Below are 208,913 nucleotides of genomic sequence, written 5' to 3'. Positions count from 1 at the left end.
TTAAACAATAATTCCACCTTGTCTTGATGGTAGGAAGGTGATTGCCTTTCAAAACTCATTCATAAGTGACTCTGCCAAGCTCCTAGAAGATCTGAAGCTTAGTATCACATTTAATGCTGCACCAGAAACTGGTGCCTCGTGTGAATAAAGTTGATCCGTCAAAGTACAATAGCAAAACACTGCGAATGCTGGACATCTGAAATAAAAACAGAAAATGCTGGAAATGCACGGCAAATCAGGCAGCACCTGTGAAGACCGAAACAGAGTTAACATTTCTGGTCAGTGATCTTCCATCAGGACTGGAAAAAGGTTTGAGATGTATCAGGTCTGGAGCAAATAAAAAGGCAAGAAAAGGTGGGAGGAGGAAAAGAACAAAGGAGAAGATGTATGTTAGCAGGGAAGACTGGAAAAATTAAATGACAAAAGAAATGATATAAGGCTACAAGTAAAGAAACTTCGAAGTATTCTCGCCATTGTTGCAGCTGCTAGTTTAACCACCAGGTGGCAGAGAAGGTTGCATGGGAGATTCATGCAGGCCTGTGCCCCAGGAAATCTTTGCCTTTGTGTTCAGTTACACGGTAAGCAAGTACAATTCATACCACCTCGTATAATTCATATCACCTCCTCAACACGATGTCCAGCATGAACAGAGTTCTTTTTAAAAGCGTTTACATTTTGTTTTGTATCAAAATTGGAAGACATTAGAGTATAAGGAGCAGTGCCGTGAGAACTCAAGAACAGTTACTGGGGAGCTCCACCACCCTGACTTTGCCGTGAAGGTGAAATCTTTTCCATGGTCATTCCAAATTACTGCACAACAGTCTGGAAACTCCTGAATCTAGCTGATCGCCATGGTAATCTGCCTGGTGTGTGAGGCTGAACCAGTTGCTCCAGTTTTATTCATCACCCACGCCAACTAGTATCATTGCTTCCTAGTGTGTGCAAATGTGGTTAAGTCAGTACTTTTATACGCTCGAGGATTAGACGTAAGACTAAGGCACTGAACCCCTTTCAAACATGTCAGTCCGATGCACTCAGCAGATTTCATATTTATATTGTGCTCTTCCCTTTTTTCTCTTCCAAGCCTTACACTTTCTGTTGTTCATTTTGATTTTTTACTCGGCACTCCACTTTGCCTGTTATCAACCTTTTCTACGCTTCATCTCCCACTCTCCCCCATCTTGTTTTACCTTTAACTCACTCTGATTCCCTAACTCCATGCTGATCCATGGTGGCTCAGTGGGTAGTACTCTCCACCTCCTGAGGCAGACAGGCAGTTTCAAGCCCTGTTTCATACACTTAAGCGCAGCAATCGCAGCTGCTACTCCAGTGCAGCAGTGTTGGAGGTGCTGTCCTTTTGGATGAGATGTTAAAATGAGGCCCTACCTGCTTCTCAGGTAGAATGTAAAATATCCCATGGCACAACTCAAAAGAAAAGCAGATTGAATACATTCTAAAGTTCCGGGCCAGATTGGGTACATTGCGGAGTTTTGTTCCCGATGATAAATTTAGAGTCCTGGGCCATATTAAATACATTCTAGAGTCTTGGACTAGATCTAGTACATTCTAGAGTCCTGGATCAGATTGAGCATATTCCAGTGTTGAAGCCATTTTTTGGATGTAAACCAAAGTGCTGTTTGCCCTCTTGGCTAGACGTGAAAGACCTCTTGGCATTATTTTGATTAAGAGCAAGGGAGTTCTCCCTACTATTTATCCCTCAACGCTAAAACAGATTATCTGGTCATTCACACGTTGTTATTTGTGAGATTTTGCTGTGTAGATTTTCTGCCCTGTTTTCTCCATTGCAAAACCTGCAGGCTTTCCTGACCACATTATCATGAACAGGTCAATGGGTGACATCTCATCAGATCTTTGAGGGTCTCTTCTAACAACAACTTGCATTTATATAGCACCTTTAACATAACAAAATGTTCCAAGGTACTTCACAACACAGTTAACAGTTCAGAAGTAATTTGTTAGCTGTGAAGCACTTTGAAATGTCCTGCTATGTTCTTCTTATCTAATATAACCTCATTTTGGAACAATTACCTGCAATTTTGTAATATATCCATTACTTAGTTTGCTGAGCTATTTTCCAGGAAGTAGAGTATGTTAAGGGTTTTTTAGACCCCATTAGAGTTGCCAAATTTCCAGGATTGTCCTGGAGTCTCTAAGTAACAATGGTTAATCTCTTGGACAACTCTGGAGAAAAATCATTGCAGCATTAAAAAGTTTATTTCCAATTTTATTCAAATACTTTTATTTATTAGTTCTAAAAATAGGGGGGTGAAATAGTATGTTTGACGAGCAGTTGATTTATCCAGTTGAGTAATGGAGACTGTTGGCTTTTCAATTGTCAAGGGACACACTGTGCTGCGAGGGTGGAAATGTTACATGGTCAATGGTAGCAGTGTGGGGCTGGATAATTGAAGGGGATAGGTCACTCAATGAAATCTCCAGGAATCCGTCCAGCCAGAGTTGGCAACCCTGCCCAAAGCCCCTGGGGCTTGACCTAACTCCTAAACCCCAGATCATTGGGCTCCACCTCAAATAGGTTGGAGAACCTACAAAGGCAACATTTACAGGTGGATTAAATTCTATGTTTTTGAATGTTGATCATTTCATTTATACAAAACCTCCCATGGCTCCGACACACTCCAATTTTTTTGCTATTCCAAACTCGGAGCGAAAAGAAAAGCTGTCAATTGTGTGTCAGCTGTGAGTCAGCGTGTAACACTTTTGCCTCTGAGTCAGACGGTTGTGAGTTCAAGTCCCATTCCAGGGTCCTGAGCAAAGAAATCTAAGTATAGCACTGAGGGAGTGCTAGACTGTCAGAGGTTCAGCTGAGACATTAAACCGAGGCCCCGTCTCCCCCTTAGGCGGATGTACACTATTTCAAAGAGCATCGGAGTTATCTCTGGTGTTTTGTATTTATGCCTCAACCAATATCACAAAGAAACAATTGATTTGGTCAATATCACATTGCTATTTGTGGGATCTTGCTGTGTACAAATCAGCTGTTGCATTACCTATCATAGGATGGTTACAACATAGGAGACCATTAGGTCCATCATATCTATCCTGGCTCTCCGCAAGACCAACTCAGCTAGTCCCTTTCCGCTGCCATTTCTCCATAGCTCTGCAAGTACCTTTTCCTCTTCAGATAATTATCAGATTCTATTTTGAAAGCCACATTTGACTCTGTGTTCCACACTGTCAGGCAGTGCATTCCAGATCCCAACCTGATGCTGTATGATTTTTGTTTTCATTTCCCAGAAGGAAAAAACAGTTTGGACTGGTACTCTTATTTCCCAGTTTTTATTGGGTTTTTTTGTCCTTTAGTTCCATGTCTTCTGGTTCTTGACCACCCTCTCCCCCACCAATGGGGACAGTTTCTCCCTATCTACCCTGTCCAGACCCCTCATGATTTTGAACACCTCCATCAAATCTGCTCTCAACCTTCTACTCTCCAAGGAGAACAGCCCCAGCTTTTTTGATCTAGCTGATATCTCTCATTCCTGGAACCATCCTTGTAAATCTCTTCTGCATCCTCTCTAGTGCCTTTACATCCTTTATAAGTTGTGGCAGGCAGGATTGGACATGATACTCTAGTTGAGGCCAAACCAGTTTATTCTTTTTATAAAAGTTCATCATAAATTCCTTGTTTTTTTATCCTCTGCTTCGATTTGTAAAGTCCAGGATCCCATGTGCCTTTTTAACCACTTTCTCAAATTGCCTTGCCATCTTCAACAACTTGAGCATTTATACCCCCTCTGCTCCCGTTCTGATTATTTGAGGGGGCTGCTCTTCAACTTTTGTTTGCACTTCAGCCCCACACTCCTGATCTCTGGTGCAGAGAGGGGCCGGCAGATCGGAAGACCTCCTCGTTGGCCTGCTCCTGGCTCACTTAGCAATTAACAGACCCAGATAACGGGTGGTTGAGGGGGTCATTTGACCTGACTGTCTGCTCCTCTTCTGTGGTTATACCCACTCCAGTGTGTCCTTGGAGACGGAGCACACGGTGTTTAGCGGTACACTCGAGGCCTTCCACAACTGGTGGGCACCATGTTTTGTTATAGTGGCCCTTTAAGGGGCTGTTCATTTCTTTATTAATTAATTAGTTTTATTTCACTGTTGTACTCGAGAGTATAAAAAAGAGTAATTTGTTAATTTGATTATTGTACTTGCAAAAAAATATACCCCCTCAGCTCCCACACCTCTTTTAGAATTGTGACCTTTATTTTACTGTGCCTCACCTTGTTCTTCCTAACAAAATGTATCACGTCACAATTCTCTGCATTGAATTTCATCTGCCACATGTCTGCCCATTCCACCAGCCTGTCTACATCCTCTTGAAGCCTATTTATATCCTCCTCATACTTCACAAAACACCCAAGTTTTATGTCAGCTGCAAATGTTGAAATTGTGCCCTTGTACAACCAAATCTAGGTCATTAATATATATCAAGAACAGCAGCAGTCCTAACACCGACCCCTGGGGCATCCTAATATATACCTCCTTCTGGTCTGGAAAACAACCGTGCACCACTACTTTCTGGTTCTTCTCCCTCAGCTAATTTCATATCTATGTTGCAATTTTCCCTTTTATTCCCTTAACTTTGCTGACAAGCCTATTATGTTGCACTTTATCAAATGCCTTTTGGAAGTCCATGTACACTACTTTGTTTTTTTGATTTGTTCGTGGGATGCGGGTGTCACTGGCTAGACCAGCATTTATTGCCCATCCCTTATTGCTCTTCTTTAGAGGGCATGTAAGAGTCAACCACATTGTTGTGGGTCTGGAGTCACATGTAGGCCAGACCAGGTAAGGATGGCATATTTCCTTCCCTAAAAGGCATCAGTGAACTAGATGGGTTTTTACAACAATCGGCAATGGTTTCATGGTCATCATCAAACTTTTAATTACAGATTTTTATTGAATTCAAATTCCACCATCTGCTATGGTGGGATTCACACCCAGGTCCCCAGAGCATTACCCTGAGTTTCTGGATTACCAGTGCAGTGACAATACCACTATGCCACCACTTCCCCTTGAGGCCAACTATGGCATCAGCGATGGAGTTCAGCCCCCACAGCCAGTGCAGGAACGACGTCCAGAACTAAGGTCTCCGTGGCAGCCGCATTAACCTCATCAACCCTCTCTGCTACTAAATTGAAAAACTTAATTAAGTTAGTTAAACACAATTTGCCCTTAATAAATCTGTGCTGGCTTTCTTTAATTAATCCACATTTGTCCAAGTAACTGTTAATTTTGTCCCGAATTATCACTTTCAGAAGTTTCCCCACGACTGACGTTAAACTGACTGGCCTGTAGTTGCTGGACTTATCCTTATGTGTTTTTTGAGTAAGGGTGTAATATTTGCAATTCTCCAGTCCTTTTGGCACTGTCCATGATTTTGAGGAGAATTGAAAGGTTATGTTCAGGGCCTCTGTAATTTCTACCGTTACTTCCCTCAGCATCCTGAGATGCATCCCATTCAGTCCTGGTGACTTAGCAAATATAAGTACAGCCAGCCTATCCAATACCAATCACATCTGGCTCAGATGTGTGGAATTCTAGAACCTTGGACATACAAACTAGCTCAACAAAACTTTTGTTCAAGCCTAAAGAGAAAAACTTTCTCCTTGATGCATAATTTTAGTGATAGTATAGTTGCAAATAGCATTGGTCTCTTTTAACATTCACTTTCAAAATGTTTTAACCTCAAGTACTACTCTCAATACTTGTTCTTCTTGCTCTCCTTTTTGACTCAGCACTCTCCCATTGTAAATGTGTAAACTTACATGTGGTAATTAACTCTAATTATCCCAGTGCATAACAAGAGGATTTCAGCTTTCTTGATATGTCATAGTTTACATAGATCTCTTTATTTTTCTCTCTCTCCCTTCTCTTCCTGGAGGGGAGTTAGCCTTCAAGCTCTTCCTCCTCCCATACATATAACAATACTCCATAAGTACTGAATCTTGCTATTGTTGTTGTAAATGCTGTGATCATGATCATTTATTACATGTAAATTGTATGGAGATAAATAAAAATATAATAAATACCTCATTATCTGTCCTCTGGCACCACCTCATTATCTACAATACACTTCATAAAAAAGTACTTCATTGGGAGTAAAGCACTTTCGTACGTTCTGTGGTTGTGAAAGGCACCGTATAAATGCAAGTCTTTCTGTCTGACATAAAATTGGGGGTTGGTTAGCTCATTGGCTGGATGGCACCAACAACGCGGGTTCAATTCCTGTCCAGCTGAGGTCATCCATGCCTTCTCAACCTCGCCCCCTCACCTGAGGTTTGGGTGACCCACATGTTAAACTCACCATCAGTTGTCTCTCTCTGATGAGAGAGCAGCCTATGGTCCTCTAGAACTGCGTGACTTGCAGTTTCAGTTCAAAAGCGAAATACTGCGGATGCTGGAAATCTGAACTAAAAACAGGAAATGCTGGTAAAACTCAGCAGGTCTGACAGCATCTGTGGAGAGAGAAACAGAGTTAACGTTTTGAGTCCATATGACTTCTTCAGAGCTAAAGAGAAGTAGAAATGTGATGTGATGGATTTTGAAGAGGAGGTGGAGCAGATGGAAGGAGATAGAAGGTCTGGGATAAGTGAAAGCTAAAGAGAGATTGACAAAGATGTCATGGATACAAAAGAAATGGAGTGTTAATGATAGTGGTAAATGATAGTGCTGATAGTGGCATAAAGATAAGATGGCAGAGGGTATTAATAGGAGAACAAGGGTCAGTGCCCTGTGAAAGCACAACAAAGAAACAAGAGATAGATGGCCCTGCGGAGAAAGTGGGGGGGGGCGGATTTTAAAAAAAGTAAATAAAAGAACAAAACAAAACAAAAAATAAATAAAAATTGGAGGAGAGAGTTCATGGTCTGAACTGGTTGAACTCAATGTTAAAAAAACAAAAAAAAACAAAAAAACTGCGGATGCTGGAAATCCAAAACATAAACAGAATTACCTGGAAAAACTCAGCAGGTCTGGCAGCATCGGCGGAGAAGAAAAGAGTTGACGTTTCGAGTCCTCATGACCCTTCGACAGAACTTGAGTTCGAGTCCAAGAAAGAGTTGAAATATAAGCTGGTTTAAGGTGTGTGTGGGGGGTGGGGGGGGGTGGCGGTGGAGGCAGAGAGAGAGAAGTGGAGGGGGTTGGTATGGTTGTAGGCACAAACAAGCAGTGATAGAAGCAGATCATCAAAAGATGTCACCAACAATAGAACAAAAGAACACATAGGTGTTAAAGTTGGTGATATTATCTAAACGAATGTGCTAATTAAGAATGGATGGTAGGGCCTACCATCCATTCTTAATTAGCACATTCGTTTAGATAATATCACCAACTTTAACACCTATGTGTTCTTTTGTTCTATTGTTGGTGACATCTTTTGATGAACTCAATCTTAAGTCCAGAAGGCTGTAAAGTGCCTAATCGGAAGATGAGGTGTTGTTCCTCCAGTTTGTGTTGGGCTTCACTGGAACATTGCAGCAGGCCAAGGACGGACATGTGGGTGTGAGAGCAAAATGGCGGGTTGAAGTGGCAAATGACAGGAAGGTCTGGGTCATGCTTGTGGACTGAGCAAAGCTGTTCCACAAAGTGGTCACGCAATCTGCATATAGTCTCCCCACTGTAGAGGAGACCACATTGGGAGCAGCGAATGCAGTAGACCAGATTGAAGGAGGTGCAAGTGAAGTGCTGCTTCACCTGAAAGGAGTGTTTGGGCCTTGGGCATGGAGGAGGGGGAGGTAAAGGGCAGGTGTTGCACCTTCTGCAATTGCAAAACAGTGCTTCTGACTTGTCTTCCTTTTTCCTTAACCGAGGGGTCCCCCCAACTAGTTGACAGGGCTCTCAACCGTGTCTGGCCTATCTCCCACACCTCTGCCCTCACCCCTTCCCCTCTCTCCCAGAACCATGATAGAGTTCCTCTTGTCTTCACTTTTCACCCCCCCTAGCCTCTGCATTCAGAGGATCATCCTCCGCCATTTCTGCCAACTCCAGCATGATGTAACTACCAAACCCATCTTCCCATCACCCCATCTGTCAGCATTCTGTAGGGACCGTTCCCTCCGTTCCTGGAGCCCTCCTCCATTACCCCAACTCCTCATTCCCTTCCCATGCAACCACATAAGATGCAACACTTGCCCCTTTACCTCCCCCCCCCACCCCCCCACCCCGTCCAAGGCCCCAAACACTCCTTCAGTGCTTCACTTGCGCCTCCTTCAATTTGGTCTGCTGTATTCACTGCTCCCAATGCGGCCTCTTCTACACTGGGGAGACTGAACACAGACTGGGTGACCACTTTACGGAACACCTTCGCTCAGTCCGCAAGCGTGACCCAGACCTCCCTGTCGCTTGCCATTTCAACACCCCACCCTGCTCTCATGCCCACTTGCCCATCCTTGGCCTGCTGCATTGTTCCAGTGAAGCCCAATGCAAACTGGAGGAACAGCACCTCATCTTCCCACTAGGCACTTTACAGCCTTCCGGACTCAGCATTGAGTTCAACAGCTTCAGACCATGAACTCTCTCCTCCACCTTGACCCCCCCCCCCTCCCCTTTTTAATCCAATATTTATTTACGTTTTATTCTTTTATTTATTTGCTCATTTTTAAAATCACTTCTCCCCACCCCTACCCCCACCTCCTTTCCCCACAGGGCCATCTGTCTCTTGTTTCTATGCTGTGCCCTCTGCTATTTTCCCGTTGTGCCACTATCAGCACCTTCTTTAGTCTTTATCACCACCATTGACACTCGCTTAGACTTATGTCCTTGACATCGCTGTCAATCTCTCCTTAGCCCCCACCAATCCCTGACTTTCTTTCTTGCTCCACCCCCTCCTTAAACAGTATAAAGTCCATCATATTTCTATTTCCCTTTAGCTCTGAAACATTAACTCTGTTTCTCTCTCTCCCCAAAAGATGCTGTCAGATCTGTTGAGTTCCAACAGCATTTTCAGTTTTCCTTTCTGTCTGACTCTTTGCTCGGCGGAAATTGCCGATCCTTCGAGAACTTTCTCCGAAAATTGCCGATCCTTCGCGGACTCTCCCTCCGGAAGTAGCTGAACCGACGCGCTCTCCGGAAGTTGCCGAACAGTCCCTCCCCTCCCCTCCCCCTCTCCCTCTCCGGAAGTTGCCGATCTTTGGCTCTCCCTTCGAAAATTGCCGATCCTTGCACTCCCTCCGGAAGTTGCCGAACCTTTGCACTCCCTCCGGAAGTTGCCGAACCTTTGCACTCCCTCCGGAAGTTGCCGATTCATGCACTCCCTCCGGAAGTTGCCGATTCATGCACTCCCTCCGGAAGTTGCCGATCCATGCACTCCCTCCGGAAGTTGCCGAACCTTTGCACTCCCTCCGGAAGTTGCCGATCCACGGCGCTCTCTCCGGAAGTTGCCGATCCTCGGGGCCCTCTCCGGAAATTGCCGACACCTTCCGAAGGCTCTCCCACACCTCCCGCCCACCCCCCCCCCCCCCCGCCTCCCCCCTCCCTCGTCCGTCTGTGTGTCTCCGGCCGATGCTCGATGCTGCCGGCTGGAGCTTGTAGCTGTCATGGCGAAGAGCCATCGCTTCAAAGTCAGGCAACGAAACAGGTGAAACACCGCGAGGAAAACGGGGGAATACGGAGAAGGAGGAGAGGGGGACATAAAATAAGAAAAAAAAAAAAAAGAACAGCTCAGAAAAATAAACTGGTCAATAAAAAGTTTGGAGGAGGGATGTGAGGCGTCGAGTTGGAGAGTCCCGGGGTCGTCGCTGTCCGTTTGTCCGCCCGTGTCGACGCTTTAAATCTCCCCCGACCCTCCCCCCTCGCTGTGAATTATTTTGAAACGGAGGGAGAAATAAAAGTTTTATTTTCCGAGGTGGCGCTTCGAGCCTCATCCTGTCAGGCAACATGTCCGAGTCCAACGTGAAAGTAGCCGTGAGGATTCGTCCCCTCAACAGACGAGGTAAACCCACCGGGCATTCTTATCACTAAATACATGTTGTTCAGGTTTTTAAATGATATTGTTAACCCGCCCCGATTTGGAAATATTAATGCTGGGGTTTGGGTTGGGGGGGTTGGGGGGGTGGGATTTTTACAAACTTGTAATTCAAGAGCTCGCTCTCATCAAAGTTTGGGCTCCCTGCATGTATATAATTAAAGTATTAAAATCGCTTTTCATAAATATTTTATCTGCCTTCTGATGTTCTGCTGACGGGTTTCCAGAATCAAGAGGTGATTGTGTTACAGAACTGATTCTTGGCACTTGTTAAAAATCGACAAAATAAAAATCAACAAGTCTGGGTTCCCTCCCCTCCTCCCCTCAAATTCTGTCTTGTGCCCCCAGTTAACTAGGTGCAGATGTACTTGCGCCAAGTTGGTTTCTTTTTTTATCTCCTTCCTTGTTTATTATTGGGAGCTGGTGTTTTATATATATATATATATATATATATATATAAAAGTTAAATTCGGAAGGTGTGGGGGGAGGAGGAGGAGGAGGGAATCAAGGTCAGGGTGAGTCACTCAATGAATAAAATGGGTAAGGTGTTCTTGACTTAACTGAGGATCACCTGTTGATGCGATTCAGTTGCTCAAGGGCTTTAGCCTTGAAGGGGGCTTCTCTTTTGCGATTTGATTTTAGTGTGTTCACATCCCTTTTCCTATTTTCAGTTTAAATTATGGAAGTTGAAGCAACTGTAATTCGCAGTTTGCACGGATTTCGCGTTCAGGATTTTTTTTTTCAGCAGAAGTTATTAGCAATAGTCAGCTTTGATGCAGTGCCAGTTAAATGTTTGTTTTCTGTTTAATTTTTAACACAAGGAATCTCTTCAGGATATTCAGCAGCTTTTCTTTTGAATGCGATGGACATGCAGTTCCTCAGTTGACCAGAGCTGCTTTGTGCTCTGAAGGGGGACTTCCTGCATTGCTCTTTTTAATTTTTTTTGTCTCTTAATTAAACCCCGCAAGGAGACAATGGGCTACCTCAGTGTCATCAATTCAAAAATCTAATCCTTTTTAGAGGGGCACAGCTAATAAAAGCACAAACCATTTTAAAAGAAGGAAACTTAAATGAAATAGTCTTGCCATCCATGTCAATTTTGCAGCAATGCCAGCTTGCATTTATATAGCATCTTTAAGTAGTAAAGCCCCCTGAGGAGCTTCGAAGGAGCATTATCGAACAAAATCAACACTACACTCCAGCCTGTGCGGTGCCTACTGGTCATGGAAAGCTTTGAGGCTTTTTGTACCCTCTGTCCATTTTTTTACTCCCCCATTCTAGTTCTGAAGGTGGTAATCATTCTTGTGGTGTAGTTTCACTGGTGCTGTGAGCGTTTTGGCGGCTCAACCAAGCTCAGCATAAATGGCGATGCTGTCGGACAGTTCCACAGTGGGGAGCAATACAGCCCAATCTGTCTTCATAGCTGGGCGTAGACTAGGAACCCTGATATTTTTCTTGCCCTTCCATGACTAATCCATGTAGATGAATTCCATTTTGAGCAGTGAGTTAATCGCTCAGCCATTAGGGAGATAGTAAAATAAATAGTTGTCAATAACTGATTTCTTAAAAATGAGTTTATACAACGATAGATGATAGTTACTGCTATGTATGATGCAGGATAATATGCATCGTAATTTGTTGCAATTAGTGTGGGATTAGTGGCATACCTCATAATTTTAAACCAGTAAAAATAATAGTACATTGTTATGATCCTAGGCCAGATCCCTAAGTTGTTGGTAAGATCAGTTAGGGACCAATAATGTCTTGTTTAAAGTAAACAAAGTTTAAGCTTCATGGCACTTGCTCAGTGAAGAAAGCCACAAGATTCCACAGGCTTTGAGCAAACAAAAATGAGCTTTACTATACTAGGTCAGAAAAATAAAACAATTTATAATACCCATCCTGAATATTGCTGAAAAAAAGAGACGTGCTATCAAAACTTTTAATCTTGCGCTCATCAGGACAGCTTGCAAGAAATTATCAACAGTAAAGGGGAACAACAATTTATACTACATGAGAAGAGAGTTATTGGTTAGCAAGTGTACTGTGCTGGAGGCAGAAGGAACATGTCCACACATGAACACCTTTTTCAACTAAAAAGCTTGGGGAACGATAATTCCTTGGTTCATTCCCCGAGGTCAATGCCTTTCTTCTCATGCAGTATAAATTATTGTCCCCTTTACAGATGGTAATTTCTTCTGGGCTGTCCTGATGGTGCAAGGTGAAAAACTTTGATAGCGTGCCTCTTTTTTTCAGCAATACTCAAGCTCTGTCCTACCAAACAAGTATTAATATCTATGTTATATTTTAATATTTAGAGTTAATATGAGGTACATATGAATCAACAGGAAAACTGGTCGAACACACCACATTAAGTGACAGATGCGACCAAAACAGATTCCACAGATTTCTTAACAAACCACCCCAACGTCAGTAAGACTGTGAGTCAACCAATCTCACTGAAACCCCACCTCTCTCACAGGCATTTCAGTCTTCACCTCAAAAATCTCACCTTTGAATTCTCTTCAAAAGTCGCTCCAACTTGAATGAGTTTAACAATAGCCCACCTCACAGGGTTTCAGTCTTGTCTCCTGAGATTCTGTTTCCCTGGATTCCTGAGTACTTGTTCAAGCACCCAGCTCACAAGTACAACTTCAGCTCTTGGGCCATGCCAAGCAGAACACACTTACTGCAAAGTGGTACCTTTGCTCCAACGGCCCGCAGCATGGAGTCACCAACCTTTGGCTACCTTCTTGGATCTTCAGGGCTTCCCTTGAGGCCTCTTCAAATACCAACTTAGATGGCATCAACAACAGCCCACCTCGCAGGTTTTCAATCTCGTCACCCAAAATTCAGTTCCCCTGGATTCCTGAGTGTGCACCAAATGACGAGCACAGTTTCAGATCTTTGGTAATGCTGAGCAGAACACTACTGTTCCAAAGGGGTACTGCTGCCCCAAAGGCCCGCAGAATGGAGTCACCAACCTTTGGCTGCCTTCTTTACTTAAAGTCTGCTCCCCTGCAGCCTCTTTCCTGTTTGGAGCCTGTTTCTCTTCTCTCTTTTTTCTTAACTGGCACCTATTTTTGATCCCTACCTGGGACTTCTTTCTCCCTGTCCCCGCTCCCCTTTTTGGGACCTCTCCCTGTCCCCTGCCTGGGACACTACTTCTCGATGGTGCTCCACTCCTGGTCACCTGACTTGGATTTTCTCACTCTTTTTCACTATTTATGCACAGATGCACTGGCCCAAAGAACTTAAAGATGGGGATATGCTGAATTGCAGCGATGCAGCCCCTCCTGGGCTGTGCACGTGCAGCAAGTCCAAGTTTTGTCGGGACTTCGGGGTGAGATGAGAAATAATTATGGCAAGAAGTCACTTGTAGGAGTGATGCACAGGCCTCCTACACGTTAGGACAGAGTATAAAGGAAGAGGTAATGGGAGCTTGTCAGAAAGATACAACGATATCATCGGCTATTTTAATCTACATATAGAAAAAATCAAACAGGCAAAGATAATGTAGATGAGATCATAGAATGTTTTCGAGATAGTTTCTTAGAACAGCACCAGACAGCAGGGCATACCAAACCTGGTATTGTGCAACGAAATAGTATTAATTGATGACCTCATAGTGAAGGCACCCCTAGGTGGCAGTGATTATATGATTGAATTTTACGTTTATTTTGAGGGAGCGAAGAGTGGGTCTGAGACTAGTATTTTAAACTTAAAAAAGAGCAATTATGAGGGCATGAAAGCGGAGCTAACTAAAGTGAACTGGCAAATGAGATTAAGGGGTAGGTCACTAGAGATGCAGTGGCATACATTTTAAAGGGATATTTCAGAATATACAGAATATATTCATTCCAATGAGAAAGAAAACTCCCAAGTGGAGGGCCCACCATCTGTGGTTAACTAATAAAGTTAGAGATAGTATCAAACAAAGAAAAAACATTTAATTGTGCTAAGATGGGTGGTAGGTCAGAAGTGGACAGAATATAAAGAACAGCAAAGAATGACAAAAATATTAATAAGGAGGGAAAAATTAGAGTACAAGAGAAAGTAGTTAGAAATATAAAAACAGTAAGATTTTCTACAGATATTTAAATAAGAAAAGAGTTAAAAAAGTGAGCGTTGGTCTGATAGAAAATGTGCCTGGGGAATTAATAATGCAAAATAAGGGGTTGGCAGATGAATTGAATAGGTATTTTGCATCGGTCTTCACTATAGAGGATTCAAGCAACATCCTAGCTGTAAATCAGGAAATGGAAGTGAGGGAGGCACTCGGGAAAATCACTATCACCGGGGAAGTGGTATTGAGCAAATTGTTGGAGCTGCGGGTTGGCAAAAACCCAGGTCGTGTTGGACTTCATCCTAGGGTCTTGAAAGAAATGTCTGTTGAGATAATTGTTGCGTTGGTTATAATTTTCCAGAACGCTGTAGATTCAGGGAGTAAATTAGAAAATAGCAAATGTAACACATTTATTTAAAATGCAGGGGAGACAGAAAGCAGGAAACTATAGGCCAGTTAGTTTAACATCTGTCATGGGCAAAATGTTAGAAGTTATTATTAAAGATGTTATGGCAGGGCACTTAGAAAAATCCAACAGAATCAGGCAGAGTCAACGTGGGTTTGTGAAAGAGAAATCATGGTTAACCAATTTATTGGAGTTCTTTGAAGGAGTCACATGCTGTTGATAAAGGGGAACTGGCGGATGTAGTGTACTTATATTTCCAGAAGGTATTTGATAAAGTGCTACGTCAAAAGTTATTGCAGAAAACAAAATCTCATGGTGTAGGGGGTAACATATTGGCATGGATAGAAGATTGGCTAGCTAACAGGAAACCGGGTAGCCATAAATAGGTCTTTTTCTGGTTGGCAGGATGTGATGAGTGGTGTTCCACAGGGATCAATGCTGGTGCCTCAACTTGTTACAATTTATATAAATGACTTAGATGAATGGACTGAAGAAGGTATGGTTGCAAAATTTGCTGATGACACAAAGATAGGTAGGAAAGTAAGTTGTGAAGAGGATGTAGGGAGGCTCAAAATGATGTAGGTTAAGTGTGTGGGCAAAAATCTCCAAATGGTGTATGATGGGGGCAAATGTGGAATTGTCCATTTTAGCAGGAAGAATAAAAAAGAAGCATATTATCTAAATGGTGAGAGATTACAGAGCCCTGAGATGCAGAGGGATCTGGGTGTCCTATTACATGAATCACAAAAGGTTAATATGCAGGTGCAGCAAGTAATTAGGAAAGCTAATAGAATGTTAGCATTTACTGTGAGGGTTATTGAATACAAAAGTAGGGAGGTTAGGCTTCAGTTATACAGTGCACTAGTGAGACCACATCTGGAGTACTGTGTACAGAATTGGTCTCATTCAAGGAAGGATGTAAATGTATTTGAAGCAGCTCAGAGAAGGTTTACTAGACTAATACCATAAATGGGTGGGAAGTCTTATGAGGAAAGGTTGGACAGGTTAGGCTTGTGTCCACTAGAGTTTAGAAGATTAAGAGGCAACTTGGTTGAAACCTTTAAGATCCTGAGGGGTCTTGGCAGGGTGGATGTGCAGAGAAACTTTCCTCTTGTGGGAGAATCTAGAGCTAGGGGTTATGGTTTAAAAATAAGGGGTCGCTCATTTAAGACTGATGAGAAGAAATCTTTTCTGAGAGGGTAGAGTGGCTTTGGAACTCTCTTCCTCAAAAGAGAGTGGAAGCAGAGTCTTTGAATATTTTTAAGGCAGACCTAGATAGATTCTTGATAAACAATGGGATGAAAGGTTATTGGGGGTAGGCAGGAATGTGGATTCTATGTTACAGTCAGCTCAGCCAAGATCTTATTGAATGGCAGAGTAGGCTTGAGGGGCTGAGTGGCCTATTCCTGCTCCTTGTTTGTATGTCCATATGTATGACTTGGAATTCCTGACTTCTGTGGCCAACATTAAAGTAAGTTTGGGTTTTATAACAGCATCCCAAAATGTCACTTAGGAATCTACAATTCCCTGTTCTATTTTGGATGATTTTATGTTTGTGGAACCTATATGGCATAGTGCTTTTGCAAGGGTTTCTCAGTGTGGTATCCAAAGAATAGCTGCAGTCAGATGCATGACAAATTGGAAAGTTTGCAAACAAATTGTGTGTTGTTTTCTGTCTTGGTAAAACTGAGTCAGCATCCCTTCCTGACAAATGTTGACTGTGATCTTGGCCAAATGACTCCTTTGTATGGGTCCTAAAGTCCCTTCAGTTACAAGCATCCTATGCTTTGGTTTGAAAATTGAACTTTAAAGAAAAATTGGAAGAACTTGAATTTATACAACACTTTTCACAATCACAGGACATCCCAAATTGCTTTACAATCAATTAAGTACTTTTGAAGTGTTGTAACGTGGGGAGATTCAGCAGGCAATTTGCACATAGCAAGCTCCCACAAAGTTTGTATTTGAAGCCCAATTCATCTGTTATAGCAGTGTTAGTTAAAGGATAAGTATTATTTAGGATGTCAGGAGAACTTGTCTCCTCTTCTTTGAATACCCAGTGGGATCTTTTGCAAGCACCTGCAAGGGCAGAGTGAGCCTTGGCTTAATATCTCGTCTTAAAGATGGCAACAATCACAGTGCAGCATTCTTTCAGTAATGCTCTGATGTGTTCACCAAAATGATGCACTAAAGTCTGAATTTTCCATCTCCTCTAGTGACTCTGAATTGTCTGTGTTGGTCTAAATTAAAGACGATGGCTTGAAATTTCCAATTCTTCTCCTAGAACTGTTCATAATCAATTCCGTGAAGCCAAGGATATACATAAACAGGATCACTTGTTGGAGCCAAGTTGTGCTAGAGCCACACTCTGCTTCTGTGCAATATTCAGTACCTGTTGACTACTGTGCTCACCGGGTCAGGATTCTTTAATTCATTCATTCTAGAGCAGTATATGAGTTATTTTTCTACTCATTACTATTTGAAGAAAACTTGACCATAGTTGTAACCATTGGCAATTTTAATACATATTCCACAATCCAGTGTTAGCATCCTGTACTAAGGTAGGCCATTAGACTATTAAGGTAGGCCATTTAGGACTGTGATGAGAAATTTATTCACTATGAGGGTGGTGAATTTTTGGAATTCTCTACCCCAGAGGACAGTGGAGGATTAGTTCTTAAGTATGTTCAAGACAGATTGATAAATTTCTAGATATTAAAGACATCAAGGGATAATGGGGATAGTTTAGGAAAATGACGTTGAAATAGATCATCAGTCATGATCTAGTTGAATAGTGGAGCAGGCTCCATGGGCTGAATGGTCTATTCCTGCTTCTATTTCCTATGTTTCTACTATTTGACAGGCTGCAGTATAAACCCACCTTTGCTTTTGGATTCAGATCAGTGGACTCATTGAAGATGAACTTTTACCATCCCAGGCGGGCCTGTGTGTTTATGTTCGAAAGATAATGTTGAGCCATGGATCTGTTACGAGATTGATTGGAGTAGTGATTTGCGAATAATTTTAACTTCTCAGCCTGAGCATTCACTATAAAGCCAAACTCAGTAGAGGAATTTGATGTCAGTGAAATTTTCCTCTTGGACATTACTGTCAGCTGGAGCCACTGGTTCTGAATCATCACTTGTTGCACCAGAGTTGTTTGATTTTCTCCATGCCTTTACGGGTAGCACACTCAATCTTTACAAAGCAATTGTTTTCATTAGCGTTTCTTTGAATTCACTTTGTTTTATCAAGGGAAGTACAAATCTTTTACTTCATTGGACCCACACATGTGCATCACAGAGCTTTGGGAGCTGTGGACACAGTGAAATTGAAGTTCACATTAACTTGCATGTATCTTCAGTTGCTGATCATAACTATTTATACCACAAGAGAAAATGGTGCTGATTGGTTGCCAAGTTAACTTTGATTGGCTGAGGTGTTGCCATGCAGAAAGCTGTGGGGAACTACAAGCTTCCCAAGCTCCTGGGAATTCTTCTGGCCATTTGAAATTTGCCATTCTTGTGTTTGTCCTGATAAGTGCAAGACAAAAAGCTTCGACAACATGTCTCTCTTTGCAGCAGTATTAAACTTAGCTCATTAGAGATGAAAATGATTTTTTTGCTGAATGCAAGCTATGAAGGTTTCATTGTCTGGCCTCTTGAAGGATTTTATTTAATAAAAATAAATTACAACATTATTGAGTAAAAGAAATTATCAACATTCCTGTTATTGACGTAGTCAGAGGTGTGGCTATGGGTACCCACATGACCCGCAGTTATGCCTGTCTCTTTATGGGATATGTGAACATTGCTTGTTCCAGTCCTACTCCAGCCCCTCCTCCACAACTCTCTCTCTGGTACATCGATGACTGCTTCAGTGCTGCTTCATACTCCTGTCTGGATCTGGAAGAATTTTATCATTTTTGCCTCCAATTTCCACCCCTTTATCATTTTCACATAGTACATCATTGACATTTCCCTTCCTTGACCTCTCTGTCTCAATTTCTAGTGATAGATTGCCCAACAATATTCATTACAAGCCTACCCACTCCTACAGCTACCTTGACTCCTCACACCCCGCTTCCTGTAAGGACTCCATCCCATTCTCTCAATTCCTTCACCTCCGTCGCATCTGTTCTGATGATGCCACATTCAAAAACAGTTCCTCTGACATGTCTTCCTTCTTCCTTAACCGAGGTTTTCCACCAATGGTGGTTGACAGGGCCCTCAACCGTGTCCGGCCCATCTCCTGCGCATCCGCCCTCACACTTTCCTCCCCTTCCCAGAACCATGATAGAGTCCCCCTTGTCCTCACTTATCACCCCACCAGCCTCCGCATTCAAAGGATCTTCCTCCGCCATCATCCGGCATGATGCCACCACCAAACACGTCTTCCCTTCAACCCCCCGGCGGCACTCTGCAGGGATCGTTCCCTCTGGGACACCCTGGTCCACTCCACCATCACCCCCTACACCTCAACCCCCTCCCACGGCACCTTCCCATGCAATCACAGAAGGTGCAACTTTACTTCCCCCCACTTCACTGTCCAAGGGCCCAAACACTCCTTTCAAGTGAAACAGCGCTTCACTTGCACTTCCCTCAATTTAGTCTACTGCATTCGCTGCTCCCAAATGTGGTTTCCTCTATATTGGAGAGACCAAACGCAGACTGGGTGACCGCTTTGCGGAACACCTTCGGTCTGTCCGCAAGCATGACCCAGACCTCCCTGTCGCTTGCCATTTCAACACACCATCCTGCTCTCATGCTCACATGTCCGTCCTTGGCCTGCTGCAATGTTCCAGTGAAGCTCAACGCAAACTGGAGGAACAGCACCTCATCTTCCGACTAGGCACTTTACAGCCTTCTGGACTGAATATTGAGTTCAACAACTTTAGATCATGAACTCTCTCCTCTATCCCCACCCCCTTTCCGATCCCCCTTTTTCCAATAATTAATATATATTTTTCTTTTCCCACCTGTTTCTATTATTTTTAAATGTATTTCCATCCATTGTTTTATCTCTACCTTTTAGCCTATTTCGATCCCCCCCCCCCCCCAGAGCTATCTGTACCTTGTCCTGCTTTCTACCCTTAATGTCACCATTAGCACATTTCTTAGCTAATATCACCACCTCTTTGTCCTTTTGTCTATGACATCTTTTGGCAATCTCCACCTATCACTGGCCCTCTATCCAGCTCTACCTGTCCCACCCCACCTTAAACCACCTCTTTTCTTATTTCTGTTGAAGAGTCATACGGACTTGAAACGTTAACTTTATTCCTCTCCGCAGATGCTGTCAGACCTGCTGAGTTTTTCCAGGTATTTTTGTTTTTGGTGTGTAGGATTTAGTTATACCTGACATGGAGAAACATTCCCTTACCTCAAGTGCCTGTCAGATCTGCTATCTGATTTCTGGTACCATTCTCTAATTGGCGGTTGAAAGGTCAGTGGTGCAGCTTAGGCTGACCGAATGAGATCTGATTTTAATCTGTTCATTTTTTCCTGTAAACTGCAAACTTAATTAAAAAAAAAATACACTCCTTGCCTCTTGGATATTGTTTGTTCCCACAAAAACATTCCCCTTTATATTTGTTTGCTTGCCACTCCACACACTATACCAAGCCACTGCTTAGAGGAGCAATGGACAATGTGCTCTAACTCCTCAAACCTCGCTCTGAAATTCCTCTCCCTGATTTTCATGCCTTGCATCAATATGGTTGAAGTCTGAAACTTTGCTATATGTGTATGCGCTTGCCCCACTACTTGATAATCTACATCAATGGCCTGCAACAAGGTGCAACACTTCACTACCCAAATTCTGGTCTTTCAGATCTTAGCAGTATCATGGTTAGAAATGGGGCAGTGAACCCCCTCTCCCTTTGGATTCCACGGAGTAGTGGCTTGGGCAGAAGGGAAAAGTAAGCTTAACAAAATTATTAAATCAAACCTAATCAAATTATTTTCCCTTGTTAATTTTCTCTGCTTCTTTCTCGAAAGTGTTTACTTACCCCTGGTGCATTATTCTTGTACCTCTTTTAAATGGTCCTTTTGTATATCAGAGTGGAGAGTGGGTGTTGGTGGACCATTCAGTTCTTGAGCGATGCTGAGGTTAGTTGCAGCACTCTGGCTGAGATCTAAGGATTCAGCAAAGATTGGAGATCATGAGGGGTCAAACCAGGGACCTTCTTGCCGAGTATGGTTTAGTTCTATGTTGTCTTCACTAGCTGAAATATCAGGTGACACGAGGGTAATCTGAATGCTAATTTTAAAATAAAATGTCTCTTGTCTTGCATTGCAATTATCCTGTTTCTGTGACTAATTTGCTCATCATAATAAACTAATTATGGATTGTACTGCTATGTGAACTTATTTGATAAACTACTTATGTGCAGTATCCTTTCATGGTGCTTGTTGCATGTTTTGTTTGTTCTCTGCAGTTTCATAACAGAAATGAGAGGTTTAGTGGAAAATAAGCAGTATTGTTGGTTGTTCTTCTTTTGAACTGTCCTGTTTTTTTTCAGGAACTGTCAAGCTCAAGTCACGGCTTTATTTGGTACAATTTAGAGGTTCTGTGGCAGCCTCACCCCAACATTTCTGGACTAAAGATACATTCATTTGTTGTCCAGTGAACCCCATCCTGCACCCCCCCCCTCCCCCCTTATTGGAAATGCAGATGTGGATTTTGGATTGGGTTTATGTGGGACACCATCCACTAATGAGTAGCTTGCCAACATTCAATGTCTAGATGCACAAATAAAAACTACTAACCTGGATGAAATGTCAGATGGCTGGTGTACCCTGTGAAGCAACAGCCCGTTCTTCAGGAGGGTAAATGCTTCTTGCAGTGGAAAAGCTCGGGGTCATGAATATAAGTTAGTGAAAATATTAAGGGAAGAATTATCCTGAACTACTCTTGCTCCATAACAAGAAGTTACACAGCAGTGCCATAGATCTTGGAGAAGAGCACTTTTTTAAACTTGTGCCTGGTATATGGGTCACATTGATACCACAGCATTTATTGTCCATGCCTAGTTCCCCTGAGGACGAGTAACATATAGGCCAGACTCTAGAGGAGTGAGATTTTTCTTTGATGAAGGACATTAATACACCAATTTGTTTTTCACAACAATCTAGCCACTTTCATAGTCACTTCTTCTAGCACCAATTCACAAATTGTCAAACTTGTGCAAGTAATTGATTGATTTGATTTAAATCTTGACCTGTTGGTTGCTAGCTCAGTACTGTAACCACTTGCTCACCACACCCTCTAGATGAGAGAGTATTATTTGACAAGATGCCAGTGAAAATCTACCAAAATTAAAAGTAAATGGACCGAAGTTGTTGGAGAATATATTTTTCACTTGCCTTTTCCCCCACCTTTCCTCTTCATCTGATGTGAACACAGCTGACAGCAGGAATATGGAGGGGTGTCAGTTTGAGGAGTTGAGTCACACACGACGACCCTAGGGCTGTTAAAGAGTCACCTTCATAACCTTTATCAGGCTCACCAGGTACTTTGCGAGAATCTTCAACTTAAGGCTTTTTGGTTACCTCATTTGCATGAATTTGTTTATTTTGCATAAAATTTTACATGGTACAATATAATATATCCAAAACCAGTAAATCCAATACTGCTGTTGTCATACTTTTAGCCAAGTATTTGAAACTCTGCCCTGCCTATTGTGTTTGCAATTGGAACGCATTTAGGGTGTCTTTGACAGGAGAAACCTAGCCCACATTAATTCTGGCATTTTGTGCACGAGAACAACGTCTTTTGCTGGAACCTTGGGTTGTGGAAATTGATGCTGCTTCCAATGATGGTCTCATTGGAGTAGCATGCATGTTCTATTAGGTAATTTTCCCTGCTTCCAATTTTATTGCACCCTGCCCTAAAGTGCAATGCCCTGAAGTACATTATCATGAATAGTATAATTTTTTGGTGCGTTACCCAAATTGCCATTTGACATGGGTGAGGCTAGGTAGTGGATGATAGAAAAATATTCCATTGTAGAATCCCATTATTGATCCTGTTTGCATTCAAATCCATGGGTAATGGCATTCTCTTATTGGAATTTCTAGACACCAACCACAAGTGGTACTGCGAGTGTTCTTGTTGGGGGGGATCAGGCTATCAAGCACAGCCCCAAGACTGAGTTTTGATCATTGCTGCCTGTTTAGCCCGTTTTGAAATCCTCTTCAAGAGTGTTGGTGCCCTGTTGTAGACAGTTAAACAAGAGCTGGTGTCAGGGATTGTCTTTTGACATGTAGGATGAACAATAAATAGCAAGAATGAAGATTGTTGGAAATGTTAGAGGCATGAGCTTGAAGTAGATAATTTAAAAAAAAATGTTTATCTGATGGCTCCTGCCAGTGGTAGAATGCAGAATATGAATCTGTTGCCTATTCTTCATATTGGTGGCATGCTCCACAAGAACTTGATTTTATGCAAGTAAAAATAAAAGTACATCCTAAAATGTCATCCAACAGTCTACATTGCACATTGCAGTTCTGAATGATTTTATGTCTGGAACCAATGTATCAAAGTACATTTTGCAGGGCATCTGAGCATGTAATGACTGCAAAGGATCTCTGCAGGCAGAAGTAGACAGTTTGACAATTAGACAAATAGCACGTAGTTTTCGCTGTCGACAAAAACCAAATCAGCATATTTCGCAGACAAGAGTTTGACTGACGTGGCTGTCATCCATAGGGGCTCGAAATTCTCTTTGGTTAACAACTTCCTACTCCTTGTCTTGGTAATTTTATCCAACGAAAGAATAATATATTTATCTAGCACCCTTTCCGAGCACAGGAGTTTCTCAAATTGCTTTCCAGGCGATGAACGAGAGCATTCACTGTTGTAAGTTAGGGAAGTATGGCAGTTGTTTGGGAGCAGCAAGTTTCTGTAAATTGCATGAGATTAAGTGATGACCTGATTATCTGTTTAAGCAATGTTGGTTAAGGAATAAATTTTGGTTCAGAGACCAAGATTGAATCTGCACTTTGAATAGTGCTGTGGGATCTGTTTCATGGAGGACTGAAAGTTTTAGGTGTAGCATCTTTCACTTATAGATTTATTAGTAGAAGTTTTATTCAGAGCACACAATTCTGTGAAGGTTCTGGGAATTGTCACATCACAGTTGCTGAGCTCAGTAGGAAGATACCCAACACTGATATCCCTCCCTTTGTGATACAGTGGTCTAGTTGCTATTCTCTCATCTCCAAGCTTTTGCATCATCTGCCTTCCATGACCTTCACCCTTAGATTGCATTAATTTCAATTAGCTTAGCTTTTGAGACTCTCAGTCTCTCCGATAGAGACCCATAGCTGTCATTCATGTCTTGTCTACATTTAGGAGAAAGGATCAAAGCAATTAAGATGGATAGATTTATCTCCCATTAAGTTAGAACTACACTAAGAGAAAACAATTATCTTTATGACTTCAACTTGTACCATTCACGAATGGAGTTTGAGGATCTGAGCTAATCTGTGATTCAGAAAAATCTGAGGAGACTGATCCAGAAAAATTTCTTCAGTCACTCTCTTTTAATTACAAAATTGAGTCCTCAGTACAAGATGGAACCTCAACATAATCTCACTTAATACAGCTTCTCTTAACAGGGATAGGCTTTGAGGAAGGATTGCTCAGGACAGTGGATGTTATTAAGAAACAGTGAAATTCTGTGATCAAAAAATTGAATATTCTGGAAGGATAAGGTGAATTGAACTTGTTTGTCCAATTTTATTTTGTGATTCCTAAATTATCTGCCGTGTTAATGTGAGTTATTTACCCCGTCTTAAGTAATTATACATTTCTTTTGACGGAAGATATTGTGCTTTCAGTTGATCTTTTCTCTCTCTCCCCTTGTTCACACCCTCTTTTATTGCACCCAACATCTTTCCTGTTCTTTCCTTCAGTGTGTCATTGGGGTAGAAGGAGGAAGATTTAATTTTGAAAAAATTGTCCAAAATTACAACAATATGGTTAGTTTGCATCAATTAACGTCCAAGATTTGACTCTTTAAAATCATCAGTGTGTGCTTTTATGTCTTGGGTTTCATTAAATATGAAATACATCAAAATGAAACCAAGAAATACATATTTTGACCTTGCTGATCCTGTTGTTAGTCAACACTCATCTCTCCCTCACTACATGAAATGCAGCAGGTGCTTTACGGAAAATTTGGTTGCTTGCAATTGATTTTTTTTTTGGTGAGGGTGGAATGACATATCTACTGCTTAATTTCTGTCCTGAATAATGGTAAAACAAACAAGTGGTGGAACAGACATGCGCATTCTGTTTTTATATTTGGCACTTGATACCTAGAGAACTTTTTGTTCATGTTTTATCATGTCTTCTTTGTCCTTCTCCCTCACCTGCCCTCATTTTCTGAGATCATGTAGCCTCCATGAGGCCTATGCCACTTGTGCATGCAGAGGGCATGGTTTGACTTGGTTAAAGGTACTATATAAATATAAGTTGTTGCTTTTGTTTCCCTTCCTCTCCCGTGGAAATACTGTATGTTGTTAATAGATGCATGGAAATTTCTTCAGCCATTTAAAAAGAGGGGCATTTTCTTTTTTTTAACTGAGAACTGAGGACTAACTGTTAACCCACTTGCAGTAATCTGTGTAATGTACCCCTGATCAAATTCTTATTGAATGTTTAATATGTATGACACATATTGCCATACAGATCAATTAATATATTTGAGCTTTGAATTGCTCTTTATTTAAAAAAAAATCATCAATCTTCAAAAGTACATTGCATATTTGAATATGTAGCTACCTTCAAAGCACTTGATAGCTTATTTGCGTTTAGTGAGGTACCACAGGTGCCAATAGATTGAATGACCATTTAACCCATTTTAGTGGTGGTAGTTAAGGGATGTATGTTGGGCAGGACATTGTAAGAATTCCCTGCTGGAAGAAAAAATTCTATGATACATTTTATAACCACCTTACTACGTGTTTGGGTCTTAGTTTAATCTCATCTGAATCATGACACCTCCAAAAATACAGCATTGCCTCAGTACCACACTGAATGTCAGCCTAGATTATGTTCAATTCCTGAAGTGGAGCTTGAACCCACAACTTGCAACTCCCAGTCAAGAATGCTACCAACTAAACTAAGTTAACGTTTGTACTGCTATGCCTACATGCTGCCTCCACTTTTCATGAAGATTGTGTAATTGAAATTGTTACAATGTTCTTTAACTAAGCCACCTACAGTGAAATTGGAGTAACTTTCCAGCAGTTAAAAAGTGCTCTTTTAGTTATAAAAGGCACAAGATTTTTTATTATTTTTTGAAATTTAATTAAGGAGAGATCAATGTTTTCAAATATTTCCTAGCTCTGTTTATAGATATTTGTTGTGCCCATGTTGATTTTATGATCGGACAGTTTAAGAAGTACTCTACTAACTCTAAAAGATTCCTTTGCTTTGCTGACATAACAGTTAGCTTTCTTCCTTAATTCCCATTATTTTACTTAACTCTTTCTCACTGTCTAAAATCTAAAATCTGGTCTTAATATTGAGCTCTAAAAGGACTAATACCAAAATATTAAAAGTGACAACAAATAAAAGGCGTGGCAAGTTTATTATTATAACTGAAAGGAGTCAAATATTTGGCTTGTCATCATAGCTGCCATTGGGCTTAAGTGCTTTGAGTGATTTAAGTGTTATAGAGCATTGTTGTACCAGAGAAGTAGGATTTATGGTTATGGTTAGCTCAACCTTTGTTCAACTCGCCTGAGTTGAACAATGAACATTAACTAGTTATCATCATGAAAAGAATTCTGTGTTCCACATTGAACAGTGGCAGAGATAGGGTGGCGGGTATCTGTCTTGCCCGTACTTGGAGATGTGAGGATTACTACAGAGATGAACTAAATCTTTTTCCTAAGAAGAGAGAGGGAGGAAGTGGACAGTGGTTCTTCTGTTACCATTATGTTGCATTCTGTTACATCTTCAAAATCTACCTCTTTGACCAAGTTTTTGGTCATTTAACCTAATATCTTCTTACGTAGCTTGTTGTCATATTTTATTTTATGTTGCTCTTGTAAAACACCTTGCGATGTTTCATTATGTTAAAGGTGCTATGTAAATATAAGTTCTTGTACATAATACTGCATTTTATGCACCTTTCCTTTGAGTCTTGTTGTGAGCACTGTCGTTCTTGTTTCAATAAGAATGCAAACAGTGAATCTTATTAATAGTTTCTTGATTAAAAACTGGGGCAATTTATGTATTGACACAAGGAATGCAGTCCGAATAAGCTGAGTCACTTTAGTGTGATTTGAAGATGTTACCACGTGAAACACTGAATATTTGATTAAGTGCTATAAATTTCTGATTTTGGAAAATAAGTGCTGCTTTTATTCCATTCCTCCCCACCCTTTTAATTTGTCTTGTTTTTCCTCATACCAGTCATAACTGTAACACCTCTTGGCTCTGGTATCATTCCATTGAATCCTTGCTCTACCCATTCCTTAGTTCTAATACACTTGGCTTGAAGAATGACAATTGGGTTCCGAGGGCTACACACAGTATTCAATTTATGGCCAAGCAATGCCCAGAACAAATTCATCATCACATTCTTGCTTTGTATTTAGTGCCCTACATATAAATAGCTCAGAAGCCAAGAATTCCAATTTTTTTTTTAATGACTCTTTCTCCTTGTATTTTCACCTTTAAAGTTATGAACTAGGCTCTTGATTTGTTCCTGTACTCTGATTTCCTCAAACTATTCCACTACCTTAGTCAAGCACAGTTGCCTATTACAAGTACGCGCTAGCTGTCCTTAATTAGCACATTTCTTTCTGAGCGTTAACTAAATTAAAGTTCAATCAGAATCAGAGTTGGATTAAGGTGTCCACATACCTTAAACCAGCTTATATTTCAACTCTTTCTTGGACTCGAACTCAAGTTCTGTCGAAGGGTCATGAGGACTCGAAACGTCAACTCTTTTCTTCTCTGCCGATGCTGCCAGACCTGCTGAGTTTTTCCAGGTAATTCTGTTTTTGTTTTGGATTTCCAGCATCCGCAGTTTTTTTGTTTTTATTCATATATATAGAGTTGGATGAGTTGGCTTATAATTTCAAAGCTGGCTTTCAAAGAGTTGGTTGATAATTTCAACGGCACTTTACCCCTTTTTTGAATGGAGTGTAGGATTCTCAACTTCCCAGTTATTTGGCAGTTTCAGTTTTCGAAGGTGTTGGTAAATGTTCTTTAAGGGGTATAGATAAAGTGGATTGGGAGAAACTGTTCCCTTTGGCGGAAGGGTCGAGAACCTGAGGACACTGATTTAAGGTGATTGGCAAAAGAACCAAGGGCGACATGAGCTTAAGAAATAGGAACAAGAGTAGGCTATTTGGTCTCATGAGCCTGGTATGCAACTCTTTAAGATCATGGCTGATGTGATTGTGGCCTTAACTCCACTTTCCTGCCTGCCCCCCCACCCAAATAACCTTTGACTTCCTGTGGATCAAAAATCTGTCTAACTCCACCTTGAATGTGTTCAATGACCCAACCTCCACTGCTGTCTCGGGTAGAGAATTCCAAACATGACCCTCTTGGGAGAAGAAATTCCTCCTCTGTTGGGAGACCCCTTATTTTTAAACTGCGCCTAGTTCTAGATTCTTCCATGAGGGGGAACATTCCCAGCATCGACCGTGTCAAGCCCCACAGAATTTTTTATGTTTCAATAAGATCACCTGTCATTCTTCAAAACTCAATGTATTGGCACAACCTGCTCAACCTTTCCTCATAAGACAATCTCTTCAAACCAGAAATCAACTGAGTGAACCTTCTCTGAACTGCTTCCAATGCAAATATATCCCTCCTTAAATATATCCTCAAGTAAGGAGACCAAAACTGTATGCAATACTTTATCTGTGGTCTCACCAATGTCCTGTACAGTTGTAACAAAACTTCCCTATTTTTATATTCTATCAGAAAGATGTTTTTGCACAGCAAGTGGTTATGATGTGGAAGGTGTTGCCTGAGATTAGTGGAGGCAGACTCAACTGTGGTTTTCAAAAAGGAGTTGGATAATTATCTGAAGAGAAAATGTTTTCAGGACAATGGTGAAAAAGCAGAGGAGTGGGACTAGCTTAGAAGTTCTTAGAGAAAGCCCCCATGGGTGTGATGGACTGAATGGTCTCCTTCTGTGCAATAACCATTCTATGGTTCTAACGTCTCAGTTAACTCCTCCCAACTACTGTATTATGGGATGCCTGCCATGTGGGCCTATGGCCCTTCACTCTCAGTTGTAAAACTTCAGTTGGTGACATTAGCTCTGTTCAGAAATTTAATCATTTTATGTAAAATATTTTGAACTGTTTGATTTTGTTCCAGTACTGCCAGTTTACAAATTTGTCTGGTCTGAGACAGCACCAGTCAGGCACAATGCTCATCCCAGTGCTATTCAACAGACTTGTTTTACACAATTCTTATCCACATATAAGGATATATTTCTTCAGAGTAAAGGGCTAAGGTTCACCTACTCTTCGCCAGCATCTGGGTGATGAAATTAAGTCTACAAATATATTTCTGAACTCCTAAAAGCTGATATAACAGTCAAACTACAGCTCATGAATGTCCGGCCTCTTAGCATTTGAATGAAAAGAACTGTTAAATTCTCATCCCTGTTTGCAATGATTCAAATGACATGGTCTCACCCTTCCCAGCAGTCCTGCAACCCTCTGAGATATCTGCACTCTAATTTTAGCCTCTTGATCATAACTGATTTTGATAGCTTCACCATTAGTGGCCGTGACATTAGCTGCCAAGGATATCTTTGAGTGCTTTGGAATTCCCTACCTAAACACTCTACTTCTCTATCTTTTCTTCTTTAAGGTGCCGCTTAAAACCTACCTTTTGGCAAAGCTTTTGGTCATCAGGCTCATGGCTCAGTGACAAATCTTGCTTTATAATGCTGATGTGAAGTGTCTTGGGATGTTTTATTCATCGTTGTTATGTTAAAGCAACTGAAAGTTACAGCTCTGGGATGAAGTATTCATCCTTGTTGTATTGGTTCAAAGCAGTTGCCAGACAATGCATTAACATCAAGGTGCACAGTTGCCCTTTTCGAGTACAAAAGCAAAATACAATGAATTCTAGCAATGAGTAAAAAGAGAAAATGCTGGAAATACACAGCAGATCAGGCAGCATCTACTGACAACAAAACAAAGATATTAGGCTGAATCTTCAGAAGAGTGGCAATCACCTTCGTATTGCCACTCCGCTCCTATTTATTTACTCCAGGATGCAGCTCCGCGTTTCTGGCCTGGACTTCCAAACCATGCTTCTTCAGAAATGGGGAGCATACCTGTTCCGAGAGTCCTGTCTCATAGTACAGGATTGTCAATGGTAATCGAGCCTTTTTATGATACTAGCTGCCACATTTTGGTAAGTAGAAAGTTTTAAGGTCCCAAAGCCATTTTGAAAAGCTACGGAGAGAAGATAAGTGGGGGAGGATGTAGGGTAGCAGGTGGCTGGGTGAGGGAGGGTGTAGGGTACCAGGGTAGCGGGTGGGTGGGAGAAGGTGTAGGGTAGCAGGGTAGTGGATGGGTGGGTGAGTTTGTATGGTAGCAGAGTAGTGGGTGGGGGACGGTGTAGGGTAGCAGATGGGTGGGTGGGTGAGGGTGTAGGGTAGCAGGTGGGTGGGTGAGGTGTCGGGCAAGTTGGGGTTTCAGGAGGGTAGTCAGTGGTCAGGCTGATTGGGGGGGGATAATCAGGTATTTGGGGGTCCACTGGGGAGTTGGGGTATCAGTACCCAGGAGTGAGAACTGATTTTAATCCTCCTAACTTCGCTGGGTAACTACTCTGCTAAGTAAATTGGAACCATCCAAAATCTCTGACTTCAACTCAGAGTTTCGGAGGGTTCCAGATGCAGGGGAATTGCCCATTGGAAGGCCAAACTTCCTGGGTAATTCCCACATAGTCAGTGCGTCGGAACTTCCAAGGGGGTCCCCCAATGCATCTTCGTGGTGGTGGGGGCTCTGACCATCCAGAGATTGGAAGTTCTGGGCCAGTGTTTCAGATTAGTGACCTTTGTATGATGCTGCCTGACCTAAGTATTTTCAGAATTTTCTGGTTTTATTCTCTGTTGCCTAGAAGAGGATTACAAAAATATTGCGAATGTGGGAAAACTCCTCTGCCCATCCCAGCTCATCCATCCAGAAAGAACTCAGTTCCCTAGATCCAGTAGGATGTAGATGTTGCCTGAATAAGGTGCATTTTTGCATGAGTTTCTCTTTCTGTATGACCCCAGGCTGAATGTGTTGGAAGTGTATTGAGTGAGTGTACATCCAGGTTGCCACTCCTATTCCTACACTGCAGCCAAATACCAAGCAACCATGTATCAGTCCATCAGCCACATGGAGAGCTGTAAGATATACACTCGAAAGCTCTAGCATTTTGAGTCTCAAAAAAGTGTGATTATATCGAACTTATGGGAACTAGAAGATATAACAGCATGTTTATAGGTTTAATTCAAAGGAAAGTAAAACACTCTGCAGATATGTTGTTTGGTTACCTCTTGTCATATTCATTTCATGGGGATAATTTGAAAAAGGATTTGTTGAATACTTATTGTTCTGTGCTTTTCACTGTAGGCTTCGAGTGCCGTGAGCAAATGGCACTCCCTCCAGTAGTAGCACAAACCATTCCAGTTTACTCAGTACATCCAACATATTAAATAGACATTTTTTTACAGGCCTTCACCTCTTTATTTTGTTCAAACAAAAATAGCATTTAGACAAGAGGATCTCAATCTCTCCCTCTCTCGTGCTTCCTCCATCAAAAACTTAGAAGTAGTTTAGACTCAGATGGTTAGTGAAATGCTGGCAAGCTTGCTGACGATATTTGTAAATCTCCATTGCCAAGGAAATTTTCCACAAATTTCTCTGATTAACTAACCAACTAATGCTTGTTGCACTCAACTTACTATTTTGCACGTCGGAAAACCTAGTAGATTGCACTTGAACATTGCTACTGACCTGTAGCTTGACTCTTCTGCAGGTATGAATGACTGGTGTTATAAATTCCATTTTAGGTTTGTTACTTCAAGAGAACAATGGAAAACTTGCTAAAATAGGATATCAGGCTCTTATTTATGAATCTTTATTGGGGGGTTTGTGTTAATGGGGGTTTGGGTTAATATACTTCTGTTTGTCACGAGGAACTCAATATTCTTGGTTAGATTCCTGACCTTTGCTGAGTTAACTGGGATTCTACAGATGGCATTAGCACCCTAGAGTAGGGAGAATTATAAAAATAGTACAAAGGCCATTTGGCCTATGTCACCTTTGCTAGCTCTTCAACTGAAGATCTAATCTAATTTTGTTTCTCTTTCCTTTTCCTCGTTCTTTTTCTTCTCATATGCTTTCTAGTAAAAAAACTTAATAAACTTGAATTCCTGACGTTTAATTTAAAATGCTCAAAAAGTATTTAGAGTCTAAACATAGATATTCAAGAGACACCGGGCTTTGTCCTTGGATCATTTTAACAGGCATTTGGATAAACAGGGGATCACAGATTTCTACAGTATTATAATGATACCATGGTACATCACCGAGTCTTAGGATGTGGTTTTGTGCGCAGGATAGCCTCTACGGAATGTTTGCAATGTTGACATATGTCCAAGGCAGGCAAAAAAAAATGGAGGCCAGCCACTTTCTCACAGGGAAGGAAAGTCAAAATGGTAGTCTCTGCTCATGAATTTGCAGGATGAAGCACTGACTCAAGCCTGACAAGATGGTTCTTTCAGTTATCTCTCACCTCGTGTATAGTTCTTGACGTTCTAAAAGCATAGATGAGACACGAAGGTGGAGCAAGCAGCTTTCCAATATTCTAAATAGGAAAATCTTGAGGGAAGAGACATTTTGGGAAGAACATATTTGTTACCTGATACAGAACAGAATTAGAACCTGGCCTCCTCTTCTAACAATTGGTTGCACATCTGTCACAGCATGATGAATTTGTTTTACCAGTTACTCATAACTTTGCTTCCTTGATCATTATTTTTGTTATTTCCTGGGATCTGATCTCTAATTGCCCTTGAGAAGGTGGTGGTGAGCTGCCTTCTTGAACCACTGCAGTCCATGTGATGTAAGTAAACTCAGTGCCATTTGGAAAGGAGTTCCAGGATTTTGACCCAGTGACATTGAAGGAACAGTAAGTTTCAAGTGAGGATGGTGCGTGTCTTGGAGTGAAACTTGCAGGTGGTGGTGTTCTCATGTGTATGCTGCCTTTGTCCTTCTAGGTGGTAAAGGTCACAGGTTTGGTAGGCGCTGTTGAAGGAGGCTTGATAAATTGCTGCAGTGCGTCTTGCGTATGGTACTCACAGCTGCCACTTTGTGTCAGTGATGGAGGGAGTCAGTGTTTAAAGTGGTGCACAGGTGCCGATCAAGTGGACTGCTTTGTCCTGGATGGTGTCGAGCTCCTTGAGTGTTGTTGGAACTGCACTTATCCAAGCAAGTGGAGAGTATTCCTGACTTATGCCTTATAAATGGTGGACTGTCACTGATATTCAGGAATGGGAACCTGGATTGATTTGCCTCCCAACCCCACCCCTTGGCTATGATCACAGGGACCAACTGCATGTACAGCCAAGGACACCCTGGCTAAGGGCAACTAACCTGGCACTGATAGAAGAGTGGTCCATGTCATACACTTTTGCACTGCTCATTGAATTTTTGTTTGCTTTAGTTCATGGGGTGTGGACGTCACTGGAAAAGCCAGCATTTATTGCCTAACTCTAATTGCCCCTGGGATGAGGTGGTGGGCTGCTTTCCTGAACTGCTCCAGTCCATGTGGTGTAGGAACATCCATAGTGCTGTTGAGGAGAGACTTCCAGGATTTTGAACCAGCGACAGTGATATATTTCCAAGTCAAGATGGTGTGTGACTTGGAAGTGAACGCAGCTCCTCGTAACATTGCCTGACATTGCCTCTGTCTCAGCTTTTCTGCCACTGCAACCCTCATTCATGCCTTTGTTGTCTTGAGACTCGGCTATTCCAATGCACTCCTGGCTGGTCTCCCACATTCTATCCTCCATAAACCTCAGGTCATCCAAAACTCTGCCTTCTTACACCAGGACCCATTCACCTATCACTGCTGTGTTTGCTGACCAATATTGGATCCCAGTCAAGAATCATCTTGGTTTAAAATTCTCATCTTTGTTTCAGATATGTCGATGGCATTGCCCCTCCTATCTCTGTATTCACCTCAAGCTCCGCTATCCTCAGAGATCTGTGCTTCTCTAATTATGTTCTCGTGAGCATTGGGTGGCCGTTCCTTCAGTTACCTAGATCCTAAGCTTTGAAGAGTTGTTCCTACACTTCTCAGCCTCTCAACCTTGCTTTCCTCCTTTAAGACACTATTTAAAGCCTCTCTCTTTAACCAAGATTTTGGCCAACTGACTTACTATCTCCTTATATAGCTTGGTAATGTACTTTGATTTGTAATACTCCTGTGAAGTGCCCTGGGGCATTTCATTACATTAAAGATGCCATATAAATATAAGGTGTTATTGATAGAGGTCACGGGTTTGGAAGGTGCTGTCGAAGAAGCCTTGTCAAGTTGCTGCAGTGCATCTGTAGATGGTACATGCTGCTGCCACTGTGCATCGATGGTGGAGGGAGTGAATTTCAAAGTGATGTATGGGAATAAACTTGGTGATGTACCTGGGGAGTTGCTGAATGTTACTTTTTAGTAGTAACATTGTTATAGAGCTCTTTATAGAGGAAGAACCCAAAAGTGCTTCAGTTTAAGGAGGGAAATAAAAAGAGATGCCAAACAGGAATGGAAAATTCGAAGAATGCGAAGATTAGGTTAGCAGCCAAAGGCGTGGTTGAAGAAAAGGTTGTTGAGATTTCTGAAATCAAGGAGGAAGGTGCAAGGAACTTGGTCGGGAGTTGCAGTGAGCAAGAACATCATGGGTGAATAATAGGTAGTCAATAAGAGAGCAGGTGAACAAAGAGGAATGGAAAATGCATGTGAGGACACGCACAAGATCATTAAGGTAGGATAGGCAAGGCTATGATCATGAAAGACATATTCATAATTACGTTTGTGTATATACACGCTGGAAATGTTTTGTTATGACCAGGTGGGAAGGGGTTGAATGGCTCCCTCTTCATGTTCCTCGTTTGGCCTCAACAGGGTTTTTAAAAAGGATATGCTTACCAATTCAGTGAATGTTTAATTGTTTATGTACTGTGACTATAAAAGTCACAAACAGACAGGTTTCCATCAGTTTTTAAAAAAGAGAATAGTATTTATTGAACTTAACCCAGTCCAAGAAAAATAACAAAAATGCTCCAACTTTAATTGGTGGTTTCTAGCCAGTAAATTCATAGCCATTTTTTTATATGAAGCATGGCTTCACAACTGTTTGCTTTTATAGGTACATAAAACATTTAGCTGCATTTTGAGATGCCTCCTGATATAGATAAAAAATATATATATCTTGTGGGGCAACAACAGTCTTAGTTTTCTTGCCACATTGGATTTAGTAAATGATGTATCATTTTTCTTTTTAGAGATTGATTTGAACACCAAGTGTGTTATAGATGTTGAGGGCAATCAGACCATTCTAAGTCCAGCTAATGCCAACCTTGGTAAAGGAGATGCCAGGTAAGCCATTTACCATATATTGTCTTTTTGCGTTATGTTTGTTTTTGTGCTGGTGATTCTTTCTAGACATTGCACCTTTGAAGAGACTATTGGTCACAGAATTGCAAAATTTAAACAATATGTTAAAAATTTTCATTTAAACAGTTATACACCACCTGCCTTGATTCTCAGTAATGAGCTGTTGGATTGAAATGCTATTAAACTTTCAGGAATAAGGTCACAGTTCCTTCGGTGTGCAAGTTAATCGCAACCAGGATACAGAAAGTGCACTGTCTGCTGTCTGTGAGAAACAAACTTGCTACATATTATATAGAGCCTGAATTAATCCAGCTGTCTAAATGTTCTTCCCATTTCTTCTAAGTTCCATAACTTGCGACAAAATTTCAGTAGCCAGAGTTTGCCAAAAAGCGCTGTATTAAAATATTGTCTTCCTCTTTGTCACAGGACATGGAGAGAAAAAAACTAAAGGCAATCTCTTATGTGATATAAAGAACAATGGAGTTGTAATTTTGCCTTGTGGTTAGAATTGTGAATGGTGCGCCCTTTAACCTCTTTTTCTTCATATGCTATAATTTGAACCCCTTTGAGATTACCCTTGTGATTGATTACCTATGTAATACTGAACAAGGAATTCTCTTGTATGAACATCACCCTACATTAAGAGCAGGAAGTGCACTTAAAGTTGATGTCAGCAGATGCTGCCAGTACAAAAAACCTGAGCAAATGCAAAATGAAAGCCCGTGTGAAATTATACCCAGTCTGACAGCAATTATAAAATCACAGTCTAATTGCAGAGGACAATTTAGAAGTTTTAGTTAGCTTTTGTGTGTGTTGATGTCTTCTGAATCACTGTGGTTAGATCTCTGACTAGTAATCAGTTTAAGGTATCTGTCATTGTTATTGCCTGTACTGTTAAACCAAAATATTTGTGACATCTTGTAAGATCTTGTCTTGCTGTTTGTTCATTCACCTGCTTGCATGTGTTCAGTGTGATTATACATATTAGCCAGTCTTTAAGTGTTACATATTATCTTGGCATGTCAACTAATTTTGTTTTGTACATTTTTCCTTTATTTTGTACATTTTTCTTTTCCCCCCTGAAGTCTAGCAGATTGACACGCCTTCCCTGACTGAGGGAGTGGGGTGGAGTTTTGCTCCTTAAATGTCTGTACATCTGTAAGTAGTAATGATAATGAAGGTTGTGCTGGTTCAATTTTCCTTCCCCAAGGAGAAGCACTTGAATGTGACTGAGCCTGAGAAGCAGCTGTGCAAAGCACCTTAGCACAAATCCATCTTCTAGCACTTGTAGGTGTTGGTCACTGAAATTCTGATGAGCTCTACCACTATGTTGTCCCAAATCACATTACAGTGCGAGGTTAGAGGAGATATAAAAGGCTGAAGGCTATCATGGATACAGTTAATAATTTAGCTCAAATATTTAAATAAAACACAATAAGACTTGTTGTTGAGTAGATTGTGAGCTGTGTTTGTCATCTGGGATTTCACACCTCCAGATCGTATTGATTGCTGTCTCGTTGTGAATAGCCTTGTTTTTCTGCAAAGCTAATTTCCACACATGGCTTTTCCAGTTTTCTAATGTTTGATTGTGATAGAAATGGTGCAACAATAGTCAAGGTCTTGTACAATAATGTTTTTGTACAGTGTATTTAGCGTTGGCTTTGAGAGCGATCTCCTGATCTGAAGGAGTTGGACAGAATGCAAATGAGACTCCTTGGTATGTGTGTGTTTTAATAATTTGTGAATATTTTTGTTGGTCAGTGATATGTACAGCCTTGGAAATTTAAACTAATGTAATGAATATAGACATAATTTGTAATCCTGATAACCACACCATTACCCTATTCATTTTAATTATAATCAGTCATTAATTGGTTTTCCTTCAAGTTTTATCCCTCCAGAAGTTTTCAATATTTTGCCAATTTTACATTAAAACTTCATTTTTGGGAGACTGCACAAACTGAGCTGCTATCCCGTGTTTATTATATCCTGTGCAAGCCAATTTTGCCCCTCTCCCTGCCTATGGGCTTTGCATTAGCGCAGCCAAGAGGTCAGAGACTGCTGCCCTTGCCGCTTACAAGAGAAGTGTCGTCAATGCAAGGAAAATGCTGTCAGTAGTTTTTCTCCTTTTTTATTTCCTCTAGATCCTTTTTTCAGCCTAATTTTTGCCTCTTTCCTCCCCCCCCCCCACCAAAAATGATACCAAGATCAGTTACTTAGCAGCAGGGGTTCTGAATCTGAGTCCCACCAGTCACTTCTTTGATAATTCAGCAGTCTATATGAATGAACGAATTCCATGCGTTTGGAATTCCATTCTAACTTGTCCTTTGTAGCAAAAAATTGGTTTCCATGTTGGGGATAGACTTCAATCAAATGCTTAGATCCTTGATGTGAAACAGATTGTGTACAGTACACAGGGCGAGCTGTTTATTTGACTGGCCTCTGATGGATGAGTTCAGCATTTGGAATTTTTATCAAAATTCTTGAATAGAATGTGCCTGAAGTGTAAAAATGTGGAATATATTTTCCCTTCTTCTCTTTCCTCATATCGTCCGACTTGCTATAAATAGAAGCATAAACAATATATTTCTGTCTGGCTGAAATATGTTAGCTAATGGCAGTGAATCAAACGGCACCATTACTAATTGCTAGCAAGTGCTTTGTGGCTTATGTGTAGCTGACACCGAAGCATGTCTTATAATCATAGTGTCCAATATTCAGATTGAAGGAATACGCTGTTCATAAGTCACATTTTTCCTGTGTTTTAAGAATATATTTAAGTGCCTGCTACTCTACTGACAATGCATAACTCCTCATTGCAAGTCTGCTTCGGGGCTCAGCTGGTGTTTGGAGAATCAAAATTCAGAATTTAGATTAAATTTACATTAGATTGCATTAGGTACCATTGTAAATCGGGATCACTATTTTTAAAAGACTTCCTCTTTAAAGTGTCACCTTTTTTGAAATGTTCATTTTACATTTAAAACCTGACATCAAAACGATTCCAGTTATGGATGGGTTGGGGATTATTAAAGACCAGCTTATAATATCCCTGGGCACAATATTGTGAAAAGTTATATTGTATTTGTTGGGTAGATTTTTCTGATGTATTTGTGCTTAGATTCCATTTTTGCTAAACCCTGATGAGGAAGGACCTCCTGATTAAAATTCCTGTTGGGTTTTTTTCTCAGCTGTAGATCTCTATATTTTTTCAGGTTTGGCACTGAGTTTCCAAATGTGGCCAGTTTTTGCAGAGATTCTTTTGAGTGGAATAAAACCATCTGTAGTCATGAGCCAGCGCTAGTTAATGCCTCCATTGTCTGCTGTCACAAAACTTGATGGCTTTAAATAATGCAAAGGGCCTGGGGCTTTGTGAAGGCATATTTTAAGTCTGATAGCAGGAAACTGGAACATCCTCGTCGCTTTAAAAAATATCCTTTTATGGTAGTTTGATATTGTAAATGTTTCTATTTTTGAAAATAATGTTATAAAAGTGTTAATGTCATACAGATCTGATTGCCTATGGTCCTATGTCAGCTGAAGCTGCAGTAGACATTCCTCAGGTGGGGAATGGATTGAAACAGCTAGGGTTCGCACACCTGATGCTAATCGTGACTACTGCAGGAAGGTCTGCCTGTGAGTTAGACTCTGCTGTCATACCTGTACGTTGATGAATAGCTTGATAGCAATTGCTCTGACGGCTTAGGTAATGAGCTTTTGAGTAAGGCTTCTATTTCAACTTGGCACTGTTTCTGGTTTCAATTGTTGACCATGCTTACTTAACTATACAAAAGGAGCCTTTGCTATTTCCCCTTTTCTGAAAACAGAATCTCTTGCTTCAGCCAAAGGTCCACAGGCAACTTCTGATATGTTACTTACGTTTGAGCTCATTTTGCATTTATTACATGTGATGTAAAATGAATCCTTAAACACAAGATTTTTAAAAGTTATCAGAAATGTTAATTGTTCACAGACACACCTATTGATGTTGAACCACTGATTTAAGTAATTGGGTGTGCTTTAGTTTCAGACGTGGCAAAATGTGTTATTCCTTAATTTCCCCCTTAAATTGTACCTGTTTTAAGTGCCAGTGTACTACTTCATGTATCATCCCACTCTGCTGACCTTACCTCTGCATTACTTTGTCATTCTCTATTTTCCATTTGGTATCATCTATAAACTTCAGTATACTTTTTTCTAACTATATTCAAATCATTTGTATAAATGGGAAATCAGAGGTTTCCAAAAACTAATTATCCCTGTCCTTGCTTTAAATTCCAAAGTGATCTCTCCAATCTCATGCCTGTTTCCTTCAAGTGCAAGGTCACTCAATATTGCAGCATGAAAAATGTGTTTGATAATGGGTATCAAAAAAATCAATTGTATTCTTATACACTGGATATTCATAATTAAAATTAGACAAGCACAGCCCTCGTTTTATGAAGTATTGCTGACTGCTCTTGATCAGCTGATTCCTCTCACCTGCAGAGGGTAAAACTAGCAGTCAAATACTGCCATTAGCTCAACTAGCCCAAGTCTCCATGTTGGTATTGCAGCAGATTTATCAACACTTGCTGACATATCACCTCATCAGCTCTGCTGATTCGAGCGATGCAACCTTATTAAGTTGAAGAACAAGACTCTGCTTATACACAGCAAGTGATTCATGTGCAGTATTTGAACATTTTCATCCTGTTTTGTCCCATAACTTTGAAGTGTAATGACTATATCACATTGGTGAGATAAGGCTGCTACACTGCTATACTATAGGGGTTTGGACAGCAGAGCATTGTTGGCCATTTATTGGCTACTGACTTGTTTTTGCTACTAACTGTTGATAAAAACAGGAAAATCTATCTGGCGCTTGAGACTTTTGGAAGGTCCCAAGAGTTACATTAAGCTGAATCAATCAATTTATTGAAAACATAATCCATATGCTCTTTTATTCTATATATAAGAATTGTAGGACATTGAGTTTCTTTAAAAACATCTCTTCCTAAATGCCCATGACCTGTTCCCATCTCATCACCTCCTCTGTCAATCTGTCTATATGCTTTAATAGTGAAAAATGACTCCAAAAAATGTTTGTGTGAATTTCTAATTGCTTAAAAAAATTAAGTCAGAATATATTGATATTTTGGAGAATGTGATCAGCCAGGTAGTCCTCAAACCTTGCAGTTCTCTCAGAATTAATTCTGGTATGGCTAGTTAAAAGAATAATATACGGTGTAATGTGGGTCACAATTTGGGTTGGATTTGGTTGATGGGGGTGGTTGCAAAGGAAATGAAGAAAGGTTGAATTTAAGAGTGTTGTTTGAAAACTGTTTAGATCTACATCTGAAGATCTATAGTGCAGTATGTGATTTTGATGAACGGACATCAAAGCATCTGTTTCATTTCATGCAAATTAAATGCTGATGAGTTTGGTAGGAACTTGCTTGAATCTAGCTGCTTAATCATTTTGCTTCAGGGCAGTAATTATGGACTTGATGTGGCAAGTAATATACCCACATTAGAATTCATGTACATCAGAAGTGCACAACCTCAGAGCAGAATGCAATTTCTGCAAACAGTTGCTCACATTTTTCTATTGGGAGCCTCTTGAGAGCAGGGAGAAGTGTGCATTGAAATGCTTGCTTCCAACTCCTGTTTCCAACTCTTTACATTCAGCTCTCTGCTTTGGGAAATGTTTGGTTTATCTGATTCTGTATGGGGAAATTATATGAAAAAATCCACATTCTTTCACACCAGTATGTCTGCTTGGTATTTATTTTGGAGGGGGTCATGGAATAAGAAAGAGTAGTGTGAGGAAACTGCAGGTGAGAAATCCACAAAATCTTCGTCAGTCTTCCTTCCTGAATGAATTCCACAATTCCATCATTTTACATGGATTGAGCTACCAGTTAGAATACTCAAGCGCATGCAGTGGTATTTTGTGATACTGGGCGGAATCATCCCAGATTTGCACTAAGTGCGGTAGCGGATGGGACAAAAAACGTTTTACCTGCCGGCCACAATCGTGACTTTTCACGCTGTATTGCCCCAATCTGCCTTATTAATCATGCATTCCTGGGAAACACGCCATTTTGATGGTGGGTGGGCTCTCATTTGCCCACCACACCACCACCTCGCTGCTTCCTCATATTGAGTGCCTTATTTAAAGTGCAGCTGCGTGCACATCTCTCAGTGCTTCAGCCCAGGACTGCTGCACAGAAGACATGGCCCCGAAAGGCAAGAAGATTGCAGCCCTCCGATTCAGTAATGTGTCCCTGGAACGCCTTTTGGACGCCGTGAAGGCCCACTGAGATGTCCTCTACCCCAGCCCTGGCCGCAGGAAGTCCAGCAATCTCATCTCTCTGGCTTGGTAGACAATGGCAGTGGTGATCAGTGCCACTGTTGCACAGAAGAGGTTGGCTGTCCTATGTGGAAGGTGAATGAATGATCTCATTCTTGCTGCCAGGGTAAGGCATCTATCTCATCACTCTAAACTCACACACACTCCACCCAGCATACATTCAGTGGCATCTCACTCACTGCCAGCTCAAGGGACATCACCACTCACTCACACACACCCCCACATCTCCATCTGGTGTCATCTTCTCTGGAGACTGCCTCCTCAGCCCTCACCACCTTGAGGCCACTTGCACAGATCAACTTGCGCCCCCACATACACCCTGGGATGTCGTGTCCGCCCCCTCCACAAGCATAACCCTCACCCTGCAGCCTCTTCCCTTGCCTGAAACACTTCTCCCCCTTCCCCAAGCAAGCCCTAGCCCTGCAGCCGTTGAAGAGCCACATTCTCCTTATGGCTGGTCTGGTCAGTAGAGACCTGCTTATGAGTCCCTCTAAACATGATGTGATGCTGCTTGCAAAGCCTGGCAGTGATGACCATGAGTGCTCCCCGAAGTAAGGTAGACAAACAAACCTCAAAGTCCCAAGTGAAGTGCAGCTTGCCAGGTACACATCGCTAATGTACAGTTGTGAAACGCCATGCTGATGTGCTCGGATGATCCAGTGTTGGGGGATGATTCCAGCGAACTGGGCTTATAGTGATATGCAGATGTATTACAATGAGATTCCTGATGTCTGATGGCAGGGAACATGGCCTGCCATTGATAGGACAATTACAAACTGTTTCACGACTTTGTGAAACCGATTTTTGGCCTTTTCGCCATATTGTCTGTTCACATCGCCAAACGTGCTCACCGCCAACAGGCACAGAAAATTCCGCCGGCTGTCACACATGGATGCTCAGTAGATTGACTAGCTTAGGTGCACACATCATTTTGGCTTTCCCAGGGCTAATAAATGGCAAATATTAAATTGTGTGATCTCTGATTCGATCTATATATTTGCAATGAAAGCAGGAAGGAATGTTCATTAGAGAATGTTTGGCTTGTCAACCCAGTTTTGGTAAATAATTAGATAAGTATAGAATTGCTTGTTGTGACATTGCATTGACATTGTGTGACGTTGACTGTTTAGATCTATGCAACCCATATGAACTGCAATGCAAAATTGTCAATGTATGTAACTTGTAATATGTGGTACAAATATTGAAGGCTGCAAACCTGTGATATGCCTTGCTCCATATTTTATTAATCATCGTACCTGCTGTGCCAAGGGAAGTGCAGCTTAGTGATTCACCATTCCAAGTAAATGTTTTGTTAATTTACTTCAAAATTGAGGAATTATTTTTTCCCAGACTATGAAAGATTTTCTCAAGACCTTTTATTAATGTGCCTGAGAAGATCTTTCAAGTTGCCTGGTAAATGAGTAATTTCTAAACTAAAAACACAATTCAGAACTGTAAAAATAGAATAAACTAGCTCCAGTGATCTGAGGGAGAGACATATTTGACTTGAAACGTTAACTTTGTTTCTTTCCCGACAGATGTTGCCACACCTGATTATAGCCAATACTTTTTATTTCAGGTTTTCAGCATCCACAGTATTTAGTTCCATTAATCACCTTGGACCTCATTTCTGGTCAGGAATACACAGTTTGTTAGTTGTTTTATAATCTGATATTGTTCTGATGTTTTGTCAATGGAAAAATTTTGTGCAAGACTACATCATAAATTATTTTTAGGCGCCATCTCTGATGCCGTTGTTATCAACACCCTGCTCAAAAAATAATCAGCCGTGACACCATTTTCCCCTTCCTCTCCAGCGTTCTTGAATGCCTAAATCTATGCTGTTATCTCCTGCATCAGCTCTTACCGTTTAAAACCCACTTGTTTTACTAGACTTCTAATTACTCCAAATATCTCCTTTGGCTTGGGCTTTTTCCCCCAATTATTTTTCCGTTAAATGCCGTAGTTTGCCATGTGTTTCTAAACTGAAGGTGCTGTATAAATGCAGAGTTGTTACTTAGTATGAATCCATCCTGCCAAGTCCTGAAGACTAGCAATTTTTAAATTACTTTGTATATGTTGTTGATTCATTTCCAGTGTACAAACACTTGGAATAAACTGATCTTTGACAATATTATGAAACAGTCAATTCTTGCATTAGCAGCTTGCTTTACCCATCCCAGCCCCAGTATTTTCTTATAGAAAAGAAAAATCGGATGAGTGTAAAAAGGACTCCCATTTCCTTGTTGCCCATTCTGCTGAAGATCAATTTCATAATTCTAGTACCCAAAACCACCTTAACATGTTTTAAAACACCTTTTTTTATTATTATTCCTGACCCTGCCTCTTTTTTTTCCTTTCATTCTCTTCCTTTTATTCTTGGCCCCCTCCCTCAAAACTAGCATGGGGTATTTGTGACTAACCAGAGCAACTTGCATTTATGTAGTGAGTGCCCAGATTGCAGACCCAACTGGTATTTTCTGATTTGGTAAGGATTTAAATTGAAACTGAGTTCTTCCTGCTGCTTATGACTCAGTTCCACAGAAGCACATTTACAAACAGCCATATGGGACAGCTTTGGAGAAGTCCTAATAGCTGAATACGGACTTAATGGAGAGTTGTTTGCTCCATTGTAATATGATTTTCTTGATAGCTGTGACTGCCTGTGTTTTGCAAAACTATGTATGGAATGCTGTGATATTAAAAGTGGATAGTGCTTCTCAGTCAGGCACAGAATTTCTTCCATTTTTGTTCAAACGCTGAACTTAGGGTGGAGGGGAAGGGAGGATCAAGTACAGTTTTGGTGATTTGATAACCTGCAGAATATTTTTTGGAACCGAAGTATGCCTTTGCAGAATTTAGGGTGGGGAAAGCGAATGCTGTACATATTTTGATTGCAGCTGCGTACCATGGTTCAGATAAGCTCAGTGTTTCTGTCTCCTAAATAAAAGGAGCCATGCTTGAATCACTGAAGCTTCTAAACATTGCATTTGAAAGCTGGACTGAGTGTTCCATTGGGACCCTATCTTTAGTAAGGATCAGCAGCAACAAATCTTCTGTAACGTTACTTCTTTCATTTGACTTGTTGAATATATTTCATCTTTGGGTGATCATAGTTGTTGATGATTACATCGGATGTACAACACGGGTACAGGCTATTCAACCCAATCAGTCCAAGTCGGCATTTATACTTTACTCTGGTCTCCTCCCATCCTTCCTCATCTAACATTATCAGTATAATCCTCTATTTCCTTCACCCTCATATATTTGTCTAGCCTCCCCTTTAGACATGCATATATACAATTCACTTCAATCATCCTCTGTGGTTGATAATGTGCAAGCCACAAGATGATCATGCCCTTTGAAGGATTCTTAAGGAGAATAATGAAAGATGAGAAAAAGCTATTTGGCCTCAGTTTCTACTGTAGCATCCACTGCATTTCAAATACTCTCAGTATCCCAAATATCAGGCATGGCAATTTTTTTTTTTTTCAAACAATGATCACCCTAAACAATTTTTAGTACAATTTTTAAATTTTACCTTGGAATGGTGTTTAGGCTTTCCTAATTTGAGAGATTTTAAATATACCAAATAAGTTCTCTTTAATCTAGTTTGAAGTCAAATAGTAAACATGAATTTCTAAATAAATTGCTTTTTGTCATTGCGTTATTGCAATCCATCACTGATTTTTAAAAAAACAAAAAGCAAAGGAAATATTGAAATAATCTGCTGCAAATTGAGACTAACACTCCAGGTTAAAGAAGGGAGCTAATGCTGGAGCACACTCTCTCTAAAAAGAATTTTTAAAGAAATAAAATCAAGAAAAATCTTTAAAATTCCATCTCTCTTGCAGTAGAACAAAGGATCTAGTGATACATCTGGTTTCAGGAGCTATGTTCGAAAACTATAAATTTAATCTGGAAATAAAATCATTTTAAAAGCTCAACTATGCCAAATTTGCTTCCACTTTATTTGATTTCTTCTAAATGATGTTCAGTCAATAGCATATGGACTATTTCAACAATATACAACCAAGGTATGCAGAACAAGTCATCTAAGAAAGGGTTAGAAATACCACCACATACTTCCACTGTCAAGTAAGGGAGGTGAAGAATCAGCAGAAAAGTTATAGATGGATCACGAGAGAAAAATGCAAGACGCCCAAACTCTGAATAATACATTCTACTTTTCTATGCCTAACATGTTGGAGAGATGACGTGAAGGAGCAAGAGAACAGGATGATGAATTATATTGCTTTTGTAGGAATGTATCTCAGAATTTGATTATAACTACTTTCATCGGCAGATTGCATGAAATATAACCTATTTCTAACAAAACATCTGTTTGAATAGAAGTCTGGATGCTATCCCAAATGTCAGTAATGCCACTTTTAAATTGCTTGTTGTAATCTATTTTGTCCCTCCTAAATGTTGGCTCATCTGAGTTTCAAAATGTGTGCAGTGTGGATCAAAGGAGGGAAATATCCATTGACAAGAGTGTTTGTAGGTCAAGGTTGTGCACCAGATCACTGTTTTATTGTCTAGATGTATAGTAGGCTTTTGGTACAGGACTAGCAACCCAGAGATCTTGGGTTCAAGCCTCACCTTTATGAAAGTTTTCAAAACGTTTTAAGAAAAACAGCTGGTTCACTAGTGTCCTTCAACCAAGGGAGCCTGCCACCTTGCTAGTCAGATAAACATTCCCCTGTCCACCATGCTATTGACCTCAGAAAATCCAATTTGACTAACTGACATAACCTACTTTTCGTAAATCCATGTTGATTTTGATTCCCTTTGATCAGCTGATTGTGTAAGTACTCAATCATTCTGCCTTTGACTTAATTTCCCCACAAATTATCAACAAGCCTACAGGTATGTAGTTTCTCACTCCCTCACTTTATAAATAATAAAGTGTCTTTTGCAATTTTCCAATCCAAAGAAACAATTTCTGAATCTAAAGCTTTGAAAAATTATGACTAATTGTTAGGATTGCATAGATCTGCAGTTTCTTCACTAAGGTTAACACCCTGTGCGGAAGCCATCAGGTCTTGAAGGTTTATCTAGTTCAACTACTTTCTCCATTACCAATTTTTATTTTGTGTTAAATCCACAATCCATTTTTGGATTCCTTTGTATCATTTAATAATTTTTCCTCCCCACTCTGATAATGAATACAAAGTATTCATTTAACAAAATATTCCTTATTAATCAATGTCCTCTTGCCTATGTCCTCCTTTAAAGGGCCTGTATTCCTTTTTAGCACTCCTTCACAATATATTTATAAAATGTTTGTTAGCTTTGATATCCCTTGCAAGTTTTATTTCATATTTGATTTTACTACCTCATAACTTTCCTTTAATACATCTGTTTTTTATTGTTCTCCCAGTCTGTTGGATTTCTGCTAATCCTTGTAAACTTGATACACTCTTATCTCATTTGTTAACCATGGTTGCACAGCTACACAAGGGGAACCTTTACCTTTTCGGCGGATGTGCTGACTTTGTAGCATACTGAATATTTCCCATTATTTGTAGGTTTATCCATTAACATTTCAGCCTAGTTTACTGCAGGTAAGTTATTTCTCTTCAAAATTTGCATTACATAATTGAAAACTTTGGCTTGTGATCTCCCTTCTCCCTCAAACCTGATAACAAATTCAATCACATTATGAGCAATGAATAAATGAAACTGGACATCTGTTTTGAGCTAGTGCTATTTTGTGCAATGCTTTCAAATATTGTGTCGACAGGAGATGAAAAAATGTGTTGGTTTGGCCAAAATGGTCAGCTCTCATGTGCTTCCAAGCATCCAGTTAAAATGCAGACCTTTTAGGTACTAACAATTAGATTTTCTTGAGTAAATTATCAGTGATAAATTCTTCTTCTTCATCTTCTTCTTGTCAAGGGTGACTTGCTTCCACAGTAAAAATGAGTTCTCAGGTGAGTAAAGAGTCCAATGCGCGACCTAAAATCTCTGTCACAGGTGGGGCAGACGGTGGTAGGGGGAATGGGTGGGTGGGGTGCCCGGGATTCCCAGATGTCATTGGGGATGTTGCACTTTTTCAAGGCAGCTTTGAAGAGTATCCCCAGCCTTCCTGGGGTTTGCTTACTTGCTGCATTGAAGCTCCCAGTCGAGCGCTTGTTTCAGGAGTCATATGTCAGGCATGCGGATGATGTGGTCTGCCCAGAGGAGCTGGTCGAGCGTGGTAAATGCTCTAATGCTGGGGATGTTGGCCTGAGCGAGAGCACTGACATTAGTACGTCTATCCTGCCAATGGATCTGCAGGATCTTGCAGAGGCAGCACTGGTGGTACTTCTCCAGTATCACTCTGGAGCGATAATATTTGGCCTGATACACATTCTGTTGAAAGCTGAACCTTAAACATGTCTGAACAGAGATGAGAAATAATGGGATAGCAGGGAACGTAGAACTGTAAGAATTGTGTTAAATAAGTCATGGGACAAGAATGCAGTTAAAACACAAGAAGACACGTTTATGTCTTTTTCAATTGCTGTGAGTCAGATGTTTAAAAATTATTGGAAGGGATATGTTAAAATGTAGCTTTGGTTTTGGCATCTCTGGCTGAAAAATCATCATGCACAGAAGGAAGCCATTCAGCCCATCATGTCTTTTGCCAGTTCTCCATAGAGCAATCAAGTCAGTCCCATTCCATCGTTCGCAGCAGCCAAGATGTTAGCCAGGACACGTGGAGTACCTTTGTCCTTCAAATAGGAATTTTTTTCCTCCCCAAAGAAGCAGACAGGACCTTGGTTTAGCATCTTATCTGAATCATAGCATCTCCAACATTGCAGCGCTCCCACAACAAAGCTGAAATGTCATTCTAGATTATCCTCCGAGATTGTTTTGTTCTCCAGATGTGGGCAATATTGTCAAATGCAATGAAAATTTAATAATTTTCATTATATTTTTGTGATTTATTGTAAAGGTAGGTTAATAGTGGGGTTTGGATTAGTTTCTTTTGGTAAGGTTGTGTATGGAGTTGGGGGGGGTAGGGGTTAATTGAATTGCAGACTGCTAGCCTGGAGCTTTAGAGTTATCTAAAGAGAAGCTAGGTTTGAAATGCTAAATATGTAAACATGGCTGAAGTTTTAGATTGTGAGGTGTGAAGAACATTTGCATTTTTAGATAAACCAGAGTAGCGAATTTCAGTGAGATGGTAAGGTGTTACACCTAGCTAACAGAGGCTAAGCCAAACAGTGTGTTTATTTTTCCCAAAGATTACTGATAATATGAGTACTATGAAAGATTTATTTTATGGTAAAGGTAAAGTTGCAAAGACAATTTGGGACAATGGAATTTATGTTAAAAAGGGAGAAACATGTATAAAGGAAATGAGGTTGTGTGTGAGGGAGAAGGCATTTTAAGATCTAACAAGTGTGAAAAGCCTCCAGCCTCAAGGTGTCAAATTGCTGTCTACAGGAACCGATGCTAAGAAAACTTGCTGTGAATGTTGCGTCCAGGGTATTGTGTACTTTGCCTGGGTCTGTTGAAATTTATTTGTTTTTACTGTTGCCTTAACGAAGGCGCAATTGAGAGTCGGAGTTATCATAGTAATTTGTAGACCTATGTATGTGCTTGAAATAATTTCTTTTATTAATAAATGTTTAATTTAGTTTTGTCAAAAAGCCTCAAAGTCCTGGTGGACTTTTTACTACTGAATTTAAGGCATGCATCTCTAAATAAAAGTACAAATTTCAAAAACAGTTGTGGCAACTGTTTCAAGTTTCCTAATAGTATTTGACCAGCTCAGCATTTACCACCCGCTGTGCCATAACACTAGTGTTTATTTATTGCATATCTCTTGTTGACCTAAGAAGATGATGGTTGGCTATTGTCTTGAACTATTGCAGTCTTTGCGGTGATGGTGTTCTTATAATGGAATTCTAGAGTTGTGATCCAGTGAAGATAAGTGACGCTTGAACCAGGCAAGAGGATTAATGACTAAACCAATTTTCTGGTGTGGGGAGGAAAGGGTTACGCGATGCAAAATTCAAGCATGATTTGTTTTTGGGGTTTTCTAACATTAATTTCATTGATTTGGATGAGATAAAGTTTGCATTCCACATTAAAAAGTTGGCCCAAAAAATATGATATCAGCATGACTACTTTTAGAACCAATGACAAAGCAACCTGTGTTATTTGAGCTCCTTCTTGACAATTCGATAGAGTATTTCTAGTAGCTGTTGCTTTGCTGACAGAAGGTAAATGTTTTGTGATCAGAATTAGTTACAGCACTATCATCTTGCATCAATGCCACACTGAAATATTGCATTTATTGAAATTAAGGTAATACGTGAGTGCATTCAGCCAGCTAGCCCTGCATGAGCCATTGTCTTCAAAACAATGGCAACAGGTGAACAGGGACATGTATGCAAAAGTGTGGTGACACTGGTAAGTTAGCAGAATGTGCTCTTGTTAGAATTGTAAATGCAATTCCATTGCCAGGTATTAATTGTTAAGTTGCCATTCCATTTTATTTTCAGATATTTAGCCCTTGATTTTTCAAAAAAAGCTTCCTTTATTTCTATGTAAAGAAATATATTTGTGATTATATAGCACAGCTCACTTTGGATGCTTCCAAAACATTATGCTGCCTAAGGGTACTGCAGCCAATTTGGCCACACCAAGGTGCCACAGACAAGTGATAAATAACAAACTTGTCTTGGGGTTGGTTGAGGGATTAAATATTGTCTTGGACACTGGGAGAACCTCCTTGCCCTTCAAATTCCTTGTCTTTTTTAAGTCTGAGTGGAAAGACTCAGTTTGAGGTTGCTTCTGAAAGATTGCACCTCCTCCTTTTTCTTTGGCAGTCCCTTGAGATGGAGGATGATTTGCTTCCACTCTGGTTCAATGTGTTCTGAAATGGCTGATGATACCAATGCACAATCTGCAGACTCTACCACGTCAGGTGGTTTTTGAAAGGTTGGGCGGACGGGTTGTTTGGAGGTTTGTGTGCTCGACTCTTTATGCTCCCAATGAAGTCTCTCTGTGATCGCTGCCTTCTTGATTCAACCTTCTCCATTTTGGTCAGTTACAAGCCAGAGTCGGCGGGTCTGTTTAATCTCTTCAGGGATGTTTTGAGGACACCCCTAAAGCATTTACGCTGTCCTCTTGGGAGTCTCCTGCGTGACCGAGGTCTCAGTAGAGCAGTTGCTTTGGGAGTCTGGTGTTAGGCATATGAACGACATGTCCTGCTCAGCAGAGCCAAGGTTGAAACATTTTTAAGATTACAACTGTCAGCTTGATTCCGTTGGTAGCAACTTGCTTCTGAGTCAAAACGTTGAGGAATTGATCTCCGTTCCAGGACTTTAGCACCAAATCTAGGTTGACACTTATTTGATGAACAGTTTTTTTTCCTGTTTGTTACCCGAGAATCCTATCAACAACACTGTCATAAACAGATCAACCAGTCACTCATCTCATTTACTGTTTGTCTATGTCTACACAATAGGCAGTACACATGAAATTAATTAGGATGTGGTGGGGTGTAAACGCGTACACTAATTCTCTATTTAGACTCAACGCTTATCTTAGGTGGTGAGTTACAGGAAACCAAATGTTTTCTCTTGTGTTTTATGCTCATCTCTGTTCGAAAAAGTCTTCCCTTTACTCTGAGGCTGTGCCCTCGAGTCCTAGTCTCTCCTACTAATGGAAACATCTTCCCCACGTCCACTCTATCCAGGTCTTTCAGTATTATGTAAGTTTCAATCAGATACCCCCCTCACCCTTCTAAACTCCATCGAGTATAGACCCAGAGTCCTCAAACATTCCTCATATTCCTTTCATTCTTGGGATCGTTCTCGTGAACCTCCCCTGGATCCTCTCCAGGGCCAGAACATCCTTCCTGAGATACGGGGCCCAAAATTGCTCACAATATTCTAAATGTGGTCTGACCAGAGCCTTATAAAGCCTCAGCAGCACATCCCTGCTTTTATATTCTAGTCCTCTCGAAATAAATGCTAACATTGCACTTGCCTTCCTAACTACCGACTCAACCTGCAAGTTAACCTTAAGAGAATCCTGGACTAGAACTCCTAAGTCCCTTTGCACTCCAGATTTCTGAATTCTCTCCCCATTTAGAAACAAGTCTGTGCCTCTATTCTTCCTACCAAAGTGCATGACCGCACACTTCCCCACGTTGTATTCCATCTGCCACTTCTTTGCCCATTCTCCTAACCTGTCCAAATCCTTCTGCAGCCTCTCCACCTCCTCAATACTACCTGTCCCTCCACCTAGCTTTGTATCATCTGCAAACTTAGCCAGGATGCCTTCAGTTCCTTCATCTAGACCATTAATGTATAAAGTGAAAAGTTGTGGTCCCAATGCTGACCCTTGCGGAACTCCACTAGTCACTGGCCGCCATCCTGAGAAGGACCCCCTTATCCCCATTCTCTGCCTCCTGCCAGACAGCCAATCTTCTATCCATGCTAGTACCTTGCCTTTAACACCATGGGCTCTTATCTTACTGAGCAGCCTCCTGTGCGGCACCTTGTCAAAGGCCTTCTGGAAGTCCAAGTAGATAAAATCCATTGGCTTTCCTTTGTCTAACCTGCTCGTTACCTCCTCAAAGAATTCTAACAGATTTGTCAGGCATGACCTCCCCTTGATGAAACCATGCTGACTTTGCCTGATTTTACCATGCACTTCCAAGTATTCTGAAATCTCATCCTTAATAATGGACTCTAAAATCTTACCAACGACCGAGGTCAGGCTAATTGGCCTTTAGTTTCCTGTCTTTTGCCTCACTCCCTTCTTAAATGGAGAGGGAGCAATTTGAGAAGCTTCACTGTTAGCATTTGTGAAAATTGTATATTTGTGAAAATTGTGTGTGAGCGGATGTGTGTGCAACTCTGATGTCACTTCTGTTATTTATAGATTTCAATTTGACTCATTAAAACTTTAATAACATTCAGGTTGTTTCCTTTGCTGAGTTGCTGTAGCCTACAAGTGCAATATTGTGTTTATTCTACAGAAGTACACAGTATAGGATTAGATCACAATTTCCTTGTAATTATTGAGCCATAAATAAATATTTTGGGGGGTGGGGAAAGGGTATTCTCTCTTTTGCCGGAATAACGAAGAGGAACTGTATGCATTGAAATTGTATGAACTGAGGAAGGAATGATATACTAGGCAAAACTTGATGCCTCCTAAATTGCTCACTTGTCATGGTGCACTGCTGATCTAGTCTTCAGCTGCTACAATTTTTTTTCTGTTGTCTGATATTAATGAGTGCCAAGTGCCATTTCCCCATCCGCTTTTTGCTGAAACTCTGTTGCCTTAGTTACAGTACCAGCTGTCGGTGTGTGGGGGAGCACAAAGAGGGGCTGGTTATTGTTGCCACAGTTGTTGGAGCATTTCTGACATTTTAAATCCTTTTATTTGTTGTCAACTTTGCACCATAATACAAGTTATTTGTGTTCAATATGATGTTGACTGACTTATGATCTTATAGAAGAAATCTTGGGTTTTTCCTTTGCTGTATTATTGTCCAGGTTTAAATATACTTAAGCTCTTGCAGATACCAATTCAGTTGGTCCATCTAGCCTTTTTATTTAAATATGATTGTTATGTTTAAATTGTGCTTTGGGAAACACTTAATTGCATATTTGTACATTTTGCATTTAATTGAGTGAGATGTTATTGCTTATAATTGTGCACTTTATGGGCTTTTCTTTAGGACACTTGAAGTATTGTCTCTGACTTTATACCCAGCCACACAAATGCAGCAACAAAATGAACTTTATAAATTTGCCTTTAAGTATTGCAGTTAATGGCAGGAAACTTAAAGAAGAGTGAGGGATTTAAAATGAGAGGAAAGGTAGACAATTGGATTAAAAACTAGTTGGAAGGGGGAAACAGTAGGAGATGAGAACAGTTTCTCAGTGATTAGTGATGGTTCCAGGGATTTTTTTTCTCTGACGTAGATTATTCAGGATCGAGGAAGTGGTGTCTAAATTTGTATATAATAAAAAAGGGAGGCAGAGTAAATAATTCAGAGAACCAAATGAAGTTGCAAGGTGGCATTAATAAGCTGGTGGCAAAAAAGTCACTGTCAGTAAGCATGAGTTGGTACATTTTCATTTTAAATAAGCAATAAATATACTTTGGGGAAAGCCGGATGAAGTGGACACATTGGATGGCTAGTTTCACAGGTATCATAGTCGTAACGGTGCAGAAGGGAGCCATTTAGCCCATTGTGCCAATGCCAGCTCTCTGTCAAACAGTCTCGTCCCATTCCCCTGCTCTATCCCCGTGGCTCTGCAAGTTTATTACCTGTCCAATTTCCTTTGCAATCAGTGATTGTTCAGGCAGCTTAATTGCATGGCTGCCAATGGTGGGAAATAAAGGAGATAGCACAGATGGGGAATAGGGAAAGGAGGGTGCACAGAATATCAGAGTCCGAGGAGAAGGAAAGTTGTAGGCTGGAGGTGGTTACAAAGGTTAAGATGTTTCTTTGGTCATGTGTCTACCTTTCAGATGTACAGGAAGTATGGTCAGAAGATTGATCTTTTAGACCTGCATATTTTAATTTGTTAGCATTGTTATGAGCACACATCTCAATGAGGATATTTGTTGGATTAGCTCATTTGTAGATCTGTCACTGTTGGAAACTTGCTGTTTGAGGTGGATGACCCTACACGCTAATAGCCTGATGCATGGCTCTAACCAGACAAACTGAATAAAGCTTCACCATGCTCAATGCTGGTGAGTTTTGAGAGTTTTAGCTGGTGAAACTCTAGCAATATTCCTGCACAAACTTGGGGTCCCCCAACCTTGTTCTTGGCAACTTATAGCTAAATTCACTAGGTTGTAGATCTGCTTGAAGATAGAGTTTGCATTCCGTTAAAGCTTTTTAAACCAAACTGTTAAATAACCCGTGAGCAATAGTGGTAGATTTTCAAGAATGTTCGACACTCAAAAAAAAACCTCAAACCACCCGATCTCACCTGATGCTAGGCTGTTGGTAGAGATGTTTGGTTTGTGGTGGCACTTTAGCCTCAAAGACAATGTAGGAATTCAGTAATATATCATGCCATTAATCTGAAACTCTCGATTGTGTTATTTTCTACTCTGGTTAGTGCTTGTAGCGGTTTCACCATAATTTGTAATCCTTCAGTCATAATGTCAAGTGAACTGAACACCTTAGGTATACCTGTCAGCCTTGGCATCTGCTGCTAGCTTTAAGAAAACAAAACAAAGCTCTGACCTCTGATATAGAAATAGAAAATAAGTACATACAAGAATAATTTGATATATGTTATCCTTCCTGTAAAAATTTATAGACATGCTACTTCTGTCATTATTTTCTGTCACAATTAAACCTACCTATTAATTTTACTTGCCTCGATTGAATTCTCTAATCATTATTCCAGTTATGCTGTAGTATACTTGCCTCTGAGATTTTCCAGTTTCACCTCCTACATAGGCGATACTGTGGCACGGTATCCACAGAACAATTCATCTTGCAACTTCTAAAATCGGACATGTGGCCCAAAGTTACCTATCTCCAACCCACTGTCAAAAGCTGTACCCCTGGCCATTACTGGCAATTAGCTGGGAATGCATTTTATTCACTGGGTGGTGGGGCATGGTTGACAGATTAGTTTCCCCAGCATTAGTCTAGACATCTCTCTCATGTAAAATAAATGTTTATCGGTAGAAACATTTTTAGGAGCAGACAAAGGATATTCGAGTCACACAAGTTTTTTTTTATAGCTCAAAAGGCTTAATTGAGTGAATGCTATGAATTTATATTAATTACATTTATATGAATACCTTTACGTGGACATAGGATAAAAACAAAAAACTGCGGATGCTGGAAATCCAAAACAAAAACAAAATTACCTGGAAAAACTCAGCAGGTCTGGCAGCATCAGCGGAGAAGAAAAGAGTTGACGTTTCGAGTCCTCATGACCCTTCAACAGTTCTGCCAGACCTGCTAAGTTTTTCCAGGTAATTCTGTTTACGTAGACATAGTTTAGCCAGTTTTTAACAGTTACGTTGCAAGTCCCTGTAGACTAATGCAGTAAATAGTATACTCAAAGACACAAGGGGTTCATTCTATAAATTTACAACTTTTGGATCTTTTAAAAGATACCTATCGGTAATCCCCATCACTGATGCTAGTGGCTGATGGCCAATAAACAAAACAAAACTTTAGATTATGGAAAAATTTATCAGTACAGCTAAAAGATTTTGCTGTTCAGAATTTAGCTTATTAGTCGAGCTATTATTATGGTAAGAGTGTGATAACTGCCTGTTGCAAATGTACTTTCTTGTGGCTTTGCGATGTGTGCCCCAGAAGCAGTGTGAAAATGTATGGAGAATCCAAAAAGTTTACCTCGGTTAAATATTCATGTTAAATGAAGAAAAAACTTCAGTGGAGAATGGAAAGGGACAGAATGGAGAAGGCTGTCAGGAATAAACCAAACTGGAAAAAACAGCTTACAACAAAGGTCATAAAACAGTGATCGTTTTTGCAGTTGGATAAAATTAGACTTTTTCTGCAACTAAATGCAGAGGCAGAGATGACCTGACTACCTTGTACGGTGTGGAACAGAAGGTGTTCCAAAATAAATTTCACTTCAAATTCAGTGAGTTAAACTAGATAATGAGGAACTGTTTTGTTGCTTCTTGGGTGAAAGGTTATGACAAGTGCTGAAAAGAAGGTAATGGAACAGTAAGAACGTGAATTCAATCTGAATGAGTCTAGAACGATAGAGAATTTGTTTGTGATATACATTGAAAGATTTCTGCATTTTTATGTTTAATTTTGGAGCAACTGGAGATCAAGTGGAAATTGACCTCCCTCAGTTGAAGCACAAAATAGTGATTGGTGCTCAGTGAAATGCAGACAGCTTCTTTAACATATAGATGAGCAAAAACTCAGAAACTTGGTCCTCGAAGTTGATTGAAATAATCTGCTGAGGGATACCAAGTATTAGGTATGTGAGCCCTAGCTTCTGCTGATCAGTCAAAGGGGCTGTTTCAATTGCTGGCAATTAGTCTGTAAGGTACAGACAAATTCAAACCCTTTTAAATCATTCAACCATCAAGGGAGTTTTGGTCTAAGAATTCAGGTTGTACATTGTTAGAAGCATTGGTGTGTGAGAATTGGACAATATATGATTTAAGTGGACAAAAAGTGTCAAGAACAAAAGAATCTGATGACTACCATGATTAACATTGAAGGAAGACCATCCAATATAATTTTTAGTTATTTGCTGCATGCAGCCAATACTATACGAGGTGGTGAAAAAAGGATTAGTGGACAAAGAAAGGCTCCATATGAGCTATTTTATGTTTAGACAAGCTAAGTGAGTGATCAAAAACATGGCAGATGGAATATAATGTGGAAAAATGTGAAGTTACCCACTTTTGGTAGGAAAAACAGAAGTGCAGAGCATTTCTTAAATAGTGAGAGATGGGGAAAAGTTGATGTCCAAAGGGTCCAGGAGTATTGTGTACAGTTTTGGTCTCCTTAACTAAGGAAGAAATGCATAGAATAAGTGCAACAAAGTTTCACTAAGTTAATTCCTTGGATGAACGGATTGTCCAATGAGGAGAGTTTGAAGAGATTGGGCCAATATTCTCTGGAGTTCAGCAGGATGAGAGATGATCTCATTGAAACGTCCATGATTCTTACAGGGCTCAACAGGGTAGATGCAGGAAGGATTTTTCCTTGGGTTTGCGGGGGTGTGTGGTCTAGGGCGGCGTCTCAGATTAAGGGGTAGGCCATTTAGGACTGAGATGAGGAGAAATTTATTCCTTGAGGGTGGTGATTCTTTGGAATTCTCTACCTCTGAGGGATGTGGAGGCTCAGTCATTGAGTATGTTCAAGACAGAGATTGATATATTTATAGTTATTAAAGACATAAAGGGACATGGGATAGTCCCGGAAAATGGCATTGAGATAGAAGATCAGCCACAAAATAGCTGAATGGCAAAGCAGGCTCGAGGCTGAATAGCCTACTCGTGCTTCCATTCCCTATGTTCCTATAACATTGATGAGGGGCTCAGTCAAAAGCTATTAACAGAAGTTTCAAAGGTTTTGGCCTGTCTTTCTTATTTTGAACTGTTTATGTTTTGTTCAAGTATTACCTTGCGAGTAGTGTCTTTCAGCTCCTCTTCCTTATCTTATTTACAAATCTTCTAGTTTTAGCTTGAACATTGTGTTCTAGTAATGTGGTATTTATAAAACAGACTGTAGTGTTGTGCATCCAATATGGGCCTTTGTGTAATATAATCATTTGGCCATTATTAGCCCATGATGTACAGTCACGGTAATACATTTTAAGCATTACAGGTTTCAGTTCATGTCAGGCTTGGCTTTTTGACTTTGAATAATCCTTTACGCTGGGTGTTGCAGATATAGAAAACACAGCATTCAGTATTTTTGAATGTAAAAATATCAAATCTCACAAAGATGGTTCAACATGATGGAAAAAGAAAGTGGCAATTGAGAAATTGGTGAACCTAAGTGCAAACAATAAAAAACAACTTTCCTGAGCCAGCTTTTCATTTTAGTGAATATTCTCAAGTTCATAATGTCACTCTTTGGCCTAATCCTTTCCTTCATTGGCAATATTGTTGCCAGATTGGAGTATCAGTAGAGGTAACCTTCCAGTTCTAAGAAGTAAACCCATTACGTCTTATCATGTCTCTCAGAAATGTCTCAAAATATTTCTCATGCAATGAGTTACTTGGAACACAGTGATTATTATGTAGATGAACACAGCAATCAATCTATACATAACATGATCTTATAAACAGCAATGAAACGAATGACTAGTTGATCTGTTTTTATTTCTTGAGGGAGAAATGTTAGCCAAAACATTAGGAGATTTCCCTGAACCATGTGATTAGAGTGACATCACTGGACTTAATTCATATGAAGATTCAACAACTGCTGAATCCTTTACATCATAGACACCAAATGCACTGTGTGTCCATAAGATGTAGGATAGTGTCAGTATATTGTTGTAGAAGAAACTAAAATTACGCAGATGTTTTTTTCCAGATGCAGTGGGTACCTATTCATTCTGTTTAATGGGATTAATAGAGTCAATTACATGAGATATAGAATGAGTGCAAATTATATTTTGTTCCATATGATGCTGTTGTTTCTAGGCAGATCTTTGACATGTTAATACATCATTATTTACAACTGTCACTAATTGCCAAGTGATAGATACTTGTAGAGCTTTTGAACATGAAATTAATTTTGAGTTCTTTTACACAGGCTTTTCTTGGATCTTCATCTTATGTTATATAAGTTATAAGTCGTATATAAGTTATTATATAAGGGACATGTTATACATAATGAACATTTGGCAGTGTTTTGGGGTGGACTGGAAAGAGGGGTCTGGCTTGTGAAATTAATTTTGCGGAGGTTTACCTCAAGACTATCATCCGATTAGCAGTGCATCAGCAACTGCCTTGGATGGATTGGATAAGAGAAATGATACTGGTTCACTCTTTTTTTATTCATTCATGGCATGTTGGTGTTGCTGGCCTTTATTGCCCATCCATAATTGCCCTTGAACTGAGTAGCTTGTTAGGCCATCGCAGAGGGCAGTTAAGAGTTAACCACATTGCTATGTGCCTGGAGCCACATATAGGCCAGGCCAAGTAAGGATGGCAGATTGTGAACCAACAATCAATGATAATTTCATAGTATCATCACTGAAGCTAGCTTTCAATTCTGAATTTTTTTTACTAAAAAATTGAATTTGTTATTTCACACCAGCTGCTGTGATGGGATTTGAACTCGTATTCCCAGATGTTAGTCAGGCCTCTAGATTACTAGTTCAGTGACATAACCACTACACCATTTCTCTATACTGTTATTGTTGGGGGAAAAAAACAGCTAGCATGTGCTAGATGTGCGTGGAGATTGGTAATTTGGGTGAAGTAATGGAAAACTGATATTGCCATGGTCCCAGCATGAATCATTGGCAGAAGAAGAGGTGAGGGTAAAAAGATAATTTAATATTGCGTGTGAACTGTATAAATGTTCATCATTTGCTGTAACTTATTTGTAGAGTTATGGTCGTCTTTAGGGAAAATGTACAAACTGATTGAAAATCCAATCCAGTAGTGGAAGGGAGGGAGAACTGAAAAAAACCAGTGCATATAGTGTTTGAACCAACTGCACCAACAGTGATCGTACTTCTTGTACCTCAGTTTGCATTTCTATGCCATCTATCCCTTTCTTGTGTGCCACTCCTATCTTCAGACAATAGCATTTGAAAAAAATTGATAAATCTAGTGCCCATAATCATCTTGAAAGAGGACAATTCCAGCTCAGCTGAGTAATGGAAACTAGGTTGGTTTAAGCTGGAAAATGGCTCTATATCTTAAGGCCACGGTCTGGCTGGTAAATAAATTCTATTTCTATGTACTTGGAAAGAATAGATCCAGGCGTAGAGCTTCTTTTGTGTATTTTGAATGCATATTTTTAAACTAATTAGTTGTGTCAATCAGTTGAGAGTTATGGATGCTATATGAATGCATGTGATAGTTACATCTGATGTTTTGGCAAATGTATCCAGTACTTGATAGAATTCCGTGCAAATTCATATGCAAATTTCAATTGAAGTTGTCTTTCTTCAAATACCTAAAAATATGATAGAGCAGAAGCTGCACGTTGAGGCACCAGCTGGGCTCAGTTGTCCCTGAGTCAGGAATTTGTGTCTTCAAGATCCTACGTGGTTGACATTAATGACCTCTGAAGTGAACAAATCCTCCAAGGTTCAATCATCAAATTCAGATTGGTCTATCTGTGATGACCACCAGTTTCAGAACAAACAAAATTAGGATCTGCCAATGACCATCTACTCCACAAAGCAAATAAAGAATCAGCACTCTGTGTCAAACATCACTTGTGATGAAGCTTTGAGAGAAGTAAGGGCATTTGACAACATTTGGGCTATACCATTTGAAGGTCTGTGCACCCCAGAGCTAACCCTTTGCCTAGCCAAGCTGTTCTCGTTTATGCCAATAGCATCTATCCAACAATGTGGAAAGTTATCCAAGTATGTTCCATTCATAAAAGTCAATTTATTTGATCCATTTTTTCAGCACTAAGTTTATTTATATTGCTTAATTCAAATTATTGGATAATTCAAATATTTTTGTGCAAAAAACAATCAGGACCAAGCTGTAGTGCATGCCTTTTCAGTGAACTAATTCCTATGAATTGTGACCAACTCCTGTTTCAAGTTATATGACACAATATATGTATGTTTGTTACAGTGATAATAGACCTTGTTGGAGGTACAGCTTTGAGGAATTGGTAAGACTGACCAATGCAAGGACACCGGATTGATGTCCTCAAGGTTATAAAAGCAAAATACTGCGAATGCTGGAAATCTGAAACAGAAGCAGAAAGTACTGGAAAAACACAGCAGGTCTGGCAGTATCTGTGGAGAGAGAAACAGAGTCAACGTTTCGAGTCTGCATGACTCAGAACTTATTGGATAGATGCTCTGAACAAGAATCATACGCACTCGAACCATTGACTCTGTTTCTCTCTCCACAGGTGCTGCTAGACCTGCTGAGTGTTTATGTACTCAAAGGCTATATTTGTTTTAACAGAAGGTGTTATGTAATCTGTCCTTTGAGCTTTGGAATTTGTCCGTTTCCATCATTTAAAAAAAAATGTTGTTTCTTATTTCTCAACATCTTTGTGAATCTTATTTCTGAGCAACCTTTACTGAACCAATTTTAAACTCCAATGAGCTGCCTTGGGTGAGGAGATCATATGACGTTGGATTTTGCTAACATATGCATTACCTGCAGGTCACCTCTTTTCAAGTGGAAGATCCTACTCAGTAATGAATTCCCAGTAAAACTGGTGCCCCAGGCTCCAGCACTGACCTTCCTGGCTCCCCAGGCTCCGGCCCAGCCATACCTTCGCTTCCCTCATGTTGTTGAGCACAATATACCCTTGGATCTAATAATTCCAGCCAATTTATATCAGATTTTAGGTATTCCATTCGTTATATCAGATCCTAATTCAGAACTGGTCAGCACTTCATTCAGCTGAACAATTAGCTGTTTGCTCTCTTCACTGCAGTCACATTAACTTGATCTCATGCTATGAACGAGCAGAAAGCTGATCGGCACTAACCAAGTTAAAACCTGAGCCACTCAACTGTTTAAATTGCTGGTTAGTGTTGAGCATTGTTTCACTGGAAGTGCAACATCCAAGATGGCTGACAGATTAGAGACTAAATGATTGGAAATACATGAGGTAGGGTGGTTACAGTTCACTGGGGAATCGTCTGTAGAGAAACAGTTGTGATCTAAAATAAAAACAGATAATGTTGAAAATAGGTCAAGCAGCACCTGTGGAAAGAAAACCAGAGTTAATATTTCAGGTCGATGACCTTTCATCAGTTAGTGTAATCATTTGGCTAGTTGATTACTGCAGCAAGATTCTTCTGTTCTCAAGAGAATGAAAATATAACATTTAAACAAATGTGTCTTGGTGCTGATGATCTTGTAAAATTCCCAGTATGTTAGCCTGTGACATTGTCAAAAATGTATCCTGTTGAACTTTTGAAATGATCAGATTTGTACATCAGAGTTCATTTTCCTTTGCATTCCAATAATAGGAGTGGTGTCATACTTAATGAGAATCAAATATCAGTTTCAATAATCTGGAGTTGCTGTTGTCACAAGTATCATTTCAGTTACTTTTGAAATATATTTTAGTTTACTCTCTGGAGATTTTTTGATTGAGTTTTCTGTTGTAATTTTTACCTTGTTCATCTAGGTTGGCTGCCTCACAACTGGAAAGGCAGCTAGCTACACAGTCTTTCAGGCTATTCTCACTGCATGTGTTGGTATCAGAAGATAACAAGAACAACCAGTTCCCCCTCTGGAAGTTGCTAGTTCTCCCTCGGGGCCCCTCTTATCCCATGCTTGATATAGCCCAGGTTAGGATTGAGCTGTTGGATTCTGCCCTGCCTCCACCTTGGCTCTGTGCACTGAACATTGCCTGGAGCTTTGGAATTTTATTTACTCCTACATAAATATCTGACCTTCCAAAGCACTGAAGCTTCCTTTCAACCTGCCCACAGTACTGCACTGTTAAAAGTAGAAATGGTGATTTGGAACCCGAGCTGAATACTCAAAACAGTTTTCCGCCCACAGTCCAGAGATTGACAATTTTAGAGTTATTGTGAAAAAAAAATCTTCAGGTTCAAGTTTGTGAAGCACAGTCACATTTGGATAGAATTCAGTGATGCTGTAATTATACAGTGTGAATAATTTTCCTTGTTTCAACTTGTCAATTGGAGATATTCCCAATATGTGATGGTTGACGTTTGGAAGATTCTAGATATGAGATCTTACTAAGCGGGGACTTCAGCCAGCCTCCAGGATCTTATAAAGTGACTCCTCTGAATCTAAGCTTCGTTGTTCAGATGAATGTCCGAGTATTTTTGTACCTGGCAAAGACAGTGGAATTATCTATTGTTAGTGGAATTTCCACACTGCAATGTGTTCACACCATTTTGCTTCTGTAGTCTTTATTGTTGCATACTGTTCAGTTAGGAATTTCATGAAGGAGGGAGAAGTAAAAGATTTGCATTTTTATAACCCCTACTTGTATCTGTGAAACATCCCTTAGTATCTCACATGCAAAGTGGTTTTAAGTGCAATGACTGTTATGTAGGTGAATGTGGGAGCACTGTGGTTACAACAGTGACCACAAACACCAATGAAACAAATGAAGAGCTAATTTATTTTTGATGGTGATTGAAGGAATGTTGGCCAGGAATTGGGAAGAACCAACTACCAGTTCCTCTAAAATGCTATGGGATCTTTTAGGTTGACCAGATCAGCCAGAAGCACCTCATCTGAAAAATCTATGTACCAAGCTTAGCTTCCTTCATTACTATTTCTCAATTCCTCAAAAAACACATATGACCCTGGCAATTGCAATGATGTCTTCAATGTTTGTTTATGCTATTTGAAAATGTACTTGACTTCCACTATATTACAGATATTAGTTAAGATCATTGGAAACTAGAGTTGTATTCCTTGGAATTTAGAAGGTGAGTAGGCGATGTTTCAAAGTTTCAAGACATTATGGAGAATCGATGGGGTAGATGGAGAGAAACTATTTCTGTTGCTTGGGGAGTCCAGGGCTTGGGAGCATGGGCTGAAAATAAGAACAAGACCGCTCAGGAGTGAAATTAAGACATTTCTACACCCAAAGGATGGTAGAAGTTTGGAACTCTGTCCCACATGCGATAATTGAGTCAGATCAATTGTAAGTTTTAATTCTAAGTTTGATAAATTTTTTGTTCACCAGAGGTATTAAGAGATGTGGGGCAAAGATGGAGTTAGATCACAGATCTAACATCACAGAGCCATGATCTCATTGAATAGTGGAGCAGACTTGAGTGGTTAACTGGTCGTCTCCTCTTCTGATTGGGCAATGATTTCGGATCTGACTTTTTAAAAATATGGGACTCCATAGAATTATTGAAATAGGCCACTCAGCCCGTCATTTTTTCTTCATTTAACCCACCATCCCCGTCAATCTCACTCTTGTTCCTAATAGGCTTTTATATTCCTCTTTTTTGAACAATTATTTTCTTTTAAAAGAAATGATGGACTTTAGCACACCCACAATTCTCTGTTATAGAATATTTTATAATTTCCCCTTGAATTATTTAATGCTCTTTAAAATCATACTCTTTTGTTCCTATCTCACCAGTGTCTAACCTATTGTGATTCTTCATAATTTTGAAGATCTGCGTTGGTTCAAACCTTAACCTGCTCAGCTTCAGAGACTAATTTCTTAAGACTGTATAAACAATAATCACTGGCAATATTCCAGCATGTGCATCTTTTGTATTACTCCTAAAAGCTTCCTATAATGGCATTTCCAAAAGGTAATAAAATGAAATAAAACATTTCAAGGCATTTTACAGGAATATATGCTGGTAAATGGGATTAGGTAGGTAGGTCAGGTGTTTCTCTTGCGTAAGTGCAGACTTGATGGGCTGAATCACTGTGTGATTCTGTGATATTAAAGAACAAAATTTGACACCATGCCACACACAATACTTAATTGACACATTTGAAATTATTAAATGGCTTGACAAGGCAGATGCTGAAGAAATGTCCTGCTGGCTGAGGAATCCAGAACACCGAGTCACAGCCTCAGAATAGGGGTCGACCATTCAGGACTGGATTAGGAGAAATTTCTTTACTCAAAAGGTTGTAGATCTTTGGAATTCTCGATGCCAGAGAGCTGTGGATGCTCAGTTGTTCAGCTTATTCAAGACAGTGTCGATATATTTTTAGGTACGCGGGAAATCAACGGATGTGGGGAATGTGTGGGAAAGTGCAGTTGAGGTAGATCAGCTGTGATCTTACTGAATGGCGGAGAAGGGCCAAATTACCTACTCCAGTTCCTGTTCCTTGTGTTCTTATATTCTTGTATTGGGGCAGATGACTAAAAGTTTGGCTGAAGAGGTGGGTTTAAAGGTGTGCCTTAAGAGAGTTGGAGAGATTCGGGGAGGGAACACCCACATCCCATGAATGAATTAAAAAAAAGTTTGGCAAACAGAACAGAATGCAAGTCAGCAGACTTGTCAATGCGAGGCTTTTTTGCCCCTTAAATGTTGATTTTGCAAGGAACCAGGTGCATTCAAGGTGTTGGTCACAAATGTTGAGTCAGGAGCTTAATATTTTAGTTACCTATTACAGCATAATTATTTAGCCTGTAGACTTTCTATGTTTTTGGTTTTGCAATCATTCAAATTTTCAGGAAGTGGAAAATTTAAAAACCATTCCGATGGTTTATATTTTTATCAACCACCATTGTGAAAGTATGATGTGGGGATGGGTTCTGCAAAGGTAAAACAATTAATTTTCAATTGTCGGACAAAAATAAAATCGCTCCCATTATCTTAATTCTGTCTTTTTATTATCCTCTGGCTGCAATCTTCATTTATATTTTTGCTTTCTTTTAATCACTTCCTTCACCTCATCCTTGGCACCAGTGCCTTCAGCCTTCTAGGGCCTAAAGTCTGGAATTCCCTATCAAATCTCTGTTTGTCCACTTCACTCTCCTCTTTTAAGATGCAGCTTAAAACCTGGAACTTTGACCAGATTTTTGATCACTTGTCCTAATATGTCCTCCTGTGGCTTGGTGTCAGTTCTTGCCTGTTTTCACTCCTGCGAAGTGCCTTGGAACATTAAAGGCACTGTATAAATGCAAGTTGCTTTTTTATGAGTCAGAATCAGGCTGAGAGAATGGGATTTGACACTGATAACCATCTGATCAATATTACATTATCTGATCAATATTACATTAACTGGCATGGTTACCATAGACCAATGAAAGAGGCGCATACAGAGCAGGCAAATTGTGATTGTGCTACAAGGTAGATATTTAGATGTAGCAATAGCTTTTTCATTGAAAAGTTGAAAAGTGAGCCGGGCATAATCTTGCAAGATTCAGCATATGTTGATGAGAACTATTGTCTTTATGTTTTAAGAATGAAAATATGAACATTGTAGTAAAATATTTGCAGTACAGCAAAATTAAACATTTCTGTCAGTGTAAAACGTTGTATAATCAACACGGTTAGCAGACTTGTCAAAAGAGATGCTCTGTTAATAGAGTCTGTTCAAAACTTGCTAAAATAATATGGCCAACATCATCCTTGTAGCTGCCTCATTTCCAGTGTTAATTAGCATAATTACTCCATAAGGTCTGTTGATTCTGAATAGATGCAAACTCAAGATATATCATAGCTATACTACCAGATCATGGTGCAGCCTAAGATGGTTCTACATCTGTATGCTCATGTACGCTTTTCAGAATATTTACAATAGCTCTTTGGAAATGGTTCAGAGAATAAATGCTGGACAGTGAGGGAGAGCTTTGCACCCTAGTATTATTATTGAAATAATTTTAAGCTATTAGAAATGGAAAGCGAGCGCATTAATGTCAGGATCAAGGAATTTTTGGTTGAATTTCTGATGAGAATGTAAGACATTACAAAATGCGTGGAGCTGTGTTTTTTCTCTCCAACCTCTTGCCTCTCTTATCCTGTGACATGGCTGGGAGATGGTAATGGCTGCTTGGATTGGGTTCCCATCTGTTGCTTCTACTATGGTCCCATTCAGTGCTCATTAACAGTTTCAGTAAGTTGTTTGATTTGAAGGGTGGTGAACATAGCTCAAACCACTTCTCTTCAGACCTGCACTTCCATCAGCAGTCACTGAATAGCCAATTTACTGTCTGTAATCTAGAAACACTGATGCTAATTTCAGAGATAAAAACAAAAAAACTGCGGATGCTGGAAATCCAAAACAAAAACAGAATTACCTGGAAAAACTCAGCAGGTCTGACAGCATCTGCGGAGAAGAAAAGAGTTGACGTTTCGAGTCCTCATGACCCTTCGACAGAACTTGAGTGAATCCAAGAAAGGGGTGAAATATAAGCTGGTTTAAGGTGTGTGTGGGGGGTGGGGGGAGAGAAGTGGAGGGGGTTGGTGTGGTTGTAGGGAGAAACAAGCAGTAATAGAAGCAGATCATCAAAAGATGTCACAGACAACAGAACAAAAGAACACATAGGTGTTGAAGTTGGTGATATTATCTAAACGAATGTGCTAATTTACCGTTCCCTTGACGTATCATTCAATCCATGAACAAGTCTTTTGTCTTAAAAAAAAATCTTAATTTCCAATCTTCACCTTTAGGCAACCATCCTCTGTTACCATTTTAAGTGGATCCTAAGCCAGATGGTAAAGTATGAAACTAGACGTAAGTCCTTTTCTTGATTATCGGTTTATGTACTGAATGCAGCATCACATATGCCTGCCTTCAACTCCAATGCCCAGCCGTCCCACTTTATAGTGTTCTGAGCATTGAAATTAACCAGACTAAACAAATCAAATTAACTGAATTAATCAAGCTGACAGCCCCTTAAAGGGGCACTGTAACAAAGGGGTAAGGATTTAAAGGAAACTGAGCAAACTAAATCAAAATGTTGTTTTGGGGGCCAATTATGCACTCCAGCCCCTACAGTGTCCACCGGTCACAAAAGGAACGGTAAATTAGCACATTCGTTTAGATAATATCACCAACTTTAACACCTATGTGTTCTTTTGTTCTGTTGTCTGTGACATCTTTTGATGATCTGCTTCTATTACTGCTTGTTTCTCCCTACAACCACACCAACCCCCTCCACTTCTCTCCCCCCACCCCCCACACACACCTTAAACCAGCTTATATTTCACCCCTTTCTTGGATGCTAATTTCAGTTGCACTACTACGAGGAGATGGTGGTGTAGTGGTAATGTCGCTGGACGAGTAATCCAGAGGCCCTGGGGGGACGGGTTCAAACCCCTCACACAGCAGTTGGTGGAATTTAAATTATCTGGAATTAATTAAATTATCAGCTAGTCTGAGTAATGGTAACCATGAAACTATCACCAATTGTTTCATTTAAAAACCCATTTGTTCACTACATGTCCTTTAGGAAATGAAATCTGCCATCCTTACTGGCAGTTCAGAGGTCCAGGCTATTGCTCTGGCACAAGGGTTCAAACCTCACCATGGCAGCTGGTGGACTTTAAATGCAATTAATTAATAAACTTGGAATTGAGAGGAAGCTAGCCTCAGTGGTAATAACTATCATCATCAAGTAAGTATCATCAGTTTTTGGGAGACGGCTGTGTAATGTCACTGGAGCAGTAATCCAGAGACCCAGGCTAATACTCTGGGAACATGGGTCCAAAACCCACCATGCCAGCTGGTGGAATTTGAATTTAGTTAATAAATCTGGAACATAAAGCTAGACTCAGTAATGGTAACCTTGAAGCTATCTTTAATTGTCATAAAAACCCATCTGTTTCATTAATGTCCTTCAGGGAAGGAAATCTGCCATCCTTATCTGGTCTGGCCTAGTGTGACTCCAGACCCACTGCAACGTGGTTGACTCTTAACTGCCGTCTGAAATGGCCTGAGAAGCCACTAAGTTCAAGGGAAATTAGGGGATGGGTAACAAATGCTGGCCTTGCCAGTGGTGCCCACATCCGGTGAAAGAATTAAAAAAAAAATTACCTGGCCTATGTGTGACTCCAGACTCTTAACTGTTCTCAAGGGATGGGCCTTGACAGCAACACCCACACCCCTTGAACAAATTTTAAAAAAGTACTACCACTTTACTGAGATTAAACTTAATTTGTCACAGACCAGAAATCAAACCTTGGTCCTTCTTGATTTTTATGGATCATGGACTCTATGTTTATTTTTAAGATTGCATTACATCAAAAAAAGGGTCGCATTTTTAAACCAAAATGTGTGGGACTGGATCCAAATTAGCAAACTAACATTTCACTTTGATATTTGTATCTGCTCATAAAGACCACACCTTTAATTTGTGCTTTCTTCAACTTCTCAATCCCACGTAACAGCTGTATGCAAGAGCATGATTGCTGCATATTTTCACAGTTTCAGTATTTGCACAGACCTGTTTCTGGACTCAATTTAGCACACCTGAGCAAACAGGCATATTGTATTGCGGCTCTTAGGTTTCAGTCACTGAGCTGTCATCTGCAATGGGTTTGAACACCCTTAAAGGAGAGGTGTCCCTTAATTTAGTCCAATAGATAGAACAGTCAAGACTGTGATGACGTGCTAAATTTATGGTCAAAAGTGACCTTAATGATTTACGATGGATTACTGTTGTCAGTCTGTATGAGGGGAGGTTTCACCATGGCAGGATTGCTCATGTGCCTCCTTTGCTCTACCTAACTTGGGGACTCTTAACCCTCCCTCTAACTTTACTGACGTCAAGTAGCCCTGTCCCGGCAGTTTTGTGTTTCTCGTATCAGAAAAACCTCTTTACCTGTCTCAGTTTTATTCTGTGGAATTTTGTTTTTAATATTTTTTTTCTTCTTCTTCCTTTGAAAGTTTTCTCGGACCTGGTCTTTGATCCCAGTTTTTGGTCAATCTTTGTAATTTCTCCTTTATTGGTTCAACTTCCATTCTCCTTAAGTGTCTCTGTTAAACAACTTGGGATGCTTTCTGTGTTAAAAGCACTATATAAACATAACTTGTTACACATTTAGAATTTTGAAATGGGAGAACAAAGTCTTGTAATTACAACAGAGGTATTTTGGGTCATTTTTGAGGTGAGTTGTTTGTACAAAAGGCTTTACCGTATGTTTGCAATCACATTGCAACCTATTGCTAGATTATAAAGAAATATAAAAAGTCTAGACTGATCTTATCCAATATATGTTGTGGCTTATAAAACAAAAGACGTTCTTTTCATATTGCACTCATTTTAAAAAAAAAATTGACAGAATTCTCTCTGTTGGTTGGGCTCCTGATCCGTCCTATCAACTGAAAGCACAAATAGAAATAAGTAAGTACAATCTGATAGCCATTACAGAAACATGGCTACAAGATGATAGAGATTGGGACCTGAAAATTGAAGGGTATGTGACATTTAGGAAGGACAGGAAGTTAGGAAAAGATAGAGGAGTGGCTCTGTTAATTAATGATGGTATGAGCACATTAGAGAGGGATGACCTAAGTTCAGGAATCCAGGATGTAGAAACGGTTTGGGTTGAAATGAGAAATGATAAAGGCAAGAAGTCACTTTTGGGCATGGTTTCCAGCCCCCCTAATTGTAACTGCATGGTAGGATGAGATAATGGGTGCTTGTCAGAAAGATACAGCGAATTTCATGGGGTATTTTAATCTACATATAGACTGGAAAAAATCAGATAGGCAAATATAACGTAGATGCAGAGTTTATAGAATGTTTTCGGGGTAGTTTCTTAGAACAGCAAGTCTGGAGCCAACCAGAGAGTAGACTATACTAGACCTGGTATTGTGCAACAAGATAGGATTAATTGACAACTTCATAGTGAAGGCACCCCTAGGTAGCAAAGATCATAATATGATTAAGTTTTACATTCAGTTTGAGGGAGAGAAGAGTACATTGAAGACTACTATTTTAAGCTTAAATGAGGGCAATTATGAGGGCATGAAAGTGGAGCTAGCTAAAGTGAACTGACAAATGTGGCTAAGGGATATGTCAATACAGATGCAGTGGCAGACATTTAAAGGGATATTTCAGAATACGTGGATTAGATATAATCCAATGAAAAAAATCTTCCAAGGAGAGGGCCCACCGTCCGTGGTTAACTAAAAAAGTTAAAGACAATATCAAACTTAAAGAAAAAGCATTGGACAGAATATAAAGAACGGCAAAGAAGGACAAAAAGATTAGGAGGGAAAAACTAGTGTACAAGAGAAAGATAGCTAGAAATATAAATACGGATAGTAAGAGTTTCGATAGATATTTAAATACGAAAAGAGTTAACAAAGTAAGTGTTGGTACTATAGAAAAGGATATTCCCTCTTGTGGGAGAATCTAGAACTAGGGGTCACTGTTTCAAAATAAGGGGTCGTTCATTTAAGACAGATGTGGAAAACTTTTTCCTCACGGTTGTGAGTCTTTGGAGAACACTTCCTCAAAAGGCGGTGGAGGCAGAGTGCTTGAATATTTTTAGAGCACAGCTAGATAGATTCTTGATTAACAAGGGGGTGAAAGGTTATTGGGGATAGGCAGAAATGGGGGTTGAGGTTGCAATCAGATCAACCATGATATTGAATGGTGAAGCAGGCTCAAAGGGCTGAGTGGCCTACTGCTCCTCCTGATTCGCATGTTCGTATGTATGTTCCTAATTGTTTAACTGTTTGAAGCAGTGTTTCACAGGCCTTGGGTAACTGGGAATCCTGATTCATGATATTTGTGTTTGGCCTAAAGGTTCTTTTTCCCTTCTCCCACCCCCATCCCCAAGCTTCCAATCCCCAATAGATTCATTCGTGTCTGTTCTTGATTGATAGCATTTCTAAAGTTGTTTTTAAATACACATGGCTAACCTGCATCTTACCAGTCCAGTGTGCTTCCAACCCTAAGTCAGTAGGTTATTCCAAACAAATCATGCACAACTATCATGTTTTCAAAATTCCTACTGTTTTTTAGCAATTGAAAGTTACTAAGCTGGGTGCTGATCTAGTTTAACAGTAGTTTGGGAAATGTAACTTGCAGGACTACGGACCAAATGCTGGAAAGTGGGGTTAGGCTGGATGGCTCTTTTTTTGGGCCAGTGCAGAAACGATGGGCCAAGTGGTCTCTTTCTGTGCCATAAACTTTCTGTAGGAGACCTTGTGACACAGTGGTAGCATCATATCTCTTGTCCAGAAGCTCCAGCTTTAAGTCCCACTTCAGGATTTGATGGCCATGGAAGGTGCATTCATAACATGCCCAAACGGGTTGATTACCAATCTGTAAGTCCTTCCAATACGCCTGATGGCAGGCGTTAAGTACAGGATAGTTTCCTGGTCAGCCATACTGCAGAAGGCAATGGCAAGCAACTGCAGTACTTTGCTAGCATAATCATGGACCAATCCAGTGGAAATCCATGGTCACCAATGCCCTTTTAGGGTATGGTACCTGAAGGAGGAATAACTTGGTATAATTTGTCAGAGAAATGGACTGTGGCTTAAAGTATATGATTTCAACCATCTGAACATCAGATTTTCTTAAAGAAGAATTTCCAATATAGTTCATAATTGCTTGTGTACACATTGAGGAAGAAGGGAGAAAGACAATGAGTGTTTACTTGACTCAAGCTTCCTTTGCATGCAGTTCGTAATAGAGCACCCTTGGAAGGAATATGAAAGTGTGGCCTGGATACGTGGTGGGACATGTGGAGTTCACTGCTACTTGATGAAGCAAGTAGCTGCGGTATTTGTTTTACTATGTGAATGCTATAATGCTCTTGAATTTATTCAAGTCCTTTTCCCCTTGCAGTGCAATAGAAGTGAAATCTGGAGACTTTGATCCTCACTGCAGTTTATTCACACTATAGCATTGTTATGTCACATGATATACAGGATCCTTCCAAGCTCATTGCTCTGACTAAAAGTGGGATTTCTGCAGTCCTTTGTTATTAAGTGAATCAGCAGAAAATATGAAGTTCTCTTTTGGAACATGATCGTTATGAGCTATTCCAGGAATGCTTTGGAGTATAAGGCTCTTTTTTGTGCAAGTGTGTTAACGGTTGTTGCTTGTTTTTGTTTCCTTGAGTAGGAAAGGAGTAGGAGGAAAAGGACAAGTTTTAAATTATAAATTTTGAAGGAAAGCTGAAGGATGTAATTTAGTAATCTATTTTCCTGGTTGAAGTTTAATCTCAGCTTCACATATGCAAAAAAGTAATGACTCAAGGATGCACAACTCATATCCTTGCCCCTCAAAGTTTCAACATGATGAGTACTTCAAAAATTAATCTACATTTATTTTGACCAGAAATGAAATAATACAAGCAGATCACTTCAAATGGAGTTATTCTCCTGTGTATTTTAGAGATCATCATTTAAAAAACAAGTACACACAGATCATGATGATTTTTTGTCAAATCCAGTGCTGTGAACCTGTTCCCAGGTGAGCAGGTGACCTGTTCCTAGAACTCACCGATAATTCTCATATTTTTCTTCCTATGCTTTCCATTCCTTGCAGAAAATGATCTCAACTCCATTTCCTTTGTGGATTGATTACATGGACCCAGATCCTACAAATAGATTGATGTTTTAAAAAAAAAAATAGAACAACTTTACCATGCGTTAGAAACTGATGATGTTTCACCATGCCACAATTGTGTACTGAAAAATCCCATAAACAGCTGTGATATCGTTTAAGCAGTTTTTTGACAGTGATGTTTGAGAGGGGCATGTTTGAGTAGTATCATGGTATCTCTAATGAGCACCTGAACTCCTACATGTGGCCTTAATTTACTGTCTCATCCAAAGCACAATACTCTCTCAAGTTTATATCATAGTGTTAGCTTGTATTATGTGGTCATGTCTTGGGAGTGGCATTTGAATCTACAGTGCCTGACTCTGAGATGAGTATGCTATCAACTGAGCCAAGTTTATGCTGTAAAATAAGCCTTGCGGTGTTATTATTAATTAACACAAGCTATTTTACAAACAGTTTCTTACAAATACTTAATGTCCAATAGATCCAATGTTAGTCAGTTTGACAATTGGATGTTATAGGAAGCTCTAATTGCCATGTTTACTATGAAAAACCTTCTGTCCAAAGTGCTTGTGAAAATAAGGATTAGTCATTCAGCTTGTTTCTGGAAGATCATAAAATGCTTTCTGTATTCAACTAGCCTTGATTATGACTGTTCTGTTGAAGAGTCATACGGACTCGAAATGTTAACTGTGTTCCTCTCCGCAGATGCTGTCAGACCTGCTGAGTTTTTCCAACTGTTTTTGTTTTTGATTATGACTGTGTGCATTGCGCCATAACAGTGACCTGTTTGGCTCTGAGAGCTGACTATCGAATGCATTTTGCATTGTAGCTCCACAATTAAATAGCATCAGTTTCCCTGTGTTTTTTAATATGAAGAAGTATGCAATTTACATAGTCTGTGAATTTTTTGCTGATATAATTGAAATTTTGAAAATAAGAGCTGAGTAGATCTGGCATCACAGCAATGTTGGCTAGTGGCCCTTAGTTGCTGAATAATGAAACTTTATTTACGTAGGAGTTAGTGATACTAGTTTGTTAATTTATTAACGTAGAATTTGAAAGTAACACTTTTTTTAATTAGAGAGAGAAAAACAAAATTTAAGTTCCCCTTATTTACATTCTCCCATATGCCTGTTATTTCCAGTCCAAAAGCAAAAGCCATTGGTTCCCCATGCTCGTGATGTGTCTTGTGTGACAGCAGCTGTGGTTTCCTTTTCAGAATTTTTTTTGCCTGCCTTTTCTGTAGCTAGTTAAGACCAGAATCTGATGGTGTAGTTTCTTCATACATTAGAATAAAGCAGCTGTGGCCTTTCTTCTGTACTATAGTGCACTGGGAATCATAGAATCATACAGCATAGAATAAGGTCATTCGGCCCATTGTGCCTGTGCCAGCTCTTTTAAGAAGCTATCCAATTTATTTCACTCTAGTCTCTACGCAACATGTAGTGTTGAGTTCTGAAGAGGTGATGTTGAATTAAGCCTTTAAAACTTGTATTGACAATGTGGGTGTTCGGGAACATTTTTTAAATAATCTATCCACACCCTTATCGCACACTAGAAAGTAAACATATGGGTTCCAGTGCACAGCTTATAAAGTGCTCATGTTGTTGATCATGATGTTTAGTCAGACAAAATATGCTGTAATTTTAACTGTTTTCCCTTTCAACTTTTACAATTTAAGGACATCTGTATTCTTATTCAATTGGTTCAGATAGGCAATTCAATTCTTAGGTTTTAAGAGTGTTAAGAGACAGCACAATTACTATGGCAAATCACCTTTGTAGTTTGTATATTTTGTCACAGATATCCATCATTAAATAGTTTGTTGGTAAAAGGGACTTCACTGATGATGCACTAATTCAGTGGTGCACTACTGCAATGCATGTGCCTGTATGACAAAAATTGTTGGCAATCATGACATGTTGTTTTGTCTTACTTTGCATTTGTGGAGGTTCCTTTGATTCAATCATAGCCAGTATTTTTTAAAAAAAACTTTAAGGCCAGAATTTTGTCCCAAGATTAATTCAATATAATATTGCAAGTTTTGTCAATTATCTGCAAAGGTTGAGAAATCAGCTAATTCTTTTCAGCAAACACAGACTTTGCAATTTGTTCTGTTACCTATATTAAGGTTCACAAACTTTTTGCTTCTGAGTTCCCCATTCTGTGTTAGGAACACTCCATGGATCCTCTACCACAGCACAGTACTTTTTCTGTGTTAAAATTAGTGATACAATTTAACATGCAAGCTGCATATTCTATCTGCAGTACAAGTACCATGGTGTGAATGCAGCCCAAATTGTAGAGTGCAATGACTGGAGCCCTCTGTTTATCATTGAAGTATTGCAAGCAATAATGAAAACAAGCATTAAACAAAAATGGAATAATATAACCCACCCATGAACTTTTGAGATTCACTTTGTTGTGGTTGTACATTTTTGTGGTGTAAGTTAAAGAATCTGAATAATTACAAATCCCTATAATGAATCAAGGGAAAAAAAAGCTACAGATGATGTGAAATGTGACATTTACCAAAATATTCCATGGAAATGCAGCCTATATATCATAAAGTAACATTGGCATGTTTTTCAAGGACTTAATAAATGAGCATGAGATGATGTAAAATGTTCCAATATGTCCAAAGTGTAATATACTTTTTGCCTGAAATCAATTCTTAATCATTGATCCAAATGAATTAACATTGACTTATCTACAAGGCTTAATAATTGTAGAAGTCATAAATTATTTAAATGGGATATATTGATAGATGCTTACTTCTGTTTTAAAAAAAAAACTGCCTGCCAAGGTTATGAAATTTTCCATTAATAATTATATGTTAAAATTATTTACAGGCAGTTAACTTCATTTTTGGGGATTCAGGTGATTGGATTTAGCTTAAACTTTGCTCTTTTGGTTTATTGCATCTTCTGTACCTTTCTGTGTTTTGTTTTGTGACTGATCTGGCATTTTTGAATTTGATATTTTTCCTGAATATATATTGCCAGAGATGAAGATTGTTTTTCTCATGCATGACTTCCTTGTGATCAGCTCAAGAGCAATATTGCCACAAGACTGAAAGCATTTCAACTGCCTTATGTGTTCAGTTTTCATTCTGTAATTTTAATCTAATTTTCAAGCAGACTATAATCAAAGCTTTTTCATTTTTCTTTCCATTTGGATTTTTCTTCCGAAAAAATGAATATCATGATTTCACAATAGGAGCCAGCCAAAGGTAGGTTGCAATTTGTGTTTCTTTTGTGTTTGGTGCTGGGAGACACAGTGGAAAGAGATGTAGGTTTATAGTATTCAATGCCACGTTTTTAAAAAAATCATTGTCATGCAAAGCTGGCTTTCATTGCCACACCTGAGTTGCCCTTGAGAAAGTTACGGTGAGCCGCCTTCTACAGCAGTAGGTCAGGTATTCTGTAGCTGAAGCCTCACCTCTTGACGACTCAGATCCTTTCCACCACCTACATGATACAAGTGAGGAGTGTTGTGGAATATAAATTCCACTTGTCTGGATGGGTGCAGCTGAAACAACACTGAAGAAGTGTCATGTCATCCAGGACTAAAACAGTCTGCTTCTTCAGCCCATCCAGCATCTTAAACATTCACTCCTCCCATCACCAGTGTATTGCGGCTGTAGCTTGTGCTAGCTACAGGATGAACTGCAGCAAGTCATTAAGACGATGACAAACCCATGATCTCCACCACTTGAAGGACAAGGGCAGCCTGTGGGAACACAATCACTCCAAGTCACACACCATCCTGACTTGCCTTCATTGTCGCTGGGTCAAAATCCTGAGCTCTCTACTTAACAGCATTGTGGTATATCTTCAACACTGCAGTTCCAAAAGACAATCAGCTCCCAACACCTCAAGGCATATAAGGATGCACAATAAATGCCAGCCTTGTCAGTGGTACCCATATCAAAAGAACTGAGAAAATTGATGAATATCTTGGCATTGAAGCACTTGCCTGGTATCCTATGTTAAATATTATACCTTTAAACCTACTAGGGGAATTATGTGAGAAGTAGAGTGTAGAATAATGGATTATTGATGAAAGGTAAAGTCACCTGTTGTTTCAAACTTATATGACTAGTATAGATTGGGTACAGGCCAAAGCTTGAGTGATATAATGTTGAATGCCTGCATCCAAATATTGAATTGCCATCTTGTATTTGCTTTTAGGTATCCTAGCTTCGGTAAAATAAATAGTTATTTGTCTTTTGGTTTACTGACATCATTTGAGGTTGAAAGTTTACATTATACAATGCAAAAGGGAAAATGTTATTTCACTTTTATGATGTACACCTGAAGGTTTATTCATTTGTGAGGCAGGATAAATAGCATTTCAGTCTATAAGGTCTACATGATAAATTTCATGTTCTACTCATACATGTTATACTAGATGTTTGTTTAAATATTATTTACAATTAAACTGACATCAACTTTTTTTGGCTAGGCATCTAGCCTACAAACACTGGTGAGCCTTAAAGTTTGTGTACCTCTCTGACGGCAATAATTAGTACAACATAGATTTTGCTCTGAATTTCTGACATGATTTTTGTGAGCTGACCTCATTTAGTAACTGGAAAAGACTTCTCTCAATAAAATGCTCAGACCATGGTAAGGCCAGAACAATACTGTTCAATTGGCATATTGTCCACTAAATTGATTATTAATTTAGTCATGGCTAATCTGTAATGGTGGGTTGTGGGGCTATCCAAGATTGGGGTGATACTTTGGAATGAAAAGAAAGTTATGAATGTTACAAATCTTGACATTTAAAATTGCCGGACATGTGCAACAGGGCAGTCAAATCAGCTTGAGAAAGAGAAGAGATTTGGTAATATTTCAGGTTGGACCCTTGATCAATACTGGAATGAAAGTTCTGAGTTACAATGGCTTTCAATTGGACTGTTTATTTTAAAAAATTAAATTAGTTTAATTTGCACGTTTATATTGTTCTGTATGCATCATTTCTAATTTCATTTTACAAAAGTGTCCACATATCTTTGCTTTAGTTTGCTATTAGAAAGGAACATATGCTGATGGTGAGTTCTTGCCCTCTTTGTATATAGGTTTTTGCGTACGATCACTGTTTCTGGTCAATGGATGAGTCAGTTAAGGAGAAGTATGCAGGTATGTTGCATTATTCTACACAGGTGTAAGGTTGAGAGTCTCATTAAAGTCTCTCAGAGACATAACTTTTGCTTGCTGTTCTAAAATTCTTTTTCTTAGTTACCTTTCACCCCTTCCCTTTGTTTTGGCCCCTCTGCCTGTCACATCATTTGAGAATGTTGGCTAGTGACCACGGAGGGCTATAAGCCAATGCTGAGAGGTGTGGAGTCAGAATAGGACTTGACTAACCCTCTTTATTATATCAGCTTAGCTCTTCATCCGCTTGCTCCTTAACCTCCTTCTGTTAACCCCTTTGAGGTCAGGAACTTGCTGCACTCACTTAACAATTTACGAGCTTGTGGCACAGCAAGGTGAAAATGCTAGGATATTGTACCAAAAGTGCTCTGTACCTTGTTATGCCATAGCCTTGCACTGTGACTTTTCATCCACTTTGGAATTATTTATAAGTAACAACCTCTGTTGCTTTAAATGTGTGTGTGGGTCAGCAGGCATCTGCGTGCATTAAGCTGATATGATGGAATATTATTTTGAACGTGGTAGAGTTGTGTACCATTGGTGGCTACCTGTTCAAGGCCTTGTTGTAGTGAGCAAGTTCTGTTGTTTATGGAGGTCACTTTTCTGGTGCTTGGCTCCATAAGGGGACAACTAAAATTAACAGTGTGAAAGTCTAGTTTGTTCTCTTGTTCCAGAATACTGATCGAATTTTTCCTCCTACTGTTTTAAAGATCCTGACTTGTGCTGCAGTACAGTTTGGAAGATGCTGGCAGTGCTCTTGTACCCCATCAAAATTTTTTTTATTTGTTCATGGGATGTGGGCATCGCTGGCTAGGCCAGCATTTATTGCCCATCCCTAATTGCCCTTGTTCAGAGAGCGAGCGCATTACTGTGGGTCTGGAGTCACATGTAGGCAGACCAGGTGAGGATGGCAGATTTCCTTCCCTAAAGGACATTAGTGAACCAAATGGATTTTTACGACAATCGACAATGGTTTTCTGGTCATCATTAGATTTTTAATTCCAGATTATTTATTGAATTCAAATTCCGCCATCTGCCATAGTGGGATTCAAACCCTGGATCTCTGGAACACTAGTCCAATCCAGTGACAATACCACTACGGCACTGCATATTCTTTGTATGCGCACGTAGGTGGCGGTGAGTGTAGCATTATAGCTGAGCCTAATCCTGGTAACCACCAGCATCTACCTATGTGCTCTTACCAGCGACAATCGCCTGGATAACTGTTTGGGGAAGGAAACTAGCCCAAAAATGCTGGAAGTAGTCCGTGGGTCAGGCTACATCTTTGCAGAGAGAAACAGAGTTAACATTTCAGATTGATAACCTTTCAGATGTTAAATGACAGCTTTTAAGCAAATACAAAGCCAGGGAAACGTGGGTGTTTTGCTTTGCACCATTTCTGATAAATACACTCTCTACTCCCTGGACTATTGATTGAGGCCAGTTGTAGTTGCTGGTTTGACTGATGTCAACATAGACCAAGGATTGAACCTAAGATCTTCTTGAACTATTTGATTTTGAAACTCTCTAATGACTCAACTTATGAAAGTGGACAAACACTGTCATTAGAATTGCTGTACTCAGTGTTGCTGATTGTAGGGAGGGAGAATTGCAATTACACTGACCTGTCACTAAGCACCCTGGAAGGTTAGTCAGACTTAAACGGGTTTTAGCAAAATCCTGTAACATGAGGACCTGAATTAAACACTTGATGTTTAAAGCTGGTATTTGGTAATTAGCTTGAGTGTCTAGGATAGCTGGGTAGCTGACATGATGCATTCTGCTAAGTGTGTATCTTTCTTTTCATCATGCTGAAGGCAGATGTCTACCATATAGATGATGAGGAAACTCTGGGATTTGGGATAATGATTGCTGAAAGCCCTTTCTTTGAGGCTGGCATATGAGAATATATACTCCTACATTAAGGATTATGATAATTGCGTTCCAGAGAGAGATGCAAAAGTGCTGCTGGGAGGTGTAAAATCCAGATTTTATTGTTGAATGTGCCTACTTAAGATTTCCAGTCCTGTGCCACAATATGTTTACTTCGCTAATGCATATTTTTATTTCTTATCACTACATTACCTTTTCTTCACAATTGTGTACCTCTACTGTATTACTCCTTTGTTCCCCCTCCATGCTTTCTCACTCCAGGTCAAGACATAGTGTTCAAGTGCCTTGGTGAAAGTCTGCTGCAAAATGCGTTTCAAGGATACAATGCTTGTATATTTGCCTATGGACAGACTGGTAAGATACCTCGACTTATAAAATGTTATACAAGTAGTTAGCAGAACATTTTAGCTTTGACTTGAAATTCTAGCTAAATTTCTTGCAGTCAAACCTTTTGAATAGATGTAAATATAACTTTACAGAGATCCTTGCAGGCTTTTACTGTATGTCACTCTTATCTGGTGTTACTTCTGTCAAATACCTGTTCTGCTGAAAATGTGAAGGCACATCTGCTTGTAGAGTAACTATGTTCATTTCACACTGATCTAATTCTCCATGGTATTCAGAAAAATGAAAGCGAATTCATTCTGATATGCTGTGTACCTTATTAACTTTAATTAGGCTCAGGGAAATCGTACACAATGATGGGCTCAAAGGACAAGCCGGGTTTGATCCCTCGACTATGCAGCAAGCTGTTCGAACGAGCATTGCAAGACGCAAATGAGGAACAAAGCTTCACAGTTGAAGTGTCATTCATGGAAATCTACAATGAGAAAGTCCGGGACCTCCTTGATCCAAAAGGGTAAGTGGGGGAAAATAAAGATGAAAAGTAAACGTGTAGATCTAAAAATGGAAGTAATTTTGTCAAGAATGCATTAACACAAGATGTGATAACCTGCACTGACACCTGTTTACCTGTATTTCTTGCCACAAAAATAGATTTGCTGGTAAACAATGGCCAAACCTGTCAGGTATACCACATGTCTATAGTTCCTTATTTCTCTACCTTTCAATCACCATTGACATTTCCTCTATGTGGTAAATTTCAGCCTCAGCCATGCTTCTGTGCACCTAGGAATGTGTCACTTTTTTTTACTTTTCCTTCTGTGTGGATGGAGCTTTACTTAATTCTCTGACATTTCAAGTGAGGATATAATTCTGTTTTTTTTCAGCATTTAAATTAAGTTGTGTTATCTTGAATCATGAATAGTATTTCCCACTGTTCTTTATATTCCAATTGAATATTATGAAGGATCAATTGATATGTGAATAATGCCTTTGTGATATTTTATCATAACATTTTTCTTGCCAATGATTTTATTAATGAAATTTTAAAAAAACTTTGTATTGAAAAAGGTGGCCAATCCAGGCTGTCTTTTTCCTATGAAAAATTAATTATGATGTATTCATTGGGAGAGACACAAGGTGGGAGACAAAATCAGATGCAGTATCTCCCAAAGGCTGCTCTGTGTATACTGGTATACAGCGCTGCATTTTGGAGGCCTTGGGACCAGGTTGTGGGTTTGATTGATCACTCTGTAGTGTACAGAAACCTCAAGAAGAGGAAAAGAAAGCAAATGTGAAAGATCTTTATCAAAGGATACAAAAAAATGTTAATTTATTTACATTCATTTTTTCTCTACAGCACTACGGTGGTTGGAAAAGCACCGGAAGCTAATCTCATTTCATACCCTAAGCCAACCAAGGCCACATCCAATTTCTTCTAATTCAGGTTTTCTTTTCAGTCTACACCATGATCATTACAGCCTTCTCCAACCTACATTAGGCATTACTCATACTGCATATGCTCAAGTGCCACTGTGATTCTGTCTTTCTGGAGATTCTCATAGCCCAGCATGGCAGCTGCTTCCGTGAAGGCTGCTCTAGCGGACCACTGGTCACAACTTCTCTCTGCTTAATGCTGACTGGAGTGTGCAGTTTTTGTGAGCCATGTCTTTTAAGCCACAAGTATCTCTGGAGATTAGAAGAAACTTATGTTAGTGGTTGGGTGATGGATGTGTGAGGATGTATTGTAGGCAAGGTTACCCTGTCTGTTGGATGGGATAAAATAAAGGGCATAATGGTCTTTGTCCCTCTCATTTCTGTCTGCATCATCATATAATACATGAGTTGAAAAATGTGGTGAAGCGATGATTAAACATGAAAATACGTCTGTAATAGAGCACATCCGCAGAATATATTCTAAAAACTATGCATTGGTTAGCTACACCATTTCAATTACAATATTCTGACCACTATGACCAACTAAAAAGCATTCTTTGGAAATAGTACAGAGAAGCTTCAAGATGTTGAACTATGAGAGAAAGAAATCAGAAAAGTTAGAGAGAATTTTGATCTCTTGAATGGTCTTTGCTTCTAATTTTTTCTTAATTAAAGATGAACATTAGGACAGTGCTGCAGCTTTGCAAAGCAATAATGGTACCATTTTGTACATCAGCTGCTCGAAGTGCAGAGTTCTCAGACTGAATATAGCATCAGTTAGCATTGTTTAGGTATAACACCAGAGGTACAAGTCCAATTTGCGCACCAACTAACTTCCTTTTGATTTGTTTCATTACTCTTTCTTGCACTTTTGTTTTTTAGGAGTCGACACACTTTGAAGGTGAGAGAACACAAGGTTCTAGGTCCTTATGTGGATGGTTTATCCAAACTGGCTGTGACAAGTTACAAGGTAAGGAAAATAATTAACCATATTGCACAAAACAGGACTTTGAAGGCAGTAAACTCTTAGAATCTAGCCGAAGTAAAATTTTAAGGTGGTTGGTGTAACCAGATTTTTGGTTTGTGGTAACCACTGAAGTAGCTACTAGGGAGAAATTGACCTTTTTACTCAAAACTTCTTGAATTTAATTGCTAACATGATGCTATCCATTTTCCATGCCCTCTGATTTATTGCTTGAGGTGTTATTTACTATCCTTTTGGTTGAATGAAATGGGCGAACAGCTTTTCACAACTGTAAATATTCTATTTAACAAGGGAACAACACAAATTTTGCTTTAATTATATATGTTGAAGATTATTGAGATTTGAAACTTGCATAATCATTTGTTTTCTGGCTGACGTTTTTTTAAACTAGGGCTACTTAAACGTCATTTACTCACCTATGAACCAAACCACCAAGTAGAATAAGAGCAGCAAAGGGAACCTCCAAGATTCTCTCCCAAGCCGCACACCTTTCTGAATTGGGCATGTATTGTTGTTCCTTCTCATTTTAAAGGGTACAATTCTAAAGTGGGTGCTGGAACAGAGAGACCCAAGGGGTTATATGTATGCAAATCATTGAAGGTGACAGGGCAGGTTAAATAGGACCCTGGGCTTCATTAATGAGGAGGTTATGGCAAATCTTTGTAAAACACTGGTTCAGCCTCAACTGGAGTATTGTGTCCAATTCTGGACACCACACTTAAGGAAGGATGTCAAGTCTTTAGAGAGACTGCATAAAAGATTAGCGAGAATGGTTCTAGGGATGAGGGGCTTCAGTTACCAGGCTCGAATGAAGAAGCTTGGTTGTTCTCCTTTGAGATGAAGAAGCTGAGTAGAGATTTGATAAAGGTGTTCAAAATCATGAGTCTAGATAGAGAGAAACTGTTTCCACTAGTGGAAGTTTCAAGAACCAGAGGGCATGGATTTAAGGTGATTGGCAAAAGGAGCAACAGCAACATAAGATACTTTTATAACGCATTGAGCAGTTAGGACCTGGAATGCAAGAATGCAAAAAATAGGTGCAGGAGTAGACCATAAAGGCGTGGAGCCTGCTTTGCCGTTCAGTACAATTATGGCTGATTGAAATGGGCTTCAACTCTACTTTCCTGCCCACTTTCCATTTCCTTTAATTCCTTGAGACTCCAAAAATCTGTGTCTCTCAGTCTTAAATGTATCCGATGATGGTGCAGCCAGAACACTCTGGGGTAGAGAATTCCAAACATTCATGGCCCTTTGAGTGAAGTGAACTGCACTGCCTCAAGTGTGGTTGAGGCAGATTCAATTATGGCTTTCAAAAGAGAAATAGATAAGCACTTGAAGAGAAAAAAAGTCACGGGGTTACGGGGAAAGAGCTGGGGAATGGGACAAGCCGATATGCCCTTGCAGAGAGTTGGCACAGATATGATGACCTGAATTGCCGATACTGTATCATGCTGTAAGCATTCTATGATTCTTCATTGCTAAATCAGAATTCTGGAATTCCCTGTCTAATGTAATTTGTAGGCAGGTTGTTGCCACAAGGACAGTAGCAGTTCAAAGAGAAGGTCCATCACCTCAGGGTTAGTAACATTGGGCAATAAATGCTTGCCTTTATCAGCTTCAATCCTGTCAAATGTGCTTTAGTTTTGCTTATTAATAAAACCCAATGAAAACTTTAGTTCAAATTATGTAAAGATGAAAATCTGAAACAAAAGCTGAAAATATAGCCAGCTCCTGAAAGAAATTGACAGGTGATATTTGGATCCTGAAATAGTGCCCTGTTTTTTTTTTAGCGTTGTAAGTTTATAGTGAGTGGAGCAATACCAGTCTCCTATCAGAGTTCACTGCATAGTCGGAGCTTTCAGTAATTTTGCATATAAATAATGACCCAAACGCTGCAAACAAATTACAATTTGAAATGGGAATATTAGTAAACTTATAACAATCAACTCTAATTCATGTCAGTTTTCACGCTGACATTGTGATGGCAAATATAGTTGTGTGTTTTTATGTCAGTTCAATATGCTTTGGGCACCAGGTTGGAGTTGGATGAGGGCAGCATAGTTGAATGGGGTGTACAAAGAGTATCCGACCTCTTGGGATGGTTTTGAATGGAATTATTCTCGCCAACCAACGTTGGCGAGTGTAAAAGAGAATGTTAATCTGATCAAAAAATAGTGCTTAACTCAGCTTTAGCCCAAAGAGGGAAAGATTAGGGAGAGAAGGAATTCCACATGCGGAGATTCTGTGTAGGAATGAGTTATGTTCGAACTTTATGGTTTCAGATGTTAGTATCTGTGTTCAACTTTTGCATTCCTATACTTCACTGAATAGACATTTATCTACTGAAATCAGTAATTTGCTGTTATAGACTGGTAACCTCCATTTTTTTTGCACAAACTTATTAACAATTATCAATGATTTCATGGTTTGATAGTTTGCTGTTGCCTACTTTAAAAAATGCTCACGGCTTCATTTAATTTAATAAGTTTCAAAACACAGAGATAATAATTTGTTTTCCATCACCACTGCTGAATGAAGTGATGACTTATTTTCTTCACGTACACCTTAACATGATGCATATTCAAATATAATGCATTAAAAATAGCTGAAATTTTGCTATATATGAAAAGAAATGAAGTCAACACTCGACTTGGTGGTGCCAGCTGAACATTCTCCAGTTTCCTCACAATAGGTTTGAATCAGAGAAATACTTTGGCATAAAATGACAGAAATTCTTAAAAATACAGTATAAATAGGTAATGTGTTATCTATGGTACTCCACTACAAATACCATTCTCCCTCCTCCCCCACCCCTCACACGCGCCACTGTCTTGAAAGGAATTGGTGTATTATAGAAATACTTACAGGGGCAAGTCATTTTGCACTGCTCCCTTACATCTTTAAGAATCTGATTGTTGAGGGCTGTCAAAAGACAACCAGAATGAAAATGCCTGATTACATTTGTGCCATGGGTGAAGGTAACAGGGAACTCAAACAGGATAGAAAAATTGTTCTGTGGCGGAGAAAAATGTATATATATTTTAAAAACATGGTTCTCTTATTCAACAGGACATTGAATCTTTGATGTCAGAAGGGAATAAGTCTCGAACAGTCGCTGCAACGAACATGAATGAGGAGAGCAGCCGCTCCCATGCAGTTTTCAACATTATTCTTACACATACATTATATGATCTTCAATCTGGGGTGAGGACATGTGCAATGACAGCTACTTGAATTTCTGAGGTGCTGCTTGTATGCAGAAGGTTACCTGATTGCCTCATATCAAGGAGTTACAAACAAGTAGATGCCGGGTAGAAAGCAAAAAGGAAAAATGAAGATTAGGTAGAAAAGGTGGCTTCTGAAAGCAGGGAGGATGGTTTGAACTATGCACAGAGTTCCAGAGTGCACAATGGCTCAATGAGTATCCATCGGGATGGGGAAAGCAAGAACTCATTAGAAGAGCAAAGGGTGCTTGTGAGAAAGTATAGTTAAAGCAAGATAAGGATGGTGCTTATGTGGGATTTGAAAGCTAGGATGAGAATTTTAAGTCAAAGGGTGAAATTACTTGTACTTTCTGAAACAGGAGTTGATCAGGCTGGTTAGGGTCTATTTCTATCAGGCAGATTGTGCTTGATCAACCTTATAGAATTCTTCGAACAGCAATGGAGGATTGGAAAAGAAGTGCAGTGGATGTGGTTTATTTGGTTTTGAAAAGTGTTTGGTAAGGTACATAGGAGAGTTATAGCAAACTTATACTCATGGCAATGTGTCACATGGATAGAGATGGTTAGATGAGGTAGAAAGAAATTTCTTGGATTTTGAAGATCTGATGAGTAATGTAGCACAGAGCTCTGTTTGGTGCACTCTATACAAAAATGATCTGGACTGAGAAATTGAAGGAACATTGTTGAAATTTGCTGATTAAATTAAGGAGGCATGGCAAATTGTGATGAGGATTGTGAAAGAGAATAGGAGGGCATGTATAGGGTAATAAAATGGATAGAAAAGTGACAGATGAGGTTCATTGTGCAAAAAATGGAAGAATGGGGCAAAGTAAGATGTTAAAGAGAGAGGAGCAGAAGGACTTCATATGCAAATGAGGACCATTAAAAGTGACAAGTTAGATAAGGGCATTAAAAAAGGTAAGTAAAATTGTTGGTTTTATATCTAGGGTCATGTTGGGAAGGGAGAGATGATTTAGAGTGAATAAAGAATTTTTGAAATTGCTATGGAGCCATATATGAATTAATTCCAGTGTTTTTCTTTCTGTAGACTTCTGGTGAGAAGGTGAGTAAGCTGAGCCTTGTGGACCTGGCAGGCAGTGAGAGGGCAGCAAAGTCTGGAGCTGCTGGGGATCGACTGAAGGAAGGAAGCAACATTAACAAGTGAGTTCTTTGTGATATTGCAGGTGAAATGTTTAACCTATATCTAATCACTGACTCGTTCATTTAAAAATGTTGATTAGATAGCGGGAGTTACCATCCCTCAGTAATAATACATTAACTCTGTTTCTGTCTCCACAGATGCTGCCAAACCTGCTGAGTTTTCCAGCATTTTCTATTTTTATTTCAGATTTCTAGCATCTGCAGTATTTTGCTTTTATATTACTATCCCTTAAGTTATTCGGCTTCTAAACAGGTGAATAAACCATTATCTAAATATGTTTAGACCTAATGGGACAGTGACTATCAATTAGATTGTATGGCGGCTTAGATATTCCTTCACCCCTGCTGTATGTTTTCTGGAACTATGCCTCTTTTTTTTCCTACCTGTAATGTTTTATAGGGACATGCTCATTTTCCCAACTCTTCAAAAAGGATCTTTAAAAACTTTGTATTTGACTTGCAACTTCGCTACTTTCTCCCCTGTGTTTTTCTGGTAATTCCAAATTAAAAAGCTTGCACAACTGCATTTTTCCTCTGAGCTGCAATTGTTGCAGGAGAAATGTTCTATCTACTTGAGGCTCCGAGTCAGATCTGGCAGGCTGATAAATAGTGAAACAAAAACAAAAACAGAATTACCTGGAAAAACTCAGCAGGTCTGGCAGCATCGGCGGAGAAGAAAAGAGTTGATGTTTCGAGTCCTCATGACCCTTCGACAGAACTTGAGTTCAAGTCCAAGAAAGAGTTGAAATATAAGCTGGTTTAAGGTGTTTGTGTGGGGGGCGGAGAGAGAGAGAGAGAGGTGGAGGGGGGGGTGTGGTTGTAGGGACAAACAAGCAGTGATAGAAGCAGATCATCAAAAGATGTCAACAACAATAGTACAAAAGAACATGTAGGTGTTAAAGTTAAAGTTGGTGATATTATCTAAACGAATGTGCTAATTAAGAATGGATGGTAGGGCACTCAAGGTATAGCTCTAGTGGGGGTGTTTTTTTTTTAAAATAATGGAAATAGGTAGGAAAAGGAAAATCTTTATAATTTATCGGAAAAAAAAGGAAGGGGGAAACAGAAAGGGGGTGGGGATGGGGGAGGGAGCTCACGACCTAAAGTTGTTGAATTCAATATTCAGTCCGGAAGGCTGTAAAGTGCCTAGTCGGAAGATGAGGTGTTGTTCCTCCAGTTTGCGTTGGGCTTCACTGGAACAATGCAGCAAGCCAAGGACAGACATGTGGGCAAGAGAGCAGGGTGGAGTGTTAAAATGGCAAGCGACAGGGAGGTTTGGGTCATTCTTGCGGACAGACCGCAGGTGTTCTGCAAAGCGGTCGCCCAGTTTACGTTTGTTCTCTCCAATGTAGAGGAGACCACATATGATAAATAGTGAATCTACCCTTACCAGTACTCTGCACTTGTGTTGAATTAATGATCTGTGAAGTCACTTGTATTTAAACACCTTCCTTAGTTGTCTTTGACTTGGCCACTTGTCTGCGGGGTTTCAAAATCTCTGTGTTTATCACATTGTGGTTTCTGGTAGGCTCTTGCTTGCTTAATCTCTAACTGTGTCTCTATCTATCTATCTTGAGCTGACCATTTGTAGTTATCAATTGTTTTAGCACAGGACTCATTCCTCCCTTTTATTATTTGATGAATTTCTCCTTCTGTTTTATTTTTTAATAAGTGTTAGAACAACCCTTACTAATAATGCAGTTCTCTTCTAATACATGAGATGTCCTATTGTGAAATATTTTAAAACCTCTCTGATGCATGACTTGTTGATCTTCTCTTATGTTTGCTTCTGTAAGGTCATGAATTCCTTTTTACAAACTGTCTATATCTAACTTCAGGAGTGCAAACTGAATTTGGATTAGTACGGAAAATATTGCTCCTCATGCAATCACCATGCGTATTTCAGAGGGATCGCATTGGTGTGTTAGACAAAAAGACACTTAGGGAGAAAATGAAAACAAGTTGGCAAAAGCATAGTTGAGGAGAAGAACTTTGTCTACTTTTCGAAGATAGAGAGGAAGGTGCCAGGGTAAGGCACCGACAGAGAGTGTTCCTGGGGGCAGAAGGCTAGTGACCGAAGGAAGAAAGGGAAAAAAGAGTGAACTGATGTCAAAGGGTATGTGCAATGGCAGCAGCAGCAACAACCAGTAGTGCCTTTTAAAGTAGAAAGTTGTCCTTTACACTTCACAGGTGTAATTAGACAAAAATGGACACCAAGATAAAGCAAGAGCTATTCTGGTCAGTGAAATGTGTCTTAAAGGAGGAATGGCAGAGGGTTTTAGAGAGAGAATTCTGGAGTTTGGCAGCCTGTATGGCTAAAGCGTGACAGTTAGAGATAGGATCAGGGCAGAAGGGCGAGAGAGGATGGGAGTGAGGTGCACAAGGCTGGAGTCAGAAGAATGGAAAGTTTTGGGGTGGTGTTTGAATGGTTTGTGGAGGTTAGAGTTGAGGTCAGATAAGAATTTTAAGGGTACCGGGAGCCGTTGTAGGTTTGCAAGAAGTGCTGGATGGGTGAGTGGGACTTGTTGCAGAATAGGATGTGAGAAGCAGAGTTTTCAATGAGTTGAAGTTTATTGCAGGTTAATGGGAGCCCAACCATTGAAATAGTCGAGGTTGGTACTGGCAGGACCCAGAGTGATCTTGTAACTCTTTGATTAATTTCCTAAGATCTTTAATGCCTGCCTGAGCCACCAGAACAGGCAGGTGGGACTCCTCATTTAAAGTATGACTCCTCTGAAAATGGAGCACTTCTGGAACACTAGAGTGTATCGCCTTGGTTATGCACTCCAAACTGTGGTGCAGGACTCGAGCCAATTCCTTCTGACCCAGGTTAAGAATGCACCAACTGAACCAAGTTGGTCCCTTACTTACCTCCTGATAATGCAATTTTTAAACCAAGTATAAGTATGTCTGTTAACAGCATCTTCCAAACTGGCATCTGAAGAACAAGGGCAGCAGGTGCAAGGAAACACTGCCATCTTCAAGCACCTCTCCAAGTCATATAGTACCCTGACTTGGAACTGTATTGTCATTCCTTCACTATTGCTGTGTCCAAATGCTGGAACTCGCTCACTCACAGCACTGTAGGTATGTGGACTGCAGTGGTTCAAGAGAGTGGCTCACCTGCCACCTTATGAATAGCAATTAGGGGTGGATAATAAACTCTGGCCTTGCTTACTGTCACACCTCATAAATGAAGAGAAAAACAAAAAAAAAAGTCCCCTTAGTGAAAAACATTTTATTTTATGGTCCTTGTGAATATTGGAATTGTCTTCAAGGATAGATGAGCACGCACACAATTTTCTTGCTAATGTAATTTTTCTCTATGCTAACTTCCAACTCTCCCCCCACCCCCAGATCCTTAACGACTCTCGGCTTGGTAATCTCTGCTTTGGCAGATCAGGCTGCTGGGAAGAACAAGAACAAGTTTGTACCCTACAGGGACTCAGTACTGACCTGGCTACTCAAGGTAAACTGATAGTTTACACCTGGTTTATGGTTTTTAAAAAATAACTAAGACCTACAGCCTATATGTTGTCAGGTGCATGTTTATTCTACTGATTCCTGATGTAGCAATAGCTTGAAAGCAAAGTGCTGGCTAGTTAATTGTGTAAGGGGAGGGGAAAGAAGAGGAGAAAAGTGCCACCCCACTGTTGCTATCTTAAGTGCTGAGAGCTTTTATAGTAAGCTGTCCACTTACTGGTTCCTGTTCTCAAATGAATGGAATATATTATGAGGAGAAACAGAAGAGCATTTTTCTCTTAATTGAGAGGCAATGTAGAAACTAAGAAGCACCGTCACAAGACTTGAATGGAAGCTTATTTATAGTCAACTTTGCCTCGGGGTACACTCCGAATGTGGACTGTTGTCATGTGTATAGCTTTGGTTCAGTAGAGTATATGGTAATCTAGGCTTCTTTGGTGGTTTATTATGTAAATGTACCATACTCAATATTGTCTTTTTTTGATTCCTGGCCTGTGTTTAATAAGCTGATTTCAGCAATGAGGCTTCCCATTCCTCAACACTATCCACTGGTGTCTGCTGTGAAGTAGAAATCTGCTGATCATAGGATCAGGCTCAACCCGGCTATCCCCACATTGAACAGCCTGCTCATGGTCACTTTCTAGAGTCCCATTTGGTCAGTGGTGACTTGGATGTGGTTCTGGGTCCATGGCACTGTTCCTTAGACATTGACTTCAGAAGGGGAGTGGAAAGAATGTGGCAATTTAAGTTTTTGATTTAATAAGAGTTGTATATCTATTCAGCTATTTGAGTCAAAAGCAAAATACTGCGGATGCTGGAAATCTAGAACAAAAACAAAAATACCTAGAAAAACTCAGCAAGTCTGACAGCATCTGTGGAGAGGGATACAGTTGACGTTTTGAGTCCGTATGACCCTTCATCAGAACTAAGACATATAGAAATGAAATGAAATATAAGCTGGTGGAGGGGGGTGGGACAGGTAGAGCTGGATAGAGAGACAGGTAGAGCTGGATAGAGGGCCAGAGATAGGTGGAGGCCAAGAAGAGACTGCCAAAGATGTCATAGACAAAAGGACAAAGGGGTGTTGACAGTGATGATATTATCTAAAAGATGAGCTAATGGGGACATTAAGGGAAGCAAGCTAGTGGCAGATGGCCCTAGTGCGGGTGGGGTGGGGGGAAGGAATCAAAATGGGCTAAGAGGTGGAGATGAAACAATAGATCGAAATAAATTTAAAAATAGGAGGGAAAAGAAAAAGTATAGTGTAAAAAAATTATAAATTATTGGAAAAGGGGGGATCGGAAAGGGGGTGGGGATGGAGGAGAGAGTTCATGATCTGAAATTGTTGAACTCAATATTAGGTCCCGAAGGCTGCAAAGTGCCCAGTTGGAAGATGAGGTGCTGTTCCTCCAGTTTGCGTTGAGCTTCGCTGGAACATTGCAGCAGGCCAAGGACAGGTCTGGGTCATGCTTGCAGACAGACCGAAGGTGTCCAGGTTTTGTTTCCCATGGAAGGAGCATTCATGACGTGGTTCAACCCCTTGTCAAATTTTCCCCAACATTCTCTGATTTCCCTCCACCTGTGGAACAGTTAATTTGGATCAGGAATTAGTTCTCTATAAAGCAGTCACATACATAATTAACTATTAAGACAGGGTGGACTTTTTATGTTTTCTAACCTTTTAAATGGAGGGATGTGACTTTACAAGATTCTAAAATATCCAACTAAGGAAGTGACAGATTTTATTTTGGTGCATTACATAAGTTTGGGGAGATAATTCAGATATATAGTCTAATTCATTGCTTCTTTTTATAAAAATGTAGGATAGTCTTGGTGGAAATAGCAAAACAGCAATGATCGCAACTGTCAGCCCTGCAGCGGACAATTACGACGAAACATTGTCAACGCTGAGGTATGCAGACAGAGCCAAAAACATAATCAATCACGCAGTGGTGAATGAGGATCCCAACGCCCGAATCATCCGGGAACTCCGTGAGGAAGTAGATAAACTACGGGAGCAGCTCTCTAGAGCAGAGGTATGATGTGATGAGAGTCTCAGATTTTAAACAGAGCATTTGGCCAATCCATGAGGAGTAGGCTAGTAGGATGTGCATCTAATCTGTGAAAAGGGGTGTAAAAACAATGAAGTGAATGTTTGGCACAATTTTAAATGCTTCCTGGCATTAAATATTAGCTATTTAACCAACGGATCAGATCTAAGCTCTGCAGTTCTGCCACACCCAGTCGCGAATGGTGGTAGGTAATTAAACAACTAACTGGAGGAAGAGTCTCCACAAATATCCCATCCTCAATGAAGGGGGAGAGCCCAGGACATCAGTGCAAAAGACAAGGCTGAAGCATTTGCAGCCATTTTCAGTCAGAAGTGCTAAGTGGATGTTCCATCTAGGCCTCCTCCTGAGGTCTACAACATCATAGATGCCAGCCTTCAGCAAATTCAGTTCACTCCACACGAAGGCACTGGATACTCCAAAGGTTATGGGCCCTGACAACATTCCAGCAATAGCACCGAAGACATGCTTCAGAACTAGCTGCGCCCCTAACCACGCTATTCCGGTACAGCTACAACACTGGCATCTACCTGGCAATGTGGAAAATTGCCCAAGTATGCCCTGTCCACAAGAAGCAAAACAAATCCAACACCAGTCAGTAGCTGCCCCGTTAGTCTACTCTCAATCATCAGCAAGTAGGTGTCATCAACAGTGCTATCAGCAGTGCTTACTCAGCAATAACCTGCTCCCTAACATTCAGTTTGCATTCAATGCCAGGGCCACTCAGCTCCTGACCTCATTACAGCCTTGGTCCAAACATGGACAAAAGAGCTGAACTCAAGAGGTGAAATGAGAGTGACTGCCCTTGACATCAAGGCAGTGAGTGTGATATCAAGGAGCCCTAGCAAAACTGAAGTCAGTGAGAATCATGGGGGAAAGCTCTCCACTGGTTGGAGTCATATGGTTTTGGAATATGGTTTTTGGTCAATCTTGTCAGTCCTGGGACACTGCTGCAGGAGTTCCTCAGGCTAGTGTCCTAGGCCATCCATCTTCAGCTGTTTCATCAATGACCTTCCCTTCAATCTAAGGTCAGATTTGTGGATGTTTGCTGCTGATTGCGCAATGTTCAGCACATTTCCCGACTCCCCAGATATACAGACAAATATAAGAAATAGGAGCAGAAGTTGGCTATTCAGCCCCTTGAGCCTGCTCTGCCATTCATTAAGATCGTGGCTGATGTGTTTCAAATTCCACATTCCCATTCACTCCCAATAACCTTAGATTCTTTTTGGGCAAAGGAGTCAATCTACCTCCGCCTTAAAAACATTTAATGACCCTGCCTCCACTGCCTACTGAGTTCCAAAGTCACACAACCCTCAGAAATTCTCCTCATCTCTGTCCTAAAGACTCACCCACAAGAGGAAACATCTGTCCTAGATTCACCCACAAGAGGAAACATCCCTTCCACGTCCACCTTGTCAATACCATTCAGGATCTTTTATACTTCAATCAAGTCACCCCTCACTCTTCTAGACTCCAGTGGAAACAAGCTCAGTCTGTCTAACCTTTCCTCATAAGACAACCCGCTTAATTCATGTATCAGTCTAGTGAACCTCCACTGAGCTGCCTGCAATGCATTTACAACCTTCCTTAAATAAGGAGACCAAAACTGCACACACTGTTCGAGATGTGATCTCACCAATGCCCTGTATAATTGAGGCATAACATCCTTATTTTCATGTTCAAATCTTCTCTTAAAGGATAGCATTCCATTAACTTTCTCAATTACTTGCTGTACCTGCATACTAACTTGTTGTGACTGCTGCACTAGAGCGCCTAGATCCCTCTGCAGCTTGGACCTCTAAGTAATGCTCTGCTTTTTTATTCTTCCTGCCAAAGTCAATAATTTCACATTTTCCCACCTTATATTCCATCTGCCATATTTTTGCCCACTCACTCAACCTATCCATATCCGTTTGCAATCTTCTTTTGTCTTCTTCATGACATACTTTCTACCTATCTTTGTGTCACCTGCAAATTTGTGTCATGCCTTCACTCCCCTCATCTAAGTCATTGATATAAATTGTAAAAAGTTGAGGCCCCAGCACAGATCCCTATGGAACTCCACTGGTCAATTTCTGTCAATCAGTTCCAATCAGAAAAACACTCATTTATGCATACTCTCTGAAACAGTCCGTGTCCATATGCAGCAAGCCCTGGACAATATTAAGGCTTGGGTTGGTAAGTGGCAAGTGACATTCATGCCACACAAGTGCCAGGCAATGACCATCTCCAGCAAGAGAGAATCTAACCATCGCCCCTTGACATTCAATGGCAGGACCACCCTGAATCCCCCGCTATCGATGTCCTGGGGCTGGGGGGGTTACTATTGTCAGAAACTGAGCTGGACCAGCCATATAAATACTGTGGCTACAAGAGCAGGTCAGAGGCTTGGAATTCAGTGGTGATTAATTCACCTCCTGACTCCCCAAATCTGTCCACTATCTACTAGGCACAAGTCAGGAGTGTGATGGAATACTCTCCACTTGCCTAGATGAGTGCATCTCCAACAAAACTAAGAAGCTCGACACAATCCAGGACAAAGCAGCCCACTTGATTGGCACCCCATCCACCACCTTAAACGTCCACCCGTTTCACCGCTGATGCACAGTGGCAGCAGTATGTACCAGCTAGAAAATGCACTGCAGTAACTCACCAAAGCTCCTTTGACCGCACCTGCAAACCCATGACATCTACCACCTAGAAGAACAAAGGCAGCAGATGCAAGAGAGCACCACTACCTGCAAGTTCCCCTCCAAGCCACACACCATCCTGACTTGGAACTATATCGCCATTCCTTTAGTGTCACTGGGTCAAAATCCTGGAACTCCCTTCCTAACAGCACTGTGGGTGTACCCATGCCACATGGATGGCAGCGGTTCAAGGCAGCGGCTCATCACCGCCTTCTCAAAGGCAGTAAATGCTGGCCTAGCTAGAGATACCCACAACCTGTGAATGAATACATAAAAAAAGTTAAAATTCCTCATCCACGGGCAGTTGTCTGATCCAGTATGTCTCAGTTAGTAAGTGCACTGACAGCTGTTGTAGTCAGGTAGGAAGGCCCCAGGTCCAAATCCTGATCAATATTGACTTAAAAAGCTGTTTTCAATTGAGAGTAAGAGGATAGATACCGAAGTTGGAATAGAGAAGGGAAAATGCAGAGCTACAGTGACCCCTGCTGGAGAATGTGCTTTTGTTAGTTTGCATGATTCTATCAGGAATTAACAGCACAGAAGGAGGCCATCCGGTCTGTCATGCCTGTGACGGCTCATTTGAGCTTAGTCCTGCATCTTGTCCATAACCCTGTAAGTTCCTTATCAAGTATCTGTCAACTCCCTTTTAAAGTTATTTATGGAATGAACTTCTACATTTTCAGACAGAGCATTCTTGATTGGGCAACTCTTTGAGTGAAAATATTGCTCCTCATTCCCTCCCCCACCCCAATAGACCTTTTGCCAGTAATTTTGAACCAACGGCCTCTGGTTATTGACCCATTCAACTGAAAGAATAGTTTTTCTCTGTGTATCGGTCCTATCAGAACCCCTCATCTTGGAAACCTCACCTAATGGAGGAACAGCCCTAACCTTTCCTCCTAACTGAAGTCCCTCATCCCTGGTAACACCTGGTAAACCTCCTGTGTTGCCTTTCTAAGGCCTTTGCATCTTTTCTGAAGAATGCTGCCCAGAATTGTCCACAGTACTCCAGCTGAGGCCTAACCAGTGAATTGTTGGCCTGGATCTTGCTGTAGTAATGAGGGAGAAACTGTCATTGTTCACCATCGTTACTCCGCTGGAGCTGTCAACAATTTGTGGAGTCCGAGTATGCGCAGAATAACATGGAAATGTGCAAGTTGCTGTCGGTGAATCTGCATTCCGCCTTAGGGTGCACTGTCAGAAGTTCCGACCAACTGCTGTCTCCCTTGCTATCATGAACTGACGAGAACCACCACCCTGATGCTATTTGTCCCGCTGTAAAAACCATTGAGAAAATTACTTGTTGCTGAATGAGGTGCATCAGGGTTTGTAATGACATGCTAACTTCATAGTTACTGTTGAACACTCTCACTGGTCCTGAAAAGCTAATTTTATATTTGTGGAATGTCAAATTTCACAATGATTAAACATTCCACTTTTTAAAGACAAGGTTTTGTTTTTTCTTTATTTAAAAGTCTGTCCTTTAGCTTCTATCTTAAGACAGCCATACATTTATTTTATTATCGGAAAATTGCAATTAACAGTAAAGGATTTTAAGTGCTTTCCACCTCCTGGTTTGCTGTGTGTGAATACTTCAATTTGGCTGCCTTCCTGCTTCATGATATCACTGCTCCTGCCATGACACCCTCTTGATTTGGAGCCAGATTTAAACTGCCATTGGGAAAGGGGAATTTCGTGCCACAGCAATTGCTGGTTCTTTGTGGGCAAAGATCAGACGTTATAGAGATCAATGGCGAGTGTCCTTATTTTGCCACTTGTCATAAAATCCAAGCAATAAAGCCACTAATACAGGATTTAGTCTCTGCTGTGATCAAACGTTTGCTGAGTGATAACTCAATGCAAAATTCCTTTTCCTTGTCAAAGCATGCTAATAACCGACTCTCCCATAACATGCAAAGCATAGACTTCTGAGAGAGATTACAAAGCTATTAAACTAATTGAAGGATTCGGGTGATAATTTGAAGACTTGCTAACATTTTTTTCATGATTTATACTATCCGAACTTCAGGATTATATTACACAGTAAGTTCCAGTACTTATTCGTGATATGTACTGTTACTGCTACAGGGTTATTTTTGGTTTCCTAGGGTGGTGGCAGTGATTTGTGCATTATGTCCTTGGTGATGCTGGTAATATTCATTGAATTGAATTAATGCAAACATAAAAATCATTTTCATTATTTTTCAATGAACTTCGAGTTAATCTGCTTAACTGCTGGGCCAGCATCTGTTGTACTTAATTTTCAACTCTCTTTAGCCAACACCAATTTAAAAGTGTTTGTTGTTCACCTTCACCCGCTATCCTCTGCTGCATGCATCCCAAATGCCAGGCTAGGCAGTTTTCTGTCAGGGGGATGAAAATTGGAAGAGGGTTTGTCACTTGGGGTTGGGCCCACTTCAGTTGTGTGAGGTTGACTGGGGATAAAGTGAAGTGTTAAATATGGGGGAGAAAGTTATGTGTGTGTGCTTCTTTATAGAATCATAGCATGGTTACATCACAAAAGGAGGCCATTCGGCCGTTATGTTTATGCTGGCTCCCTGCGAGAGCAACTCTGCTTGTCCCAATCCCCCACCCTTTCCTCGTAGCCCTGCAATTTTTTTTCTCTTGGGTGCTCACCCAATTCCTTTTTGAAAGCCTCAATTGTATCTGCCTCTCAGGTAACACATTCCAGACCCTATCCATTTTCTGCCAAAAAAGATTTTCCCCATGTTGCTGAGATAATGTACTAACTTAACTTTGTTTTATTTTTAAATGCCTATTTGGAATTGTTTGTTTGGACTTAATCACGTTTTACTGACAAATATTTGATTGGATTTCCCATACCAGGCAATGAAAGCCCCAGAGCTGAAGGATCGTTTGGAAGAGTCTGAAAAGCTAATTCAGGAAATGACTGTTACATGGGAAGACAAGCTTAGGAAAACGGAAGCCATTGCACAGGTACGTTGTGCAGTATAACCTTCCCTTTAGTGAACAACAGAAATTGGAAGGTGAATCTTGCTGGGGACTAGGTGGTATGCTTGAGGACCTGAGTTTGAATCCTGACTGGACTGATGAGATTAGGCTCTTTCGCAGTGGGCTGTACAGGTCCTACGGGAAATTAATTTGGATAGTGTAAACTCAGTTTTCAGTGGTTGCAATTTCACAGCACAAAACGAGGGTCAATAATGAGGGGCAGTAGATGCAAGATGCACAGAGAGGAGGATAAACGTCTTTGCATAAGAGTTGAAAAACTATAAAATTCACTTACAGGGTTAGTAGTGGAGGCAGAAACTATGCCAACATTGATTGTCTAGGTATGTAAAGGATGAAGGGGATAAGGGAACAGGTTGGGTAAGTGTGGTTAAACTATTTGGTTACATGTGGATAAACAGCAACACAAAGTAGTTGGATTGATTGATCTGTGCCCGTCCTATAACTTCTGTGTATTTAAGTCCCTGTTATTTGCCACTGATTTGTGTTTTTCTCACAAGAACACAACACAAGAAATAGGAGCAAGAGTAGGCCATATGGCCTGTCGAACCTGCTCCACCTTTCATTCTGAATCATGGCTTCAACTCCCATTTTCCTGCCTGCTTTCCAAATCCCTTGATTCCCTGAGAGATCAAAAATCTGCCTATCTCAGTCTTAACTATTTTCAGCGACAGAGCATCCACAGCTCCCTGGGGTCGGGAATTCCAAAGATTCACGACCCTTTCAATGAAGTAATTTTTCCTCATTTTAGTCTGTAGGATTGACTCTTTATCCTGAGACCGTGCCCCCATGTTTTCCCTCCTTAAGATACCAGAACTGTGATTGGGATGCTTAGTGGAAGAATTTGTACTGGTGGGGGTCTTTTAAGAGGTTAGGGTTAAGTTGTGCCAGAGTAAATAGAGATTCCTCTGTATGGGACCTTGGAGTGCTTGATGTCAGGTGCAAAAAGAGAACCCTATTCCTTCAGACATGTTTCACCGTGATCTTAAAATTTTTAACTTTGCCAAATAATACTTAAAAGAACATTTCTGGAAGAAAATGACTGAAGACTTAGTATCTTGAAACTTTCTGCCAATTTTTTTATTTTTCTTACTTCCTAAATCAATTGCTTTTGGTACATTATCTCTCAATTCTGGCAATGAAGATGTGTGATTGCAATTGTTGTGCATTTGCACTTAGATGTTTTTCTCTCCCTGATTTCCCCATTTCTCATCCCTGCCTTTGTCATCCATGGCAAGATGCCAACTCAGTGACTGAGCTGTTTGGAAAAGCAAATACCAAGTGTCTTGAAATAGGAAGAAGGGCATTAGACACTGAAAGAGACTGGATAACAGTTCACCCCCAATGATAATATCTGGCCATTTGCTAGTTTTAGTGTAAGGGCTGTATGGAGGCTGCCCATAGAGGGTGGTGGGAATAATGTAGAAGAATAGATGAGTGCTTCTTCCCCATTTCTTATGGTGGGCAGCCAGTAAGCCCCATAAAATCCAGATGTGTTGCCTCAGTTAACAAGCACGACAACTTTTCTTGCAAATCCTGATTAACTTGCCCACCGTGTGATATTTTCTTTTACTTTTCTTGCTTGTGCACATTGAAGGACCCTTTATTAGTTAGTCATTCTTTTTGTCTTGCTACTTTCAGTATGTCCATATTGCAACAATTGAAGGTCTAGTTTTTACATTTGTTTAATAAACAAACATACTAATGACATCTAAACATTCTAATTCTTATCAGTTTGATTTTACAATCATGTTAAACTGAATTGTCATGTTAATTGTCACTTTTTGCATTTTCTAATCTGTTTAATTTTATTTTGGCTATCTGATGTTGTTTAATTATCCAGATTGGCAATTTTATCCAGATCAACAATTTTATCTATTTGCCCCATTTTCTATTTGTTTTAAGATCACATGCTACAGAGTTCCTCCTTGTTTTTATTAGTATTTACTTTGTCATGCTTATTTTCATTCTTACCCCAAAGTTTGTTTGGCCACCCTGTGGATCTATTTATCATCATTCTTGTGTCTCTGCAGTCACTTACTGTTGTACTAATGCACTTTGTGATTTATTAAGTTTACCACTGATCTTGAATCTAACTTCTAAGTCTATGATTGATTAGAAAACAGCACGTAAGTCTGATCAAGTGGTTCAGATAACATATAATATCAATTGTTTTTCATGACCTCTGAATTGCTGATTTAATTGCTGGTTTGTAATTGTGAATAATTATCTTGTAATGCTTTCTGGTACAGAACCAGCAATGTTCTGAAAAGTTAAAGCTTGAATATGTGGATAATGACTGGTCCTGTGACTAAAGCAGATAGAGGGTGCATTTACCTCAGAGTAACAGTGACTTAAGCTTCTACAGCTTCTCTCTTCCTTTCTTAGCTGTTTATTGGTGAAGCCATACTGTGGTGAACGTGGTGCTCTGGTATCCTCCACTGAATATTTTTAAATTGATTTATATCATCTGTTGACTGTGTTTACAGGAGCGTCAGAAGCAATTGGAAAGGCTTGGCATTTCTCTCCAGTCCTCTGGAATCAAAGTTGGAGATGACAAGTGTTTCTTGGTGAATCTGAATGCCGATCCAGCTTTAAATGAGCTGCTTGTTTACTATTTAAAGGTAATGTTGTTGCTTGTGGATAATATTGTAATTTCTAATGCAGTATTGAACAATATGCTCAGGTTACTGTTTATGCAGAGCTCTCACTACTACCCAATGTTGCCTTCGCACAGCTGACAAAAAACAACTGTGTTACATTGTTTTGATTTACATTTAAAAAGACATGGTTTTTTTAATGGTTTTTAGACATTCCATTTATTCTTACTTATTCTTAGAGATCAATTGCAGCCCTCTGCAACCTTGCTAAGCACCGATCTTCTATTGGATATGGACAGGGACTGAGGGTCTCAGCTGAGCCTGGCCCTAATCTCACCCATCCGTACATATGTACCTATGTAGTTTCTCGTTATGTGGAGTTAAGTCGCAGATCAACCATAATTTCAATGAATGGCAGAACAAGCCCAAGAGGCTAAATGGCCTACTGCAATTCCTATATGAGTGAGCTGCAAACGTGGCAGGTTTTTTGTTCCCTTTTTTCTGGTTCGGAGTTGTTAAAAACCATTGTTTTACTGGAAGTTTTCAGTGTAACATCATGGTGCATTTATCTACTGTGAATAATTCATAAATAATTATCCATCAAACTAGAATGATCTGAAAAAAAAATCCCTGTGATTCTCTGATTTATCTTCAAGCTTCTACACCGCTAGGAACAGTTGTGTTTCCCTAATGCCAGAAAAGTAGGGAAATAGGGCAGCCACTTTGAAATGTGAACAGGAGACTGCAGAAACAGAAAACCTCATACATTCTTTTCTTGTTAGCTTCTTCATGTTTTTTGTGGTCCCCTCTTAGTTTGTGCTTGGTGGATTGTTTCTCTGAGAAATGCTTGCACTGTTGTCTCAGCAATATACCACTAGGGATACATATGGTCATGTAACACAAGTAGAAAAAAAGATGTGTCGGTTTAAGTATATATACATATGATTATATTCATGCTGCATCATCCTTATTCATAGAATCTTACTGCACAGGAGGCCATTCATTCATCGTGCCTATACAGGCTGTTTGAAAGATATCCAATTAGTGTCACTCCCCTGCTCTATCTTCGTAGCCCTTAGGCAATACTTGCATCATAGATACTTATTCAATAGAAAATTACTACTAAATCTGCCTCCACTATCCATTCAGGCAGTACATTCCAGATCGTAATAATTTGAAGCGTTGGCAATTTGTAAGCTAGGGGTGGAATCTAAAACAAGTATTCTAGTTGTTAAGAACTGATTTGTAGTGTGGGACAGGAGAATTTGAACTTTTATATTTTTTTCATCTGACAGAATCACACTCTAGTCGGGTCTGATGATTCCCAGGATATCCAACTGTGTGGCATGGGAATACTTCCGGAACATTGTATCATTGATATCTCTCCAGAGAGACGAGTCACACTCACACCCAGGCAAAACTCCAGGTGAAATTCTTTTACTCAAACTTGCATGATTGATTTAAAATAAAATTGACCCATCACATTCTCAGTCTGCTAATGTGGACAGGACCTTTGCACCTGGACTAAGAAAATTGTTGCTTTGTAAACAATGAGCCCTTATGGCAAATTGTCTTGAGTCCTTACCATCCTTTTGAGGAAACATCAGGCTCCTCCCAGATATACTAACTCTTAACTCTGGCTTCTTGAGCATCCCTGATTTTAACAGCTCTGCCATTGGTGACTGTGCCTTCAGTTATTCAGGTCCTAAGCTCTGGAGTTCCCTAAATCTCTCCACCTCTCTTCCTTGCTTTTCTTCTTTAAGATGCTCCTTAAAACCTGTGACCAAAGTTTGGTCTTCTGCTCTAAAATCTCATTACTAGGCTTGGTATCATACTTTATAAGGCTCCTGTGAAGTGCCGTGGGACATATTAGTATGTTAAAGGCACCATTTCAATACAAGTTGTTGTAGTTGGAATTAACTCGGTGTGTTGTCCGCTTAACCAGTGTTTTCACAGCCTTTGGCTATAATCTTTCCCAGAACATTTGTGAACGGCTCCCTGTTGACTAGCCCTGTGCAGCTTCATCACGGTGATCGAATCCTTTGGGGAAACAACCATTTCTTCAGGTAAGTTTGAGTGATTAGAAAATTAAAACTCACTAATTTTTCTCTCTTTTGTTATCATATGCACTTTTAAATGTAAATTGGGTCACAATAGTTGTGTTATGCCATGCAGCAACCCATTGAACTTGAATAAATGACTTGAGATTTATAAAATCTTTCTATCAGTAATGAAATCAAGTAAATTTTTAGGGCCTGGATTGTTGTATTAATTATTTGTGTTGATGCAAAAGATAGTGGGTAAACATGTTTGTTGCATATTCCAAACCCTGTGAAAGCTGTTCAACTGCATTCTCCGGGATTCAGACTTGGGAGGGGCTGAGGTTTACCCAGAGCCAGCTTGCCCTGATTTACAAATGAGGAGGAAGAGTTTTGACTGTATTTTCTGGATTTATTATTCGCAGTGGCAGAAGTAAAGCTGTAAGATAGGCAATAGCTGCCATTCCAAAATATTTGATGTACAAATTTCCAAACGCTTTTTCTGAGCCCACTGAAAATGAAACAACTTTGTAACTTTTCTTTTCCTTAACAGAATTAATTTGCCAAAAACCAGACCAAAAACAGCACAGGATGACGACGGACAGGAGAGTCTCATGAAGCAAAGTTCCAGCAGTGAGCAACTGGATGGAGATGGGGACAGTGTCAGTGAGGGTTCCAGTGAAAGCAATTACAGCTATGAGTTTGCACAGATGGAGGTTACTATGAAGGCCCTTGGAAACAATGGTAAGAAGGGAGCAGTTATTTTATAATTACACTACTATCCTTTGCCTTGAAGTATCAATTTGGCTCTGATGGCATTACTTTAAGAAAGAAAGGCTTGCATTTTTTAAGCACCTTTCACAATCTCAGAATATTCTTTGCCCTGTCTGATCACATTAAGTTGTGGTTTTATCCAATGTGACTCAGAATGTGGGAGGATCCAGAAGGGCTAATATTGAATGGATTTCAGCAGCTGTTAAGATGCAGCTTGGGCTGAGGAAATGGAAGGGATATTTTGGAACGTCTTCGAATTTGGTGGAAGTATTCATTTATTTGATGTACTTGGGTCTTATGGGAAGGAAAATGACAAATGAAGACAAAACTGAGCTTCATGAATGGAAAAACCTAGAACTAAGGCCACGAATGTCGGTATGTAGAGACCTTAACTATGCATAGTAATGGAGTGAATTCACATGGAAATTGTTAGATAATCCACAAACATATGATCCAGCCCTGTCATGTCACAGGAAAAAAGGCATGTGTAATCCAACTAACATGATAAATTGGGGATTTATTTACTTTTCCACAGTTGACTTATCTCTGGAGAGAAGGATATTGGTGTTAGCAGACAGTTGAGAGCTTTTACCCTGCAAAATTTCTGGCAGGTAACATGTAAGGCAGGTAATTGGCGTATTGATATTAGAGGTATCAATGTAGCTGCATAAAGGCCTGAGGGTAAAGCATCATGGGTGAGGTGGTATAAAAGCAGAAAATGCTAGAAATGCACAGCAGGTCTGGCAGCATCTGAGAGAGAAACAGAGTTAACGTTTCAGGTAGACGGTTCAAGCTCTGACGCAAGGTGATTAATTTGAAATGTTAACTCTCGGATCTGGCTAGACCTCCTGAGCATTTTCAGCACCTAGAGTATTTTGCTTTTGTAAGGATGAGATGATTGCTTGATTAGATTTCGGAAAAAGTGAAGAAAATGTCTGTCAAGAATTAAAGGAAATGAGTTTGATATCCAACACCTTTGCCACATGCCTTGTAAGAAACCTGTGCCTTACCTCTCCTTGAAGGAGCTTGGAGCTGCTCAAGCCATAGGCGGCAAAACTTTGTGCATTGTACTAATACCATGATTTATTGTATTGGCAGATGCAATGCAGTCGGTGCTGCAGAGGTTGGAACGCCAACATGAGGAGGAGAAGCGGTCTGCACTTGAACAACAGCGCCTGATGTACGAACGAGAATTGGAGCAGTTACGGAGACGTTTATCCCCAGAGAAACATTACCGCAGTATGGAGCGCCTCTCGTTTGGCTCTCCCAGCACTCAACAGCGGCTACGTCAGTGGACAGAGGAGAGGTGAGACATTGGCAAGTTCTGCATTTTTCATCATAGAAGAATATTTTTCTGGGGGTAGTGGGGGGTTGGGGGTGTGGTTTCTCCCTGGTCTCATGAAGGTGTTGATTGCACCTCTGACATAAATTTGTAGCTGCTGTCACCTTTCTTGAGTTAAGACGCACTTTTATGCAAAGACAGTGGAAAGCATCAAAGTCAATTGCCTGTCTTTTGGTAGTTCTGCAGAACTTTACATCCTGTAATAATAGTGGTACTGTAGGTAGCCATTTAGGATTGGTGTTATGCTTTTTACAATGGTTCTCTGATCCCTTACAGAGAGGCAATGCTAAACCACAGTCTCATGAAGTTGCAGGAGCAGATTGCCAAGGCAAATCATTATGTACATGAAGCAAATTATATAGCTGAAGAAATGGAGAAGAAAACCGAGTATCAGGTGACTCTGCAGATTCCAGCATCCAGCCTTGACGCTAACAGAAAGGTAAAATTTGATATATTTGAATCTCTTCACACAAAATTTGGCAGTAATTGGGAATGTTTCTTTGGTTTCCTTAATTTTCTTGCCATCCAAGTAACGGTGAGCTTGGACGAGTCTCGTGGTTCAATGCAGTTCCCTTATGTCCTGCTTTGTTTTGTGGTAGTTTTAAGCACTACATACCGGGAACAAATATGAAAGGAAAAGCTACATGGACGGTCTTGGAAATTAAACAGTCCTTGTGCTCTGCAGCTGGTTTTGTTGAAGAGAATGGGAGCGAGGGGTTTCAGGAGGCAGCTCGTTGTAGAGAAAAGGAGCTTTGAGTTATCTTTACCCTGCAAAGTGCTCGCGAAGTGGTGGGGCAATTTGAGTGAGCAGAGGCACTGTAGTGCTTAATATGGTTCAACCCCAATTTGGCACTGGAAAAAAAATAATAATTTGCCCTCTGCCTTAACGGGAGCAAAGTTGAATACTGTTAGGGGAAAAAGTTAATTAGCAGATGGCAAGTGATTTGATGAAAATGAAGTCCTCGATGACATGGTGAGGAACAATTGAGCATCAACAGTAGAGGTGTAATGACAGGTGGAAAGCCAGAGGTAAGAAAGTTGGAAGTTTGAGAGGCAGATAAGGCAGTTTTTTTGTTTGGATTGAATGTCAAGTGTGTTGGTTTGGGAAAGATAGAAAGACATGGGTAGGAATGGCTTCCCAAGTTACTTTACTAATGTTCTGAAACTGCAGCCTTGAGGGGAGTCTTGTATTGTTGGTGTAATTTCCATTTCCTGTATCACATCGTTTAATCGTTTGTTCGGAAATTGCCCATTAATACTGAACCAATAGATGTAAAAATAGTTTTCAAACATCTTGCAAATGGCACTTTTTCTGTTGACCTAACAGCCTGAAATCCACCCTGCAGTGTAAATGAACCAGGTCATTCCTAGGACACTGAGGGCCAAGATAAACAGAACAGTATTATATATCAGAAATGAGCTGTCAGTGCTACACACAATGTAACTGTTCTTCATTAATGTTGATTCTTGCTGCAGACACCTGCTATGCCATGAATGACTGCGGAGCATTGGAATTAATCTCTCCTTGCTACTTGTTTGAATTAGTTGCTATAATTAGTTTTAGTTGCTCCTGTGAGGCATCTGCTGTTAACTGTATGCTCACTAGAAGAATACAAATGAGCAACTTCCTAAACATTTAAGAGATTAGAGAATAGGCAACTGCACATTTTACATCGATTAAGACAAAACACAATGAACAAAAGTGTTAGATTCCAGATCTTCCAGCAATAGTCATTGACTCGCTTCCAATATATATCACTAGTAACTGTATCATGTCCCATATCTTTTGAAATAAAAGCAGAAAATGCTGGGAATGCTGAACAGGTCAAGTAGCATCCATGGAGATTGAAAAGGAGTTAACGTTTCATATCCTTGACCTTTCATTGGAATTTTAGAGCCATGTTGACTCCAAAAAGAAATATCCCCTCCCTATCACCCCCGTACATATAGGATGCAAACTTTCAGTCTTGGAATCTTTCTAGATTTGATGTTGAATTGAATCCCCTTGTACATGAGTTTGGCAAGTCCTCCACAGAAGGGCTTGGAGCCCCTTAAAGCATTTCTTCCAGTGTTTCACCAGTATTTCAGTCACTCTTCTGGACAAATCTTTACCCTGATAAATAAGAACATTATTCCCCATCTTTGTTCCTGAAGCTCCAGCTACATAAGTGAAACGAAGGAAGATTTGCCTGTTGTTTTTCAATGTGTGTGTTTGGGATATTTTGGATGAGTTTTGGGTCAGAAGCCATTGCATTCACTTTCTTTCTTTTCAACAGCGTGACTCCATTCTCAGTGAACCAGCCATCCAGGTACGAAGGAAAAATAAAGGCAAGCAGATCTGGCCACTAGAGAAACTGGAAAACCGATTAATTGATATGCGTGAACTTTACCAGGAATGGAAAGACTGTGATGAGGACAATCCTGTAAGTAGAAGATTTGTGCATTTTTTTAATACATTGTTAGACTTGGTAACATAGGAATGCACATATTCAGTGAATCCCAAAGTTTAAAAAGGGCTGTACATTAATCATATCCTTCATCAGCTCCGGTATCCTTCAATCCTTTCTGTCATATATCAGTATTATACTCTGTTGAATTTGCATGCACTGTTTACCTCTCTAATGTCATGCTGGCCAGCCATTATCCCTTGAAATAGTTATTATTTCACCTTTTTTTATATGCTTCATTGAGCATATTTGATTTCTTGATAACTGAAGCATTGACATTCTGTAAAAGGGACCTCTTTTACACACTCTGATGCCACATTTGGAATGCCCTTGCATGCTCAGGTGTAACCCTGACAAGTCGATTCAAGCCTCTGATTATCCCCTCCCCTCAGCCATGCTACAGTGAGGAGATGCTGAATATAAAGAGTGAAAACTGGAAGAAGAGATTGCTCACTCCCAGGCTGTTCTTGTGCATCTCATTTGGGTTGCTTTGAAACCCACAGATCAGATAATCAGGTGTTGTTGATGTCTGGCACTGGAAGATCAAGCAACGCAATATGAAGAACAGGTGTTCCTGAAATGGAAATTGTCATTTAAAAATACTTTGGGTAAAACTGGCAGAGCATTATTTACAGCCCTGAGAATATTAAGAATCAAATGCATAATGTGAAACTGGAGTCACATGCACACCAGACCAAGCAGGGATGATAGGTTCCCTTCCAAGCTAACAAATAGTGAATCAGTTGTGTTTTTAGTAACAGTCCAGCGCCTTTTTCCTGATAGTAGCTCACAAAATACTTAATTTATTGAATTCAGTTTCACTGCTTTCCATAATGGGATTTTAACTGCTCATCTCTGGATTACTCCTCCAGTACCTTAATCACTAAATTACTTCACTGGCACCTCCTCCACATAGAAGAAGGTTCTAAGGGTGACAACTTTTAAATGCGTTCTTGTAGTAGAGTCATGAACTCAACTTAATACCTGTATTTGATTACTTAAAAATGTCCATAAGTAATAAAACCACGTTAATGGGAAGCTATTAATATCTGGTGGAGTGTCATCTTGATTCAGCTCCACAATTAAAAAAAAAAATCAGGTTTTAAGCCTGCGATGGCGTTTTGGTTTTCTTGATATTATTATTGTGAAAGGTTTGGGTCCATGTTAAGACCAGGGACTGAATGACTGACTGACTCTAAACCACACAATGAACTGGAGTGACGATATTTGTTCATAAATTGAACTGAAATCCAAAAGTAGTTTGGTATTTACACTGAGCTTTGCAAGACTTTCTTGGGAATGTAGGGAGTAGCCATTTAACCTGTTGAGTCTGTTATCCCACTGTTATAGCTGAAAACCCTCTGTTGAAATAAAATACAGCATGACTTGTATAGCACCTTATCACACCTCTCAAAAATGTCCCGAGTGTAATGAATTCCTTTCTAATTGCAGTGATTGTTACACAGGCAAATATGGCAATCAATTTGCTCATTACAAGATCTCACAATTGACAATAAGATAACAATGAGTCTGTTGTTGGTGGTGGTCCTTGAAGGAAAGTTGTCCAAGGTACACTGAAAGCTACTTTAGTTAATGGTATTGCACTACCTGCTTATTTTCAATTTTTGCTCGGGAGACCTTCAGTGAAATACTCCACAAACAGTACTCTCCCTCGGATCACCTTTCTTAATTTTTTAAATGTACATTTCTCAATAATACTGACTAAATGAATACAAAATGTCTATTATGCAAGAGACTGTTCAAAGTGCCATTGCACTGAAAGAAAATTATGTAACAAACAACCTCAACCATTAGTGGACCTATTTGACCTAATTGTACCACCCTATTGCATTCCTTTCAAGGGAGTGGCTTTTTGCAGGATTGAATTTGTAAAGAGTAATCAGACTGCTAGTTTTAAGCTTATCTACTGTTCAAACGTTTTGGTGATTTGCATGTGGTATTGTAATTCAAAATCTGATAGGCTCTACCTTAAGCACCCATGTATATAAAATGAAGCATATCTGTCTGGTGATTACATTTTCATTCTCTATCTAGTTTATTAACAATACCAAGTGATTTTAATGTCTAATCCAAACTTGTCCTTTGGTTATGAGGCATCCTCTTAGTAATACACTGATCCTAAGATATGAGAGCAACCTTTGATATTTGTTTGCTCAGTTTGCGGAGTGGAGTTTGAACCTATAACCATCTAATTTAGAGGTGTGAGTGTTACCAGTTGAGCCAAGCTAATAAACTGAAATAAAAATGTTCTTTCCTCTTTGTCCCATGAAAATTAGCCTGGCAATGAGAGCACGTAGATAACATGCACCCTGATTTTTGCCAGTACTGTTTTTGAAATGCTCTTGAGATACAGGGAAGTAGCTTGGGATGAAATTGCTTTTCTCATTAACTACCCCGATGAGAAAAAAACACTCAGATTGCAAACTGTTTTCCTTCTGAATCACCTTGAGGTTTAGTGATTGCATGGCAGACCTCTCATCCATTTGATTCGAATCATAATCTGCACTGCTGCTTCTTCACATTTAATTCAGATTTTGGCATCTTCTATCTGTTTATGATATTTGCATATATACACTGCAACCATTTGACACAATACTTTTTGTGTACCTAAGGCAATTTGTTTCCCATTTAACACTATACGTCTGTTACAGTTGGTTGTAAACTATAATTTCTCAAGTAGTATTCTAAGGGCCAGATGGCATCATGTTTTATATATATATATAAATATATATATATATATGGAAGATAATTGATGTTAGCTTTGTTTTCCTACTGAATACCGAGAACGCTAGAAATGCAGAGATCGGTCAAGATCTCTCATCAAATGTTACCTTTAAAATGCTGACCGACCTGCATAGTCTCAACATTTTCTGTTTTATTTCAGCTTGTAAGCAATTCCTGTTTTATCTATGTTTTAATTGTTATTCAAGCATTGACTCAGTGATTCTGGGTATCATTTAAGATGACTGATCATATTCTGATATCTTGCTGGCAGGAATTGGTTCAGCTAATTTGTGACTATTGGTTGAAAATTTCTTTTTTTGCAGATGATGAGGTCCTACTTCAAGCGAGCTGACCCATTCTTTGATGAACAGGAAAACCACAGTCTGATTGGGGTTGCAAATGTCTTTTTGGAGTTGCTGTTTTATGATGTTAAATTGCAGTATGCAGTACCCATCATTAACCAGAAGGGAGAGGTATGTGATAAATTAGTGCACTCCAATGGTAGCAATTGAAAGGCTGTTTTTAGTAAGTGTTCCTCTTTTTCATAGTTCTTTAAATGATAAGGGAATGGGAGCACTGGCAGTTACAATAAGTTGAAATATTATCCTTTCCCTAGTGGACGTTAATTTTAAATTAAACCTGACAGAGCCTTAAAGTGAGATTCTCAAATAAAATGCAAGGGAATTACCCACTTGATCAAACATCTCTCTATTCCTCCTGTTTTTTTCTCTTTGACAAAAATCTGTTCATTAAATCCTTTTCGTATGTAGTTTCTTGTCCAAGCTCATTCTCCACAGTGTAAGTCTTATGAACAATCAGTGACAAATAACATATCTGGGTTCTCAATATTTATGTATTTTAATGCCCCTAAGTTGTGAGATTTTAAATTTGTTGCTTATTACATCATCACGGTGGAGAGTGAGAACACTATTCACATTCAATCAGACACCAACATTAGCTACTAAATTGACCGAGTGGCTGTATAGATTAAATTGTCTTGAAAGTGAGCCCCTCAGGATGACCCTTTCGTTGCAGTGATTGCTATTCCGAATTGTGATTTGTTCTCCACAACTGTCCTTTTTTTTGCACCAAGGTTTCTATTGATGTTTGGGAGGAAGGAACAATTTTAAAAGAGTAAATCTGTGGAATAAAGGTAGAAACTGCTGACAATGCACAAGAGGTCTATTGGAACTTGAAAACCTAAGCTTGTATTTCAGATAGAAATCCTTTGACAGACTGTGGTTCGGTATCCAAAATGTTAACCACCTTTTCCTTTCAGGTTGTGACTGATATATTTCCATATTTACTGCACTTTTAATTTTTTATTTCAAATTTTCAGCATTTGCAGATTTTCCTGTTTGTATCTGTGGTTCAGTTGTTAGATTTAGAATTGTGTGGAAATTCTCAGTGCAATTCTGCTTTAAGCTTTAAATATTTTGTCACATAACTAGTAAAGGAAGAGCCATGTTTAATCAAATTAAATAATTGGAACACTGAAGTTATTGTTTTTGGTCCCCACTCCAAACTCCATTACCTAGATACTGACTCCACCCCTCTCCCTGGCAGCAGGCTGAAACTAAACCAAAATGTTCACAACCTTTATGTCATAGTTGACCCTGAGATGAGCTTCTAACCATACATTTGCACCATCTCAAAGACTGCTTACTTCCTTCTGGCTGGTGTTCCACGTTTACCTTCTTTAAATTTGAGATCATCAAAAACTCTGCTACCCCTATTATGACTCGTGCCAAGTCCCATTCCCCCATCATCCCCTATGCTTGTTGACCTATATTGGCTCCTGGTCAAGCAGCATCTGATGTTAAAATTCTCACTCATGTTTTTAAATCCCTCCATGACCTTGACCCTCCCTATCTCTGTAATCTCCTCCAACATGACAACCCTCCATAATATTGGTACTCATCTAGTTCTGGCCTCTTGACCATCCTTGATTTTAATCACTTCACCATTGGTGGCAATGCCTTTAGTTACATAAGACTTGAGCTCTGAAAGACTTTCTCTACACCTCTCCATCTCTCTGCCTCATTTTCATCCTTTGTGACACTCCTTAAAACCTACCACTCTGACCAAACATTTGGTCTACTGACCTGATAACTCCATATCTGGCTAGGTGTCATTTTGTTTTATAATGATCTGTGAAGTGCCTTGGAATGTTTTGTTACATTAAATGTGCTATATAAGTATAAGTTTTAACTGTGAAGTATTTAGCTTGAAGCCAGATGCTCTCATTCTTGAACACTGACCTCTAGGTTTGTAAACTGAAATACTTAGAAATAGCTTTAGGGATAGTTTTGTCAGACAAGCTGACTGGTATCTGTGTTACTGAACCAAATATAAAAACCCAGATCTTGTGAGGTACTTGACATCTTTGAGGAAAGCGTAATTATCGCTGTGCATGGAGCTGAAGTTAATGTCACAATGTATCTGCCTGTTGGGGTCAGGCTTCACTGTTCTACAAATGAGCACTGCCATTCAGAGCCATGGAGCGCAGTTGACTGTGCACTGACGACACTGTCCTTTGGTTAAAGCAATGCTGTTATAGAAAGGAGCTCTGTCTATCAATGCCACAAAGGATGAGTGGATGAAACCTCATTCAGCCATTCTTTGTGGCATGAGTGGCATAATTTTATGCAGTAGAATCTAAATAGAATGAGAAAGGTCATTGCCTTTTGAGTGAAGCTGTGCTGTTCATTAGAGAGCCATGCCAGTCATTGTCAGGTGCACAACCGAATTTCACCCTTTCAGAAGTATTTTTGGATGTATTCGGGAAATTTCCCTAATGTTTTCTTTTGAGTTGTGATTACATCTTGAAATTCAAATGTAGTGCCCATTAGATAATTTTGAGTATCAATCTTTAAATTGTCAGCTGGGGTGAACTGTATTACTTGTCTGATTTTTAGGTTGCAGGACGCCTACATGTGGAAGTGGTACGAATGAGTGGGGATCTTAGTGATCGAATTGCTGGTGGAGAAGATACATTGGACAGTCCGAATGAAAGTGAAATGCAGGAGAGAGAAATGACGCGAAAAATAGTCTGCAGAGTAAGTGTGCCTCCTAAGGTGTCCTCCAGTCTGTTGCTCTGCAGCATGCTCTTTGAGACTTTGCTATCTGGAAATTGGCTGAAAATAGAGTGCATGTGAAGCAGTCCAGCATTGGTTATCACTGAGACTAGAACTAGGGAATACAGTTTAAAAATACGGGGCCTCCCATTTAAGACAGAGATGAGAAGAAATTTTTCTGAGCTGTGAGTCTTTAGAACACTCTTCTCCAGAGAGCGGTGAAGGCTGGGTCACTGAATATTTTTGAGACAGAGGTAGATAGATTCTTGACTAACAAGGGAGTCAAAGGTTATCGGGGGTGGGTGGAACATGGAATTGAGGCCACAGTCAGATCACCCATGATCTTACTGAATGGTGGAGCAGGCTCAAGGGGCCAAATGGCCTACTCTTCCTAATTCATATGTTTGCAGTTGTAATAGAGATGAAGGACAGCTTTACATGGTAACAACAGGCACGTTTATCAGTCTGTATTACAGCAAATTTCTTGGCTTTTATAGCAGAAGGCAGAACCTGTACTTATAGCATACTTGACTACGAGGGTTGATTACACAGCAAGTAACTAACTACCTGTGACAACGGTTAACATAATTGGTTTATATTTAAGGCATTTATTAGTTTCACACAGATTTGATAAGGTAAATTCAAAGCAGAAATGGCATTTGGTCAAGCTAGTTACAATTCCTCTATCACCTGCATCGCTCCCCGCCTAAATCATAGCAACTAACCGTTTCTTAAATTGTCACAAAGGTTTTGTTCTCATTGCCCTACTTGGATGTGCGTCCTACATTTTGGGCATTTTGGTTGAAGAATTTCTTGCTATTCCATGCCAGTTTAAACCTACTACCTCGTACCACAGTCCTCCTGTCAGTGTTAAGCCCTCCTACTGGTTTGATTTTTTTTTTTTGTAAACCATTGGTGGTTTTGTCTTTTTGATTTTTTTTCTTTGTTCCTTTATGGGACATGGGCTTCACTGGCAAGGCCAATATTTGTTGCCTATCCCTAATTGCCCTTGAGCTGAGTGGTTTGCTAGGCTGTTACAGAGGGCGGTTAAGAGCATTGCTGTGGGTCTGAAGTCATATGTAGGCTAGACTGGGTAAGGATAAAACATTGCCTTCCCTTGTGGGCATTTATGAACAGATTGGTTTTAACAACAACGGATTCATGGTCACCGTTACTGAGACTAACTTTGTATTCCAGATTTGTTCATTTAAATTCCACCAGCTGCTGTGGTGGGATTTGAACCTGTGTCCCCAGAGCAATAGCCTGGGCCTTTGGACTACTAGTTCAGTGACATCACCACTACATCATTGTCTCCCCGCCACTAATATCAGTAATGCAATTTGTATGCTAAATTAATACACTGGTGATAAACCAAAATGGATAAAATCGTTTAATTAATTTTCTCTCCCAGATAAAAATTCTTCAGGCTACAGGCTTGCCTCGGCACTTGTCAAACTTTGTTTTCTGCCAGTATACCTTCTGGGATCAGACTGAACCAATCATTGTTGCACCAGAGGTGGATCCTTCCTCCTTAACCCCTGCTGGCAAGGACCCGGAGTGCATGGTTGTTTTTGACCACTGTAAGGTGAGGGGATAAATTTTGGAACTTCATCCAACTCTGTATTGCATCTTCTAATTTGCCCAGACATTTGGCTTGGCTTTGTGGAGAGACTTCAAATTGAAATATTTTATATTGTTTGGATGTTGAAAATACATGGATCTTTGTAGACATTTTGCTGGAAGATTGCGGTGGTGGGTTGGGTAGATTAGTGTATTCAAAGCGAGTGAGTTTTGATGGTGATATATTTGATCCCTCTTGCCAGAGCTCGGTTGATTGAGGACACATACTAGCAGAAACAATTGTTCTTCAGCATTTTGATGCCAATCTAGAATGCTAAAATTGCATAACGGGTCACCGAATAGCTGGAGAAATAAGTTGAAAAATATTGCTGAAAAAAGAAAGATATTGCCAAAATTTTTGGTCTTGCACTCATCAGGACAAATGCAAGAATGCCAAATTTCAAACAATTTATACTACAGGAGAAAAGGGCTGGCAAGCCAACTGATTGATTGGCTGAGGTGTTGCCATGGAGAAAGCAATGGGGAACACCAGGCTGCCCATGCTCCCTAGTATTTCCAAAAGGCGGAAGGCTTGAACATATTCTTTTTGTTTGCAGAGAATGGGTCCCTGTGTGTATGAATGTATGACACATCTAGCAAGTATAAATGAGCCACATTACGAGCTCAACTGATCATCTTAAATTGGTTGTTAGTGCAGCTATTAGAGCACTCGGATTGTTCAGCAAATGTTGCCCAATCATGAAATCAAATCTAATAGTAGACATTTTGTTTTGGGTCTTGCAAAAGTGGGCTGGTTGAGTACGCTCTGTACTCATGCCTACTGCAAGCAACCAAAGGAACATGTTGAAGCCTCCTTTAAGGAACATGTTCAATTTGGCATTCTTGCATTTGTCCTGATGAATACAAGACAGAAAGCTGTGGCAATATGTCTCTTTTACAGCAATAAATAAGTTGGTATTTGTGGTGTAACCTTTCATTTAACATGGAACTGTACCGAAAATAAACCTATTACTTTCAATTACAAGTTAACTGGCTTTACGTAGCATTTTCTGTTTCTTGTAATCTCTGGTTTCCAGCTATCACTTTATTTCAGTATTTAAAACATACACTGGATGTAAATTGTTAACATTGTTGAATCCTGGACTAATATGCCTGTGAATAAACATTTATACTCTAGAAAATGTATCCCTGTGAGTAATATCATACTGTGTTGAATGTTGGCATATTGCTTTGAAATTAATCTATAATTACATCTTTTGATTAGGAATTCTCAGTCAACCTTTCTGAAGATCTGTTGGAATATCTCTCGGAAGGAGCACTAGCATTCCAAGTATATGGACATAAATCACGTGACTCTCGAAAAAACACTTCCATATGGGACTTGGGAATAATACAAGCCAAAACACGATCACTGCGGGATAGGTGAATATCCTGGCACTGAATATCGATTTCCATTAGATCATACTCTACAAACTTGCATAGAAATTATTATTACGAGTAGTGGAAACTATCTAGTACTGAGAATGGATGAAATTTTAAAGCAATTATTATCTAATTGTTCCCATAGCTACTTCCCTCTCTCTCTGCCAGCGTTTCTCTGAAATTATTTCTTCTTTCTGTTGACCTCTCTGACATTGTCTTCCCCTTTCTCTGGCTCACACATACCTTTTCCTCATTACTTCTCCCTTTGAATTGGTTTATTCTCATTATTCAACCGATGTTGTTGCTCAAAGCCTTTCTCCAAAAAAAAATCTACACAATTACATTTAGCAAAAATAATTTGATTGGAGAGGTATAGCCATGAAAGCAATGACCCATCCAACCATAAGTAATTTCAATGGAACAAATTTGCAACCAAACCAAGCATAAATTTGTTGTTTCAGCTGATCTCAGTTGGTAGTCCTGATTGCTGATTTGACTTTTATATTTCTTTTGCTCAACTTATCACCCTCTATTACAATATACCGGTTCTTGCCAAGTGCTATTAACACAGTACACCTTCCTGGGCAAATACCTGAGCAAACCTTTTATTAAAAATGTGCATAATTCCCAGGAGATACCACAGTTGTATTAAATTGAGAGACAAATGTGCGGGTGTCCATCTGCTGGAGTTTACTTTCTAAAGTCCAGGACTACAGTTTCCAGGATCATGCCATTCATGACTGGGACTTCAGTACACATGGAGTGGAATGTGAAATATATGACATTTGGACTGCATGAATTCTTTCTCCCTAACGAGGGGGTGAAGGGTTATCGGGGCTGGGCTGGATGTGGGGTTGAAGTTACATTCAGATCAGCCAAATCTTATTGAATGGCAGAGCAGGCTCGATGGGCCAAGTGGCCTACTTTTCAAAGCAAAATCCATCTGGTTTAAATATTGCAATGAAGTGTGATGTTCTTATGTACAGTGTATTAATGGCAATGTGCCAAGTAAGTTTTGTGAAATTAGTGTGTTCGGTTTGGGTTCTACCAGGATCACTCAGCTCCTGATCTCCTTACAGCCTTGGTTCAAACATGGACAAAGTACTGCACTTGAGAGTGAAGTTAGAGTGAATGCCATTGACATCATGGCATCAAGGAGCCCTAGCAAAACTGGAGTCAATGGGAATCAAGGGCAAACTCTCAGCTGGTTGCAGTCATACCTAGCACAAAGGAAGATGGTTGTTGTTGTTGGCCTATCATCTCAGTTCCAGGACATCACTGTAGGAGTCCCTCAGGGTAGTGTCCTAGGCCCAAACATCTTCACCTGCTTCATCACTGACCTTCCTTCTGTCATAAGGTCGGAAGTGTGCATGTTCGCTGATGATTGTACAATGTTCAGCACCTTTCATGCCTCCTCAGATACTGAAGCAGTTCATGCCCAAATGCAGCAAGACCTGGACAATATGCCTCCTCCTGTGTTTTCATGAGCAACACCAACAAAATAGTGTTTATTGCCCTTCCTTAGTTACCCTGAATGCATTGTGTGTCGATCACACAGTGCAAGACTAGAGTTATGGCCACATGTAGGCCAGAATTGGAGGGTAGGAGTCAATGCCTTATTAATTGCATTATTAAAGTTTAATGGCAATTACAATATCCAGGCTTGGGCTGACAAGTGGTGAGTAACAGTCGCGCCACACAATTGCCAGGCAATGATCATCTCTAACAAGAGAGAACCTAACCATCGTCCTTTGACAATCAATGGCATTACCATCGCTGAATCCCCCACTATCCACATCCTGGAGATTACCATTGACTAGAAACTAACCTGGACTAGCCATATAAATACTGTGGCTACAAGAGCAGATCAGAGGCTAGTAATCGTGCGACAAGTAACTCATCTCCTGACTCCCCAAAGCCTGTCCACCAGCTACATGGCCATTCCTTCACTGTCGCTGGGTCAAAATCCTGGAAGCCCCTCCCTAACAGCACTGAGGCTGTGCCTACACCACATGGACTGCAGTGGTTCAAGAAGGCAGCTCATCACCACCACCTCAAGAGCAATTAGGAATCGACAATAAATGCTGGCCTAGCCAGTGATGCCCGCACCCCATGAATGAATAAGAAAAGATTAACGTTTAAAACTCGAAATTGATTTACTTTGATATTCTGCGTAAGTGTGATATGATACAACACTCAATATGTAATGACAGGAGGAAGCAATGCTTACCAGAAAAAAGTAAAATGTTACAATAAAGCTCCTATCATAAATTATACTAAATATAATGTGAATATCACCATCAATAACCTGCTACACAGGAGGAGCTTGGGTAACTATTGAACTTAGCCTTTGTTCAAGGAATAATAATTTACATACCTAAGTGATTAAATGCACCTTTTTAAAATACATATTTACATCTACAGGTGGAGTGAGGTGATGCGAAAGATAGAGCTCTGGATCCAGATCTTGGAACTGAATGAGAATGGGGAGTACGTCCCTGTGGAGGTGACCCTCTCGAAGGATGTTTCCACCGGTGGCATCTTTCAATTACGACAGGTAAATGAGCAGGCAGGCGAGGAGTCCCAAGCTGTGGATCAATGGACTTCTTTGATGGGGGTCTGGAACTCTTTTTGGATTTTAGTGTTGAGATGGTGTGAAGAAAATGTGGCTATGGGGTGAGGAAAATAGAAGAATTGTTTAGATAAGATCCTAGTAGGATGGGTTGATATGCCTCCCCCTGTGTTTTCATGAGCAACACCAACAAAATAGTGTTTTTTGTCCTTCCTTAGTTAGCCTGAATGCATTGTGTGTCAATCACACAATGCAAGACTAGAGTTATGGTCACATGTAGGCCAGAATTGGAGGGAAGGTGTCAATACCTTATTAATTGCATTGTTAAAGTTTAATGGCAATTACATTGTAAGGTTTAATGTCAATTACATTGTTAAACAGGTGATGGCTATTTGTTCACCTATAAATGGGGATAAGCTGTGTTTGTGACCCAGTGTCCTTAGAGATGGAGTACTCTATGTCTGCCGAATGATTAAAGGCTTCGTGACCGATGGGCATTGCAGAGACTTGTGTGCATTACTGACCCATCGTTTGACCTTTGTAAGTTTCCTTTGTTTTGTCTTCTGTCTTTTTGTTGCAGTTTCCCTTTTAAGGGGCTGCCCCTTTCATTTGTTAATTTGATCTTTTGTTAATTTGTTGTTTTGTCCCCCTTTTTCTATTGGTTTAATTAAAAGAGCATATAAATGGGGATAGCTGGGACACTGGCAGGGGGGAGGGGGAGGGGAGTCATGTTGATTGTATTTTTTTCTTCATGTACATTTTCCCTATCCATATTCTTTTCATTCATTTGCAAATAACCTCTGGAACCACCACTACAGCACTCAATAAATTCTTAAAATGAATTCAGAATTTTTGCCTGCACTAATCTGCTATGCATTTCATTCAATGTCCCGATCACTTAGTGCAGAGAACACCCTGACAGCCTTAAATTTGTCTTTTACTCATACTCCCATCTTATTTTAATTTTTTAATTCAACTGATTTTCCAAACCATTTCACTGTCTTGTGTACCTTCATAAGATCACTTCTCAGACTGACATCTTTTCAGGGTTAAACTGCCCATGTTTCTCTGGTTTTTGCTTGTAGCTTAGCCCTTTGACATTCTGCATTAGGTTTCTGGCTCTTCTGTGCATTGCCTCCAGAGCATGAATGACCCTTTTGTTTCTTCGTGACCAGACCTGGCCACAACATGCAAGGTGCAGACTGCTGACAATACTGTATGGTTTGATCATGACTTCCTCTGATATTCTATTGTTTTGGCTATGCAGTTTAGTATTCTATTAGCTTTGTCGATTGGAGTTCTGCATTTAATTGGATGTGTTGAGCATCAAGCCGGCTCAGTCTCCTAGATGTTGTTCAACTTCGTCTATAGCTATTCCAGCACCATTCGTGGAGTATACGTGTCAACCATTTTTCCTTACTGCGTACAGTACCTGGCATTTGTTTGCGTTAAAATTAATCTACCATTGGTTTGCCTTCTCTGTATTTTAACTCATTTAATTATGAGCGTCTCCCTTGACTCCAACTATCTTTTCTAGCTTAGTATTGTCTGTAAATTTGACTGATTTGTATTGGCATTCTGAGCCCAAGTTACTGATGTAGATGAGAAACATAGTGACCCCAACGCCAATCCCTAGGCACCTTGTACCTCCACATCTGACATAACTTCTTTAACAAGTTTGCTTTGCTTTCTACCCTTCAGCCAATTTTTAAAATCCATACCCAAGATTTATAATTAATGTCCAATTACTTTTTACATGGAACTTTGTAAGTGCATTTTGGAAATCTTAGGCACAACACATCACAATTCATTTGGATGGCAAGGTGGTTGGTCAGACAGGAACTCCTTTTGAATTGGTTGCTGTTTACTAGATTGTTTTGGACAATAGTCTTCTGATTTATTTCTTATGACCCAGATATGAATTTGATATATGGCTTGTGAGCCTGTTGTTGGCTGTCTCTGATATACCCTGCTTTTTGAGTGTGAACAACACATCAGCCTTTATGACAAATGCTTTTTCCATTGCCTTGCAGGGTCAGTCTCGACGTATTCAAGTTGAAGTAAGGTCAGTTCAAGACTCTGGGACGTTGCCTTTAATTGCTGAAGCAGTGTTGTCTATTGCTGTGGGATGTGTCAAAACCAGACCTGCTAGAACCCAGAAATATCAAGATACCCACTTGGTAAGAGGTTACAGGTCTGTTACTGTTGACAATAGGAGAACAATTTAAAGTGATAAATTAGGAATGGCACAGAAGAAGCATAAAACACGGGATTAAAGTATCATTGCCAAACCCACTGGTTTTATGTTTTGATGGAAATTGAGCATACGTTGAATTATGAATTTGGCATGAAAGGTTTGAATGGAGGAAAAGCAAAAAAGATTATGAGAACTTTGCGATAACTAATTTATAGACTACGAACATTAATTTTATTTGTGATCTCTGCTACTGCTTCTGCTTTTGATTTCTATTGCTTAATTTGAATTGCATTCTGTGACTAGCACAGTCAGTGTATGTTGCCAATCTTGCTCGTGGCAGGAATGGAACTTGTTTGGACAGTGTGCATTAAACACATAGCCCTTGTTAATTTGATCCTGGCTAGTTGAATTATTCATCCAGTTTATAAAGATGCATACCTCATGAGCATTGCTTTGATATTTGTTTTTACTTTTTACACAGGAAGAAGAGGATGACATGGACAGTTACCAGGTATGGTTTGATAGCTTTTGAATTCTGCTGTCAATTCTTGCCTTCATTTCATGCAAATTGTGTTCTCTCAGCTGTTAATTGTACAATCGCCACATAATTTCTGTTGAAAATCTTCTTTATTCAAGTCTAAGGGCTTGCAATAACTAATTCAGCTCTGATACCTGGGTTTAAATTTCCTTTGGTTGCTGCATTAGAGATGCTCTGTAGAATCAAACTAACTTCTTGCTCCTACATGGTTATTTTATGCAGTTCAACCTCCAGTCTAAGTAAAAAAGCATGCACAGTTGCATTGTCAAACTTTCTCTGTTTTTGATGGGTGTACCTATATGGCTTGTTTACGTGATGGATGTTGCTGTTGAGAAATGAGCCAGTTCCTGTTTCAGGACCCCATTGAACATTCTTAGGTCAAGTATAACATGAGTGAGATGTGAGCAAATCTCACTCTACTCTAGCCCAACATGGTGCCTCAGCTCCAGTCACGAAAGAGCATTGTCTACTATACTTCTGCAACATTTTTTTCATTTAGCGAAGAGCCATCTTTAAAAAAGGTGAAGTGTTAAAGAGGGGCAATTTTGTGTTAAGAATCCACGCTCATTAGGAATTGGATCTAGACTGTCCAATTAATTTTAGTTCTTGGGTTAAAATGCTAAAATCAACTGAAAGGTAGTAATTTATAATACTTCAATTTTTGCTGATTAACTTTTTGGAAAGAAGCTACAGTCGACAAATTGCATTAAACTGGAGAGAAGAAAAGGGGCAAGAACATTAACTCTTTCTTACACATTACAGGAGAGGGATCTGGAGAAGCTACGTCGGAAATGGTTAACTGCATTAACTAAGAGGCAGGAATATCTTGACAAGCAACTCCAGAAACTCGCTGGTAAATCCAGTAAGTGAAGCAAGCTCAGAGTGTACAATTTTGAATAATCAATTTGTTACCGCAGCTTTTCTTGGTTACAACCCATCCACTCAACATTTTCATTTTTGCCCCAGCCATTCCAATTCTTGCCCTTTGTCCCTTTCAGGCCATAAGCCACATAATGATGTCACTCTGTGAGCAACATTCACCCACCAGAACTCACTCAAAGCTATACTTATGTGAGCCTGAATGGTAAGTATCAGCAGGCTCCTCAACATGTGTGCTATCACAGGTGAACCTGTTCTTGTCCTCAGCTCATCCTGATTTCCACACTTCACATATGAGCAGAGGTCATTGAAGCCACCCTGGTGCTGTTAAAAAAACATTTACAGAGGAAGTCTACATAACAGTTTCTGTACTTGCAAGTGAAATTATTTATAAAGTAATTTTAAGCACTTTGAGATCAAAGCTATTTATGCAAATATTATTTATCTACTATTGTGAACTTCAGACATTGCAATCCTAAAATTGATTGTGTTTAAAATAATGCAGAGTTGCTTGCTTATCAATCTCCATTCTGTATTGGTCGAATGTGAGCCCAGATGTAATGCATAAATTAGATGTGAGATATCCTGTCTCATTCCTGGTTCGTCAAGTGTGAATTCTTACATGTGTTGCCATCCCATTCTGCATTGATGGAACACTAGTTTTGGTATCGTGCTCCGGTGGCCTGTTTTCCTCCCTTGCTTTGTTGAAGTCAAGTGTGAATTTGATGTCATGTGTCTTGCAGATAAGTCTGAAGATGATGCAGACCGTGAGGCGCAATTGTTGGAGCGAAGATTGACACTAACGGAGGAGAGGAATGCTGTGATGGTCCCATCAGCCGGGAGTGGAATCCCAGGATCCCCAGCAAAATGGTTCGTCCACAAAATGATATAAGAAAAATAAAATCCTTGGGCTAAATTTTACTGGCCACCAGGGGGCAGTGGTGGGGGTGCGGGTGCTGATAAAATTGTGAGAAGACACATCGGATAAGCTCCCTGACATGGCCTTGCTCTCAGGGCGTTTTACTGATGGTAGGGTTGGAGGTTGCTCTTCCCAAGGAGGTGGGCAGCTGATTTAGATACTTAAAGGCCCAATCAGGCCATTTGACAACTTGCTGATGGCAAAGTAACCCCTCCCCCCACCAGCAGCATGAGTAGGATACCTGGAGGCAGCAGCCAAGATGTGAGAAGGTTTTATGAGGTAAAGAGGGGGCCATGGCAGAGAAGGAAGCCCTAGTTGGCTGTGCAATTTTATTAAAGGCTTTTCTTGCCTGCTCGCTGTAGGCCCAAGGCCTCCTGCCTGCTTGAGCAGCGACCACCACTTTCAGTAGGTCTGCTGAGCTGCCAGGCCTGTGATTGAGGGCGGGCTGCCATCTTTAGCCCCGGCGGCAGCCACTTAATTGGCTGCTGTCCATAAAGTGTGGCCCGGGTCCAACCGCCTGCCAGAGCCATTGTCCCCATCCTCCTGCTGCCTCTGACTAAAAACCCTAACTTCAAAATTGCAAACACCTTTTCTTGCAGAAACAAATGGCGTACCCCTCCCCTTACTCCACCAAAGAAAGGTCTCTTATAAGTCGTATTAAGTTATGCCATGATCTTAGCAGGAATGTTTCCTTCCTAAATGGACCATTGGACTCCAAAGCAAATAGGCAGTTAGCTTCAGCCTGAAAAAGTTAACAATTGTGATAACCTTTCAGTTTTGTCAACAAGCAATCAGTTGTTAATGGCCAGGACATGTTAATGCAAACTGAGATAAATATTCAACTTTGTGCAAGAAACAGTCTACTGATAATTGCATGTTGATTTTTGATTCCCAAAAATTCAGATTATCCAAACATCAAAATGAGAAGTTTTGCTTTTAAGGCTGTTTATAATTATCCAGTAATTCGAATAGCGTAACTTCAAATTGACATGGTCAGTCAAAACATTGAGTAATAGTTTTTATTTCTTCCAATTTTTTTTTATTACATGGAACTCCAAAGTTGTTTTTACCATTGCTTTGCAAGTCACACTCCACAATTTCATCAATTTTGTAGTTGTAGCCACTAGTTCATAGTAACCGTGTCAGACTTAATTTTTATTGCTGAGTTTTGGGCTTTAGCCATGGCTTGGACTCAAGTTCTATAATTCCTTCCATTTTTCCATGAAGATTGTAAATTGCTTATCCCCTTTTATATTGATGTATTTTTGGCATTTCTTGCAGGAGCCCAGCAGCTGGAATGGAAACACATGTTCCTGTTGTTTTCCTTGACCTAAATGGTAAATTTTTGCATGTTTTTTTTCTCTAATGCACCAGTTGAAAGGTGGGGGGGGAATAATGCATTTTTTTTAAATTTGGGGAACGGGTAATCAGTGTGATCAATGCAGCATCACTCACATCCTGACAAATTCATAGAAACATACGTACCATTATATGGCAAAAAGTGAGATGCTTTTTACTGAAAGCTCGCTAGTAATTTTATTACCACTGGCTAACATATCTTAACCTGCCTGAGTTAATGAGAAGAGACCATTATTTCTCTTTTTCCTGACCTAGTTAAATTATCGGTTTCACATACTGTTAATACCTTACCTAAGTAAGTAACAGGAGGCAGCATGCATTCTGGGGTTTAGAACCCCAACAACAGGCTTGCGAGGAAAGTTATAGGTCATGGAATAAAAGGGACAGTAGTAATGTGGATACAAATTTGGCTGAGGGATAGGAAACAGAGAGTAATGGTTAAGGGGTATTTTTTGGGCTGGAAGAAGGTTTGTAACGGAGTTCCCCAGGGATTGCTATTGGGACCCTTGCTTTTCCTGATATATATAAATGATCTAGATCTTGGTGTGTACGGGACAATTTCAAAGTTTGTGGATGACACAAAACTTGGGAGAATTGTAAACTGTGAGGAGAAAGGGTAGAATTTCAAAAGGACATTGCAACATTTGTGGAGTGGCAGATGAAGTTCAATGCAGAGAAGTGTGAGGTCATACACTTTGGTGCAAAGAACAAGGAGAGACAGTATAAAATAAAGGATACTATTCTAAAAGGTGTGCAGGAGCAGAGGGACCCGGGTGTATATGTACATAAGTCATTAAAGGTGGCAGGACAGGTAGAGAGTGCAGGTTCTAAAGCATACAATATTCTAGGCTTCATTAATAGGGGCACAGAGTACAAGAGCAGGGAGGTTATGATGAACTTATATAAGACACTGGTTAAACTTCAGCTGGAGTATTGTGTGTAGTTCTGGGCACCACACTCTAGGAAGGATGTGAAGGCATTGGACAGAGTGCAGAAGAGGTTTACGAGAATGGTTCCAGGGTTGAGAAAATTCAGTTATGAGGAAAGATTGGAGAAGTTGGGACTGTTTTCCTTGGAGAGGAGACGGCTAAGAGGAGACTTGAAAGAAGTTTTCAAAATCATGAAAGGTCTGGGCAGAGTAGATAGGGAGAAACTTCCTGTTTGTAAATGGATCGAGAACCAGAGGGCACAGTGTTTTGCAAGAGAAGCAAACGCAAGGCGAGAAAAAACTTTTTCACACAGCGAGGAGTTAGGGTTTGAAATGCACTGCCTGGAAGTGTGGTGGAGGGAGGTTCAATTGAGGCATTGAAGAGGGCATTGGAAGATTATTTAATAGAAACAATGTGCAGGGTTACGGGGAAAAGGCAGGAGATTGGCACTAAGTTAAAATGCTCAGAGAGCTGGTGCAGACATGATGAGCCAAATTACAAACACTGTAACAATTCTATGATTGGTTCCGAGCTCAGGGAACCTTGGAAGTTTCATCTTCATTCCATAATTTCTCCCACAAGAGCTGGGAGGAGAATTATAAAATAGTACAGCACAGAAGAAAGCTTTTTGAGTCTGTGCTGGCTTTTTCAAACGGCAATCAAATTAGTTCCGTTCACTGGTTCTTTCCTCATATCCCTGTGTCTCTTTTTTCCTTAATCAAGCATTTTTTTTTATTCGTTCATGGGATGTGGACGTTCACATAGGCCAAATTTTATTGCCCATTCCTAATTGCCCTTGTTCAAAGGGCATTTCAGAGTCAACTGTTGCTTTGGGTCTGGAGCCACATGTAGGCCAGACCAGACAAGGACATTAGTGAACCAAATGGGTTTTTATGACAATCGACAGTGGTTTCATGATAGTCATCAGACCTTTAATTCCAGATTTTTATTGTTTGAAATTTCACCATCTGCCATCGTGGGATTCAAACCTGGATCGCCAGAGCATTGCCCTGGATCTCTGGAATACTAGTCGTGACAATACCACAATGCAACCACCTCCCCTCAATTAACCAATTCCACCCTGTAAGTTACTACTGAATCTGTTTCCACCACCTTATCGGGCAGCGCATTCCAATCTGAACCACTCATTGTGTAAAAGGTCTTTCCTCATATTGGCCTCGGCTCTTCAGCTCTCACTGTCTGGTTATAGACCCTCCAGCAATTGGAAACCATTTCCCTTTTATTTATCTAAGCCCTTCTTGATTTTAAACTTCTCTCAAATCTCTTCCAAGTCTTCTCGGCTCTAAGGAGAAGTTTTTTTTAAAAGCATGTGGCAGCTTCAAAAGGGATTAGAGAGAGAGCCACGTTAATCAAGATAAAAATGCACTTTACGATGTTATACGTCTGTCAGTAGTTTACCAGAGATCTGGGCACCTGTTCCTGAGTTCATCCTTAACATATTTTCCCACGCAAGGCATTCCTTGCCAGAGTGAATTTGCCCCAATTTAATTTCTTATCCGTGGGGTTGTGCTTGCAACTCAGTTTGGTTCCTGACCTCAAATGCCAGTTGCACCAGGTCAGGTTTTTCTGTCCCCTTTGAGTAGTTTGAAGGAAAAGTGTTAAGAGAAACTGGGAAAGCAATAAATGCCTTTCTACAATCCTTCCTTTCATTTTTGCCGAGACCATGGATGTGTTTGAAATTCGTCTAATCCTCACTCCTTATCCATGAGTACATTCTGTGCACAAAGGAGGATTTTTTCTTTTTTATTCACTTACGGAATGTGGGCCTCGCTGGCTAGGCCAGCATTTATTGCCCATCCTTAATTGCCTTCGAAGGTGGTGCTGAGCTGCCTTCTTAAACCATTGCAGTCCCTGTCATGTAGGTACACCCACAGTGCTGTTAGGGAGGGAGCTCCAGGATTTTGACCCAGCGACAGTGAAGGAATGGCGATTATAGTTCCAAGTCAGGATGGTGCGTGGCTTGGACGGGAACCAGTTGGTGCTGTTCCCATGTATCAGATGCCCTCATCCTTCTAGGTGGTAGGGGTCATGGATTTGGAAAGTGCTGTCTAAGGAGGCTTGGTGAGTTCCTGCAGTGTCTTGCAGATGGTATACACTGCTGCCACTGTGCATCGGTGGTGGAGGGAGTGAATGTTTGTGAATGTGGTGCCAATCAAGCGGATTGCTTTGTGCTGGAGTGTGTCAAGCTTCTCGAGTGTTGTTGGAGCTGTATGCAACCAGGCAAGCTGAGAGTATTCCATCACACTCCTGACTTGTGCCTTGTAGATGGCGGACAGGCTTTGGGGAGTCAGGAGCTAAGTTACTCTCCACTGGATTCTCAGCCTCTGACCTGCTGTTGTAGCCACCGTATTTATATGGCTAGTCCAGTTCAGTTTCTGGTCATTAGTAACCCCCAGGATGTTGATAGTGGGAGATTCAGTGATGGTAATGTGAAGGGGCGATGGTTAGATTCTCTCTTATTGGAAATGGTCATTGCCTGGTACTTGTGTGGTGTGAATGTTACTTGCTACTTGTCAACCCAAGCCTGAATATTGTCCAGGCCTTGCTGCATTTGGGCAGTATCTGAGGAGTCCCGAATGTTGCTGAACATTGTGCAAACATCAGGGAATATTATGTAGGGGAAGAATATGGATATAAGTATATTAAAAATTACTAAACAATGCCAATAGATGTTATCCTTTTATTTAGTTTAATGTTGCTGCTGTTTTCTCCATTTTTTGCTTGCTCACCATTAGCTGATGACTTCAGCTCTCGGGAAGATCTGGATGGACCAGAACCTGGTGCACTGGATGCCAGCCTTGTTGATGAGGATGATGATGACATTTTTGAACTTCAGATTGCAAAACATCATGACCCAGAGGTGATATAACCCTCCAGCTTGAATTTATACCGCACTCCTGAAAATAAAGTAAACTAAGTCTGAGAGAAGGCAGAATGTTGGACAGCAAGTAGTAACGGAAAGGACATTTGAGAGAAAAAAGGGGTTTTAGGTGGTCTTTGAAGTCAGGAAGGTTGATAGTAAAATTGGCAATAAAGATGTCTCATCAGAAAAGACAGGAATCACACCTGGTCTTGCAATGGGTGAAAGAAGTGAAGGGTCATTTAACATCATGGACAGAATTTTACAGCAAAATATTTCTCTATTAGCATATAATGAACCCAAAACTGAACCAGGCCTAGCATAAAATTATTGCAAAACTAATCCACTCAAGGGGTTAAAATTCTTGTTTCAAACTGCAAGAGCAAAGCTAAGTGGAACTGAATGGAGTGGGAATTGAGTTTGAAGTGATGGTGACATTGTGGTAATGTCACTGGACCAGCAATCCAGAGGCCCAGGCTAATGCCACAGCAGCTGGTGGAACTTAAATTTAATTAAGTATTAAAAACCTGGACCTGAACTGCAGTCTCAGTAATGGTGCCATGAAACTATCACTGATTGTCGTAAAAACTCGTCTGGTTCATTAGTGTTCTTAGGGGAAAGAAATCTGCCGTCATTACTTGGTCTGGCCCACATGTGACTCCATACCCTGATTTTAACTGCCCTCTGAAATGGCCTAACGGTCACCCAGTTGTACCAAATATGGTACAAGTTGTATCAGAATCATGGAACTCTCTTCCTAACAGCACTGAGAATACCCGCATAAGACATAGGAGCAGAAATTAGGCCATTTGGCCCATCAAGTCTGCTCCACCATTCAATCATGGCTGATAAGTTTCTCAACCCCATTCTCCCGCCTTCTCCCTGTAACCTTTGATCCCCTTACCAATCAAGAACCTATCTCGGTCTTAAATACACACAATGACCTGGTCTCCACAGCCTTCTTTGGCAATGAATTCCATAGATCTACCACTCTGGCTAAGGAAGTTTCTCCTCATCTCTGTTCTAAAAGGTCTTCCCTTTACTCTGAAGCTGTTCCCTTGGGTCCTAGTCTCTCCTACTAATGGAAACATCTTCCCCACATTCACTCTATCCAGGCCTTTCAGTATTCTGTAAGTTTCAATCAGATCCCCCCCCCCCCACATATCCTTCTAAACTCCATCGATTATAGACCCAGTCCTCAAACTCTGCATCTGATAGACTGCAGTGGTTCAAGAAGGTGACTCACCCCCACCTCCTCAAGGACAGTTAGGGGTGGACAATAAATGCTGGTCTTGCCTGCGATGGCCACATTCCATGAAAGAATAAAGAAAAGTTTGGCCTGATGTGTGACTGAACATTGGTATATTATGCTGAGTACCACTGTCCATCATGCCCGGGTATCAAGTAACATTTCATAATGTCAACAGTTTCATATTTGGATTTCTTCTTTTATTTAGTAATTTGCTGTAAGATGAACTAGGAATTTATCCATGGTCAATGCTGCATGTTGATTTAAAAAAATATATTTTCACAAGGTGAAAGCAGAGGCTTCCTGGGACTCCAATGTCCATAACTGTTCATCCTTGAGCAAAGGAACTCCAGCCGATGAACGTGTCTTCCTTATCGTGAAGGCTGTGGTGCAGCTCAGCCACCCTGCCGAGATGCAGCTGGTGTTACGTAAACGCATCTGTGTGAACGTCTACAGCCGACAGGTACAATCTGAAGAAAGTCATCTGTTCGTCCTGATAAAATTGGAGTTTCCTTCATTCTACTTAAGCTTCTTGATTCAGTTGAGAAAATAGGGGTGAATTCAAAATAGTGATCAGGTTAATTGTAATTGAAGATTTAAGATGTAAAGCTGCAAGCTCTGATTACAAAAGCACAGACAAATGTGAATTGTGCCATTTGGACTGTGGTGATCCTGATCTGTGTTCACATAGTTTTGGCCAGGCCAACTTTTGGGGTGCTACAATTGGTTTAATTGCTTTTGATTTAGGGGAAGATGAAGTCAGCTAGTATTGCTCCTGATTGCAATCCAGTGGCCCCGCTGGAAAGTGTGCTGACGTGAACATTAGTTTGAGGATAAGTTTGGGCTCTCGTGTGATCGGCCCATGAAATGGAATAGCTTATCAGCACTCATTTGAACACGTGTGGAGACTTATTAGTTGCTGGTGAGCAGCTGGCACCTGTAATGCGCTATAGGTTAGCATGGAGGGTTTTGGGGTTGGGGAAGGAATAATTTAGAATGGAAATTTATACTTCTAAAAGGAATTGACCATGATTTAGTACGCTGATGCTGGTGGCAAAGCCGCAGGAAGCTTACCAGTGCTCTTTGCTGGCAGGCTGTGTAGTTTTAAATACCCTTGTCAAGACTTCAGGTTCCTTTAAACCTGAGCTCTGCCAACCTGTGCTATATCCTTTAGCTTCAGCAGCTGGGTTGTGTTTGTACAGGAAAATCATGTGAACACCAGATCGGGGCCAAACAGCAACTGTAGCTCTGTGGCTATCTTAGCTTGGTTTAGAGACTCTTAAGTATAATTCCTGCATACATTGGATACATGGCTAACTCAAAGAAAGAAAAAGCTATTTATTTAGGATGCTGATTTAAGTGATGCTGCTTTGAGAAAGTTCAAATTGGTTGAAAAGAGAGAGAATGTCAAGGAATGCGGAAGCTCAGCATTGGTTTGATTTGCAGCTAGTGCGTGACCTGGGTGGATTGGATTAAAACTTATTAACGTGCACCTTTTCTATCAAAATATAATTTCAGGGCTTTGCACAAAACTTCTTGAGAAGAATGTCCTACAAAAGTACACTTAACGCATGTGGAGTGACCTTTGAGATAGTCTCAAATATTCCAGAGGTACGTAAGCAATAGATAGCATGTCTTGATGTTGTTTTGTGAGCTTTTTGAAAGAAGTCTATCATTTTGAGTGCTATTTGTGATTATTGAATAATCGGATATTCAGAGTACAAAATGATATTCTCTGTCTGTGTATGTAGTAAATATTGAAAGGAATGATCCAGAGAAGGCTGTTTAACAAAAATGTGTAATGCTGCCTTCATGTCTTCTAGGTAAAACACTATCTGCATGCAATGCGTACACTAATCAAAGATTATTTTAGAGCAGTGTGGAAGTCATGCTGGGGAGGTCATGAGGGGTTTTGATGAAGCAGATAGCGATAAATTGTCTTCACTGGCAGTAGGGTCAGTAACCATAGGAAACTGATTCAAGATAATTGGCAAAAGAGCTAAGAGGGCATAAACAGTTTCTGAAGTGAGTCATGATCTGGAATGTACTACTTGACAGGGCGGTGGAAACAGATTCAGAATTAATCTTGATAGGAAATTAGATTTATTGTTAAAACTGAAGAAAAAATTACAGGGCTCTGAGATAAGAGCAAGATAGTGTTTTCAGAGAGACGGCACAGATATGATGGGTCGAATGTTGTCGTTCTGTCCTGTTATGATTCTGTAACTCAGCATCTGCATTCCCTCAATATTGTGTCCTTCATTTGCTTTGAACATAATTACAGGGAAACTAATAGTCACTGTATGCAAGGTGTGTGATTAAAATGCAGGTAAATTTTAACTTTCTACTTAGGATTACTAGGGCTAGACTTACATGTGGAATTTTCATTGTTGCTGGGCTCATGAACCTATTTAGCTTGATATGTTATAATTAACTTTGTACCTGGCCCAATTTGCATTATTACTAGTGTGGTGCATCATTGTGCTGTTGTTGGCAGAGTATATGCATAGGTTTTTTAAAAAATACATTCTTGGATGTGAGCTTCGCTGGCAAAGTCGGCATTTATTGTCCATCCCTAATTGCCTTTGAGTAGATGGCAGTGAGCCACCTACAACTGAGTGGCTTGGTAGGCCATTTCAGAGGGCATTTAAGAATCAATCACATTGGAGTGGGTCTGGAGTTACATGTGGGCCAGATGAGGTAAAGATGGCAGGTTTCCTTCCCTAAACTACAATAGTGAACCAGATCGGTTTTTATAAGTATCCTTTAGTTTCATGATCATTATTAATGTGGCCAGGTTTATTCAAGATTTCTTAATTAATTGAACTTAAATTCCCCCAGCTACCATGGTGGGATATGAACTTGTGTCACTGGAACATCAGTCCAGGTCTCTGGATTACTTGTACAATAACATTATCACTATGTTACTGTTCTCTTGAGCCCTCTATTGCTCAGTGAAACAGCTCCAGAGCAAGTAGAAATGTGAAAGCACTTGCATTTCCTTTAGCATTGAAGTTACAATTACAACATGGTTGAAGAATAGTGTTATTTTAAAGAAAGTTGGTAATTGACATTAGGTGATGTGCATTCTCTGTGGTCATGAAACTACACCAGAGTGTAACTTGCTTGTTGGGAGAAGTATCATACTTGAAAAGTGCATGCACACACCTTGATAATTCATTCGAGGTCTGTCACTCTGTGAATTCTGATACATATTGCTATCCTATGGAGGCAGGTACAATTTCAGCAGCCGCATCAGTTCATTGTCATAAATTAGCGATTGGAGTCGATCAGTATTTTTAACAGTAAAAACTTTAACTTTTCAGCATAAAATGCACCAATGCTTTCTGTTTATTCTCATCTAAGTTCCTTTGAAGTTACTGTTGAATTTATTTCCACTCCCAGATCATCATAAGTAGCTGTGTAAAAAAAAAAAAAATCTCCTCATCTCACTCCAGGTTCTTTTGTCAATTGTCTTAAATTTATGTCCTCTGGTTAATGATCCCCCTGCCAGAACAATTTGTATCTATTTGCTCCATCAAATCCTTCACGATATTGAACACCTCTATTTAATCTCCCCATAACGTTCAAGGAGAACAATCCCAGCTTCTCTATTCTCTCCATGTAACTGAAATACTTCAGCCCTGGTACCATTCTAGTAAATGTTCTCTTCACGCCTCGATGTTTTTCCTAAAGCGTAGTGCTTCCTCCAGCTGAGACCCAACTAGAGATTTTATAAAGGTTTTGGATAACTTCCTTGCTTTTGTACTCTATGCATCTATTTAATTCCTGCTTTTGAAGCTGAAGTGTTTGTGTTTCGACCTTTCCTCTTAACTAAGTCCTCTGACATTAGGGGTCAGCTAGACTGAGTAATTGGTATTGAAGATGCAGCCTGATCAGGGTACCATTTGGTTTCTCAGCATGATGGCTTCCGATTTTACTGATGGTTAATATGATCAATAAATCTGTTTCAGTGAAAACTAAAATAAATGGCTTTTATAAATTTTTTTCATGGTTTGCCTTCGGGCAACATGGCAGGTTGTGTGAATGATATGGGCTTTTTTCCAGGATGCTCAAGCATCTGAGGACCGTGAAACTCTGGCACGAATGGCAGCAGAGTTGGAAAATGCAGAATCTGCTGAGAAAGAAGCATACATTGAGAAATACCTCCGTAGTGTACTGGCAGTGGAGAATATCCTCACTCTGGATCGTCTGCGTCAGGTGAGTTATCCTGAGAGGAAAGAAGCTGATCAGGCTGATATTTGCCCTATCTATAATTTCTGATTTTAAAGTTTGCAGACACGCTATTGTTTAGCACTTAAGTTGTATGCACAGGTAAGGAAGGTCAAAGTTCAGTCACCATTATTCTAAAATGTGAGCCAGGTTTAGTTGCTAGATGTTATTTTGGTTTGAAGTGTGTCAATACGTAGAGGGTCCAACAAGGGACGGCGCAGCGCTGGACCTAATTCTGGGGAATGAAGCCGGACAGGTGACTGAGGTGGTGGTGGGCGAGCATTTTAGCGATAGCGACCACAACGTGGTACAGTTTAAGTTTGTTATGGACAAAGAAATCAAGTTGGAAAAAAATGTTTCAGACTCGGGGCGAGTGGATTTTAGTAAAGTAAGGTGGGATCTGGCCATGGTAGACTGGGAACAGTTACTTGTGGGGAAATCTACAGAGGAACAGTGGAGGGGGGGTGTTCAAAAAGGAAATGGGGAGGGTACAGGCTCAACACTTTCCCTCCAGGGTGATAGGAAGGAGTAACAAGCCCAGAGAACCATGGATGACCAGAGGTATTCAGGTTACGATGAGAAGGAAAAGAGAGGCTTCTAGCAGGTACAAGGGAAGCAAATCAGCAGAGGCATTAGTGGAGTACAGAAAGTGCAGGGTGGAGCTTAAGAAAGCAATTAGGAGAGCAAAGAGGCGATATGAGAAAGCTCTGGCTGGTAAAAGGGAAAATCCCAAGATATTCTGTAAGTTTATCAATGGGATGAGGATAACCAGGGAAAGAGTAAGGCCCATAAGGGACCAAGGGGGCAATCTATGGGTGGAGCCAGAGGACATCGCTAGAATGTTGAATGAATAGTTCACATCTGTCTTCACCCATGAGGATGAAGGTATTGAACTCAAGGAGAAAGACTGCGAGGTTCTTAAGCAAATTGATATAGGGAGTGACAAGATATTGGAGGTGTTGGCAGGCTTAAAAGTGGACAAATCTCCAGGTCCGGATGATTTGTGTCCCAGACTGCTGAGGGAGGCAAGGGAGAAGATCACAGGGGCCCTGATCCAAAATTTTAATTTCTCTCTGGCCACGGGGGAGGTGCCAGAGGACTGGAGAACAGCTAATGTGGTTCCGCTATTTAAGAAGGGTTGTACGTCAGTGGTAGGGAAACTATTGGAGAAAGTTCTGAAGGAGAGTATCTATCTCCAATTGGAGAGGCAAGGTTTGATCAAGGATAGTCAGCATGGCTTTGTCAGAGGGAGGTCATGCCTAACAAATTTGATTGAATTTTTTGAGGAGGTGACTAGGTGTGTAGTTGAGGGTAGTGCAGTTGATGTAGTTTATATGGATTTTAGCAAAGCCTTTGACAAGGTCCTACATGAGAGACTTATAAATAAGGCAAATGCACATGGGATACAGGGTAATTTGAAAAGGTGAATTCAAAATTGGCTTAGTTGTAGGAGGCAGAGGGTGATGACAGAAGGATGTTTTAGTGACTGGAAGCCAGTGTCCAGTGGCATACCACAGGGATCTGTGCTGGGTCCCCTATTATTTGTCATTTATATAAACGACATAGATGATTATGTGTGTGTTAGGATTAGTAAGTTTGCGGATGACACAAAGATTGTCCGGTGGTTAACAGTGAGGTTGAGTGTCTTGGGCTAAAGGAAGATATAGACGGGATGGTCAAATGAGCAGATAAGTGGCAGATGGAATTTAACCCTGTAAAGTATGAGGTGATACACTTTGGAAGGAGTAATTTGACAAGGAAGTATTCAATGAACAGCATGACACGAGGAAGTTCTGAGGAAAAAAGGGACCTTGGCATGTGTGTCCATAGATCTCTGAAGGCAGAGGGGCATGTTAGTGGGGTGGTGAAAAAGGCATATGGGACATTTGCCTATATCAATTGAGGCATAGGTTACAAAAGTAGGGAGGTCATGTTGGAGTTGTATAGAACCTTAGTGAGGCCACAGCTGGAGTGCTGTATGCAGTTCTGGTCGCCACATTATAGGAAGGTTGTGATTGCGCTGGAGGGGTGCAGAGGAGATTCACCAGGATGTTGCCTGGGATGAAGCATTTAAGTTATGAAGAGAGGTAAGATAGACTTGGTTTGTTTCGTTGGAGCAGAGAAGACAGAGGGGTGTACAAGATTATGAGGGGCATGGACAGGGTGGATAGGGAGCAGCTGTTCCCCTTAGTTAAAGGGTCAGTCACAAGGGGACACAAGTTCAACGTGAGAGGCAGGAGGTTTCGGGGGATGTGAGGAAAAACTTTTTTACCCAGAGGGTGGTGACGGTCTGGAATGCACTGCCTGGGAGGGTGGTGGAGGTGGGTTGCCTCACATCCTTTAAAAAGTACTTGGATGAGCACTTGGCACGTCATAAGGCTATGGGTCAAATGCTGGTAAATGGGATTAGGTAGGTAGGTCAGGTGTTTCTCACGTGTCAGTGCAGACTCAATGGGCCAAAGGGCCTCTTCTGCACTGTGATTCTGTGTGTGTTTGTGGGGGTCAAAACTCAGCTGATCGTTTTAATTACAGTGGAACCTCGATTATTTATTGTGTTGACTCCTGGCATATAGTTGAAGCTTGTGGGTAATTGAGTGTAAATTGCTGCACATTTTACTGCTTCTCCCCACCTCCTTCAACCCTTTAAGATAACACTTGCCTCTTGTTATTTCTGTCCAGTAAGATTTGTGCAGTTGATCTTCCAGTTCATGCCTTGCCAACGCACTACCCTGTGACTCGACTACTCAGACCTGCCAAAGATCTGAGAGCGCTGATCCAAGGCAAGTTATGAGCTGTTGGATCAGCTGTGTATTATCAGCTAATCTTTCTAGCCAACCAGCAATAAAAATGGAGAACCCAGCCCTCAGATCATGAGATCCCAGATAATCAGAATTTCTTCTTAGTTAATTCAGTCAGGATGCAGCGATAGGAGATGTGGGAATTGAATGTGTGAACATCTTTGTTCAGGCCAAAGCTGTAATATGAGCCATCAATCACTAGAGTGGTGCACTTTTGAGGTATGATATTTGTTGCTTAAATTGTATTTGTGCAGAAGTTTAATTGGATTTGAATCTGGCCTTAACATCAGTGCTAACAGCCTGTTAATAAAAATTAAATCGGGAATATATATGTTTTTTCCTGCAAGTTGTTTTTGTATGTTTTTAGCTCTGCTGAACTTTTAGCTCCTCTTGCCATCACAGTCCATGCAAAATTCTATATTTTTAATGGAATCTTTCATCGATCTTTATAGATTGTGTCTTACATCAATATTTTCAAACTTTTAGATGTTCACCAAATGCCCTGAGCTTCTGTTTATCTCAAGACACTGGCTTCCTTTTTACGATTGCACTGTCTGAATCATCCTTATGTTCATTAGTATCTGTCAGCTTTCTGCATTTGCATATTAGCTTGTTCATTATCTTGGTACTCTAAAGATGAGATATTCTTATCTTGGCACAACATGTTGCAAACGGTGAAAGAACAACCTAGAACTGAAGTTGTTGCAAATCCAGCACAAAGACCAAAAATCCACTGGGACTAAACTATTCTGAAGGTAGTTGATTGGAGTGGAGAAAAGAGAGGGGTGAAGCTCATGTTGGAGAATATCTCAAAATATCAGGAAGTGCATTCATTTTCTGTTTAGTGGGTGAAAATTTACTTGTGACTTTCTGAATTTAAGTTGTCCACCAAAAGAAGACTGGCCTGTGATATTTATGTTTGTCTAGTAAGTGGCAACTAAAGCCTTTAACAAGTAAACAAAAGCTACTTCAATCAGTAATGGAATAGCCAAAAAAATGTCTATTTGAAGCAGAAAATTGGGCACGTGGAATTTATCAGCTTGTACCTCAGTTTGCCATCTCAGACTCCAATAAATTGCATTTATATAGCACCTTTAACATAATGAACATTCAAGGGACAGAAACTAGACATGGGGAGTCATGTCCAAAAAATGCTTTTAAAGATCGGGGGCTGCACGTGACTTTAAATGGTAATATACAGAGCAGAAGAAAGTTGTTTTAGGGAGGTAATTCCATAGAGTAAGTCCCGAGATGTCTGAAAGTTTTGAATGGAGCGATGAAGTTGGAGGAATTCAAGTTTTAAAATAGGTAGTAGAGGTTGCACTGTGGGGTGAAGCTGTTGAAGAATTTGTAGGCCAGGGCAAGGACTCTGATTTAAGTACATTGGAAGGCAGAGAGCTAATGAAGGTCAGCAAAGATGGGGAGGCAAGGATATTAAGGAATATGGAAGTGAGGTGGGTAAATGGAGTTGAGATACAGATCAGCCATGATCTAATTGAACAGTGGAACAGGCTCAAGGGACTGAATGGCCTACTCCTTGTTTTTAAGGCTGACCAGCATTCTCTGGCTGGATGAGAACAATATTTGGCTTAATGTGGTGCCGCTACCCGACCCCCCCAACCACCGCCACAATATTTCTCCCTGTCTGCAAGCATAAGTAGATAAGGGCTGCTTGGTGAGAAGCTGATCAGCATTTATGGAATTGTGCTCCAGCAGATAGTGCTAATTGGAGAGAAATTGGCAAAAGAAGTACAACAATTGAAAGGTTGACTGCTTGCTTGCTCCTTAAATGATGAACTCTTCCATTTTCATTTTGGAACTGCAGATTTCTCTTTCTGTTGTGTTGTCTGGTCTTGTCCTTGTCCTGATGCCATGTTGTGTTGTTTCTTTTTTGCTGTGTTTTGTGAACAGGAAGTTGCAGTAAAAGAACAATTAAATGCAAAGCGTAAACTGACCAGAAGGTGCATCAGCTCTCCAAACGTCAACCGGGTATGACTCCAGAAGCTATTTTTCCTCTGCCTGTGTGTGTGACTAGGATCGGAATGTGCTTTATACCATGTTTCTCAGAGCACCAAGCTTCATTCTATCCTTTTTAAACTGCTGACTTAGCACCAAAAGCTAATAAACTGAGGAAATGTGATGGATTTTTGTGCAGTTCAACTGTCTCAATATTCATTTCACTTGGGATATTTGGATGTTAGGAGGGGGAAACATCTGACTGTCCGTGTAGGTTTGATGGAAATAGCTACTTCACTAAAATTGCACTGCAGTGTTTAGATATGACTTGAGGGCCCTGGATGAAAGATTTTAATCAGGTAATAAGGGATAAACTCTTGCATTGACCAGTGCATCGGTAATTAGAGGATTTAAATTAATGATTTTTTAAAAAATCCTTTCATGGAATGTGAACATTGTTTTCAAAGCCAGCATTTGTTGCCCATCCCTAATTGCCCTTGAGAAGGTGGCGGAGAGCTGCTTTTTTGAACAGCTGGGTAGGTACACCCACAGTGCTGTTAGGAAGGGAGTTCCAAGATTTTGGCTGAGCAACAGTGAAGGAATGGTTCTGAGTCAGGCTAGTGTGTGGCTTGGAGGGTTACTTCAAAATAGTGGTGTTCCCATGCATCTGCTGCTCTTTTCTGACAAGATGTTAGAGGTCCAGGGTACTGTGAAAGAAGGCTTGGTGAGTTGCTGTAGTGCATCTTGTATATGGTACACGCTGCTCTGCTATGCGTCGTTCGTGGAGAGAATGAATGTTGAAGTTGGTGGATGGGGTGCCAATCAAGTGGGCTGCTTTTGTCCTGGGTGCTGTAGAGCTTTTTGAGTGTGTTGGAGCTGCACTTATCCAGGTAAGTGGAGAGTATTCTATAATACTCCTGATTTGGGCCTTGTAGATGGCTGACAGGCTTTGGGGAATCAGGTGTTGATACTCGCTGCTGAATTCCTAGCCTCAGACCTGTTCTTATAGCCACAGTATTTACATAGTTGCTGCCGTTCAGTTTCTGGTCAATGGTGATCTTCAGGATGATGATGGTGGGGTATTCTGCCATGGTAATGCCATTGAATGTCATGGGAGATTGTTAGATTTTCTCATGTTGGAGTTAGCCATTGCCTGGCACTTATGTGGTGCGAGTGATACTTACCAAGGGAATGAAGGGAGAGGCTAGGAGAATTTTTTTACACATGTAAAATAGAATGTAAAATATGCTACCCGAACCGGTGGATGCAGAATCCTTAATGTTTCAAAGTGAATAAATGTTTAATTTTAAAACAACAATTAGTGTGTGGGGAAAGAGCAGAGTTGTAGGACTAAGTGGATAGCTCTTTATGAACAGTTACAGGTATGGCTTATTTTTGTGCTATAAGATTTGATGAATGAACCGTCATTTTCTGGTCATTGCTTAAGCTATATCCTGAGTTCAATGAGCTAAAATATTTAGGATGTCTCCAGTGAGAGTAAAAGTCTCATCATACCATTAGTGAAGTTGATGTGAAGTGTTACCGCAGAGAATAATGACTTGGGGGGAGTTAGAGTCAGCGTCCTTGATGCATGATGATATCACAGGGATTAGAAATTGTGATGGCCTGGCTGACAATTTATTGTAAAATATTAATTGTGTTATCTGCTGGCAATATGTTATGTGCTCATCCCATCTGTGAACATAAACTCCAGAGTGAGAAAAGGCCATTCAACTCATCGAGGCAAATATCTCAAGAGTCTATGTATGATTATTTTATCACTGTCATTCCTCACATAACACTTCCTGATTCCTTTAGGGAGCATGGAGTTCTGTTCTTAGCCTCCTTTCTGCTATTTTAACAAACACTTCAGCATGTTGATTAAAAATGCTGCTCTATACCATTTTGCCCCCTTGATCTGTCTCTCTGTCACAGTCCAAGTTTGGATCTGCTAGAGCATGACTGGTTATCCTGAGTTTGCATTCTGACCTGTGACAACATCTTGAATAGTTTTATTTCACTCAAGTAACATGTGTCTCCTATGAACTTTTGTTTTTAAAGTTGTCTGGGAGCCGCCATGAACTCAATGCAAGATCAAGTCTTGAACGTGACAAGGTAACAACATTCCTGTAATTAATGTAAGACATAGCATTAAAATAACAATGTTAAACATGAAAAATTTCCCTGAATAATCAAATCTTGACATTAATTGATTCCTGCATCTCAACTGCATGGTGAGCTTACAGTTGGAGTGATATGATTCGGGTTAAATTTACCCCAGTTAAGCTCCTGGGTGTTATGGGACCATGGGAGCCATGCAACTGACATCACCGGATTTTGATACTGTGTACCTTCTTCATGAAGTACTCAGGCTGATTTATGTTAATAATGCATATTGTGTTAGAAGCATCAACCTCCTGTCCCAATTACATCATAACTGTGGTATTCCATGGGCACTGGCCCCCTCTTTGTTGTCAGCTTTTGTCGTGGGTGCAGATAACCATTGTCAACTGATTGTTTCTCAAAGCCAAAGTTGGCTGCTGATTTGAAGAATGAACTTGATATCTGCATTACTCAGTTTAAATCTCAAGCAATTTTGTAATTCATACTTTGGGTGCAGAATGAATGGAATTAAGAATCAGTGGGAGGGGCCTTCCCTGGCGTTTCCTGGCCTTCTGCGTGATTTGTAATTGCAATTTCAGATTTAATGGTTAAGGAACAGTTATTGGAATGGCCTACAAAGGGCCATTTTCCTTTGAAACTATGTTATATCAAAATTGTTGTTACTTTATTTTAACAGTTCATTCATTATGTTTATTGCCTTGTTCAACTTGCAATGTTTTGGGAGTTGTATGCAGAGATTGATATGCTTGTGCTGACCCATGACTATTTCTGAGTTCTTTTGTCATGTGTATTGGGAATGCTTGTTATTGTGTATGCTTTTGGTTTCTGCAAGGGCTGACATTCTAATTCAGATGGCAGATATGCACATGCTTCATGTCCTTTTCCTCTCCTTTCCACCCAAACGAACACGAGCAAACTAATATATAAGTAGAGTGAAATTGTTGCAGTGGCTTTTGTGCATCTTGCAGGAGTTAGTTATGGAGCCTCCCCTTTTGGCTCCTGTATGGTACTTCAAGAGACTTCAATAAGTGAGTACATGGAGAGTCCCATCTTCACCAGTGATCCCCTTAGATCCTCATAGTCTTTCATGCTGCTGTTTTGTTTTTGAGAATGGTCACAAAAACGTAACTTAAACTGGATTTCTTTTTTTTTGTGCTTTCTGGGCAGAGTCGATGGGAGAGTCAGCAGGACATATCGACAGCTGTACTGCAGTCAAACAAAAAGACGCCTCCATACCGTTCCCCGGTGTCCAGGCATTCTATGCCACAAGACGCAGGTGAGAACTGGTGCAAGGATGTGACTTGGAATAGTTTTTTACATAAGGAGACTCTGCAAGAAAGTTTTGAAAAAAATGTGAATTATAGGGATATTAAAAACAGCTGACCTTTTGCCTTGAACCATTAAGAGAAAGTGCTTTCCCTCTGAGGCATTTTACCCCTATTCTAAAATGTTTTCTTTTAGCTCAACTTCAGCTATCAAAACTTGCTGTTTTTAAACGTGGATTCTTCCCATCGAGCCCAGACAACCTGTTATTTCATTGATGCACTTTTAATCTCCAGCTGGAATTTAAGTAATTAACTTCGATACTGGAAGCAGAAAGTGACTTTATTGGTTTATCAATGAATGTTTCCACCATATCCAGAGCTCTTATCATCTTTGTTATAGAAAGCTTGTTGTTCATCGAGGGGATTTCAAGCTGGTATTCTGCTGGTATAATCGTTAGCTGAGGAAGACTTGAGCAAAATAGCCTTTAATATCTTAAACAAGACCATAACCTCTTAAAAGACTATTGTTGTTCAGAAAAATGCCCAGATCCTGTCAGCTGCTGCTTCAATCTTGTAAAGTCTTTGCTTCCTGTCACCTAACGTATATGCACAAGAGTTAGCAGCAGGTGTCGACCATTTGGCCCTTCATGTCATGCTGATCTGATTGTGGCCTCAACTCACTTTGCAGTCTGTTTTTCCACCCACCCCCCGCACTGTTCACTTCAAACTGCCACTCTGCACAATGACCAATGCCTCTGCAGCCCCTGAACTCTTTCTATTTGATCAACAGCCTGCTGTCAATAGGTGGCTAACAAAATAACTTTTGCAGTGCACATTTTCAGGGTTTAACCATTGATTTTTTAAAAAAAATCAAACTTTAAGATGCATTAAGCCGAATACCACTGAACCAAAGGGGCAGAGAAAGGGTCATAAACAAAATCTGACTCTTGCTTTTGTATATCATGGTTAGAAATCCTGCAAATTGGGAACCTTGTGTTTTCAAGAGCCTGTCTGGGCTACAATCCTAGTTTGGTACTGCAGGATTCACCATGGACTGAAATTGGAACTATGTGACTGGGACAGTAGGTGCTGACTGCAGTATCTACAAAAAACACAACCCAAAAATTAATGGACTGTCCAATTTCAGTTCAGGTGATACAAAATATTAAGGCGAGCAGCATTAATCACATCCTTCAGAAAATAAGCAGCATTAAATAATTATTCTATCCATGATTTGCTACCAGGGCCAACTCCTCTTTCTCTCTCTCCGCCCTATCCCCAACTTGCTACCAGCATTGCCAAATAGTTGGATTCAGTATGTCTCCAATTCCATAACCTCCCTCTTTCGTGCAGGTTCCAGTGTTTACAGTCGCTGCAGCGCTGCCTACTAAGGTTTCTTAAACTGTTTGTTTGAAATCATTTACTCGGTGAAGAAAGCCACAGATGTTAATGACTGTGCTGGCAGCTATGCAGTCCAACAGCACAACACTCTCAATTCCTTGCAGCTCTTCCATTAGCAAAATCTAATATTGCAATTCAAATTGTTCACATTTTTAAAATAACTTGATTGTATTATGATAGCATTATAATGTAATTGCTAGCAATTTTAAAAAGGTATTCTGTGCTGTAATTAATAATGTTATTTTTCCCCCAAATGCACCGACTGTGCTTCTATGCTGGATTATGGTAAGGGATTTCAACAACATGGATGTCATTTTTCAGTGTCAATCCAAATTTGCTTCCATTACAGTCTCAGAGCAAACATGAGCACTCGTAGCACAAGTTATTGTTGCATTAATAATGCTTCTGTGCCTGTATTGCTCTTAATCCATCTTCTGCTGTTCTTTCTTACTGGTTTATCCACTGTAATGTGCACTGTTTTCTTAAGGGGATGCTAGCTTTTTTGTGCTAAAGATACAGCAGCAGAAATCCGGCCAACTTTATATGAGTTAGAGAGACCATGTCATTGTGCACGATTCCCCAAAGGCATTATCAAACTTGCTGCCTTGTTTGGAAGATGATGACCAGTTGTCTGACCCAGAGTCACAAATTTGTTTTAAAATTCTTTCACTGGCTAGGCCTTTGTTTATTGCCCATCCCAAATTGCCCTCGAGGTGATGGTGAACCATCTTCTTGAACCACTGCAGTCCTTGTGCTGAATACGTACACCCACAATGCTGTTCAGAAGGGAGTTCCGGGTTTTGACCCAGTGACAGTGAAGGAACGGTGGTATAGTTCCAAGTCAGGATGGTGTGTGGCTTGGAGGGGAACTTGTAGGTGGTGGTGTTTCCATGCATCTGCTGCCCTTGTCCTTCTAGGTGGTTGAGATCATGGGTTTGGAAGGTGCTGTAAAGGAGCCTTGGTGAGTTGCTGCAGTGCATCTTGTAGATGATGCACACTGCTGCCACTGTGCGTCAGTGGTGGAGGGAATGATTGTTTGTGGATGTGGTGCCAATGAAGCGGGCTGCTTTGTCCTGTATCGTGTCAAGCGTCTTGAGTGTTGTTGGAACTGCACTCATCCAGGCAAATGAAGAGTATTCCATCATGCTCTGGACATGTGCCTTTCAGATGGTGGGCAGACTTTGGGGAGTCAGGAAATGAATTACTCACCACAGAATTCCCAGCCTCTGACCTGTTCTTATAACCACAATATTTATGTGGTTGGTCCAGTTCAATTTCTGGTGTTTGTGTGTGTTTTACTTTATCACAGGCTGCTTGTGACTGAGTTGGGTACTGTCACACTAAAACATGCATACTGTTTTTGAGACTAATATGTTAATGGGATTTGGACCCATACAGAAATAAAATAGTGAGCCTAGGTCTTGAGCCATTGCTGGTGCAGGGAAGGACATAGGATGCAAAGGAAGATGGGAATGGGAAGGATATTCAGGGAAAAGTAACGTTCGTGCCACAAATGTGTCAAGACAATGACCATCTGCAGCAAGAAATAATTGAACAATCTCTCCATGACATTCAATGGCTTTACCATCGCTGAACCTCCACTATCAACATCCTGGAGGTTAACATTGACTAGAACCTGAATGGGACCATCCATATAAATACTGTGGTTGCAAGAACAGGTAAGAGGCTGGGAATTCTGCAGCAAGTAACTCACCTCCTGACTCTTCAGATCCTGTCTACCATCTACCAGACAAAAGTCAGTTGTGAGATGGAATACTCTTGCCTTTCCTGTATGAGTGCAGCTCCAACAACATTCAAGAAGCTCAATATCTTCCAGGAAAAAGCCGCCACTTAATTGGCACCCCATCCACCACCTTCAAAATTCACTCCTTCCACCAGTGACACATAGTGGCAGCAGTGTGTACCATCTACAAGATGCACTGCAGCAATTCACCAAGGCTCCTGTGACAGCATCTTCCAAACCCAAGACCTCTGCCACCTATAAGAACTAAGGCAGCAGATGCAGGGGAGCACCACCACCACCTACAAGTCCCCCTCCAAGCCACCCAATGTCCTGATTTGGAACTATATCGCTGCTCCTTCACTGTCATTGGATCAAAATGCTGGAGCTCCCTCCCTAACAGCACTGTGCGTGTACATACAGCACATGGACTGCAGCGGTTCAAAAAGGCAGCTCATCACCACCACCTCAGGGGCAATTAGGTATTGGGCAATAAATGCTATCTATCTAGTGATGCCCATACCCTGTGAAAGAATTTTCAAAATTAAGTGTTCCGGTTGGGTTTTGGCCTCCTGTTGATGAAGTGGTGATGGGGGCTGTGGAGAAATGTCTGCCTTTTGTTTGTCCTTGCTCTCTCCTGTTTGCAAAGCAAGAAGTGGCAGTGTAAAATGCCAGAGTAAAAAATATAAATACGATGGAATTCATGAACAGATATCTACATCATCATCTCCCATCTCTTCTCAGACTCATTCTCAGCACTAGCAGCCTCTTACTTAAATCCAGTGAAGGCCTTTGTACCTCAGATGCCCAAACTTCTCAAATCACTTTTCCCTGCACGGGATGAGGAGAAGAGGAGATCTGCCCCTCCTCAAAATCTGCAGGTGAGGAATCTTAATTGTTCAATGATATTTTCTCAAAAGAAACTAAATATGTTTGACAAGAGAAGGGAGAGACGAGAGACATTGTGTAAATCCTTTCTGTTCAATCTTTCTTCAGCCTATTTAGATGTGGGGGCTATAAGAGCTTAATAAGTTACAGTGGCTCCCAGAAGTCTGGGTAAGATGAGTTGGCTGGTTTAATTGGTTTCAGTATTGAAACAGGCCAATGTGGCAACGAGTGTTCCCAAATTGAGAGAAGTGCAATTGGTACAGGCTTGATGCATGGAAGATTTCAACAGTGCAAACCTAGTGAGCTTAATTGTCAAGAAACAGGTGGGGAGGCATTAAAAGGTCGCCATGGACTTGGCAGTTCTCCCAGTATTTCGTTAAAGCTGGCCAGTGTGAGCTTTATGAAATCTTAAATGCTGATCATGTCTTTATTGTTTGCTGTCTGTGAAAGAATTGTGCAACTAGGAACTTAATCAGTTTTACAAAGGTTTCCTTAAAAATTATCAGTGCTATTTTTGATATCTGCAATGGCTTTTCAATATGGTGGACAGAATGCTCCTGAGGCAAGTGAAGGATACTACTCGCAAAATTGCAGGGAGGCATCAAGGTACCTGGCACATTGACATGTTTACTTACTCAGTTTATACCACTGTAAGTGTAATGGAATGCTTAGTGGCAAGCCATTCAATACAGAATTTGCTGCACTCCTGAATAGGACAGTGAATCTTTTTAAATGCAGGCGTATCATTGCAACATGACTGCAGATTAAATGGGAAGGGATCTCTGAAGTGCCTTGTGTTGTTACTGTGTTCTGTGCAAGTCCAGCTTGCTCATCTGGTTGGTTGCCTAACTCATCACAATCTGATCTAATAATGACAAAATCAGATTTTAAACAATATTTCAAAAAAAAATCAGCTTGCGTTTATATAGCGCCTTTCACAACCTCAAGACGTCTCGATGTGTTTTACAGTCAATTGAATACTTCATTTCAAGTGTAGTCTTTGATATTTTGTGAATCTGGACCCAAACTGAAATAAAATAGTGATGCTGGGTGTTGAGCCAGTGCTTGTGCGTGGAAGGGCATGGGATGCAGAGGAAGGAAGTAATGGGAACAGAAGGCATATTCAGGGAAAAATGAGTTGTGGTTGGACCTCTTGATGAAGGTATATGGTAATGGTTGCGGAGAAAGTGGAGTGATGATGTAGAATGTGAACCTAAAGTGCTTAGTGTGAGGCTTTCTTTTAAATGAAATTTAAACTGAATTGTTGGCAGCCTGGGGATTTTGGGTTTAAGCTTTTTTTGGTCACGTTGCACATACTAACTGATCAATATTTCTTATCTGTAGTCTGTTCCTCGAATCTTGGTGCAGCCTGATAATCTTGAAGATGCTGCTGAACAGAATAAAGTTGTAAGTATAATCTCTTGGGTTTGACGAGGCCAAGTACTACAATTCGTATGAGTTTGACAGCTGTTAGATCTTTGTGATAAAATTTTCTGCACGAGATCAGAAAAACGAATATGATTAATAAAGGTCCCATCTGTGTATGTTGTGCACTCAACAACTTAAATTTATATAGCACTCCTGAAAAAAGCGCCTTTATAAGTGCTTTATAAGGCCAAAAAGTGGGCAAAGCAGGAATTCAAACAGGAAACATGGATGTTTTTTAAGAATACTTTTTAAGACAGTGAGAGGTAGCAAAGCCAAAGAGTTTTGGCAGAGATCTTTACAATGATGGAGTGAAGAGATGAACAGATGCTCAAAATGATGAGGACTGAGTGTCAGCTGCGATGTAGGCTTGGAGAAGATACTGTTGTGCAAGGCTAAGGATTTGAAAGCAAGAACAAAGTTCTTGTGCATATTTTATTAAGCTGTCGCTGTCCCTTCCATCTACGATATTCTTTATTGAACTAGTATGTGGACCTTGTGGCTAATTGGCTGCTGATGTTGCTGCATAAGAACAGTGACTGCTCTTCAAAAGAAGTTTATTGTGAAGTACCTTTGAGATGCCCTGAAGACTCAATAAGTTGCTACATGAAAGCAAGTTCGTTTCCTTTTAAAAATTATAGATCTTTGAAAATTACTTTTCATAGCATTTGATTTCAGTGATGTATGAGGGATAATGCTTATTAGATCGAGGATAGACTGAGAAAATCCATTCTTTTAAAAGATATTTTTAACTCCAGTTTTGCTCACCCCTCTTTCGTGCCTCCCTTTTTACCTCCCTCATTGTGTGTTCCCTGGTGAGATATCTTCCTCCAGCTAGGATGGTGAACAACATATCCAAGATTGTTTCATGATTTCAGCATCGCAGGTATTTGATGGTTGCAAAGTTGGGTGGGGGATGGGGAATAGTGAAGAGAGGGGGTAAAATGCACTAACATTTTTGCTTTGCCAAAACGTGGTGTTCTGTATGTTTTCATCAGGCTCACAAAGAGAAAGTACCTTCAGCTTCACTGATGATGATAAAGCCTACCCACCCTGCAGTGACAGGCTCGGAGACTCGAACTGCTCCTTCGAAGAATGAGTCAGTGGACACAACCAGCCATGAAACCCAAGGAGAGCCTCAGAGTCCTTCGAGTGAAGCTTCGAGTGGATATTTCTCCCACAGCGTTTCCACAGCAACCCTCTCGGAAACAAATATGGTGTTGAGTGGCGAGGTTGGCACATCCCCATCCAATTGGGCCACTCCTGACAGGGACACACCCGCCCAGTTACAAAATCAACGAATATTGAGCTGTGAGAGTTCAACGCAGCTGGATGCTGGTACGAAATCAGGTTCCTGTCTTGCTAGACCAGCAGCCAATGGGTCTCTGGATGTGCGACATCAAATCAATCAAGTGAAAAGTGGTGCTTCACACATGTCCAGTGAAGATGCACATCAATTCCAACTACAAACCCCAAGCAAAGATACAGGGAAAGATTGTGAAAGCCTTCGAAATCGATCACCAAACTCTGAAGTAACAGCAGAGTTTGGACATGAGACCATGGCAGCAGAAGCCATGGAGAAATCTGCGTCAGGCGACATCAAAAACAGCTTCTCTACCTCTCAGACAACCGAATGGCCATTAAACAAAACAGATGGCATTGATGTGTCAAACCAGACGTCCACTCTGCATTCCCTCCAAATCGATAGACTAAAAGATTTGTCTCCAATACAGAAGGCAACCTCGGCATTAAGTGCCTCTAAACCTGAGCCGACATCCGATGCAACACAGCCTAAAACCGCAGCATCCAACCCCTTCAAAATCCAAAAAGTAAGAACATCCGAGTTGAAATCCTTCACTGGCATCTTGGGAGATGAAAACGTGTGGCAAGGTTCAGAAGATAGTCTTGAAGACAAAGAAGCGCAGTGTCCCACAGAGCAATGGGACTCTGGGGCCTCAGGCTTAGCTGTATTGGAGGCAGGTGACGATTCTGAGAGATCTGTGACTGTAAGTACAAAGGTTGATGATGATCATGAGTTATCAAGCGAAAAACTTGAAATTATTTCAGATTCAGAGGAAGCTGTTGACATCGTTCCCGAGTGGCTAAAAGAGGGGGAGTATGTCTCAGTTGGTACGAACAAGACTGGTACAGTCAGGTATATAGGACCAACGGAATTTGCTGATGGAATTTGGATTGGAATTGAACTGAGTGTACCAGCAGGTAAGAGACTGAGAATACCTTCAACTGATTTTTGATTTTATCTAAAAAAAAAGTTAGTGGGTTCAAAAATACCTTTACCTTAATTTCAACTCTTTGTCTCGAACCGATGCTTGCCATAGGAATTGCAAATTGTTTAATTATTGTATACCACACACTTGTTTCTAATTTGTCATTTCCTCTTTAAAATTATTTTGTAGTATCTCATTATTTACTATATTTTTGTCTATTAATCACCTATATCCAGTAAATAACAATTTCACTTCTGGGTCCAAATCGCACACCAGGATTCGAGTTCATAAACAACAATAGTTCACCACTCAGCAAATTTGGCGTTGTTGAATATTCTATCCTTCAGACCGGACATTGCAAGTGTTCAGATGGATGTTAGAGTTGCAATGGGAAGTTGGTTGGGCTTGCAGCACAGGAGGAGACAGTTTGCTTATTATCTCTTTAAAAAAAAAAACCTCCCACTCCTTCACTTTCTCCCAATGGCCCTGTATCTTCCTTCGCTTCACATATCTATCAAATTCTCTCTGAATAGATACAGTGGTCTCTGCCTCAGCCACTCTCTGCAAAGTATTCCATTGCTCTAATATCCCTCAGCGCAAAGAAATTTGTCCCACTATCTTTTCTCACTTTGGTAATGAAGGGAGTGTGGATATCTCAAAGATTGTTGCAATCTTGTGCTCTTTTGATTTGAACCAACCAGGATATGAAGTTAAAAACAAAAAACTGCAGATGCTGGAAATCCAAAACAAAAACAGAATTACCTGGAAAAACTCAGCAGGTCTGGCAGCATCGGCGGAGAAGAAAAGAGTTGACGTTTCGAGTCCTCATGACCCTTCAAACAAGAAACTTTTTCTCTTTCTCTCAAGTGTCAAGGAGCGCAAGCTCCAGCAACTCATCGACACCAACACCCATCTAGGACGCTCCACCCCTGCCTGTCCCTCCATCCCCACCCCGTCTTCCAATCCCAGCCCCAGCCGTGTATTCACTATACCCCCTGACCTTCCCCTCTCCGACGCTGAACGTTCAGTGCTTAGCAAAGGACTTAGTTTCATACCCTTATGCCCTCATCTCAATGAATTTTGGGCTCGACATGATGCTGAACTCTTCTTCCGCCGTCTTCGTCTCCGAGCTCACTTCTTTGGGCAGGAGTCCTCTCCCCGTTCAACAGATCCTTTTACCCACCTCCAATATTCTCCCTCCACCTGGACCCCTCCATCTGGATTCTTACCTTCTCTTGATCTTTTCATTCAGAACTGTCGGCACAACATTAGTCGTCTCAATTTCTCTGCTCCTCTCACCCATTCTAATCTCTCTCTCTGAACTTACTGCACTCCGTTCTCTCAGGTCCAACCCTGACATTGTCATCAAACCTGTTGACAAGGGTGGTGCTGTTGTTGTCTGGCGCACTGACCTCTACCTCGCGAAGGCTGAGCATCAACTCGCAGACACTTCCTCCTACCTCTCCCTGGACCATGACCCCACCACTGAACATCAAGCCATTGTTTCCAAGACTGTCACTGACCTCATCTCCTCTGGGGATCTTCCTCCCACAGCTTCCAACCTGATAGTTGCCCAACCTCGGACGGCCCGCTTCTACCTCCTACCCAAAATCCACAAACAGAACTGTCCTGGTAGACCGATCGTGTCAGCTTGCTCCTGCCCCACGGAACTCATTTCTCGTTATCTTGACTCCCTTCTCTCTCCCCTTGTCCAGTCCCTTCCCACCTACATCCGTGATTCCTCTGACACCTTACGTCACATCAACAATTTCCAGTTCCCTGGCCCTAACCGCTTTCTCTTCACCATGGACGTCCAATCCCTCTACACCTCCATCCCCCACCAGGATGGTCTGAGGGCCCTTAGCTTCTTCCTCGAACAGAGGCCTGAACAATCCCCATCCACCACTACTCTCCTCCATCTGGCTGAACTTGTTCTCACTTTAAACAATTTCTCCTTCAACTCCTCTCACTTCCTCCAAATAAAAGGTGTGGCTATGGGTACCCGCATGGGCCCCAGCTATGCCTGTCTCTTTATGGGATATGTGGAACATTCCTTGTTCCAGTCCTATTCCGGCCCCCTTCCACAACTCTTTCTCCGCTACATCGATGATTACTTCGGTGCTGCTTCATACTTTCGTTGGGACTTGGTAAAATTTATTAATTTTGCTTCCAATCTCCACCCCTCCATCATTTTCATGTGGTCCATCTCTGACACTTCCCTTCCCTTCCTTGACCTCTCTGTCTCAATCTCTGGTGATAGACTGTCCACCAATATCCATTAGAAGCCTAGCGACTCCCACAGCTACTTCGACTACAGCTCCTCACACCCCGCTTCCTGTAAGGACTCCATCCCATTCTCTCAGTTCCTTCGCCTCCGTCGCATCTGTTCCGATGATGCTACCTTCAAAAACAGTTCCTCTGACATGTCCTTCTTCCTTAACCGAGGTTTTCCACCCGCGGTCGTTGACAGGGCCCTCAACCGTGTCCGGCCCATCTCCCGCCCATCCGCCCTCACGCCTTCTCCTCCCTTCCAGAAACATGATAGGGTCCCCCTTGTCCTCATTTATCACCCCACCAGCCTCCGCATTCAAAGGATCATCCTCCGCCATTTCCGCCAACTCCAGCATGATGCCACCACCAAACACATCTTCCCTTCACCCCCCCTATCGGCATTCCGTAGGGATCGCTCCCTCCGGGACACCCTGGTCCACTTCTCCATCACCCCCTACTCCTCAACCCCCTCCTATGGCACCACCCCATGCCCATGCAAAAGATGCAACACCTGCCCCTTCACTTCCTCTCTCCTCACCGTGCAAGGAGCCAAACACTCCTTTCAAGTGAAGCAGCATTTCACTTGCATTTCCCCCAACTTAGTCTACTGCATTCGTTGCTCCCAATTTGGTCTCCTCTACATTGGAGAGACCAAACGTAAACTGGGCGACCGCTTTGCAGAACACCTGCGGTCTGTCCGCAAGAATGACCCAAACCTCCCTGTCGCTTGTCATTTTAACACTCCATCCTGCTCTCTTGCTCACATGTCTGTCCTTGGCCTGCTGCATTGTTCCAGTGAAGCCCAATGCAAACTGGAGGAACAACACCTCATCTTCCGACTAGGCACTTTACAGCCTTCCGGACTGAATATTGAATTCAACAACTTTAGGTCTTGAGCTCCCTCCTCCATCCCCACCACCTTTCTGTTTCTTCCCCCTTCCTTTTGTTTTTTTTTCCAATAATTTATATAGATTTTTCTTTTCCCACCTATTTCCATTATTTTTAAATCTTTTATGCTCCCCCACCCCCACTAGAGCTATACCTTGAGTGCCCTGCCATCCATTCTTAATTAGCACATTTGTTTAGATAATATCACCAACTTCAACACCTCTTTGTTCTTTTGTCTGTGACATCTTTTGATGATCTGCTCCTATTCTAACACCCCCCCCCCCCCCCCCCCCCCCCCCCCCCCCCCCCCCCCCCCCCACTTTAAACCAGCTTATATTTCCCTCTCCTTGTAAAGAAAGATCAGTTCTGTTGAAGGGTCATGAGGACTCGAAACGTCAACTCTTTTCTTCTCCGCCGATGCTGCCAGACCTGCTGAGTTTTTCCAGGTAATTCAGGATATGAAGTCAAAGTGCTGGGGGAATGCCGTGTTTTGTTCTTCTGAGACTGGCTGAACTTTGAGGAACTGATCCCTTTTAATTTTCAAGTGATTTTCTCCTTTAAATAGAGTTGAGGTAAAGATCATGTCTACTATGTTTTAAATTTCTTTTTTAATATTCACTCATGGGATGTGAGCGTTGCTGGCTGGGCCAGCATTTATTGACCATCTCTAATTGTCCTTGAGAAGGTGGTGGTGAGATGTCGTCTTGAACCACTGCAGTCCATGTGGCGTAGGTACACCCACAGTGCTGTTAGGGAAGAAGTTCCAGGACTTTGACCCAGCGACAGTGAAGGAATGGTGATATATTTCCAGGTCAGGATGGTGAGTGGCTTGGAGGGAAACTTGCAGGTGATGGTGTTCCCATGCTGCCCTAGTCCTTCTAGATGGTAGAGGTTGCAAGTTTGGAAGATACTGTTGAAGGAGCCTTGGTCAGTCTGCTGCAGTGCACCTTGAAGATGGTACACATTGCTGCCTGCCACGTTTTGTTAATTCATTCACGGATGTGAGCGTCACGGGCTAGGCCAGCATTTTTTGCCCATTTCTAATTGTCCTTGTTGAGAGGGTATTTAAGAGTCAGCCACATTGCTGCGAGTCTGGAGTCACCTGAAGGCCAGACCAGGTAAGGATGGCAGATTTCCTTCCCTAAAGGACATTAGTGAACCAGATGAGTTTTTACGCCAATTAGCAATGTTTTCGTGTCATTTTTAGACTTTTAGTTCCAGATGTTTATTGAATTTTATTGAATGTGTTGGTGCTGGAAGTGATGAATGGGGTGCCAATTAAGCCGGCTGCTTTGTCCTGGATGTTGTCGAGCTTCTTGAGCTTTGTTGGAGCTGCACTCATCTAGGCAAGTGGAGAGTATTCCATCACACCCCTGACTCGTGCCTTGTAGATGGTGGGACAGGCTTTGGGGAGTCAGGAGGTGAGCTATTCACCACAGCTTCTGACCTGCTCTTGTAGCCACAGTATTTATATGGCTGGTCCAGTTCAGTTTCTGGTCATTGGTAACTCCCACGATGTGGAACTTCAGTTACTTTCTGTTACTACGTTCCTTTCATTCTGTTCTTCCAGAGAACAGGCTGGGAAGATGACTTGCTGTCCAGTGCTGTCTTCAGCCTGTCTTTATATTGTGAGAGTGCCTTATGGAGAAAGGCTCCAAAGGCATTTTACAGCCCTGCAGTGATGGTGTGGGAATTAAAGGTGCACCTCTGCCCCATCACTCTTTAGACAGCTTCACAAATGATGGAGTTTGATAATGTGAGATAGTTAATCTATGGGGCTAGATTCTGGGTGTTACATAAAATTAGATAAGAAAATATCTATGACTTCCTTTAGTAAAGTATGAGCCCTGCTCACAGCATTCAAATAAACCTACTTCTGAAACAGATAAGCATGTAGTGTTCTAATTGTAATAGTTTGTAACTTTGTCAATTCTCCAGATCCTTTGTCTTCACTGGGTTGGATCATAGAATAGGACAAATTTGATCAGATTACTTCAATTTACTCTCTGAATGTGTCTCAATTTGCTTTTAGTTTACAAAATAAATAAAGTATTTTTGTTCTGTTTCAGGCAAGAATGACGGCTCAGTTGGTGGAAAGCAGTATTTCCGATGTAATCCAGGCTACGGAGTGTTAGTCAGGCTAAATCGAGTCGCAAAAGCCACTAGCTCAGTAAAACGGCGGAGTACTGGCCTCCGGATACAGTCGGCCGCAACTTCAGAGAATCGGAGGAGTGGAAACTTCTCAAGGTCCAACCCAAATTTATCAGCTCTTACTGCACTTGCCAAATCCGAAGGTGGAGCGGGACTCCGGTCAGGTGACAGGACTCCAAGAAAGAGTGAGCATAGGAAATCCTGGTCCGCTGAGCAAAAGCCTTCCTGAGAAATGAACCAGTGGACTGTGATACTTGGATCTTATTGGTAAGGCTTTGGAACTGGACACCTGGAGGAAACTTCTTTAAGTTGGGCCCGTTGGTGCCTTTGTTGAATAACTTCCCCAACCCGAGGCGACCAATCCACTGGTTTACCCGATTTCTTTTATTTCATTTTCCTCTTTTCACTAGCCGTGTTCACTTATCTTCAGCAGTAATATTTTATTTTCCTGCTTCAAACTAGAAGATAATCAAACATCACCTGAAAATGGCAATCATCTGTTGGATTTGTGAATTACTAGACGTGTATATGATTCACATGAGGGCTCTTGTAATGTCAAAGTTTGACTTTATGCTTCAATCATGTTGAATTGCTTCCACTTCTCCTTGTTTAGAGTAAAATGTGTTCATTTCTTGCCCCAGTGACGTTGTTCACTCAGCATTGTATTGTTGCAGCACTTAAATTTCATCAGGAAATGCCACAGCTGATTTTAGCTGTGGTTGGACTTCAGGCAGTTCAGAGAGAAGGGCTTTTGTGTCACCCGCTCAAAGTCTTTGCTCAGCTCAATTTTGAGGCCAGGGCCCCATTTCTTTCCTTCCAACGTGACCCACAGGCAGCTTGCTGATGTAGCAAAGGGGCGCAGGGGCTGGGTAGGGAATTAAGCGATGCCTCAGCGAAACAGGTACTTGCCTGGGCTGCCTATGTGAAAGGGCCAACAAAAGTGCTGGGAACGGGACTGTGCATTTTGCCGTAATTGTCAGGGTGTCACAGCCACACTCCCACCAGTGGAAGCCTCTCCTATCAGGACCCAGGAATCTATTTTTGCCACCTTAGCTGGCAATAGTGGAAACTTAAGTGGTGTTCCTGTGCAATGCAACAAATTTTAACAGGTCTGTTGAAATTCTGGGGAATGTTTTGAAGTATTCTGGTACTGAAATATGCAGGTACCAAACACTTGGGGAAGATGGGATTTTCAACCACTTGACTGCTGATAAACCTCAGAATTGTGTTTGACTGTACAGTTGAGAGTACAAGTTGTGGTAGCAAATCTGGAACAACATGACCAGGATAGAAAGTTCTGCCCCACTAGACCATTTCCGCTGTGGCCATTTTAAAATGCATTTTATAAACTATGCAAATGTTGATTTAATTAACGTTAAAAGTTGAGAGAAGCAGATGCTACTTCCATTGGGTCTTTTTCACACAGCCTCCCTGATTTATCTGGAATTCTCAACAAATGTGTAGTGGCCATAATGTGGGAGCAGACATTTTAGTCACAAGAGGAATGAGAAGAAGCCTTCACTTAGTATGTTATCTGAGATTTCAAGTTTCTAGATGTGTTCTCAATGATCAAAATAATATTTTTTAATAAACAAAGCATTAGAAACACACAGTTGAGAAGATGCTTAAAAAGAGAAGTCTTGATTAATGGGTCAGGTTAGAGCCTTTGTTAGAACTGGGAATGGAAAGTAAGTGAACCCTGTTATAGAATTGGACAAAAGAAAGGGGAAGGGAGGCAACAAGTCAAAGTTAAGTCAGATATGTTAACTACCGTTTAATGTCTATAAAAGACCCTGCATTGTTTCTCCCCAGCTCTGGCTAGCGGGCTCTAACTGGAACTATTAACTTTTTCCTATTTAGGATGGTGTTACACCTGCTTTGTATTTCCAACAATTTCTGTTTTTATTTTACAACTTTAGCTGTTGCTGTTTTCTCAATTCTGATGTTTAGCTTTACATCTTGAACTCTAAGCATGGGGCAGCTGCTGGAGCGAGGAGTTTCAATAAGTGTGGCATATTGATAGGCAACTCCTGCTCTAATGACTGGCAAACAGGAATTCTTGTGTTTGTCACAGTCTGAAATCTCCCTTCTTTTCTAACTGACTGAATTGGAGAGATTTCAGTGCAAAACATTCCCATGAGCTCAAACGCCTGAAAAAGTCCTTTTGTTGCTAAGTGGGCAGGTAGCAGAAACATTGTCAGCAGTAGAGGGTGAATACAAGGGATTTGAGCTTGGAGCAATATTATACAATTTTGCTTCATTTCTTCTTGGGCATCAGGGAGTACCTATGCACACAAGTGCCTCTCATGAGATTTAAATAGGGTGGGGTTGATAATACAGAGTCAGCAGATGGATCTTACTTGATTGGTTGCATGGTCTTTTCCAGTTTCATACCTTTTCCTCACGAATTATACCTGGACTCTTTTATTTCAACGTGAAGTCCTATACTTCAGATTGCCTTTCCTATGTTTGTAGGTTTTATCATTTCACTCAATTATTGATGATCTGTCACTGTTGGAATGTCATATGTGCTGCTTGAATGCTTCAAATTGACTGAGTTGTTGAGCTTGATGAATGGTACCGTTTGAGCTCAAAGGTAAACCTGATTATTTTCTTGCACTTTTTATCTTTTTGAGAGGGGGTAGGAAGGTGAAAAGGAGAAGTATGATTTGGGCAATAATAAAAGCAAAAATACTGCAGATGCTGGAAATCCAAAATAAAAACAAAGTGCTGGAAATACTCAGTAACTTGGAAACATCTGTGGAGAGAGAAACAGGGTTAACATTTCCGAGCCAAATATGACTTTTCTTTAGATTGTTGATTCAGGCAAGATGGTTAGTTTTATTTCCTTTTAAACTTAATTCCTGTAAGGAGCTTGTTTGCCAAATTGACAGCTGTGTGTAAACGCACAACCACAGTTGTTCTCTGAATAGTTGCAGGTAGAACTTTGAGACCTGTATTCTGTGACCATGTATTATAATTTTATCTGTGGCCTAATCAGTCCCCTTTTATTTCCCAAAACCTGTAATATTAAACTTAACTTGAGCAGTTCCTGAAAGGAATGGGACTGTCATCATGTAGTTTGTGTTTAAAATTTGTACATTGGGTTTTTATAACAACAAAGTGCAGCCAAACACAGTTGTAAAAAGGACAGATAGCTTGGATACTTGGACACTGATGGTGAGAGCATGGATATTATAGGGTACCAACTTAGAACAGATTACACGCCTAGCCTAGTAATGATCATGGTTCACAAATTGCTGATTATCTATGTGAATGTAGTTATAAAAACTGACTACTTCAGACACCCTATCTGCCTTGTAACTAGCTCTTCACCATGGGTGGAAGGGGAAAGGAAAACAGCCATTGTAATACAAAGTAGTACAAGTCTGTACAAGTATAGGCATCTACGGGTATATTTTCCAACCAGCCTCTTCCCTGTATGCAGTTGTACTAAATTCATGTATGCTCTTTTAATACAAGGGTTCAGCTACTTAGAGTGAATGGTTTTGCACCTGCATTTTTCTGTTAAATTGCTTGTACAATAAGAGTGTCAGGCAGAACAATATACCACCCCCCCCCCCCCCCCCCCCCCGCCCCCCCCAGTTTCTAGGTTGGGTTAATGAAGATTGTATATTGCCCCATAAAGCCTAATAAGGTTATAGGATGATTATATAAGGAGTCCAGGAATACCATTGTCTGCTGCAAGCACTTGTAATAACAACATATGAAACTTTTGAGTATTTTTCTAACTGGATTTCAAATTTTAATCACGAGTTAGCAGTTTTCATCATTTAAAAATGATATGAACATATATTAATCAAATGTACATTCAAACCTAACTCTAGGCTTTTATGTTAATTTTAAATTTTATATTTTTTTCTCTTGCATATTTAGTGTGTTTCTTTTACATCAAATCGAGATTGAAATGTATTTAGTGTATTAATTGGGATTTGTAATTACTCTACACGTATTGGTGTACGGGCACTAAGTTGAGGTTTTAATATATCAAGATTCTGTTTTATGGATGTTTTATAGCAGTTATGCAATCTGATGTGCAAGGGCTCAATGGAGATTTTAAAAAAAAAAACAAATTGAGCCAGCTATCGTTTTAAAATTTTTTTGGGAGACGGCAGGGGAGGAAGAAAATTTTGGCAAGTCATCATGTATGATATTAATAATTCCTGCCCAGCATACAGGTCTTGAAAGCCAACAATGGCCAAATTGAGTCAGCCGCGCATGCGTGGTCTATGAGCTTCCACTTCCTGGTGTTTGACTTGGGAGGAGCCACTGGATAGAAATTTTTTTTGCTTATGATGTCCTAGATTACTTGGTTATTAAAAAATTAAAGAGGTATTATTTAGCCATGTTTATTGTTCCAAGTAACGCCCCAGAATGTTTGGCGTTCAGTTGGTGCATTTGGAGGTTTTGGTGGGCACAATTGATTGTTTTGCACGTCTATAATTGACATTTGATTAATGAAATTAAATGGGTTTGTACCAGTAGGAAACCTTCTGTGAATACTTTCCATTAGGCATGTTTGATATATTATGTGTGCATTAAATAGGCATCCTGGGTTACTCAGGACATTTTTGCCTTAACTCTTCTGTTAAATAATGTTGCTGAAGCAAAGGTTTTCATGTGCAGTGGAGGAGGAGGAGGAGAATGAAGAGGATGAACTATGATAGCATGAAGAATTAAATTGTTTTTGTTAATTGACTTTAGTTGTATTTGAATCAAAGCTGCTGAATTAAATTGGGATGCAAAACTCTTTTGTCACGCCAGCACATGTGAAGTGGGTCTGGTTTAGTTTAGATCAGAATGGTCCCCCTTTATTAAATTGGTGAAATGATGAAATGCCAATGCAATCATACATTTTTTTAAATTAACTTAGAGTGTCTCAGTATAAAATGACTTCTTGCTACAGGATGTCAACTTTCTTGGCACTTGTGCACTGCTAATTGAATAGTGCAGAGCTCAGCACCTACTCATGTACTACAGAACTGATAAATAGGCACAGAGCTTCCTCAAAAAATCATGGCGCACTGTAAAAAAAAAAACCCATAAGATCCCGGTGCCGTGTATGCTTGCTTGACTCGAGAGTTTTTTTTGCCAAGTGTTGAAATGTTTGAAGTGATGTATGATTGCAGCCAGTAGAACATTTGATTGAAAGTGATTTTGTTGCCTGATGCACCATGTTGTGTAATTTACACTGCAATTATTCTGAAACAGACCATAAGGATAGCGGTCATGGAAAACACTGCCAGTTTTACACTGTTCAGGACTCATTCATTGAGGTTATATTATGACTTCTGTCCGGCTTTGAAGTGTTTTTTGGTGCAGGTTGAAAGTTAGTGGCTCTGGAATGCAAGCACGCAGTTCCAGAGCTGATTCTGCAACTGACCTGAGTTACTTTTGCAGTGCACTCTTGTAGTGAGCAAACTTGAGTTATACTACCATGTTTTTCAAAAATGCCTGGCAGAAATTGACGGTTACAGTATAGTTGCTCTCCACATATGACTGTTAGATAATTTATCAATCATTTTAATCTGCAATAGATTGTGGCTGGAAGTAGGCTGAAAACAGCATTTATTTGTGAATCAAGTATTGACATATTTGATTAGAATGTGCAAGAGTGGTGGAGAATCTGATAAGTATGAACAGCGCAAAGGCAGCAAGTTCATTTTTGCAAGTGTGAGATTTTCTATGCTCTACTGCCAGGTTTTGTTCTGTGTTTATATTACACATGAGATGTGAATGGTTGGTAGTAATTAATTCAACCAATGTCACTCTTGTCTCACACCTGTAAACTTTTAGTTGAAAGAGAATTCAACTTTGTTTAAACAAAATTGGTTTAATGACTGCTCAGTATCCGTGTCCTTGGAGTTAACATGCAGTGTGTTCGTGTATTTTGGATTCAATTAATGTTCTAAAGATTGTGTACACATTAAAAAAAGTTTGGGATGATGTGACAATAGGCTTTTCGATAACTGAACTTAGTCATCGTGGCAAATCTTTAACCCAATTACCAGCTCTCAATTTACAAAAGTACCGAGTATATTCCTTCAAGGCCAGTATTAGAGGGTGTAAATTTTAATCCATAAGGGAGTAAATTCGAAGGGTGATCAGCAGTAGAGATAAACTCCAAGATAAAGTAGGAGAGTCAAAAGACCAGTTTGATATACAGCTGGTTCAAGGCTTTATGATTTAGACTAGGAGAGAGAAAAGGTTCCTACCTGGTGTTGGTGCGGTAGTAAACACCTGTCTACAGGTTGTAACAGGCAGTGGGATAAGAAACTAGTTTATGTTTTTGTTACAAGCTGACACTGTGATTTAAGAGTATTGGGTCCAAACCTTGCGTTTTTTAATAAATTCTATTTTATAAAATATGGGAACTATGGGGTATGTAAAACAAACCAGGTATGCTACTCTGCGATGTTACAATTGTACTTGTGGCAGCCTTTGTGAATCAGGATCAATTAAAATACAATCATTTATTTATGTTTGCAGTTCTACGGAGCAGAAATGTACCATATTTGTTTGGAATTAATCATATAATAAATGTGACCATTTAAAAAAATAATAATTCTAACTACTGATACTGAAGTCATTTTATGTATGAATAAAACACTGATTGACGTTCCAGTTCCTAAGTGAGGCTCAACAGTTATGTGGAGCCCAGTGGAGGTTTTAACTTAACACTAATTGCTGTTTGCAGTCTGGTGGGAAGTAGAGTTCTGTAGCTAGTTGGTAATCTGTATATCTGGCGGGTTTGTATATAAAAAGCACAATGCAAAAATTTGAATGTATGTAATAATTTTGAATGTGTATTTAAGGGCTCGATGAAATCCAAAGGCGCTTGTCATCTTGGTGTCTGTATACTGTACAATAACACTGCTTGTTACTTCTGGCTGAAAAATGAGCAATAAAAAATACAAATTAATGTACAAACTAGTATATTCCATGGTTTTCTATCTATTACTGGAGTTGTACAGATTAATTGTTGGATGCTGGTGTAACAAGGAACTAACTGAAAAGGGGATCTTAGAGTTTTCTTGTATAAAACTGTGTAGAGCTTCAAGATAAATCTTATGCAAAGTACTGAAAATGCTGTACTCACCCAGCAGGCCAGCCAGCATCTGTGGAGAGAGGGTTAATGTTTTGGGTCTTCTGATGAAAAGTAATCGATCTGAAACACTGTCTTTACAGATGTTGCCTGACCTGAGTGTTTTCAGCATTTTGTTTTTTTATTCAAAGTGAATCTTCACTGGTTCAACTGTGATGATCTATGCTCGTCAGTGGAATGTCCCAAAACTGCAGCATCTGAGTCAGCAAGAACAAATTAATTTTATTGGCAAAAGATGAAATTGTGGATTACGATACCATGTAAAAGAATATATTTTGGGACCATGGCTGACTCATTTAGTCTTTTTATATTCTTTCAAGGCCAGTACAATAAGAGGGTGAGGTTAATCAAAAGAAGTAAATTCCAACTCTATTAGAAAAGAAATACTCAAAGACTGATCAGCAGTAGGAACAAGCTCAAGGACAGAGGGAAGGAGTGAAAAGACAAAAATTTGAAATACAGTTTGTCCAAGGATTTATGATTTAGACTACAAGAGGCCAAGAGATTTCTAATGTTCCTACACGGTGTCAGTGCAGTCATAAACAGCTGTGTACAGGTTGTAGCAAGCAGCAGGATTCGTGAACAAGTTAATGTTTGTGTTTTCAACTGGTGCTGTGATTTGAGACAAAAACAGAATTACCTGGAAAAACTCAGCAGGTCTGGCAGCATCGGCGGAGAAGAAAAGAGTTGATGTTTCAAGTCCTCATGACCCTTTGACAGAACTTGAGTTCGAGTCCAAGAAAGAGTTGAAATATAAGCTGGTTTAAGGTGTGTGTGTGGGGGGCGGAGAGATAGCGAGAGAGGTGGGGGGGTGGGGTGTGGTTGTAGGGACAAACAAGCAGTGATAGAAGCAGATCATCAAAAGATGTCAACGACAATAGTACAATAGAACACATAGGTGTTAAAGTTAAAGTTGGTGATATTATCTAAACGAATGTGCTAATTAAGAATGGATGGTAGGGCACTCAAGGTATAGCTCTAGTGGGGTTTTTTTTAATTTTTTTTATATAATGGAAATAGGTGGGAAAAGGAAAATCTTTATAATTTATCGGAAAAAAAAGGAAGGGGGAAACAGAAAGGGGGTGGGGATGGGGGAGGGAGCTCACGACCTAAAGTTGTTGAATTCAATATTCAGTCCGGAAGGCTGTAAAGTCCCTAGTCGGAAGATGAGGTGTTGTTCCTCCAGTTTGAGTACTGGGTTCAAATATTGTATCTTCTGTTCTGATCATTCTTCCTTGTTCTAATAGAACCATCGGGCAATTCCAACCTTTTATGTTTCCCTTCATTCAACGTGGTATGTTTGTGACTAGCAGAGAAAGTACATCACTAGTGACAACCCAAAAGGAAACCCCATTTTAAAAATCATAAAGACATTGAATGCAGAGCAATTTAAATTATAGTTTATTTTTTCCTACTTCGTACAATACAGAGATTTAACACAAATTTTAAAAAATAATTTCTTAAAACAACTGTACAAACAGCATCATAACATTTTGTACTTCTTTTTGCAGAACAGTCTACTGTCCAAAAAAGGCACTAATCCAGAATAAAAAACACAGGACTCAAATGAAAATACAACTTCTGCTCAGTATATATTTACTCGGGAAAAAAACTCTAAGGCTTTTTAAGATTATCCCATTCACCTTCCAGTTTGGAAATCAATTGGCTATTTCAATGCAGACCTGCCACATTTCCTGCATCATCCCTGCCACCCCCGCAAACAAATGTGGAATGTGTGGGTTTTTATTAATTACTGATAGTGTATCTCTTCATCTATCCTGGTTGAAAAAAAGCAGAAATTACAAAGCAAGCCTTTCGAAGGCAAAAAAAATGTATGGAATAAGAGTAGGCCATTTGGCCCCTTGAGCCTACTCCACCATTCAATAAGATTGTGACTGATCTGATTGTGGTCTTAAATCCACTTTTCAGCTGGCCTACCATAACCTTTGACTCCTCTGTTGATAAAACATCTGTCTAACTCGGCCTTGAATATATTCAAATGGTCCTGCCTCTGATGCTGTCTGGGGAGAGAATTCCAAAGACTAGCAACTCTCAAGAAATCCCTCCTCATCTCTGTAGTAAATAGGAGACCTGTAATTTTTAAACTGTGTCCCCTAGGTTTCCCCCCAGGGGAAAACATCCCCTCAGAATCTTTTGTGGTAAGATCACCTCTCATTCTTCTGAACTCCAAAGAGTTCTGTTCATAGGTACATAGGACAATCCCTTCATCCCAGTATGAAGAATACCTGCATGTGATCTTTTTCTGAGCCATTTATGAATTTGCGGTGGGGCAATTTGAGTAGCAATGAAACTTTAAAACGAAAACACAGGTGCTAAAGCTAGGTAGCATGACATTCCTTTATCTATGCTATATAAACTTGTCATTTTTTAATGTGAAAATTTATCTGAAACATAGGTGATTTTTGTTCAAAACATGAACCTGGCAATATGTGAATCTGAGCTCAACTCTGAAATGTATGTTTGAATGGGCAGCAGCAGAGGGATATAATGTAATTCTGCCAATATCTGAGACAGGGATAAAGAGAAACTTACGATCAACAATGACACTTCAAAAAGTAGAACCACAGTGGCCTGCAACTGGGGCAGTTCTTTCTTTAAAATCTTGCTGACACCTTGTACTAGCTTCATTGCTTAAGAAGTTGAGAAATAGGCCTCGGCATCAGTGGAAAAAAAAACTAGCTGGAACAACGGCCCAGCCTGAAAGAGAAAGGTCCAAGGCATGTGAATCTATGTGCTTGTCTACCATCACAGACTTGAGTGGTTCTAGCTACACTCACTGCTACTAGAGGAGCAAAGGTGATGTGGTGATGGTTCATGAGGAAAGCTGCCTCTCCTGATTTAGTTACCCTGAGTATGAGGAGCAGGTTTCCTCTGTTGGTTGGATAGAGGTGAAGAAGTGTCTGGAACAATGTGGTTCTTTTGAATGAAGAACTAAGATGTACAGAAACTTGATCTTGAGACAGAAGTGAGAGAGAGAATTAAAAAAAAAACAATTTCAACCTACGATCATAATACTGAAGTAGGGCCAGAAACAAACCTCCATATAATCAGTTCTGTCATCGCTTACCCCTTTTTAAAATGGTATAGAAAACTGATTACAAGTGAGTAGAGTTTAAAATATGGAATATTTTTAGCTGAAGGGAATGTTTGAAGCAGAGGAAGATACAGGGCAATAGGTTGAGTGCACATATTGCTCCTGTAAGAGGGCTGGCACAGGCACAAACTCCTATGCTGTAAACTTCCATGGTTCTGTGTAACAGTTTGCCTAATCTTTTTGTTTGCCACTTCCCTCAGTCTCTGGCAAGTTTTGTTTTAAAGGGAACTCTAGTGTGAGTAGCTTGCATTTACTTCACTTATGCTATACTATACTTCATCGCCTCCATCAGTTTCCTTATACTCATACAGCAGTTTTTCAATCTACTCCATTCTACTCGAGTTTCAGAGCTGGTCTGATGAGTCATCCCTTTCTGAATCATCGGTTTCTATGTGGTTCTGAAAATACAACGGCAGGAGTTCCTTGTCCAATAATCCTAATTTGAGTTCAACAGGCATTTCAACTCTCAAACTACAAATACAAGTGCTGCTATTCTGAAGTGATTCATGAAAGTACTTTGGGTATCTCTCCATAATAAATCAACACTGGCCAACTTCATTCATAGTTCTTTGTACTGCTCTTTTACAAAAGGGATGCTGATGTTGATCTAATTTATAAAAACCTGTTTCTTAATCCCAGTGCCTCTCTGAAGTTAAGAACATGGCTCATTCAGGTAGCGTGTGTCTCTTAGCTCTGGCACTGGCTCACTGTCCAGTGTCTCCTGCGCAAAATGAGTAGAGTAACAGAACTTATTTTTGAAAGTATCTCGATGTATGAAAAACATTTGAGAGCTAGATTAGGGGAGGTGGTGGAACTGTTACAGATACATGGACTGCTGCTAGAATAGCAAATACAACATACATAAAGAGAGAAGGATTATGCCAACCTAAATCCTTCATTTAATCTACAGAATATTCCCTTTCTGCTTAGTAGAAAAATACATCAACTTACTACAAGACAAATAAAACCATGAATGAGCAGTGTCTCTATTCCAGGTGCATTAGTTTATAGGTTTGGCAGCATTAGTTCGGCGTGCACAGGAAGTAAACGGTTATTTTGATAGCTGTCAATCAACTGATCAGCCATAGAGACTGTAATAAGTACAAAATTAAGGGCATCCACTATGTTTATTTCTACTGTCCCTGGGAGTGATGCTCCAAACAAATGTGACTACTACATTACATAATAGCTATTGATAATGGCAAGTTGGTTGTTGCAACATGAGATTTAGCACCATTTAGAGATTGCCAGTCTCATTGCCTCCCAGCTTTTTTCATGCAAACTCTGGTACTGAAATTGATCACACTGCATATGTTAAATGTCATGATCATAATGGGAAAAAACTTGTTGCATGAAATCAAACTACTTACCCAACTAAGAGAAGGGTACTGTTGGCAGTAACCGGGTCCTAGATTAGAAATCTGATGCTCCATTAACAACACTGTGATCATCAAAATACCAGCTCCATGTTTCTTCGTCATTCATTCTCCCACACACACTCTACAGATGATTGGCCTATGCTCATGTACAAATCAGGTGTCGGCCCTCAGTTGTTAGGTGGCTTAGCCTAGACTTTCTTTGGTTGCCTGTCTGCTGCATCCAGCAGCTTTTCTTTTTAATGTTCATTTGCAAGATATGGGCATTATTGGCAGAGGGCAGTTACATACAGATCAGAACAGCAAGGTTCCTTCCCTGAAATATATTTAGTTGGTCACTTATATTAATACTGGTCCAAAACAGGGGTAAGGAGCCAGCCAAAGGTGACATAAAAAAACTTTTTATCCAGCAAGTGGTTAGGATCTGGAATTACAACCCAAGGGTGTGGTGGAGGCAGATTCATTCATAGCTTCAAAAAGGAATTGGATAAGGAGAGAAAAAAAATGCAGGACTATGGGGGAAGGGCAGAGGGCATGGGACTAGCTGAATTGCTCTTGCAGACAGCCAGCACAGACACTTCTGTGTTTGTAACCATTCTTTATATATGGAATATCAGTCATCAGAGTAGACTAAGTAAGCCATAACTAACTGGGAGGATTAATAATTTTAAGACCAAACAAAAAAATGGATGGTCAAAATTAGAGGAAGAGGAGAGATATCTACTCTGGGCCATGCCAGTCCAGATTAGCTGGGTTTCTAACCCATCCACCAGGTTGTGGATGATGGATTGAGAGAATGAAATCGGATAGAATTGCATTTACCTGATATTCAGTTTTATTAAGTCAGTGGGTCTGATTACTGGGCGACAGGTACTCGCCAATGTGACAAGGCACCCCCCCCCACCCCCCTCCATTTCACACCCTGTAGTTCTTACTGACAGTAAATTTTCTGGTTTGAGATCAAGTTCCAGGAACAAAATTCATCTAAAATGCCATCCATCTTTTAACACTGGTTAGTAGCATCTTGACTTCTCAAGCTTTATTTCTTCCCTCTGTCAATTCTTCTCCTGCAGTCGGAGAGCTATGCTGGATAAGGTTCCACTTGCCTTCAGTACTTCACCCTGATCTTTCAATATTGGAGCTCAGGCATTAAGCTTCAGCACAATGTCCTCAACCTACCACATGTGTGTCCGGGAGTCGGAATCCTGCTTAATTTTTCATCCTAGTCCAGGAAGGCTATTTCCAGCATTCCTACTGGCACCCAGGTTGTTATTAGTTAATCCACCATAAATTGTGTCTGTGGCAAAGCTATTATGAGGCTCAAACTCCTGTCTGGTAAGATTCTTCTGCAAGCACCCAAGGAGGTCCTACATTGTATTCTTCCCTCCTCTTCCCTGCACTTGTTTTGAAACCTTTTACATTCTTGACTTTTTTTCCTGTTCTGATGAAAGGTCATTGACCTGAAACATTAACTTCTACTTTGCGCTCTGTTTTCATGCAACCAGAAGGTTCTGCATGTGGAATACCCACTGTTTCACTGGGCACTGCACAAGGGAAATACCATGCACAAAAAAAAAAAAAGCAGCTTTTGGCCTATGCAGGAACTCGAGATAAATATGGATCCTCGCTAAATGCAAATTGGCTCGTTAACGATACACCGGCAGTGAGCATACTAGGATAGTGGAGGCTGCAGTGGAAGAGTTGGATTAAGAATAGTCTTTTAGAACTTTGAGGAAGTGAATCAGGTCTGCTGGTTGTAGTGGGTACATTTTCTGAAAAAGGACGATCTCCTGGGCTGGACATGGAAACAAACTCTTGTAAGTGCAAATCTAATAAAAATCAGATATTTCGCCAGGTTCAAGCTTGATCTTCGCTTATTCAATTACATTAAAGCTGCCTTGTTAAGTACAAGTGGTCAGTTTTGTTACAACCATTCCCAATTTATGCAAGGCCTGTTATCTAAGCAATTGCCTGTCCCAACTGAATACACAATGGTATTAAGGGGCACTGATGTCCCAACCTACTGTAATTTTTGATGGTCAGTTAGCATAAGGAGGTTGCCACTGGTTACAACCAGCAACGTGATGCGATCTAGTCCTAGTCTTTGTTAGCGACGATCCAGCAGCAAGGGAAATATTCTGTCTGAACCAACCCGCATTTTCAATTCCCAAACCCATCGCTGATAACGAGGACCCAGGTCAGATAATCAGCAAATCCAGGGAGATTTAGCCAAGGAACGTTCACTTTCAACCAAGAATATTTAATATTAAAAGGTTGAAGCTAAGGGCAGGTGGAATCAGTCAATCCAGAGTGTCCATTGCAGAGTTCTGGGTGCAGGGGTGCTTTGAGATGTAACTTTAGCTATAACAATGGAGAAGGGTGGTAGGAGAAGGACCCTTAAAAGCTACAAAACCAAAGATTTGAGAAACATGTTGAAGTTACAGGCTCGCTGGTACATTTTGTCTGGAATGCTGGGCTCAGGAACACTTCATGCTTGGGATAGTACCCAGGAATGTTTGCAGTCAGACGTTAAGGGCAGAGGCACACCTTTGACCAGGATATTGGAGGGCTTCAGGGTGAGAGGCACGACTTTTGCCTGGGTCACCTCACAGGATAGTTTACTGAAATCTGGATGAAGAGAACCCTATTAACTAGTTCAAAACAAGATCACGCACAGATATATTGAGATTACATTAAGGATAGGGTAGGCCAATGATGGACCAAATCTCAGTCCTTCCCAACAGTGGCTTCAGTCATCTTCAATCACCTCTCTCTTTATTTCGCTACCCCCTTGTCTGGCCAATGCTAGGATGGTGTGATTGACTGCAGCCATTTCGACAGCTAAAGAGATAGGATCTTGCTGGGGATCACTGTGACTCGTGTTGTCATCCTGTGTTCAGGAAAAAAAAGACATAGGTTCACAATATTTCTCATGAACCAGTCATAAAAAACACATCTTGGCCCCTTTCTCTAATGTCCTCTTCTCACCTTGATGGCACCATGAGATAGGATATGGACCATTGGGCACAAATAGCCCTTTGCCACCTCACCCAAATCTTCAGGCATGTGGCTGCTCTCAAAGTCAGCAGGTTCTGCCTGCTTCTCTTTAGCCAGTGTCCATATACGGGGAGGTTCCAGCACGAGTTACTAGATGGAGATCAGGAGCAGGAATCCCCATCCCTGTTCAGGAATGTTGAGACCATTTGTAATGATTCAACTGCTGTCACAACTGTGAGCTGCCAGCTGCGAGCTCAGAGAAGGGATCAAAATGATGACCTCCCTCATCTGAATAGCTCACTACCACAATGGGCAATTTGCCTTCTGATCCATGACATGTTACTGCAATTTTTTTTGCTGGTGTTGTGATCCAGCATTTATTCTGAAGTGTGGAAGTAACAAAACAAGACTCAATGCAGAGTATTGCTGATAAAAGACTTTTTTTGTCAAAGCTTTTCATCTTGCACTCATCAGGACAATTCAAAAAAATACCAATATCAGGGGAAATAACATATTCGTACTGTATGAGAATATGTCGTTTCCCCCGACATTGGTATTTACTTGCAAATTGTCCTGATGAGTGCAAGATGAAAAGCTTCGACAGTGTTTTTTCAGCAATACTCAAGATCTGTACTACCGAACAACTTCTCAATGTAGAATTCAGTGCAGTATACAGTTGGAAAAAAATTATCAGCACCAGAGATCCAATAGCATTGGCCTCAAGTATCCCTGCACCACAATGGAGATACAATTAGCCATGTGGTCTACTTTCTGATAACTGGCAAGGCCACAATTGTTGTCGATACCTAGTTTCCATGATGGTGGTCTTTGACAATAGGGTAGTTTGCTAAACCACCTCACAGGCTCTTTAAGAATAAATCATGTAACGTGGACTAAAATTGAGCATAGGGGTGTTATGTTCCTACAATGAGGTCTATGAGTGTTGTCTTTATAGAAAACTCTTGGCCCTGCCATCTCCTGGACTGGTAAGGAGTTTGAGGTGAAACCTTTAGAAAATTATTTCCCTTACTGGCTTCAATTTTATCTTTTTTTCTCCCCGGACTATCCCGAGATAACATGGTGGTGGAAAATGTCCAATGTGATGTTCTAGCCATCGTGGGATGCGGGGCAAGTTTGATTGCCCAGTTGGACTTTTCCTGGCTGTCAATTTCTTGTGTTCCTTTCTCAAAGACCTTGGTGAACTAGTTGGCAGTTTCTACAACTGTCTGCATCTTTCACGATCATTATATTCTGGTGCTCGCTCAATTTAACAGATATAGCTAGAAACCTACTGTGGTAGGATTTGAACTCCACATTTAGAGAACACTGGTTTGGCTTCAGCTGAAGCAGTGTGACCAATTCCGGCTGCCACACTTTACGAAGGACGTTAAGGCCTTGGAGGGGGTTCAGAAGAGATTTACTAGAGTACTACCAGAAACTTCAGTGACGTGAAGAAACTGGATCTCTTTAGAACAGAGAAGGTCAAAAGATTTGATAGGAATGTTCAAAATCAAAAATAGCTTTGCTAGAGTGAATAAAGAGAAACTTTCCACTGGCAGGATGCTTAGTAAGCAGAGGACGAAGACTTTTAAGGTGACAGGTAAAAGAACAAGAAGTGACATGAGGAAGCAATTTTTACAAGTTGTTGTGATCTGGAATGTGTTAACCATAACGAGGTAATTGACAAGATATTAAGAGAAACAGGTGATGGTATTGTCTTTGAACACATATAGGGGACAGCTGGGACACTGGGTTGACTGGAAGAGCACTGTGAGACTGAACAAATCAATAAACTCTCCCAATAAGGAAAAACTGTCTCTTGGTTTCAGCTTCAACCAGTTTGAATCCTATTAACAGAATGCGCTGCCTGAAAGGGTGATGAAAGCAGATTCAATTGTAGCGTTCAAAAGAGAACTGGATAAATACTTGAAGGAAAAAAATAACCGCAGGGCTATGGGGGAAAAAGAGAGATGGGATTAATTGGACAAGCTCTACCAAAGAGCTGGCATAGCCACAATGGGCTGAATGGCCTCAATGTCATCCTCTTGTGCTGTATGATTCTATGATCTGTACCTTAACTACAACACTACCATTTGCTGTGCACATATGTCTGACGGGAGCAGGATCAGGCTCATCTATAATGCCCTTTTGGTAAATCAGCTCACTGTCTAAACTCACGTATGAAAAATGACCATTTGGATCATACCAGAGGATTGTCAATTTTCATGGTGCTCAATGAAAGTCAGGGTCTTCATGAGTTGGGAAAATTTTTCTTATAATTTAAAACAAAAAACCAAGTACCCAAACAGGTTGACAATCTAACAAAATATATAAAAAGATATCTCTACCTGCTCCAGGAAATCACTCCCATCAATATCGTCACTATTGGAATGTCCACCTGGGCTTTGCACATCGATACCATGGGTTTCTAGGATTGCTGCTTCTTTGAAAAAGCAAAATTTTCCATAAGAAAATAATATTGCTACGCCAAAAATAAATGTTATGCTTAGGGAATGTCCCAGAAAGCCCCACAGTTAGTTAGCTCTAATGTCTGCCACTGAATCTGATGATGGAGAAGGCTGAATAAAAATAAGCTAAGAGCGAGCAGCCATGAATAGGAGAAGAAAAACAAATGCACCTCACACTTGTAGGCTGCTTTTTACACTATGGGCTCCACCTCTGATGTTAGTGTGTACTGCACGAGAGGGATCTGCATGTGTGTCTGCAGGAGCATGTGGAGCACTGGTTTCCTCTTTATACATGTTGGCGGGCATGAGAATGTGTCTTTTAAAGAAAACGCGAACAGGCCACCATGACCATTGGCAGCAGAGTGAAAACTGGCTTCAATGCAGGAAAGTGACGATTGCAGCTGAGGATGAGAGGATGTCAGGATAGAGCTACAGCAACAAAAGTGTCACTCATTCCATGATGGCAAGAGCAGGACAGCGCTGAGGGGGTCCCAGGAAATTGTGGCGTAATTACTATTGGATGTCACTTACGCCACAATCAACTGAAACGTCTCTGCTTTTGTGACGGTGTGCATGGCACATGATATCACAAAATTCTGAACCAATATTTTCTTCTCTTGGTGGCGCAGCAGTAGGGACGATATAATTGGCCTCAAATACCCTGCGCTAGAAGCAAAGTGGCACGAGTCAGCAAGGGTCCTTGGTTCCTGAAATACTCACGCTGGATGGTGTGCGTGCGTGAACATTGGACGGGGACAGGACAAGCTCTGCTGTGATGTCCCCTCTGGCTAGACAACTACCAAGAGTTAAAATCAAAGTAATTGGATGAGAAACCGGAGCACCGCCACTCCCTGTAGAGTCGTACCCCAATGAACGTCAGACTTTTGGGATGGGGTAGAATAAGGAATCAAGAAGAAAAAGAAAAAAAAGAGGTGGAAACAAATTTAGTTAATGCTGTAATCCATAATCCAAAAAAGAACATTGAAGCACGAGAGAGTGCAGCAAAGATTTACAAGGCTAGCACCAGAACTGAGAGATCATAGCTAGGGGGAAAGATTGACTAGATTAGGGCTTTTCTCTTTAGAAAATAGAAGACCTGATAGAGGCCTTTAAAATTATGAATGGGTTAGACGAGGTAAATGTGGAGTGAATGTTTGCAAAGAAAGAAGAGGAAATTTCTTAAAGTAGTTAAAGTGGCTGAGGCAAATAGCTTAAATGCTTTCAAAAGGAAATTAGATGAGTACAGGAGAAAGGAATAGAAAAATATGCTGAAAGGCTGAAACAAGGCAGATGGAATGGGAGGAGGCCATTGTGGAGTATGAAAACCAGCAAAGACTAGTTGGGCCAAATGGCCTGTTTCTCTCTCGCATATTCTGTCATTCTCTTGTTATCACTAAGCCAAAAGAACAGTGACATTATAACCTGCTTACAGATTTGACTGTAGATCAGGAGCTTGCTTTCTGAGAGGTTTTTTTTACTAAACTCTACCGTTTCCAACAACATTACCAATGTTCGCTCTCCTCTTGATCTCCTTTCTGCGATTGGCAAACCAGTTGTACACTTTCAGAGGGGTCACTCGTTCAGACTCGGTCAGCTTCCTACCTACAACAACAGCAAAATGTGTCACTCGAATCTGCAGAAAACAAGCAGCCACTTTCTAACTGTGGATATGGGAATGGGAAGCAGCCTGCAGTCTGCACCAAAGCTGAATGGTGCTGTCCAGTGGTACTGCTGCAGAACTTGTCTTAAAACAATAACCTGTATTTATATAGTGCCTTTAACGTAATAAAACAGCCCAAGGCACTTCACAGGAGCATTACAGAGCAAAATTAGCCATGTAAGGAAATAATAGGACAGATGACCAAAAGCTTGGTCAAAGAGGTAGGTTTTAATGAGTGTCTTAAAGGAGCAGAGAGAAGTAGTTTGTTGGGGGGGCAGGATGTTTGAGGATAACTCTCTTGCTCTTCTTCAAAGTAATGCCATGGGATCTTTTATGTCCACCTGAGAGAGCTGACAGGGCCTCAGTTTAACTTCTCATCAGAAAAATGTCACCTCTGACACTGCAGCACTCTCTTAGTATGCACTGGAGCATCAACCAAGACTTCTGTGTTTAAGTTTCTGGAGTGGGATATGGACCCACAACTTTGACTTAGAGTGACAAGAGGGCTACCCACTTTACAGTCGACACTATTTTGGAGGTCTAAAATGGTTTCTTTCTTGAACGCACAGCTCTTTACCTGGCTTTTGTATGACTGCATTGCAAGCATTTGAAATCTCCTCTCTCTTGGCTTCATCTGGGTATTGGTTGTCATTGAAGTAACTAAATGAAGGAAGGCAGGTTACAGATTCAATATTACAACTTACAGATAGAAACAAAATGAAGACCAGTGGTTTACTTGCAAAAATTCTCATGGTTGTTATGAATGTGTAGATCTGGTACAGATGGTACTTTAAGCAACATCCTACAACAGATTAAAGTTCAGATGTGGGTTTCTTAACTGTGCAGCTATCGCAGTTCTGGTGACTGACCATGCTCCTCACTCGTGTCCCTCCCAAGCGTTGTGAGTCAGTTGGTTGTCGGAGCGACAGAAACTGACACCGCTACAGGGGAGCTGGGACTGAATCAGTCTCCAGCACAAGTTAAAGGGCTACTCTGCAATTTTTGTACAGCATGACTGAAATGAAGAGCTGAACATGAAAGGAACAATGGGAATTCAGTGAAGCCCACCTGCAGTATAGCCTTGCTCAACACCATTTTGAAGAACGATATGATAGATTTGATAACGATTAATGCAATAAGTGAGCCATCCAGTTTTTTCAGGGGAAAAAAGGGGGAGGAGGGGTTAAGATAAGTACATATGCATCATTTAGCAATTAACCCTCTTGTGTGGCATAAACCCATTTCCTAATCCAATATGGAACACTGTATTTGTACAGCTATTGATAGATAAATGCTCTCTGCACTTCTGTCGGCAATACCTCAGGATGATGTGTTTGCACTCAACCTGCAGCAACTGTTCAAGCATTTAATATCAGACTCTCATGCTATCATAATGCATCACGTGCATGGGATGTATGTCAATGCAATGAACCTGTAATGGAACAAAGAGCTCAGGGAGCAGTGCTTTAACCAGGTACCTTTCCATGACAGTCAGGCACTCCTTCCGCCAGGTGAATCGGCTGCCCCTTCGAAGACGGAAGTTGCCCGATGTGGCGCCAATGGGTGGCGTCGATTGTTTCCACTCTGGTTCCTCCGTGGTGGATGAGGCTGGCCTCATGTTTAAGGTAGCTCCTCCAAACAAGAAAAGGAAAGACACTTAACGATCAAAGTATCAGCTCCAAGGACTGGAGGAAGATTTTTGAACAAGTCTCCCATCCCATGGCTGGGTGCAAGTTTCAAAACCTTCACATCTTTGGCTTTGATATTTCAGTTCTGGTCTCTGTCCCAGACCCATCTGTTTAAATGCAAAATATTCATCCTCAAGAAGCCAGCCAACTGAAGCAATATTCAAAACCATGATAATCTTGTGGTTGTAGGGTTAAAGACAACTTTATATCAATGACCATCTCCAACTCTAACTTATTGATTCCTAGGCCCTCAAACTGGAACTTTTCACCTCCCATGCCTTCTCTTCCTGCTATAATCAAACCCAAGCTTGTTACATGGTTACCACTTTTTGCCATATTTGCCCTTTCTTTCTGGTCTTTTTCAATCTTGGTGGAGTCCTGCATCTTGATCCATTCGCCTTAGTGTCTTGAAAGGAAAATTGGTATCAAATACAAACACTCTGGGTTCATTCAAATCTGGTGACTGGAGTTTCCATCCTAAGTTCACAGAGTTGGCTGTAGACACTGACTATTATCTGTAACTGTGATTCCCGTGGGAAAAGAAATGCAACAATATTTCAAATCCCGACTGTTGTCACCGTTGTCAGCAGCCTATTCGTGCTGTGTCCAAATGTCTACTGCAATTGAGTCCACCCTGGGGATAGGTCTCATCTGAGGGCCTCATATAGAACTAGTCTGAGACATGAAAGTCTGTGCTCTTGGCAATTCAGGGTTGTTTTGTGTGTTTAAAAAAAATGGAGTTATCCAATACCTGGATTAATCTTCTCCAGGAGATACCATCTGTATAACGTCCGCTTCTTGGGTTCACTCATATCTAGTCCCTGCTGCAATAGCCACTGAGAAATGAAGCTTCGACTCATTCCTGCAACCACAGAAAAGGTGCCCCCTAGTTAATGCTGCACACACTTTGAGCTGTTGCGTGTTTTTACTTTGGTTAATTTACCTGCTCCTGTCCTAGTCTCTTGCCTAGGAATAATCCCATCGAACCCTCAGCAGCATTCTGGTACCTCGCCCGAGTAACCATTACTGTTGATTCCCACCATCCTGAGTCTACACAATAAATGGCTCCAGGCTGTGCGGGACTTTGTAGCCGAGCTCGATCCCGTCCTGTCCCAACATTCAGCCTGAGTTGGCGGGTAGGGATAAGGAGCAAGAGGCAAGGATCATGCGTCCTTTCCTCAAGTCAGGGGAGAGGGTTTGGGTGTGGGGTGTTTTCAGCACCCCAACTATTGAAGAATGACACGTTTCTTGAAAAAAAAATGAATCCTGCAACTGCACGACCGCTTGATCTGGACAGCATTTAGTTAGTTAGGGTAAGGGAAATGTTGGGTCGTAAAGAGTGAATTAAAAGAGAAGTTAATTTATGAGATGAATGAAGTGTTTCGCACTATGAATTATTTCTGAAGTACAGTGACTACTGTGATGTTATTTAATTCATTCACAGGGTGTAGGCTTTGCTGGCTGGGCCAGAAATTATTGCCCATCCCTAAGTTGCCCTTGAGAAGGCAGCGGTGAGCTGTAGGAAAATGTAAGAGTCATTTTGACACCAACAACATCCTACCTACAGCAATGAGATGAAAGACCGGTTAATAAGTTTTAATGGTGAATGCACTTCAAAACAGTTTTTTTAAAAATTCTAATTGATACGGAGAATACTGCAGATTCTGGAAATCAGAAATAAAAACAGAAGATGCTGGAAATACTCAGCAGGCTATGGCAGCATCCTTGGATACCCGAGTATTTCCAGCGTTTTCTGTTTTTGTGTTATATTTTAAAATTGTCAGCTGGGAAGCACTTCTGGATATATAAATGCAAATTTGTTTGTTCTATTCTGCCACGGCAGCCCTTCAGCAGCGAGCTTTAGGCTATCATCCTCCTCAGCCACAAATATGGAGGGAGTTTTAAAATTTTAAACTCAAATTGGAAGGAAGTTCTCAAATGCTGCATGTAGCTGCAATGCTAACAAACTTGCTAATGACACCCTATACTGGGCTGGACATTCCCTAAATAATGGACCTTCTCGATTCCAGTGGTGTTTTTGCTGCCTGGACTCTTGTCCACTCTTTGCCGCTTGTTCCTGTTCTCCATGCTCATGTTAACTGGACAAAGCAGGAGGGTTGAGCATTTTTTTGCAAAGCTTGGTGGCAAGTTACAATTTACCTAGCAGGCCCCATGATAATTGAGAAATTTTACATTAACTTTCAAAGATCTGACACATTCACAATGTTATGTTTAAGTATGTAAAGTTGGGTCTGCAGTTTTGAAGTGTTGTGAGTATTTTTTTCTTTTTAAAAATACACCAATCTCAAGCACAAGTTGGCTGGCCGCCTCCTCACCTGTGACCTGGCCCACAATAGTCTGGGAAATCATCCGATTAGAAAGAAAGCTCTTTATCTCTTCTTTAACAGCAGTGCTGTCCCTCCTACAGAACGTAAAGAACAGGGGGGGAAAAGAAAACATTAAAGGCTTCTAGGAAATGTTTCTAAGTTTCAGAGATTGCGTACCTTTCCACTTCTATTTCCAAGCAAGGTATGGGCTGGTCAATCAAGCCATTGAAACACAGAGGTATCTTATTATTAGTCAATGAGAGATCTTTCCGCCATATAAAGACTCAGGCAGCAGATTGCAACACTGCGAGCATCCCCACGTTTAATTGCACACAAAGCTCATTTCTCCATTCAACCTTTTTGTTTCAAAATAAATCATGTTGGTCAGTTCTCTTTAGTGCCTCTCAGTCTATTTAGCATTCCACCATTAGTCAAGTGTTTCCCATCAGGTGCTGGGAGGTGTGCCAATGATAAATCCATACAGACACAAGCCAAATTTGAGAGGACAGAATCTGTGTCCTGCTATGTGTTAAGTAGAATTATACATGTCCATTGCACTGAAATCGCAGTGATATTACTGCATAGGAACTGGAGGAAGCTGTTCAGCTCCTCAAGCCTGTTCTGACATTGAATGAGATCACGGTTGACCTGTATCTTAACTCTATGTACCTGCTGTGATTCCATACGCCTCAATATTCTTGGCTAGCAAAAATCTATCACGCTCGGATTTAAAACAAAGGTGTTGCTTACCTTTCTAGCTTCTTGCGTATTATGCCATGCCAGAATGGGACTCCAGAGCCACACCAAGCGATGCTTAACACAGAGTTAACCACCATAGCACAAACCATCGTCTTAAAAAGGCTGCCATTGGTGTATCAATCCTCAACAGCAAAATAGTTATTACTATTAGTTATTTCAACTAACCTCATGAGCTCCTCAACCTTTTCTTCTAGGTCTGTCTCCTCTTCCAATGTGTGGGAACTCCCCATCCTCTGGCTACTGTTACTGTGGAAACGGTTGGGTGACAGCCTGCCGTTTGCCACCGGCAGTTTCTCACTGTTAACGCTCTCCCGTCCGTTCAGGTTAGTGCTGCACGGCGGTGGAGAAGTGTCGTAGCTGTTACTCGGAGACGGCGATGCGCCACTGTATTGGGTCTGCGTCGCGGCCGTGACTGTTGAGGACGATGCGGGGACGTTGTTGCTGTTGCCATAGGAACTGTTATTGTAGCTATGCCTTTTGCCGAATTTCTCAGTGTGCTCCTGGTCAAGCCGGTCCAGGGTCTCCAGCGCATTTATTATGTCACGCTTTGTCATTCCACTCCTTCGAAGACGCTGCAACAAGTCAATCTGTTCGATTGTAAACCTAGGCTCGTCTGTGTAGTGTGACATTATGTTACTGCTGTATAGAACACGGAAAAAAATAATTTACTAAAACCTCAATGGTGAATCAACAGAACAACCTTATTATGCCTAAAGAGATGAACCATTTGGTTACCACCATCCCACCGTATCTTTTGCATTCCATTAAGAAGTGGCTCAATTAACTTTCACGACTGAATGTTATCATCAAGGCCCAGGAGTTTATCTAGTATATCATACAAACATACAAATTAGGAGCAGGATTTAAGCCACTCAGTCCCTCAAGCCTGCTTCACCATACAACAAGATCATGGCTGATCTGATTTCACCCTCATATTCCTGCCTACGCCCGATAACCTTTCATCCCCTTGCTTACCAAGAATCTTTCTACCCCTGCCTTAAAGATATTCAAGGACTCTGCCTCAACCACCTTGTGAGGAAGAGAATGCCAAAGTCTCACAGCATTGAGCAAAACATTTTCCTCATCTGTCCCAAATGGGCAACCCCTTATTTTGAAAGTGACGCCGAGTTCTAGAATCTCCCACAAGAGGAAAAATCTTTTCTACATTCACCCTGTTAAGTCCCCTTCAATCAAGTCACCTCTTACTCTTCTAAACTCCAGTGGATACAAGTGTGTACTGTCCAGCCTTTCCTCATAAGATAAACCACCCATTCCAGATATTAATCTAGTAAACCTTCTCTGAACGACTTCTTATTTAAGAAAAGATGTAAGTGCATTAGGAGATAAATTCTGTACACAGTAATCCGGATGTGGTCTCACTGATGCCCTGTGTAAGCATAACCTCCCTCATGTTCAATTCACCTTGCAATAAATGATGACATTCTCCTGGCTTTCATAATTACTTGCTGCACCTGCATACTTACCTTTTGTAATTCATGCATCAGGATACCCTCTGCATCTCAGAGCTCTGCAATCTCTCACCATTTAGATAATATGCCTCCTTTTTATTCTTCCAGCCAAAATGGACAACTCAAATTTTCCTACACGATATTCCGGTTGCCAGATCTTTGCCCCCTCACCTAAACTATCTATATCCTTCTATAGCCTCCTTAGTGCCCTTCACAACTTACTTTCCTACCTACCTTTGCGTCATCAGCAAATTTAGCAATCATACCATCGGTCCCTTCATCCAAATCATTTATATAAATTGTAGAGTTGAGGCCCCAGCACTTGACTTGTCACATCCTGCCAACCAAAAAATCAGCCATCAATGCCTACTCTTTCCTGTTAACTGACCAGTCTTCTATCCATGCCAATGTTACCTACGACACCATGAGTTTTTATTTTCTGCAATAACCTTTGATGAAGCACCTTATCAAATGCCTTCTGAAAATCTAAGTACAACACATCCACCAGTTCCCCTTTATCCACAGCACCTGTGACTCCTTCAAAGAACTCCAATAAATTGGTTAAGCATGATTTCCATGTTGACTCTGTCTGATTACCTTGAATTTATCAAAGTGCTCTGCTATAACATCATTAATAATAGCTTCTAACGACTTCCTTATGACAGATGTTAAGCTAACTGGCCTATAGTTTCCTGCTTTCTGTCTCCCTCCATTTTTGAATAAAGGAGTTATTTTCCAATCTAATGGAACCTTCCCCGAATCTAGTGAATTTTGGAAAATTAAAACCAATGCATCAACTATCTCACTAGCCACTTCTTTCAAGACCCAGGATGAAGTCCATCAGGACCCAGAGATTGTCAACATGCAGTTCCAACAATTTGCTAAGTACCACTTCCATGTTGTTTGTAATTTTCCTGAGTTCCTCCCTCCCAATTCCAACTATTTCTGGGATGTTACTTGTATCCTCTGAAGTGAAGACCGATGCAGAGTACCGTACTCTTCAATTCATCTGCTATTTCCTTATTTTCTATTATTATTTCCCCAGACTTACTTTCTATAGGGCCAATGCTCACTTTAACTCTTTTTTAAATATCTATAGAAACTCTTACTGCCTGTCTTTATATTTCTAGCTAGCTTTCTCTCGTACTCTATTTTTTCCCATATTAGTCTTTTAGTCACTCTTTGCTGTTATTTTATATTCTGTCCAATCTTCTGACCTGCCATCCATCTTTATACAATTATATGGTTTTTTTTAAGTTTGAGACTATCTTTAACTTTTTTTAGTTAGCCATGGATGGTAGACCCTCCCCTTGGAATTTTTCTTTCTTGTTGGAATGTATCTATTCTGTGTATTCTGAAGTATCCCTTTAAATGGCAGTTTCAATATGCTACAAATGGGGGAAACACACACACGGGCCCAAATGTGTTTTTAGGTTGTGCCACTGCACATGTCCCATACTCTCAACTCATTACTTCAAACTGCATCCACTGTGCGACTGACCTGTCACAATTAGCAATTCACTCTCATGATACATAACACTGTCTCAACGTAACACAAGGTTATAAGGACAAAATGCTTAATTGTTGTCTTTCAGTAAACATAGACCGTATGAGCATTTCCCTGCAGTCAAATCTAGTGATAATTATTTTGAACGCTAGCAGAAAAGATTATCTTAGAAAATCTATTTCATGATAAAGACACCATTTTGTTAACAGACAGACAACTTTTCCTAATTGATTGACAACAGCATTCTGAAAAAAGGGCCAAAAATCAGCCCAAATCTCAAGTCCCCTTACGAAGTCATATCATTGATGCCATGAAGATAGTTGTTTTGTGATTTGACTAGTCCTTAGCCACCATCTCCATTCCTCTCACTGGCAACTGAAGCTGAAACACTGACTGTCACAACCTTGGTGTCATATTTGACCCCAGCTTATGCTGGGGTCAACCACATGCCCATGCTGCACCATCACGAAGACTGCCTATTTCGACCTCCATAACATCACCCAACTTCACTCCTACTTCGGCTCTTCTGTTGCTAAACCCTCATCCATGCCTTTGTTACCTCCAGACTTGATACTCACACCAAATCCCCACTCACCCATTGCTCCTGAGCTCCATGACCTATACTGGCTCGTGGTTCAGCAATGCCTCAATCTTTCTTTTCAAATCCCTCCATTTCTTGCCCTCCATTATCTATGTAATTTCCACTGGCCCTACAACCCTCTGATAACTGCGCTCCCTCTAATTCTGAGCTCTTGAGCATCCCAAATTTTAACTGGACAGGCCTTCAGCTACCTAGGCCTTCAGCTCTGGAATTCCCTCCCTAAAGCTCTCTCCTCCCTACCTCACTTACCTCCTTTAAGATACTTCTTGAAACTTACTTCTTTGACCAAGCTTTTGGGTCACCTGTGCTAATATCTCCTCATGTGGTGTTATATTTTGTTTTATAATGCTCATGGTGGTTAGACTAAGGATAAAGTTCATAGAATAAAGGAGGTGATATAATGGCCTTCCCGCTGAGTTAGGGAGACACTGTATTGGGTGCTGCAACTGTTACACAAGATTGCCCATCTCCTTTGCATCAGTGTGTGTGCTGTAAATAATGTGTGCTCTAAAATCTACCTACAAAAAGACCCAATGTCTAGAACTCTCATTCCTGGCACAGAGATAATAGTTCCAAGCTGGTCTCTACATCAACAATATTACCAAGGAGATTTTTAATTCAATTATTGAAATTGCTTAAATATCTTGCACAGAGGTTACAAAATGGATAGAGGCCAAATCTCCCTGCAAGGGGAGATGGTGGTGCAGTGGTAATGTCACTTGATTAATAACCCAGAGATCCCAGCTAATGCTCTGGAGTCAAGGGTTCAAATCCCACCAAGGTAGCTGGTGGATTTTAAAGTCAATTAATACATCTGGAATACAAAGCTAGTCTCAGTAGTGGTGATCATGAAACTATCATCAATTGTTGTTTAAAAAAAAAACCCAACTGGTTCATTAACGTCCTTTAGCGAAGGAAATCGGCCATCCTTACCTGGTCTGGCCTACCTATCACTCCAGAACCACGGGAGTGACTCTAAACTGCCCTCTGAAATGGCCTAAATTGCCCTTGAACTGAGCAGTTGACAAGGATGGGCAAAGAATGCTGGCCTTGCCAGTGACACCCACATGCCATGAGGGAATAAAGCAAGCATATAGTCCTAATCACATTTTCCTTCATCTACTTATCTAATCTAACCTTAAAAATTGACACCACCTCGGCCTCTACCACTAACCTTGAAGTGAATTCCACAGCACACAACTTATTGCATGTGTGAAGAGATTTCTCTTGCCCTCTGTTCTAAAGCTCTTGCATTTTATCTTGTATGTATGGCCCATTGCTCCAGATCTGTGGCTAGATTGTTTACTGCTATCCTCCATTTCTCATCCTTTCAATATTTTAAACTCTTACATCACCTGTAATCTGCTGTTAAGGGCCCAGTTTTTTTAAAATTGATCTTTACATTTCTTCATACCAAGCAGCATTGTAGAGAATCTGCATTGTATCCTCTTGATCTGTCTTATAGTTTAAAGCCCAATACCACAAACGGTATTCTAGCTGAAGTTTATTTTTTAAAAGCTCATCTCTGTTTTTATTCTATATTTAGTGATAAATTTCCATCCTTTTTTTCACCTAAAAGTGCTTTATCTGAATGGCTTTAATGTCCTATGAAGCTGCCCCCTCCAAAAAAAATCCTTCTGCCCTTACTCAGTACCCAGCATATGTAGATTCAGAGCATAATTATTGCTTTTTTTTTGCTTAAATGTATTCACTTCACAGTTACTTGCCACTTTTTTTTGTAGCCTATTCCTCCATCTTATCAATATCCTCTTGCAGCTTCCTTTGCTCTTCTGAAGAATTAACTCCAGCTTGTGTTCTTGGCATCAGCTTAAAACTTTGACACCAATTCCCCTGGGCCAATATCCTGATCCTTGATAAAGACAGAATTGAACAGAAATGGAAGCAAGTCTGAATGCCGGCACAGCATGAGAGGTGATCTCATTGAAACATAGAAAATTCTTGCGGGACTCAACAAGGTAGATGCAGGAGGGTGGTCTGGAATCAGGGGGACACGGTCTCAGAATAGGTTGAAGGTCATTTAAGTCCGAGATGAGGAGGAATTTCTTCACTCAGAGGGTTGGTGAATCTTTGGAATTCTCTACCCGAGAGGGCTACGAAGGTTCAGTTGTCGAGTACATTCAAGGCTGAGATCGATAGATTTCTAGATGTTAAAGATATCAAGGAATATGACGATAGTGTGGGAAAATGGTGAAGTAGATGATCGACCATGATCTAATTGAATGATGGAGCAGGCTCAAGGGGCCAAATGGGTACCTGTTCCCATGTTCCTACGTCACTGCCCATTCCAACTGCTCTTTACCTACTACTCAGTATTATCCTTTTGAACCAATTTTTAATCCATATTTCTAACCTCCTCCTAAGTCCAAAACTCTTCTCTAACAATCACCCACCAAGTGATACCCTGTATCTTGTCAAGGTATTTCCAAAAGTCCACATCAGCGACAGCCCCTGCATGTGTGTTACTTCCCAAAAGAATCCTACCAGTCAAGCACAGTCATCCCTTTAGGAATCTGTGCTGAGTACTTCTAATTTCTCTTTTAGATGCGTGGTAATTTCATCCTTAATTAAGACACTGATATTTTCCCTAACTAGTTGCTCTGTAATTACTTCGATTAGCACCCTTGTTAAAAACGGGTACCATACTAGTAACCTCTAGTCTTTCAACACACAAATAGGGCCTCTGAAACTTCCTCCTTTTGGATACCAGGATGTATTCATCAGGCCTTGCCAATTCCACTTGCTTTACCCCAACTAACCAATCTATACTTTCTTAATCCATCATCGGTTTTTTTAAATTCTTTCACGGGATGTGGGTGTTACAGACAAGGCCAGTAATTGTTGCCCATCCTTAATTGCTTTTGAACTGAGCGGCTTGCTAAATCATTTCAGAGGGCAGATAAGAGCCAACCACATTGCTGTGCATCTGGAGTCACCTATACACCAGATGAGGTAAGGATGACAGCTTTCCTAAAGGGAACCAGATGGGCTTTTACAACAATTACAGTTGTCACGGTCACCATTACTTAAACTACCTTTATATTCCAGGTTTATTAATTTAATTTTAAATTCCACCAGCTGTCATGGTGGGATTTAAAGCCATGTCCCCAAAGCATTAGCCCGGGCCTCTGGATTACTAGTCCAGTGACATTACCGCCACAATGCCATCTCCCCTATCATCTCCACTGTCTATCACTTAGTTTACTCTCAACTTCAGGATTAACTGCTTTCTGATAACCCCTTTACTAAAGAGCGGTGCAAATTACTTACAGTACCTCACCATTTTAATCGCCTGCAAATTGGCAATTCTGTCTTCTCAGGGGTTCCACCTCCCTTTTACTAATGTTCTTTCTACTGTGTCCCCTTGGCTTGGCTTTCCAATCCCAATCTTAACCAATTAAATGTCCATGTTTTCTTTTAGTTTTCTCATGATTTTTTCTTTTATTCTTTTTCTAAATTGTAACTGATTTCTAATATCCTTTATTTATCCAAGGCATTGCAAATAGCTTCCTTTTAAAATGAAATATTAATCTGTACCTTTACAACCTCTTTAATAAAAAAGTCTCACTGTTGCTACACGGTCCTGTGTGCCAATTTCTCCTCAAACCTCAGCTAGTTTGCTCTTCATCTTTCTAAAGGATGTTGTAACCTAATCGCTTGTTCTGTGTTTTTCCCTTTCCAGTTGAATCTTAAACCATATCATATTGGGTCGCTATTCCCAAGGTGCTCATTCACATTCAGCGCATCTCCCTGATCTATTTAATCACCTATACCAAATCTATAGAAACAACTCCTCCCTCAGAGGAAGGAATCCTCTACACGCTTTAGTAATTCTATTCCTATTTCTCCATTTACTCCCTCTTCTGGTCCGAATAGATAAGTGGGTAATTGAAATCTCCCACACCAATAATCCTGACATTCTTGTTTATTTTTCTAATCCTACTGCAGAGCTTGTCTTGAATGTTGGTGAAAAGACAGACATGCTGCTGAAGCTTTTCGTCATGCACTCATCGTGACAATGCAAAAATGCGAAATTTCAATTGATCATAATTTATACTACAGGAGAAAAGGGTGCTGTTGGTACGTGGACTCTAACTGACCAAGGCATTGCCATGGACAAAACAACAGGAAACTATAGGCTCCCCAAGCTCCCTGGTAATTCAAAAAGCGGCAATTAGGCAGCATTTGCTGAACAATCCTGAGTGCGCTAATAGCTACACTGATTTAGGATAGCTCATAAAATGGATCATTTATGCTTGCTAAAGCTTGTCTTCCAGTTCCTTCCCAAGATTTTAAGATGTGCAGTAAATATCCACAAAATGGAGCTCTGAAATATCATCTTTAGGACTTCCGTGTCTTCCTTGGGTGTATCCTGTTCAGTCCCTGGCACTTAGTAAATCTTTCAATCAAACCTTTTTGAATCTGCCTATCTCCTTTACTTGGTCTACATCAGCCCTTATGTATTTCCTGTATTACAAGCCAGTATTGCCACATCAGCTCCTTTGCCATCTTTTCGATTACTCCTAATATTAGATCACAATTGTCTTTTTCCCCCTTCTTGCCCAGCTTATAGCCAGGTCTCGGATACCATTATTGAATCTAAATTTGCCTGTAAAATAATTTCTCCCACTTTGTTTCCCTCACTCTGTGCAATATTTTAATTGCCTCTTTGCTGCTTTTTTTCCCCAACAGATCACACCTGCTCCCATTCTGATGAAAGATCATTGACCCAAAACTTCAATTCTGTTTCTCTTTTACACAGATATTGTGCGAGTTGCTGAGTATTTCCAGCATTTTTTGTTTTTATTATAAGTGGATAATTAATTGACTTCAATATTAAGCGGTGATTTTGTTTCAAAATTGAATTATGAAAATAATGTCATCCTCTTCACCTTTAAACACTTGCTTGCTTACTTCTCTGTCTCTTGTAACTATACAGATGGAATGAGAGAATAAAGATGAACAGAAATTTCGCTGGGAAACAACAGCTCTCCAGCCATTGGTTCTTCAGTGCACCTAGGTGGTGGGAAGTGGGCTTTGCACACCCTGTAGAAACATTACAAAAGATGGGGAAGAGGAAAGAGTTGTTATATGGCTCTAACTGTGTCTCTCAAGCATGCTTTATGCAAAATGATTTTTTTTGGTGCCATGTTTGTTATATTGACAAATAGGGAGGGCATTTTAAATACAAAGTTCCACAATGAAAGATGACATGGCTGACTAATCTGCTTTGATGGCGTTAATCACTACCCAATAACTGCTGAAAACCCTACATAACAACAGGATTGGGTTCAGCTGAGATGCCCCTATGGGCAAATAGTACACTGACACTCATTTTCCAAACTCCCAGCTGAAAGATGGAGAAGATGGCGGAAGTCTATTTGCATTTACACCTGATTATTTTCTCTCTTAAAAGGTACTAATTAAGCAGAAAAAGAAAGCGAGCCAAGATAATAAATCTTCTAGTGGTGACACCCCCAGCCTTCTGGATATTAAGAGTTCTTGTTGTATGGCTCTAACTGTCTCTCTCAAGCATTCTTTATGAAAAATGATTTTTTTTGGTGCCATGTTTGTTATATTGACAAATAGGGAGGGCACTTCCTTCACAATGTTTAATATTTTCTGAGAAATTTATTCCATTTCTTAATTTTTTTAGCTATTCTTTTATGGGATGACTGCATCACTGGCAATGCCAGCATTTATTGAACTAAGTGGCTTCCTAGGCCATTGCAGAGGGCAGTTAAGAACCACATTGCTGTGGTTCTGGAGTCACACATAGGCCAGACTGGGCAAGGATGGCAGATTTCCTTCCCTGAAGGACATTAGTGAACGAGATGGGTTTTTAATAACAAATTGATGATAGTTTCTTGGTCAGATTATTGAAACTAGCTTTCAATTCCAGATTTAATAGAATTTAAATTCTGCCAGCTGCCATGATGGGATTTGAACCCACGCTCCCAAAGCATTAGCCTGGGCCTCTGGATTACTCTCCCAGTGACATTACCACTACACCACTTAAATACAAACAAGGAGATTCAGGTAGGGGGATTTGAAGTAAGGTGGAAGGAGGCTCGTGTGCAGCATAAACACTGGCACAGACTGGTTAGGCTGAATGGCTTGTTTATGCTGTCAATTCTACATAAAATCACTGGACCCAATTATGTTGGAACTTAATCAGGGGCCAAATTCTGCATCCCCTATCCCCCAAGATACCATCTTGAGATTTTTGAGGGCTACTTTTTGGTTTTCGGGAGATCCTTTTTCACTTTCACATAAGTTCAGGATACTATTCTTAGTTCCTTGGTATTTTCTCTCATATTTGGATTCTAAATACAATTCCCAATTTACAATAATAAACTAAGATCAGATTCATCTCAAATTCCAACTATTTGATGCAATGAAACAGAAATTGCAGGGCTACAGAGAAAGAGCATAGGTGTAAATCTACAGAAAAAGTTTAGCATAAGGAATGAGATTAAATATTGTAATCTGATCAAGAATTTCAACTATAAGCCAACTGAGCCACAGTGACAACTTAGATGAATATTTCCTCACAGTGCAGGATAGATAACACCTTGATAGAAACGTCAGTTCAAAGTACCAAGTTACGGAACAGAATTTAATAAAACAGAAGCACAAGATAATGGTCTACCACCTCTCTCCACTTCCTCTATGGTGAGAGAGGGACTTACACAGTCTGGGCTGCTGCCCACCAGTGCCAGCCGCTCCCAAAGTGCAAACCCACCCAGCTGAAGCCAAGCCCATACACTATTATAGACAGATCCCCAATGGCCTGGAGCCAGGGACTAGCAAGCATAGGACAAGAGAGAGCATGGAGCCTGCAGCAGCTCCTCCCTGACAGGCAGTGGCCCCAGTGTCTTGCACCTACTTGGGGCAAAGCCAAGTCCCGCTCTTCCAGGGCCAGTCTCCAGTTCCCCATCAGCCGCATCCACCGGCTACTGCACAGGAGTCACTACGCTGCAGGGCTCAAAATACACAGTGGCAGAAGAATTCTCCCCCAAAACTCCTGTGAAAATTCAATCACGGGGGCAACCATTGAAAGAAAAGTTGCCCCCATATGTGGGAGAGATAGAATCTGTGAGGAGCTGCTCCTCCAATCACAGATTCTGTCTCTCCAGATCTTGCTGCTCCTCTAGAGACAGAATCTCTGATTGGAGGAGCAGTTATGCAACCGATTTTGAGGAAGGAAGCTTACTGGCGCGCTGCCTAGGTCAGTGATGCGTGAAGGAACTGTGTCTTCTTGGGGCAGAACTGATGTGCTTGTTTCAAAAAAAAACTAGAGGGTTTCATAGCATGGCGACCCTTGTAAGGTGTAAACCAGACAGAGAAGTGTAGAACTCTCCCCACCCTGCCGAGCAAGCCTCAATTTTTTTATATACATATTTCAGAGGTGGACTGAAAGAATTTTGGGGTGTACAGCACAGGAATTTAATCAGCTTGGTATTGTGAACTCACTTACTAATCGCAAATGCCAAATTAGAAGGTGAGATATTTCATCCAGATTTACATTCTTAACTACTGTTATTTGCTGGTTAATGCTCACAGACAACATATAGAACCCGTGACCTGAACTAAGCTCAGCTGGTATAGTGAGGTTGCCGACGAGTTTTGAAAGTATATCTACACACAATGAAGATCAGAATGGTGTGAATTTTTCCCTGCTCCACTGTCTAATCCAATAAACAGTCTGCACCATTTACCAAACATATAAATGCCTTATGAAATGAGCAGTTTCCAATAAAACAAGTAAAACCTAAAACGTAGGACGACCAATGTCTAGTTCACTTAATTTCAACAAAGTGGAATGTGTTCAGTCGACATTGATGATTTCAGCAGATCACGTTTTTATTACAAAAGGGTTTCCTTTGACACGTAATAAGAGAAAGTGTCTTTATGTTGTGGTGGGCTAATATAACTATCAGGGGATTTGCTATAAACTCTGTCAAGCACTACATTTTCAAATCAGCTTTTCAGTGAGAAAAAAATACATACGGCCAGTCGACAGCAACATAAACTTAACTTATCTATAGACAGCGAAAATGGAATGTCAGTCTGTCAGTCATGCAGTAAGACCACAGACGAGGCAGATCCTTTCTACAATATGTTTGTATTTTAGAAACACAGAGCTTATAAACTTCCCAAGGCATCTTCCCATGCAAATGCAGGAGAAAGAATACCTGCACTTTCACCTCCTCCCTACCCAATGCCCAAGGGCTGTGTGGGAGTCTCATTTCCAACAAGTAATCTTGTGCCAAGTATTTAGAATTTTCATTTTGGAAATGGAACATGGGAGATTTATTTATAATAAATATACAATCTTGAGTATTTGTGCTCTCTTATCTAAAGAAGGAAACGATAAAAAAAATTCAACACAAATACAGAAAGTAATGTTATTAAGTGACTGCATCACCCAATAAAGGAGCAGATAGAATGAAAAAGGAGCCCATGAAAAGCAGCAAGTAGCTCCTGAAAATCAAAAAGAAACTCTCAAGAAAACCTCAAGAGGAGCCCACGAAAGTAATATTTTGACCCCTGCTATGTCGAGGCCAGAGCTCCCGTCTCCCTGGCCAGCACTGAGATCCTTGAGCTGGCTGGCAATGATGCCCAGCACAAGACCACCTGCATCATCCCCTGCCATCTGCAAAGACAAGGGGCTCAACAGATGATGGGAGGGCTCACCATAGCCCAGGGTGGATTCCTGTCATGCTGCTGCCTAAGAAAACTGGGGGTATCCCAACAAAGTAAAATCAGAACAAAAAAAAGGAGCGGAAGAAAGGGGATCTGTGGGTGGAGGAACTGGAGAAACAATAAGGGAGACACAGAACCTGTGATTAGCGGAGCAGCTCCTCACAGATTCTGTCCCTGTGCTTGCTGCTACTCCAATCAAAATACACAGGGGCATCTTTCTTAAATATTTTGCCTTCACCATTGAGTTTTCAGGGGCTATTTGTGAGGTTTCCAGGACGAATTCACTTGCTGCCCCCATTTATTTTGAACCCTGGTCTTAGTAATACACTGGAAACTATATTTCAGTCAGCTGAATCAGTAAACAACCTGCTAAACTCAGCACTACCAGCCAACAAATAGGAGATTCTAATCCTGTGAGCAACATCCAGGCAAGACCAAACAACAACTATGGGCTTTGCCTACACTGGACTGAGTAACTAAGGAGAGGCCAAACCTAGGTTTCGGCCAAAAGCAATAAAAAGAAAAATGGCAAAGGCTGAAAAATTAAAATAAAAATGGTATTAGCAGTAACTGAAGACAGATCCCCTTTTACCCATCTTTGATGGGTTCTAACACTTCAAAGCAGCTCACAGAGATATAGAAGATCCCATGTCACTATTAAAAGAGCAGGCAGTCTTCCTGTTGACCTAGCCAACATTTCTCTCTCCACCAACATCAATTAACAACAGATTATTTGTCTCATTGACTATTTGTGGGATCTTGTCATGCACAAACTGGCTGCCATGTTTGCAGATAAAACAATGGTGATTACATTTCAAAAGTATAATCGCTGTAAAGGGCTTTGGAAGATTTCGAGAACATGAAAGGTGCCATAAGATGCAAGCTTTGTGTTCTGCCAGAAAACATTTAACAAATTCCCAATTGAAAGGGAACTAGTTAAACTACAATAAATTACAATACATGGAAATCCTGAGAAGATTGTGGGACTGGATAAGAAACCGGACAAAAAAAAGATAGGAAACCGTGTCCTCGTGAGAGGGTGGTGCTACACGTAGGAAGTCAAAACTGGTCAAGGGAATCTTTGCACGGATCCTACATTGCAGGACAAAAGGAACAAATTGTTAGCTTGCTAAATCTGCAGAAAACACTGAAATAAAGAGAATTGCAATTAGGCCCTTGTGAAAAAGTTCATATTTACACAGGTAATCAGCAAATGGAATTTAATACCACCAAATGCAAAGCAATGATCACTGGAAGAAAGAAAAGTGTTCGAAGGTATTCAATGGAAGCATCAAAGAGTCAGCGGAGAAGCAGCCTGGGGGTGACAATGTAACATTGTGAAAACATGGAGAAATAGTTAAAAGGCAAAAAGAATGTTGAGATGTATAGACAGAAGACGGGGATAAACCCACACAGGTTATGCTAAGGCTCTAGAAAGCACTCATCTGACTTCACCTTCAATGCTGTTGAACTCTGGCAGCCATATGTCAAAAGAATGAACTTGCATTTATTTAGTGCCTTTCACAACCTCAGGATGTCCCAAAGCGCTTTACAGCCACTGAAGAAGTTTTGAAGGACAGTCACTGTTGTAATGTAGGAAACACAGCAAACAGCAATGTGATAATGACCAGATAATACGTATTTGTCACGTTGATTTTTTTTTTTTACTCATTCATGGAATGTGGGCGTCACTGGTTGGCCTGCATTTATTGCCCATCCCTAATTGCCCTTGAGAGCTGAGTGGCTGGCTAGGCCATTTCAGAGGGCATTTTAAGAGTCAACTATATTGCTGTGGGTCTAGAGTCACATGTAGGCCAGGTAAGGACTGCAGATTTCCTTCCCTAAAGGACATTCATGAATCAGATGGGTTTTGCTGACAATCAACAATGGTTTCATATCATCATTAGATTTTTAATTCCAGATTTTTCACTGAATTCAAATTTCATCATCTGCCATGGTGGGATTGAAACCCGTGTCCCCGGAGAATTACCCTGGGTATCTGGAGTACCAGTCCAGTGACAATGCCACTATGCCACTGCCACATGGGCCAGGACACTGGGGATAACCCCCTGCTCTTCTTCAAAAATGCCACCATGGGGTCTTGTACATCCAACTGAGATGGCAAATAAGCCTCAGTTTAACATCTCACCCGAAAGACAGAATGACCTTAGAAACAATCTCCTTATTCATTTGGTGATAAACCCCTGGAATGATCCAGCACACAAGACAGGAGTTGAAGACATTGTGGAGTTGAAGATGCAGTTGGAGACTCACTGGACGAGTTGAAATGATTGAGTGAATTGAATGATTATTTCTCATCCCTGGCTTTATTTTATGTCCTTATAATTTATCGTTATTTACAAGAACGAACAAACCAACCACAACTCTTTCTCACAAGCATTATTTCTAGACAAGGCATTTCTCCTGGAATCAGCACCTTGCAATTCTGTGCTGGCACAAAGCCTTTTTCTTTACTTTCCTGCTCTTCACGGAACTCTGTGCCTGAGCTGGAAGCTTAGAATTGTAGAACGCCTTAAGAGTGACCATGCAGAGACAAAACAAAAACATCTCTATTGTAGCCTGCTAAAAAGTTTTCTTTTAAACAAGGCATTTCTGGGCAGATCTAATTTTGTCACTCATTCACTCAAGTGCTTTCAGCCATTCTAACAAGGCCACGTGTAGCCACCATTGCCACTCCATTCATAGTCAAGTTTGCGCAGCTGCCTCACAAATAAGGAACTCAACTGTATTCAGCTATTGTCTTTGTACAAGTCTATATATGATGAAATAACCCAGAGAAAACTTGTACCAATTTTAATTCCAATGCATTTTTAGCATATTTGGAGCTATCCAGTTAAAAAATTACATTTTCTGATCCTTTAAAATCCTTATTTAATGAGGATCATTCCACTGCACAGCTTCCCAGCACTTAAAGCAACCACGGTATTTTACTTTTGTAAAAGAAATTTGAAAATTGAGATTAAAAATTGAATTTAGTGTAAAGAAAATGAGATGGAACGATGGAAGTAGGAGGAAAAAAACAAGATAGTGGAAGACTCAAATGAGTAAATAAAAAATATAAAAGAAAGTACCTTGACAAGAAATTGTAAAGCATTTAATCACATTTCATGTATAACTTTTGAAATATTTGTTACGTAGGCAGATGTGGAATTTAATTTGTATACAGCAATGTAGCACAAATAGCAAAAGAGATGAACAACCAGATAATCTGTGTTTGATAACAGTTGAGGGAGGAAAGTTGATGTGGACATCGAGAGCACTCTTCACTTCAAATATAGCAGAGTGATAGCATGCAGAGCCTTCAACTTTCAAGCTATCCAATTGCCATGGCAGTGTCCATAGCATATGTACAATAAGATTATGGAAACTCAGATGTAAATCACAGTACAGAAAGTCAAAAGTCACATTTGAAGAATATCAGGCCACCTATGATCTTTATCATAACTTACCTGGCTTCAAACAAGTGATGATAACATGGGATGACACCATCCTTTGCTACATCTTTGATCAAAGATTTGGAATGGGAATCACTATAGACTAACCACGTTCTATAAAATATGAAATGGACTGGAAAGAATTGACAGAAGCAAGTACCTGGTGCCCTGCAGTAATGACAAAACACGAGGTAGCCATCCACACAAACTATAAAGACAGTTTGTTTCCAAGACAGTGTATCAACAATTTTTCCCAAGGACAATTCCACATTGGAACAAGCTGCCAAAGGAAATAGTCACAGCTTCTTCACTTTGACATCTTCAAGACCCATCTTTAGATTGGCATTTATAAGTTTTCATTATCATGACTACCATCTCAGCAGGTCATGACTGGTTTAGCTAGTGCTGCCTATATAAATGCTGACAGAATACTAACATTAGTCTGTGATGTTTTCACACATTTAAACATATAAGACCAGAATGGCTCAGTTATACATATATTTCATGACTTTACAGGAGTTTTGCCTCCACATGGAAACCTGCCATTAGTCAACCTAGTACGGTGAGATTGCCTGGTGCAAAAGTCCACTGGAAACTTACTTGCCTGCATGACCCTTGTGAGTCTTCAGATGAGGACATTTCCTAACTTCCCACTGCTATTGAAACCTTATACAGAAATGTCACATCTCACTCGATTTAAGTTTAACAGTCACTATTTTGACACATTGCACTCTGGAAAAAAGAATAAGCACCTTTGTTTGTGTTTGATTAAATTATCACCTTTCTTATTTTAAATCTCTGCATTTTCTTTAAAATTTGACAGTTGCTAACAAGCCCCGAGTTGATTCGATGCTAGATGAAAACACACACACACAAGGCTGCAGGCATAACACAACATTCTGTACAGCGGCCTTACATTAAAAAAAAACTTAAGAATCACTTCCCACAACTAAAAATAAACAGCCTCTCTCTCTCTCTCTCTCTCAGCAGAAATAAATAAAACACTTACCACCTTCTCAGCTTCCTCTGTGATTATTAGAAATAGCCTCATCCATTTAAACATAACCAGGGTGATTTTTCCCCAGAAGGAGGTAATTCTTTCATTTATATTTTTAATTAAAAGTGAAACACATGAGGAAACTTTCTTAAACCTGCACTTCTGAAGTGAGTCTCAGCGCCTTTGTCTGCCTCACACCCGCCATGATTAACAACATCAACTCCCACAGAGAGAGAGAGAGAGAGGGGCGGCCCAGCTCTCCCTCCGCCCTCCCTCACAGGGCGACACCGGCGCGGCGCGCCCGCGGGGGTCGCTGGGATGTGTAGTTGCTCACGCCCACCCAGCCGCCGTTCTGACGGGCGCCCGTCGGGGCAGCGCTGGACTACAGATCCCGTCCTGCCTTGCGGCCGGGCCGGATCCACGCATGCTCACTTCCCTTGGCCGGCGCCAAGTCACCCCCCCCCCCATCCTCGCTTTCTCCCTTGAACCCTGACATTTGACCTCCTGGCCAGGAAAGGGGAGGAGGGGAACTGAGCTCCCCATGGAAACGGCCCTTGCTGCTTGACGGGGAAGAATGAAGCTGGTGAGGATTTTCTTTTATTCCCTGCCTTATTTTATTTAAGAACTGATTGAGGGAGTTACCTCATGGAGGCTTGTCTATTATTGGATGGCTGTGAGATCAGGTAAAGCCAAGGCAGTCCAACTTGGAGCAAGAGGACATGCATTTTTCAATATGAGCTTAACACAGTTTGAGATGAGTTATATATCGAGTATTAAGCCTGTGTGTGTTCACTTTGCGAGATGTAACGAGGGATGCTTCTTCACTCTAATGTCTGGAATGATTTGCTGGACAAATTTGTAGAGGCAAAGACCATACGGTTATATTTTTCAAGGTACCTCTGGATGCTCTGGTATGTCATCCGGGAGGGTTTAGCTTCAATTGAAAGGCCTTTTCTCCTTCCTGAGTTTTATCTGTTCACGTCGATGAGCATAAGGAAGGTGCCCCTAAACTCATCCGTGAAAAAGGGCCCAAAATATCCCCCTCACGCCCCATCACTGTATCCAGTTGTTTCTTGTTAACTTACTGTTTGGCTCCTTCCGTGCTGGTTAAGAAAGATGTGCATGTATATAGCACCTTTCACAACATCCCAAAGCACTTTACAGCCAATGGAGGAATTTTATGGCGCAGTCACTGTTGTAATGTGGGAAATGCGGTAGCCAATTTGTGCACAGCAAGCTCCCAAAAACAACAATGCAATAATGGCTAGATTAGAGCATAAAGAATAGGAGCAGGAGTAGGCCTGTATATCCTGCTCTGCCATTCAATGCGACCATGGTCTTTTAGTGATGTTGGCCGAGTGATAAATGTTGACTAGCATGTCCTAAGCCCCACGCGGCTGGCCGTGCTATTAGCTGCCTAGGACATGGTCTGGAATATCTTCTGTTGACTCATTCTCACTAGCTCTCATGTTAAGCCTGTCCGTTTGATCAAGCCTTTGCCCACCCCTTCTAACATTTCCTCTTTTGGTTTTGCATTCATTTTTTCCTTCCATCTTTTTAATGTACTTATGTAAGTACAAGCTATATGGTGATTGCTGCCTAACAGTCACTGCCATAAGTGACCGCATGCCCACTGTCAAGAAAACAAGAAATTGTAATATTTTTCTTCTGGTAATAACCCTGGCATATTTTCTTATGTGTTGGAAGTCAGGCTGTAACTGGATTAAGAACTAGAGTGACGTTCTCTAGTCAATAGTAACAGTGGTTTTGATATGTTAATGAACCAAGAGAAACTTCAATCAGAGTTTAAATTGAAGCAATATGAGGAATAGTTTTGAACTGAGTTGTTTTAGTTCAAATAGGGTATATGCAGGATGTAAAAAGGTGTAAGGAAATAAGGTAAGGATAGGGTAAGTTTGTTTTTACAAGCCTAAGAGCTAAAGTAAAGAACAATTTAATCAGTTCTGGGAAGAAAGCATTTCTGAAGACACTGGTTGAGATAATAGAGAGATCAAAGGGAAGGAACGCATTTAAGGAAATACTGAAGCTTACATGAGGAGTTAGCTGTTTAGATCTCCCAGAAGACAGCAGGGTAGCTGGTCAAAACTCCCAGAAAACAGTGTGAATGAGACCAGACTGAAAGAAGCAGTTGCTGTCAGCCTCCGAGGACAACCTAAGGAAAAGGCACTGTGGCAAAAACTACCGCACTCCTATAGGTTCTAAAATCTATTATGATAGTTACTGAACAGAAAAGGGGGAGGTTAGCTCTGAGGGTAGTTAAGTTAAGATTTGTGGAACTATTTGAAAGTTCACTGTGTGAAACCATTCATGTGTTTAAGGTAATTGTGTTTTTTTTTATTCTTTTAATAAATGTTTACTTTACTATAAAATCTTCACAACTATTCAGGGACATCATTTCCTCATTTTAAAACCACTCCCTCATACTATACAAATTGCAAAAGCCATTTTGGCAGCTGTTTCAAGTGCGCTCTGGGATTTGAGCAGCTCTCTGTTCACCATCCACCGTGCCATAACACCAATGAGAAAGGACATGATCAATAACCTGGAAAATTCAAGGTAGTGGGTTTAGGGATGAAAACCCCTGCTGGCTGGAACCTATTTTGTTTTATAAAATCTATTATAACCCGCAAGTTGTTGCATCATATAGGGGACTGAATTCATGATGTGGTACTTTAATTGGAGAGAAGTAAGAACACCCACAGTTCTGTTTGGAAGAGAATTTTAAGATTTTGACCCAGCCACTGTGAAGGAACGGCAATACAGTTTGAAGTCAGGATGATGTGTAACTTGGAGTGGAATTTGCAGGTGGTAGTGTTCCCAGGACTCTGCTGCCCTCGTCCTTCTAGGTGGTAGAGGTTGTGGGATTGGAAGATGCTGTTGAAGGAGGCTTGGCGAGTTGCTGCAGTGCACCTTGTAGATGGTACACACTCCTGCTACTGTGTGCCAATGGTGGAGGGAGTGAACGTTTAAACATTTATATTCTTGATAAAGAATGAGCATACCCGCCGACTCACGGGAGGCCTTGACTTGTGACAAAAATAGAAAAAGCTTATTCCAGAAGCTCTGCACTCCTGCCACATCCAGTCATGAATGGTGGTGGACAGTTAAACAACTTGCGAGGAGGAGGCTCCACAGATAACCCCCATCCTCAATGATGGAGGAACCCAGGACTTCAATGCAAAAGATAAGGCTGAAGCATTTGTTACAATCTTCAGCCAAAAGTGCCAAGTGGATGATCCATCTTGGCCTCCCCCAGTGGTCCCCAGCATCACGGATGCCAGTCTTCAGCCAATTTGATTCAATCCACGTGGTATGAAGAAGCGGCTGAAGGCACTTCATACTGCACAATCTATGGCCTCTGACTACATTCCAGCAATAGTACTAAGACTTGTGGTCCAGAATTTGCCGCGGGCCTAGCTAAGCTGCTCCAGTACATCTACAACACTGGCATCTCGAAGTGCAAGGGCAGCAGACTCTTGGGCACACCACCACCTGGAAGTTCTCCTCCAAGCCACACATCATCCTGACTTGGAAATATATCGCTGTTCCTTCACTGTCACTTGGGTCAAAATCCTGAAACTCCCTCCCTAACAGCACTGTGGGTATACCTACACCACTTGGACTACAGCGGCTCAAGAAGGCAGCTCACCACCACCTTCTCAAGGGTAATTAAAGATGGGCCATAAATGCTGGGCTAGCGAGCACATAACCTCCAAACACCTCATCTGCCTGACTCTTAGGGCACCAGCTGCCTGTTTTGTAACAGAGTCTGCAGATTGTACTCATCAGTCACTTCAGAAGCCATCCAACTGGAGTAGAAATAAGTCATCCTGGATCCCAAGGTACTGCCTAGGAAGAAGGAGGAGGAATGTTTAAGGTGGTGGATGGAGTGCTGATCAAGTGGGCTGCTTTGTCCTGGATGGTGTCAAGCTTCTTGATGTTGTTGGAGCTGCACTCATCCAGGCAAGTGGAGCATATTCCATCACACTCTGGACTTGTGCCTTGTAGATGTCGGACAGGCTTTGGGGAGTCAGGTAAGTTACCTATTACAGAATTCATAGCATCTGACCTCTTGTAGCCACAGTATTTATATGGCTGCTGCAGTTAAATTTCTGGTCATTGGTAGCCCACATGATTTGTTGGGGGATTTAGCGATGGTAATGCTATTGAATGTCATGAGGAGATGGTTAGATTCTCTCTAGTTGGAGATAGCCATTGCCTGAAATTGTGCGGTGTAAAAGTTACTTGCCACTTATCTATTAGCCCAACCTTGAATGTTGCCCAGGTCTTACTGCATATGGCCACAGATTGCTTCAATGTTTGCGGAGAGTCCAACAGTACTGAACACTGTGCATCACATGCTTGTGTGTTTCTTTGGGCAGTGAAACCCTGTTCTTTTGCTTCTTCCCTTAGTACTGTTTGTCTGGTCATCCAACATTGCCATGCAATGTCCTGAAGTTCAAGTCCACCACTATCATGCTGGACTGTGGGTTAGACATGACCTCGGCTCTCCAATTCTTGCCTTTGCCACTTGTCCACAGGTAAGCTTCTCCTATTGAATGTTCCAATATTTCTAGGTAACTTTTTTAAAATTGTAAATCACAGAGGCTCCACTGATAATTCATTTTGCCAAATATACCACCTGATGTAAGATTGCAACGGACATACTAGAAATATGCTAGGTTAAGGCCCCCGTCTCTACTAAATTACCTTAGCTAAACTGGGATAATGATAAGGGTAGAACATTAGTGACACCAGACACCGATGAACAAAACTTAGGCCATGTTCCTGCTGCTGATCACTGGAGCTACCAGACAATGCTGCTGGTTTCTTAATGTCAAAATGCCTGTAAATCCTGCCCCTCATCCACCCAACACACCCCAAAACTCATCCTGCACCTACCTAATGTTGCTAGTGGGATTGCACTACGTTGATGTAACATCTCTGAATTTGCGAGAGCTGGAACTGCCTTCAACAGTGAAGTTCAATCCTTTGGAACAGCCGCACACCAGATCACAGCTGTAGCTGGGTTGAGGAGCAGTGGGATGGTGGGAAATCCAAGAAGACTAACTTCATGGGAGGGCTGGGGGGGAAAGAGTGTCAGTAAGAACTGGGGGGAGTTTAACTGTGGTAACATGAAGGGTGCCAGCATGTATAAGGGTACCATCATGAAATGGGAGGCTGGAAGAATGTTTCATATAACCTCAAGAGAGTGGGAAATAACAATTTTCAAACAAGTTAACACTGAAGTGAAACAATTTAATGATTGGAGAATATAAAAACATATCCACAGTAGGCTGGAATTTCTACAAAAGAAATAATGGAAAATCTCTATAATTTTCCAGTAGCTCCACAAATCAATATCCAATAACCCATATCTGGAAGCTCTTCCTTTATGGACATTATGTGATGCATGGATTAGGCTTGGATGTAATGCCTGCCACGGTCAAACAACTTGCTAACGCTCACTGCCTGGGCTCATGTGTGAGGAACGTATGGAATGGTGGACGGTAAGTGACTGGATGGTCCATGGATGCTGTCCTAGTCACAATGTAGCTCAGCATCATGTCTCTCCAATGGCCCCTTGCACCAACAGCCTAGGGGAGGCAAAAAAAGGGTTAATAAATCCTAGACCATTCCGGGTAAAATATTCTGGGAAATTCCTCTTCGATTCCTGAAGGTGATCAAAACAGGTTCCAAGAGACCACAGTGACTTGGAACTGCATTCACTACATTCCATCCATCTTTGATCAACAGTGATATTAATCTTCTGTGAAGGTGAAAGATGTGTTAACAACGAGAAAACTCAAGCTTGTAACCAGGAAAATATTCATAAGATGCTGGATTCTATCCAGTTTCCTGTATGCCATGGAAACCTGGACAATAAGTAAAGAACTGTGGAAGAAAATAGAGGTCTTAGAAATGTGACTGCTAAGATGTATGTTTAAAAATCCATACACAGACCACAAGATAAATGAAGAGGTGCTTGAAATTGCAAGAACTAAAAGAACTCTAAAAAGCGACATCCAGAAAGGAAAATGTCAGTACTTCAGTCATTTGATCAAAGCCGAAAAGCTACTGAGATCTCTTCTCGAGGGCAAAGTGGAGGGCAGCGGAAAGAAACATAAACATGGAACATAGACAATAGGAGCAGGAGTAGGCCATTCGGCCCTTCGAGCTTGCTCCGCCATTCATTATGATCATGGTTGATCATCCAACTCAATAGCCTGCTACCGCTTTCTCCCCATATCCTTTGATCCCTTTCACCCCAAGAGCTATATCGAACTCCTTCTTGAAAGCATATAATGTTTTGGCCTCAACTATTTTCTGTGGTAACGAATTCCACAGGCTCACCACTCTCTGGGTGAACAAACTTCTCCTCATCTCAGTCCTAAATGGCCCACCCCATATCCCCAGACTGTGACCTCTGGTTCTGGACTCCCCCACCATTGGGAACATCCTTCCTACATCCACCCTGTCTAGTCCTGTTAGAATTTAATAGGTTTCTATGAGATCCCCCTCATTCTTCTGAACTCCAGCGAATATAATCCTAACCAACTCAATCCCTCCTCCATATGTCAGTCCCGCCATCCCAGGAATCAGTCTGGTACACCTTCGCTGCACTCCCTCTATAGCAAGCACATCCTTCCCCCAGATAAGGAGACCAAAACTGCATACAATATTTCAGGTGTGGTCTCACCAAGGCCCTGTATAATTGCAGCAAGACATCCCTGCTCCTGTACTCAAATCCTCTCGCTATGAAGACCAACATACCATTTGCATTCTTTACCGCCTGCTGCACCTGCAAGCTTACCTTCAGCAACTGGTGTACAAGAACACCCAGGTCTCGTTGCACATTCCCCTCTCTCAATTTATAGCCATTCAGATAATCTGCCTTCCTGTTTTTGCTACCAAAGTGGATAACCTCACATTTATCCACATTATACTGCATCTGCCATGCATTTGCCCACTCACTCAGCTTGTCCAAGTCACACTGAAGCATCTCTGCATCCTCCTCACAGCTCACCCTCCCACCCAGCTTTGTGTCATCAGTTATGCAGGACTTTGTCAAGCCTTCTGAAAGTCCAAATAAATCACATCCACTGGCTCCCCCTCATCAACTCTACTATTTACATCCTCGAAAAATTCCAGTAGATTTGTCAAGCATGATTTCCCTTTCATAAATCCATTTGGATATATTACATTTAGTTCCATCATCTAAATCATTAATGTATATTAAGAATAGCTGGGGTCCCAGCACCGATCCCTGCGGTACCCCACTAGTCACTGCCTGCCATTTGGAAAAAGACCTGTTTATTCCTACTCTTTGTTTCCTGTCTGCCAACTGGTTTTCTATTCATCTCAATACACTATCTCCAATCCCATGCACTTTAATTTTACATGCTAATCTCTTACGTGGGACGTTGTCAAGCCTTCTGAAAGTCCAAATAAATCATATCTACTGGCTCCCCCTCATCAACTCTACTAGTTACGTCCTCAAAAAATTCCAGTAGATTTGTCAAACATGATTTCCCTTTCATAAATTCATGCTGACTAGGTCTGATTCTGGCACTGTTTTCCACGTGTTCAGCTATTAAATATTTTATAATAGGCTTTAGAATTTTCCCCACCACCGACGTCAGGCTGACTGGTCTATAATTCCCTGTTTTCCCTCTACCACCCTTTTTAAATATTGGGGTTACGTTAGCCACCCTCCAATCTGTATGAACTGTTCCAGGGTCTGTAGAATCTCGGAAGATGACCACCAATGCATCCACTATTTCTAGGGCCACTTCCTTAAGTACTCTGGGACGTAGATTATCAGGCCCCGGGAACTTATCAGCTTTCAATCCCATCAATTTCCCCAACACCATTTCCCTACTAATACTGATTTCTTTCTGTTCCTCCCACTCACTAAACCCTGTGTTCCCCAACATTTCTGGTATTTTATTTGTGTTCTCCTTTGTGAAGACAGGACCAAAGTATGTATTTAGTTGGTCAGCCATTTCTTTGTCCCTATTATAAATTGCCCTGTTTCTGACTGTAAAGGACCTACATTTGTCTTCAATCTTTTTCTCTTCACATACCTATAGAAACTTTTACAGTCAGTTTTTATGTTCCCGGAGGCTTACTCTCGTACTCTGTTTTCCCCTTCTTAATCAATCCCTTGGTCCTCCTTTGCTGAATTCTAAACTGTTCCCAATCCTCAGGTCTGTTGTTTTTTCTGGCCAATTTGTATGCCTCTTCCTTGAATTTAATACTATCTCTAATTTCCCTTGTAAGCCTTGGTTTGGGCACCTTTCCTGCTTTACTTTTGCACCAGACAGGAATAAACAATTGTCGCAGTTCACCCATGCGCTCTTTGAATGTTTGCCATTGCCTATCCACCATCATCCCTTTAAGTAACGTTTCCCAATCCATCATAGCCAACTTGCGCCTCATACCATTGTAGTTTCCTTTATTAAGATTCAGGACCACAGTCTCAGAATCACATTCCATCTTGATGAAGAATTCTATCATATTATGGTTGGTCATCCCCAAGGGGCCTCGCACAACTAAATTGCCAATTATTCCTTTTTCATTACACAATACCCAGTCTGGGATGGCCTGTTCTCTTGTTAGTTCTTCAACATATTGGTCCAGAAAGCCACCCCGTATACACTCCAGAAATTCCTCCTCGACAGTACTGTTACTAATTTGATTTGCCCAATCTATATGCAGATTAGAGTCACCCATAATTACAGGTGTTCCTTTATTACATGTGTCTCTAAGTTCCTGTTTAATGCCATTCCCAACATTACCACTACAGTTTGGAGGTCCATATACCACCCCCACTAACGTTTTTTGCCCCTTAATGTTTTTCAGTTCTACTCATACAGATTCCACATCATCAGGGCTAATATCTTTCCTCACTATTGCGTTAATTTCCTCTTTAACCAGCAATGCAACTCCACCACCTTTTCCTTTTTATCTGTCCTTCCTAAATACTGAATAGCCCTGGATGTTCAGTTCCCAACCCTGGTCACCCTGCAGCCATGTCTCCGTAATCACAACTATATCATACCTGTTTACATCTATTTGCGCGGTTAATTCATCCACTTTATTGCGAATGCCCCTCACGTTAAAGCACAAAGCCTTTAGGCTCGTCTTTTTACTTGCACCGTTCCCACTATTTTTCACTGGGGCCTGTTTGATTCTTGCCCTTGATTTCCTCTGCCCATCACTTTTCTTGTTCCCCTTTTCTGTCTTGTTCTTGTCCTTGATTCCACCTCCCCTGACTCCTTGCATAGGTTCCCATCCCCCTGCCATTTTAGTTTAAACCCTCCCTAACCACTTTAGCAAATATTCCCCCTAGGACATCAGTCCCGGTCCTGCCCAGCTATAAGCCGTCCACTTTGTACAGGTCCCACGTCCCCCGAAACCGATCCCAATGTCCCAGGAATCTGAAACCCTCCCGCTCACACCATCTCTTCAGTCACGTATTCATCCGATATATCTTGCTATTTCTATTCTGGCTACCTTTGATGTCCTACTTTTCAACTTACTTCTTAACTCCCTATGTTCTGCTTTTAGGAGCTCATCCCTTTTTTTTATCTAAGTTGTTTGTACCAATGTGTACCGTGACCACTGGCTGTTCACCCTCCCCCTTCAGAATGTCCTGTAGCCGCTCTGAGACATCCTTGACCCTAGCACCAGGGAGGCAACCTACCATCCTGGAGTCTCGTTTGCAGCCACAGAAAGGCCTATCTATTCCCCTTCTAATTGAATCCCCTGTAACTATTGCATTCCCATGCTTTTTATTCCTCCTCCGTGCAGCAGAGCCAACCGTGGTGCAACGAATTTGGCTGTTGCTGCTTTCCCCTGAGAGGCCATTCCCCTCAACAGTATCCAAAGCGGTATATCTGTTTTGCAGGGGAATAGCCACAGAAGATTCCTGCACTCCCTGCCTAGTCCTCTTGCTCTGCCTTGTAGTCACCCATTCCCTCCCTGCCTGTGGACTCTTAGCCTGCCGTGTGACTACCTCTCTATACACACTATCCACGATACTCTCCACAGTGTCCGCAGCCGCCACTCCAGCTCCGAAATCCGGGCTTCCAGGAACTGCAGCTGGAGAACACATGCTGGCCCAAGGCACTGGAAATGTTCCCAGCTTCTCACATAGAGCAGGAGGAACATACCACGGCTTTGAGCTCTCCTGCCATGACATACCCCTTTAAATTAAATTAAACCTTTTGGAAGATACTTAATATCAATTACTCTAGGGCCCTTCTTCCCTGCTCCTTGTTGTTTCAGAATATAGCCCTTACAAACGATGAACCACAAAATAAGACCTTAAAAACTATAAGCGATAAAAGTAGTAAATACTTACCCGACCGTACTCATGGTACTCAAAGGATCGTTTCGTTCCCTCCTCACCGAACTCCCTCAGTCACCAAACTCCAACTTAAGCACTCTACTGCAGCCCAAAGTCAGCACTGTAAGATGGCCTGTTTTTATACTCTGAATCTAGCCTCTGAAAACCTGTTTAAGCCAGTTATCTAATTAACTAGTTGTAGCTGCAAGCAGAGCCTGTATAAACATACTTTAAAGCTGGCCTAAAACTCACCTTCTTCCAACCCAAACAGCAACTTTTAGTTAATTACTAAATTAAAGAAAGACTAGACTTTAGATAGAAATTAACCCTTAAATTCCCTCAGTCACCAAACTCCAAATTAAGCACTCTATTGCAGCCCAAAGCAGCACCAGACAAAGAGGGGTCAACCTAGGCATAGTTGGATGATCGATGTCACAGAGCGGTTGCAGGCGAGCTACAGTGCGTGTGTGAGAATGGCGCAAGACAGATGAGCGTGACATGCCATGACAGCAGATCTTCTGGTAGGAGTAGATACAAGCAGCAGATGTTAACTGCAGCAGATAACTTATTCAGATTTGTTTGAATTGTTGCAGTGAATCCACTTGATGTCTAACCTAATCCTATGCTCTCACAGCTTATACACATGACCCCTTGATTTCTGTAACCTGGCCAGTTCAAATAGTCTGTCCACAAAGATGTAGTCTGTTACCTTCATAGCTTTAATGCTTCCATTATATCACCTGGAAGTTACGCTTCTCAGATACTCAAATAGGAGAAGAGTTAACAAAGTGAGCATTGGTCCTATTGAAAGTGAGTCTGGGGGATTGGTAATGGAAAATTAAGAGATGGCAGATGAATTGATCAGGTATTTTGCATTGGTCTTCACTATAGAGGATACAAGTAACATCCCAGAAGGAGCTGTAACTCAGGAATTGGAAGGGAGAGAGGAACTCTGGGGGTTGGGGAGCTGGGGGTGGAAATTACAATCACCAGGGAAGTGGTACTTAGCATATTGTTGGAGCTGCGGGCCGACAAATGCCCGGGTCCAGATGGACTTCATCCTAGGGTCTTGAAAGAAGTGGCTAGTGAGATAGATGATGTGTTGGTTTTAATTTTCCAAAATTCCCTAGATTCGGGGAAGGTGCCATTAGATTAGAAAATAGCAAATGTAACTCCTTTTATTTAAAAAGGGAGTGAGACAGGAAATGGGAAACAACAGGCCAGTTCGCTTAACATCTGTCATTGGGAAAATGTTGGAAGCTATTATTAAAGATATTATGGCAGGGCACTTAGAAACATTCCGAGCAATCAGGCAGAGTCAACATGATTTTGTGAAATGGAAATCATGTTTAACCATTTTATTGAAGCTCTTTGAAGGAGTCACATGTGCTATGGATAAAGGGAAACTGGTGGATGTACTGTACTTAGATTGCAAGAAGGCATTTGTTAAGGTGCCACATCAAAAGTTATTGTGGAAAATAAAAACTGATGGTGTAGGGGGTAACATTGGCATGAATAGAATATTGGATAGCTAAGAAAACAGAGGGCAGCCATAAATGGCTATTTTTCTAGTTGGCAGGACGTAATGAGTGGAATGCCACAGGAATCAATGCTGGGGCCTCAACTTACAATTTATATAAATGACTTGGGTGAAGGAATAGAAGGTACCGTTACTAAGTTTTCAGATGATATAAAGATGGGTAGGAAAGTAAATTGTGAAGAGAACATGAGGCTACAATGGGACTTAGATAGATTAAGTGAGTGGGTAAAGTTCTGGCAAATGGAGTAGAGTGTGGGACAATACGAAATTGTCCATTTTGGCAGGAAGAATAAAAAAGAATATCATCTAAATGGTGAGAGATTGCGGAACTCTGAGGTTCAGAGGGATCTGGGTTACTTAGTGCATGAATCATAAAAGGCTAATATGCGGGTGCAGCAAGTAATTAGGAAAGCTAAGAGAATGTTATTGTTTATTTTGAGGGGAATTGAATACAGAAGTAAGGAGGTTATACTTCAGTTGTACAGGACACTGGTAAGACCACATCTGGAGTACTGTGTAGAACATTGATCTCCTTATTTAAGGAAGGATGTAAATGCGTTAGAAGCAGTTCAGAGAAGGTTTACTAAACTAAAACCGGGAATGCGTGGGTTGTCTAATAAAGAAAGATTGGACAGGGTACCACTGGAGTTCAGAAGAGTGAGAGGCAACTTGATTGAAACATGTATGATCCTGAGGAGTCTTGACAGGGTGGATGTGGAGAGGATGTTTCCTCTTGTGGGAGAATCTAGAACTAGAGGTCATTGTTTAAAAATAAGGGATTGCCCATTTAAGACAGAGATGAGAAGAATTTATTTTCTGAGGGTAGTGAGTCTTTGGAACGTCCTTCCTCAAAAGGCAGTGGAAGCAGAGTCTTTGAATATTTTCAAGGCAGAGGTAAATAAGTTCTTGATGAGCAAGGGGTGAAAGGTTATCGGGGGGTAGGCGGGATACTACAGTCAGATCTGCCATGAACTAATTGAATGGCAGAGCAGGCTCTAAGGGCCAAGTGGCCTATTCCTGCTCCTAACTCGTGTGTTCATTTGCACCTCTGTGACTTTTTAAGCATATAATTGTAGTACTTGTGTAGCAAATTAAACCTCATGTGAGGAAGTGTGATTATTTGTCATGGATGTTATACCCTGTTTAATCTCTTTCCTTTTCACTGACCTATTTAGTAACTTCTTTTATTCATTTGTGGGATATCACTGGCAAACCCAGTATTTATTGCCCATCCCTAATTTCCCTTGAGAAG

The 208,913-nt window shown here is 40.7% G+C and overlaps 3 protein-coding genes across 9 annotated transcripts in view; 2 read left to right on the top strand and 1 right to left on the bottom strand.

Moving 5' to 3' along the window:
- The first annotated feature begins 9,530 nt into the window (after positions 1 to 9,530).
- Positions 9,531 to 157,082, top strand: LOC121290637 (kinesin-like protein KIF13B). 2 transcript variants are annotated; one of them, XM_041211348.1, is made up of 40 exons: positions 9,531 to 9,967; positions 35,025 to 35,118; positions 76,335 to 76,347; positions 78,202 to 78,262; positions 80,432 to 80,524; positions 80,849 to 81,029; positions 82,832 to 82,919; positions 86,004 to 86,138; positions 87,207 to 87,319; positions 90,677 to 90,788; positions 92,626 to 92,838; positions 98,412 to 98,522; positions 101,045 to 101,179; positions 102,451 to 102,581; positions 103,135 to 103,221; positions 103,748 to 103,938; positions 105,067 to 105,274; positions 105,587 to 105,749; positions 107,587 to 107,733; positions 110,826 to 110,975; positions 113,421 to 113,561; positions 114,991 to 115,164; positions 116,425 to 116,582; positions 119,007 to 119,139; positions 121,188 to 121,334; positions 121,833 to 121,862; positions 122,652 to 122,751; positions 123,512 to 123,638; positions 124,969 to 125,024; positions 128,732 to 128,856; positions 130,392 to 130,568; positions 131,624 to 131,716; positions 134,174 to 134,326; positions 139,048 to 139,125; positions 141,154 to 141,207; positions 142,384 to 142,492; positions 146,380 to 146,504; positions 147,856 to 147,918; positions 148,935 to 150,156; positions 155,393 to 157,082. In XM_041211348.1, the coding sequence occupies exons 1-40, from the start codon at positions 9,913 to 9,915 to the stop codon at positions 155,701 to 155,703; spliced, it is 6,057 nt and encodes a 2,018-aa protein (XP_041067282.1). In that variant the 5' UTR covers positions 9,531 to 9,912; the 3' UTR covers positions 155,704 to 157,082. The 2 variants fall into 2 exon arrangements, with proteins under 2 accessions (XP_041067282.1, XP_041067272.1); XM_041211338.1 differs by having other exon boundaries at positions 146,368 to 146,504.
- A 10,932-nt stretch (positions 157,083 to 168,014) lies between these two features.
- LOC121269336 (homeobox-containing protein 1-like) lies at positions 168,015 to 196,026 on the bottom strand. 6 transcript variants are annotated; one of them, XM_041173897.1, is made up of 10 exons: positions 195,759 to 196,026; positions 184,295 to 184,437; positions 179,156 to 179,629; positions 178,241 to 178,326; positions 176,656 to 176,766; positions 175,695 to 175,848; positions 174,794 to 174,876; positions 174,063 to 174,158; positions 172,437 to 172,531; positions 168,015 to 169,981 (listed from the first exon to the last, which is right to left on the bottom strand). In XM_041173897.1, exons 3-10 carry the CDS (start codon positions 179,617 to 179,619, stop codon positions 169,841 to 169,843), a joined length of 1,230 nt encoding a protein of 409 aa, XP_041029831.1. In that variant the 5' UTR covers positions 179,620 to 179,629; positions 184,295 to 184,437; positions 195,759 to 196,026; the 3' UTR covers positions 168,015 to 169,840. The 6 variants fall into 6 exon arrangements, with proteins under 6 accessions (XP_041029831.1, XP_041029824.1, XP_041029839.1 ...); XM_041173890.1 differs by lacking the exon at positions 184,295 to 184,437; XM_041173905.1 differs by lacking the exon at positions 184,295 to 184,437 and having other exon boundaries at positions 172,437 to 172,528.
- Positions 196,027 to 196,188: 162 nt separating this feature from the next.
- ints9 (integrator complex subunit 9) overlaps positions 196,189 to 208,913 on the top strand; it is a 46,167-nt gene continuing 33,442 nt past the window's right edge. The window contains exons 1-2 of the mRNA XM_041181668.1: positions 196,189 to 196,329; positions 200,181 to 200,308. Coding sequence (XP_041037602.1) covers positions 196,321 to 196,329; positions 200,181 to 200,308 — 137 coding nt within the window. The 5' untranslated portion in view covers positions 196,189 to 196,320. The remainder of the gene's footprint in view (positions 196,330 to 200,180; positions 200,309 to 208,913) is intronic.

This window comes from Carcharodon carcharias, chromosome 2 (assembly GCF_017639515.1).
Source record: "Carcharodon carcharias isolate sCarCar2 chromosome 2, sCarCar2.pri, whole genome shotgun sequence".
Lineage (NCBI taxonomy): Eukaryota > Metazoa > Chordata > Chondrichthyes > Lamniformes > Lamnidae > Carcharodon > Carcharodon carcharias.
This window is presented reverse-complemented; position numbering and strand designations above follow the sequence as displayed.

What these genes read in the sequence shown, in the direction of transcription:
- LOC121269336 (XM_041173897.1), bottom strand. Translation starts at nt 179,619, where the DNA reads ATGTCACACTACACAGACGAGCCTAGGTTTACAATCGAACAGATTGAC. An exon ending in TGCCTGACTGTCATGGAAAG is followed by an intron (nt 174,877 to 175,694) that starts GTACCTGGTTAA and finishes TCCTTCATTTAG; the next exon opens with TTACTTCAATGACAACCAAT. An exon ending in TGCAGTCATACAAAAGCCAG is followed by an intron (nt 174,159 to 174,793) that starts GTAAAGAGCTGT and finishes CTGTTGTTGTAG; the next exon opens with GTAGGAAGCTGACCGAGTCT.
- LOC121290637 (XM_041211338.1), top strand. Translation starts at nt 9,913, where the DNA reads ATGTCCGAGTCCAACGTGAAAGTAGCCGTGAGGATTCGTCCCCTCAAC. An exon ending in TGGCTGTGACAAGTTACAAG is followed by an intron (nt 82,920 to 86,003) that starts GTAAGGAAAATA and finishes CTTATTCAACAG; the next exon opens with GACATTGAATCTTTGATGTC. An exon ending in ATGACATGGACAGTTACCAG is followed by an intron (nt 121,863 to 122,651) that starts GTATGGTTTGAT and finishes TACACATTACAG; the next exon opens with GAGAGGGATCTGGAGAAGCT.